The 288,358-nt window shown below is 38.1% G+C and overlaps 6 protein-coding genes and 2 pseudogenes across 15 annotated transcripts in view; 3 read left to right on the top strand and 5 right to left on the bottom strand.

Moving 5' to 3' along the window:
* The window catches only part of ACTA2 (actin alpha 2, smooth muscle), a 52,868-nt gene extending 2,825 nt beyond the window's left edge, over positions 1-50,043 (top strand). Inside the window, exons 1-9 of one of the 2 annotated variants that reach the window (XM_054435680.2) lie at positions 32,073-32,332; positions 36,114-36,265; positions 37,680-37,808; positions 41,178-41,288; positions 43,219-43,303; positions 43,698-43,859; positions 45,388-45,579; positions 46,838-47,019; positions 49,751-50,043. In XM_054435680.2, coding sequence (XP_054291655.1) covers positions 36,137-36,265; positions 37,680-37,808; positions 41,178-41,288; positions 43,219-43,303; positions 43,698-43,859; positions 45,388-45,579; positions 46,838-47,019; positions 49,751-49,894 — 1,134 coding nt within the window. In that variant the 5' untranslated portion in view covers positions 32,073-32,332; positions 36,114-36,136 and the 3' untranslated portion in view covers positions 49,895-50,043. Of the gene's footprint in view, positions 1-32,072; positions 32,333-36,113; positions 36,266-37,679; positions 37,809-41,177; positions 41,289-43,218; positions 43,304-43,697; positions 43,860-45,387; positions 45,580-46,837; positions 47,020-49,750 lie in introns of those variants that run through there. The other variant, XM_054435681.2, reaches the window with a different exon arrangement.
* STAMBPL1 (STAM binding protein like 1) overlaps positions 1-111,296 on the bottom strand; it is a 137,617-nt gene extending 26,321 nt beyond the window's left edge. For 2 of the 8 annotated variants that reach the window (XM_054435668.2, XM_063670579.1), the window contains exons 1-11: positions 110,874-110,941; positions 91,341-91,414; positions 83,539-83,621; positions 79,627-79,844; positions 76,534-76,609; positions 74,288-74,383; positions 71,832-72,189; positions 70,631-70,755; positions 68,461-68,598; positions 63,899-64,011; positions 62,850-62,949 (exon numbers count right to left, since the gene is read on the bottom strand). In XM_054435668.2, the coding sequence (XP_054291643.1) occupies positions 62,850-62,949; positions 63,899-64,011; positions 68,461-68,598; positions 70,631-70,755; positions 71,832-72,189; positions 74,288-74,383; positions 76,534-76,609; positions 79,627-79,844; positions 83,539-83,568 (1,254 nt within the window). In that variant the 5' untranslated portion in view covers positions 83,569-83,621; positions 91,341-91,414; positions 110,874-110,941. Of the gene's footprint in view, positions 1-5,487; positions 8,867-61,798; positions 62,119-62,849; positions 62,950-63,898; positions 64,012-68,460; positions 68,599-70,630; positions 70,756-71,831; positions 72,190-74,287; positions 74,384-76,533; positions 76,610-79,626; positions 79,845-83,538; positions 83,622-91,340; positions 91,439-108,887; positions 109,049-109,373 lie in introns of those variants that run through there. The other 6 variants (XM_063670581.1, XM_054435676.2, XM_054435669.2 and 3 more) reach the window with 5 other exon arrangements.
* A 2,680-nt stretch (positions 111,297-113,976) lies between these two features.
* LOC129045064 (pentatricopeptide repeat-containing protein 2, mitochondrial-like) lies at positions 113,977-115,212 on the bottom strand (annotated as a pseudogene).
* A 24,497-nt stretch (positions 115,213-139,709) lies between these two features.
* On the top strand, positions 139,710-169,464 carry ANKRD22 (ankyrin repeat domain 22). The gene is made up of 6 exons (XM_054435666.1): positions 139,710-139,969; positions 159,477-159,668; positions 162,966-163,073; positions 165,509-165,586; positions 167,900-167,998; positions 168,260-169,464. The coding sequence occupies exons 1-6, from the start codon at positions 139,949-139,951 to the stop codon at positions 168,335-168,337; spliced, it is 576 nt and encodes a 191-aa protein (XP_054291641.1). The 5' UTR covers positions 139,710-139,948; the 3' UTR covers positions 168,338-169,464.
* A 1,302-nt stretch (positions 169,465-170,766) lies between these two features.
* On the bottom strand, positions 170,767-188,535 carry LIPM (lipase family member M). Its single transcript, XM_054435665.1, has 9 exons — positions 188,219-188,535; positions 182,837-182,954; positions 177,984-178,182; positions 176,622-176,731; positions 176,037-176,173; positions 175,751-175,897; positions 174,367-174,438; positions 173,361-173,432; positions 170,767-171,036 (listed from the first exon to the last, which is right to left on the bottom strand). The coding sequence occupies exons 1-9, from the start codon at positions 188,363-188,365 to the stop codon at positions 170,767-170,769; spliced, it is 1,272 nt and encodes a 423-aa protein (XP_054291640.1). The 5' UTR covers positions 188,366-188,535.
* Positions 188,536-196,060: 7,525 nt separating this feature from the next.
* Positions 196,061-205,870, top strand: LOC129045063 (RCC1 and BTB domain-containing protein 2-like; annotated as a pseudogene).
* Positions 205,871-211,805: 5,935 nt separating this feature from the next.
* LIPN (lipase family member N) lies at positions 211,806-231,714 on the bottom strand. The gene is made up of 10 exons (XM_054435664.1): positions 231,630-231,714; positions 230,214-230,329; positions 229,474-229,591; positions 227,169-227,367; positions 224,982-225,091; positions 222,494-222,630; positions 220,438-220,584; positions 216,884-216,955; positions 216,268-216,339; positions 211,806-213,421 (listed from the first exon to the last, which is right to left on the bottom strand). The coding sequence occupies exons 2-10, from the start codon at positions 230,319-230,321 to the stop codon at positions 213,188-213,190; spliced, it is 1,197 nt and encodes a 398-aa protein (XP_054291639.1). The 5' UTR covers positions 230,322-230,329; positions 231,630-231,714; the 3' UTR covers positions 211,806-213,187.
* A 5,746-nt stretch (positions 231,715-237,460) lies between these two features.
* On the bottom strand, positions 237,461-286,550 carry LIPK (lipase family member K). 2 transcript variants are annotated; one of them, XR_008491948.2, is made up of 11 exons: positions 286,461-286,550; positions 268,035-268,150; positions 265,772-265,889; positions 261,509-261,707; positions 260,404-260,513; positions 259,046-259,182; positions 253,830-253,976; positions 251,544-251,615; positions 248,378-248,449; positions 238,114-239,189; positions 237,461-237,569 (listed from the first exon to the last, which is right to left on the bottom strand). XR_008491948.2 is itself a non-coding variant. In XM_054435662.2 (10 exons), exons 2-10 carry the CDS (start codon positions 268,137-268,139, stop codon positions 238,950-238,952), a joined length of 1,200 nt encoding a protein of 399 aa, XP_054291637.1. In that variant the 5' UTR covers positions 268,140-268,150; positions 286,461-286,550; the 3' UTR covers positions 237,946-238,949. The 2 variants fall into 2 exon arrangements, 1 of the variants encoding a protein (XP_054291637.1); XM_054435662.2 differs by lacking the exon at positions 237,461-237,569 and having other exon boundaries at positions 237,946-239,189.
* Positions 286,551-288,358: the final 1,808 nt, after the last annotated feature.

Here is a 288,358-nt window from a genome sequence, read left to right as displayed (position 1 = left end):
TACCATATAAGTTAAAGCTTCTACTAAAAAGATATCCTGGTTTCTGAACGTTCTGAATAACATTTAAACAAATATCTGACTATGTAAAAAACAGGAAGAGTTAAGATTAAAAAAAAACAAAAAACTTCTACATCTTTTTACCACTAAGACTTTTGTTCTTTTCCCCTTTGGACCTAATGTTTAAAAAATGTTGTCAACCAAATTGTTTTTACTAAATTGCAATAGGTTGATTTTAATAACTCCCAGCTATAGTGTATATCCATGACTGTTTATCCTGCCTTTCTCCTTCTTCTTCCTCCTGGTAATAGTACTTCCAAGTTGTCTTTAGAAAAACTGTCCCTCTCCCCTCTTCTTAACTATTTGATGTGAGTGGTTCTTTTAGTCAGGGTTCTCTAGAGAAATAGAACCAAGAGAATGAATAGATAGAAAGATAGTTAGATAGGAGTTGGCTCATGTGATTGTAGAGGCTGGCAAGTCCAAAACTTTAGCATTGGCCAACAGGCTGGAGACCCATGAAAAAGTTACAGTTCAAGTCCAAAGGCCGTCTGCTGGCATAATTCTCACTCTCTCAGTGGAAGTCAGTCTTTTTTTTTTTTTTTTAAGGACTTCAACTAACTGGATAAGGCCTACTGACATTATAGAAAGCAAATGTTTTACTCAAAGTGTAAAGATTTAAATGTTAATCCCATCCAAAACATTGCTTTACAGAAACATCTAAGATAGTGTTTGACTAAATAGCTGAGTGCTATGGGCTAGCTAATTTGATACATAAAATTAACCATCACAGTGGCATTGGTACCAATCCCAGGGCCTGGGTATACATGTAGGTGGAGGGAGGTAGTGGGTGGGAAACGTGACTTGGCTTAAGCCAATCAGCACATCACATTCAGTTGGAGTAGATTTTGGGACCTTTACTGGAAACACTGGGACACAAACCCTTTCTTTTTCATTGGATTTGAAGTAGAAATATGTGAGATGTGAAACTGATGTGGTTGGTTGTGAAGGGAGCTTGTGGCCCTGCCAGAGCTGAAAACAGTCAACTCATGCTGAGAGGAAACCACACTGAGAGGAAACCATGCTGAAAGATCAAGGTTGGTAGAGTCATCCAAGTTCTGGATGCATTTGGTTCTGAAATTGAACCCTGGACCACCCGCAGTTACCCAACTCTACAAATTCTTAGTTTTTGCTTAAGCCAGATTCTTACAACTGAAAAAATCTTAACTGATAAATTATCAGAACTTTGATCAGTATAATAATTCTTTTGTTACAAAAGTTAATTGTTACAAATTAGCTATTCTAGTTTCAAGCTCAAGTAAAGATAATTGCTTAAACAATTCTGTAGACTGCTGGTATCTAGGGACATTACTTCTTCTACCAAACAATTTTTCTGTCACTAGAGGGCGTCAGAGCCCACAGCGGCCAAGTGACAAAATCTATTAATAATTGTTTCTACCAATTAATAGAAATATGTATGGGTTCTTGGGAAAGGAAGAGAGAGGACGGAGATCTTAGATTTGGATAGGTAATCTGTGAATCTGATCATATAGAGATTTTCACCTCCCGGAGAACATATTATTTCCTACAGGATTAAAGAAATGACATATGCAAAGCACCTAGTATACACAATAAATACTAATTTTTACTTTTACATTGCTTTTCCTAAATGAAGTGACTTCACAAGACAAATTGATAATTTGGGGTCACAGTTCAGATAAAAAAAAGTAAGTTAAATGGCTTACAACCACTTTTCCTGTACTACTTCCTTCCTCCACTACTTCCTTCCTATACTTCTTCCTTCCTACACTACTTCCTTCCTGTACCACTTCCTTCCTGCACTACCTCCTTCCTGTACTACTCCCTTTCTGTACTACTTCCTTTTTGTACTACTTCCATGCTCACATTCCTGAAGGCTAGGAAAAGTGTCCTAAAGCCTAACTGACCAGGGCTGGAAAGCTTGGCCACCAAGATATGGAGCAAATTATTAAGTCTCCTAATTTTTCCCACTATGAAAACTGGTATACTAACCTACCTCTTGAGCAATGGCTGAAAAAGACAATGCATTAAAGAATGTTTAGACTGTGGCAACTAAGAAGCAGAGAGCAATTGGGTTAGTAGGGTGAAAACATCTGTTCTGTGGGCCCTAGCTTCTTAATCCAATTGAGTACCCCTCCCCTGACATTTTTGCATATGGTGGTCCCCTGAAAACACAGATATTCTATGAAACCAAACATGAGAAGCATGCCTACCCCCTGGGTGTTAAGAACTGACACAAGGAAAGATAGGGACCACTTTTCAAGAGGTGTTGATTTGGGGGCAGATAAAATTTCATCCTGAGTGGGCTTAGCTTAAGGCAATGTTTCTTCAACTTCATTCTATTTTGCCATTTCTGTAGTCTACTTGTATATACTAAATATATATTTAACTAATAATGTATTTTTAAGTCAATTTATTTTGTTCCCTAAGTCATTTTGTTTTTAAAATAAAACATTACATTATAACCATAAATGGAAAATCAGCATTCCTTGCCAAAAATAGAAGGTATCCATAAAAATAAATATGCCACTATTGAAACAAAATATTTGCCTGCATGCCAATAAAAATTGTTTCCCAAACTACTAGTGGCAAGGGCCTTATACTTCTGGAAAGGTTGGCTTAAGTCATGGCAGCGCCTTCTCTCTACTTTAGACTTCCTCCCTGCCCCCAAACAACCTCCAGAGAAAAGACTAGCTAGTATGGGCCTCAGGCCCTCCCGATGGGCCTGGAAGGGAGGTGACTGGAAGGAACAAGAGACATCAGAACAGCATGAGGGAGGGGCAGTCATTGTCTCCCAAGCCCATCTAGTGCCGGTGAGTGGGATAGGGGTGGGGGACTCTTTACCAGGGCACCAGCCTTTCCCTGTTAGAAAAGGCTGAGGGGACAGCTTGAGGGAGATAACGGATGGGCAGGGAGGACTACAGGGAGTTCTGCAGAGATAGAAAGAGAATGTGGAATGGGATGTTGGAGGAGAAAGGGCAGGGGAGGAGCCCAGAGCACTTGGATAGAAAGGAGACATAGATGGTTTTCTGCAGAAGGCAATCTTAGTCGACTAATACAATAGTGGTATTAATATCTAGTTCAACTGAGAAAGGAGAATGGGGAGAAAGAGTTTTGATTTGGATAATCTGTGCATATGAGCATATAGACATTTTCCTCTCCCTGAGAACACCCCCAAATTAGCAACTTGTCCTATGAAGGATAGAGTACCTAGATATAAATCACTAGATGTGAGAAGCTGTGAATAATATTTAACCTCTCTCAGCATCAGTTTTCTCACCTGGTCAACATAAGTCTTTCCAACAGTAATGATATGCCCAGATAGATTCTGGGAGATAAACTTGGATTTTGTTATTTTATTTTATTATTTTGTTGTAGCAATTTGCCAATGGCCCCCTAAAGACCATCACCAACGCCTTTTATAGGTGACAATTGATATAGGCCCTGCCTATATTACCAACTAAATGCCATTTTATTTACCTATACGTATTGCTTTCCTCCTCACTAGGCTAGAGAGCATAAGCATTGCCTGCAGCCTAATATCTTGGCTTCTCCATGAAGAATATCATATTTTTTAAACTTTCCAGAAAATAACTAAAAAGGAATCATTGGATCAGGCTCTCCCCTCCCATGGTCTCCCATTATTGCCTCTGATCAGGTCTGAAGGTGAGAAGATGTCTCTCTCTCTTTCTCTCACTCTAGCTCTTGCTCTTGTTCTCCCTTTCACTCTGTCTCTTCCTATATGACTTGGCTATTTAGACAGGCCCAGTGGTTTCATGAATAACTAAACATAAGAAGTCAAGAGAGGCCTGGCTCAGAGAGCATGGACCACATCAGCCTTTTGAAGTTCCCTTAGTGTATTAAAGCAAAACAAAAATCAACACAATATTGAATCAGTTTGCAAACACTGCGATATCTTATGTTTTCATATAGCAAATAGATGCATTTAATACTTAGAACTTAAATGCAGAATCACATTTGGTGCTAGTGTCATTTGCCACTTGATATATGACACTAGTGTGCTACTATCATTTAAGGCCCTTCATGGATGTGAGGTGTAATCCATTCCTACTCACTCTTAATAGATTCTGACCTATACAGGCAGAAAGGTAGTGTGGGAGAGACCTCTGGGACCATAAGATCAACACCTCCCACTTTAGATTCTTCTCTACAACAGCCCTAGGAGACTACACCAGCCTTAGCTTGACTCCTTCCAGCACAGGCTCCTACTATTTCTCAAGGCAATTTACTACATATCAGAACACTTTGCAGTGGTTAGAAATTCTCCCGATGTTATAACTTCCTATAGTTTGACAAGTGTTTGCTCAACATCCACTATACAAAGAACACTACTTATAAACAGAACTAGAATAGCTCTGTGAAAAAGGAATGATAGTAACCCTCCCATCACCTGAGGTAGGAAGAGGCATTTTACCATCTGAAACCTCCCCACAAACTCTACACAAACCTGCATGCATCTAAAGAGTTTTTTGTCCAGGCAACAAGGATAACTAGACAGCCTGAGTCTCTGATCACAGTAAACTGAGGGAGAAATTGAGGCTTTTATCAGCCTTTGCACTGAAGAAAGACACTAAGCAGGCATTCCTCCACCTGGCTTTGAAATCCCCTTGGAATTTCCAAGTCATTCAATGGGTTTGTCAAAGTTCTTTCTGAAATTTCTTCAAACTTATTTTTATTTAAATCACACAAATATGTTGAGAGGAATGGTTTAAAGGGACAGACATTTAAAAATAAGCAAAAATAAGATATCAGTAATATCTAATGCTTACATAATGTCCAGAACATTTGTGTGTGTGTGAGTGTGTGTGTGTGTGTACGTGTGTTTTTTTGCATAACCTGTTAACTTATCTGAACCTTACAACTCCCTGTAAAGTAGGTCCTGTTACCATCCTATTTTATGGAAAAGAAACTTGGAAAGACTTGCCCAAAGTCACACAGTTACTAGGTAACAGAAATGAACTTCCAAAGTCTGTGCTGAATCCATTTCCTCTTCAGTTACCTCAGTGGCCTTATCATCAAGATGTAAACTACCTAAGTAAGTGCAAAGCCTTCTTGTTTTGTTGTTCTGTTGAACACGTGGTTTCCGGTTGATTAAAACCATACTCTTGTCGTATTATTTTCTTAAATTCCGGGTCATATTGACTAAGATCATAATACAGTGAGCTAAGGGAACTCTTTCTTGCACTGAGTAAGTCTGCTAAGTAAGAATTTTTGCTGTTTATGTTCACTCCTCTATCTAAGAATCATAGCTCACATAGCCATGCAAATTGGATTGAAATAAAGATAATCTAATTAAGATAGTGTGGCCATAACTCCACACTCTAACTCAGTGCATTTCAAACCTCAATATGGATATAAACTACCTGTCAATATTACTAAGATTAAGATTCTGATTCGGTAGGTCTAAGAAGTATGAGGTTATGAATTTCTCACCAGCTCCCATGTGATGTTGATGCCACCTTCTGGAAAGGACACATGAAGTAGCAAGAGTCTTTGCTCAGGGAAACCACTCATCAGTTCGGTTGTTTACCTCAAACAGATAAGGACCAATTAACCCCACTTTTACCACTTTGGCCAGTTATATTATTATTACAGCACTTCTTTAGTGGTAGTAGATGGGAAATGTAGGGAAATCAGCAAATTCAATAATCTCATTATAAACATATTTGTATCCAGTCTCCATTTAGCTTCATATTATACTACTTAGGCTGAATTTTTACTTAGCAGAAACAAGTCTTACTTGACTACATAAATACATTTTCCTATCAAGAAAAAGAAAAAAAAAAACTTAGTTCATTTTCAAAGACACAGCTTTTATTTCTGTGAACAGCAAGAAAACTGGCTAGAAGCCTGCTGACTTCCTCAGCCAATCAGGATAATGTGACCATAAATGTCCATGAATTCCCCCGTCAGTGAATCTCTGCCTTTTTTATTTCTGTCATGGGACATGTATCTTACAGTTCTGTACCACATATTCTGCCGTTTATGTCTTCCTTTCCTCGTTTCAAAAAAAAAAAAAAACACATTTAAGCTCGGTGAGATCTCTCACCAAATAATCCATTGTCTTTTATGTTAAAAGCTATTAACTTCATACACACGCAACTTTTAATTGCTTCTTAATGATAATACCTCTCCATTTAGACCACTTAATATGAGCCGGATACTATTTAGTGGGTTTTATAAATATGATTTCATTCAATGCTCATAAAAATCTTGGGAGGTAGGTCTTCTTATTGTGTGCACAATATAGGTGAAACAAACATGGGCCCAAGCACTTGAGGATCTTGCAGTAGTCACCCAACCAGTAAGCTATAGAGCTGGGATTTCAACCAAAGCAATTGCTTCTCGCATGTAACAACATACTGCCTTCTTGAACCAACACATACCAGTTAATCGAGCACTCACTATGTGTTAGACCCTTTTATATATACTAATTTATTTAATTCTCATACCCACACCTACAGGGAAAGAATAACTTTCCTGATTCACATAGAGGTAGCTCGATAAGTTCATGTGTCAAGTAAAGGTATCAAGATTTGCCTGACTCTAAAGCCTGGGCTCTTTGCACAGTATCATGATAATTCCTGTCTTTTTAGTGAATGGGACGGTTTGCCTCATTGCTGTTTTTCATAGAAAGCCCAACTGAAACCTTTACATACCCACGAGCACAGACTGAAACACGTAGTATCTGGGACTGGGACTAAATTACTTTGCCTAACCTTTTATCTACCGTTTCCCCCATCCAGCCTCTCTCTCACTCCCTACAGTGTTCCCTTCCCAGGACATGATGCGTCTCCCACCCTGCTCACTCCACTGCCCGTGGCACTGTTAACAAAGCAGCTGTTGGATTGAATTGGGAAATGTCCCTGTTTTGACCCTGGTTCTTCCTCTGTCCTAGGATCACACCTCTTCAATTTGCCTTCCTTTCCACTGATACTAGTCTAGACCTCACCCAAAATGAAATTTACTATCAACTTTTCCTGGTGTGAATATAGCTAAAAAGTATAAATCACAACGATGGAAGATAAAGCAATGGCCAGTTCTTTCAAAAAAAAAAAAGTAATTTCTCTCTTAACCCGATGGTTAATAAGTGGCTAATATTTATCAAGGGTTTAACTGCACAGGAAAAGTGCTTTATGCACACAATGTCTCATTTGATCCTCACCTAATCTTAACATCTAATATTATCCTCATTTTACAGATTAAGAAACATAGGTTAGGTGAGTTTAAGTAATTTGCACACAGCTAGTATGTGGCAGAGCTCGAGTTAGGACACAGGTCTGGAGGATCCACAATGAACACCTTGTGGACTGGCCCTGCTCTCTCTTGGATGTTGCTGGGCCTGCCCTTTGCTTATGCTGACTTCCTCGCAGTTGGCTTCCGCATGCCTTGTTCCTACTCTGTCATTCAAACATCCCCTCTGGAAGGACCCTATTCCTCCATAGTCCAAATCCCACTTTTCATATAAGGCAAACCAAAGCCTCCTCTGACTCACTTTATCCCTTTGTGACCTTTCCAAATTTAGAACTTTCTCAGCACTTTTGAGGAGGGAGTGAAACTGATTTGGCATTTGGAGTCTGGGAAAATTATCTCTCTCTTTTTAAATTTACACATCAGATAAATCCAGATTCATTTGGAATTAAGCTATCTCATTCTTTCTTATCATTGCCTTGTAACTGTACTTGACTTTATATGGCTTGAGTCTCATTCCTAATCAGAATGCAACTTGCTCCAGAGGGGGGACATATTGGCCACTTTCTTTGAATGGAGGCTTTGAGCTTAAGTCTAAGATCCCAACAATTTTCCTTAACTAAACGAATACTTATGAGTACCTACTTTGTACCATGGACTGTGTTAGGCCTCAGGGAATAGCAGTAGGCAGGATAAGAACATTCCTTGCCTTCCTGGACTCTACAGATTACTGGGGATGACAAATTAGAGTAATTATAAGCATCAGGCCTGGCCTCTCTTTGCCTGTGAAATGCATCTCTCTTTTGGCTCACCAGACACCACAGTTCTGGCTCTCATTTATCCCTGGCTGTTGCTTCCCTGTCACCTCCACTGTAGTTGTGTTCAGTGTCCTGATGCTTGCTAATGTGCTCTCCTCAGTCCTCAGGTCCCCTAGCTTCAAAGAAGGCCTGAAGTGTCAACCATCACCTCTTCCCAGATGCTCTTCAAACCTACCTCATGCCCTGACTTCTTAGTTTTACATTTAAAGTGCATTATGTTTAATTCCTGCTCATGTTCCACTCACCACCTTGAATTCTTATCGTGCCTAAAACTGAACTATTTCATTTCTATCCAGACCAGAAGGGTGGGAAAACTAGAAGTGGTGAACAAAACTTAAAAATTAATAAATGAAGTAAAATTTCAAGTGGAAAGAAGTCCACTTTATCTTTCAGCTCAGCTGGCCATCTTCTGAAACTACAGACTTTGCAAATTAGCTTTGACTTTTTCTGCATCTGTCAAGCTCCATAAATAGCTTGGAAGCTCTTTGAACGTAAGAACTATATCTTCTATTATTCCATTTTGCCAGGATCTACCCCAAAGCCTTTGTAGGTGCTTTACACATGTGTGAGGAGGTGTGTGGTGAGGACACAGGCACTAGAAATGACCTTTGCTGTTGCTTTCTGGATCCTCCTGGCGTTTGATTAGAGAGTCAGGACTAAACAAATGGCTAGCAAATTATACAGTCAAGCACATGTAACCTTTTCTGCTCGAATTGAGTTTGGATTTTGTCCTGATTTTTGATAGGAGGATCAAAACCATGGCATTTATGCTATTCTCGCCCGATCTCTCTGGTTATGTAGACTTGTTAAAAAAACAAAACAAAACAAAACAAAACAAAAAAACAATGTCATCATTAACAATTAAAAGAGAGGGAGAGTGAGAGAGAACACTAGTGTGAGACTGTCACATTCTCTTTCCCCATACTTCATTAGGGTTATTGCTGCCTACGCTTATTACTGTTTAAAATCATCCCAAGATGAGTAGCCTGCATTTTAAGGGTTCCTGACAATTATTTGGCCAGACTCTCATCTCTCCTGAATGCTGGCATCTTCTCCTTGTGAACGTCTCTCTTTGAAGTCAGCAAGAATCTGGTCTGTGGTAAGTCACAAGTCTTCCCTTCCTAGGAGCCAAGGCTGGCAAGGCACCCTGCTGCAGAGCCGGGAAACTCGCTGACCCCATTTTTTTTTCTGCTTTTTTATCTCAGTACTCACTTTCTTCCCTTCCTTATCTCTCCTCCTCAGACCCCTACACTCACACACAACATCATAACCCATTAAAACCAGCTCAGTAGAAGCTAAAGAATCTATAATTTTAATTGTACTTAATTTTTATCCATTTTTTTTCAGTGTTTCAGGCAGTGGACAGTGTTTTTAAACATAAAAAGTTTTTCTGAGCTTTCAGTTTTCTGATTTATAAAACAAATGTTAACAGAATAAACTTTATATGTGTATTAGGAGGATTAAAGGAGGTAATTCATAGAAAAGATGCTATTCAGTGACAGAAACAGTAAATTCTTGATGAGTATTAGTTCCTATTAATAATAATAAAATAATAATAATAGAGAAGAGATCAAATTCAAGGACAGAAAGAATAAGGTAGGTTGCTTCTAATAGCTTCAGGTATCATAGAAGGCTTTTTGGAGAAATTACCATTAGACGTAGAACAATTTAGCATGAATTTGTAGAAAAGAGGATTCATTTTAATAAACTCCCTCTCTCCGGGTGACCCAGACACCTAGACATCTTCAGTTCCCTGAAGTAGGGTGAGCTGGAGCCCTGGTGCAAATGAACTGAGCCTGGCTCATGACTAGACCCATCTCTCAGCACGAGCCTGACTGGTTGTCACTTCTTTGCATTGAGATTGGCTTTCAATAGAACAGAATCTTTTCTCTCTCTTACCACTTTCCGACAGGTCAGAGCAGGGGTGATGAAAGCCTGAGCAGAGTACAACAAATGTATTCACAGTTATGTTTTCTCAACTTCACCCACTTATATGAAAAGGACAGTCAAGAGCTTATTTTAAATTTTTTAACAATTCAGTTCACACAAGCATTAATTCATTAGATGTCAAAAGAGCAGAAAATAAGCTTCTCCTTTGGGATATGTAGGCATACATTTTGCTGCTAATCTAAAGGAATCTGGGGAATGGGGGCAAAAATTACCTTCACCAGATATAAGGATCTCAAGCACAGTGCAACTTCTCTACAAACATCAGCATTGGTTTGAGCCTCTAAGAAGCTCTAATAATATTTAATGAAAGAATTATTTTATTCAATTTTCAAACTTCAACTGTACCCAACACCTGGACCTTTACATTTGGTTCTATTTAGTAAAAATATTTTCAAGAAATTCTGTTCAACACTTTATTTCTATCATAGCTTCTTAATTATGAATACAATTTTGTTAATTTAAAATTATAATCTGTCTCAATAGTTGGTGTGTATTTTAAAATAACACAATATCACTGAATTGCTGCTCATTATGTTCAGGTTACGTTAGAGATATGTTAGTCATTTTCAATTTAGTGGAGAGGAAGTGAGTTTTTGCTATAGAACTACAAAATTTTAGGGTCAAAACACTTGAATTAGTTCAGTGCAATGGAAGGACTATTCAAATGTAATTAATGTACTAATTTTCTCCATTTTGCGTGATCCTCATAATGAACCAATATATTTTCCTTGGCCATATCAATCCTTTTGTTAGAGACTACATAGTTTCCCCTTGTTTACTCTGGCATTTGTGATAATATCAATATATTAATTATATGTTATCTATTATACCAACCTTGTCCAACCCATGGCCTGTGGGCCACATGCAGCCCAGGATGGCTTTGAATGCAGCCCAACACGAATTCGTAAACTTTCTTAAAACATTATGATATTTTTTGGGTTTTTTTTTTTTTTTTTTTTTTTAGCTCATCAGCTATAGTTAGTGTTAGTGTATTTTATGTGTGGCCCAAGACAATTCTTAGTCTTCCAATGTGGCCTAGGGAAGCTAAAAGATTGGACACCCCTGTATTACACATTATATTATCACTATAATTAATTGATAATAGTAATGTATGGTTGGGTCCTAATCGGGATGGGACATAAGATTCAGTGGCTGGGTCATTTGACCTTGCCTCAAACTTGAAAAAGACATCAGATTTTGGTGACAATTAGTCAGTCAAATGAAGAGGAGCGAAATTTGGCTTCTATTAATCTCACTGCATAGTATTATGGTATAACACAATGGGAATAGTACTGTATACTAATAGTGCACTAAAAACTCCCCAAATCTAAGCATAGAGGACAGATTCAATGGAGGTGAGCCTCAAAAGCCCAAGTCACCAAGTCACCTCCTGCTCTGTCAAGTATCTCCTAGTTTGTGGCCTTTCTTTAATTCTCGAATATTTATTAAGAGGCCAGTATGTGCCAGGCACTGTTTTATGACCTGGAGGCGCAGCATAGACCAACACTGAAAAAAAAAATCCTACTCTCATGGAACTTACGATCCAGTGGAAAAGTAGTCAGGGCCCCATTTTGCTAAGCCCAGTGCCCACACACTTATTTGCTAATAGTTCCCTTTGCTCTCTATGCCCCTTCCTGTACCGTCTCTACTGTTCCACCTGATTCTTTATGTATTGGAGAACTGGGAAAGCAGGAATGACAGGAAAATTTTTATTATGTCTAGTCTGTAATAAGAAAAAAACAAACACTTTCAGTACTTTCAGTTTTTAAAAAGTATGACAGTACTATTGTCCTTCTCAACTAATTTTTCTGCATGGAGCTAATACCTCATTCAAATGCACACGCTGCTCTGTACACAGTTTCTTCCACCTCTGATTTATCTCCTTCCTTTTGTATAAATTTAGCAATCTTTTCCTCATAAACCTTAAAATAGCCAAGTGTTCAAAGATTTGGAAAATTTAGAGGCAGTATCATTGTTTGCTCTTGCTTGAGAGTTTTTTTTTTTTTTAATCGTTGACAGCATTCTGGTTTCACTTTCACTTCAGTCGGTAATTTAATGTGATACTAATACAACCTGTAATAACAGTTAAATGCATGGAGCACGAATTACATGCTAGAAATTACAGTAAACAATTTGCATCATCTAAATGAATTTCCAAAATAACCTTATTATTTTCCTCACTTTAAATATGCCTTTTGAGAGGTGAAGTAAATGGCCCAGAGTCACAAAGCCAGCAAGTGGGTGATCTGTATAGTATTACAGTGATCTAGGATTTAGGATTTAGAGCGCTATATAGTACTATGATGCTCTCAGCTCATCTAACTGCAGGGCCACATTCCACATATTTTTTGGCCCCACAACATTAGAGCATTAATCAGGTTCCCAAAAATGCTTCCTAATTAGAGTGAAAGAGATTTATTTTATCAAACAAAGTCTTAAGTGAACTATGCCAAAGTCAATGATCTGGTGGAATTCACAGAAATGTTTGTATTACTTAATAACCATTAACTAGCCAGGCATGGTGGCTCATGCCTATAATCTCAGCACTTTGGGAAGCTGAGATGGGAGGATAGCTTGAGGCCAGGAGTTCAAGATGAGCCTGGGCAATATAGTGAGACCTTGTTACTACTAAAGTAAATAAATAAATAAATAAATAAATAAATAACTGAGCTCACTGGCTACAAGAGGAATTCATTTTTTAAAAGACCACCAACATTTAATAAATTGCATTCTCTAGCAATTGCTTTTTTCATATTTTTCAACTAACTGGGTAGGAATTTAGTTTCAATATCACTTTTAATACATAAAGTACCAATTTAAAGTGCAAAATCTTTAGACATCTATTTTGGGGGAAATGTCAAGAACATTTTTCTATTTGGCATTGGTTCACTAAATTGAGTTCTTGAGAGCCTGATTTTTTTTTTTTTTCACCAAAGAGTTAAGCCAAATGAAATTCCACCCACTTTAGTCAGGGTATATTTCTGGGTCCTCTCAATGTCTGGTTTAGTTCTAGTTTTAAAATTTAAGAAGAATTTAAAGCTCTGAAGACATGTATTTATATAAATACACAAAACAGGGGCAGGGCACAGTGGCTCATGTCTGTAATCCCAGCACTTTGAGAGGTCCAGGCGGGTAGATCATCAGAGGTCAGGAATTCGAGACCACCCTGGCCAACAGGGTAAAACCCCATCTCTACTAAAAATACAAAAATTAGCTGGGCGTGGTGGTATACGCCTGTAGTCCTAGCTACTCAGGAGGCTGAGGCATGAGAATCGCTTGAACCTAGGAGGTGGAGGTTGCAGTGAGCTGAGATTGTGCCACTGCACTCCAGCCTGGGCAACAGAGCGAGACTGTCTCATAACAAAAACACACAAGACATAGAGGTAAATATTTATGTATGCAAATATATACACCTGTTAATATTTGGTCTGGCAAAAACTAGTTTGCTAGATGATTTTCTTGGAAAAGATTTTGGTTCAGTAGCAGAAATGAATATGGGTGTTATTCAAATGTCTGTAAATTAATGAGGGCCCTTTGAGGTTAGTTCAGCTTAAGCATTTTGAATCTGAAGAATGAATGGTCTACGTTAAAGACGCTTTTGGGGAATGGGAAGTGGTGGCAAACACAACATTGCATCCCAAACAGAGCCAAGGTGACAGGGTACCTGGCCTCACATCCATGAGTACTTGAGAAATTGATAATCAAGATGAAACAACGTGTTTTTCTTTAGAAAGGAAAGGCAAAGATAATGGCTAACAAGAAAGAGTTTGTTTCATCGGGAACTCTATGAAAGATTTTCACAATTGTTCCCCTGACAACTCTGGGATTACCTAATCACCTTCTCCATTCCACTTCTTGTCTCTCTCAGAGCTGTTCAGATGGTGATGATGACCTAGAGATCCCCAAGAGTGGGAATCCATTTGGTCCCTAGCCAATTTTCAGGGGCTCCATCTCCAAAGCAATGCCAGAAATTATCCCAAGAAGGAATTTCTGAATCTATGGGTCACACAGAAGAAAGGGAAGGTGGGAGGATTGGGAGGCAAGGACCAGGAAAAATTAAAATAGAAAAATAAAACATAGAAGTTAAAATTATTTTTTGAAAGACTAAGTACTTACAAGGTTAGCTTTTAAAATAAAACAACTACAAACTCTATATGGTTTCAATTTTGCTTTAGTATTCTACAATGTTTCTTTTCAATAGATTGGCCCTCACATATAAACATATACACATACACAAACACAATCTTTATATTTGCTGTCTAAAACACCTAGTATCCTACAAAATTACCTGTAAGAGTCTCAGTTAAGTAGACACTGGAAAAGCAATCAGAAACAGATTAAAAGATAAATGGGGTCTCACTTTGATGGCACATATAGTTAACTAGAAACAACGCAGAGAAAATTAAAGTAAAAATCATACCATTGTATGAGGCTTATAATATACATTATAATGGGATGAACAAGCGTAAATCGATTTATACATTTGTAAGGTTACAGTAATTTCCATGAAGTAGATGGTGAGTATTTAAAGATGTATATTGTAATCCCTAGAGCAACTTTGTAAAAATAATGCCAAAAGATATAGTTAAAAAGCTAACAGATAAATTACAATGAAATTTAGAAAAAAATTTAAACAATATAAAAGAAGGCAGGAGAGAAGAAACAGAACAACAAAAAAGGCAAAAAATAAAAATAGATCAAAGAACAGTAAATCTAAATCGAACTGTATCAAATATTACATTAAATATTAACAGACTAAAAATAAAAGATCAATTTTTTTCTATACTTCCTGTTCTCAAAACTCCTTTTGTGACATCAATTACTATTACAAATAACAGTTACCAATCCCTTAATTTCCTGCTGCCTGAAGACCAGACAATAGCTGAATTTACACTCCTGTCCCCTTAATCGTTAGCAATTGAGGACTTTGTTTCATTTCATTTTAAATGGCCAATTAATAAGTAGTCCCTGGCTGGGCGCGGTGGCTCATGCCTGTAATCTCAGCACTTTGGGAGGCTGAGGCGGGTGGATCACAATGTCAAGAGATCGAGACCATCCTGGCCAACATGGTGAAACCCTGTCTCTACTAAAAATACAAAAATTAACTGGGCGTGGTGGTGTGAGCCTGTAGTCCCAGCTCCTTAGGAGGCTGAAGCAGGAGAATAGCTTGAACTGGGGAGGCAGAGGTTGCAGTGAGCTGAGATCACGCCTCTGCACTCCAGCCTGGCGACAGAGCAAGACTCCAATTAAAAAAAAAAAAAAAAGTAGTCCCCTTGAACAGCAGCCTTCTAGCGCTTCAGAAACTATAAATTTGGCTTAAATAAACTTTTAGGCAAACTGTAGATCTGCTCACCATCAGAGCATCACCCTCTGAACACCAATTCTTGGCTGCTTTCTAGGGAGAAAATATGCAGGAAGGACAAAAAGAGGGATATTGCACAAATTGCTAAAGCCATTACATGCTATGACTCCTGTTTGTATTATAGTCTTACTTTTACAAATGTCCTATTAGTTACAAAAAGATAGCAACAAAAAAGAGCAGCAAAAGTACTCTTAAAGTGGTTGGCATTGTGACTTTTATTATAAGAAAAAAAGACAAATCCAAATCATCTAAAAAAGGAAGGAGTTAGTCAAATGACAAAATCTGGATCTAAACCCGTATCAGATGGGATTTGAGGAAATATGTCTGCCACTCATTCTTAGCTTATTCTGTTTACCCAAACACTCAGATCCTAACTTGAATTTAAATGGGCCACGTTGCCAAAGACTGCAACAGAATCAGACGGCTCCATGCCATTGGCACCCTTTGCAAAACACAAAACATACTGCATGAAGTTTTCTCATTTTGTGTTTGTGTTTGTCCTCAGCTGTACTTATTTTATCAAGTTAACTCTTTGAGGATGGAAAACAGATACATCTGTTACTTCACACACTTAGAGATGAGATACTCATTTAAGTAGCAGAAGTTGTGAACTTTAGGAAAAGTGAGGTCAAGAAAAACATCTGCCTTTTCCAGCTCAAATGCTCGGTACAAACCTTTTCTGCCCAGATATACAATTGGCTAAGCATTGCTTGAAAATCAGATGCCATTATTTGGGAAAAATGTCTATTATTTGTGCCCTCTATAGATCGTGACAGGAGAAGACAAGGTTTGCCTTTACATTTTAGTATTATTTTATTTATTGCCTTTGGGCGGAGGAATCCGAATGTCAGACATGAGTTCAGACATTCTTTTTGTCAGTTTTTGGATGTATAAATATTAAATGGGGAATTCTTTTTATATGTATATACACACACACACTTTTTTATTATACTTTAAGTTCTAGGGTACATGTGCACAACGTTCAGGTTTGTTACATATGTATACATGTGCCATGTTGGTGTGCTGTACCCATTAACTTGTCATTTACATTAGGTATATCTCCTAATGCTATCCCTCCCCACTCTCCCTACCCCACAACAGGCCCCAGTGTGTGATGTTCCCCTTCCTGTGTCCAAGTGTTCTCATTGTTCAATTCCCAACCATGATTCTCAGCAAACTATTGTAAGGATAAATGGGGAATTCTAATGCTGTGCAAACTGTCTAATTTCTGGACTATCTAAATGCAATTTTAGTATTCTGGTTGAATGTCCTTCTTCCTACCTCCTAGCATTCGTTACCCCTCTGAGTTGTGAGTAGCTAGAACCAGACCTATTCAGGTAGTCTTAGCACTAACTGAATGCCCTCCTCAACAAGCAGGGGCCTAAGCTCCTATGAAGCTGGATAAAAGTGAAATGGAAGTCAGAAAAGGGCATAGCAATTTGCTGCATTCAAAAGGAACTCAGTGAAGAGGACAGACAATCAGGTCAATAAGACTTTACTGGAATTTCTGGGTGGTTCTGGAAGGTGGAATACAAGGGAGAGATTGAAGAGATGTTTCTTGAGATGGAAACATCCAAAGACCTGCTTAAACAGGGTAGTGACTTTGCCTATGCGTAGAGGAAAAGTTGGTAGGTGTCTTGATCCAGGTACAGTAAAACCTTTCTTTAGGTATCATATCCTGAATTTTAACATTAAGTATAAGGGATTTATGTACTGCTTGAATATTAGAAACATTGTTCTATCTCTAAAAGCCCATCTAAATTCATTTTTCTTTCCAGTTATCAGTGTGGTTACATCTGAGGTCTGCCATGAGCAATTTTTTCCAAAAAGTGTTTATTTTATGAAGAGTTAGAGGCATTCATTCATTCATTCATTCATTCAACATAAAAGCCTTGGCAAAGTTTACAATTTAACAACATCCTTGCAAGAGATATTTACTGAGCCCCTCCTATCCCTTAGGCACGGTGCTAGATACTGGGATACGATGGTGAACAATCAGTGTCCCTTCCCTAGGCTGGTGAGGAAGATGTATATGAAAGAAATAATTGTATCAAATGTATTACCACAAACTACAGTAAGTACTATGAAGGAAAGATAGGGTGCTATTAACGTATATGAAAAGATATAGTTGGGAGGATGGTATGGTGGTCAGAGGAGGTTTCTTTCCGTGAGAAACTGGTCATCCCAGAGAGCCAGAAACAATTTGAGTAGGAGTAAACCAGCCAAAAAAAAAAAAGTGATCTTGATGTTGTGAACATAAAACTGATCTAAAAAATAGTCTGTTTGAAAAATGATCATGACAGATGGAGCCTAAAGCTCTGAAAGTCTCCTTTGCACAACAGAGACTATGCCAATGGGGGCATGCTTTCTTTGGATTTGTAGGCTTTTTCAAATAGAGACATCAAAAGCAGAGTGACCATTCAGCCTTACAAGCATGGGTTTGGGCACGGCTGATGCCCTAAGGCATAGCAGAATGTGGAAATACTCACTTCTTCCAAAGATTTTTTTTTGATGGAAAATTGACACTAAAGACCTTTTTTTGGGAAATGAAAGAAATGACTAGGTAATTTGGACATTATGGAAATCTATGCTGATGCTATGGAAACAATAATGTTCTCCAATTTCCCCCATTCTCACTGCTTAAGATTATACTTCTTGCCTCAATAATCAAGATCCTACTTATAAAAGTGTTTGTCTTGAGTATTATTTATTAAGAGAGAGAGAAAAAAACACAAAGTTGTAACACAACCCAGATAACAGCTTTCCAAACCCTTCCTTCTTATGTAGGAGGATCTTCTACCTAAACACATTTTTCATCTCTGTGTAGTATTGCGGGGTGAGGGGTGGGGGGAGACATCAAATAATGTAACGTTTTATGAATACCAAACCTACACAAATTTCTGAAAGACAGAAACTTTTCCAATTCTAGGAGATACTCCACATCTACTTTCCGAGAAGAAGGCTTTAAAAGGGATGAGTAAGGTATAAGGGACCTGCAGAATCTCTTTAACATGCACACATTATGGTACTAGAAAAGAGGACAGAAATGCCTATATCAACAGCTGCCTGTAACATTTTTAGCAGAGCCTCATTCCAGGCCAGCCAGTGAGAATTAAGGAGGAAAAGGCTTTCAGTGATTCAGAAGCTGCCTTCCCTTATAAAGTCAAGGTTCTCTGGAGTGGTATTTTGACTACTTTTGGAGGAGGGATTGCCTACATCCACTTCTCTAAAGAAGGCAGAATTTTCTCTTCCTCTCTACCAAAAAAGTACTCTACCGACAAATATGTGTGCAAAATGCAGACTGTGCCTGCATTCCTTCAGGTCAGCAGAGTGCCCGTGTTACCAACATTCACAGCTGGTTTTGGGATAAAGTTATTGTTGTCATGGATTCAGGAAAACAAACATGGTTTTAATTGCTCCATTATGAGTTTTAAACCCAAGATGATCAAAAACCCTGCATATAGATTTGTCCAGCTCCCGTTGCTGAAAGGAATCACCTGTATTACATATCCTGGCTACAAAATAAGAACATTCATTAAATGCATAGATAGGACCACTCAAAACATAATTAGGTGTCTGGTTAGTCAAATGTTCTGGATAAATGAGGATGTCTATACCTAACATTTCTGAGTTACCAGTTTTTAGCGATTTAAATACAAATTAAATATGCAAAATGCAAGTTAAATACAAATAACTGCAAACACAGAAACTACGGAATTGAGTAGTTTACTTCTGCAGAAATGTCAAGACCATGACAACACACCTTAAGGTCACAAGTAGAAAACTCTAATTACTGTTATATGTTACAGAAAAAAAAATGGACTTTTATCTGGTTACTATAGTTGTTTGATTTCTGGATAAGCCATAAACTTGAAGTATGATAATCATACTAACAAACTCTTGAGATATCATTCATGTAAAATTCAAATTCATATTTATTTCAAGTAGTTTCTCCAGAGGAAGAAAGGGAACAACTTTGCCAACCATTTTCCTGTTTTAAATTTAGGGATGATTGAAATGAGTTCAGGTGTGTGAGCCATCATTTCTTCTGAACCTGCTAATGTAATCCACAGATTCAGCCCATTTTCCTTGTATTGGCCTTTACCAGACATGGCTTACAGTAACAAAATCATGAAACAAAATATTCTATTTTATATGTTCATCTTCTGTCTTTGAAAGTTCAAGAAACAAGGGCTCTGATACCTGCTTTGGTTAGTGTTTGAAGGTTGCCAAGCTGTGTTGCATGTAATAATTTGGGCTTAGGTAACGTGGATTGTCATAAAATGCATGTAAGCATGGGTTAGTGCTGAGGAATAGAATATTGAAAGTCACCAGAATTCAGTATTCCACTGTATTCTCGCATCTGTCCTCATCACCACCTGATGAAGCAGGTGTTACATCCTTCTCATTTTATAGATGAAAAAACTGAGGTGAGATGCTAGATGATTTGCCAAGGGACTCAAAATAAATTATTGAAAACTGGGATATGAATCCAACCTACCTCCAGAGTCCATACTCTTGCCCCTACCTGATGATGCTTTTTATCATAGGTAATAAGAGTCTTGTCCTGTTCCAACTATCTCAAATTCCAATCAGGTTTAAAGAAGTGGGAGCTCTTCAGTATAAAATTACCCTATAGGGTCTCAATTTTGTTGGAAAAGGAAGTTAATGCTTTGAATTCCAAGTTGCAGCTTTTAAAATTCTTGACGCATCCAAAGATATCTCGAGGGTCTCTTCCTGTTCACTTTCTTTTCTAGGGGCTAAAGTATGTCTGATGCTAAAATAAGTGTTGTATAAACTCCCAGGCTGATCTTGGCACACAGCCTGCCCTCTTGGTACTGTTTGAGCCATGTTGCTCTTTATGGGATCTTCTCACTCAAGCCTCAGGATCTCCTAATGGTAACCTAAGCTTCCAGTGCTTCCCATGTCACTCTGGACAACAAGGATTTAAACACCACCCGACACCTAATATCTGACCTAATTAATCCAAATTTGAGTGACAACTGATAATCTGATTGGCACTTAATAGTTTTCAAAACATTCGAGCAGGTTACGTCTTTGACCTGCTCAGGAACCCTGAAAAGTGGTGGCTGGCAAGTGCCATTGTCATTTTGCAGATGAGGAAACTGATATGCAGGTGATTGCCCAAACACAGACAGCTGGTAGATGAGGAGGTCATGGTTTCTGGGACAGAATTTTAGGCACTCTGTCTAAGTCATGCTTTCCTTTTGTGAAACCATCAACCTCTTCTGCTTGTTACCTCACAGACGCCACAATAAACAGAAGAGTTTATACTGCCTATTTATATTTTCAAATTCAGTATTTCAATCAGAAATTGTTAGAGGTAGACAGGATATTAAAATAATAGGCCCACACACTTATAGATTAAAAAATGAGGGCCAAAGGGCTTAGTGAACTCTTCAAAGCCACACAGACAATCAGAGGCAGGGCCTAAAATAGAATGCAGGCCCACAGTCCTGTCCAATCCCCTTCCCTGTCTGTAAATCTGCTCTCCATTCTGTTCTCTGAGGACATGAGCCAGGGATCCTATAATCTAACAAGAAAAAGCTATGATAATATTGATGAAGATCATTCCTCACTATTCTTCTCTACTTTTGAGACTTCAGTATCACATTCCCTTCTTACCCTCTGTCCAAGTGCTTCTGTGTGGCTCTTGTTTAAATGCAGATCTCTAGGCCCCATGCCAGACAGCCTGGCTCAGGTGAGCCCCAGGAATGTATTAGGACCCTTACTTTCAATGGCAAAAACCGTGATTACTTTTGCACCAACCTAATAAATTTTAACAAATTGCCCAAGTGATTCTGTTGACTATGGTTCTGTAAATTCAGGCCATGCTTTAGGAAACTCTGCTCTAACTCACTATTTTCAAGGACTGGAGTGGAAAAAAACATTGGTGTACCTCATTTAAGGAATATTTATTTTTGGCAGGGCTCTCTCAAAAGTTAGTAATTACGGTGATCAATAATTGGTTAAAAGCAAATCAGCCCAAACCAGCAGTGGATCATAAAATTGACACTCTTCCATGGAGTCTGCTGTTTCTTTAGTAAGGGGCTCTTTGCTCAGCAATCCCTAGGAAAATCTCTGCTTTGCAGAAACACAGGGGGAAGCATGATGGTCACCCTTGGATGCTTTGCTTAATGGCTTGACCTTGCAACTGTGGTTCAACCTGCTTGCCCGAGGATCTCTGTTCTGTGCATTGGCTTTTGATGGTCGATATGTTGGTATACCTAATGTGTTTGACCTCCTAAAGCAAGTACACCAGGCAGCCGCGTGCTGCTAAAGGAAAATAGGGCAAGGCTATTATGTTATAATAATCCTGAAATGTGCTAAAGAAAGCCTACAGCCAGAGAATGTCCCTTATCTTACGCATCTTATCTGTTCTTTCCTTAAAATAAATTAGGGAAACTTTCTGAAAATAACAACGTCTGAGATGGTCATTGCAGACAGCTCTTTTAAGGTTTGGGGAAAATAGAAAGTTACTTAACTAAATTCCTGAGTTTCTACTATATGTAGAAGGGCAGGGTGTCCTAGGGGAAAAATGAACACACTGGCTGCCTCCAAAAGTTTACAATCTAATGGTGAATATACTGCAAATGTGAGAAAATATAAGAGCTTACATCAAGTAAGTGTGCTGATGAAATCACTGGAGCGATTGGAGCATTCTCCCTGTAGAAAAAATGCATCTAAGAAGGTTTGCTGTAGATGAATTTTGAGGAGGCTTTTAAAATAAGGCAGAAACATGATTTGGCAGAAGAAGAAAAGGGAAGCTATCCCCGGCTCTGGAAATAGAATACACAAGGGCTGGACTATATGAATTTGTGTGTTGTGGGGAAGGAGGAAACTTAAGACACTAAAAATGTTTGTAAAGCTTGGAGTGAAAGTTGCAAAGGAGCAGCAAACAGGAGGGCAAAGGAAAAACAGGTGGGCAAAAGAAAGTTGCAAAGGAGCGGCAAAAAGGGTGCCTCCTTTGAATGACCATGCTTTCATAATAGTTTAATTTGTACAGCTGCAGACAGGGAAAGAGACCAGTTGGTACAAGATATGTAGATACTATATGCTGAAGGGTAGCTGAATATGCCACCCCAAAATACGCCTCTCTGGCTTAAGGATTATTTTGAGTTGAAAGCAATCGAGAAATAGATACAAAAAATCTCTCTGCCCTACCCCTATTTGCTTAAAAGCAGGACATACACTTACAAATGTGTCCCTCCTTCCCTCTCTACCAAGAAGGACAAAGGTTGATTACCAGGGATGACCTTAGGCCCTTGCTTGCCTGAAGATGGCACAGAGAAATCTACATAACAGACTTTACTATATAATCTTTTGTCTACCATTAGTTTCCCATGTATTTGTTTTCCCACAATTTGCCACCCCTAGAAACTCAAGATCCTTTCCCCTTGTCTTGTTACTTCCCCACCAATGTGTTGTTCTTCGTTGATGATGCCACATAAACCAGAGTTCTAAGCCACCTCTTTGAGAATTGCTCATTCCCTGGGTATCTCCCATATATACATGAAGCCTATTTGTTAACAAACTTCTGTTCGCTTTTTTCTTTTTAATCTGCCTTTTTTTGCAGGGCTTCCAGATAAGAATTCAGAAGAATAGACAGAGAATTCTTTTTTCCTCCCATACAATGCAAAATATATGAAACTAAACTAAAACTAAACTAAAATATATTTATATATATAATATATATATATAGGTGCATAATAATGCAGGCATAATAATCCTGTCATTTATATTTTTTAAGACACCATCAGTAAACACTAAGGTTTGTGATTTTCACTGAATAATAAAGCCTAGTACCTTTTCATTGAAACCTAGCAAACACCGTTTGAGATTAAGGACACAGGGAAGACTGCATAGAATGTCAGAACTAGAAGAAAACTGAGAGGTGAATTAGCACAAAGTATTCATTTTAGGAAAGATTATTGAGACTCAGAGATGTAAAGATCTTGTCCTCTTTCATAATAGCATCTTGATGGCAAAGTCAGGACTGTGGATCTCTACACTGAGGGTCTCTCTTACTCTGTGGCTATTCTTGCCCAAGTTATGCCTTCCTCTGACGTGTATAAATCAGCCAGTTTAGGGAAAGCATCACACTCTTCTAAGTGCACATTGCATATGTGTAACAGCTGACACTGATGAAGAAACAGAGATGAGCAGTGACATCCCAGACAGTTGGCAAAGTGTCACTCATACTATATCAAGAGGATGGAAAGTGAAAGACTTAAAGGATCCTTAAAAGTCTCTTCACATTTTCTACATAGTACACAAATCTTTTCTATAATAGCCCTGAGGGTCATCTTGCATCCACTTACTTAATTCAATGGACAAAACACTCACTATCCCATAAGTCAATCTGTCCTCTGTGTTGCTAGGTTGTTAGAAACTTTAACTTATGTTTCTAGGTGAAGGTGAAGGAAATCTATTTCTTTGTAGACATAACCCATGAGTGCTACTTATATTTTCACAGGGAACATGAAAGACGCTCACTCTTCTACTTCACATCTCTTCAGTGCATTAAGGCAGCCTTCGTGTCTCCCCGAAGTCCACACTTCTGACTTCGTGTCTCGCCGAAGTTCTCACTCTGAGCATTCTTACTCAGAGCTGTTCCTGTGTGTGACCAGGCTTCTAAACCTCCCACAATTCTCAACACACACTCCTTGATTATTAAAGTTGAACAATGCGCTAATTAATGTTCTGAGAAACCAAGAGGTTGAGTCTCTAACTGTAGCTTTACCAAAGCCAAGCAGGGATCCAGAGAACAGAGACTTTCTGTGGCTTATAAACAGCAATAGTAAAACACTTTCCCCTTGGTAAGATAGCTTTGTTACTAGTTCAAGGAATCCCCTAGTGACAAATGAGTTTCTGAATCACTCTTTACACCATAAACTAACTCTGCTAATGACTTAGTGAATGTTTGTCATTGTTGTCAATAATGGTATTGTAGCTCTAAAGTGTTCTGTACATGCCAATGGGTCATGGTGGTCCTCTTCACATGGCCATATATCCCAGGAACCTTCGGGCCACCAGTTCTCTATTTCTCTACCTGACAACACTGATATTTTTTCTTCTTTAGGGAATGCCTCTTGGTTGCTATGATTTTGGTCCAAAGCACTATATGTATCCTTCTTTGTATGGCTTTTTTCTCCTCCGATATGCTGGATTCCAACTCCAAAACACTCCTTGGTGGTAGTATCAACAATTTTATATTCATTCACTGTTTTGTGTTTAGAGGAGCAGTGATCTGGTTTCTAGACTAAATAAATGACTATCAGCTAGTCTTCACAGAAGTCTAGCAAATCCACCAGTTCACCATGTCATCCACACTCAGAGAATCAGGGTCAAACTGGATGTCATGTGGTTCTGCCTCCTTCAGCTGTTTGTCTGAGTGATTCCCAAATTTTGTTATGAATAAGAATCATTGAGGATTGTATCAAAAATAGATTTTTATTCTGGATAATTTATATAAATACTTTGTCCTCAAGGGGGTGAAGTGTAACTCCCCATTCTTTAAGTGTGTGCTGTAGTTAGTAACTTCTATCCAAAGAGTATAGTATGGAAGATACTGACAGAAAAATAATTTTACAGTAGAGAAACCTGGCAAACATTAGCCAAGTGATTAAGATGAACATCTATAGTGATAAGTCATCCTGGTAGCATCTTGTCTTGATATCAAGGGATGAGAATAGCAACTTACCTCTAGGGTCTTTTTCCCAAAAACAGGTGATTTCAGTCTAATCATGAGAAAAACATCAGACAAATCCAAACTGAGAGACAGTTTACAAAACATCTGACCAATACTCCTCAAAACTGTCAAGGTCATTAAAAATAAGAAAAGTCTGAGAAACTGTCACAGCTAAGAGGACATGGCTAAAGAGACTTGACTTAAATGCAGTGTGGTATCCTTGAACCAAAAGGAACATTAAGTAAAAGCTGAGGAAATCAGAATGAATTCCGAAGATTCCTTAATAATGTGTAAATATCAGTTCATTAATTATGGAAAATGTACCACAGTAATGTGAGATGTTAATATTAGGGGAAACTAGGTGTAGGGTAAATGAGAACTCTCTGTACTATCTTCACAACTTTTCTATTCTAAGATGAAAAGTTTATTTTGGAAAATTGACTCTAAGGTCTTCTCCAGGGATTGTAATTTAGGAGGTGTGTTTAAGGGGAAAGAGAGTCAGCTTTGCATATTATTAATACACTCCTTTGTTGATTCTGATGCAGTCAATTCGTAGGCCATATTTTGGGATCCATGGTCTATTCTGAAGGTTCTTATTCTTGGATACACATTAGACATCTGTGTCCCATCTGAGATGCTCTGATTTAATTGATCTAGAGTGTAGCCTGTGCATTCGGATTTTTTAAGCCCCTTAGGCAATTTCAGTTGCAGCCAAATTTAAAACTTATTACTCCTATGCTGTCCAACATGGAAGTCAGTAGCCACATGTGGCTATTCAAATTAAAATTTAATTAAGATTAAATAGAATTTAAAAATTCCTATAGACATTTCAATGATCAATAGTCACACGTGGCTAGTAGTTACTGTATTGGACAGCACTGATGTTGAATATTTCCATCATTGCAGTAAGTTCTGTTGGACAACACTAGTCAATACCATTGGTATAAATGGCTGTTTGTGGTCTTCTCCAAAGGCTTCTGAAAGGAAGAGTCCCTACGAGTAATATACAGGACAGGCTGCTCTAATCATTGGTGATGATTCAAATAATCAACTCATCCTAGATTTCCTGGGACTTTTTAAAGCACTGAAAGTCTCATATCCTCCCTTCCCCACCCAGGACCGAGGAAACCCCTCGGGTACACCAGGAACCTTGGTCATCCTGTAGATCCAAAGTCTTTTGTGAAGGAGAGCTTCAATCGGTAGGAAGCTGGGGCAGTTGGGTCTAGTCAGCTTGAGAGAAAAGAGCTGATACTGGGTTCACTTGAGCTAGCTGATGCCAATATTGCCCTGTGTGCCCAGGCTTTCATGATGCAGGGATGTTGAATAGTGAGGTCATCTGCTTTTGCTTGATGATTTAACCTCATGCTCCCTACTACCTGGGTGGAGCCTGACATACAGGCCACTACCCACACCTCTGTGCATGTGCTTGAACTCAATTTCTGGTGTCAGATGGGTTTGAATCCCTGCTCTACCACTTACCAGTTCTGGGGCCATGCAAGTTATTTCGCTTATTTGATCCTCCATTTCCTCATCTGTAAATGGGAAAAATAGTATTCCTTATGGCTGCTGTGAGGATTAAATGAGTTTATGTATGTAGAGCAAATAGCTCATAGCATTGTCTGGTAACTATTAGTTGATTTATTTTTATTTGCCCTCACTTCAGAATATCCTTGACCATTTGCTAAGCATTTTCTGTGCTTTATTCGGTTCAGTCCAATAAACATTTACTGAATGTTCCAGGCTCTAGGAATGCAAAGATGAAATCAATTTAGTCTGCCTTCAAACACATTATAGTTGGACATATTATTATAGAACAATATAGTGAGTGCTATGAGAGAGGCAAACACAAAGTACTATGGATAAACACAGGAGACACCCTTAACCAAAATGAGTTGGGTAGAAGTGGGTAGGGAGTCACGTCTGTAATCCCAGCACTTTGGGAGGCTGAGGCAGGCAGATCACGAGGTCAGGAGTTCGAGATCAGCCCGGCCAAGATGGTAAAGCCCCGTCTCTACTAAAAATACAAAAATTGGCCAGGGACAGTGGCAGGCGCCTGTAATTCCAGCTACTCGGGAGGCTGAGGCAGGAGAATCGCTTGAACCTGGTAGGCGGTGGTTGCAGTGAGCCGAGATTGCACCACTGCACTCCAGCCTGGGTGACAGAGCAAGACTCCAGCTCAAATAAAAAAGAAGTGGGTAGAGAGGGCTTCCTAGGGGAAGGGGATACTTAAGCTGAGTTTAGGAGGATACGTAAAGTGTGCTAAAAGAAGAGATGGCATTAGGAAAGGAGTTAGAGAAGTAAATGGGGGAAATACTGTTTCAGGCAGAGGAGCAGCATGAGCAAAGGTCCTCAGTTATGAGCTTGTCTGACGTGTTAATGGGAAAGTCCATTGTTCCATATCACCAGGGCAATGTTGGCACATATTAGTTCTGAGTTGGGGTAGATAAGGCAGGAGAGGCAGGAAAAAATGTAAGTGCAATTGACAAAGACGTAATAGGTATTATCCGTCTTTTCCAGGAATTTAAAACATCTTTTAAAGCTCTCTGTTCTTCATGGTTAAACCTAATTTCTCAAGTTATCCTTGGTGACAAAGAGAATGTTAAAAGTTGTTCTGTCTCCTAAATCTAACAGGTGCTATTCTGCAATCTGACATGTATTTTGTTGTTTCATAAACAAAAATAAAATACAATAAAGCTCTTGAAAGTGCCTTGTGAATCTTGTAAATACATTACATTATCTAGACATTCTGAAAAGCATAAAGGAGTGATACAAGTTTATTCCACTTCCCTAGTTGGCCATTACAGGATCATGGGCATGTAGCTTTACAGTTTTCTGATCCCTTTCCTAAGATAAGACTTGTCTACCGTGTCTTAAATGTCTGCCATGATCTTAATATGTCTCCCAAAATTCATGTGTTGGAAACTTAAACCCTAGGGCAACAGTGTTAAGAGATGAGGCCTAATGGGAGGTGTTTAATTGATAAGGGCTCCGCCTCCATGAATGGATTAATGCCACTATAAATAGGACTTGTGGGAGCAGGTTCGCCTTTTTTTCCACCACGGGATGGCACATCAAGAAGGCCCTCACCAGATGCTGGCACCTTGATCCTGGACTTCCCGGCTTCCAGAAACGTGCGAAATAAATCTCGTTTTTAAATAAACAATCCGGTCTCAGCTATTCAGTTATAGCAGCACAAACAGTCTAAGATAGTGTTTATTAAGTGTAGTAAGTACATCTGATGCCAACACCATTGGTAGAAATACTTTTTGGAAACTGAGAAACTGGTATAAACACCTTGACATGTAATGGGAAACACATTGGGTGGTGAGATGGGGTATGTAATAGGCGGGATAATGAATCCTCCCCGCAAGATGTTCACCTACTAATCCCCTAAACCTGTGGATATGTTACCTTACACACAAAATGGTGACTTTGCAGATATGATTAAATCAATAATCTTAAAATGGGAAGATTATGTTGAACTATCCTGGATTATCCATCAGAGCCCAATATATTCACGAAGGTCCTTCTAAGAGGGAGACAGGAGGATTAGTGTCAGAAAGACAGTTTGAAGATGCTCTGCTGCAGGCTTGAAGAAAGAGGAAGTAGTCATGAGCCAAGTGGACTCTAGAGACTAGAAAATACAAAGTCATAGACCCCCACAAGAGCTTCCAGAAGGAATGCCTTGATTTTAGCCGATTGAAAACCTGTTTTGGACTTCTGATCTCAAGAATTGTAACAGAATACATTTGTGTTGTTTGAGGCCAGTAAGTTTGTCATAATTTGTTAGAGCAGCAATAGGAAACCAACACAGAGTGTCAGAGTCTTCTGGGTAAGAGTTTACCTCTGCACTTTTGTTGTCTGAAAAAGTGTCTGTCTCACCTCTAGAACTAACTTCCTCATTACGGAGCATCTGACGATAATAATAGCTAATAATTACATCGTGCTCACCATGGGCCAGGCAGTGTTCTAGGTGTTTCTAACCTATTAACGCCTCATATCTCATTGCCACCTTGTGATAAGGCATGAATATTAACCCTATTTTTCTTATAAGAAAGCTAAGGCACAGAGGGGATACAGTGGTAGTAAATGATAGCTTTGGAATTTCAACTCTGAATCATAACCCCCATGTATTGATCCAAAATGTTTGCCTTTACACAAAGTCAAGGTCTGAGGGCCAATTGTCACTGCATTCCTTCCTCACATCCTCATGTTGCATGGTTCTTCTCACATTTAATATACCATGTATCTTCTCTCTGATCTTCTCACATTTTGAAATAAATGAAAACATTATGAAAATAAATCCCTAAATACCAGCCTTTAGACCTTCATAGAAAGTGTCCAATCAAATTTCCCGTAGACAATATTAATTATGCTCAAATGAGGAACAGAGCAGAGCCTGGCAAATCCCTGCAGATGTGGCGGGATGGCCATTGTGCCAGCGTAGACTCCATGCCTTTGTCTTCGTGGGCTGTCTTAGGAGAACTGTTTGTGACTCTCCTGGAGAATTCCAAAGATGGGAAATGGAAAGGTTTCCTTGCTCTCACTGTGTCTTCTCAGAAAAATGGATTTTATGAACTGAACAAAATAGCCAATGCGTATGATTGGCTAGAAAAAAATAGAAAAAAACAATTTCTACAGCCCAATTTTTCGGCACCAGCAGAAAATCATTTTTCTTACCAGACATCAATATTATACAGCTATTTGCCAGTATTTACATGGCCTAATCTAAATCTACAGGGTGCTGCCCTAGTGCTCAAGGAATTTACAATAAATCATAACTAAATAATCTTACTAAGATGGTGCATGATGTTTGTAGAATAACCTGTCTGGAAATGATTCTTGGATATGTTCTTTAGCTTGGAATTTATTTTATAGTGTCCCTGAACTGCAACCAAGTTACCCGACATTACTGTTTTTCTTTCTTTCCTTCTTCTTCTTTTTTTTTTTTTTACGCTACTGTTTTTCTAATTGTTCCATAACTCCTTGGATACATGGCTGCTGGCCCCAGGAAGTATCTGGCCGCTTGGCTGGACATATCTTTGCACACACACTCATACCCATACAGTGCTGGTTTCTCTCACTGAAGAGACTTGGATGGGATGTGAAACTATAAATCTCAAACCCAGGCAATAAGATCATTTAATCACTTGTTTAGAAATTTATTTTCAATTATAAGTATTTCCTGGTTAGTGTCATAGATTATTCGAAAAAAAACTTGCAAGAAAAACTAAACCTTGAGTCCTCTTTCAGTATGGGTCTCTTTATTTCATCATAGTCTGATTATTATCAGAGCTTTGGCTATACACTACCATAATCAAGGAAGAAATGATGTAAGAATCATAAAGGTGAATGCAAAAACTCTTCTCTTTGGTGTTTAGATGAACAGTCACTTCATAAAGATCGCAAGGACTACACAGACACTGCGTGAGTCAGAAGCAGGAGGAAGGGGAATCCTTCCTCTACTCAAATTGCCCTCCTACTCAAGAAAATATGGAAATTTTGCTTCACATGATTCCTGTGATGAAAATTAATGAATTAACCCCAAATGCCCAACTTTATGTTGTACTGTGTAGATTTTATATTTTAACATTCTAACGGCTGTGTTTTCTGGTTGGTAAAAGCTAGACAAATCCCGAGCAGTATAGAGAAATCCTGTTATGATTTAGTCTTAAGCTATTTAAAATTTTCTAATCAATAGTGCAATTCTTCAAAGATATATATGTATGTATATGTGTGGGCACCATTAATCAAACAGATCTGACATAGTAACATGAGTGAACAGCTGGTCATGGCTGTAAAATAAAGCCACTCATTCTGAGATTTTTCTCACATGTCCACAGTCCAGAAATACTCACAGTGCCCACAAAAATATTTCTTTATGAGTTAAGTGAGAACCTAGTAGACAATATAAAATCATTGAAGCTATTCATTGATGCTTGAGATAACGGCTTATATTTTTGAGAAATGAGAGGGTCACCTGGTATCTTAGTCCATTTTCACACTGCTATAAAGACATACCCAAGACTGGGTTATTTATAAAGAAAAGAGGTTTAATTTACTCACAGTTCTGCATGGCTGGGGAGGCCTCAAGAAACTTAAACTCATGGCAAAAGGGGAAGAGGCGTGTCTTACATGGCAGCAGGCGAGAGAGAGCAAGCAAGAGCAGGGAAAACTGCCTTATAAAACCATCAGATCTCGTGAGAACTCACTCACTTTCATGAGAACAGCATGGGAGAAAACGCCCCCATGATCCAGTCACCTCCCACCTAGCCTTTCTCTGGACATGTGGGGATTATGGAGATTAGAATTCGAGACGAGATTTGGGTGGGGACGTAGAACCAAACCATATCACCTGGTCTCTCTACTGCCTGTCAAGTAGGTTAGTGGGCAGAGAGGAGGGCTACAGAGGCTTCCTTTGAACAATCTCGTTTCTTTTCCAAACTACTTCTTTGACAGGCTGCTGGGTAGACTCTCTGGTCAAAGGATGGTCCCTACTTATGCTGCTAAATTGCTCAGTGACAAATTAGTAGACAAAGCTAATGCACCAAAAAAATGAATGTAGTTATAGTAATGCAAACATCCAAATTCCTCTTTGTAAGACATAGGCCTGTCAACCTTGTCTCCATACTTCAATTCCTATTTCCACTCACATCCCTCAAGAACTTGATTTATAAACAGTGTGCCTACCATAAAATCATCACTCCCTCTATGTATTTATAGACGACTGAAGGAATATCTTTCTTCCTTGCATGCTACCATGGTAGAAGAGTTTTAAAAGTCCGTGCTAGGCAGAGGCAGCCCTTTCTGCCCCTTTCTGTTCTCAGTTTATTAGGAAATGGCCTGAAATTCCAGCATGATAGCAAGCTGGCATCCTCTGTGGAATGTGCAAACCATGCCTGCATCTGCCCATTACCCTAGCTCAGTGTCTCTGGGCATTTCTGCAGTTGTTCTGAAGGCTTGGCGTGTTTATCTCCCACAGGCAGCTGAACCGCCTCCCGTTTCATGAGCAGACCAGTGGAATGCAGTGGAAGAGACCCAGGCCTCCGGCCACCCAGATTAGAGAGTTTTGTGCTGAGGTCCCTATATGGTTGTGTTAGACTGAACGACAGGCTCAAGTCTGTCTTTGTTCCTTGTTTGGGAAGCAAGTGGGAGGAGAGCAGGCCAAGGGGCTATATAACCCTTCAGCGTTCAGCTTCTCTGAACACCACCCAGTGTGGAGAAGCCCAGCCAAGCACTGTCAGGGTAAGTGGCGCCAGCCCAGGGATGTGACTTATACATTCCAGTGACTCTTTTAATTAGCCAGTATAATAAGACATCATCTGCAGGGATTTGGCTGGGTTCACGCACTCATATTTCTGAATGAAGATTGTACTACTAAAATGATTGTAGCTTTTGGCGTTAATGATCTAACATTAAAGACAGGGCTAATATGTAGTTTGGTATGATGGAAGGGGTAGAGAAGAATATGAAAATTTTATTAATGCATGTCATCTGTAAAATGTTCATCCTAAGCAAACAGCCCAGATCTTGCAGCACGATACAGGTATGCAGGTTAGCTGTGTGCAGTAAGTTACACATTTATTTGTATTTAGGCACTGGAAACTCAGATTTATTTTTGGTTCTGATTTGGTGTAGGGATTTTTTTTTCACTGGGCTGTATTTTTGGTGTAGCTAAGGTGTCTGGAAGTGGGTTTTGGAAGTGAACAGAGAATAGTTGCCTAGTCTTTGATTGTGCCTGAATTTGTGTATTCACTTCTGGGTTTCCCTGGCTCTAACTGGTAGTGTCTTTTGTTCGAAACGTATATCTCTTTTTTGTTGGAAATGTGTATATGTGACCTTACAAGTTCGGATCTACATCATTGGTCATTTGCAGCAGAGCACAGCAGGTGACCTGCTGAATTTTTCTCTGGAAAGAAAGAGGGAGGGAGCAGAGCCTGCATCTGACAGCTGTGTGTGCCTCCCGCCGGATATCTGGTTTGCATCTCTCTCAGCTTAAAGCTCCCTTCAGCCTGGTGAGGCAAGTGTGACTGTGGAGCCAGCCCTGCCATCCCAGGCTGAGTTTCACTGCAAATCAAGGCTTGGCAGCTTCAGCCCAGACTGGACTTTTCATGCTGAGATTTTCCTAGCATTTTGTGTTTCATGACTAAATATGGTTTGCGTTTCAAGACCAGTGAGCTGGGAACTGCACTGTTCTTTCCCCTCCCATCAACGACTCATTTTTGGCACAAGGCGCACTCTAGTCAGTTGGAGCAAACCCCCTGACCCGGGTGCAGTTCCAAAAGCAGACACTTGAGCGTGTTTTACCTAATTAGGAAATGCTTTGCTCCAAACTGAACTGCTCATTCAGGTTAGAGAGGAGCTGTAAACCACTGAGCTGACTCTTTCCAGGGACACAGTGACTTCTTCAATGACAGTGCTCCTTTTGGACATTATAACATTCTTCCTAGATTTTCTTTTTCTTTTTTTTTTTTTTTTTGGCCAAGTAAAAAACATTTTTCTGCATTCTTGCTGATGCTGAAAGCCAGTCTACTTTTTCTGAGTATAGTCAACCCCTCCTCCCAAGCCATCACTGCCCAACAAAACAGTTATTAAAAATATACCGGCATTCATGGTAACCATACCTTCCCATTTTCAGAGACCATCCTAATTTGAAATGTTTTATCCTCTTTTCAGCCCTTACTTTTGATTTGGAAAATGCACTTAGCACAACCATAGAGTGCCTGCTTATCCCCTGGGGCTGGCTGCTTCTGACAGATACCCCAGGCTCTTAGGCTTCTTCCCTTTTGTCTCCTTTATAGTTCTCGCCTCTTTTCTAAAGCTTCTTAATCTGCTATGAGGGAAGCCAAATCACAGGAAAGCCAAGATAATTCAGCATCTGGAAAGGGAAAAGAAGGGTGGGAAAGGAAAAGGCAAGCCATTCATGAGTCCCATGTCCATTCTTGCGAGTGGAATCCACACATTGATTATTTTTATTCTAAGCCTGGAGCAGTGTGGAAAGAAAGCAAAGGTTAGAAACAAAGAGATCTGGATAATGAAAATAATCACACAGTGATAGTAATAATAATCATGATAAAATTAGTATTTATTGAGAACTTAGAGCATCTCTGCTGCAATAAATTATTTTAAACACTTTAAAAAATCCAGTCTCCATAAGAACTCCATGAGGTATGTCCTGATATCATTACTGTTTTATAGTAAGGAAATTGTGGTTTAGAGATGTTAAATAACTAAAATCACACAGCTTTTAAGTGTTGGAGCCTGGACTCAAATCCAGGCAGTCTGACTTCAGAGTCTAAGCTCATAATCACTGTGATCTGAAATCTTCGTTGTCCTAAATGTATCAGTTCAAGGCTCTTGGACAAGTCACTTCAACTCCTTAAGCCTTGGTTTCTTTGTCAGTTGAAGATAATATTACATGCCTTGACTTTAAAATATGCCATCTCAATTGCAGTTTTATGTTCTTTGCAAAGAGTTATTTTACATGAAGCACTGCTAAGGAAGTTTTAGGCCTTTGGCAAGATGTAGGTTTGATTTTGTGGGAATGTTTTGGCAGAACTCCAACTCTGTAATCGCTATTTTATTTCCCTACTTCTCAGATGTTTCCTTAAAAGAACTGCCTTTTATATATGGATTTGGAGGTGCAATCAGTTCACCCATTTAAAAGAAGAAATTTTCTCAATTTGAAATCCTAATTGAGATCTCAATGCCAGGCAGATAACTCTGGGTGTCCTTCTCTTAACGGAACATTTCGACCTAATTGTGATTAGAAAAGTGGAAGAGATCTTGAACTGGAAGCCAAGGGGTGGCTAAAGAGTACCTGATGTCTGGCTGGAGCTCTGCCTCTAATGCCCTGTGTGCCCTTGAGCAATCACTTCCTGATTTTCTTATTTGTGAAAATGAGAGCATTAGATGAAAATGTCCTCTAATATGCCTTCAATTTCTCAAATTTGTAAGTTGATATGCTGCTCCAACCTTTGTAATTTTATGAAAGGATCCAAGTATAAGATCCAAGTATAAAATGGGTTATTTAAAATTTTGTTTTATTACCAAAGAAATACACATTCAATATAGAAAATTTAAAAAACATGACAGAACCATGGGAAAATAATTAAAAACACCTACAAAACCCACCACTTCATAATAACCCCAGTCAACATCTTGGTAAATATGATTAATCTTTTTGCAATGCATAAAAAATACATTTTTAATGAGACTTACAATGTTACTTTTTCTAACCTATTACTATTACATAAGAACTACCTTTTGCTTATCCTCTTACTCTACCTTTTTAATGGCAGTAAAGTATTCTACCATATGATATATAATCCATCAGGCTCACCCTCACTTGTTGGACTGTTAGCTTAACAGTGACTTTTATTAACGGTGGATAATTGCAGCCCCTAAAATTTAAAGCACCTTCTCAGAAAATTTTATTTCAAAGCTTCTCTGAGGCTAAAGTAAAAGTCCTCATGATTCAAAAAGATTTTTCCATTAAACACTTGACCATTTTAACATTTCTAAATTTTTACATGCTGCCTCTCCCTCAAAAATCTAGCTTTTTGAAAAAATTTCAAAAAGGTATAGCATATCTAGAAAAATGTGCATTTGAGTTGATACAGACAGGAAAATCTAGATGCTTCTTTAACATAAGGTAGGCAACTTGTCTCTGGAAAGATCTGGTCTCAGAGTCTGGAGTTCCCATCTGTGCTCTGCAGTTTGTTTATTCATTTACTGGCTTGGTCCACCTTTAAAGTGCTCACGAGAACACATGATATGCCGGTCACTACACTAAGGTTGTATAAACATAGAAGTCAGAGTCTTGGAAGTCAGAGTTTCACCTTACTGAAAGCTTACAGTGTAACTAAAGTACTTCCAGATATGTGCTATATTAGATAAGGGTCAGGGGATAGCACTAGGAGAATAGAGGAGGGCCCCCAAACCCAGCCTTGGAGGTGGGAGTTGTCAGGGAAGTGCCACAAATGCTCAATTACAGCTGAGGCTGCTTCCTGCCTGTTTTCTATAGAATCCTGTGAAGCAGCTCCAGCTATGTGTGAAGAAGAGGACAGCACTGCCTTGGTGTGTGACAATGGTTCTGGGCTTTGTAAGGCCGGCTTTGCTGGGGATGATGCTCCCAGGGCTGTTTTCCCATCCATCGTGGGACGTCCCAGACATCAGGTGAGGAAAATTATGATTGGAACATAAAAGGACACAGATTAGGTTCCTCTGTGTCCACGTTTATCCACAGATTGTCTATCTCTTTCTGCCCAGAAGTTATGTAACCTTGTTAAAAATATACCTCTGATGATTAAGGTCCAGGAGTAAATGCCAATTTCACATACAATGTAGACAGATTATCTGATGGGCGTCTATCAGATACAAAGTCTGCCCCTTTTTCATGTGTCCTTGTTGTCTAAATATAGTCACTATCATCATCATCATCATCAAAATCATTTCATCACCATCAGAAATGCTTATACATTATCCTGATGTATACGAAAGCTACTGTTTGGAAAGAAACTAAAATAAAAGTCAGCTCACTTAACCACACAGAGCTGATGTTAGATGAAAGCAAGCATTGATACCAAATGCAATTTTACATAATATTAGCTGTCAACAAAATATATTTGGACAGCCACATGGTAATTTTACACATTATGTGTAAACAAGGTATTGGTGGCATCATATGGTAAAAACTCGGTAATTTCATCTCAGAAATTCTCCTTCACATCAGAAATGTAGTTTGTGCATTGAGGCTATCTGACTGATGTTTATGCCTCTCTGCTTGGGATATATTCACGAGAATAAATAATAGAAACCTCTCCCAATGAATGCAGTCTGTCTGAATTCATTGATCTTTATGTAGTGGAGATACTCTGCACAAGCCGCTATTTTATGGGTCCATAGTAGCCATGGCTGTTTTGTAGTTCTAAAATAGTCACTCCAGTGCAATTTAAAATCTAGTAACAATAATTTTTTAAGAACTTCACCTTAGTGATTTTTTTTAAATGCAGCTGACTAATTTAGGCAAATGTCTTCACAGTTGATTGGTATGAACTTATCCATTAGAAATCAAGCTTCAAGTGGTTATTTGTAGATGCAATGGTTTTTCTTATAATAGTTAGAAAATAATGCTCATATTCTTTTGGGTAGGTGATGACTTTAAAAGTACAGTTTAAAGGATTTATAAGACACAAAATGCCATTTAACAAATATGTAAAATTGTATACATTCTTTCAACAAATAATTATTGAGTGCCACATATGTGCCATGCAATTTGCTATAGTGATGGACAAGACAGACATGATCTCTGCCCTAAAAAAGCTCATCAAGGAACATAGGAGATAAAAATACAAAGTACAGTTGACTTTCCCCCAACATCTCCTGTTATTTGGAGGCAATTCAGGTATTTTTCCAATCAACTACAGAATGTTCCTTAAGAGCATAGTGGCAATGAGACTTAATATGTTTATTGTTGCTGATAATCAGAAGAGGAAGTTTCCATCTCAATGATTTAACCTTTTGTGGCTTGGCTGTAATTGATTCACAAGTTTTGGGAGATGCTGACTCATAATGTGTTGAACCTTTTTAGGGGGTGATGGTGGGAATGGGACAAAAAGACAGCTATGTGGGTGACGAAGCACAGAGCAAAAGAGGAATCCTGACCCTGAAGTACCCAATAGAACACGGCATCATCACCAACTGGGACGACATGGAAAAGGTATGGGAGGTTTGCTGCAGCTTGGGCCCTCAGGATGCATAATCCCTGTGTTCTCTGATAAGGAACACCACACTACTGCTGCGGAAATAACTGGCTCACATTGCTCAACTGTACTTTTACTTGTTAATGTTCATTCTGGCTTATTACCCATTGAAAAAAAAAATCCTTGCAGCCATAAAAAGTGATGAGTTCATGTCCTTTGTAGGGACATGGATGAAGCTGGAAACCATCATTCTCAGCAAACTATTGCAAGGATAAAAAACCAAACACCGCATGTTCTCACTCATAGGTGGGAATTGAACAACGAGAACACATGGACACAGGAAGGAGAACATCACACACCGGGGACTGTTGTGGGGTGTGCGGAGGGTGGAGGGATAGCATTAGGAGATATACCTAATGCTAAATGACGAGTTAATGGGTGCAGCACACCAACATGGCACATGTATACATATGTAACAAACCTGCACGTTGTGCCCATGCACCCTAAAACTTAAAGTATAATAATAATAAAATTTAAAAAAAAGAAAAGAAAAGAAAAAAAAATCCTGAAATGTTTCTTTAAAAAAAATTCCCTTGCCAGGCACGGTTGCTCACACGTGTAATCCCAACACTTTGGGAGGCCAAGGTGGGAGGATCGCTTGGCCCAGGAGTTTGAGACCAGGCTGGGTAACATAGTAAGATCCTGTCTCTACAAAAATTAAATGAAATTAGCCAGGCATGGTGGCACACACCTCAGTCCCAGCTACTTGAGAGACTGAGGTGGGAGGATCATTTGAGCCTGGGATATGGAGGCTGCAGTGGGCCAAGATCCTACTCCAGCCTAGGTGACAGAGTGAGATCCTATCTCAAAAAAAAAAGAAGAAAAAAGTCCTGCAGGGCACAGTGACTCACACCTGTAATCTCAACACTGGATCACTTGAGGCCAGGAGTTTGAGACCAGCCTGGGCAACATAGCAAAACCCTATTTCTACTTAAAAAAACAAACAAACAAAAAAGTTTAATTAACAGCGTGTGGTGGCATGCAACTGTAGTCCCAGCTACTCAGGAGGCTGAGGTGGTAGGATCATTTGAGCCCAGGAGTTCGAAGCTGCAGTGAGCTGATCATACCATCAGCTGTTGCACTCCAGCCTGGGCAACAGAGCAAGACTCTGTCTCTAAAGAAAAGGAAAAAAATGTCCTTGCCTATTAGGGTTTATTAACTAATTAGAGGGTGACAGTTCTGTAGATGAGAAGAGTAGCCCTTTGCCACTGCAGGGAATTAATCATCTGTTGCTCATGTCAACTCAGTTGCCCTCCTAGGACAAGCAGTGCATGAGCAGCAGCTCAGAGAATAAAAACCCTCCTTTCATTCTCATCAGGGGCTGCATGGTTATCCCTCTCAGTGCAATACAGCTAAAGGGGCTTGAAATGCTGGGAGTAGCCTTAAACAGCCCATTCTTGAAAGGTTTTCATTAACTCACTCTAAACATCTAAATTAAAAATGTTTTTGTTTTCACTATAGTAAATAGGAGTGTAACATTGCAGATTTGGTACATTTCTGAATGCCTCTCCACATACTGAAGCACAATAGCCACTGAAAAAAGCTATACGATAAATATTTTAAAAATTATTTACCTGTGTTGCATTACATGAGGCCTTATCTCCCAGACACTTATAAAAGAGCTAATGAGAAGAGCTAAATTCTAAGATTTTGATGTTTGGTCATTAAACATTACAGACACCAGTGATCAGAGAAAAACAGAAGAAATAATGAGAAAGTGACATAAAAAATTTTAAATGCAGCAAGATATATCAGAATCATAACATCTGGCCTTTTATGTATCTATCGGCTCACTACTACTACTACACACACAATTTATCACTTAAAAGAAAAATACATAATGTTGTTAGAATTAATCAGCAGTAATGCTCCAAGCTCTATCTTTCTACAAAAATTTCATATCAGTAGGTTTGCTTAATTGAGGATTCTAGATTTGGTAAGATTGCAGTTTGCACAGAGAAAAAGATATCAATATCAATAGGAAAATATTCTTTTAGAATTTCTCCATGGAGCTGACAACATCTTAGAATGTATCCTCCTAGAGAGAGACTATTGGGACAAAAAACTTTCCTTATTTCTAAAATTTAAATTCAGAGTATCTTCTGGTGGGGGTGAAGAGAAAGAGAGAGAAGGAGAAGGGTTGCTTGCTGTGACTGGAAGGATTTTTTGAGCAATCTGCTGCTTTCACTCCACTAAAGAAACAAAACTTTCTGAAGTTTCATTTCCCTTCTATAAACCACAAATCCAAAACAAAAGAAAGTGGAATAAGATAATCTTTAAAGCTAATCTTGCTTTTGCTAATTTATAAGCTTTCACCAGCAGTTCTCGTTTTGCTCTGTTTTGATTTTGGGTGACTCTCATATTCCTGGCTCTGGTGGAGAATTTTCATGCTTTTAAAGATTAATTAATTTAGTCCTTTTTGCAATGGTTTGTTCTTTTCGGCATCTAGGAATTAAAGAAAGTGCTGTACCATAAAGCAAATGTAGTTATGTCCAAAGTACCTTCACATAGACACACTATACACAGGTGTGGGCCTTTTGGAAACACCTGAAGGCCAAATGTCTGACTGTGAGTGGAAGATCCAGAGTGTGCTGATAGAGGAAACTTTTCTCATCCCTCGAGAGCAAAGAGGATGATGGAGGCAAGAGTCAGGGAGCCCTGTTCTCTTCTTCACGTACACTGCAAAGGGCAACTTCTCTAGAAGCATTAAAAGTGTCAATTAGGTTTTCAAGTAAGCGTCACTTATTCATATATACATTCATTTGTCTTTTCATTTACAAAATTAAATCATTTTCCCATGAACATTAAAATGGGAAGAGAGAACAAAGAAAATAGAGTTGAATAATAATAACACTGATTCTGGACCAGACACTGGGCTGAACAATAACTTGAGGGTTACCTTATTTATTTGCACAAAGACCCAATGAGGTACACACTAATTATTTTCATCTCCTTATTACCAATCATGAGACTGAAGCTGAGAAGGGTTAAAAACTTGCTTAAGCTCACACAACTAAGAAGTGTCCGAGTTGGGCTTTGAACCCAAGTTTTGATCAAGGGTTGTGCCCTTAACCACTATACCATCCTGCCTCGCAGATCTGGGTTAGGGATTCTGCTCAGTCACTTAGTAGATGTGAATCCTTTGGGAAGGTACCCACACACTTTGAGCTTCAGTCTCTGCATCTATAAAACCATGGACACATGCATGAGTACTTGTAGCATTTCCTTTGGTCTTGGTTTCAAGTAGCTTCTGGTCCCTTTTTGGGAAATGCAGGACCTCATGACAGCACATCATTGTGTTTCTCCTCTGTTTCCCAACTCACTAGATCTGGCACCACTCTTTCTACAATGAGCTTCGTGTTGCCCCTGAAGAGCATCCCACCCTGCTCACGGAGGCGCCCCTGAACCCCAAGGCCAACCGGGAGAAAATGACTCAGGTAAGTATGCTACCCCAGCACACAACACTTTGGGGTCTGGGGAAAGTTCTATTAGAAGGAGGCTATGCAGGACAGCAGAGAGAAGGCCGGAGCTAGGAGTCCACCAACAGACTGACAGCCTTCAGTGAACTCAGGGATCCCAAAGGACAGGAACAGCTTGAAAGTACTTGCATCCTTCCTGCAACGACCAGCCCTTTGCCTCCAAAAGCAATAGGAAATTTAAAAGATTTCGTTGAGAAGGGGACACGTTTAAGTTAAAATGTCTAAGGAGAAGTCACTTCAAAATGTAGCATCACATACAATAGGAATTTGGGTTCTAGAGTCAGACATATCTAGGTTTGAAAACTGGATCTGCCACTTACCAGTTATGTGATCTTAAAGAACCCCATTAATTTCTCAGAGCCTCAGTTTCCTTGTCTATAAGTTGGGAGTAATATTAATACTATCATTTTTCAAAGGATTAATGTGAACATTAATGAGGTGAAATGACAGATGTGTATCATGGTTCCTAATAAACATCCAAAAAATAATAGTTACTATTGTCATTATTAATATTTGTTTGAAGCTAAAGACCTCACAATAGAATCCCATCCAGTCCACCAGACAGAGCTCTGAGTTTTCTAGTTTGGATGAGCTATTAAATAACAACATCTAATGTCAATTCTATACTTGTTATGGTCAAGTACTAGGCTCAGCATTTTACATTCATTGTCTCTTTAAGTTCTAGCAATGTGAAGCAGGAACTATGATTATATTGATTACATAAATGAAGAAATTGAGGCTCAGATACATTAAGTGATTCTCCCAGGGTCACATAGCTAGAACTGGCAGAGCCTGGGATTGATCCACAATCTTCCAGCATTGAAGAATCATAAATGTAAATAACTGCAAGGCCTTTTCCTCAGAAGGGCTCCTGGTGCTTACACTAACCCACTAGCACTTGTTCTCCACAGGGGAACATCTGTGGGCCTGGGAATCACTGCGTGTCACAAGAGATGTTGCTTCTGATGAGTTATTGTTCCTGTCAGTGGTGTGAAGGCAAAAAAAAAAAAATGGTTGGAAATTATGGCTCGCTAGCAAATGATGTCAGACATTCTGGTTAATAGAGGAGGAAGGGTCTTACAGATGGAGAAATGAAGACCCACGGACATCTGATGCACAAACTTCTCACAAGTGATCTGGAGGGGCTTGGTTCTCATCTTGTCCCTGGACTGCACCAACTGGGGCACTGACATTCTATGTGGTCCTCTATTACCGGTGGGCCGGTCCTGTCTTCCAGGAATCAGGGCCTCTCCCACTGCAACCAGAATGGCCTCAGATTCTAGGGTTAGCATTGACCCAGCAACTACATAAAAAAGTGGAATAGATTAAATAGAACTTCAGGCAAATCACAGAAATGGGGCTAATCCTAGCCAGCCTGAGCTTCAGATTTAAAAGTTCTCTTTCTTTATACCAGAGAAATCAAAACCTGGATGTTGTCTTCTCTTTTTCTTCTGGCTTTGACATAGTTAACAAGCCCTAGGATGTCTGCACTGGAAAAACGGGAGATCTCATTTAGTCCAAACTCCTCCTCTGTTTATAGTTAAGAGACCTGGAATGAAGCCACTATTAATCAACTATTAGTTTGGTGACTATTAGTCAAAGCCAGGACCAGAGCCAGAAGCTAGATTTTCCTTTCCCCTGGCCAAACCTTGTGTGCACACTTCTTCTTCCCCTCCCCACCCTGTCAGGCCATTGATGTGATGGCTCCCCATTCACACCTTCATTTCTCCTCTTTACGTGACCAGGGCTGTTCTGAACCTCCTTACTTTGGCCTCCTCTGCCCAGAACAGGTCAGGCCCCTCTGCATCCATCAACCAGGTGTGCTCTCCTGACCATTCTTTGTCAGATGGGCACCTTCACTAATTCAGCTCTTTGGATTGCTTTGCAGATTATGTTTGAGACTTTCAATGTCCCGGCCATGTATGTGGCTATCCAGGCGGTGCTGTCCCTCTACGCCTCTGGACGCACAACTGGTAGGTGGCTGGGAGGGACAGGAAGCTGGTAGGAGTACACCGCCAGAGATGGGATTGAATGGTCATTAACACGTGGGGGTGACGGACTGGGGTTGAGTTAGAATGGACACGGCTGAACCCAGCCCTAAAAGATCTTCTTCTCGTGTTCAAAATAAGCCCTTGACCTCATATTTCTAGCAGAACTTTTTTCTACTGTTTTCCTCTTCCTGTTCTTTCCTTTTTTTCATCTTCCCCGAGCCCTGTCCCACCTCACCTCTCCTATCACATGCCCTGTTTTCTCTTTTTAAAGAAGAAGCTCGGAAATTCCCTCTCCCCCAAGGCTTCCCTCTACTTGACCAGCAAGTAACCACATGCCAGCTGCCATGGTGACTTATCATGCCCAACTGTCTCCCAGGCATCGTGCTGGACTCTGGAGATGGTGTCACTCACAATGTCCCCATCTATGAGGGCTATGCCTTGCCCCATGCCATCATGCGTCTGGATCTGGCTGGCCGAGATCTCACTGACTACCTCATGAAGATCCTTACTGAGCGTGGCTATTCCTTTGTTACTACTGGTGAGGCTTGTGGGAGATAAGGGGGAGAGGGGAGCAGTGTGTTGCTCAGTAACTTCCAGGACCATCCTCACTATCCAAGGAGATGATGGGATGAAGATTTGCAAATGGCAAGGCCTGGCTCTAATGCACAGAGCAAAGCACATCTTTCTTTGCTATGTGAAGTTGCAAAATGATTACACTATTTCCTCGAGGAGAACAGTTATAGACACCCAGTGTTATGCATTAGTCAGTGTTGTATAATTGATCTTTTTTTAATCCCCTCCATTAGCAAATAGAAGAAGATTGTGCAGAGACTGAAGATGGCATGGTGTGGTGATTGGCAGGAGACATTGTGATAGGACTCGAGTCCCAACTCTGCTACTCAGTAGCTCTGTGAGCTTGGACAAGTTAACCAATAATAGTCTCTTTATTTGTAAAATGGGGATAATAATAGATCCTACATCACATGATTGTTATGAGTATTAAATGGAAGAATGCATGTGGAATACTTGACATAGAGTAAGCATTCAATAATTGTTAGCTATTAACAGTGATACATATTAATAGCTAACACAGTGACATATGTGTATTCAGATTCTAAGCCGGTGCACCCAGTCCTCCCTCACAAGAGGAAAGTGTCAGCATTGCCAGAAGCATGGTATGTCCTCAGTGCTGGTGGCTCCAGCTACCTGTCCTTCCCTTAGCAATTTGGTATTGTCCAAACATTTAGGTTTCTGAACATGCCTGAGGCTTATTTTATGCTCCGAATTTGAGGCTTGAAACTTGAACCCTGCCAGTGTTAAAGTCTCCACTTGCAACATGAAGTTGAATAATTGCATTCCTCCTCTGCTCCCTACAAAGAATCCCAAGATGCCTCTAAAAGGTTCCTAGAGCCTCAGATATAATTAATAGCCTAGAACTTCAGAGAGCAGAAGTCTGAAAGGTCTCTGCCTGCCCACTTCTTCCATATCTCATTCAGTATGCACCGCTGAAACCTTCTGGACTAGGCCTGGTCCTGAGACAGCACCACCTCTTTCCTGGAGGGTGAGAAATGTGCCAAAGGTTTGAGTTGCTATCTACTGGCCCAGACAACAGGATCTCAGACTTTTTGAAAATTGTGAGGCCCCTGAGGAGCTGATTCAGCATAAGATATCCTGGTTAACTGAAAATACAATATAACAAACTTTCTGTTATAAAATAATTATAACACAGAGTAGTTATCCTGCCCACTCACCCCAAAAATGTTATGGTACAAAAGGATCCCCTACTGTGTGCCTTTCTCTAGCTAGCTCATTTTATTCTTGTTATGCATTTCCCAGACAACGCATGCTGAGGGCCTGCTATGCGTGAGACACTGTGCTAGGAACAGAGGTGGTTCCCTGGTGGCCCTACTATGTCATTATCATTGTGGATTTTGGATTGCAGAATATTGAACTGACACATTTTTTGATGGCACATGTCTTGAGGGAGAGACTGAAGTAGGGCAGGTGAATCTTTACCACCTGTGCAGACCCTAATGTTTGCCACAATGTTTGTATCTGGTTGACAGCTGAGCGTGAGATTGTCCGGGACATCAAAGAGAAACTGTGTTATGTAGCTCTGGACTTTGAAAATGAGATGGCCACTGCCGCATCCTCCTCCTCCCTTGAGAAGAGTTACGAGTTGCCTGATGGGCAAGTGATTACCATCGGAAATGAACGCTTCCGCTGCCCAGAGACCCTGTTCCAGCCATCCTTCATCGGTAGGCAACGAATGCCCTTTTCCTGGGAAGGGGAGTCATTGTCTTCTTCCGTATCAAGCCAGCCTCCAGAACATGGAGACAAGTGACGGTTGCCCCAAGATCAAAAGCATTTCTAAACCAGAAAAAGGGAAAGTGCCACATTTTCAAGGTGACAAGACATAATGAGGCCAGGAAAGAGGTTTTCTTCCTAAGAAAACACTATCTATGTTGCAGTTAAGCCCAAAGCATTCATGGTGTATAATGAAAGAATTAAATAATGCCTGTGCTTTGGAGACAGTGGAAAGGGTAGCAAGGGTGTGCTGAATGCTGAGAATTTGGGAATGCTGGGGGAGAGAAAAATAGAAGAGCACTCAAAGTGAGTCTGTTCCTACATTCACGTTGTCTTGGAGAGACAGGTTTGCATAGTTGTTTACAGAGGCAGGCTCTGAGAGGGGTGAGCCTGGGTTTCAGTCTTAGTTCTCTTGATCTTGGGAAAGTTACTTAACCTTCCCAACTTGTCTCCTCATGTATAAAGTGGAGACTGTAATATTACTTATGTCCTAGGATGGCTGTGAGAATTACAGGAGATAGATAAAGAGCACTTAGCCCACTGCCTGGCAAAAGCAAGCATTCAATAATTATCAGATATCACTAGTAATTAATAATCAGGTAGTGCTATTGTTAATGTTATCATTATATCACAGCACTGCAGAAGATGAAAGGGCACTTAGAGGTTTTCTGAAAACAGCTGCATCAGAAATTAACAAAAGTCCAGACCCCCACCCCCACCCAAAAAAAATGTTAGCAAGATTGGAAAAATGAGCCTTTGTCTAAATAGAATACAAAATTTCCCTGATAATCCAGCCCCATTAGCTTTGGGGGCTGGGGCAGATGCAACGTAGCTGTTAAATGGAGTCCTGGGAGGGCTCTGAAGAGTTGCTGCAACATTGGCTCAGCGTGGAAGCTCTGCAGGGAATCAGAAGGCTTCACCCCTTATTTAAACCACATGGAGTGAGTAGTGAGTCTATTAAAAAATCAGTGATACCTGTTGTAGCCCGCACCTCAGGATGCTGCAGCAGGCCTTCCTCATTAGAAGGGAGGCAGGAAGACATAGAGCATAACAAGGCCCTTTGGTCTCTCAGACAGGTGGTTCCTAGATTATTATGTCTTCCCAGCCTCAGTCCACTGCAAGATCATCCAGATGTTCAAGTCTGGTCTTCCATGTCTAGCCTGGGTTTTACTCTCCACTTAAGGACCATGGCCTGTATCTCTTTTCCAGGGATGGAGTCTGCAGGCATCCATGAAACCACCTACAACAGCATCATGAAGTGTGATATTGACATCAGGAAGGACCTTTATGCTAACAATGTCCTATCAGGGGGCACCACTATGTACCCTGGCATTGCCGACCGAATGCAGAAGGAGATCACGGCCCTAGCACCCAGCACCATGAAGATCAAGGTACTGTTCAGTGACAGACCCGGTGGCAATGCCGCCAGCAGTGTCAGCCCTATAACCACAGATAAGAACTCTTCAGAGACTGTATTTTGGTGACATACAATTGTGGGTTTTAGGGGTAGGTAGTGGACACAAATCTCATATTTTACAGGATGTAAGTCAATCCAGTTCATAAGAAAAATTGAGTGACTTTATACAAAATTTGATCTCTATTTATCCTTGTCTATCAGCTACTTTCAGTAGCTGCAGTCAAGGTCAACAGAGCTCTCCACATGCTCATATCTCTTTAAAATACGCATTTTGTTGTTTTTCTCGACACAAAAAATAGTGCATCATGCATGTAACACATTTTTTAAAAATACAGATGACCTAGACTTATTTCTGAAGAACTTCAAACACTGTAGATTTAGGAGGAGCTTATACTCTTCTTCCACTACTAACCTCAATCCTGTGGCCGGGAATTCAAATTTTATCCTCATTGCTCTGTCTAGCACATCTTTTGGTACAGGTTCTCAAAAGCACAGAATGACTCCAGGATGACCAAGCTCAGTCCCTGAGCCACCCAGGACCCCTGTATGTGGTGCGAATGTTGAGCCCTAGTGAAGGGAACTCAGGGATTAAATGGAGATAATTCTTTGGAGGCAAACTTAACCTGTGGCTGGTCACTTCTCAAAGGCTATTAGCACTCTCTGAAGTCAGAAGGCCACACTTGGGACCCTGTGACCCATGTCACAGTAAGTAGAGGGGCAGTTCTACTGCAGTTCACACACATGGGTATTTAAACAAATTCTCTTCTTTTTGCACTCCCTTCTGTTTTTTAGAAGGAGTATGCAGCTAACACTAGAGAGTGTGCTAGACTGAAACATGCACACTTTCTCTCTCCATGATAGGCTCTGGCTAGTCCTGCCCTAAAAGACTTCAGCATGAGAGAAGAGAGACTGTTTTCCAACAGGGTTTTGTTTCTTGGATGCCGTTTTGATCAGCTCTTACCCCACTCTTACTTCCACACCAGAGGGAGGTGAATGAAGCCAGCAGCTGGGCTCACTACAGAGTTAATCTCATAAGGGTCGATAACAGAAAGAGGCTATTGCTAGAGTTGGGCAGTTCCTAGTTCTCTAAACTTGGTTTCTTGAATAGAAATGAATGTGAAATTCTGGGCCATGATGTAGTGAGATAGTATAGAGAACCAAGAAAAACCTGGGACGATAAGATGATAACATTTGGTGAAAATGAAACTGGATGAGGGACCTATGGGAACTCCCACAGAATTTGTCATAGGCTGTTCTTGCATTGCTATAAAGAAATACCTAAGACTTGGGTAATTTGTAAACAAAAGAGGTTTAATTGGCTCACAGTTCAGCAGGCTGTACAGGAAGCATAGCTCTAGCATCAGCTTCTGGGGAGGCCTCAGTCTCAGAAAGCTTCGAATCATGGTGGAAGGCGGAGCAGGGGCAGACGCCTCACGTGGCAAAAGCAGGGGCAACAGAGAGGGCAGCGGTGGGGGGAGGGTGCCACACACTTTGAAATAACCAGATCTCATGTGAACTCAGACGGAGAGCTCACTTATCACCAAGGAGATGTCCTAAGCCATTCATGAGAGATCCACCCCTGTGATCCAAACACCTCCTACCAGGCCCCACCTCCAACACTGGGGATTACATCTCAACATGAGATTTGGAGGAGACATCCAAACTATACTAAATTCTTTACAACTTTTCTGAAAATCTAAAATTGTTCCAAAATAAAAAGGTTATTTTTAAAATCAAACCAAAACAAAAAACCACCTGGGAGAACCCAGGTTTGAATATTAGATCTGACACTAATATTACCGGTGTTACCTGGGCCAGTTACTTAAACTGTCTCAGCCTCTGTTTCCTCATATGTAATATGGGAGTAATTTAAGACTTATTCTTCAAGATGTTTATGAGAATCAAATGAGATAATACATGTAAAATGCTTAGCATAGTGTCTGGCATATAATTACATGCTCAGTAAATATCAGTACTTTGTATTAAGAAGTAAATGCTCAAGCAGCGCTCAGAAGATAAAGATTAAACTGGTTAGCCACAGTTTTCACTGTTCTCTGTGCCTAAACCATTCATTTATTTAAGAAACATGAGCACGCCTTGCAGGTTAGGCCTGTGCACTGGGAAAGGCCAACCAGTGCAGCTTAAGAGGCACCTATTGCAAGAGAATGTCCCCAGCAGGGGACCCTGAGTCCCCCAATGTTAAACAGAGCATCTGGGTGAAAAGTGGTAGTTCACTTCACCACATGGAAACACATTTGTATAGTAAGTCCTAGCACAATTAAAACTTCTCCTTTGAATAGGCTAGGGTTTGTTTCTACAGAAAGTGTGTCTTGTTGAATTCTGAGGCAGAGTTCATGGAAATCAGAGGCATTGCTAGGGTTCTTAAGTGGGGGCCATGGCTGGATTTGGAGCCAGCTCTCAGTTTGCTCAATAATGTGGTCGAGGAGTTACAGATGAGAAAAACGAATGCTTACTGAATGAGAAAAACGAGTGCTTACTGAAGAATTTCTAAATCCGTGGCTCCCTCTGGCGGTCCTGCCAAGAACATGACACAATTAGGACACAATTGGCATCTAACACACAAGCCTGTGTCCCTGCTGAACAGGAAACTAGGCCATGGTAGAACATCCAGGCTCTGTCCTACGGCACTAACGACTGCACTAATGATGACATTAATGACCCTTCTTTTTCATCTTGACTGACAGATCATTGCCCCTCCGGAGCGCAAATACTCTGTCTGGATCGGTGGCTCCATCCTGGCCTCTCTGTCCACCTTCCAGCAGATGTGGATCAGCAAACAGGAATACGATGAAGCCGGGCCTTCCATTGTCCATCGCAAATGCTTCTAAAACACTTTCCTGCGCCTCTCTGTCTCTAGCACACAACTGTGAATGTTCTGTAAAATTATGCTTTCAGTTCTTTTCCAAATCATTCCTAGCCAAGGCTCTGACTTGTTACCTATGTGTTTTTTAATAAATCTGAAATAGGCTACTGGTAACTTCTTGCGTTGGCCTCCGATCAATACCCGACTGAGATCATTTGTTAGGTTGACCTCACCCGTTACAGGATGGCTCCCTCTAGTGGTCCAGCTGAGCACATGGCAATTAGGATGGATATGTTTCTCAGGCAAAGGGTAGAATCACATTACCTAAAGTGGGGAGCTGCACTTCGGTTCTGTAAAGAGGAATAATTTGAGAATACATTGGAGATTTTTAAAAATAACATGGATTAAAGTGTATCAATGGGATAATCTACAGTACCTCACAACTTGCAAAGTAATTATATTACTTTACACTCATAACCCCAGTACTGGTAACCTGATGGGTGAAAAGAAAATAATTACACACACACACACGTATATATACATATATACACACATATGTATGTATGTGTGTGTAGATATATATGTATGTGTGTATATATATATATGTGTGTGTATATATATTAGAGATAAGGTCTCACTCTGTCGCCCCGGCTGGAGTGCAATGGTGTAATCATAGCTCATTGCAGCCTTGAACTTCTGGGCTCAAGAAATTCTCTCCTCTTGACTTCCCAAAATGCTGGAATTATAGGCATGAACCGCTGTGCCTATATATCTTAAAAGTCATATCTTGTATATTAAAAGTCACACACACACATATAGATACATTTCCCATACGTGTACCCATATATATGTGTGTGACTTTCAATACACAAGATATGACTTTTAATGCATATACTATGTATTAAACATATATATATATACACATACATATATACATATAGAAACAGGTGGTCTGACTTTTATGTTTATTGAGGGAAACATGGATTTTTTAAAAAACGTTGAGAAACACTGCCTTAAAATATCACTACACATCTAGACCATCTGTTTCCCTTCTCTTGATCTATCTGTCTTTGAAAAGGATACTATGGATATATTCACGCCAGAAGGAATGAGAGAGAGAACAATACTTTCCAAGGACTATTAGCATCAATCATCAGGTAAGGATTTTACACATATCATCTCTCAGCTGTTCTTCACAACTATCTGGGGAAGTATTACTATCAGCCCACTTTATAGATGAGGAGACAGAGATTGCTCTAGAAATGCAATTGGATAGGAGAGCTACCAACTTCCATTTGGCCTGAGAGGCACAAAGATATAAAAAAATACCGACCCTGCCGTTCAGGGTCTTAGCCTCAGAGCACTCCTTGCCCAGGCTGTTCACCATCCTCAGTCGCTCCCAAGCTGGGAGCTGCTTGCCCTCCAGTGCATAGTGTGTGTCGGCAGCCACTGGTTGTCCTGAGGAGTGAAGGTGGCTCTGTCTGTGGCAGCGCCTCACTGCAGAGACCTCCAGGCCCAGGACTGAGTGTCTGTTTGGTCTAGAAAACCCGAACTCCCCTAGTCTTCTCTGGCCCTGTAACTTGCAGATAATTAGGATTAATACTACAAATAATAAGAGCTGGGATGTACTGGTGCCCACCATGACCAGAGCCTGAATCAAGCTCTCTATATTAGGATCTCATTTTCTCCTACAACAGCCCTATGAATTTGGCCTGACTTAAAAAAAATATATAGAGATGGGATCTTGCCATGTTGCCCAGGCTGGTCTTGAACTCCTGGGCTCAAACGATCCTCCCGCTTTGGCCTCCTAAAGTGCTGGGATTACATGCGTGAGGCACAGCACCTGGCCATTACTGCCTTTTTACAGAAGAGTAACTGAGGCTAGCAGCAGCCCAATGTCATGCTGCTGGCAGAAGTATCAGCTTGCTCCTTCTTGTGCTTGGTTTCCAATTCATATTTTTAGCCATTAGGCCAGCATTTCCCAAAGAATAGGCTACACGGACCAACCTCATCGGACGCTCATTTTAAATGGGTAGAGTCCTGGGTCACATCTAACACCCGCTGAGCTAGAATCTCTGGAGCTGAAGCTGGAAACCTGAACTTCAATCAGATTTCCCTGGTGATTCTTATGTACATCAAAATTTAAGAACCACTGGAATATGATCCAGGGAAATCTTCCAGCTGCAAATTCATGCTTGCCAGGCAGGGGCACTTCATAGCCACTAGATTTAAACTTAAAGATTAGTGTGCAGATACTTGCCATCAGATCACTTTCATAATTGAGGCAGAAATCACCAACCATTGCTGTCATCTCTACAGGGTTTCCTTGGAGTAAAACTGGTCTGTTGCACTGCTGTACTTCATATTTACCACCAGGCGGCATGAGCTCTCTAGTAAAGAAACATTCTTGGAACAGCCTCTCAGGCTGAAACAACCATGCCCAGAGGCAAAAATCAGGCAAACCAGAACCACCCACTGAATATGCATTAGTGAAATGTTCGCTCCTTGTGAGCCACTCAACTGCAGTGCCTAAGCACCCTCCTCCCAGTCATTGATCAGTAATTCATGCCCTGATTCCACGAGATGCCCAGTGACTTAAAGGGCTGGGCTTTGCACAGGTGGCTGAGTCCCCTTCATGAACGTCACACCAATCTCCAGAGGAGATAAAACCAGCAACATACAGGTTTGGCAGCCTTCTGAATCCTCTTCTTTCCTCTAACAATAGCAAACCAGACTCTCAAAGGAGGGGAACATCCTTCTATGACTACAGAATTTTCCCATGACAGGCTTTTGCAACTCTGGAGGACAGCATGGGTTTCTAATGACATTAATTCACATCATGCAGCCATTACTGTGAGCAGATGTGTGGGAAGAGGCATTATTTACTTAAAAATAATCCTCTGTTGTCTTGGGAGGCCGAGGCAGGCGGATCACCTGAGGTCAGGAGTTCAAGACCAGCCTGGCCAAAAAAGTGAAACCCCATCTCTACTAAAAATATATAATTAGCTAAGCGTGGTGGCACGCACGCACTTGTAATCCCAGCTACTCAGGAGTCTGAGGCAGGAGAATTGCTTGAAATGCGGGGACAGGGGTTGCAGTGAGCCAAGATCGCGTCATTGCACTCCAGTCTGGGCAAAAAGGAGTGGAACTCCGCCTCAAAATAATAATAATAATAATAATCCTCTGTTGTTAATGTGGTATCATTTGTGCAGCTAGGAATTCTCTTTAGAAGAATTTCTAACACAGAACAGCCTGGAGAAGAACGTCTGACTGTAGTTAGGGAAGAGGCTGTCTAGACCAACACACAGTCGCAGGCAACCAGAAGCCATTGCTGCAGGTGCAGCTCAGCTTATTCAGAAAGAGACAGCCAAAAAAAAAAGAGAAGAAGAGAAAATGAGGCAGCCTGAGATAGGGTTCTTCCTTACCAGAGTATAAAGTAATGTAAGTAATGTTTATTCCTGGGAGAGCAGAGTCAACTTAAGTAATGTCTGAAGAGCACTATGAGCTAGGACAGAGAGCAGTGTCAAGGAAATAGAACTAGGCAAGGTTCTGCCTGGATGGAACCTGCAGCTGAGTGAGGAAGATGCGCACTAAATAAGCAGTTGGGCACATTGTAAGGGGTTCAAAAGAAGAATTATATGGGGTACTGGCCTTTATAGCCATGGGCTCTAACTTGAGCCAGGGGCTCAGGAGAGGCTGCCTCCCTGAGAAGATAGTGCTTAAGCAGAAGCTTGAAGAGTAAGAATTGAGTAGACAAAAAAAGGGCTGGGGGCTAGAGGGGGTTGAGGTTTGGGAAGGGGAAGTAAGACCTGCATGGGACGTGTTCCAAGCAGAGGCCCAGAGATGTAAGAATGCTGCATACCTGGGAAAAAGAGAACCCCAAAGAACTGGACCACACACACAAGTGTGACCATGACTTCACTACGATTTTCCAAAGTAATATTCATAACATTTTTTCTATGAAAAAAATCAGACACCAATTTCAAACAATGGAGGCAATGTTGAATGAGAAGTAAGGCATCTCTGGACCATCTGCTTTTCCTAAGCATTTCACCTTTCAGGTTAAATTATTGCTTTTCCTGAGCAGTTCACCTTTCAGGTTAAATTATTCATCTCACATTTGGGAAATGAACATGCAAACATCGCCACCTCTCAGTCTAATTTATTCATGGAAGCTGTAGCTCTCCCAGAATGTCCTCCTTAGAGCAATTTCTAGCCCCTTCTGGGCTAAAGGGAATAAAAATGATTACTATTTGTCTGGGTTTGAAACAATGCTATCCTCAAGGAAAAATGATGATGAACAGGCTTCCATATCGTGAGGTTAATGACAGTTTTCCAGAGGCCTAATACTCAGGGGTCCTTAAGTAGATTTCCTTATCCATGGAGAAAAGTATGTGGTACTGCAGACACACCACACCAAAAGGTGTTCTTTTTATACTCTTCTTAGTTCTTGCCTTCTGTTTCTTTCCCTCCACATTTAGTTTTGAGCCTAGTCCTCTGTCCTTCATTGAATCAATTATTTTTCCTCCTTTAAGACCTCTCTGCATATGCCACAACCTGAAATTCCCTACAAAATGACCTAAAATCATGTGACTTCAGGCCTTCCTTAAAAAAAAAAAATGACATCACCTACTCAGGCAAAAATATATTAAACAAGTAAATTCTATTTTTCAAATTTAGAATGAGCTCTTGCTCTTAAGATTTAAAAAAGTCTGTGATTTCAGAGAGATGCCTCAACATAGTATTCTTCCTTATGAATGCTTAAACCACTGACTTTGATGGAAAGCAAGAGTAGTATTCTAAAGTGCTATGACTAGTGCCTTTTGTTGGTTGCTCTCTCTTGTATTTCTAATCCTACCCAGCTGAAACAGCTGACTTGACTATCCTTGATAAAAATAAATTCTCCCTCTAAACATGGTGCTAGTGACCTTGATAAAGACTCAGGACTGGTGTCCCACAACACTAAGAGAGTGACTGGAGTGAGTGAATTCTGGAGGCCTCAGACATCTTCATTATCAACTTTATTTTACTATTAAAATTTGACTTTAGAGGAATTAAGCTGATCACATACTGCTCTGTCAAAAGGAGAATGAGATGCTACTTTACACTTACTAGGATGGCTGTAATAGGATGTAGAGAAATGAGATACCTTATATGTTGCTGTTGGGAATATAACATGGTAGAGCTGTTGTGAAAAACAGTTTGGAGGTCTCTCAAAAACCTAAGCCTAGAGTTACCAGATAACCCTGCAATTCCACTTCTAGATATAGATCCAGAAGAATTGAAACAGGTACTCAAACAAATGCATGCACATGCATGTTTATAGCACTACTACTCACAATAACCAAAAGGAAATGTCTTTTTGGTTATTGTGTCCATTAATGGACGAATAAACAAAATGTCATCAATATCCATCAATGGATGTCCATCAATGTCCATCAATGGACGAATAAACAAAATGTGGTATACACATAAATGGAATGTTATTCCATAAAGATGAATAAAGGACTGATACATACTACAACATGGATAAACCTTCAAAATGATACACTAAGTGAAAGAAGCCAGATGCAACAGCTCACATATTGTACAATTCTACTTGTGTGAAATATCCAAAATAGATGGATCCATATAGAATGCAGATTGGCAGTTGCTAGGAGCTGGGGGGAGAGGGAGGGAAGGGGAGAAAATGCTTAGTGGGTGATATGGTTTGCCTGTGTCCCAAATCTCATCTTGAATTGTAGCTCCCATAATTCCCACATGTTGTGGAAGGGACCCAGTGGGAGATAACCGAATCATGGGGGTGGTTCCCCCATATTGTTCTCGTGGTAGTGAATAAGTCTCACGAGATCTGATAGCTTTATAAGGGGAAACCCCTTTCACTTGGTTCTCATTCTCTCTTCTCTGCTGCCATGTAAAACATGCCTTTCGTCTTCCATCACGATTGTGAGACCTCCCCAGCCAAGTGGAACTGTGAGTCCATTAAACCTCTTTTTCTTTATAAATTACCCAGTCTCGGATATGTCTCTATTAGCAGGGTGAAAACAGACTAGTACAGTGGACAAGAGGTTTTACTCTGGAGTGACAGAAATCTTTTGGAACTAGATAGGGATGGTGGTTGCACAACACTGAATGTGCTAAATGCCACTAAATTGTTCACATTAATGGTTAATTTTAAGTTATGCCAATTGAGCTTCAATAAGTTATTTTTTAAAAATAAACATACTGCCTTGGAAAGAACCTTGATAAGTACAAAATTTTATTGCTGAAGAGAGCCTGCTGAATCAGTTGATTCACATGCCTTATTTCTGTAGGTAAGGAAATTAAATTCTCTAAAAGTGATATAATTTGCCCGTGGTCTTTCCCAAAGTCAAGAGCAGAGCAAACGTCTTCTAGTTGCTTGCTTTGCTTTCCTTGTCTGTCAGCCTTTATATTAGAAGGAAACATAATTGAGCTTTTTTTCTTTTTAAATCAATCTGTAAATGCCTTTTTCTCTTGGAGAAAGTACAGAGGAGAATTTTTAAATCTCCTCTTCAGGCTCAAGAATATGAATTCACCATGCATTCCATTGGTACATCTGGGACCCAGTGAGACAATGACTAATTCATGTAAACAACCGTAATTTTTCACTGCCATCTCTTGTTTACCTGATAGAGAAGCACAGGTAATCCTCCTTGATTGAGAAAAAAAAATCTGATTATCTCCATTTGGTTTTAGAATGTCTTGTCGTCCAGATAATGTCAAGGCATTTACTTCAAACAAACAAATTAAATAAAGCCAGTCTGCAATGCTCTTAATCTACCTTCCCTCCCCCAGAGTCCTCCTCTGTTTTTTCCTCTCTAGTCTTCTGCATCTCCTATTCCCATCCTGAAATCCAGCAAGCTGTAGTGACAGACCTTAAGAGTATCACAGGCTTCCTTTCTAAATAATATTCCCTTCCCTGGATTTTCTTTCCCTTTTCCATTTCTCTGGTTATTCAAACGTATACAGGATATGGATTTTACTAAGTCCTTTAATTATAAAAACATTATAAAATTTAAAATATTATAATTATATACCAACATTACTAATATGAAAATATATGGCTTTAATTAAGAAATTTTTTTTGTCAAACAAGTTTGTTCTTCCATGAGGTAAAATTTAATACCTAGTATGATTTAATCAACTGGCAATTCCTTTTGAAAAATATCCTTTTAATGAGTAATTTCTTAAATCTATTTGAAGGCATCTTCACACCAGATCAGAGGTAATATAATAAAAGCTATTCACATTCTCATCGGAATGGTACTTTTTAATATAGTAACTATGGGATCTCAGAAGATGTACAGCAGAGCCTCCATATGGCACTGAAAAAAGACAAGAAACTAGCTAGTTGGCACTTGCCTAGTTATGGACTGAATGGTGGTGCCCCCGCCATTAATATGCTGAAACCTCATCCTCGCTGTGACGATATTTGGAGGTGGGGTCGTTGGGCATTGGGAGATAATTAGGTAATGAAGGTAGGGTCAGGCCCTCGTGATGGGATTTGTGTCCTTATAAGCAGAGACATGAGAGAGATGATTTCTCTCCCCCCATTTGAGGGTAGGGCAAGAAGGCAGCCATCTGCAAATAAGGAAGGGAGTCCTCATCAAGAACTGGACTGTGCTGGCACCCAGGTATCAAATTCCAGCCACCAGAACTGGGAGACAGAAATACAGTGTTGTTTAAGTCACCCAGTTTATGGTATTTTTGTTCTAGCAGTCCAAATGAAGACCTGCCTTTTGATAACTTAAAAAACAATAACGTCTTCTTGGACATCAGCATGCTAAATCTCTAAGAGCCACTAAATCATGTTTTCGTCAGCTGTCCCCGAGAAAATATATTCTGGCCTTATGAAGAACAAAAGAGTAGAAAAGAAAACAAATTTCTTAAAGGAGCAGAAAAGCTCTTTGCATCTTAGTTGTCTTCCCAATAAATAACAAGCCAAATTCTTTTAAGAGCAAAGAGTTGAAGGTTCACCTTTCTTTCTTAATCATTGCCAAATGCATGACATTTCTCAAGCATTCTCTTCACAGAAGATATTCTCTTGCCAGATAATTCTGCAAGACATGCCAGAAGAGAAACATCTGCTTTCCACATTTAGGACCTCCTAGGCTGGTTTTGCAACAGAAACCTCAATCTAAGGTCAAATCATTGTAATAACACAGTCTCCAACACAGTTGATGTGGCTGCAATGTGAAATGAATTGGGAGAAAACAGAAGTCAATCAGTGTGGCCTCAAATAAAATGTCAAATTTCCACAAGCAAAATCCTACTAAAAAGAAACTAGGAACAATTTGAGTAGCTGAAAATAATCCACAAACATTCTGCTTTGCTCTTCTACAACTGACAAGGTCTATGGAAAGAATGATTTCTGTCCTGCATGACAACAAAGAAAGCCATTTCCAATTCAGTCTGTAAGAAAAAAGGAAACAAACAACTTCAGCAAATATTTATCGGGTACTACATTAGTTTGTGAGGGCTGCCAAACAGAATACCACAGACCGGATGGCTTAAACAACAGAAAATTATTTTCTCACAGTTCCGGAGGCTGGAAGTCTGAGATCTAGGTTTTGGCAGGATTGGTTTCTTCTGAGATCTCTCTCTCTTTGGCTTGTAGATGGCAGTCTTCTTTCTATGTTTTCCCACGGTCTTCCTTCTGTGCATGTCTGTCCTAATCTCTAATTATAAGGACACAACTCATACTGGATTAGTGCCCGTTCTACTAGCCTCATTTTAACTTAATTATTTATGTAAAGACCCTGTCTCCAAACTCAGTCGTATTCTGAGGTACTGGGGGGTTAAGGACCTCAACACATGAATTTGAGGGACACAATTCAGCCTACAACAAATACATATGAGGTGTCAGGCACTGTGTGCAAACCGACTAGCATTGAAAATCAAAGGAAGTTCTTAATTGTTTCATTTTTTTTCCTACAGAAACACAAATCTGAAAAGAAATGAAGAACCATCTTTGCCTTAGGATGTGGCAAATGGAGCTTTGGAACTGACTCATATTCAAAAGAACGATCTCCTGCCCTAGCAACACAGCAAGACCCTATTTCTACAAAATAGAAAAAAAAAATAGCCAAGTGTGGTGGTGAGTGCCTGTAGTCCCAGCTACTCAGCAGGCTGAGATGGGAGGATCACTTGAGCCTAGGAGATCAAGGCTGCGGTGACCCATGATTGTGCCTTTACACTCCAGCCTGGGCGACAGTATGAGACCTTGTCTCAAAAAAAGAGAAGGTGCTGTCTGCCTGTTGTGAAAGAGACCTTCCATAGATAGCTTATCCAATGAACACTAGTGCTCATGCACATGTGTGTGTAGTGGCATCTCCAGGTTGGTTAACAGGGTCTCTGCCTCGTGACCAGTCCTTTACTTAGTGATGTGGTCACATTTCTGTTGGTTCTTCTTTCAGACACAGCCCCAGGGCCTCATTCTGCCAGCCAAAGTCAGGCTCTGGTTTGCCGCCTCCAACAGTTCCACTCTGTGAGATCCTGGTTAATTTGGTTTGTACTTGGCAAAAAAAAAAAAAAAAAAAAACCTACAAAAAAACTACAAAAAAAGTGCCAAGAATGTCTCCTTTATTTAGGAAATACAATATACTTTCTTAGTGAAAATGAGTTCTTTTCTAATTTGCTATTCAGAAGGGACATAATGGTTTTGCATACTCATAGCTTCTCTTTCTAGTCTTTCTGGAAATCTAAGATGCTAAATGTTCTTGGCTCTCAACTGAGTCCTTTCTATCTTTAGGCACCATTCAATGTCCATAGCTTTTTCATCGGACAACTCTCATTTTACATCCTTTTAGTGTATTACTACAATTTTTAATTCTATACAGAGGATCTCACTCATTTCTCAACTATCCATTGTCCCAACAATTATTTTTACTTGAATAAAGTATATAGCATTTTCCTTTGATCAAGTATATCAGAATATCATGGTGTGTTTAAGTGTTAAGACACTGAGGACAGCACCACTCAGGAAAAAGTGAGGTGTCTATGGAGCCAGCCTTGCAGAGTTAATCTGCTCTTAACTATTGGTGGCCATAGACTAAAGTCTTCATGCACAAGGCAAGCCAAGCTCTACTTCTGAAGTCTGAGACCTAAGCTCTCCATAGCTAGAAGATTCCGTGAAACAGAAACAAGCCACTGACATGCCCATAGTAGATGGTTCTGTATAAATGAGAACAGGAACAGAATTCAGGTGACATGATACCAGAATTGAGGACTAGACAAGCAGGGAGGGATGTTGTATTAGTCCATTCTCATGCTACTATAAAGAACTCACCAAGGCTGAGTAACTTCTAAAGGAAAGAGGTTTAATTGACTCACAGTTCTGCATTGCTGGGGAGGCCTCAAGAAACTTAAAATCATTGCAGAAAGGGAAGCAAAACACGTCCTTCTTCACATAATGGCAAGAAGAAGTGCTGAGCAAAAGGGAAAAAGCCGCTTATGAAACCATCAGATATCCTGAGAACTCACTCACTATCATGAGAACAGCATGGAGGTAACCACCCCAATGATTCAATTACCTCCCACCAGGTCCCTCCTACCATGATTTAAGATGAGATTTGGGTGGGGACACAGACAAACCATATCAGATGTTAACCCATCCAAGCACAGAATACAGGAAATACCACTCTGGAATATGGAAATCATTGAACTAAGCAGTAGAAGCTAGTACATGGAAACATGAGTTGTTTAGGCAACTCAGATACAATGTCATGAGGAAAGCAAAGGCAGGGAGGGCTGTGGCTGGCACAGAAGACATTGGGAAGACAGAAGGTTTCATAGGATTAGTTTGGCCCTGTTGAAAAGTCGTGGAGATCCAGGGAGAGATGGCTGGAGAAGGAAACTTAAACGTTGAAAAGAAAAAAAGAAGAAAGCTAGACTAGAGTAAGGTAAGGTGTTAAAGGGTGAGAAGGGAGACCAAGAAGTGATCACAAGTTTCTCGATCAAGGAAAGGGCTGTCAGCCCAGGATTTCCCAACCTGCCTGGGAACGATGTCTTCCAAGATAAAGATTTCACCTGCAGAACTAGTCTTCAGTGTCCCGAAGGACCTAGTCTCAAAGAACTCAACAATATCACTTCCATTCTGCCCTCTGTGTATCTGCAGCTAAGATTTCTCCACACTGTTTCCATCCTCAGGTTTTTCCTACCAATTCAACTTGCTAACAGAGTATCCAAGTTTCTCATTCCTTCTATTTAATCTGTCTCTTTTTATCCAGATAAATGCTTGTACTATCTAGGTAATAGCCACAAATGCCATTTCAAGCTTTAGTAAAACATTATATTTATGTCACCCTATTCAGTTTCAAACTTACTTGGTTCTCATTCTCTGGGGACTAATTTATATAGAAATACCTTTAATGACAAAACTTTCCAAATTATTTTCTGATTCATTCTTTTTGACTAAGAATTATCAGTTATTTCTTATGTCTCATTTCTTCTTCCTATCACCCCTGTTCATTTTCACAGTAACAGGCTTTGTACTTTTATCTGAGTCTTTTTTTAAAAAATCCTCTCTCAAGCTTCTCTACTTTTAGTCTTCTAAATCAAATTAATGAATTGTCTGCTATCCCAGGCCCTCTGACACCTGATCCCTGAATAGAAGCCTGTTGTTCTTGTATCTTACACAATGATTCACTGCAGAGATATCTCTCTGAGCCTGGGATTTCATGACACTGAAAACACAGAACAAGCTTTATCAATGGCAGCCATATTTCATCTACACATGGAAGCTGTTCACCTACCTCAGGGGAAGGTTTCAGAAACAGATGGTCTGCTTTGGAGACTACATACACTCAGAATTTCTTATTTGGAATTACATTTTACATGAATAAAAAATATAGCAAATCATCTAAAGCTTTAAAAATGTATGCAGAGACCTCTATAAATACCAGACATGTTGTTTGCAGCACAATTTATTATCTGGCCATAGTATTTGGGTACATTATTAGGTACCAATTTAATACCATGTAACCTCTCTTGACACAGAGCAACCCAAAAAGAAAACTTCAAAATGTGCAACAGCAATAAATATCAAGCTTTGTCATCTAAAATGTATAAATATAAAATATCAGTCATTTCTGGAAACATCTTAAGAAAATCCGGCAACCACATGTCCATGAGTAGGTGTCTGATGTTGATGGTGCTTACATTCAGAACATATCACCTCAGATCCAACACAATTATTTTTATGTCTTTTACCAACACATGTTTGCATATCTAGGAAAGAAAAAACTGGTTTTACCATATGTTTGATTTCACCATAATGTTTACCATATGATTTTCTTTAGGGAGGGAGTATAGATTTCCTAATTTTAAATTGTTCCTGATTTTTAAAATATTTCCAATCAGAGCAAATACAATCACATTTATTCATTTTCAACAACAACAAAAATATTCACAGGGGTTGCCAAATGATTTTCATTTTAAGTAAATTCTAACTTCAATATAATATTCTCTGATGTTATAGCCACAGAACCTCCAAGAAAATTAGAAAAAAAAAAAAAGGCGTAGTCAAATGTTTCTTTTGGACTCTGCAAAGGTAATCAAGAAGTATGATCGTGGTTTCAATCCAATTGCTATGAAAAAACTAATTTGGCCATATCAAGCAGAAAGAATTCATGCAACATTTTAAATGTCATTTTCTATGATAATTGTTTACTTATTTGGACTCTGAAGAAAACTTTTAAATATCATACATATATATAAGTGGAAAGGTAACTTTGTGCACCATTAATTCTGCTACAGAAATATTGATGTTTCCTTGTAAATACAATTATTTTGAGAATAAATCAGAAATTAAGTATACAGATAGATTAATTTTCTGAGATAAAACTCCAAACTAAGCAGTGCAGTATTTTATCTTATATTAGACTGCTACTATTTATTTAAAAACAGGTTGGGGGGGCAGTGAACAAGGAATATCCGGAAAAATAATATGATGTACTCACACTGAACAGCCTGGGCTCCTTGGTGTGTGGATGAAAGCCCTTTTTTTTACAAGCAGAAACCTCAAGCATGCCAGCATTGGTGAGCCTGAAGATGCCAGTGCTAAATTTCAGAGTAAAAACAAGGTAGAAAAATTAAGGATCATTTGGGCATTCCAGATGCTTTATTTGAACAGCACACACATACATATTCCTCAGGTGAGATTGAGAAATCACAAACTAGGAATCCCATAGTGATTTTTTTTTTTTTAAACCAATGACTGGCCCAGAGGAGAGAAACCCAGGAGGAGGCAATGCTGCTGCTAAGAGCCTGCAGGACCGTTAAGGGGACAAGGCAAAGAAGCTATTGTGTGTGACCCCAGAGGAAAGACCAAAGCCCCACCAGAGAGTCTCATGAGAGGAAATTAACAAGTGGCAGATATTTTGAATTCTTCTAATAATGTTAATATAGATTACAGCAATAGCAAATATGTATTGAGTGCCTGCTGTGGTACCAGGCACTACTATGCTAAGCACTGTACATAAACTATTATCTAATTTCATCTTTACATCCATCCCTGATGGGTAGGTATCAGGGATGAAGAGGCAGAGGCCCACAGTGGTCAACTATCCTGCCTAACACACCACTTGACGGGTGGAGCCAGGATTTCAATATGTTTGTTTGATTCCCATGCTCATAACTACTCTGAAATAATCATTGTCCCCCAAAGCTAGAAAGGTTTTTTTCTCAGCTAAGGCTAGAACATTTCTTATGGCAGAATATAATATAGTAGAAATAAGTCCTGAAAAGGCTAACTGGGATAGCATCTTTCTTAAATGTTATTCACTTCAAGGTCACGCTAACTGAAAAAAGAAAATCAGTAATTCTGCCACTGAAAGGACCTTAAACTGCAGAGCTATAGGTCTATGGCAGCTGACTACTACCCATCTCTTTTTCCCGAGGGCGTTGTGTGCTTGCCAGTCCAAGTACCACAACCTGGTGTCTGGACACACAGGAACCCAGCAGCCCTGGGTAAAGCCTTCTTTGGTCTCCCCTGAAGAGTTACACTTACTCTTTATGCTTTGGTGAGCAAACAATGGCAATGGCCTCTGGCAACATGAGTTGATAGGAACAGTGAGTGTGAAGATCAACGCTGGATAAAAATGCAGTTTGAGTGGGATGTGTCTATAAATAGAAAATAAGATTATCTTACTAGGATAGCTGTCTTAGCCAAGGCCATAGCCTACTTTAATAGAAAACTCTGTTTTTTTTTTGTTTTTTTTTTTTGTTTTTTTACCATCATTAATCAAATAAGGATTTTTGAAAAGGTTTTGCTGACATAATCCTTCCCTTTATGCCAATTATTTGTTATTTTGGAATAACTATGACTTTGAGAAGAGGCTCCTAGAAGTGTTAGTGTACTTCCTTCTTTTTGGGAAAGAAAAAGCTGCAAATTAATTTGCTAGGGGCTTTAAATAGATTCTCATATAATTATCACAACTCATTTATGAGATACTTATTTTATTATCTCAATTTTACATACAAGGATCCCATAACTAAGGGAGGTTACATAACATGCCTGTGGTCACACAGCTGGTAAGGAGCAGAGCTGTTATTGGAAACCCTGGGCACAAGATACATATATACAACATTATGAACATTAAAAGAAAGTGTTCGTTAAATAGACCACATGTGCTGTGTATCCTTTTGTGGACTGCCATTTCCTATAAATGGGAGAATGGGAGACTCCAAGTTGTTGAAGGTATTTGGAACTAATCTTGCATAGCAACTAAATACATGGGGAGAAAAAAAGGGGGATTATAAATTACAAGAAATCTGCCAAGTTTCTGGCTACATACAAACGTGTTTATGCATGGCCAATCAGAGGTTCATATTTGAATATAAAAAATAAATGCACGCCTAGTTATTTTATAAATTCATATTAAACCCTAATTACTCTTGGAAAAAAGAACGTGACTATTTTAATCATGAAACAAAGATTCTTGGCACCACTGTCTAGGTCCTGACTCCATTACTCACTAGCTATATGACACTGAAGATTTCTTAATCTTCTCTTGCCCATTTCATCGTCTGTAAAATTGGGATAATATTTTCTGCATGGGATTGTTATGAAGATCAAATAGGACAGTCCATTAAAATTCTTGGAACAGTGCTTAGCACATAGAAATAAAAGTCATTAGCTGTTGTTATTGCTGTTGTTATGTTAATGTCTTTATTAACTAAAAGGCACAGAGCCATAGTAGCAGCTAAATGCCTTTACACAAAACTATATTCTATTAAAGAAATGTAAGATTTTAAAACTATTTTTAGGCCAGGCATACTGGCTCATGCCTGTAATCCCAACACTTTGGGTGGCCAAGGTGAGAGGATCAGTTGAGCCCAAGAGTTCAAGACCAGCCTGGACAATATAGGTAGACTCCATCTCTCCGAAACAAACAAAAAAAAAGTTTTTTTAATTAGCTAGGCATGGTGGCATGTGCCTGTAGTCTCAACTACTTGAGGGGGCTGAGGTGAGAGGAGTGCTTGAGCCAGGGAGGTTGAGGCTGCAGTGAGCTGTGATCACTCTACCGCACTCCAGCCTGGACAACAGAGCAAGACCCTGTCTTGAAAAAAAAAAGGCAAGACAATGTTTTTTTTCTGCTTTAATAGAATGAAGGTAAAATCAGATGATGATTTACAGAAAGATACATGTTCTGCAAGGAAAAAATAACACTTGGTATATAAAAACTTAGATCAACAAAGGAATGGAAATTATCCTAACTTTTAAAATGCAAATCTTCAGTAGCGGGTATGAGTGGGAGTATCTGACAGCCTGTTATCTTATAAGAAATACCTTCTCTTTGTAAAATAGAGCCTTCTATGTCTTTGTGAGAAATTAAAAATTGTTCAAAGAAACTATAGTGCTGTGGAGGCAGCAAGCAGGTTATTAAGCAGACAAATCACTCTGCTTGTCAATTTATTTCCACACGGAATGCACACCACATGACCTGAGTCCTTCATTTCTACCAAAAGGAATTATGTCTATTCCAATTAGGACAGTTTTCCCATGGGAGAATGAGGCTCCCATTCCCTCACTCTACAGAAATGAAAATGATGATGATGATGATAACAATGGCAGCAGATGCCATTTATTGCAACTGTATAATGTGAACTAATCACTTTCCATGAGTCATATCATTGAATTCTCACAGCAACAAGATAAGTGCTATTATTATCCCCATTTTGCAGATGAGGAAACTGAGGTAAGCAGGAAAGTGAGTAACTTGCTGATGCTCATAAAACTAGTTAAACCAAAACGTCTAAAGTCAAATACATGTCTGTCTGACTATGTTTCAGACCTTTTGTTCCTATGACTAATTTGTATTTGAAAAAAGCCAGCTCTGGAATTTGTTGCTATTATTATACTTAATAAAAACCATCATAAAAAGTCATTACAATCACTGAGGTTTAGAAATGTAACATTTTTGTATTTTCATCCAACCACAATAATTTGATATGGTGAAATGAGTTTAACAAAAAGTCCTAGAATTCAAGAATTATGCTAAACTTATTAAAAAACTTACCTTCATAATTGCATGCATTATGTCCACAGTAGGTCATAAGGGGAAAATTTTTGTTTCTAATTTGGAAAATGTTTTGTTAGATTAACATTGACTTGTCAATGTAAATGCATAATTTAATGGACTGTCATTCTTGCTAGAATTTGTTTTGCTTTAAAATGCATTCTTGTTACAGAAATCATGTTAAGCTAAATAAGGCATTCTTTTTACAGAAATCATGTTAAGCTAAATAATATAGCAATTTCCAGGCAAACTATAATGCATATTACTTACTGCTAAGTAACACAAATAGACATATGAAGAGTTTTACAAACTCTTCATTATAAATAATTTCTTGCATTTGAGAGGCAGTTTATACTTTTTAAAGAGCTTTCACACCTGGTATCTTGTTTCCTGTTCACAGAAATCCAGTGAGGAGAGAAGGTATTCATTAGCCTCACTCAGTCAATGAGGGAATCTGGAAACGAGGCTCGAAGTCCTAACTGATAGCACATAGCAATTTACAAGAAGAGTTGGGACTAAAGTCTCCTGTACCCTCCAGAACTGCATAATACCAAATGCTTAGGAAGTGTGTGTGTGTGTGTGTGTGTGCGTGCGTGCTGCTCCCCAGTGCTTCTCTATAAAGCAAGTAAAATACAAAATGATCATGTATCATTCCTCAAGGGCACTTGGAGGTCCCCAGAATGTGCCCTGGAAATTTTCTTGGCCAGTATCCCATCTCAGTGGGATGGCTTATCCTAACCTGCTATGGTTTGAATGGTGGGGTCTCCATCAATATTCATGATGAAACTTAATCCTCAATGCAACAGTATTAAGAAGTGTGGTCTTTGGGAGGTGATTAATCATGAGGGCTCCACTCTAGTGAATGGTATTAAGACCCTTGTGAAAGGGCTCAAGGTTGAAGGGAGTGCTCTCTTGCCCTTCTGCCTTCCACCCTGTGGGGACACAGCAACAAGGTGCCGTAGGTGTTTAGTGAAGGCTACTCGTGGAAGCTGAGAGCAGCCCTCACTAGACATCAATGCTGGTGCCTTGATCTTGGACTTCCCAGTTTCCAAGACCAGACAAAATAAATTTCTGTCCTTTTTAAATTATCCTGTATCAGGCATTTTGTTATAGCAGCAAAAACACACCAAGACATTATCCTAGATCCAGCTTATGTAAGACTGAATGGAAAAAATTTCCCTCAGCTGGATTGCACTATGGCTAGAAAGGATAGATTATTATCACCAATTATAACAGTTACGATTTTCTGAGTCCTTCAAAAAATGTGCTATGAAATTCACCAATAGTATCTCATTTAATATGAAACATCCTGTGAAGTCAATTATTATGATCTCCACTTTATGGAAGATAAAACTGATGCTCGGATTTCTTAATAACTTGCCAATGCTCCTACAGTGAATTCTTACCAGAGCCAAGATTTAACCTCATGTCTACTTGATTTGCTCCTATGATGGCCTGGTGGATGTTGGAACTCAATGTTTTGGGCCCTATCCTCTTGCCTTACTACGTGGCTGTTTGTACAGTGATCCATACATCGTTTGCCTATCTGAGGAGTGTCAGGGAGTGTAGCTGATATATACAAACACATGTTTAAAAGAAACATTTCCAGATATTTTCTTAAAATAGTCTAATTTAGACCCACACTAACAGTTGTCTAGCCAAATCAGTTAACAATTTGGCTAAGCCTTCACTAAGCTATGTAAAATCATCTAAAACAAATCACTGATTTCCAAATGTTACTCTCTTTCTTTCTATGTCTTTTAACTTTAGATGATACAAAAAAGCATAAGATACACGTTCTCCAAATCCAGATTTGACAGGTTTAGGCACAGTCTAACACTGAAAAATATGCTATAATATGATGACCTTTATTTTTTTAATATCTGTTATTCTTTTCTCTTTGCTTGAGAACCACTACTTAAATGATAACATTTATTACATTTGAAAAAATTAAAAAGAAGAAGCTATTTAAATGAAGCTAAACTTTTTTTCAAGGAGGAAAATAGCACGCCACACAAAAATAAACTGAAACCCAAAAGGTCAAACGTACATGGATCCATCCTAGAGTGAGGAGATCATGTTGATCCTGAACATTGAATAATTCCTCTACATTCTCCACGTCACAATAGTCTGGTCCTGCAGACTGCTTTGGCACAATTACATGGGTAATAGTAAATTCATTATGTGTCTAAAAAACAATAGCAGAAAGAATGACATGCATCTCACAGAAAAAAAAAATAACTGAACAGGAAACAAAATGTTTAGGACTAGAGTCCCCCACCAGGGGGGTGTTTCCAGGTACAGGGACCACTTACATCATCCCTCCCTGTACCTGGACACACCACCCTTTCCAATTCAAATACAAAGTCCCAACAGTAAAAATGGATTCTTTGCCAAAACTTTGAGAATCAGTTGTTTGTAGCTTGAAACCCAGTTTCACAACAGAAAACATAACAGAAATAGGAACTTGCATTCCAGGCTGGTCTGTGGAAGTTTAGTTAATAAATGATGTCTTGATATATCTATAATGGAAAAACTGAACAAAACAAGGACAGATTTATTTGGAGGGGGAGATACTAGTTAAATAATTTTGTGGTGTTACCAAAAGGCATTTCTTAGGGTTGTAAAGGTTGATGGTTTTGTTTCTGTTTTACTAATTATATTTAATGTTACTTCAAGACTTAAGACATTCTTGGAATATTGGGAGGACTTACTAGGATCTTCTGTAATTAAGATAATGTTTTGGATTTGCAATCAGATAAAGAGAAAGGAAAAAACAAATTACCCCCCTTAGGCAAAAGATAAGAGTTGAGATGAAGAGGGTTGTGAAGTGCCACGGGATCCTCAAGGAACAGATGTTTGTGCAATGAGAGGCTGTCTTCCCCCAGGCAGGCTGGCCTTTCTCCCATCCAGAGGACCATCCTCTCTCTAGCCTTAGGGCTTTCCTGCACACTATGCACTGCTCCTTTGCCCTGATTTCAACTCTTCCCTCCAGCCAACCTCCTCCTTTATGTATTCTTCAGGCCTAGCTCAAACATCACTTCTCAGGGAAACCCTTCTCAACCCCTCAGACAAGGTTAGATTTCCCAGTTACACACTCCCATGATGTCCTACACTTGCACAGACAGCACTCAGCCCCACTTATTATTAGTCATCTGTCTGGGTCTTCACAGCATCGTAAGCATCATGAGGCAGGGACCGTGGCTGTTGCAGGATACCAAATGCTAATAACCAGCACAGTGCCTGGCACATTTAGATATTTGGTAAATGTTTGTCTGACAATGGAGTGAATGAATCACAAATGAATCAGTCAATCAATCTGAATACAACACGATGTGGGGGTGAATACTTCAATAGCACACTGTCCCCTTAAGTGCAACAGAGGCGACTATAGATGCCCATTCTCCTGTGCTGCCACCAATGGCTTCCTCTCTCTCGGAGGGAAAGTGATGACAAAACACTGGAATGCAGCAGGAGCCTGTGTACTGAATACAATGTATTATTATTCAATAAAGCAGAGGTTCCTAAGCTAAATTTTGAGGACTGAAAATATACCTGGACCCAGATATATAAACTGGTACTCAAAACAGACTATGAAAGGACACGTCCAAAGAAACGTTATCTTTGTTGTAGATAGGAAATTGAATGCATCTCCTCTCTTTCATCCCTTCTATTATGACATTGTCTTTCATCACATACTTATGACGACATCTTCCATAATTAAGTATGTCCTGTGCTTATAGGCTTTTGTTGAAACTACTGCCTTAAACTAAAGGAAACAACAAAATCCTAGTTTTATTCCACGTGTATCTGAAAAAGAACAGCAAGATAATACATGCCACAGATGAAGTTAATTATATGAATGTATGTGAAACTAACAATTGCAATGAAAATTTGATTTGGCAACCTGATAGATTTGGAAATATGAAGACCTATATTTCACACCATTTTTCTAATCAAAGATTTAATTTATAGGTTGATTCTTTAGGACAAGTTTTTATAGTGTCTCTGAAATTTTACAATCTATTTTCTAAAAGGATCATTCCACCAGTAATGACAACAGTTTTATAAAGTTAATCTGTGTAACGTTAATTTCATAATATTGATAACTCTTAGCATGGTTTTATTCTGTTCCACTTATCAGAAGAAATCTAGTACTATTAAAAGTATCCTATGCAGATATATATATATATATATTTATATACATAAAAAGATCATACCAGTTTTCCACAGAGTATTCCACAGGTTTCTATTCCTCTCACTGTATTAGATTCTGCCAGCTGCAGAAATTTGTGGCAAAGATCTTTTGGCAAAACTACACATCGCAGTCCTTCAACCACTAAATCTAAGAAACAAAAAAGGGAGAAAAGGCTGAAAAACAAACTATACGTCCCATCTTTCAAAATTGTTATTGGCAAACAGTTGCAGTTGGACATAAATTTCAAAAATAAAAGTATCAGGTGTTCCACTTTCCATATTTTATTTTAAAACTCTTAGAAGTAAACATTAACTAGAAGTAAAATTAAATTATGTATATAAATTATTTTATAAGCAAAATCAGAAGGTACAAGCACTTTTACATGTTTGTACCTTGGGTCAACTATTTACATGTTATGTTATCTTTTGGCATGAAGCAAATATAGGGTTAAATGCATAGGCTGCATAGAATGCATCTCATATCCTATCAGACATAGATAAATATTGTGTTTATCATGTTACTTCTATCTTTATGAAAGTTCGTGACCAGTAAGTAAAAGCACAACATTTTGGTAAACAATTAGCAGTAAAGTAACTTTCAAAATGGTTGCCTATTATCACTCATTTCAAATAAACAGGAACACAAATTCTATCTGACAGTGTCTGCGAAGAAGAATTCTGTATTTTGGAAACTTGCCAGCACTGATCTGGCAGTACTGAGCAGCACTAATTCTTGCGGAAACACACAGTCCATTTGGAGGTTAATTATCTATGTGTATGAGATTCTCTCAGTCCAAGGATGATGCTAAACATACTGAGTATAAACATTTATTGCTGAGCAAAGTTCTGGATAAACAATTTTCTCACACCTTTTCTCTCCAGAAAGATGGATGTATTTAAGATGTATGTATCTCTTAGTTAAAATACATAGAAGACAAAAGTACTTGAAATTCTTCTCATTTAAAATCTCTGTTCAATGATAAAATACTTCCCATTTATTATAGAGTCTCTGCTCTATCGGGGGCATCATATTTCCTGAATTTTAAGGTTATATATAGTAAAAGCCAGAGAGTATTGAAAGGTTAATTCTGTCATTCATACCATATTATGCAGGGGTCCTACTACAATTAATAATGAAACGAGAAGGACCCTCCCAGATGCTATAGAAATATGGTTCCATCCGATGAGCCTCAGTGTCTCACATGGGTGCATTTCATCACTTACTCTGAACAGCACTTAGAGTAGCAGCTGGCGTTAAGGCCCTGTTTACAGGAGGAGAGTGGCTAGCATAATTGGTTGCATCACTTTTATTAGGTTGATCTGCAAATACATTCAGCAAGGAATTGTTCTGGTGTGTGGAAAAGCAGGACAAAGCGCTCCCATCAATCTGCTCTGACAGCCCTGAGGTCTGCTGACTTCGCATTTGACCTCGGGCTAACTCTTGCTTCTTGAGTTGATCTTCGAAAAACAGAAACTGCTCCGATTCTAGCTGCTGCTGGCGCATCTGAGCAATCCGCTTCCTTTCTGCCTCTATCAATCTCTGATGCTCCAGTTTTTTGAGAATTTCAGCTTTATATTGGTTCTAAAAAGTGTGACAGTCAGAAGAGAAGGTTAGTTTCCAAGGAAAAACATTGAACTGGAATTAGACATTTTCAGTCTTCAAGCAGACAGAGAAAAGGCTAGATACTGTGATATGCCCACAGGGACACTCAGGGAACAGTGAGAGAAATACATAACAGTGAGAGAAATACATAACATCAGGGCAAAAGCCCCTTGATCTGATTAAGATAGCAGTTCTAAATCCACCGATATTTTACCAGAGACAGGCCATGACAATCAGGATCCCTTCATTCCCTTATGCTTTTAAATACTGGAAAATCAACGTCAAGGTTGTTTGCTCAGTCAGACCAACAAGACCATATGAAACAAAATATCTCACCCCTACTGCACTTCTAATATAGTGGCCACTAGCCACATGTGGTTATTTGAACTTGATTAAAATTAAACAAAATTAGAAATTCAGTACCTCAGGCACACTAGTCACATTTAAGTACCCAGCAGCCACATGTGGCTAGTGGATACCATATTGGAAAGTGTCAAACAGAACACTTCCATCATCACAGGGAGTTCTATTGAACAGTGCTGCCCTAGAACCTTTCGCATTTGACTCTAGAACTCATACTCTGCTGGAAATTTATGGATAAGAAGGAATCACTAAAAAATGGTTATTAAAATGTGTTCCAACCTTCTCTGTCACCACTAACGAAGAGTTTTGCTAAAAATGAGGAGTCCCAAGCTCTCCAGTTCTAACAAAATATCCAGGCTTATTAGGTGATAATATGAAATACTAATGAGCCTTTCAGGTGATTTTGATAGAAACTAGATTTGGGAGCTACCGTAAGATGGCGGTAGCATGGGGGACACAGCTTATAGTGGCACATTCAGGTGCATACAAATCACCCTGGGGCTAATTGCAGTTGCAAATCCTGATTCAGCTGGTCTGGGGTGGGGCCTGAGATTCTGCATGTCTAACAAGCTTCCAAATGATGCTAATGCTGGTGAAGCAAGGGCTCACAGGCATTGCTGTTCATCTCTCCTAGGCTCAGTCCTGCTATTCTAAACCCACAGAGAGTCCTACATGGGACACTACTGTAGGCTACGAAGTGACTGGTATCAAAGGCAGAACATGCAACAGCTGCAGAGCCTGTTCCTCCCAGGAAGATCATGAAGAGAAAGATCATACACATTGCTGACTGTGGAAAGCTTGAACTGGGCTTTCGTCTCCCTTGCTGTTGTTGCTTTGTCTTACCCTCCAAGATAATTTCTATCTTTCGTATTTCAAGTCACATTATTAATATACACACTTGAGGGACATTTCCAATTTCAACATTCCCTCTATCACTTCGTTAAAACTCTCCACTCACGCCAGCCTTCCACCTATGCCCATAGAAAGTCAAAAAGCTCAATGAGCATTCTCAGAGCTGATGAGATTGAACTGAAGTGAGAGTCAGTGAAGGTGGTAACCTCTAAAGCAAATAAAACACAAACAAAAAAGCAAAATAACATTTATAATGATGCTATGTTGAATGTGAGTATCCCATACACTCACTGGCCAATTTCTTCTTCCAATGCCTTTCTGCCTCTCAGACATTATCATAATGTTCACTCTTTATTAATAACAATCCAGAAGCCACAACTTTTGGGTGATACGATTACATTTCAACCACAAGGTTAGCTGTTATTCTATCTCAATGCAATACTGACTGTAACATTCTAAGAATCAAATTCACATTTCTAAGGCCTACATCATTAGGCACATCAAAAACCATATACTGCTCTCCCTACCTCCTACTGGCTGTTCGTCTGGCAAAAGAGCAGCCATCTGGCTCAAGGTTATATTGGCAAGAGTTAATCAAAAAGTTCTACTTAAATCACTGCAGGAAATCTGTTTTCTAACACATTGCTTTGTTAGATATTGTAGGGAAATAGAAATACCACATTGTTGGTGCAACAGCTTAACCTGGATATCAGCATAAATTTTTTATTGGTTTCACATCACTGCATCTTTAATTTTTAATTTAAATGCACAAAACATTTGAAAAACTCATCACATAAAAATGAAATTCAAAAAATATTTGTACATAAAACAGTCATGAAATAAATGTACCAACTGAACTTACTTTGCTTTGCAAATATTCTTGGTATTCTACGTTATATTTCTTTAGAAGGTCGTTTTTCAATTCATCTGTCCTTGGGAATGCAATCTCCTTCAGTTTCTTTTAAAAATATATATACATATTGATTAGTGGGATTTTCAATACACTCTTTCAGATCATCAGGTGAGAAAGAAAAACAGCTCGTAGGTGTATTGCAAATAAAGTCATGAGTAACCAAAGATGATGGCAGAAAAATAAATCTTTTTTATGGGTCCAAAATATAACTTTCCAGCAAGAAAGAAACACTATTATCCCTTTTGTAAGAACTTTATTGGCCCCACTGATTAGATAAGCATTTTGTTATAGCCCAATGCTATAAAATGTAAATAGCTAGAACTTTGTGGCTACCTTTGTGGTACCCCATTTGTAGCCAGTGAGTTTGAGATCAATGACTTGTTCTATAGTACATAAATCATGTAGCATCAGAATTAGAAAGGATGTGAGAGAATATATGGTGGATAGGGATTTCTAGACATGCTAGACTATAAAAAGAACAGCTGGGGCACTTTTTATAAAAATACAGACCCCCCCCCCCTCCAAGCCTAATCCAGATCTACTGAATTAACACCTCTAGAGAAGGGGTCTGGGAATCTGGATCTCAAACAGCTTCCTCAGAGATTGTTAATGGCAGGAAAATCTGGGAATTCTTATATAGTCCAACTACCTCTTCTTTTTTAGAGTTGAGGATACAAAGGCCTGGAGAGACTGAAAGTCCTGTTTGGTATTATGCAACCAGCTAGCGGCCCATTTAGGACTGGAACTCAAGTCTCCTGACTCTAGCTCTTTCACCAAATTTCCATTCTCTTAATCCTTTGTCATTCATTTATGTATTTATTCATATATCTATTCAATAAGCATAAACAAGGGAAATGTATATGGTTTGGAGAATTTTTCTCCTACAAAAAAAAATAAGCATAACCCTAAATTATAGTACACGAGTCACCGTGACAGCCTGGCACCTTTGGTTTCCAAACAGAACTCTCTGAGGTTGAATGAACAAGACAATTGGGGGGAAATGTTACACAAAGACATGATAATAAATGATACTTCAGGTAAGTGACTGTAGACATTAAAAAAGTTGGCTGGGCGCGGTGGCTCACGCCTGTAATCCTAACACTTTGGGAGGCAGAGGCAGGTGGATCACTTGAGGTCAGGAGTTCGAGACCAGCCTGGCCAACATGGTGAAACCCCATCTCTATTAAAAATACAAAAATTAGCTGGGCATGGTGGCAAATACCTGTAATCCCAGCTACTCAGGAGACTGAGGCAGGAGAACTGCTTGAACCCAGGAGGCAGACGTTACAGTGAGCTGAGATTGCACCACTGCACTCCAGCCTAGGTGACAGGGCAAGACTCTGACTCAAAATACATAAATAAATAAATAATGCAGATGACCATTTGACAAAATCTGCATTTTGCTTATGCATCCTCAGGTCTGAAAAGACTCATAGGAAAGCGTTTATTTCATTATTTGGTAAAATGTTTTTCAAAAATTATTTAAAATTTCATGCTACAATTGGCTTTGTGTACATGATTTTATCTTCCTTCATATAAGACCAACACAAACTATTAAAGACAAATAGATGAGAAACATTGTAAACGTTTATTTAAAAGAATATATTCACAGCTAGACATGACCAAAATTATAGATATAGCAATTATTGGTGATAAACAAATCATTAAAAAATTGATGATAAATTGCAACACTTTTTCCTTGACAGTATTTTAGTCTACCACCTCCTGCTTCCCCCACAACACTCTATAATCTATAATTCCAGTTCTACAAGATGTAAATAGCTAGAACTTTGTGGTTGCCTTAATAACTAACACTAATTTTCAAATAGTTATTGAGTTCAGGGCTGTATAAAATAATCAAAAGCAGCCAAAATGACCGTCTGAAAGAAGTTCGGAGAAATATACAACATTCTCTTAATCTCTGGGAGAGATTATTGTAAAACAATTCCTTCCTATCGCCATTAGGTAATGTTTTTCTTTCTTTCTTTTCCCCCAGAATCAATTAGACAAACCACACTGGCTCAGTGATGATCATTAAATGTCTAAGAAAAAATCGAAACATCATAGTTAATGGAATGAATTTCTTGCGCTCAAACTCTCAAGAGAAAGAGAAAGGGGAGGAAGGGGAAGGGTGAATCAATAATGAATACTTATGGAGCATTTGATTCCACAGTGGAGAAGAAAACCCACAATACCTTCATAATATCCTGCTTTTCAGGTACTGCACATTGCTGGTAATCTCGATGGTTAGGAAGCTTTTCTACAAACAAGCTAAGAGAGAGAAAACATGGCCTTAGCATTATGTGACAGCAAAAGCTCAATAATGGTTTCTAATAAGGGAATGAGCATCCTTTTTCAAAAATGGCATGTTTAATAAGTTATTCATTTACCTTCAGTCTTTCCATCTGCCTTTTCACTAAAGTCTGGCATGAGTATTATTTTGGTGTTAATGGTTAAGCTCAACAAACTAAGCACCAAAGCTAACAAGGTTAAGGTCAGGGTAGTCTCTAAACAGATCAAGTTTAGAGACTTTTTCAGGTACTGCATGCTTAACCCCAAAAGAGCACCATCTTACTTTTGCGTACTACTGGCAACAGAGAATCACATAAAAATATCAGAGCATGGAAAGAGTGATGTAAATCCCTTCTCACTCTTGAGAAAAACTCAAACGACCACTGATGAATCAGCAGCGCCATCGTGTATCAAAAAACTCTTAACTGAAAACTCATAACTAAGAAAAGTGACAACCAGAATCCCTAGTGAATTAGGAGTTGCTAATTAGGAATTCATTATTTTTCGTCACCGTTTGAGGAACAAGAGACAGCAGCAGTGAAAGGAAATTCCTACAGCAAACCAGGTGCATCGCTTCCAGGTAAAGTGAAGAAACTGCTACCACAAAGGCAGGGAATTCTCTTTTTTATGCACTGATGTATACTCAGCCTGAAGAATAGCATCCAGCTCATAATAAGTGCTCAATAAATATTTGCAAAATGAATGAATAACCCTTCCTTGATAAGTCATAATGAGCTGTAAATGCTATTTCTGATCAAATAATATGCCTTATACTTACTGATTCTGTAAATCAAATCATACACACATATACTCATCACTTAATTTCATCTGATGACAAGGCTATAGGTTAGACAGAAATGTTAGCATAATTCCCATTTTAAATGAGAAAATTAAGGCTTAAAGAAGCCTTAAAAGTTGTTAGCTATCTAAGCCTTTACACATAGAATAAATTCAAAGACATTTAGAACAGAGGGGACCTCAGAGATTTTCTCCCATAAATCTTTCATTTGTAGATGAGGAACTAAGGCCCAGGAAGAATAAGGGAATTACAAATTATCATACAACTAATAATACAAGAGAATTCAAATATTTTGATTACACAGTAATTCTGAGATATAGGGGCCTTTTCCTTTTCACCAGGCTCACAATTCCATAGGAACATATGCAAGATCAGAGCAGAAGGTGAAAAAGAAATATTATTAATTGGTAACTTATTCAGAAACAAAAATTATTGGAAAAGTTTGGCTATCAATGGTGGAGAATAACTTCTAATTTCATATTTATTACTTAACTTTCTAAAAACAAGTGATTTTCCCAGGTAGAGTGAAGGTTGCCAATCATTCTCTAAATTTTCAAGTTCAGTAACTTGAATAAAATGCAGATCTCAATTTTGCATACCATGTAAACTGTCTTTAATTTTGCCCTCGGTAGAATCATGGAAGGCAATTTTTAAAATATTGTATCTTTCAACTTCTTAAATGTTCTCAGGCTAAGCCCCTGACTAAGCTAGTGAAATTATATGTGAAGTAAGCCAGGCACAGAAACACAAATACTGCATGATCTCACTTATAATGTAGAAGGAATCTAAAATAGTCGAATTCATAGTGGGGCAGAGAGTAGTATGGTAGCTATCAGAGTTCCAGTGGTTGAGGATGGAAGTGAGATGTTGGTCAAAGGATACAAAATTTCAGTTAGACAGGAGGAATAAGTTCAGGAGGTCCAGTGTACATGATGAATATACTTAATAAGAATGTATTGCATAATTATGCAGCTTGGGTCTGGCACAGTAGCTCATGCCTATAATCCCAGGACTTTGGGAGGCCAAAGCAGGAGGATCACTTGCATCCAGGAGTTGGAGATCAGCCTGGGCAACATAGTAAGATCCCGTCTCTACAAAAATAAAAAATTAGCTGAGCATGGTGACACATGCCTGTAGTCCTAGCTACTCGGGAGGCTGAGGTGGGAGGATCACTTGAGCCAGGGAGGTCGAGGCTGCAGTGAGCTATGATTGTGCCACTGCACTCAGCCTGTGCAACAGGGAGACCCTGTCTCAATAAAAGGTCTGTGAGGTAATAAATATGTTAATTGTCTTGACTTGGTCATTCTACAATATAAGCATACATGTATCAGAACATGTTGCATACCACAAACATATATAATTTTTATTTGTCAACTTAAATAAAATTAATAAATAATAAGCTAGCAAAAGTAATCGACATGTGACTTTCAATTAAAATAAAAAAAAGAAGGTTCATCTTAGAAGATATAATTATTGATAACAGGACATCCTTTCAACTAGTAAGTTACCAGATTTATAGTAAGGAAAGACGAAGTCCCATTTCTGTTAACTCTTAAACTAGGATATGTCACTAACAAATATCTGTCTAATAGGAAACATGATACTTTGACATGGCTGTTTTGATGTAGCCACTTTTACTCAACATTTTGACAGCTCTTTTGTACACAGTGTTCTTAATAGCCAAATAAAATGTTTTTTAAAAAGAAATACTAAGTGCTATATGAAACTTGAATGAGTTTCCTGAACCTATCCCTGAACCTGAATCAGATCTCTAGACTCAACCCACCAAATCAAATTTTTCAAATGTTGATGGCATGTTCTAGGTGCTGTAAATGGAGCTGCACTGTAGTTCCTGCTCTCATAAAGCTTCCATTTTAGTCGGGGAAAATCGCATGAAAAAATAAATTATATTTATGAAGAGTGAAACATGTATTAAATAGATTACTGTGCTGGCCTTGGAGAGGAAATCTGATAACCCTGAGCCTCCTGCCCTCCCTGACCCTAAGCCTTAGAGATGGTGTTGGGATGCCTGTGAGTACATTAGTTGGTAATTTAAAAACTGGAACCTTTAATGCTCCTAGAGACTGTGCAATTCATCTGAATATGAAAACATTACTGATACCCAAACTGCCACATCAAAATAACTATGTAAATATTTTTCCAATTTTCTCACTTCAGAGGCCTTTAAAACACTTACGTTATAAATTTATTATAAAGAACAAAGGCATTTTCCAAATTTCCTTCTTCCAAATACACAGACGCCATCCTCTCCATCTCTACTCCAGACCTAAAGTAACGTCGTGGAGTGATGTCTTCACTGATGGTGATATTACAACCAAGCTTGCTTAGGGCACGGACTCGCTCTTCTGGGCTTAGGGAAATATCTGTATGGTCAGGCATAGCAGCTAACTTTTTCTGCAAAGCAAAATTTAAATCTCTGATTAATTGTTGATTATAGTAAGAAAAGGATATGACTAATATTATGGACGTATTTTCTTTATGAGGAAACTAACACCATTACCTAAGGAAATCTTTTCATAAGTTAATGATATAACCAAAGTAAAGCATTTTTGCTTAAACACGTGGTTTATACAATAAAAAGACAAACCTCCAGGGTAAACATACAGTTTTATTGGAGTGGGATCTCACTTTAGGTTTCAGGGTATGCAAATGTTTCAGGTCATTTTAGGTAAAATATCATTGCTCCTCATATCCCTGTGCATGCCTCTATCTGGGATCATGTGAAGTAGGTCATAAGATGAATTCCTGCCATTGTAGGGTTCATGTTAGTCTACTCTGAAGGGTCTCCAAGGAGGTAACTTGGATTCAAGTTACTATAAAGATTCAATTCTATTCCAGAATAAGTGTCGTTTAGTAAGAAGTTTTCAGGGCCTCTCTGCATCTTCACTGAGTTTAAAAAAAAAAAAACAAAAAAAAAACACAAGTAAGTCCTGGAGAAGCCTTTTCAAGCATAAGAATGCCCCTCCCATTTTTTTTAACATAAAAAGAATCTCAGACCTCCAGATAATAGTAATTACACTGTTAAATTAGTCCTTGACTAAGAAAATAATATGTTACTAAGAAATGTCAGTGATAGTAATATGAATTTTATTAATAAAAACAGCATCTACACACTTTTGGTAAAGCATAGAACATATACAATTCAGAATAATTATTCAATAAAAAGTCAGTGCTTCAGAAAGGAAATTTTCTCTGTTAAATGCCACATAGCAAGTATCTTAGGCTCTGCTAGCTATATGGTTTCCATTGCAACTTGAATTCAGCTCTCAGCATGAAAGTCACCATAAACAATATGGAAAAAAATGACCCTGGCTGTGTCCCCCAAATTTTTATTTATAAAAACAAGTGGGCGGTTTGGCCCTTAGACCATAGTTTGCTGACCCCTGCTTTAGATCAGCATGTTTCAAAGCATGGTCCATGTACTGGCAGCATCAGCATCAACTGGGAGTGTCTTACAAATGCAAATTCCTAACAGGTCTCACCTCAGACCTACAGTCAGGATCTCTGGAGTTAGGCTGGAGAATCAATGTTTTAATCTGCCTTTCCAGAGGTACTTATGCATGCACAGTTTGAGAAGCAAGGCTTTAGACCAACCCCTTCTACCATTGCTGGATGCTCCCAGAACGGAGTTAGCCTAGAGCAAATTTAGCTTCTCAAGGCCTCCTTGGTCAGTTAAGGGTAGGTTGCAAGTCTGACTACTGTGTGGGTGGAGCACTGCATTCAAGTCTGTAGAAAGCTATAAAAGAAGTGAAGGTAAGCATACTTTTAGTCTGGCCATGAATTACTGAGCCAACCTTCAGGGGCAGGGTATAGTGAATTAGATATCTGGAGTTCTTCCAATGCCATCTGGTCTACTTTGGTGGTAATTTTATAGGCAACAGAACCCCAGAGATCTGAAATGATTCTTGGTCCTAAAGGTTTAATATGTAACCAGAGACCCATAAACTTGTTTCTCAAGGCTTCATTAAGTAAGAACCATACCATGTCCCTTGTACATTTTATTATGTGCCTTCCCCACATCAGAGACAGAAATTGGAGTTTCTGAACTTTGAGCCTCAGGCTTCAGTATATAGTCTTTTCCAATTGAGATGTCTCAAATCCTACAGCAATCCATCCACTTTTCTCTAACCACACTCACCTATAGAACTCAACAGCACCAAAAGAAAATATTGCCATTTGACCACAGATAATTGCTTCAATGATATCAGAAAAATGACTAGACAAAAAACTATGAAAATCAGAATGTTCTCTAAAGGGGGTTCCAGCCTCTCATACGTATAAAAGTAATGTGTTCATATTTTACTACTATATAGTCCACACTGAGTTATAATTATTTCTGTACAAGTGTGTCTGATCCCTTATGAACTCCTTGGGGTTTTAAAAGGGATCATTTTCCATTTATCTCTGTTCCCTAGAATGTAGCATATTCCCTGCCACATAAGTGATAATTAATAAGTATATCAAATAAAAGAGAGAAAGAAGTGAGAGAAGGAAGCAACAAGAGATTATAATTAGTTTTTTTCCCTGAAAATGAAAATTAGATTGATTTTTCCTCTTCGGAATGGTCCCATCCTTCCCAAATTTAAAACTGATTTTAAAGATAAGCTGGAAAATAACCTAAAGTCTTCATCAATCTATGATATTTCATTTGCACGCAGGCTTCTTGGATGAAAACACAAATTTTCCAGATAAAAAGCCTTTGTGTTCATTTTTACAGTCACATATACAATAAAATTTTAATTATTGTTATATAATATTCTAGAAAAACACAGAAGGCATCTCATAAGGATGACTCCTTCCTCTGAAGAGGTGGAAATGGGTCAGTCTTTATTAACCATAGACAACAAAATGGGGACAGAAAGTGAAAATGTTTCTGCAATTGTCTACCTTTCCAAACATATCTGAAGACAACTAAGCTTTGTGAAGGACTTTCTTGGTCAAGAAAAAACATTAGGGGCAGGGTGCGGTGGCTCACACCTGTAATCCCAGCAATCTGGGAGGCTGAGGCAGGCTGATCACGAGGTCAGGAGATGGAGACCATCTTGGCTAACACGGTGAAACCCCGTCTCTACTAAAAATACAAAAAATTAGCTGGGCGTGGTGGCGGGAGCCTGTAGTCCCAACTACTCAGGAGGCTGAGGCAGGAGAATGGCATGAACCTGGGAGGCGAAGCTTGCAGTGAGCTGACATCGTGCCACTGCACTCCAGCCTGGGCGAAAGAGCGAGACTCTGCCTCAAAAAAAAAAAAAAAGAAAAAACATTAGGTCACAACCTATTTCAGTACAAGAACCAGGCCTTCTCTTTCTTTATGTCCTGGTGCTAGTCTTTGTGCGTACAGGGTATATATTATACTGCAGCTCATGGGGCTACTCCTACAAGGTCACCGTGAGTGGCTGGGGAGTGTCATCAAGAGGAGGAAAATGGGAATGACAGTTTCCATTTATCGTACCATCCTGGTAGGCTAGGAGCATAAAAAAATATTGTTTCCAATTGTCATTGGGCAAAAAGTACAAAATCAGGGCCATGGAGATTACATAATGTGTCTATATTCACACTCAGAGACTGATCTAGGACACAGAATAAGCCCATGTGATGTAGCTAGAGAAAGTGTGCACAGTGCTGGGCAGTGAGGGGAAAAGTGAGAAGAACAAGAGCTTCAAGTACAAAGACATTTACACAAGGATCCAAAGCAATACCTAGGTGTTATGTATGTTTTTCTCAGTTAACGCCATACAAGGTGAGCCTCCAATTCTTAACTATAAAGAAGCTCAGGCACAGACCTTTAAGTAGCTCCTCAGATATCAACTCTGAAATTCTTCTCTCCGATGTTTTGCCAAAGGACTACACTCCTGGAATCTAGCCAGATAAACTAAAATTTTAGACTTTTGTGGAAGATAAAATTTATTTTTAAGTCTTACAAAGATAGCTTTATTAGTCACTTCCTCAAAGAAGACAACCACACAGATGGATGAAAAACTACAAGTGCTAAACTTCTTAAAGTAATTGTGACTCATTTCACATTTGTATGTTTCTGTTCTTCTTTTTGGGCTTTCCAACCAAATGTTAGATATCAGCTGGTGTGACCTACCAGAGAATTCACAGTAAAAGGCTGATCCATGTTGTCTTATCTGTGAAATGAGGATGTTCACTGTTTCTTCTCAATCACTTCATCTGTTTCAAAAACAAGAAGCAGAACTAAAGTTATTTTTTGAGACCCAAGTTTGAAATCCCAAACCCCAGGGTTATCTCTGCCTCAGACAAACAGGAACAAATTGAAATAACTTATATAACCTGAGTGTTTAGACAGACTGTTAGAAATCTCTTCCTGAAAATACAAAACTGCAAGTGGTTATAGTTTCTTGAAGCTGACCTTTAAAAGTGAAGGTGTGAAAATAATTCACATTTGACTGGCACCCAGTATGGATCTGCTGGGGGATACCTTACTTAGAACTCTATGCAAGGTTATAAAGTAGGTTTGCTTTCTTCAAAGGAATAAAGAAGATAATATTGATTAGAAGCATGGACTGTTAAACCTAGAGCCGGTCTGGATTTAAACTCAACCTTAGAAATACGACAGGCAGAATTCTAAGATAGCTCTGTGATTCCTGCCCCTTGATATCTGTATGTTTGTGTAATCCTCTCTGCTTGAGTGTGGTTAAGACCTGTAGTTGGCTTCTAACCAATAGAAGATAGCAAAGGTCATGGAATATTATTCCCATGATTATGTTGAATCATATGGCAAAGATGAAGAGATATTGTAGATATATGAATCTCCCTAATAATGTTAAGTTAATCAAAAGAAAAATAATCCTGAGTGGTCTGGATCTAATCAGGTAAGACCTTTAAAAGAAGTAGATTCTCTCCTGCTGGCCTTAAAGACTCAGCCACCACAAGTTCCAAAGCTGCAAAGAAATTAATTCTGCCAATGACCATACAAGCTTGGAAAATGACTGCAAGCCTCTGATGAGACTCTAGCCCATGTCAACAAGTCAATTGCTGCCTTGTGAGACCATGAGCAGAGGACCTAGATAAGCTGTGCCTAGACTCCTGAACCAAAAAGCAGCAAGATAACACATGTATATTTAAGCCATTAATTTCATAAAAATTTGTAAAGCAGCAATAGAAAACAAATATGTTTAGCTGTGTGACTGCAGGGAAGTTATATAGCCTTTCTGTGCATCTACAAAATGGGAGAAACAGTGGTTCCTACATCATGTGGTTGTTCTAGGATCAAATGAGCTAGCACATAAAGTCCTTAGAGTATCAATAGCTCCTAGCATACAGTCAATATTTTATCAATGTTAGCTATTACTAGAATCTTTATTTTATAGTTGAGACAACTGAGGCTCAGAGAAGTCAAGTGAATGTACCCAAGTTTAAATATTAATTCAATAAATATTAGTAATTCCCATCCTTTTTATGCTAGTTTAGGTGAAGCTCTGTATCACCACTTTCCACTTCTAAATTTATTTTGTCCTTTATACCCCACTCATCACTTAGATGACTTTGAACATGGGTCTTCTCCTCAGTTTCTCATTTAGGAAACAAGGGGTTAAGATGGATTCTTTTCAGTTATAATATTCAGTGATTCTAGAAATCTCAGAAGTAGATCAATCAACAGCTCCAGTGCTATTTTCTGACCTAAATCCATGGTGGAGGAACCCTTCAAGAAAAATTACTCTTGTATTCCAGTCTTTCCCCTCCATTGTCTCCAGTAATCCCTGGAGTAAACATTGAGCTCTAAGCCTGCAGGTTAAAAAATGCCCAAGAAAGAAAAACCATGGTTCATCACAGTGTAGTTTAGAAGCTGAGTTAACAATTTTGGCACCACTGAATGTAGGCAATCCCAACTGAGGAATTAATACTTCTCAGTCAGAAGAAATAAACCAGGAAAAAAAGACGTTAAAAGCGTTAAAAAGACAGAGCAAAGGCTTATGGGGAACGTGAAGCCGGGGAGGGAGGGGAACAAGAAAACACTAGTAAGTCATTTATTGGGGCCTTATAAAAGAGTAGAATTGGCCAGACACAGTGATTCACGTCTGTAATCCCAGCAATTTGGGAGGCCGAGATGGGCGGATCGCCTGAGGTCAGGAGTTCAAGACCAGCCTGGGCAACATGGTGAAACTCCGTCTCTACTGAAAATACAAAAATTAGCCAGGCATGGTAGCGCACACCTGTAATCCCAGCTACTAGGGAGGCTGAGGCAGGAGAATTGCTTGAATCCATGGGGTGGAGGATTCAGTGAGCTGAGATGGCACCACTGCACTCCAGCCTGGGTGACAGAGCGAGACTCCAGCTCAAAAATAAAATATTTTAAAAGTAGAATTATTTCTTTTGATGATTGCTCAGATCCATAAAGAGACAGCATAGAATTTAAAAGGTTGAAAATATTAGGATAGCGGTTTTTACATTTTACTGCATCTAAAATCACATAAACCTGAGATCTGTTTAAAATGCAGTCTCCTAAGACCCACCCTAAGGATTCTGAATCCATCGGTTTTAAGCCCACAAGTAGGTATTGTCAGATATGGCCCAGTGATTCCAATACATGAGGTTTCCAAACAATACTTTGAGAGACACTGCATTTCAGAATGAATTAAGCAGGATTCTTAATTGCAGGCAAAGGTCTGACTCTTGAATTCATAGAAGGATAATGAAAAAAACACAAACTTCTAGGAGGGCCAGAGAAATCAGGTTTGGAAGCCACATATCCAAGAAAACTGCCCCAGACTACACAGCAGCATTGGTCTGGTGAAAACACCTCTGCTATCTCTATCACTTGATGAACAGGGGATTCTACAGCTTCTACTACCAACACCAGCAACTCCAGCAACTAGCTGCTGCCCTGGGAACGATGTGCAGCCACCGTACTTCTGCATGTCTCTAGTTTCTATTTCAAAGCATGAGATGCAGGTGTCTGACTGGCAGAGTCTGGGTCCCATGCCTGCAGCCTGGCTGAAAAGATGGCCGAAGATGTAAATATCTAGCACTTTATCCTCCTGTAGGAGGCAGTGGGACATGTCAAGAGAGGAAAGGTGGATTCAGGGCTGGGTGACCAGAAAACAATGCTAAGTGTGAGCAGAAACAACGAAACAAACATTTCTGTAATGAGCTTCTATATGTATGAAATGTATAAACATATCTTAAACATCAGAGTTTATTAAATTACTATAGATAAAAACTATTCACTCCCCCATATGAATATATTAATAATTCAGAAATAGAAGCCAACTCCCCTGAAATCTAAGATGAAAGAAGTTCACAGACTGGTCAGTCAACTTTTTTAACCATTTATTAGCTGATGGTCCTGTCTTAATTCCTTTATCTTTTGCCCCCTAGTCCTGGCACTTACAGTTGCATTATAAACAATTGCAAGATCAACATAAACAGGTATGTTTTCTAGTTCAGTGGCTCTCAAAATGTGGTCCACGTTCCCCACGATCCTGTCAGGGAGACTGTGAGGTCAATATTACTTTTATAATACTAGTAAAACATTATTTGACTTTTTAAATATCAATCTTTCACAGTTGTATAGGGGAGATTTCCAGAGGGTACAAGAGTTAATGGAATGCTTACTTGCATACTCTTATAAATGTCTGTTTTGATTTTTAATAGAGTAAATATAAATAGATATAACTCACATAAACAAAGCTTTTTAGTGTCCTTAGTAATTAAGTGTGTAAAGGGGTTCCAAGACCAATAAAGTTTGAAAACCATGGCTCTAGATCAACAATGCAAACAAATAAACAAAACAAAAACTCACCATGCTACCTCAATCTAATCAGAAATAAAGTGGGCCAGGAGAATCTAAAACAGGAAAAATTAACAACAAGTACCACTTTCCATTTGTGCTACTGTGGTCTTACCAAAACAATTAGAAAATTTGAACTGAGGGTACAGTAAGAGGTACTTCACCTCATAGTATTTGAGACCCACAGATGCTAACTAATGGGAAGTATTCAGTATCATGCAAAAATAAAATAAATTCCCTCACCAAAGTGGAAGTCCAAAGTGCTATAAAGCACACGGTGCAAACAGCCTTTGGAGTGAGATAAGCCTGGGTGTTGAGTCTAGGCTCTATCATTTGCTTGCTAAATATCCTTTACTGAGCCCCCTCCAAGGTTTACTTTACTCATTCGGCAGGGTGCTTGTCACGGCCACACTTCGCTGCTTTTAGAGTGGCTTAAAACTAATGGAAAACATTCATCAGAAATGCCCGCTTTAATCTCAGCCTACTCCCTAACCTCTACCTCACATTCTTGTAGCTTGATAACATATGAACATCTGAACTACAGCCTTGTGATCCATTTAACCTGTAAGACATCTCTTGAGAGTTCTTGCTTCAGAGCTCTTGCCTTCTTGCTTTTATTGCTAGCCCCTTTTCCCCTTTTCCTGACCATAACCTCCAAAGACATCATCATTTTTTTTCTTTAATCTGACCTTTTATAGAGGAGTAGGGGAGTGTCTGCTTTCTGTTAATCCGACTCACAAGAATGTGGGGAATCATGGTGTCAGAACCATACATATTCACAATGAGCACATGGAGGCCAATCCCTGTCCCAGAGATTCAGCTAACAAGTAGCTCCCAGAACCAACCGAGAAGTCGACTGTGCCCAGAGGGGATGTGGCAAAAATGCCGTCTCATCCATAAGTGGCCCGGGAGGGGGTAAGTATCCTCTCCAAATTGGTATTTCACAGCTCTGAGCTTGTAACAGTTTATTCTCTATATAACCATAGCAAAATCCTCTTGGCTTTTGTGTCCCTGTAATGTCTCCAAGTCTGAAGCCCCCATGGAAACATTGAAGAGTCTCAACAATTCTGCCCTTTAAAATCAGCAGCAAACAATGCAAGAATGAACAGAGGAAAATATCTGACCTAGCATGGTGCTTATTTTGTGATTTTTTCAGCCTTAATTTCCTTTTCTTTTCTTTCTTTTTCTTAAAATAGTGTGTGTGTGTGTGTGTGTGTGTGTGTGTGTGTGTGTGTGTGTGGCAAAGTTCAGAATCCTGACCCATTTTCATCCACAGAGAAATATTTTCCAGAATTCAGAAAGGAGGTGACTACCAGGCAGTGAACGGTCTCCTAAGAGACTCAGCATACAGTAAACAGCCAGCGAGACCATCACCCAAATGTGCCATTTTCTCCCAGGCACTTCTTTTGACTTGAGTGCCCTAGTGACCTGGATAAGTAGGTGTGGCCCACTGGCAGTTAAGAGAGGACAGAGCACCTTATACCACCTCCAGCAGTCTCATTTCTAATTGGCCAAACCAACAGCCACTGGGTTAGTGGTCATGTTTTCCAGGAAGAACATGGTGCAATTTACTCAGTTGGAGGTAGACAAAGAAAATTATTGTAACTCAGACTGTAGGCTGCAATGACCTAATCTGATTTAGATAAAGGGAGGTAAAGGGTCATTCCCATGTCTTAAATGACAGAGACAGAAAGAAGGATCTCCTGAGTCACAGTCTTACAGATTGGGCCCTACTTCAGGAAAAATAAATAAATCTAGGCCCACCCTTCATGTCCCTTTTGAAGGATTTTAAAAATTCAGACATCAAAAACAAAGATTACATTGATTTGTTTTCACACTTATCTTCTGTAATATCTGCAATCAGAAATATGCTGTGACCTAGATGATAAATAATCTTTACTAAAATATTGATAAGATAAAAATGAAATGATCATAATATTAGAAATAGCTTTTATTGGATTTTTTCCCTATATTTGTAAGTACCATATATTATCATTTACTAGGTGCCAGGTGCTTCTCTGTTACTTCTAGAGGTATATTGCACATTAAATATACCAGTCACAACAGAATGGTTTATATTAGATCAATGAGTAAGAATGCAGTTGTTACAGGAAAGATGATTAAATAAACCACTCCTGATGCATGTGTTAAATTACTCTGAGGTAGATCTAGGCTACTCTGAGTGCAAGCAAGTCACACACTGGGCCATAAAATAATTATTTTGCATAGTGTAATACAAAGTTTTTATCCAGCCACCAAGATGAAGTGGTTCGGTGCCCTTAGCACAAAGAGCTCAGGTTTGGGGGCCATATACTACTTTAGGAGGGTCCAGTTTCTATCACTAGTTGGGACTGCTACAGCAGCTTATTTAACCTTTTTGTGCACCTTATCTTCATCTATTAAATAGGGACAACAATAGCTTTCCAGAAGAATTCAACTAAAGCTTAAATGAGGTAATAAAGTTCCATTATAGTTCCCAGCTTGCAGGAAGAAACTCAAAGAAAATCAGTTCTTTCTCACAGCAAATGTTGGAGAGGTGAGGTTAATGACCTCTGCTAAAAGTTGACTTCTATTACAGATATCAGATGGTTGGCTGATGTGTAACTACTTGCTTCTTTGCAATGAACTTTTGACAGACAGTTATCTATCCCCTAGCCACCACTACTTCTTCCTCACCAGCAGGGCCCAGTCCCCCTAGAGATAGTCACTTTCTCAGTCTCCCTTGTAGTCAGGACTTGGCTGGTTGGCAAGTGACCAAATATTGGACAATGAGACCTGAGGGGAAATCTGTTGGGAGGATTCTGTGAGAAATTTTCTTCTCTAATACAAAGAGACATCCTAGGGAATATATGCCTTTTCATCAGCTGAACATGTGACTTCACATAAGTCTTAAAAGGCAGCAGCCATTTTGCAACCTAGAAGGGTCAAGTCCAAGGACAGCCAGTGTCTGGAGGATGGCAGAGCCCAAGGGTGGAATGAGCCTGGCTCCTTGCTCACATGGCTGAGCTGCTGATCTTACCGTGCAACCGTTCTCTTCTAAATTGTTATTATATAAGATTTAAAATGCCATTACATAAGGCACTCTTAGGATTCTGTAATATGCTCCCTAATTAGTATAGGATTCCTCTGGAAATATAAGAAAATCTTTAGCTATATGAATCCCATGACAAAAGAGATGATTCTGAATAGTAAAATAGTAAATAATAATCATAAAATGTTGTGAGATTTAAATATTTTTGAAGGAAACAGTTCCAAGATATATTATTTACTCCTTAACTTAAAATAGAAACATTAACCCTTTCTTCATAATTCAACATTAACAATGCTTCCCTCCATTTCTAATTTGCTCCGTTTAATCTGTCATTCATTTAGAAAAAAATCAATTAAAAGGCAACTTATTTACTAAACTTCTTGACTTCGGTCTTTTTCCTCCTTTAATCTATTTTCTCTCACTGATAAAATTATTTGAGATTATTTACGGAATGAAAGTATAGACTAGGTGTGCATCAGGAGAGATCTTCTGTGAGTGAACCACCTGCTGATTACAGCAAATGTGCTACATGATTTCTAATTTTGCTGCTCAAAAAGCCTTTTATCTTACTTGTTTTTTTCCAGACTGTCTTCTAGGTAAGAGTGAGCTGAATTCTGGGCAGGCAAGGTACTATGTCGCCTTCAATAGAAAAAGATAGCCAAAAAAAAAAAAAAAAAAAACTGTATAATAACAATAGGTACCATTAACAGAATGCTTTCCTTCCCTGGCTAACTGGATGCATGAACACACATGATCTCAGTTAGCCTTTTCCAATAGGAGGTAGTTGGGCCTTGGGATTAGACATGCAGTCTCCAGGGTTAGAACATCTGAATTCAAATTCTGGCTCCAGGAACCACTAACTGCAGAATTGCAGCTTCCCAAACTGCAAATGAGGTTGATAATGAATAGGGGTACTGAGAAGGTGAAGTGAGATAATGCTTGTAAAACATATAGCACAATGCTTGGTGCCAGTAAACACGCAACAAATGATTACGACCATGATTTCCATTTTACAGATAAGAAAACTAAAGCCTAGAAGAGATAAGTAACTCAAGCAAATGACAGAGCAGGGACTCTAGGTGCACAGGAGTTCAGGGCTCATACTCACAGTCATACAGCAACACTAACGACTGGCCTCTCATAGTAATCAGGAAAATCCAAGAGAAGGTCACATCCTTGGGCCTTGGACAAGAATGACAAAATTTACTGTGGAAATGAAGATTTCAGTTCAGCATTACAAATATCTGATTCATAATCTCCTCCCTGCCAAAGAAATAAAAGGACATTCATTCCCTTCAAAATTTTTTTTTTTTTTTTTTTTTTTGGAGAGGAAATTTCACTCTTGTTGCCCAGGCTGGAGTGCAATGGCGCAATCTCAGCTCACTGCAACCTCCGCTTCCTAGGTTCAAGCGATTCTCCTCTTCCAGCTTCCTGAGTAGCTGGGATTACAGGCATGCGCTACCATGCCTGGCTAATTTTGTATTTTTAGTAGAGGCGAGGTTTCACTATGTTGGCCAGGCTGGTCTCGAACTCCTGACCTCAGGTGATCCGCCCGCCTCGGCCTCCCAAAGTACTGGGATTATAGGTATGAGCCACCATGCCCAGCCCCCTTCATTTGTTTCATCAGCAGAATGATTCAGTGTCTGTGGACTGACTACATGGTATATGTAGTTAAGAAATTCAAATCCATAATTATTCTATCTAGACACAGTTCAATTCAAAATATTTGCTGGTTTTTAATATAAATTCTACACTTTTGTGCTATATGAAAGGCATTTCATATGCTCATCAATGTACTAATTTTAGATTCTTTTCTAAATGTGATGATTCAATTAATATGCATTATAAAACACCTGGCAAATGAATTTGAGGTGCTGGAGAGAGATTCATATTTGTACACAGATATTTTTTCACCACAAATTCATATGAACTTGCTAACTGTGCTCTCCTCCTGTTAAAATACTAAACATTCCTGGAAATAATGCATTTCTAAAGATAAGCTACCCATAAGGCACTAAACTTTAATGTACATTTTAATATACTTCCTTTTTTATTGCAATTTGCTTTCAAGAAAATACTATCCAAAAGATACTTAGTTCAATGAAGTATAATGAGTCACAAACAAATGTTTGAAATAGCATCATTTTCCTGCCTGTCAGTTGCCTGAAAGCTCAGAAATGGAGTTAGTCCTTGGGCATTATTAATCAATTTTATTTAATTTTCATAACTTTCTTAAGGACAGTAGTTCTACAAAATGAACTGAGTCCAGCACTATTATTCAAAAGCAAAAGAGGGCCATCCTGAAGTACTTCTCATCCACTGCTTCTCCAGTGTTCTCCAACCACAAGAATCTTAACTGTTTAACATGTCGCAGCAGAGGCTGTATTCATACGTTTGGTTTTGCACTGGACAATCTCTTCAAAGCAGCAGGCAGAAACAGAAAAGGCAGTTTCCTTCTTAACGTTCCCTGGCAATCCATTTTAAAGAGTTTTCTTGAAGAGCTCCTTATTCTGGCAAAGTTGTTAGCAAGTGGTCATCTGCTGTTCAAATTTGCTCACCACTCATCTCCTTCCTACCTTCCTACCCTAGAGCTGACATCCCCCTGATTTGGATGCCATGTTCCCTCTGGGAGTGGTTCCTGCATAACCTGCCTGCATTACAATGACTTGGTGGAGGAGGGGTGTGCTGGCCACACACACACAAACCCCACAGATTTCTAGGCCCCACTGAGTCAAAATTTCTGGGAAGGGTGCCCCAGGGATCTCTAGTTTTTAATCAAGCAGCCCAGGATGTTTTTATGCACATTAAAACTTGAGATTCACTGCATTAAACAGTTACAAACCCCCACTAAGCACCTGGCCTTGATCAGCTAAACTTTCTCTATTTAAAATCAACTCCTGCCTTGGCCTCTCTGAAGTGGAGGTGTTTCCTTTCTCCTCCTTCACCCTCCATCTCAAATATTAATATTCCATCTTTTTCTCTTGATATACCTTTATTCTATAAGACACCTTTTTTTTTTTTCATGGCTTCAGCTTAATTTGAGCTTTAGCATTCTACCTTCAAATGTCCTCCATCCATTTCCACCAGGATACCCAACTGTGATTTTTCATTCAATACAATCCGAGGCTAAATGGAACTTTCCTGTAAAAATTGATAGCTCCAAATAAATTTATTTATTCATTCATTTATTCAATGTTACTTATAAAGCCCCTACTTTGTGCTTTTATGGACCTTACATTCTGCTAGGGACCAGGAATGGGGCAGAGAGGTTTAAAAATAATAAACAATTATCTAATAAAGATTGTGGTAACTGTGACAAAGATAAAATACAGAAAACAATGAGAGTTATACATTTTTTTGGCAAAAAATACCTTATAAGTGATGGTGTATCCTTCATGATGTATCAGGAAACATATGTTATTGATTTGTTCAATTATTAATGATGTTAATCTTGATATTTGTTTAAGTTATATCTGTCAGGTTTCTCCACGATACTATTTTTCTCTTTATAATTGAAAAGTATTTTGTAGGGAAACTATGCAAATATACCATTGCCCACTAATTTTAGCATCTGAAGATTTTTTTCCCTGAGACAAATATTCTGGTGTTTGAAAGTGGACATTTTTCGGGGAGGAGCCAAGATGGCCGAATAGGAACAGCTCCAGTCTACAGCTCCCAGCGTGAGCGACGCAGAAGACAGGTGATTTCTGCATTTCCATCTGAGGTACCGGGTTCATCTCACTAGAGAGTGCCTGACAGTGGGCGCAGGACAGTAGGTGCAGTGCACCGTGCACCAGCCGAAGCAGGGCGAGGCATTCCCTCACTCGGGAAGCGCAAGGGGTCAGGGAGTTCCCTTTCCAGGGGTGACAGATGGCACCTGGAAAATCGGGTCACTCCCACCTGAATACTGCGCTTTTCCAATGGGCTTAGGAAACGGTGCACCAGGAGATTATATCCTGCACCTGGCTCGGAGGGTCCTACGCCCATGCAGTCTCGCTGATTGCTAGCACAGCAGTCTGAGATCGAACCGCAAGGTGGCAGCGAGCCTGGGGGAGGGGCGCCCGCCATTGCCCAGGCTCGCTTAGGTAAACAAAGCAGCCAGGAAGCTCAAACTCCCTGGAGCCCACCACAGCTCAAGGAGGCCTGCCTGCCTCTGTAGGCTCCACTTCTGGGGGCAGGGCACAGACAAATAAAAAGACAGCAGTAACCACTGCAGACTTAAATGTCCCTGTCTGACAGCTTTGAGGAGAGCAGTGGTTCTCCCAGCACGCAGCTGGAGACCTGAGAACAGGCAGACTGCCTCCGCAAATGGGTCCCTGACCCCGGACCCCCGAGCAGCCTAACTGGGAGGCACCCGCCAGTAGGGGCAGACTGACACCTCCCACGGCTGGGTACTCCTCTGAGACAAAACTTCCAGAGGAACAATCAGACAGCAGCAGTCGTGGATCACGAAATTCTGTGGTTCTGCAGACACCGCTGCTGATACCCAGGCAAACAGGGTCGGGAGTGGACCTCTAGCAAACTCCAACAGACCTGCAGCTGAGGGTCCTGTCTGTTAGAAGGAAAACTAACATACAGAAAGGACATCCACATCAAAAACCCATCTGTACATTACCATCATCAAAGACCACAAGTAGATAAAACCACAAAGATGGGGAAAAAACAGAGCAGAAAAACTGGAAACTCTAAAAAGCAGAGTGCCTCTCCTCCTCCAAAAGAACACAGTTCCTCACCAGCAACGGAATAAAGCTGGATGGAGAATGACTTTGACGAGTTGAGAGAAGAAGGCTTCAGACGATCAAACTACTCCGAGCTACAGGAGGAAATTCAAACCAAAGGCAAAAAAGTTGAAAACTTTGAAAAAAATTTAGACGAATGTATAACTAGAATAACCAATACAGAGAAGTGCTTAAAGGAGCTGACGGAGCTGAAACCCAAGGCTCGAGAACTACGTGAAGAATGAAGATGCCTCAGGAGCCGATGCAATCAACTGGAAGAAAGGGTATCAATGACGGAAGATGAAAAGAATGAAATGAAGCGAGAAGGGAAGTTTAGAGAAAAAAGAATAAAAAGAAACGAACAAAGCCTCCAAGAAATATGGGACTATGTGAAAAGACCAAATCTGCGTCTGATTGGTGTACCTGAAAGTGATGGGGAGAATGGAACCAAGTTGGAAAACACTCTGCAGGATATTATCCAGGAGAACTTCCCCAATCTAGCAAGGCAGGCCAACATTCAGATTCAGGAAATACAGAGAACACCACAAAGATACTCCTCGAGAAGAGCAACTCCAAGACACATAATTGTCAGATTCACCAAAGTTGAAATGAAGGAAAAAATGTTAAGGGCAGCCAGAAAGAAAGGTCGGGTTACCCACAAACGGAAGCCCATCAGACTAACAGCAGATCTCTCAGCAGAAACTCTACAAGCCAGAAGAGAGTGGAGGCCAATATTCAACATTCTTAAAGAAAAGAATTTTCAGCCCAGAATTTCATATCCAGCCAAACTAAGCTTCATAAGTGAAGGAGAAATAAAATACTTTACAGAGAAGCAAATGCTGAGAGATTTTGTCACCACCAGGCCTGCCCTAAAAGAGCTCCTGAAGGAAGCACTAAACATGGAAAGGCACAACCTGTACCAGCCGCTGAAAAATCATGCCAAAATGTAAAGACCATCGAGACTAGGAAGAAACTGCATCAACTAACGAGCAAAATAACCAGCTAACATCATAATGACAGGATCAAATTCACACATAACAATATTAACTTTAAATGTAAATGGACTAAATGCTCCAATTAAAAGACACAGACTGGCAAATTGGATAAAGAGTCAAGACCCATTAGTGTGCTGTATTCAGGAAACCCATCTCACGTGCAGAGACACACATAGGCTCAAAATAAAAGGATGGAGGAAGATCTACCAAGCAAATGGAAAACAAAAAAAGGCAGGTGTTGCAATCCTAGTCTCTGATAAAACAGACTTTAAACCAACAAAGATCAAAAGAGACAAAGAAGGCCATTACATAATGGTAAAGGGATCAATTCAACAAGAGGAGCTAACTATCCTAAATACATATGCACCCAATACAGGAGCACCCAGATTCATAAAGCAAGTCCTGAGTGACCTACAAAGAGACTTAGACTCCAACACAATAATAATGGGAGACTTTAACACCCCACTATCAGCATTAGATAGATCAACAAGACAGAAAGTCAACAAGGATACCCAGGAATTGAACTCAGCTCTGCATCAAGTGGACCTAATAGACATCTACAGAACTCTCCACCCCAAATCAACAGAATATACCTTTTTTTCAGCACCACACCACACCTATTCCAAAATTGACCACATACTTGGAAGTAAAGCTCTCCTCAGCAAATGCAAAAGAACAGAAATTATAACAAACTGTCTCTCAGACTACAGTGCAATCAAACTAGAACTCAGGATTAACTCACTCATTTAAAACCGCTCAACTACATGGAAACTGAACAACCTACTCCTGAATGACTACTGGGTACATAACGAAATGAAGGCAGAAATAAAGATGTTCTTTGAAACCAACGAAAACCAAGACACAACATACCAGAATCTCTGGGACGCATTCAAAGCAGTGTGTAGAGGGAAATTTATAGCACTAAATGCCCACAAGAGAAAGCAGGAAAGATCCAAAATTGATACCCTAACATCACAACTAAAAGAACTAGAAAAGCAAGAGCAAACACATTCAAAAGCTAGCAGAAGGCAAGAAATAACTAAAATCAGAGCCAAACTGAAGGAAATAGAGACAAAAAAAACCCTTCAAAAAATAAATGAATCCAGGAGCTGGTTTTTTGAAAGGATCAACAAAATTGATAGACTGCTAGCAAGACTAACAAAGGAAAAAAGAGAGAAGAATCAAATAGATGCAATAAAAAATGATAAAGGGGATATCACCACTGATCCCGCAGAAATACAAACTACCATCAGAGAATACTACGAACACCTCTACGCAAATAAACTAGAAAATCTAGAGGAAATGGATAAATTCCTCGACACATACACTCTCCCAAGACTAAACCAGGAAGAAGTTGAATCTCTGAATAGACCAATAACAGGAGCTGAAATTGTGGCAATAATCAATAGCTTACCAACCAAAAAGAGTCCAGGACCAGATGGGTTCACAGCCGAATTCTATCAGAGGTACAAGGAGGAACTGGTACCATTCCTTCTGAAATTATTCCAATCAATAGAAAAAGAGGGAATCCTCCCTAACTCATTTTATGAGGCCAGCATCATCCTCATACCAAAGCCGGGCAGAGACACAACCAAAAAAGAGAATTTTAGACCAATATCCTTGATGAACATTGATGCAAAAATCCTCAATAAAATACTGGCAAACCGAATCCAGCAGCACATCAAAAAGCTTATCCACCATGATCAAGTGGGCTTCATCCCTGGGATGCAAGGCTGGTTCAATATATGCAAATCAATAAATGTAATCCAGCATATAAACAGAACCAAAGACAAAAACCACATGATTATCTCAATAGATGCAGAAAAGGCCTTTGACAAAATTCAACAACCCCTCATGCTAAAAACTCTCAATAAATTAGGTATTGATGGCACGTATCTCAAAATAATAAGAGCTATCTATGACAAACCCACAGCCAATACCATAGTGAATGGGCAAAAACTGGAAGCATTCCCTTTGAAAAATGGCACAAGACAGGGATGCCGTCTCTCACCACTTCTATTCAACATAGTGTTGGAAGTTCTGGCCAGGGCAATTAGGCAAGAGGAGGAAATAAAGGGTATTCAATTAGGAAAAGAGGAAGTCAAATTGTCCCTGTTTGCAGACGACATGATTGTATATCTAGAAAACCCCATTGTCTCAGCCCAAAATCTCCTTAAGCTGATAAGCAACTTCAGCAAAGTCACAGGATACAAAATCAACGTACAAAAATCACAAGCATTCTTATACACCAATAACAGACAAACAGAGAGCCAAATCATGAGTGAACTCCCATTCGCAATTGCTTCAAAGAGAATAAAATACTTAGGAATCCAACTTACAAGAGGCGTGAAGGACCTCTTCAAGGAGAACTACAAACCACTGCTCAATGAAATAAAAGAGGATACAAACAAATGGAAGAACATTCCATGTTCATGGGTAGGAAGAATCAATATCGTGAAAATGGCCATACTACCTAAGGTAATTTACAGATTCAATGCCATCCCCATCAAGCTACCAATGACTTTCTTCACAGAATTGGAAAAAACTACTTTAAAGTTCATATGGAACCAAAAAAGAGCCCGCATCACCAAGTCAATCCTAAGCCAAAAGAACAAAGCTGGAGGCATCACGCTACCTGACTTCAAACTATACTACAAGGCTACAGTAACCAAAACAGCATGGCACTGGTACCAAAACAGAGATATAGATCAATGGAACAGAACAGAGCCCTCAGAAATAACGCTGCATATCTACAACTATCTGATCTTTGACAAACCTGAGAAAAACAAGCAATGGGGAAAGGATTCCCTATTTAATAAATGGTGCTGGGAAAACTGGCTAGCCATATGTAGGAAGCTGAAACTGGATCCCTTCCTTACACTTTATACAAAAATTAATTCAAGATGGATTAAAGACTTAAACATTAGACCTAAAACCATAAAAACCCTAGAAGAAAACCTGGGCATCACCATTCAGGCCATAGGCATACGCAAGGACTTCATGTCTAAAACACCAAAAGCAATGGCAATGAAAGCCAAAATTGACAAATGGGATCTAATTAAACTAAAGAGCTTCTGCACAGCAAAAGAAACTACCACCAGAGTGAACAGGCAACCTGCAAAATGGGAGAAAATTTTTGCAACCTACTCATCTGACAAATGGCTAATATCCAGAATCTACAATGAACTCTAATAAATTTACAAGAAAAAAACAAACAACCCCATCTAAAAGTGGGCAAAGGATATGAACAGACACTTCTCAAAAGAAGACATTTATTCAGCCAAAAGACACATGAAAAATGCTCGTCATCACTGGCCATCAGAGAAATGCAAATCAAAACCACAATGAGATACCACCTCACACCAGTTAGAATGGCGATCATTAAAAAGTCAGGAAACAACAGGTGCTGGAGAGGATGTGGAGAAATAAGAACACTTTTACACTGTTGGTGGGACTGTAAACTAGTTCAACCATTGTGGAAGTCAGTGTGGCGATTCCTCAGGGATCTAGAACTAGAAATACCATTTGACCCAGCCATCCCATTACTGGGTATATACCCAAAGGACTATAAATCATGCTGCTATAAAGACACATGCACACGTATGTTTATTGCGGCACTATTCACAATAGCAAAGACTTGGAACCAACCCAAATGTCCAACAATGATAGACTGGATTAAGAAAATGTGGCACATATACACCATGGAATACTATGCAGCCATAAAAAAGGATGAGTTCATGTCCTTTGTAGGGACATGGATGAAATTGGAAATCATCATTCTCAGTAAACTATCGCAAGGACAAAAAACCAAACACCGCATGTTCTCACTGATAGATGGGAATTGAACAATGAGAACACATGGACACAGGAAGGGGAACATCACACTCTGGGGACCGTTGTGGGGTGGGGGGAGGGGGGAGGGATTGCATTAGGAGATATACCTAATGCTAAATGACGAGTTAATGGGTGCAGCACACCAGCACGGCACATGTATATGTATGTAACTAACCTGCACATTGTACACATGTACCCTAAAACTTAAAGTATAATAAAAAATAAAAAATCAAATGAAAAATAAAAAATAAAAAAAGAAAGTGGCCATTTTTTTAATTCCATTTTTCCTTCTATAATTATTAGCTCAGTTGACATTCTTACTTGAAAGCTGTTTAATTTTTACATAGAATTTTTAAAATTTAAGCTTTCAAGTGGACCTATTTTCTTTATGGTATCTAGGTTTCTCAACATTCTTTAAAAGGTCTTCAAACTTACTCATCATAAACAATTTTAAAATATGTCTACTGATCTTTTCTTCTGGTACTTCTGTGGTTAGTCATTTTTGGGTAAATATATTTGACCTGTGTGGAATTTATTTTTATGTAAGGAGTGAAAGAAGAATATGGTCCTTTCTTGACCGCTAGGCAGAACAGCCTTTTTCCTTCTGCCTCAATTATAACTCGGAATTGACTCCAGTTCCATGAAATATACTTAACTTGCTTAATTCCCAACTCTTCCCAACAAAGTGATCTGCCCAAATGAGGCATTTAGTACATATTTATTAAACGCATATACTCTGGAAGCGATGGATAAAGTTACAGAGAATAGAAGAATTGGTAGCCCAGAGAGGAAGCAAGTATGCAACAATGGAATGAGGAAACCCTTGTCCAAACTGAAGAGCAGTGAAAGAAATGGAGAAGGACAAACAGTTATTGGGAAAGATTCTGAGGAAAAACCATAGAACTTGGAAGCTAAGTGGCTATAATGAGATACAGAAGCATAAATAAGCAAATATATTGTAAATGTTGGCATCTAAAAGAATTGGAGATGGTGATGCTTCTGACTTCACTATCAGAGGTGAAGAATTGTCTCTTTCATCTCTATGGATGGTACCAACAACCAGTCACTTACACAAAATCTGGCAAACTCTGATATTAGCAATCCTGCACCTACCCCTTCCCTTAACCCCACATCCAATCTATCACCTGCATGTGCAGATTCAGATTCACCCTCCAAAACATCTCTCAAAACAGCAGGTTTTCACCATCTTTGCGGGGAGGCTCCTTAATGTACACCCCACCCTTTTCTCTGCCTGCATTGCTAGAACTGCCTTCTAGTTGTTGTATTTGTTTCTATCTTGCTCCCCTTTGATTAATTCTACCTGGTGAAGAATCTACCTGTAGTGATCTTCTAAAAATCTGATTCAGATATTGCCATTCCTTTGCTTAAAGCCCTTGAATGATGTTCTATTGCTGTTAATATCCTATAGCCTTAATAAGTCCCACAAAGCTGGGTCTGACCAGACTGCCTCCTTAGAGCCTTCTTTCACACCACCTCCTCCACTGGCTTCTTTCAGTTGCTTAGATGCACTATGCAAAGTCAACGCAAAGGCACCCCATCCTCAGTTCACACTTCCACTTTCTACCCATCTTTCTGGTGTTAGCTTAAGCATCTCTTTTTCAGGCAAGTTATTTTTGACCATCATCAGACTAGGTCACTCTCTTGATTACATACTCATGAAGAAACATCAAATAAACCCAAATCAAGGGATTTTCTAGGAAACAATCAGCCAGTGCTCTTAAAAAGTGTCAGGATCATGAAAGACAGAAAGACCTAGGAACTATCGCAGATTAAAAGAGACTAAGGAGGCATAACAAATGAATTCAATGTATGATCTCAGATAGGATCCTTGCCCAGAAGGACTTCGGTGAAATTTGAATAAGATCTGTAGATTAGACAATAGTACTGTATCAGTGTTAATTTACTGATTTTGACAACTACTGTGGTTTTGCAAGGTGTTAATATCTGAGGAATCAGGGTAAAGGTTGTATAAAAACTTTGTGTACTATTTCCACAATCTTTTGAAAGTCTAAAATTATTTTAAAATAAAATATTTTGTAAATGCTTGAATAGTACTTTAAAAAATCTTTTCAACAAGTAAAAGAACAAAAAAGTTTTGCACCACTGACAGCTATAATATCTATTATCTCTAAACTATAGGAAACATTTGCATAACAGTAAGAAAAAGAGTAAAAATGGGCAAGTGACATGAGCAAGTAATAAGAGAAATATAAACAGTTAAGTCACAAGAAATAAACATCTACATTCACTAGTAATTAAGAAACTGAATTCAAGGCAGGTATTTAATGTATTTGATTGGTAAAATTTACATGATTGGTCCAACTCAACATGGATGAGGATTGAAAAAATGTCAATTTTTAAAATAATATGCATTCCTGTTGACTAAGCAATTCCAATTCTAAGATTTCCCCATAGATTTCCCTGACCATTTAATATATACACACACACTGCAGCATGGTTTTAAAATATCAAAATTTTGGAAATAAAAATAAATAGCCATCAAAAGAGGAATATTTAAAATAAAGAATCTCTATAGCATATGAAGCTGTTAGAAAGGACTTACATCTATTTGTACTGAACCAGGATGTCATCCAAGTTAGAGCATTAAGTGAAAACAGCTAGCTGTGGAGTAACATATAAAATATAGCTCCATCCTTGTAATATGAATACAAATGTATTCATTACGTATACTGGAATTTTTTAAGAAACAAGTCTGGAACAACATTTACTGAATTTTTCTCAGCTGTTCTCTCAAGGGTGGGATCATGAGAGACTTTCACTTTTTATTTATTCATTGCTGTACAATTTGTTATAAGTATGTATCACTTTGTAATCAGACAAATTATACTTTTTTATAAAACCTACAAGTTTTGAATAGGTTGCCCTGAATTTGAATCCTAGCCCTTCCAATTTCTACATGTGTAAATTCTGGTAAATTACTTAGCTCTCTGAGTCTATTTCTCTCGTTCAAAGTTAAGAATAATTGTGTCTTCCTTGCCTCACAATATTAAGGTACTGGTAGTTGTAGCAATTATTCAAGGACTTCCTAAATCCTGGCCTGAAGCTGAGCTGGGTGGCCTTCATGTATATACCATAACATCAACAGCAGAAAAAAGCAATTTACCAAAAAGCTATAGACCTTTAGGAACACAGAGTTGGAGAACCCTACTGCATAAACCCTTGAAAGTCAGTCCTGCCAAATTCAGGGCCCCAAGTCCTCACCCTTTCTTTCTGCCTTTACGGTGACAAACCAGCCTGCTTCACCCACCTGTTCCTTGATCCTCTGTTTCTGGACAAGGTACTGTGTGTCTCTAGCTCAGGTGTGCATTTGTTTGCATCCAGTTAGTCGCCCGCTCAAAAACTGCACCACAGTAACTCAGTGCCTGCCAGAAGAGGTCTAAACCTTCGCCAGCCCTTCAGTGCCCTCTGTTATCTGAGCCTTTCCCCTTCTCTGTGTCTTCTCTGTGTCTACTCACTAATATGTCTTCTCTTACTTTCCTTTGATCAAATCAATCTCTGCCCTATCCAAATATCTGTCACTCAGAAGGATGTACATTATCTCTAAAAATTCCCACCAACCCTATGGTTTCCTGATTCCACCCATCAAAAGAGAGATCATATTAAGACTAGGAAAGGCAATATATTGTACCTTTATGAGAACTCCAAGGCAGCACTGACATATATATTATTACATGAAACTGTCTATCGAAATCAGGAGAAACAAATGCTCAAAACATAAAAGTAGAAGAAAGAATTTGAATATAAGATTAGATTTAGCTCTTAAGCAGATTCTTCTCAAAAGGGTGGTTTACTGAGCACCTGCATCAGAATCTCCGGAGAAGATTGTTAAAAGGAAGGCTGCTGGGTGCAGTGGCTTATGCCTGTGATCCCAATACTCTGAGTGGCTGAGGTGGAAAGATCACTTGAGCCCAGAAATTCAAGATCAGCCTGGGCAACATGGTGAAACCTCGTCTCTACAAAAAAAAAAAAAAAAAAAAATTAAAAATAGCTAGGTGTGGCAGCATGCACCTGTAGTCCCAGCTACTTAGAAGGCTAAGGTGGGAGGATCGCTTGAACCCACAAGGTCAAGGCTGCAGTGAGCTATGATCACACCATTGTATTCCAGCCTGGGTGACAGACCAAGACCCTCGTTTTAAAAAGATAAAAAGGAAGGCTGCCAGACTCCACTCAAACCTTTTGAATAATCATCTCTAGGGGTGGGATGGAGGACATTTTCTTATTTTGAGCCTAGTTTGAGAATCACTGCCCTAGTTACCTAAGTTATTCAATAATATTATACTCGACAAAAGAAAAATAACTACGTGTGCCATAGAAATATGTTAGAGTTATATTTCTTTCAAGATCCACATTTTAATTTATTAAATTTTTCATGAATTGAAAAAAACAAAGTTCTACACCCACCAATGATTTTTAGTGATTTTCACCTTATTTATCAATTTATTTATTTAGCTTAAGTACTTTATAGATTAAGTAAGCGGTTCCTTTGCCCAGGTTAACAGGAACATTAACATAGGCAGGGCATATTTCAGGCCTCTGTTTCCCAATTTCGTTCCATCCACCATGTCCATTTGTTCCTACAGTTAGAGAAAACTTATCTTGTGGAACAATTTATAAACCAATCTTTCAAGGACAAAACAGATTGGGGAAAAAAAGCCAGAGTCAACCCACCAGAAGACTGAAGCATGAGCCCAAAGACAGAACGGCCTCTCTGTATTTCTAGTGTTAAATGATACAGTTGTAGTGACAGGATAAATAGAATCACAGGGTCCTCAGATGAGCCAAATTTAGCCATAATCATCATTCCTGGCTATAGTTTTCCCTACACTTTTAATTAAAGGTGCATAGCTGATTAGTGCACTAGCAGGCAAGTTTGAAATGAAACACTCTAAAGGGGAATCTGCACCTGAGCCTGTCTCTGAACACAGGCAAATGCAAAACAGGCAGGCAGTGTTCACGGGGAGCTAAAAAGGGTTAAAAATGAGTCATCACTGGCCTCCTGTTTCTAAATTAACCCAGAGAAGCATCAAATCACACAATTAAAATGAATAATTCCTGATGGGCCTCTTAACAGTTATCTCTTGCTTGAGCTTTTGCTGAATCTGGTTTAGTTACTCTGATGCCACTAAACCTAAGTATTGCAGCACTTTAAAAAAAAAAAAAAAAAAAGCCAAATTCACTAAATCTCAAATTCTTTTATCTTTAATCAAATTTAAACTCATGAAATTTAAAATGTTTCTTTAAAAAGAATTGAACTTTTGCCAAATAATATAATGTGTAACTTACACAAAAAGGTAAATCAAAGGATGCAGAGTATATTTTTAATGGTGAGATTTCAAAAGTCCCCTCAACAAAATTATTAGTGTTTTATACTTGCATGCTGGGTACCGAGGATACTGACTGGAGCAAGAAAAGTGGGGGCTTGCCCTCACGGCACTTCAGGGTTCCAACTATCTCCAAAGTAAATCTATCATCTTCAATGTAAAATTAGTACCCAAATGATTGCTAGTTTTCCTTGACGTTTTGGTATTTTGTAAGTAATGCTTTTTATTAAGTTCTTTATTAAGAAGTGTTCCAATTTGCATTTTCACCTATGCTTTAAAAAATTGATTGTTTTGTTTTTGTTTTGTGTAACACTGTTGACATACACAACACATATATCTCTACTTCTACTCAATGATTCTTTGCTGGAGGCAAATTCAACTTTATACAAGACCAAGAAAAAGTTTCACCTACTTAGAACAACACAATACTAGCTATAGATTTCTGAGAGTTTTGAGAACAAACATTTATAAGAATTAATGCAATGAAGTCAAAATATTGGAATCAGTGATGGCAGATTCCATCCTAAAGCTCTGAAGGAGTTAAGAATTGCTTATTCTTCACTGCCACAGGAGTCTTCCCACCTATAAATAAAATCTGTCATCTTATAATTAGACATAATTGCTTCAACAAGTCAAAGAACAACTAAAATTTGCTTTGCCATTACTCTATAAAATATTCTGAATAAGCTGAATTAAAAGGTGGTTAGAAATGTCATTATTACTCCACCACAGCTCACAATGGGAGATACCTGAGACTCTGGGAGTGTGGAGGGAAGTGGATGGCATAGAAGTTTTTCAGAATACTAAAGCTTGCCCCAGAATCTGATATATTATATGAGGGAGGCATAAGAAGCCTTGAGTATAAGGAGAGACATAAGTATTGTATATGCCAACTGTGTTAGGGTAAAGACCCAGAAAATAATCCATTTTAAAGCATATATGAAAACACAAATTGGAGCACTTCTTAATAAAGAACTTAATAAAAACATTACTTACAAAATGTGAAAACATCAAGGAAAAACAGTTATAATCTGGCTACTAATTCTACATTGGAAATGGCAGATCTACATTGGAGAGGACTGGAACACGGAAGCTCCATGAGGACAAGCCCCTACTTTTCTTGCTCTGATCAGTATCCCCAGCACCTGGCATACAGTATAGGAGACAGGGATCCATACAAGTTAGGAAAATAGGTGTTGGAGTCATATTGCCTGGGTTTGACGGCCAGCTCTATCATTTAACAGCCTATGATGCTGAGCAATTCACATAGCTCATTTGTACATTTTTTAATCTGCAAAATGGTACTTAGGCATAAGGTTGTTTAAAGAATAGTAACAAGATTAACAATGAACACATATAGCACTTAATTTTGTGCCAGACATTGTTCTAAACACTTTGCATTTACAGCTATTTATTTAATCCTCCCTAAAACCTTCTGAGATAGAAACTAACGTTTCAACTGAAAAGCAAGGAAACTGAGACTCACAGAAGTTAGTAACTTGTCCAAGGATACGCTACTAGTAAGTGGGGGAAAAAAATCCTGTTTCCAACCACTCCATCATCATTGAGATAAACTTGCGTTAAGGCTTAGCACAGTGCCTGGCATATAACACATCTTCAATAACTAACAGCTATTAATAAATATTGTCAAATGTTTGCAAGATTCTGAGGTTACACCAGGACTCCGCAGGAAAGAATGCTGTAATCCACTGGTGATGTCTCTGTGGGTGTGGAAGGTATTAGTGATCACACTTGTGCCACAGGTTTTCAATCTCTTTCACATAAAACAAAGAATCCTGATATCTGCCTGAGGTTTTCTTTTCTCCATCTCAATGGGATCTGAGATCAGGCTGTCATCCTCAGACACTGGATTATTGCCTTCACTCCCTAATACTAAGCCACTCTCCACCCAACTGCCAAAGTGTTCTTCTGACAACATGCTTTCCTCACTTGCTCCCTTTCAAGGAACCTACAATTGGCTACCACCTCAAATCAAAATTCCACCCCCACCTTTCAAGGGCCTTAATATGACATGGAGGAAACCCGCTTTTAACTTCTGTTCAAGTGCTCAAGAGCCTACTTGTCAAATAAATACTTGGTAGGAATGGCCACGTTTCATTATGCAGAGAATAGCAGTGTTTGTGCTACTTCAGAACAGTGATAAGCAGTTTTTTATTTTACATAATATTTTACTTTTATGTATTTATCTTTGGACATAGCCCAATTATTAAAAATAAATTGAGAATCTCATTTTACTTTCATTCAGAATGAAACAAGCTTGATCAGAGAAGGACATAAAAAGACGAATTTCAGGAATAAAATTTGCATTATTATTACCCACTAGAAAGTTAATATCCAAGTAAATTTCAGATAGCTTTCTAAGCTGTCATCCTGAAAGTGGAACCTGAATAACCAGGAGACTTTCTAATGATAGGAGATGGAAAGTCAGAACTAAAACGAACAAAAAAAAGGAGTCTTAACATCCTTAATATTCAAGACAATGCACCCATTTCCAAAAGAGTACCTTGAAAGGTTAACTAGAGCAAATCAAGACATAAGAATTACTGGTGTTTATATCAAGGGACTTCTTTTAATAAACACAAGTTACTAAGCAACCACCAGTCAAATTAATGTCTCTAAGCCAACCACATCAATGGAAAAAAATAACACGGATTTAACTTAAAAGTTAGAGCAGCAAACAATATGTGTTTTGAAGACTCAGCAATATGCCAAATGTTAAATTGGCCTGTCCACTTGACAGGCAGAGATGCAAGATTGTACTAGAAGTTAATCTGATTTGCTTAGAAATGCAAATAATTTCTGACAAAAGCCACATCCAGATGTAGCTACATCCAGATTATTCCTGAGTTGAACATTCTGATGTCAACTCAGGATTTCTGAATGTACATTCACACGTTCAATTGGACAGTTCACATGTTGAGATAGCTGGAATAAGCAAGTCAACAGGTACCAATAGTATTTTTTGTTGGTTTTTGTTTTGTTTTAGAGTTTTGTTTTTGTTTTGTTTTGATTTTGTTATTGTTTCTTCAATCGAGGATGTTGGCCTTCTTAGCTGATTATATGAACTGGGATTCAATTTGATGAAATGTTTGGTGATTCATATAAAGTTATGATTTAAAAAATAGCAGAAGAGGTGATGTAGTAAAAAAGGATGAGTTCATGTCCTCTGTAGGGACATGGATGAAGCTGGAAACCATCATTCTCAGCAAACTATCGCAAGGGCAAAAAACCAAACACCGCATGTTCTCACTCATAGGTGGGAACTGAACAATGAGAACACTTGGACACAGGAAGGGGAACATCATACACCGGGGCCTGTCATGGGGTGGGGGGAGGGGGGAGGGATAGCATTAGGAGATATACCTAATGTAAATGATGAGTTAATGGGTGCAGCACACCAACATGGCACATATATACATATGTAACAAACCTGCACGTTGTGCACATGTACCCTAGAACTTAAAGTATAATAATAATAATAATGAGACATTCTAAAATTTGTCATTTATTTAGCAAATATTTATCAAAGAGCTGCTACGCATCAGCCCTAAGGAATGGAAAGCTGGCTCTAATATCTTCAGGGATAACCATGAGTCATTTCCTGTAGTTTCAGTTGAAGCCATCTATAAATCTTTCATAAGGTCAAGAAAAAGATATTAGTAGTAGACAGAATCACAAATCCAGTAGATTAATTAAAACGTCTCTAATTCGTAAATGTACCCACCAGGAAAGCACCTAGCACTTCCTGGACGGAATCTACATTATTTTCTCTCACATTCCTTCTACTTCTCATGTTTTGGGCAAGAATTATCAGCCTTCTTTTCCTGTAAAATGCAATCTCATTTCTTGGATTGTAGCTGTAAATTCTTACAGCTGGGAAGGGTCCTAAAGGAAGGAAATGATCAAACGGTGTTAATTAAGTCCTATGTGCTGAAAGTAAGAAGAGAGAACTATTATTAACAATTCTTTATAACTATTTTTATCAGTCCTTCTTAGGAATCAACCCCAAAGACACTCTCTCCTCCAGAAGCAAATCTCTCTATTGAGGACATCCTCAGGAAACTGGTTCCTCACTATTCCCTCCAAGCCTCCCACAAACCGTAAGAATCCTATGAAACAGAGCAAGAGTACCAAGAAACAGGCCTTGAAGGTTGAGATAGGGGTAAAGGACTTAGGTTATCTGCCTTATAATTTAAATTTTGGTGCTTACTTTATAGGTGAGGATAAGAAAACAAGTTTCTTCTTGAAATTCCCAAGAACCAGTTGCTACATAAATTACAGCCAAAGTATACGCAAAAGCAGATTCTTGGTGGCAATTTGCTGTATCTGTGTCTGAACAGAAAACAATCAGCCAATTCATTTTCCAGGTAGATTCCAATAACACTTTATGCCTTTGAATGGAGAAGCTCTCATGGTGCAAATGGTAAACAAAAAGAGCCTACTGCTCAGCGACACATTAACTTGTATTAAAAATAAAGATATGTATAGTGTAGCTACACAATGCCCACTATAATCCAGTGGCAGAGTATATTTTTGAAGTACAATGTAGCATCCATCCTGAAAACACAAAATTTCCAATGGAAACAAGGTCGGGATAAAAACAAAACACGGTGGCTTAATTTCTGTGTAAAACAACCGTCAAAACCTACCCTCAAAAAAATTGACACGAACAATCAAACATTCAGGTATAATTTATCTGCTGGAACAAATCTACGTTATTGACCTTGACAGGGCCTTAAATCATGAGACCATAAACCAGCATCCTAGTGATATCTATTATGTCTTCGGAAATAGCTTAAAATCCAGGACTTCATGTTATTGTCAGTAACGAGCAAGATGTTTGGAAAGCAGTGTGCTCACTGGGGCTTACTTTGAAAGCTGTCTTTTTTACTTATTACCGAACACTGATTCCCAGGAAGCAAGCCACCCCACCCCACTTCCCAGGCACTTGATTTTTTTTTTTTTTCAAACCTCTAGATTGGGTTCCGTTTCCTGAATTACTTATTCCTTATATAAATTTTCTTTTAAACTTCAGCAATTATGGCACCTTAGGCTCTGGGGGTATCAGCAGCGTGGGTTGTTTTAGAGAAAGTTCTGAAAAAAATATATTTTGGAGACATTCCATTTCTTTGTGCATCTCACTGGGGGCTTTCGGTGAAAGCTTTAAGTTATTCAGGTGAGGGGCAATGTCTTAGTCGCTCATAAATGGCATAAAAGTAACATCATCTGGAAAGGCATGGCACCTGCTCGGCCGGGGTAAAGGTCTGTTTTTCTAACCCTCGCCCCTCCCTCCTCCACACCGCGCCGCTAGAGACAGTGCAGTGGTCCTCCCAAGGTCGACATCATCTCCAAGGCTGCACCCAGGGCTGAACCAAAAAAACAGGCGCACCCACGTATAGGTCACGGCCAGAGTCCCGCCCTGCCACCAGCAGCCAGGGCTTCCTGCCTCCCTATCAAGGTGAAACTAACCCAGAGGGCCCAGCGGAGGGGCGCACGCAGGCGGCGCGGATGGAGGCGGCCGATTGCAAGACTGGCAGGAAGGAAGCGATCAGCCGCCAAAGTGCATTTTTTCCTCCCCCAGAGCCAGCCCGGGACCGGACGCTGCCAGCGGAAGGGCCGGCGCGCGCCAGGCCACGAGGCAGACACACCCGCCGTGCGCACTTCCCTGTCCGGTGCGCGCTCTCACCCACGCGCGCGCGCCGCTACTCACTAGCAACCCTCGGTATCCGCAGCCCGTATGGGACGGCGACTGCGACGGCTGCCCCCCCGTGCCTGTCGTGTGGCCTTGGCATCCGTCCGGCTGCTGCAACCCGGGCCGCGGTAGCTTTTACTGGAAGGCGTTGCAGCGGGGTGATACCGGCACCCGGCGACGAGGAGTCCGCTCGTTTGCCTCGGCCGTGCCTCCTCCCGCTTCTCCTCTGCCGACCGATGGAGCTTTGCTGGTTCCACTCGCGCGGGCTACGTGCGTCGTTCTCCTCCTCCTCGCTGTCGGACACCCCAGCGCAGGGGACGAACAGCGTCCTCGCAAACCCACGCGCAGGCCGGCCGACCCCGAACCTGCAGCAACCTTCCCTGCTGCCGCTGCTGCAGGAAAATAAATTGTCACTGCGATGGTCCCGGCCTCCCCTGCCCCGGCCCCTGGGTGCCGCCTCCGCCTCTGCCTCCGCCCCCTCCTCTGTGGCGGCGGCGGCGGCGGCGGCGGCTTCCCGCATTCTGCAGAAAAAGCTCGCAGGTGGAAGGAAGCAGGGCCCCTGCGGATGGCCTAGAGCGAGAGTGAAGCGGTTGGGTGCGACTTTCGCATCTGAAACCCTGCACGTCTTCTCCCCAGACCGGAACCACCTAAACTCCCTTTTGCTCCACCATCAATTTCACCGAGATATACAGGAGTGGTGCCTTTTAAGACTGCGCAGTACACAAGCCTTGATGCAGCTGACCGTTAAACTGTCACTGGAGTCTGGGGAAGGATAGGGTTTTGGTGAAAATCCCACTTACACCTCATATTAGGAATTCCTTTTTGATATTTATCCACAACTGGCTACGCCAACTATTAAGCATCTTAGCTCTTCCCCCTACCCACAATTTGTGTGTACTTGGAAAATACGAAGTATTAGAATATCTCCTGGATGTTATGTTACTATCACATGTGGTGTTCTTACTGCAGTTCTGGCACTGTGTCAGGCGGTCGGTACACAAAATCTTACTCCATCTGCCACAACCCTGTATATAAAAGGGACTCATTTTTTGTTTTTGTTTTTTCCATGAACGAGAGACAGAGAAGTAAAATAATTTATCCCAGGTTATTCACCTAGAAAGCAGTAGAAGCTAAAATTTAAACTCTGATCCAACACTGAAAGCTGTTTCTATTGGCTTGACAGGTTCTATTAACTGATAAACATTTTATGAAGACTGCTGCTGCTGGATGAAATAGAGTCGCTTTTCTTGAGCTTGGTTGGGAGCTTACTTCCAAGTGAGAGAAATGGCTGCAGAGTGGGGTGGGGAAACACTGGCTTTTCTTAGTTAGCCTTTCCTCTGGAAACCAAAATTCTAGCCCTGGCTCAGCCACCAACTGAGTTATTTGGTCTCAGGCATTTCACCTTCTTAAGCCTCATCTCCCTGGATTCTTTTTTTTTTAAATGAAGAGTTTGATTGTTGGAGGCAGCCTGCAGCCTTGCTTTTTAAGAAGCAACAGTGTTGTTTTTCTTAGTTTGAAGTTGGTTCCAAATGTTGAAGTTAGGAAATTTCACAGAAATTCAGACTTTTCACATTTTCTGTAAAATTGTAACATCAGACATTTGGTCCATGGCGAGTTCTAGCACCCATCAGCTGAAGCTGAATAGCAGGTGTCCCCTTTAGACTGTGAAGACACTCTTCAGTTTTCCACAGTCCCCACCACTCCCATACACCCCCACCTCACTGACATTTGAAAATATGGTAGGCATTTGAGTTTGCAGTATTGGACCAGATAATCTCATGACCTACTGGACAATTTAAAATTCAGTGGTAATTAAGAAGGTTAGCCAGATTCCTAAAAAGCACTATGAAACAAAAAATTCCACATACCTATTTAGAGTGGTCATTGATCATGGTGTTGCTATCTAGCATCCAAATTCTCATAAAAGCCAAAATGGCCCAATACCCATCATCCTCTGCTCCCCGGCGGCTAGAGTACCATTTTGTGACCCAACATCAGCCTCAGAGACTCCTGTACAGTTATTTGAATCTGGTTTATGTGTTTCAAGAAGAAACATTTTAGAAATGTCTCCATTATCTGTGAAGTGGGTTTTGTGTTCAGGGACAGTAGTGCCAGAGGTAACACTGTGGCAGTGCCAGTGGTGCCCTAAGTGAGCTGTTTGAATGGTATGATGACCCACCTGTTCTAATTTCAGCTGCTAAGCTTCCCTTCCTGTGTAAGGAGCCTGATTTGCCAAACTTCCTGTCTCTTTGGTATGCTGCTTAATGACTTTCCGATATATTTCTCTTCTGATTCAGTTAGCCAGAAATGATTTCAGTGTTGCGACCAAGAACTCTGATATAGCAACTTTAGGTGTGATTTAAGTTATTTCCCTTTTATTAATTGAGTTAATGAAGAGCAAGCACCAGTGTATTTATACAACTTTTATCTTAGAGAATTTTAAAGTGACCTATAGTTTTACTTGCATTTTTGAAGATTCACTCTCAATAGTAATTTAAAATCCAGATTTCCTTTTGCTCCAGAACCTTTATTTCTCTTATTTTTGAGACAATTTTACCCTACTAAACCTTGAATGAAGATTTCACATCTATATGCAAATACACATAAGCACTATTATTTTGCAGATGAGAAAATGAGGGCTCAAGTTACAGAATACCTGAAGGCAGAGCAGTGAGGAAATCCTGGGCTATTTTCTGATATGGTAGAACAGGGTTTCGGACTTCCTGAATTCAGCAAAGGTATAATTTGCAAGTAATTACTCCCTTGAAAATCAGAGTTGACCACACTTGTAGTGAAATTAATTCCTGATAGTGCCTACTGGGTTCCACTCCAGTACTGGAAGCTGGACTGGAGACAGTGAACATGTTCCTTCACGGATCCTCAGTAGTGTGCACAGGGGAAGCCTGCTTTCTAAGGGAGCTGAGCTTTCTGTGCTTGTATCTAGATCTTCACAGTGGCGCGACATAACTTCTCGGAGAGCAGCATGCCACCATTCAGTGATTTTAGGGAGGAAATCAAGTGTCAATGTAGTGTCTGCTGAAGTGTGATGCCTGCTTCTTAGGGAAGCCAATAACTCACTGGAAGCAGGTCTTCGTACCCACAGGTGGATTGAAACTAGGGTTTACTCAGCCAACAGGGACTGGCCAAGCGCCTGGAAGGTCTAACAGGTGACCATCCTGTTGTTTTATGGCAACATATGGGATTTCCCGTCCCTTACATTTTTAAAGGGATGTCACAGAGCAGAACATCCAAAGTGTAAGTGGTGACCTGGACAATGATGTGCAGTTTTCCATACATCTCATGAAATCTGGCCACAAAGACAAGCACATCTTTCCCTTTTTCCCTCACTTTGGCCAGCAGTTCCTCTGAGAACTCACGTCTTTCAATGAATCTTGATACATTTCCTTCTGCAACGCCCTTTAGTATCTCTATCACAGTTGCTAACATATTTGACTGGATATGGATGATCATGTTTAGTAAACTTTATGCTTTCTGGATTCATGATGTGAGAAAAAAATGGACATAGCTTTTGCCACCTGGTTCTGATGTCACAGGAAACAGGATGCTGTCCTGGAGAGAACTCCTTTGATTAGGGCTTCTTTTCTTAATGTAATACAGACTTTGAAAGATTCAGAGCTATTCAGTTTGTAGCCAATTGCAAAATCAAGAACATAAGTATCCTGGTGAACTTTCCATCTGGGTTTTGCATCTCTGTCAATATTTCCAAAGCACTTATATATTTGCTTTTGATAAATAACATAACCATCAAAATAGTAAATTGTGTGGAGTCTGAGAACCGTTGTAAATACTCGTCTTTCATGAGCTCCATTGCATATTCCTCAAGATTCGAGTCATAACACAGTCTTATGAAAAGTGGTCCAAACTTAAATTCCGCCAAAGTGACATTTTTGTTTTCTGTATGGTACTTGCAAGTGATGTTTTTAGCCAGTTCCACATGGTCCCAGGACTCACGCGAATGAAGTAGGGTTCTCAACTTCCCCTTCAAGATGAGCTTGTTCAAGTTCAATTTCTCTTCCAAGTTTCTAAAATAGATTTCTGCAGTGCCAGGAAGATTATATGCAACAGCCACCTTCTTATGCTGAAATTCTTTTAATTTCACAATATTATCTGTAAGTAGATATCTTTTTGCTCCAAGAGGACAGTGGCAGCAGGTGGAGCCGGAGCCTCTCATCCCGGGATACACTGAAATCTGCGGCACTGGCAGAAGAGCTCATCTGGAGGACCAAAATGCCGCAGCCATACTGTCTCAGACTATACCAACTCCAGACTTTTTTAAAAGATAGGATTCTCTTTCTCTTACCAGTAATATTAACAAATGTTGCTTATCAATAAACATTTCTTCATTACTGGTGAGGGTCCAATGAAATCAGCCCTCTTATCTGGTGGTGTGATTTTGCTACAGTGCTGGAAAGGATTTCGTCAGTGTGTCAAGGAACATTCTAAAATGTACTCTTCCCATCGCCCACAGTAATTCCACTTCTAAGAAGCAATTTATTCTAAGGAAATCTGAAATAAAGAATAAGATTCCTCCACTGAGAGATTTATGACCAACTTTGGGTATTAAAATTATGTTTACGACGGATTTTTAATGATGTTGAAACTGCTTGTGATACAATGTTAAGCAAACAACACAAAATTGCATGCATATATATCTCAAGTAGGTAAATCTTAAATAAGAATACAGGAGCAAATCCAGGAGAAATTATTTAAATGGCCTCCTAGAGATTGGTTATGGGCAATTATGGTTGACTTCTTTATACTTTACTATAATTTTAATTTTTCTATAAAGGACATGCTTTCCTTTTATTTTGGAAGAAAAAACATTTAGTAATTAAAAAATAAACAGGCCTGGCGTGGTGGCTTATGCCTGTAATCCTAGCCCTTTGGGTGGCTGAGGTGGGTGGATCACGTGAGCCCAGGAATTCAAGACCAGCCTCTACTAAAAATACAAAAAATTAGCCAGGTATGGTGGTGCACACCTGTAGTCCCAGCTACTCAGGAGGCAGACGTGGGGGAATCACCTGAGCCTGGGAGGTTGAGGCTGCCATGAGCTGTGATACTGCCACTGGGCTCCAGCCTGGGCAAAAGAATGAGACGCTGTCTCTAAAAATAAAAAATTGAAAAAAAAGAAAACAGATTTGGCAGCCAGATAAATATGAGGTGGAATCTGCCACAGTACCTCATTCATGATGGGTACAATATAAATATTTGAGAAAAGGACAAAGGCAAGAATAAAGAAGAGAGAAAGGAAGGAAAGGCACATTATTTCATAAAGAAGAGTGATGAATTGAGTGATTGTGACTCCCCTGTCATTTGCTTAGTTTATGCCATTCATGGAAATAGGCCATTACATTCTAAATTGGTTCATTAACTCATGCTGCATTTGAGTATTTCCCAACTGATGACAAGTGACAAGACATTAATGCCTTTCTCACTGAATGGGGAATATGGAGCCAGCACTCAGATTTTTTTCTGTTCCACAACATCAAAGCTAGATCTGTTCTGAGAAGCTGCCATAGCCTCAAAGTGTTGGTATTCAAGACAAAGAGGACCTTTCCTGCCTCTGACTGGTCTTAATGTGGAGGTCTGTCACTCTGTCTTTAAGGTACCTCAGAGGCCACGAGCTTGGAGTAATCTCTCATCTCCCCATCTGGCAACGCCCTACTAGGATCTTATTTCTTGGAACTGATGATACAAAAAGAGAATATTTAGTGTTGAATTTACCTTAATCAGGAGATTAAAACTATTTTCATATACTGTACTGGAATCGTTTGGTGTATGCACACAAAGTGTTGGTTCTCATTGGCTGTTCTTGCTGACACCAGATAGGCTGGAGTCCTTGTTCTTTGTTTTAAATTTAGAATTTTCTGGCTCTGGATTATCTCTAAAGACAAAGCATCCAGGGAAAGAAAAGAACTAGGACTCAAATGATTCTATTGGAAAAAAATATCCTTCTCAGAGATTATTATGCACTTAAAAGTATGTACCTCAGAAATTGTTATATTATTGAAAACACATGTTTTTAAAATTCTGGCTTTGTTATTGTTTATACCAGTAGTTCTCAAAATATGGCTCAGGGATCCCTGTCAGCCTGTAAGATAAAAACTATTAAAAAAAAAAACACACAAACACGTTGTTTGGCTTTTTCACTGTCATTCTCATGGATTTGCAGTGGAGTACGTCAGCTATACGTATGATATCACCACAGCTATAATGCAAATGCAGATGGGAGAATCCAGTCATCTCTTAAGCCAGACTCAAAAGATATTTGTAAAAATAGAAAGCAATGACAGTTTTCTCACTAATTTTTGTTTCGTTCTGGGAAATAAATTGTAATAAAAATGTGAATATTTAGTTTAACATGTCATTAATTTACTATTTTTAAATAAATTAATAAAATATGTTTAAAGTTTTTGCTTTATTTTTCAATGCAGTAAACACGGGCAGATATAACCCACAGAAACAAAAGCTCTCTGGAATCCTCAATCATTTTTAAAGATAGTTTTTAAAAACATAAAGAAACCCTTTAGGCCAAAACGTTTGAGAAACACTGGTCTATGCTATTAAAGAGTAATAAGTTCCAAATAACCTATTTTTTTATTTGAGGAATTATAACTATGGTAATTTAGCCCGTGTCATTAAATGCAGGAAGCAACTGCTCCAAAACTGGAAACAGCAGGCACAGTTGATTTTTTCCACTCATTTGATTTATTTTGGTTTTGGTGCTTTCTTCCTGTTACTTTAAACTAAGACAATTTTGTATCCATTATGTCCCCATATCCAGATACTGAATGAGGTTTGGGAAATACATGGAATCTTTTCCTCTGCTGCCATTTACAAATTATCCTGGACCTAACCTACCTGAGCTTATTTTTTCCCATTTGAAAACGGGGAATAATGGCTCTAGATTGCTCTTAAGGTAGTTATGAAGGAAGTGAGAAAGCATTCTGAAAAATTATGTGCTTTGCAGATATTAATATAGGGCTTACTACTAGTAAACATTTCAATATACAGGCAGCCATTTGATGAAAAATGTAAATTCTCTTTTCTGCTGATATTATTTAACCCCTTCGATTTAGGTACATAAGGCATTGGTAAATGTGGACCAAATATTAATAGTGTTTGGGGTGTTAGATTTTTTTAAAATACCTTTTTTTTGCAGGCTGATTTACAAATGTAAAATATATGTTTACAAGGGCAGAAAGGTGGAAGGAGACCTGGCGAGAGGTCATAGAACAGCATCTGATCCCCACAATCAAAATATATAAATATACTCTGTAAAAATTGCGTCTCCCCTGGGGCTGCTCCAGTGCAACAGAAATCCTTCCATCATAGAATTTTGCTGTTATTTAACAGCTGTACAGTAGGTTTGAGCAGCTTCCTTTTAAAAGAAAAGTGGTAGATATACAAGATGGCACTGTATCGGCATTTAAATTTTCTTTGGTCAGGAAAAAAAAATCTGTTTAAAGAAAAATGTGACCACTGGATATTTTACTGGAGTAAATAATGCTATCTTAAAATGCAACTCTTTATCTATGGCTATATCAGCAAAGACATGACCTTTCCAAGGACAAATATTAAAAATTGCAAATCCCTAAGTACATATTTGGGCATGTGCTTCTGGGCTTAACACTCAGGCTCATAATGCTGTAACACTATGTCTTAGTCTGTTCAGGCTGCAATAACAAAATGTCACAGACTGGTTGGTTTAAACAACAGAAATCTGTTTCTCACAGTTCTGGAGACAGAGAAGTCCAAGGTCAAGGCACCTGCTGATTCAGTCCTGGTAAAGGTCCTATTCCTGGCTTGCAGATTGCTGCCTTCTAGCTATGCCCTCATAAGGCTGAGAGCGAGATCTCTGTAAGGTCAGCAATCCTATCAGATTGGTGCCTATCCGTGTGACTTCATTTAACCTTAATTACCTCCTAAAAACCCTTTCTCCAAATACAGTCACATTGGGGGCTAGAAATTTCACATATGAATTTTGGGAGGTTACCTGTTATTTGCCATTTGAAAGTAAGTACAAAATAGACCTTGGATGAAGCCACATAGTTTCATACCAGTCTCTGAGGAACTACAGCATTGCAAAGGAGTTGTAATCATGGATTGGTCATTTTATACATTAATTTATTCAATTTTTCTGATTAAATGCCAAACTTTGTCATCGTAATTCACTCTGTCATAATATATTATTTATATTTTCAGAGGCTTGCGTGAACACAAAGAAATGCATGCCCCTCTCCAAAAAGAGAAGGAGAATTTCTAATAAGTTGTTGATATTGTCTTTCTTTGACTTAATAATTTTATTTTAATCAGAGAAACCACTATCATTCTTTGAGGTGGAAAACAGGGTGCCCTCTGAGCAAGAAGAACCTTCAAGTTTTAGTATCAGAAGGTATCAGAAATATCATTTAGTCCAATTTCCTTACTTTATAAAAGAGAAAACAGATCTTGAAAGTGCCAATAACTTATCCAAGTCATTGAAGACTGGAACTACATCTAGTTATCTGTTCCATTCTGATCAGGAAACATGATTAGCTTGCTACTGCCTAGGTTTCTTAAAGATGGATTAAACATTTAAACATAAGACCTAAAACCATAAAAATCCTAAAAGAAAACCTAGGCAATACCATTCAGGACATAGGCATGGGCAAAGACTTCATGACTAAAACACCAAAGGCAATGGCAACAAAAGCCAAAATTGACAAATGGGATCTAATTAAAGAGAGAGCTTCTGCACAGCAAAAGAAACTATCATCAGAGTGAACAGACAACCTACAGAATGGGAGAAAATTTTTACAATCTATCCACCTGACAAAGGGCTAATATCCAGAATCTACAAAGAACTTAAACAAATTTACAAGAAAAAAAAACCGATCAAAAAGTGGGTGAAGGATATGAACAGACACTTTTCAAAAGAAGACATTTATGCAGCCAACAAACATGTGAAAGAAACTTCATCATCACTGGTCATTCAAGAAATTCAAATCAAAACCACAATGAGATACCATCTCACACCAGTTAGAATGGCGATTATTAAAAAGTCTGGAAACAATAGATGCTGGAAACAATAGATGCTGGAGAAATAGGAATGCTTTTACACTGTTGGTGGTAGTGTAAATTAATTCAACCATTGTGGATGATAGTGTGGCAATTCTTCAAGGATCTAGAACTAGAAATACCATTTGACCTGGCAATCTAATTACTGGGTATATATCCAAAGGATTATAAATCATTCTACTCTAGAGACACATGTACACGTATGCTTATTGCAGCACTATTCACAATAGCAAAGGAATGGAACCAACCCAAATGCCCATCAATGATAGACTGGATAAAGAAAATGTAGCACATATACAGCATGGAATACTATGCAGCCATAAAAAATGAGTTCATGTCCTTTGCAAGGACATGGATGAAGCTGGAAACCATCATTCTCAGCAAACTAACACAGGAACAGAAAACCCAACACCACATGTTCTCACTCGTAAGTGGGAATTGAACCATGAGAACATATGGACACAGGGAGGGGAACATCATACATGGGGGCATGACAGGGGGAGGGGAGCAAGGGGAGGGATAACATCAGGATAAATACCTAATGTAGATGACAGGTTGATGGGTGTGGCAAACCACCATGGCACGTGTATATCTACGTAACAAACTTGCACGTTCTGCACATGTATCCCAGAACTTAAAGTATGTAAAAAAAAAAAATTCGATAGGCACCTGTGTTCAACCAAACAGCCATTATTGGCCCCAAGACAGTTGAATTTTAGGTCATCAGGTGTGATCTTTAGAAAATTAAGGTTGAGTCGATGACCCTTTTTACTCTCTTGATCCAAAATGTTCTTCTTTACTTGGATTATTGGAACCATGAGCACAAGCCACTGTGGCAGAAAGTGAAGCTATTTACTCCAATGGTTAAGAGAAAAAACTCTGGAACCAGACAGACCTGGGAAGCTTAGTTTGCCACTTTGCAGTTGTGTGGCCTTTGAGCCAGTAAATTAATTTGTTTCCTCATCTATACAACAGGGAGAATAATCCTCATTTAAAGAGAGTTTGTGAATATTCGTGAGCTGGTCTACTAAAGTGCTTAGCCTGTGTGGATACCCAATAAATTATCATCATCATAGTTAGTAGTAAAAGACGATTCTCAATTAGAAAGTAGTAGTTAAGGTTGAAACAGATGAAGAGACATCCCTGAGCTATCCTGTAAGTTCATTAATTCACGCACACAGCAATAGGAAGTTGTGTGAGGGGGGGAAGCAAAATCTGTCTTTGTATTTACAGGGCATTTAGCATGCAAATATCCAAGCTTACTTTTCTGGACAGTGATGCACTTTACTTAAGTATTTGGTTTCTGTTTCAGCCCTGATGTCAGGGCCAAAAAGAGACATTTGCAATGCAGGCTAGGAGACAAAGGAAACAAAATGCATCTATTAGCGCATGTTTCATTAAGATTTGATAATAGCTTGATTAAAATCTATATTGACTTAGCCTAAGGAAGCTTTTGCAATATAAATAACTTCCTCTAGCATTATCTCAGTGCCTGGAGAATGATTTGAATTCTAGAAGCTCTTGGATGATGGGGGATGGAATTATGTGTGATCTTCAGTTTCTTCTTTTTCCTTTATTTTTTGAATGGTATTATTTCTCTACTTTTCCAATATTTCTGAAAAAAATCTATTATTTGTATAATAATACAAATTTTTCAAGTTGTAAAAGAAATACATCTTCTCTTTAACTAATACACCACTGTAAAAGGCCATTTTGAAAGGGGCTTCAGGCCACTGTGTTCAAGATGATTTGGAGAGGAGACAGACTCGAAGTAATCATCTGGGCTTAAGATGGTAAAACCTTAGGTCTTTCCCCAATAATGTTCTTATTTTGGTCTTCCTGCTCACTGTAAAAAAAGAAAAAATATATATCATTGAATAACAAAGATATTTAATGCTGCGGGAGACAAATCTGGTTGCTCTAAAGGATTTCCATGAGCTGATGACCTCCAGTGAGTCCTCTGATGAGGGGATCTAGGACATGCCCCTGAGGACTTGCCTTAAACTAGGTGTTCCTGACAGAGGAGGTCTAGGATGAGCCCAGGGGCTCTGTAAAAACTGCTGGGACTCACATCTGCCTCCTACACTGCCCCTTTTCTGATCAGACAAACATTTCGTCTCTCTTATCCCCAGACTTTTAGGATGCCATTTAACCAGTTACCCAACCAAACTTTGAGGCAAACAGCCAACTATTTACCTCTTCATATAAAACTAGAATGTTTTTAAAATAGAGATCTAAAAACAGAAAAATTAAAATCATCTTGTGATCTCACCATCCAGAAAGATCCAGCACTTTGGCTTATCTACTCTTAGATACATCTATTCATACAAACACACACATACTACTCCAGGTATCACTCCATGTTTATTTTACCAAGTTAGTGTTAGAATATACATGCTCCTTAATAACTTTTGTTTCTTTTAACAAATGGAGAACATTTTCCTACATTAAAAAAATTCTTATAATCTTTACATCCAATTACATCAGCTCAACAAATTGTCACCAGATGACTTCTAAATGTCCAGCACTGAGAGATGCTACAGGAGTCCCGGTTCTGCCACTTACAAGCTCTTTAGTCTTAGGTAAGTTACTGACTCTAAGTCTCAATTTCCAGATCTCTAAAATAGCAATGATCATTATATTGACTTCAGTATTTGTGGGGTGATTCATTAAGGTGATGCACTTAAGGTGCTGATCAAGTTTCCCAGCATGTAGTAAACAGTATTAAATATCAGTGTTAGCATTATTTATAATATTATTGAGCTTGTCTCTACCATATCTTTCAAAGGCATCGATCATCCTGACCCAGTAGTCCATTTTCTAGTGAAAATTCATGTCTTCTTTTCCCTTCTTGGGGCGTTGTGTAGTTTCAGAGCACATTAGCCACTGTGTTGGTCTGGAAATAACTAGCCCAGTCTTCATCTACATCAGTAAAGACACATAAAATCTAACTTTACATTTGTTCATAGCCATATACACTGTATGCCTACCATTCCATTCAAATCTAAGGAAGCCCAATTCAAAATTACTATTAGGAAAAAATTAACAACAGACTATTCATATGAAAGTAAAAAATAAATTTGAAAACAATTTAATATGATACAATTATTTTATAAAACTTAACTTTTTTGTGGGTTAATATTGAGTGTCAACTTGATTGGGTTGAAGGGTGCAATATGAATCCTGGGTGTGTCTGTGAGGGTATTGCCAAAGGAGATTAACATTTGAGTCAGTGGGCTGGGGAAAGCAGACCCATCCTTAATTGGGTGGGCACCATCTAATCAGCCTCCAGGGAATATAAAGCAGGCAGAAAAATGTGGAGAGACCAGATGGGCCTAGCCTCCTAGCCTACATCCTTCTCCCGTGCTATGCTTTCTGCCCTCGAACATGGGACTCCAAGTTCTTCAGTTTCGGGCCTCGGACTGGCTATCCTTTCTCCTCTGCTTGCAGACATCCTGTTGTGGGACCTTGTGATCGTGTAAATCAATACTTCATAAACTCCCATATACATATATGTGTGTGTGTGTGTGTGTGTGTGCGCATATATATATATATATATATATATATATATATATATATATATATCTCCTATTAATTCTATCCCTCTAAGAGAACTCTAATACACTTTTCTCACCACTTAGGGGAAAGAGGGAGGGCATCTTTACATCTTTAGAATCATTGGCACTTATATAACAAAAAGTGACATGCAGCTTAGTGGTAAAACAATCAAGATGCAAATGAAATATGCATTTTGAATCAAAGCATGTGAAAATATGAGAATGAGAGAAATAAAATGATTGGAAAAAATGCACATAGATATTGATAGTGAATTTTCCCTGAATGAGTTTTTAGAATCATATTTCTTTATTTTCCAATTAAAAAATAAGCAAGTGTTACTTTTTTGCTTTGATTAAAATCTAGCAAATGTTATGTTAAAAAAAAATAAGAGCACAAACAAGAATTTGTAGCATGTGGAATTCCTTCCTCCTGTTTAAATTGAGCAGTAAACCAGAAGATGATCCATAAGGCCCCTTCTGACTCTAGCAGTCTATAATTCTTTAAGAGAGAGTGCAATGTGACATTTAATTAATGTAAACCACAGAAATTGGAACATAATCAAAGCAACTTGTCTTAGAAGGAACATGATATAATATGTACAATTCACTTTGGAAAATTGCTAGAAAAATATTATTTTGTTTTATTATAAGGACGAGGCAGAACACTTTTAGATCAGAAAGTGTATACTGTGGACTTTTTGAGAAGCAATCCTTCAGGTATAACACTTTATTTTATGATATCAGCATTGAAGTGTACATTAATCAAGAAATATTAAAACTTAGATCATTACCCAACTAGTATAAATGTACTTGTATAAATCAAGGAACAAAAATAGTATCTCACAAGAACTGAGAAACACTATTCTAGGAAGCATTGTTGCAGAGTAAGCAACCAACAAGCAGTTACTCTCATCAGTGGTCCTCACAAAGAAGTGTTTTTTCATATAGATTAAGATAAAATCTCTAAGATTCTAGAAACTTGCAGGTCATGGATTTAACACTTTCAGAAATTGTATTGTTTGAAGATTTTACCCCAGGTCCAGGCCTTCTGGATGATATAAATACCCAGTTCCTTTTTCTTTAAGACGGAACCTAGGATAGATCTTACACCTGGCTTTAGTAAATGGGAAGACAGATGATTTATCCAATGTCTAAGAGGCTAAATGAATCAACCAAAATAAAGGACAAGAAATGGGTGTGTACAGGCATTTTCTAAGGAGAAGCAACCACTTCTTTAGTGTTTTAGACAGGGTTAATAGTTGTGAATGAAAGAAACCAAGCAGAAAATATTGGCTAGAGCTCACAAACTCCAGATGGGTCCAATAATCAGGTTTGAAGACAATGCAGCCAGGGCCAATGATGAAAATTATGCGGCAGAACTGGTCTGGTGGATATACCACTGGCACCACTGTCAGGTTGAGTCACCAATCGTTGAGCCAACACTGGTTATTGAAACCTGTCTTAGGAGACAATTCTTCATTGGTGTCTTGCATTTCTTCACATCTTGCAAGCAGAAGCAGAAGCACTGGTTTGCCTTTGTTCCAGATTAACTTTTCAAGTATGTTCATGTAGCAAAAGCCTTGGAAGATATAGTATTTTCCTCCACAGCAAAGGGCAGACATGTTTACTGCCCATTATGAAGGATTCAGGTTCCTCTTTTGTAACACAGCCATTGTTTGTTCAGGCATCTATGTGAGCCCATACATATCATCTCTAAAAAAATGCAGGTCGGGGGAACAGGGTACATGCTGATGTTCATGTGGCTTGATGTGCCTTGAGTAGTAGAGACTTTTGTCTATGACCCATGGGTCTCATGTCTTCTACCAGTATTCCTTAAAATGGCAGATTAACCTGGTAGCCAGTGAGTAGCGTAAAATCTCAAAACCTTCACAGTTTTTGCATCTTTCTGCTAGAATTGTTGCCATTACTGCTTTTAGGGATTAGAGGCAGACACTAGAATGGAAATGGCAGAATATCAACTTCTTCTCTTCTGAGTTTCTAATGCCATGCTCAGATGGCAGGTACTTCTAATTGTTTTACAATGTTGGAACCCAGGTCATATGTCTAAGATGAAAAGGAATCTGAGAAGTCTGTTTTTTTTTTTTTGTTTTTTTTTTTTTTTTTTTTACAATTTCCATGGTAGGAAATTCTCCAAACATAGCTTGCTTGGGACCACAGCCAAAATCATAGACAAACGTCTACTGTTAGTAGTCATTCTGTAGTTTTTAAATTGATACATAATTGGAACTTGACTCTGTCAAAGGCTCATTCCAACAACAATAACAAAAATAGGTCTATAACATCCCTCAGGGAAAGGCCTTAAAGTCCATGGCTCTTAGCAGAGTTGTTTGTGTCACTTGGCAAAAATACACCAGATGGCACTCTAAGTTGTAATTCTACTTCTGTTTTCTTCTAACTAAATTGAATGAAGTGTTTTCATCCCCCATAGCCTATTAATGGGAGGGCAAATCAGTGCACATCGGAGTCCAGGAAAAGTAGGAAAAGTAGAGGGATACATCCCGGTTTTTCCTACCACGATTCTTAAATAAGATTGTTTCCAGTGGTGCCATGGGTGATTCAGAGCTTGGATGAGGCTTGTGCTAAGGGTGTCCAAGCCCTTACATAACCATAGGTGGGACCGAGCCACCACTACCTGGGACAGCAAGAGATGGAAAGACTGGGGATGGGAATTCTCTTAGAGGATGGTGAGTTAGTGGGAGTGGGAAAGCAGCACTCAGGGGAGAGTGTCCTAGAAAATCACAGTTCTTGGGAACTAATTTTAATCCCATTTGTCCTGCTGGACCTGTGTGTATGTGTGTGTGTGTGTGTGTGTGTGTGTGTGTGTGTGTGTGTGTGTATTTTAAATTTAAGAGCAACATACATATAGAAACATGTACAGATCATAAAGTCAATTGACTATCCTACAGTGAATATGCCTATAAAATCACAACCCAAATCAAGAAATAGAACATTGCCAACACCCCAGAAACTCCCTAAAAGCTGTTTTCCAACTACCATGCCTTTTCATTCCTCAAAAGTAACCACTACTCTGATTTTAACATCATGCATTAGTTTGCCTCTTCTAAAATTTATCAAAATGGAATTATATCTTCTTTTATGTCTGGCTTATTTGGTGAATATTATATTTGTGCAATTTATCTGTGCTTTTGCAGGTAATAATAATTTTTAAAATTTTATTGCTGTGTAGTAGTTTATTATATTAGTGTATCAAATTTTATTTATCTGTTCCACAATTGATGGAATTGGGGTTAAGGTAAAATTTGTCTATTGCAAATAATGCTACTTGAACATTTTTGTGTGTCTTGTTACAGGCATGTTTATATTTTGATTGGGTAGATTCTAGGAAAATTTCTTGGTCATAGGATGTTCATTTGTAGAAATTTTATACATACTTCCAAACAATCCAGAGTTTTGTAGCAACTTATACTCCTACCTGCACTGAAGTTAAATGTGGGAGACCAGCATGCTTCACACAAAGTAGATACTCAATAAATATTTATTGACAGAATTAATACATAAAAGTAAGTAATTTGTTCTACAACAAGTGGACTCAACTCTGAGTTCAGACCATGTGCTTTTAATTTCTATACTGTACTATTGAAGAGAAGTGTTCAATTCAGTTTTTACACTAATTGATGAGGTTCCACCAAGATTAAGATACATAAAGAGCTATTGATACAAGAGATGAATGGAGATTGGAAGGAGAGGAGATCCATTAAAAGGAGAATCTAAATGTTTTTCTGGGCTCTCTGAATCGCTGATGTATTGATGCAAATACATTAGTGGCAGTTATTTCAACCAAGCAGGTTGGACCTATCATTTAATATCCTGACTACACCATATGGGTAATCCAGCTGTGGGTCCAAGCAATTGAATTAAGAGCTGAAAGAAACATTCAAGGTCAATGAGTTACCTCATCTAAGGCTGGTCCCTTGTTCATCCCAGGTTTAGCCTCTTCTTGAGTCCAGAGAACTCATATTAAGTGCACTTAATCAGGTTGGCTTCTTCCTTTGTTTCCAGGGTAAGCTGTATCTGTTGAGAAACTTTGAATATATGTACCACAGTCATATCCCTACTTTCTCCTATTCTGATTATATGGGAAAAATTTGGAGGACAGGGAAAGATAATGGCCACTCATCATTTGGTAGCCTAACCTGGGTTTCTTTTTGTGGTGGCTGGATTTCAAAAGAAGATAGAAAAGAAACTGGCAGACCTCTTAAGACTTAGGTGCCGAACTGGCATACTATCCCTTCTGGCACATCCCAGTGGTCAAAGCAAGTCCCAAGGCTAGCCCATATTGACGGCAAGAGCAGCCTGCAGGCACAGGTATGGGAGAAATTGTTGGTGGCCATCTTTGCAGGCGATTTCCTACACTCTTCATACTCTTGACACTTCAAATAATTAGTTCATCTAATTTTGATGACTATTATTTCACTGTTCTGCAAATTTGATGGTTTTCTTAAAGACAAAGTCTTGCTATGTTGCCTAGGCTACTCTTGAACTCCAGGGTTCAAGTAATCCTCGTGCATCAGCCTCCCAAGTAGCTTGGATTACAAGCATAAGCCACTGTGCCCAGCTTATTCTTCCATTTTTCAGATGAAGAAACTGATGTTCAGAAATCTGTAGCTCAAATAAATGCCCAAAGTCATCAATCTTGTAGTGATAAAGCCAGGGAAGGGGTCTCCTTCTCTCTCTCTCTCTTTTTTTTTTCGAAGAAGATGGTGTTCTTTTTAGTTACCTACAGCATTTCTCATTTTTGCAGTATTGGTTAGGATACAATTTGGGTGTAAATTTAAACAACTTTGAGTTCAAGGGCCAGATGAGAAAAGTGAAGCCTAAGTCGGTTTAAATTCATACAGGGATCAGAGCAGGAGCTTGAACCAAGGTCCTATATTGGTCTTAGACATCCAAAGCCCCAGAGAAGCACCTGCCACTCCGGCTCACCCAAATAATTCAGCATCTGTGGCCATGCAAGGCTCCCCATTATCACATCTGAGTGTTACGACCTGCTGAGTGTTGAGCCCCTTGGGTGTGCTTGGCCATCCAGGAGGCAGAGGTGAACTAATGATTGTTTCCACCTTTCTATGTGATCAGGAGCCATGGGGGAGAGGAGCCCTAAGGCGAAGGACTTGGAAAATGTACAGAAAATCTCACATCAGCTCCTAGCTAATTCAGCCTTCTTGTTGGAACACCTGTAAAGGATTCTGCCTCATGCTGTTTACCTCTGGGCTAGTGTCAGAGATGTTTTGCTCTGAGAGGGAAAGATTAAGAATTGTGAATTTGCCCACCATGACATTTATATAGTGTTAATAACACCAGTGTTGTAATGCAACAGGACAATAGCTGGTTAAGTTGTATTTTATAATAGAAAGGTCAGGGAGTGCAAGATCACAATTAGCAATATGGAGTGTCAATGGTTCAATGGTTCTTAGAGGCCAAAGCGAGTCAAGGTCTGGAAGCCAAGAAACCATTATGATAGCAGAAAGTCTACATGCATTTAAGGAATAAAGCACATTCAGATGAAATAAACTACAGTTCCTAGGGGGAGCAGGAGGGTATAATAGTACGGAGGAGGACTTTAGAGGCAAACATCTGAGTTTGAGTCTGAGATGATGTCTGTTCATCTTGAGCAGATAATTTTACCTCTCAGAGTCTGTTCATCTTGAGCAGATAATTTTACCTCTCAGAGTCTGTTCATCTTGAGCAGGTAATTTTACCTCTCAGAGTCTTAATTTCCTTATCAGTAAAAAGGGAATAATAATAGTGTCAGTCTTCTAGGGCTACTGTAAAAGAGCATTAAATGGTGCCATGTGGATAAGGTTCATGAGCTGTGTCCAGTGAACAGGAATCACTCAATGAATACTAGCCATTATTACTATTTTTTACAAACATTATTCCAAAAAGCCATGATTTTTCATTATTATCTAAAGAGACTATCATGACGACTGAATAGACAATATGTGTTAAGCACGTGGAAGAGGGCTCAGCATATGCTGAGTGCTAAATAAATGAGGACTGTTATTATCAGTATCAAGTAAATGCTAGGTAGTCACTAAAAATGATATTGAAGCCTACTTTATAACATGGAAGGATGTCATTATATACTTTTGAAAGGCAAGTGTAGATTGTAAAATGTGCACAAAGTCTCATTTTTTGCAAATACATAAATTGTGTACGTATCCATATGAAGGAGATTAGTTTATATACCCAAAGAGATGCCATATACTTTAATGGCTAAAGTAATAGATACTGAAGCTAAATCTCCTGGCTTTGAATCCTTGTATTATCATTTATTAGCTGTGTGACCCTAGACAAATTACTTGATGTCTCTGTGCCTCAGCTTTCTCATCTGTTAAAAGGGGATGATAATAGTACCTACCTCACAGGATTGTTGGCCCCGTTAAAGGTGTTAGTACATGTAAAGGGGTTAGACTATTTTCTGGTACAACAAATATTATCTATATATTTGAAGATGCTATGTGTGTGTGTATTATATGTATGTGGCAGAATTCTTGGAATTTTTTTTCTTTTCTATTTTCCAAATTTCAAAGTTTTTATTTTACAGACTAGAAAATCAATTGGGATCAGTTGAAGCAGTATTTCTCAATCTTTTTTCATTGTCCCTCCCCAAGGAATCTTTGTAGACTTTTTCTTTTAAATTGTCCTTCCTCCATACATTTTATTACCATATATACTGTATATCCATTTATGTACTTGAAGGGAACCAGAATATGCCATTCCAAAATATGCTACATTGGTAAAAAGACAATTTTAAGTTGAAGACATTTGTGATTGAACAAATTTAGAAAAGGGGAAAAAGAAAAAGCAACTTTGAAGCTTCCCTTTTCTGACTAAAGGAGCAACTTCTGGGAAACAAGATTGTCACAAATCCTTTTCAGGGCATATGTACTCCCAGAAGAGAAAGAGAAAATAAAACCTACCCCAAATCTCTTCTCCAGGAGGGTTTTATGACCCTGAAGGAAATGAAAGACCATTTTGTCTTGTGTAGACGTTTTCACAAACTTTCTTATTGCCTGTTTTTTCTCCTGCAGATGCATTTATTTTTCCAAAAAGTCATTTGTTTCCCTTAAGTGCCTTTATCCCTTTACTTATTAAAATGATATATAAGCCCCAAATTCTAACCACCCCTTTGAGTTACTCATTACCAAGCTCTCCCACATGTACGCTTGTTGCACGAACGAATAAACATTGTAATTTTCTCCTGTTAATCTGTCTTTTGTTAGTCTGATCCACGGGCCCTGGTGACTAAACATAAAGAAGGCAGAAGAAAGTTTTTTCCCCCTCCCCTACATGTTATATTTCTATCTGTGCTATGTTTATAAGGATAATAGACTTTTTTTCCCTCAAGAAGAAATTTCATTTCCTGGGAAAACAATATAACTCTCATTGAGAATGTATGAGTTAAAATACAAAAAACAACCACATATTAATGGTCAAGGAAGAAAGCTATAGTGTCTAGGAAGTTTAGTGGGTCAAAATCCTGGTAGTAGCAATTCAGATACACAAACAAACCTGTTGATATTTCATGGGTTATTTACCACAAGGGCTGTTTTGAGTTTCATGCCTGGAATAGAAATGAGCAGGCAGCTCTGGCCCCAAAAATGCCCATCAAAAGATGAGTACAGCTGTTGAAAGAGTAAGATTAGAAACGTTATTCATTATACACCTTCATTAATTTTATGTAAAGAATTATCAGAATCTCAAACCCAAACATATTTAAATATAAGTGCAAAAGTTCACCTGAAGCCAGATAAAATGTGAAATTTCCCATTGTGCTATTTCCTCTCTAGGCTTTTGCATTGGAAAGATCAAAAATTGTCTTTTTTCTAAGTAGCCCCGTACCCCTAACTTTTGAATCACTTATTGGAATGCTTATTCAAATGCAGATTCCCATGTCCTCACCTAGGGATTCTGACTCATTACTTCTCATGTTGAGGGGGGTTGGTATTTACATTTTAGTAAGCCCCCAAGTTATTCTTTTTTATTTTTTTTCTGAGAAGAGTCTTGCTCTGTCACCTAGGCTGCAGTGCAGTGGCTGGATCTCTGCTCACCGAAACCTCCACCTCCTGGGTTCAAGCGATTCTCTTGCCTCAGCCTCCCAAGTAGCTGGGATTACAGGTGTGTGCCAACTGCACCTGGCTAATTTTTGTAGTTTTAGTAGAGATGGGGTTTCACCATGTTGGCCAGGCTGGTCTCGAACTCCTGACCTCGTGATCAGCCCACCTCAGCCTCCCAAAGTGCTGGGATTACAGGCGTGAGCCACCATGTGTGGCCCCCAAGTTATTCTTAGGCACATTACACAATGATGATGAGGATGACACTAATGACAATGATAGAGAAAATACATAGATTACTGTGTGCCAGACACCAAGAATTCTTGCTCATCTCAAGGAAAAGGAAATCCTAGGAAACTGGTTCAATACTGGATTTCTTCAAAGCTTTGGAAAGGCTCAAGACACTTATAATTTGATTTAAAAATAAAGTTGTATGATGTCTCTTATACACTAAATGTCAGCCGAATTTCTCTCTGTCACAGTTTTATTAGTCTTTTTAAATACTGCATCATACACGTGGCTCAAAACATAATTGTGGGGGTAAGAAATGTAAAGTAGAGGAGGAGAAAAGAGGCTAAGAACATGGAAAAAAATCTTCTATATAGTAGTATGCTAAGTGCCTTATAAAATGGTTGGCCATGAATGAAGTTTTAGTCTTATAGTTTTTAAGTCTTTTAGATGCTCAATTTTCAGTCCTTTCAAAGCAATTTTAAAGTCGACAGAATAGAATGTTTTTTTTCAGGTTGGTGAATGGGTTCTGATCACTTGTTTTGGTGGATTTGTGAGTGATTGATAGAGGAAAAGACAGAATGTTTTGATTTGATAGTGAGGTATGTGATAGTATTTCTTTGGATAGCTGCCTTATTTCATGATAAAAGATTGGTCGTAAAAGGTCTGAGTATTACCAAGAAGTAGTGGGGAAGTAGGTTGGATTTTAGAGAGGAAGGATAGGCATCTGGCCAACCTAAAGGCAGACTGCCATGACCTTAACAACAACTTAATTTAAAAAGAGAAGCAAACCTTCTCCCTCCAACACAGTTCAAATAACCCTTTATTATATATAAAAAAGGACAAAACAAATAGACAGACAAAACCTTGTGAAAATGTGAGACTACATTTCATAGACTCAGAGTGGAATGTGATGCATGAACATTAAGGACCTACCAGGCAGTTGAGATACAACATCTCTTTTTCAACCTGAAAAGGCACGTGGAATAAGAAAAAAAAAAATGTAGTGCAAAGTTTAAAGTAGGCAGCACCCTTCATCTTAGGTCAGAGTAGTAGACTTACACCCTAAAAAGTATAGCTTGTCTCATACTGTGAAACTGGTTTTACTACACAATTCCCGAGTCCCTGGAGGAGTAATGGACAGTTTGCAGAAGCAGGTGACTATTTCTGGAAACAGTCATCGAGCACAACAGGATTTCTCAGTAAGGATTTATCAGTAATAGAGTTATTTCTTATTCTATTTTTACCAAGAAATGTAAACTCCCTTGTCTTAGATATATTTAGTTATCTCAAAAATTAAGAAACACAAATCACAACACTTCAATGACTATGGGACCTTGATCATGACATGTACTCTGTGTGTTTTCATTAAAGCAAATGATAATAACTAATGCTGCAAGTACATGGTAGAGGATGACAAAGAAATAGAACACAGCATGAAATTAAGTGTTGCATAAGTGGTAAACAATTAAGTGACTTATTTTTAATTTAAACTTATAATGCCAATATTTTTATTTTAAGGACTGGCTGATACCATTTCCTCCTTCATTAGAATAAGTTTCTTAATTACTAGAAAATTCAAAATTGATTCCAAATTTTACAAGATTTTTTGAGTCTTGGGAGAGTTAAAGTGAATTAAATTAGAGACCAGGCCTAAAGAATCCTTGAGCACACAAAGTCAGTCAGACCTCATAAGTGACCTTAACCTTGCTTGATTTGCAAACATAAGCAAAACTTATTTGGGCTTTTTCTTTTAAATCTCTATATTACGGAAAAAGGAAACTTAAAGTTAGCTAATCAGAAGTCACCAGCTAATTAGCATATGGCTAGGGACTTTTCAGCAGAATAAACCAAATAAGGCAGCTGCATTACTATAATCAATCAAATATTTTCTTTGCTTTACTTCCATGTTCATCTTTATTCCCCTTGCATTTCCTCCAAAGAGCTCCCAAACCACTTCTGGTTTGGTGCTGCCTAATACATGAACTGTTAACTTGTTCAAATCAACTCTTTAGAGTTTTATTGTGCCTCAGTTTATCTTTTAAAAGGAATAAAGACCCTATGTTGGTGTAAAGCAATAATTACCATTGCAATTTGGCCTCTGACTCCTGTACTTAAAGTTAACATTCAAAATCAAAAAGCCTCCACAAGTAAGAGAAAAATAGAAAAAGATAGCAGGGTTCCAATGCTTAAAACTCAGAAACATAAACATCCTGATTAGCAAATGTACTTATTTAATTAAATAGTAACTGTTAACATTAAAAGGCATACAATAAAAAATGTCCTTCAGTGAGTTAAAGAAGAAATAACTCTGTACAACCAAGGACTTTAGAAAGTTGTAGAGGGAAAAAATAACTTTAATAAGGTTTCCCAACTCTTCTATTTCTTACATTGAGGATTATTAATCTAATGCTAATGACCCTCAAAAATCTTAATCTCTAGTGTAACCCTTACTCTAAAACTCCAGAATCATAGAACAAGCTTTCTATTGGCATCTCCACTTAGTGTGCTAGAAATATGTTCCTTGAATAAAATTTGTGCCTGCCTGAGCTAATCATCTCTTCCCAGCCTTTCCCTAATCTTGCTCTTCCAGAGTTTTCTGTGAAAGATAAAAATCTACCAAATTTCCAAAGCCAGATACATGCATATTATCCTTGTTCTGCCATTTCCCATGTATCTTATATCAGATGGATAATTCCTGTTATTTCTAGCTTCTAAACATCTCCATAGTACTATGTCAGTCCAAGTTAAGTAAAGAAAACAACCTCGTTATTTAAACACAAAGAACGGAATGTCTGGAATTGGTTAAGTAGGTATTGGAAGACTAGAAAGTAAAAAGAGAATATTAAGGTAACACAGAGATAGAATTGCAGGAGCAGCTACCGCCCCTTGGACTGAGGGAACAGAGTGAGGTTGGGGTTGTTAGAACTTAGGAGAGAAAAGGGCCTTGAAATTCTGGGCCCCAGGCCTTGAGGAGGGGCCATTTCTTGGTAGCTGCTCATACCTCAGAATCGCAAGGAATGAATTGCATGAATCTGGGTTCGGGGAGAGAAACAATTAGTGCTGGGCACCTCTGAAAGGTATAAGTAGGCTGGTTCTGGGAATGTGGAAAATAAGCGCGATCAATTGCTTTTTCTTGGATGAAGAGCAATAATATTGGTGGGATGAGGCCGATAGGATTGCAAGCATGTAGAAATGAGTAGATCTCTTTCTTTCTCTTTAGCGTTGTAATCTCACATGGAGTGCTCCTTAGAAAATAGACCAGGTTTCATGAAAGGGTCATATATGCAAAGCAATCTCCAAACAAGAAAGGAGCCAAGAAACCAAAGAATAAGGCAGACAGAATCAGTTTTTTGATAAAGGGTAATTTATTGGGGGAACTTATAGATGGAAGTGTGGCCTGCAGTAGCAAGACAAGTAGATCTCCACACCAATACTCCCCAGACCCAGGGCTTATATATCATAAGGAAAGGGGATACATGCTCTATAGAGACAATTAAAGACAACCCCCCAGAACAGGCAAGAGTGCTATGTGCATCATAACCTATCATTTGTGTGATAACATCAAGTTTGCTTTGGTCTAAAGGTAGGATTTACAGTAAGTATGTGTTCTTACACTAACGACAGTAAATAAAGTAGAAATCCGAAGGCATTTGTGGGACTGGGGTTAATGAGAAGTCAACATGGTGGATTAGCATCCAAGATGAAGTTACTTTTGTCTCCACAGACCAGTAGGAAAAAAAAAAGGTAGCTTGCAGAATGCCAGGGTAGGCATTAAAGAACCAAACATAGAAAAGTGTGTTCAATGCTAGGAGATAGCATAATAACTCATAGTTGGCAAAGTCTGTTATTTCTACCTCCTAAACTCTAGAGTTTATCCTATTCTCTCTATCCACACTGCTGCTCTTCTGCCCCAGGTAACTATTATCATGCAGCTGACCTAATGCAATAACCTCCTAACTAGTTGCTGTTTCTTCTTTCCTGCCTCAGATCCACTCTCTGTACAACAGCCAGAGTGTGCTTTATTATATAAATAAAATTCTGATCACAACACTCCCCTACTCAAATCTCTCCAATGGGAGCCAATTTTACAGTAAGTAGCTAGTCAGACATGAGCAGAGTAGGAGAGGGCTCCCCCCACCCACCAAGAATGTCAGGTGAACATCAGGTGATAGTAAGGAGGTTGTTAACTGTCTCTCTAAAATAATAGTTGAGGGCCAGGTGCGGTGGCTTATGCCGTGGCTTATGCCTGCAATCCCAGCACTTTAGGAGGTCGAGGTGGGCAGATCACCTCAGGTCAGGAGTTCGAGACCAGCCTGGCCAACATGGTGAAACCCCGTCTCTACTAAAAATACAAAAATACAGGTGTCAGGTGCCTGTAATCACAGCTACTCTGGAAGCTGAGGCAGGAGAATCGCTTGAACCTGGGTGGCGGAGGTTGTAATGAGCTGCGATTGCACCACTGCACTCCAGCCTTGGCAACAGAGCAAGACTCCATCTCAAAAATAAATAAATAAATAAATATATAATAAAATAACAATTGGTCACAGCCAGTGCCAGGGAAAGGCAGTCTCCCAATAGATAGAAAAAACTTGAAACTGGTGATCAGCAGCTTCCTGATAAGATCTCAGGAGTTGGGTGAGTGGGTTCAGGCATGCACATTAAGAGGCAGAATGGCAGAGTTTAACTGGTATATTACCTCCTAGGGACATTCAGCTGGTAAGAGAAGAGTGCTTCAAGTGAGCATGCATACAACTCCAGTAAACACACTGTGCATGCTCCCCTCCCAAATCCTGGTGGGCCACTGCACATGTGGACAGCCCACCAAAGAGAAGAATCAGGGGAGAAGGAATGCAGGACCCTGGAAGTATGCCAACGTATAAAAAGCCCAAGTCAAAAGTCAAACTGCACACTTGTCTTTCAAGTTGCCCACTTGGTCCTCTTCCAAATGTACTTTACTTTGTTTATTCCAGCTCTAAAGTTTTTAATAAACTGTCACTCCTGCTCTAAAACTTCAATCCTATGGCCCCCAGTCGAATTCTTTCTTCTGAGAAGGCAAGAATTGAGTTTGCTGCAGACCCACACAGATTCACTGCTGGCCGGTAACATATTTTGGTGCTGTGTGACTCAGATAACTTCCACTGCTAATGTCAATGTTGGACAATGTTAGATAATGTTGAAGGATTAAGATATCAGCGTAAAACTGAGTTTCTGTGGACTATACTTCTTTGTTATGCTCTACTGAACCCCTATTGGGGGGAAGTCTTTGGGATACACCTTACAAGAGACTCATCTCTCACAGACAGTTGGCTGCTGGTCAGTGGAGGTTGGCTGCATTTACAGCCAGAATCAAAGGATGCCACTAATTTTAAAGCCCTAGTGTTTAATTCAAATGTTATTTCTTCACAGAAGACATTTACCTATGAAAGCTGTTTTCTGGAACTTCTTTTCTTTACCTGTCTTTGTAATTATAGGCTCAAAATTGCCAGAAGAAGAACCCTAAATACTTAAAAATATATCTGTTTATCCAACTTCATTCTGACAATATGCCACCATATTCCAATTTGACAGTATAGTTTACTAAGTCATTTTCCTTCACCTTTAATTATCCTTTTGGCTTAGACTAGAGTTTCTCTACGTTAGCACTCTTCTGAGCTGGATAATTCTTTGCTCTGAGAGGCTGTCCTGTGCACTGTAGGATGATTAGCAGCCTCCCTGGCCTCTGCCCCCCACATTAGAGTACCATGCTCCCACCCCTAGTTGTGACCATCAAAAACGTCTCCAGACGTTGCCAAATGTCTTTAGTTTCCAATAAAACAACGTTCTCCATTAAGCAACATAATTTTTTAGTGTATGTATGTCCCATATGACATTTCAGAAATTTATCTGAAATTCAAATTTAACTGAATGTCTTATCTTTTTCATTGCTAAATCTGCAGTCTATCTGGGAGCGAGATTACCCCTGGTTGAGACCCAATGGCCTAGAGTTAAATCAGTGTTTTACCAATGGCAATGAGTCAACTGCTTTTTTCATTGGTTTGTTTTTTGAGCCAACCCTACATTATTTGCAATTATAATGAGCACTGTTCCTTTAGAACTAGATGTTGTCAAGAGATGCAGAATCTAATAAAATGAGTTTTGGTCATGATTGAAAGTTAAAGAAACATTTAGAGCTCAGTCAGGGAGGAAACAGCTTGAAGAAGAAAGCTAGCAGCAACTTTAGCAGAGAAGCAATGACAGTGAAGAGTTCTGTCCACACAAATTAGTTGAAAGAGGTTACAAAAGAGGCTACCAGAGGTTACAAAATATTGCATAACAGAGTGAAGTACCCAATGGATATACCATTAATGTTTTTCTAAGTCGATGGGAAGATGCTTAAATGTCTTAAGAGACTACAGAAATACAAAATCAAACCAAGCCAAAGAGGAAGTCAGCTGCAATTTTAGTGGGTATTGCAGACTTCCCTCTCCTCCAACGGAAGAATTAGCTAATTCTTAAACTCCAGAGAGGCTGGCCTCGATGTCAACTGCATAGTGAAACATAAAATCTTTGAAATAATTATAAAAATGGCTCAGTATATCCACCAGTGGAGTAAGAAGAATTTCCCTGAATATTTATAAGCACAAGCCTAGTATCCTGGTCACTAGTTTCTGGCCACTAAGCAGCCTCAACTGATTGGGAAAATTACATCAATTTGTTTGAGATGGTTGAACTATTTCTTCCATGTTATTATTGAGCAAATAGGCTTGCTGCCCCGTGCTCACAGAAGCCAATATCTGGACACTGGGTTTTGAGGAAAGAAAAACTTTATTGCAAGACGGGTCAGCAAGGAGACAGGAGATGGGCTCAAATCTGCCTCCCCAGTTTGGAATCTGAGAAAATGTATGGCTTAGAGGGTGAGGGAAAGGATTTAGGAATGTTGGTTTGGCAGGGACTGATTGAAGGTCTTCAAATTTGACCACTTAAGGTAAGGTATGTTGAGACAGATTTCAGCCCTGGATATTCTGGGCCAATGAGCCCCTAGCTTCTGAAAGAGTTCCTGCATTTAGGTTCCCGTCATGTCCTTGTCTTCTTGGTTCCCAGGGGAGGGATCACTGGTTCTAGGTTCTGTTAGAGGCAAAAACATTTTTATTGTGCATGCCTGGGCTAAATGGCTTACAGTTTTTGGCTCTGTTATATCTACAAAGTAACTTGACATTTGCTATCAACAAAATACGGCCCATTTGGGCTGGTCCCATGGTTATAATGGGTGTGTGGACGGTCGAGTGTTTCAATTCTGGGAAAGTTTGATGTGATTGTATTCAGTTCAAAGAAAATGTGTGAATAATTGATATTATATGTAGCATATAAAATGTTTACAATATTTAAGAGATTGGGCATACTAGCATGTTTGATAAATAAATTGATGATGCAATTTAAAATACATAACAGAGTATTTGATTTTAGACTTATGATTTTTAAATTGAATATTATAAAGTAATTTGGCTAAATGTGTGAATAGTATTGGAATATTTAAAACAACTTAATATTTATTATGTTAGTAAATTTATTAGTTTACAAAACTGCATAAATAGCTGGAAAAGCATTACTTGTTAGGCTAAGAATTTTAAAGATTATTTTTCAAGTTCTTTGTCAGACGCGTGTGGCTCTCAGAAGTAAGTTTGTTGGTCTCTAGCCTTTCTCAGTGGCCACTGAAAACCAGATTTTGATTACGAAATGTCTGAAATACAGTATCTTGGTTTGAACCCTGAGTCCTTCCTGCCAATGTAAGAACTTTTCTTCCTCCCTTAACTTTGCTTCCGTCTTTCCTGCATGTTACCACTGGCAGAGCAAATATGACTCAGAAACCGGCTCCTCAGGGTTGTAACATTAGATGATACAGGCTTGGGTCATTACACATGACACCAGTGCCTTTGTTTCACTGGGCTGGGCTCTCTGGAAGGTGTGCTGCTGCCTGAGCTGCTGGAAAAGCACTCACAGGTGTTTGCTAGAAAAGCACTCACGGAGCTTGCCACCAGCTTGGACTTCTAGGGACTTTCCTCTCAGCCAGGAAGGATTTTGATATTCATCAGAAATACCTCCGGAAGATTCAAGGAGCTGTAGAGGTGAAGTAAGCCTGTGAAGGACCAGCATGGGAATCCTATACTCTGAGGTACATCACCTTTCTGAAAGCAGAGTTCCAAAGATGTTAAAAGTTGCTCATGCTTTTCAGATGTAATTTTCTATCCCTGTTAATATATTTCTGTTTTGTCTGTTCAACTCCCTGGGGGAGCATTAAGTCAGAAAAAATAAAGTCCTATGCGTTATTCTTTTTGATATTCTTAATAGTTTAAGACAAAGTATTTTGTAATTCTAAAATATTAGCTAGATCTAAGTTGAGATGAATATAATACACATTTCATAGTTTCTGGATGTTTGCAGGGATAATTTGGACAAAATCGAGTTTGAGTTGTGCTTTTCTCATGACAAACACTCAAGAGAAAAAGAGAAAATTGTACCCAACTGGATTTTCTAAATATCCAAAAGATTGACTGCCTCTTTTATGGAACCACATGACCAGAGTAATGCCTTTCAGCTTGGTATTTGAAGGGAAATTCACCTTTAGTAAATATTAGTAAAAACTATCACTATGAAGAAGAGGAATAATAACAATATATTTTGATAATTTTATTATTTTTTTTCACATCTGATAAATACTAAGGTACTTTTACTTGTATTGGAAGTAACTTATTAGAATCAAATGGATTTTTAATAATGTTTCAAGAAAGTACAAGCAAGGAATGTTTAGACAAGAGTACAAGAGGTGTAATGATGTCATTATACATAATTTACTCCCTCTCTCCTCTGACACAATTACCTGGTTAATCTGCATTTCATTGCAGATGCTCAGAGGAAACTCCTTGGATAGTTTTGATCTCCTAGTATTAAAGACAGTTTATTTGCAGTTATTTCTAATGCCATGTGTGTATATATCTCTCTGTGTGCAAGCGCAGTGTTTGATTGGTTTATAACTCTAGGTATGTCTTGCTCAGTGATTTTAGCCTCATGAAGAGATCATATACACGAAAATGACAAAACATGTAGTGCTTTTAAATGCTACTCTGGCAACTCTCAAACTTTAGACTGCCCAAGTGTCAGGGAGAGAAGTTTGTTTGAAATGCAGTTTCAAGGGACTCCAACCCAGAGAGTCTGTTTCACGCAATCTATGGTAGGATACAAAAGTATAGTTTTTAAAAGGAACATCCCATAGATGACATAGGGATCTATGTCAGAACATAGATCCCTATGTTCTGACATAGGGGTCATCTGTTTACCACCATCCTGAGAAAGAAAGACTGCCACAGGCCAGTGCTTTTCCATTTTTAATGTCTATACAGATCTTCTGAAGGTCTTGTTTAAATGCAGATTCTTAGTCTGTAGACCTGGGTGGGACCTAAGATTCTGCATTTTGGTTGCTTTTTCGGATTGCATGTGGGAATTATATGTGATTTGGAAAAAGGAAAAAAAAAGCCTAGTCTCATCCTCAGGTATTCTGATGTAGAAAGTTGGAAGTAGGACTTTTCATCTATAGTTTTAAAGAGTTTGAGACTCTTTAAAATTAAATAGTAATCTCTTATATATTTAAACATAGCCTACTCATTTGTAATATATCATTTGCTCTGTGTTTCCTAAGGATAAAGACTGTGAGCTACTCATTAAGGACAAGAAAAAAGTCTTCTGGATCCCTGGTCCTATGTTGCCTGGAAGAATCTGTTTAAAAAAAAAAAAACTTCGCCCAATTTGAGTGTGGGAAGCTCCTCTAGATTGGGGACATAGGATTCTCATTTTTTCTTAGAGCTTTGCAGTGCTAATAGTTATGCAATATATATTTTTAAGAAAGAAGGAGAGAATGAGGGAGGATCCTAGAGAGCTGGTCCTGAAATCTGCACTAGAGGATAAGCTTAGAGCTCAGTGAGAGGCCCTAATTTTGAATAAGTAACTCCAACTGCGTAAGATGGACTTTTAAACAAGGCTGATTCATTTAAACCCTTATCAAAGATATTTGTTCATAATATTTACAATAGCAACAAACATTTATTTAGGGCTTCTTATAGATCAGGCCCTATTTTAAGCACTTTATATGTATTAACTCATTTAATACAGCAATCTTATAAGAGTCACTTTTAGTATCCTTATTTTACAAATGAAGAAACTGAGGAAAAGGTAATCACTGGCTCATAGTTATACAGTTGAAAAGTGCTTATTGGCTGGAGATTAGTGGCTAGATGAGTCCTGTGTTTACCCGTTCAAAGAGATTCTTCTTATATCACTGCTGAACTACTGAATTCTTCTACTACTTGTTATTTCAACAGATATGTCATGCTCCATAAGAGAGTTGGTCTTAACCACTCTGCTGTTCTGCCATTGACTAGGATGGTGCCCTGCTCCCTTAGTGGAAAGAATGAGTAAACTGAATCCAAGTCCAATGAGGTACATTCTACTCCTACCTTGCAACAGAGAACTGTTGCATTGTGAAGTAGTACAAAAATTGGAAAGAAGAAAAATGCTGAGAACTTAAAAAAGTTCAGGAACTAATACTTAGGAGACTTAAAGAATCTTTTATAGACTTTTGATCTCATCAGCTGCAGACACAGGCCCCAAAAAGTGTTTCTTGAAAATCATATCTTAAAAGATGTATTCCTTTAAACATTGGGAAGTTCTCATTATAAGGCTGTGAGTGAAAGGATGCACACACACACACGCACATACACACACAAACTTAAAATTAATCTTTTGGAAATGGATATGTTTTTCAGAGAAGCTGATGTTACTACAGAAAAAGGAAATATAGTTCAAAAAACAGAAAGATTGTCTTGAAACACACAATGCCTAGGGAGAGCAATTTAGGTCAAGCAAGTTTTATTGGAAAAGCTGGTACAGTTGAGAAGGAGGAGTCAGGGAATACAGGAATAGAGATGTGACTAATTGAATGGCTATTGGACTGAAAGTCAAGCAAATCTATATTTTAGTCCTGATTGTGCCAGGAACTTCAAGGGATTTGAGAGGAAGTCATTTAACCTCTCTGAGTCACAGTTTTAATATTACAAAACAAGAGAGCTGAATGAGATCTGGTTTAACATTTAACATCATGTCATTCTGTGATATGAGAAAGGCAAGGCAGAGACAATGGGGAAAAAATTTCATTCTCACAATCTTCCCAGCTCTCTCCATCTACTTTGTTTATGTGTGAACTCCTAGCAAGATTTTGGTATTCAACAACATGTGCAAGAAGAGCATCAGGCGTTTTCATCCCAACTGGTTTTCTAATTCTTTCCTTGTATATTGAAAGTAATTTTACAAATTAAAATGTTGTGCTAAGTCACAAAAGTTCAGAAAGAAAATGATAACTTTCACATATGAAAAGACACCAGGATTGAAAATGTGTATACCTTTATTTATTTATTCTTTCATCCATCCATTTGTTTAACCAACCATAATTATTGAGTACATACTATATTTCAGGCATCTGCTAGTTCCTGGTGTGTGTATATATATATATATGTTGGGCATCCCTAATCTGAAAATTTGAGTGGAAGTGCTTCAAAATTCCAAATTTTTGAGCACAAACATGAAACAAGTAGAAAATTTCCTGTTTGACATCATGTGATGGGTCACAGTCAAAATGCAGGTGCACAATGCACAGTTTATTCAGCATTAACAAGAGAAAAAAGACTTTCCCAGCCCCTTGCAGCTGTGATATATCTTTTTCTTGAATACTCAGATTTTCCCATGAAAGCAAGTCCACAAAGGGTAAAAAATGGCACCTGTGCAGGATGAATGAGCCTATAGCAGATTCGCCGCTCTGCCTCCATGGGGCCAAGATTTATGTGTATTTCTCTGTGTGTGTGTTTTTTTTGTTTTTTGGGGTTTTTTGTTTTGTTTTGCTTTTTCTCTACTCTGTGATGTAAATATACTGTTGAAAATATCAAAAAGTTCTGCAGATACTTATGGATAACAGTGATAAGAAAAAAAAGGAAGCATTTATGTATACTTATAACACAGAAAGTCAAGCTTTTGGATAAATTGGACAGTGTTATAGGTATAAAATGTCTGATAGAAGAGTATGGTGTTGAGGCCAGGCACGGTGGCTCATGCCTGTAATTCCAGCACTTTGGGAAGCTGAGGCAGGTGGATCGCCTGAGGTTGGGAGTTTGAGACCAGCCTGGCCAACAAGGTGAAACCCTGTCTCTACTAAAAATAGAAAATTTAGCTGGGTGTGGAGGCATGTGCCTGTAATCCCAGCTACTTGGGAGGCTGAGGCAGGGAAATTGCTTGAACCTGGGAGGCAGAGGTTGTAGCAAGCTGAGATCACATCACTGCACTCCAGCCTGGGCAACAGAGTGAGTCTCCATCTCAAAAAAGAAACAATAAAAAAAGAGTATGGTGTTGAAATGACCACCATATATGACTCAAAGAAACAGAAGGATAAACTGTTGAAGTCCTGTGCTGAAGTTAATGAAAAATGTAAAAAAACACGCCACAAAGCTACAAATGAAGATCTCAATTGTGTATTGAAAAAGTGGATCTGTCAGTATCACAAAGAACACATGCCACTTAATGGTATGCTGATCATGAAACAGGAAAAGATCTATCATGATGAACTGAAAATTTAAAAGAACTGCAAATATGCATAGTTCTTTGGCATAAACTTAAGAAAAAACGTGGCATTAAATTTTCAAATATTTGTAGTGGCAAAACATCTCCTGATCAGAAAGCAGCAGAGAAATTTATTGATGAGTTTGCCAAGATGATCACTGATAAAAATCTCACACTAGATCAAGTCTATAGTGCTGATGGAACATCACTGTTTTGGCATTATTGCTCCAGAAAGACACTGACTTCAGCTGATGAGACAGGCCTTGCAGGAAATCAGGATACCAAGGACAGGATAATTGTGCAGGGATGTGCTAATGCAGCAGGCACACACAAATGTAAACCTGCTGTAATAGGCAAAAGCTTGAATTCTCACTATTTTCAAAGAGTGAATTTCTTATTAGTCCATTATTATGCTAACAAAGGCATGGGTCACCAGGGACATCTCTTCTGATTGTTTTCATAACATTTTGTAGCAATGGCTCATGCTCACTGCAGGGAAGCTGGACTGGATGAAGGCTGCAAGATTTTGTTATTCTTTGACAACTTTTATGCTTATTCTTCAGCTAAAATTCTCATCAAAAGTAATGCTTATTCCATGTGCTTTTCCCCAAATGTGACTTTATTAATTTAGCCATGTGAGAATGGCATCCTTAGATCAATGAAGTGTAAATATAATACATTTTTGTAAACAGCATGTTATCAGCAGTGAACATAGGTGTGGGTGTTTCACATAAAGGATGTTGTATATGCTGTTGCCAATGCTTGTAATGCAGTAACTAAAGACAGTTGTGCATGCCTGGCATAACCTCTGTCCTGCAACTATGTTCAGTGAGGATTATAAACAAAGTGACTTTGAATGATTCTGTATGTCAAATGAGAAAAAAAAAGATGTCTGACCATACATATGCAAAAAAATATACCTTCAGAGTCCATCAGTAAGTTGGAAGAAGTTGATATTGAAGAAATTTTTAACACTGATAATGAGGCTCCAGTTGTTCATTTATTAACCAATGGTGAAATAGCTGAAATGGTTCTGAATCAAGGTGATTGTGATAATAGCGATAATGAGGATGGTGGTTAACACTGTAAAGACGTTGTCAGGGGCCAGGTCAGGCAGGTCTTGTAGGCCAAGGTGAAAAATTTAGATTTTATGCAAAGCACAATGGAAAGCGAGTAAAGGATCTTAAGAGAGGAATAATGTGACCATTAGGTTTTAAAAAGGCCACTCTGATAGCATGGGAGAATAAATTTGAGAGATGCCAGAGGGAAAGCTGGATCCTGGAAGGAAGCTGTTACAGTAGTTTATGGAGTGACAATGATGGTTGCATTAGACTAATGGATGAATTTTAGATAAATTTTTAACTGCAAGATTTCCTGGTTTGTAGATTGGCAGTGAAGGAAAGTAAGAAATTAAAGTTGATACTGAGTATTCTACCTTAGGCCAGCCAGTGGATGGTGGTGCTGATGAGATGGGCACACTCAGAGAGGGGCAGAAGGAAGGACGCGTTTCAGGGTTCTATTTGGACATGGTACCTTAGCGATATCCATGAGACATCTAGGCGGGGATGGAAGACGAATACAGGAAATGTACCTTTAAGGAGAGGCTCGGGCAAGAGATAATAATTTAGGAGTTGTCTGCATATACGTGGTATTTAACGCCAAGAGAAGGGATGAGTTTAGATATGGAAAGAACGTAGAGATAGCAAAGATACTAGGTCATTATAGGAAGGTATGGTCTTGCCAGAGAAGGAAGGCAATATTAAAGGACAACCTCCTTTCAGCATCCTTGGAGCTTGTAACACTCAAGAAACATAAGCATTTAGTCAAACAGAAGATTTTCTGGGGTTGAGGGGGAAACACATTTTTCTTTATTCAAAATTGAAAACTTAGGGAGTTTCAACTTTTGTATGTGAAGTGAGCTGATCAGCACCAAAAGTGGTGAGGAGAAAAGTGAGTTTCTCAAGTTTTGTAAGAGGACAGGACAAGACAAAAACAGCTTGTGCCCCAGAAGTTCTCCTTGTCTAAGAGCCCACAGCAGGAATGTATAATTGTTAAGAAGCCAGCTACCAAGCCAGCTGTTGAGCTCAGAAAGACAGGTTCAAAGCTCATCTCCACTATTATCAAGGAGAAAGTAGAAGAGAAAAAAATCCCTGAATAAACTTGTTTTCTAAGGGGAAAAATAAGTCATTTTATTTGTATATGCCTTCTACAATATAAGCTTTTATTTCATATGTGTGTGCATATCTATTGAAATAATAAATAATTTTCAGCTAGAAAAATTGTGGCTTTTTTTAAATCAACTAAGGAAATCCCACTTGTATTTTTAAAGGAAAATCTAGGTTATTTGAGATGAGATAAGAAGGCATAAAAGAGATCTTTTACTTTTAACCATAAAGATTCCTTAGATTCTAAGCAATAATTACTTTAATTAAAAATCTCTCTATTTACTTATGTTATAGAAACAGCTCTTAATACATAGCTCCCCTAATCTTAAAATTATTAAGATTAGAAATATCTTTTTTGGAAAACTCAAAAAGAGATGAGAATGGGAGGTATTTACTATTTGGGAACCCATAAAGAACTATTTAATACAACAAAATGGTTTGCATACTAATTAACTGGGAAGTCTTAACACTAACTTTCTAAACTGAAGGTAGATTTTGTCAAAACTCTGCTAACATTTCCCATCAAACATAAAATAAAATTCAAAGTCCTAACCATGGTCTACGAGACCCAATGTTCCTTGGTCCCATTTGCTTCTCAAATTTCCCGCCACTCCCCTTGCTCATGCAGCCATGCTGACCTTCCTGCTATTCCTAGAACACATCAAATCAAGCTCTTGTCTCAAAGGGCTTGACAGTTGGATTCCCTTTGTCTGGAAGTTTCTTCCCCCTGAAAGTTACCTGGATCACTCCTTCACTTAAGACAGATCACAGATCTCTGCTTGAATCTCACCTTCAAGAGATCTAAAAGAGTGGCCTTGTCATTCTCTATGTATTCTCTTACTGTGCTTTACTGAAGTATTATAATTTTCAAAAATGTCGGGTTTGTTAGATGAAAGTTGATTTGAGAGTCCTAGGTGTTATGATTTTTATGATTCCCAGTTTGCAGGATGCTGAAGAGGAAGGTATAATGATAGCTTCCTTGACCTAAATGTCAGTTTGATAAACATGTGTCTACCTTGTAGAAAATAATCTAGTAGATTATTTGAGAGTTACAAGAATGTGAGAATAAAACACTGGTTTTCTCTAAAGAGTTTACTGCTGTCTTATTTGGATAAAACACTTGTTTTCTCCAAAGAGTTTACTGCGGTCATAAGACCAGACACAAATAATTCTCCCAATCAAATCCCTTGTGGGAAATTCTTGTTGTTAGTTGATTTCTAATTTGCCACAACTCAACTTTCCTGCCTTTAATGGTCAAATTTATTTTGATTGGACTTTATAGTAACAACCAAAAACTTACTTGTTACACTGAAACAATACAACTAATCCTGGAACCCTAATGTCCACACCCTTTTCTAGCTAATTGGTGCCACTAAAGTAAAAAATTTGAAAAATGAAAAAGATCGTAATTTCCTTGATGCACCATCAGACAACATGAATCTTCAGAATCAAGCAAGCATTTCTGCAAAGGCAACGTTTTCTCCCAACATGCTTAAGATTAGGCGTGATGAGAATTTGAAAGGGGATTTTAGCACTATGGTTTTGTGGCTTTACCAACAGTTGACCTTTGGCAGGTATCAAGATCATATTATGCTTAAAACAAGGTGGGATGAGGTCTTTCTGCAACCTCAGGACTTCCCATTTTTATAAATGTGAATAAGAATTTCTTCCGCCACAGAATGTTCAAGACACAAGGAATTGGAGGTAAGAGTTGATTTTAGGAAAAGGAGGTGAAGTAGATGGCAGGCAAGAGAAGCTTTTATAGAGAAGCCTTCCTTGAGAAAAGTAAGTGCAGATGAGGGCAAGAAACAGTGGCTTCAGAGCTGCATGCTAGTAATGGAAGTCAGCCCCTACCTGGGAAGTAGTGGTAACTTCTGGGACATAAAATCAGAAAGTCATCATACATTTGGATGAAGGACCAGAGAGGAAAAAAATAATTGTCTTCAGTATTAGTATGATCCAAAATGGAGTAAAAACTATTTGCAAGTATATTATTGAAACTAAAAATCAGAGTAGACCTATAAAATTTCCTGTAAGCAGGAATTGGTGACAATTTGTAACACTATGTCTATTATTACCACATTACAGTGTGTGAAATGTTACTGATATTTTTTTCCTGTCATTATTTTTCCAAGTATGTGAAACATTTATAGTTGTTTTTATAGGTTCACTTACATGCTAGTCCTCTAATCCAAATTCTTTAACTGAATTTAAGGGGATTTTAGTAATTTTGTTAACTCTGCAGATGCTGGGGAAGGATTGTCGTATAACATGATACAGAATGTGATGAATGCTATTATGTACCTCATGTGAGTGTCTACTGGGTTTTCATCATCTCTGTATCCCTAGAGCCTAGCACAGTTCTCTTGGCAAGTATTGAGAACTCAAAGTCTGTTGAATTGAATTGAAGAAAATAATTAAGGACTATAGGCACTCCTGGAACTTTTGTGGGTAGAGTTTATTATAAATTAGTGCATGGAGTTGCATAGGAGTGGAGAGAGGCTTAATGAGTTAAAACACTAGTTCTGGAGTTAGATAGACCAGAGTGTAAATTCTAGTTATGCTACTCACTAGCTATAAAGAGCTCTGAGCCTGTTTTCTCATCTGTAAAGAGGGATAATATTTTTGTTCTAAGATTGCTGTAAGGGTTAAATGAGATGCTGCTAAGGTACTGAGCATTACAGATGGTATATAAAAACAGTTCAGTATATAGTAGGTATTATTACTGTTAAACTTTTTACTGTTATTTTTTATTTTTTCCCAAAGGAGACTTACATTTAGAGATTTAGTGCTAAAATACCTGTTTGAGTCCATTAAATGTTTAGAGACATTGGCTGCTGAGAGTTCAAATCCTGGGCCCTTCCCCAGCCAAACTGTCTTCTACGTTAAGAATAAGACAGTGTAGAAAAGTCTTGGGATGTCAAAAGGTAAATTGAGGCACAGTTAAGCTCAAAAGAATTTATTTGAGCAAATACCGATTCAGGAATTGGACAGCTGTGGTTTGCAGGCTTCTCAGAGGGAATGCAAGGAGAAGGCTTTTATAGGGTGAACAAGGGAGTAAAGCAAAGAAAATATTTGATTGGTTGCAGTTATACAGTTGCTTTATTTGGTCGATTCTCCTGGAAAGTCTCTATGTAAGTTAGGCTTCTGATTAGTTAACCTGGTTTCATTTTTCTTTAATATAGGGATTTATAAGAAATAGCTGAAGTTAAGTTTTGCTTATGTTTGCAAATTGAGCAAGGTTAAGGTCACTTATGAGGTCTAAATGGATTTGTCTGGCCCAGAGATTCTTCAAGCCTGGTCCCCATTATAATTTACTTTAACGGAAATATATGCCAGTTCCTATTGCTGGTGTGTTGGAGCAGGCTGGAGCTGGCTTCAGTCAGCTTGAACTGGTTTGTGAAAGCCAGTTTTGCTCAACTCTGAGTTCGGTGCTCTCTCTTTTGTAGGTTGAAGCCAGCCAGGTGGGAGTAGTTACACCAATGAAATGGAAGAAGACCACAAAGAAGGTTTTCTTTCTTTCTTTTCTCTTACTCCCTCCTTTTGTAGAACTGGATGTTACCTAGTTATGGGCACCCTACTGCTTTCTGTCTTCTCTGTGACTACCTCTGTGGTGGTCTGAGGTAGTAGGGGAATATCAGGGATTCTGATTTGCCATTTTCTAGCAACCAGAACCCACTCTTCCTCCACCCTTACTCCTCGCTGGAGGTGAAGGCTCTTCTGCTTTCCCCTGGTCCTTATGACCTCAGAGTTTCTGATGTCCTGGAGTCAGAAGTGTGGCAATGGGGTTTCTTTAGCTTCCTGGCAAGGAACATAACTTCATGTTTTCAAACAGACCTTTCAGGATAAAGAGTAGAAAAGGATCAGTATGTGCCCTGCTTCTATTTCCCCTTCTGCTATCGTTCATGAGGAACTATGACTTCTCTACATGTTCCAGCCAGTGTTGGGACCTTCCTCCATGTTACACAGAGACTGAGTGGGCCTAGAACAGCCTTTAAAAAATTGTTGCGACTTTTTTACTTGTCTGAAAGAAGAAATTTCCTAAGGAATTTATAAAATACAGTATGTGAAGAATGAGTCATCAGAAACAAAGGCTTGGGATTAATTGTAGAAATCAAATTAAACCCAATAGGTGTTTATTATCATTCTCCAAGGTTTCTTAACTTGAAGGGAAAGAAAAATATCTTCCTTCCTTTTCTGAGAAGGCATTTCATGAATCACAGGGCTCTTTACCAGAATTATTTTGCTCCAAAACCTACAAATCCTTCTCAGAAATTTTCATGGAACATTTTAAGTGAGGGAAGGTTGTAGCATGGAGATGGCTAATAAACAGTGAACCAATTCCTCTGAGCCACAGGCAAAGTTCTACATGGTCTTTCCTTAGATTGGGAATTACAGAAGCTCCATTATACTTTAGGAAAAACAACACTAAAAAGTGGGGGTAATTTGGGGGAAGCTTTGCTTTTAAAGACATCCATAGTGGTACAAGTTGTTCAGATGTTTCTACACTATTAAAATAATAACAAATATTTTTTCACCTGTGATATCTATTATACTTAGAGCAGTGCAAAACATTATTAAGTAATACATACAGTTAATCATCAACATGCTGATTATTTTAGTTAATCATCAACATACCGGGTGCGTTATATTCTACCCATGGACGCTTCTTAAATTTTAGTGCCTGGGTAAGTAAGATGGAAGTGAACAGAGTGAAACCTTACCTCCAAATTCTTGGCTACTTTTAAAGACAGACATGTGGGAAGGCAAAAGGACACAAAAAATGTTTCCTAATATTCCATTATTCCAGAGTTTTGAATGCTCCTTAGCTAATGAGTTTAAAAGCTGCAATGTTACATTAAATTTTTACTGCCATTATGAGGGGCTTGTTTCTTTTACCTTTGCAGAGATTCTCAACCCTCACTGTGCATCAACATCACCAGGGAAATTTAAAGAGCACTAATGCCCCAATCCTATTCTTAAAGATTCTTATTTAATTGGTCAGTAGTGGGGCCTGGGTCATGTTTTAAATATTAAGTTGGTGCAAACATGATTGCAATATTTAGCCAAGGTAGAGAACCACTGAGGCGAAATATTGTCCTGGTCCTTACATGATCGATTACCTTCTAAACATCAAACCCTTTCCTAGCCTCACTTCCCAGCCAGATCGGATGAATCTGTGTGTCAACCAACAAATGACTTTTATCCATGTTCTGGGTGCTTGACCTTATGGAAGCCTAACTTCAGGAGGGTTGCAGTCTAGTTAAGGAGACTACATTTAACCCACTAGCTCATTTAAGGCCAATGAGCTGCTTGAGGTTCTGTATATTTCCTGCTGCAGGTAGGAAAGATGAAAGAGATTTCTTGGAGATGAACCATGAGATGGGCCTTGAAGAATAGATAGCACAATTTAAAAGATAAGGATGGCAAGCTGGTAGCCCAAACATAGAAGTGAGGAAACTGACCTGACCAGAGATGGGAGAGCTTGCAGAACAGCAGTGGTTTATACACAGTTGGCCCACTGAGGGGCACTTTAAAAACCAGGTAAAACTCATAGATACCTCACTCTCTAGGAACTTGGGCACATTACACCCAATTTCAATACCAATTAGTGCAATTTAAAAAGATACAACAAGATTATGTGAGAGAGTGAAAGTTCCTGGGCTGGGAGGCTGAGTGGTCAGGGAAGTCCTCTCTGAGGAGGTGATTCATGGGCTGATACTTGATCTGGCCTAGCAGGAAGCCCACCATATAGGTTCCATGCAAGTGTAAAGGCCAGAAGACAGAAATGAACCTGGGATGCCCCAGAAATCACCACAAAGTTGTGAGCAAAAGGGAGATTGATAGATGAGGTTGAAGAGAAAAGTTAGTCAGTGGGCTCTATTAATCCTGTGTCTTAGCTTTTCAGGTTGTCCAGAGCACAGCTCTAGGGAGTACTGTTCACAGGTTAGCCCATGGGAACTCATGCACCCTGCTGGTAAATACTCCTTCTCTTCAATCTCCTCCTCACCTACTAGTCTGTTTTCCTCTGTGCCTTCACTGAAATCTGGCTTTTCCTGGGCATTATGACACCTTCTCTTATGGCAGCTGCTGTTTCAGTCTACTTCTTTGTCACCATTGTTTTTTGACCGTGGTTCAATTTCTTACTTGAAATCTTTGCTTATGGCCCTTTCTCTATACTCTCCCTTCTGTCCACTGTATTCCAGGACCCACTTCCACCTCCCTGGAACACAAGTTCCCCTTTCTTTCCGTCCCCCGGGGTCATCCTCAGTGACCTCAACATCCACAAGCCTCATTCTCCCTTCTTGACCTGTGTTTCTACTCCAAATCAGATACCCAACAAGGCCACCCTTGACTTCTCATCCCTAGACAGAGTTTCTCTGTAACATCTCTCATGATAACTTCTAAACTGGTTACTTTTCTAATAGACCACATGTATGAACTGTGCTCTGATCCTTCTCTGTGTTTCTATTTGCTTGTCTCTCTCTTTTTGCAAGTTCATTTGTCTTTATCCGGCTTACATATGATGCCCATTCAGACTGAATTTAATGGTAAACCACTCTCCTCTCATTTCTCTTGCCTGACAGACATGTTTCCTAATCCTTGCTCTTGGCCTCCTCACTTTCTGTACTCTTCCCTTATCTAGGTTTGCTGAAGAAAATCACAAACTTACATGGCAGACTCAGTCAACTCTATCTTCTTACTGTGTTTCTACAACCTGGTTTTCAAAGCCATTTTATATTTTTATTCATTTCATGTAGACAGTTTTAATTATGATGGTCCAAAATCTTCCCCATCATGCTCAAAACCTCATCTACACTTGTCTCAATCACATCTCCTGTCATTAATCCATTCATCTATTTAAATGTCAATGCTATTTATTTAGTTATTGGATTAGTCTGTTCTCATGCTGCTATTAAAGATATACCCAAGACTGGGTAATTTATAAAGGAAGAAGTTTAATTGACTCACAATTCCTCATGGCTGAGAAGGCCTCACAATCTGGCAAAAGGCAAATGAGGAGCAAAGTCAATCATGGCAGCTGGCGAGAGAGAGCTTGTGTAGGGGAACTCCCCTGTATAAAACTATCAGATCTAGTGAGACTTATTCACTATCATGAGAACAGCACAGGAAAGACCCACCCCTGTGATTCAATTACTTTCCACCGGGTCCCTACCATGTGGGAATTATGGGAGCTACAATTCAAGATGAGATTTGGGTGGAGACACAGCCAAACCATATTAGTTGTCTAGCTATATCTATTTATTTATGACAAATATATAGTAGTATAATGAATGAAGATCAAACCTCCGACTTTCTGGCAAAAATTTCAGTCAGTCTAAAGTTCTTTCCATCCATGTAGCTCTCTTTTCTCCCTTGCTTTGGCCTTAGAGCCAGAATTTTCCTTCTACGTAGGAGGCTAATGCTTCCATCTTAATGCTCTCTATCCTATCATCTCTTCACTCTCTTTGATTAATTATCTACCCTCTCATTACCACTCCTGTCCATCTTCATTGGCTCCTTATGCTTCAATAATTATAAGAGTAGCTAACATTAATTGAGGGTTTACTGTGACTCAGATCTGAGCTAAGTGCTTCATCTACACAGTTACATTTAATTCTTTCTGAAACTTAATAAAGAAGGCATGATTATCAAAAGCAGAAGGAAACTTAGCATGAAGAGTTTAGGTAAGTTGTCCAAATAACACAGCTGTTAAGTCACAGAGTTGAGATTGGAACCCAGAGAGTTTGTTTGCAGAGCCTGGATTTGTAACCACTTGATGACACCACTTTGCCTACAAACGTGTGGAACGTTGGCTGGACACTGCTACCCTCCTCTTTGAAGTCTCTAGCTTTCACTAACAGCTTTTTCACTGCCAAACTGACCACAATTCCTCTCCAATTGCATCCTCTAATTCTTCATAGACAATGTGCTCAGGCCTCTGTATTCTTCCTTCAGCCCCATCACTGTATGAAAATTGGCCTCTGCATGGCTGCTAATGATCACATTCGGTGATCTTTCTGTCTTCCTTCTTGAAACTTTCACTTCTTTCCCTTTGAGTCTTATATTTTTCTGTTTCTCCTGCAGACTTTCTGATGACACTTCTTACCTCTTGGTGGATATTGCTGATTCTAGGTCAGGTTGGAGAAGGAGTCTGGATGTATAACCAGTATAACCAGCAAGCCAGTGCCACAAGTGGACAGATCAATATCCCGAGTATAGACTGTAGCTTAATTTTGGATACAAATATCAAATGCGAAGTCTTGTAGCCAGAGACATTTTGAAGGCTGATTTTTAAGACTAAAGTGATTGGAGATAGAACGTATGCATTCTGCAGTCATTCCCCTTGATTTGACTCTTGGCCATGCCAGTTGTGAACTATGTCACTTTGGGCAAGGAAGACAATTTCCCTTAGTTTCATCTGTGCAAAATAGGTATATTAATACTACTTTAGAGGGTTGTTGTGAGGATTAAGTAGAATAACTGAGCTACTCAATAACTGTTAGCTCATCTTATAATTTCTTCCTCCTCTTATTTACTCACTAAGTACATATTGAATGCTACCATGTGCCAGGCACTATGTTAGATACTAGGGGTACAATGATGAATCAGTACAGGCAAAATGTAGCCTCATGTAGCCACAGTGCCCTTATATAGCTTACAGTCTAGCTGGGGAGATGGCTGTTAATAACACACATAGCTTTATTTAGATCAAGGGTGTGGATAAGACAGTGGTAGGAGATGAAGTTGTAAAAACGGCATATGGAATATGTGAGATTGAAAGAATTGTGTGCAATAGTCTTCGTGAGAATGATGAAGATCTGAAGCAGTACTTTAGCAGTGAGGATGGACAGAAGGGTTCTGAGACTATTAGGGGATAGAGTTATTATAATAATTTCCCAGGTGTGTTTCTTCTACACCCATGGTGTCCCCAAATTCCAGAGCTTAAGGGGTTAAAAGGGGTTTATGATAGCTTTTCCAGCAACCCAAATGGACAGCCTCTTCTCTTTCGTACCTGGCTTGTCAACCATCACTTTCTATTGGACTTCCCTTCTGCCCGCTGTCAGTGCTTTTCTTACGCTGCGCTGCCCCCTAGTGGAAACTGCAAGTTCATAGCGGCATGGAGTCTTCAGCTATTAGTGCGACTCTCACATTAAATTATAGTCATGCACCATATGATGTCACGATCAGCAATGAACAGCATATACAACAGTGTTCCTATAAGATTATAATGGAGCTGCCCTATACAGGTGTACCATATTATCTTTTGCGCTATATTTTTATTGTATATTTTTATATGTTCACCTATGTTTAGATGCACAAATACTTACAATTGTGTTACAACTGCCTATAGTATTCTGTACAGTAACATTCTGTATAGGTTTTTAGCCTAGGAGCCACAGGCTATACCATATTAGTAATAGGCTCTACCATCTAGGTTTGTGTAAGTACAGTCTGTGATGTTCCCACAATGACAAAATCACCTAACAACACATTTCTCAGAACGTATCCCTGTTGTGAAGTGAAGCGTGACCGTACTTGTGCATCTCAACCGAGAAGGAAGACACTTAGCTTCCTGGTAACTCTGTGTCTTGGATCTAGGAAGCCTAAGAAAGACTAAAGATAGGGTTAGTATTTTACATAATATTGCTCAAATGGGGTTGAGAAAGCCCTCAAAAGCACTGAGTGACTCTTGCAGAACAACTCCCCATCTTTTCCTCTTCTTCTTTTTGGTTAGCTCTTAGTAAAGACTTTGAGAAGCCTAAGCAGAGAGCTCCTGGAGGTCTATGTTACCAGGCAGGTAACATAGATGAGTGAAGAGAACCAGTGTAATGTGATGGCGAGTGGTGGGGACTGTGGAGAACTGGAGTCACTGCCACTAAGCACCAGTTATTTGGTATCCTACAGGAATATGGGTCCAGTGTTAGCAAAACTTTCTTTTTTCTTTCTTTCTTTTTTTTTTCTTTTTTTGAGGCAGAGTTTCGCTCTGTCGCCCAGGCTGGAATGAAGTGGCGCGATATCAGCTCACTGCCGAATCAAGCGATTCTCCTGTCTCAGCCTCCAGAGTAGCGGGGATTGTAGGCACCAGCCACCACGCTCTGCTAATTTTTTTATTTTTTTATTTTCAATAGGGATGGGGTTTCTCCATGTTGGCCAGGCTGATCTCGAACTCCTGACCTCAGGTGATCCACCCACCTCGGCCTCCCAAAGTGCTAGGATTACAAGCATAAGCCATCGCGCCCTGCCAAAACTTTCCATTTTTAGAGAGAAGCTGGAAAGCCAGATTAATACATGAAATATTCTAGTTTTTAAGATGTTGTTATTTAAATATTTGAGAAAAGATAAAAAGAGCTCTAAAGCCACTTGTTTCCAAACTCTTCATGGTAGACCACCAATTTCCAAATGCTTGATGAGTAGTGCTCACTGCTAATCACTCCATTATTAAATTTTCACTAATTTATGGTAAAATATTTTAAAAAGACAATAAAATGAATTTTTCTATAAAGCTAACTAAATCTACGCAATATAAAGAACTGCTTTCCCCCTGGTGATTATATTCTTACATATTTTGTTAAAATATCCTTCTTTTATCTTTGTATTTGTTAAAATATCTTTTATGAAATAATAGTATGGTTTTAAATACATTTAATTGGAAAAATTAAGAGTTGGTGACTTAACACTGTCTTGTTGCATTTAGTTTTGTTTTACTTATTTTTGAACGCCAAATCACAGGGCATTGCTGCTAGGACAATGGCAAGTCACTGAAGGTTTTATTAAAGCACTATTGTGTTGACATAACCCTGGACTCCAGCAGTGATGTGGAAGATTTGTTGGTTGAGACTAGAGTCCCATAAATAATAGAATATGAAAACCCAAGGGAACTTCTGCCTTACTCCTTCATTTAATGACTGAGGACATTGAGATACAGTAGGGAAGTGAACTGTCCACAGTCACCGGGGGAGGTAGTAACAGAGCCACAATTACATCCTGTTTTTCTAACATGAGACAAGTGTTTCAACTGCCCCAGTCCTTTCTACATCAGCCACACAGTACGCTGAGACACTGAAGTGCCCAACTGTTTGAAAGCTTAGTAAAGGGAAGACTTCAGGATAACAGAATAGGTGATTTGTGAAATTGTGCATTTCTAGTGAAATTTAAAGCCCGTGTATCATGTTCATTTCATTTTTAAGGTACAGAAGTTTGCCTTTAATTGCTGCTGAGTTAATTTTCTGTTAGGATGTTTCTTTCATGAGTAGGCCTTTAGGTTTAAAAGTATAATATAGTTCACTTATTGTGATATTTGGCTATGTTAGAACCTCAATTTATTAGCAAATACACCCACTTGACTTTCCCCTTGATATGTCCCAGTTTCCACAGGTGCTTATGTATCTACCCATACCAAAAATTTGTTTTCTTGTCATTTACTCTGTGTATGTGTGTCTCTGTCCTATTTCCCCACTTGACAGATACATTTTACATGGATAAGATAACATATTTTATTCTCTGGTACCTGTGACTGGCACACAGTAGGGATTTGACTTGATTATTAAAGAATGACAATAGCAATAATGATAACTTTCCTACACTAAGCACCATCCATATGCCAGATATTACTCTAAATGCTTTTTTAAAAACATCATCTAAAGATTAGTCTAAAAATATTTAGTGTTTGCCTCCCATGTGCCGAGTGCTGTGTTGAATGCTGGGGAAATAGCAGTGAATCAAATGGGGTTTACAGCCTGAACTTCAGTGCCTTCCTTCTCAGCACTGCCTCAAACCTCTCCTGATTCATGCTAGCCCTAAATACATGATTGTACATAATTAAGAAAAGAATTACAGTTATGTCAGTTGCTGTAAGGGAGAGATACTGAATGTTGGGAGTAAGAAAAGACTTCTTGGATAAAATGAAAATTAAATTATGACACAAAGGGTGAGCTAGGTGTTATTCAGATGAAGGGCAGGTGGTGTGTTTTATGCAGAGGGAGTATTCAGGGCAGAGGCCCAGATGGACGGTAGCAAGCATGGTTTGGTTCAACCAAACTTTGAAGAACAGAAGTTGAGAAAGGCTGGAGCAGAGGAGGGAAAGAAGACAAGATCATGCTACCTGAAGTCTTGCTATTAAACTCCCATGGTGCCTTGTGAAGCTCTGTATAATGCTTTTTATAAACAGCATCTAATCAAGTGTAGTTAATCATATAATTTGTTATTTGTATATTATTTGCCTAAAAAACTGTCTTTTCTGCTCTGTTGAGCTCCTTGAATATAGGGTGCTATGTAGGTCTTATTTCATCACTAGTGCTGCCCTAAACTCCTCCCCATATGCTTGTTTTCTATTTTATCTTTAGTAAAGATAAAGATAAAGATAAAGGTATTTCATCTTTAGTAAAGATAAAGATAAAGGTATTTCATCTTTAGTAAAGATAAAGATAAAGGTATTTCATCTTTAGTAAAGATAAAGATAAAGGTATTTCATCTTTAGTAAAGATAAAGACAAAGGTATTTTATCTTTAGTAAAGAAAATGAATGCTTTTCCAACAGGCCTACCTACCTGTAAGCACTATACATAGTTTCCTTACTGAGTTGAATTTGTAGTATTTCATTTATTTATTCATCCATTTGACAGACATAAGTGTGTGCCAAGAAAACTTAGGAAAATGTAGGAGGTTCCTCATGGGCTAATTCTTGATCTAGACTTAAAGCTAGGCATAACCGAGACCAAAAAAATCTCACCGACAAAGCAATATATTACAATTTTAAAACATTTAAATTTTAATGTATTGGGTTTTGACTTTTTTTCCTTTTTGTGGTTTAATTATGCCAGTATTTCAAAACCTGCTTTTGTTTTTCCCGACCCAGCCCATCTGCCAAGCAGCCTATCAGAATGACTTTGGACAAGTGTGGCAGTGGGTGAAAGAAGACAGCAGCTATGCTAATGTTCAAGATGGCTTTAATGGAGACACGCCCCTGATCTGTGCTTGCAGGCGAGGGCATGTGAGAATCGTTTCCTTCCTTCTAAGAAGAAATGCTAATGTCAACCTCAAAAACCAGGTGAGGTCATGACACGAGTGGAGAGTATAATTGTTCATGGTAATTCTTTTCTCCTTGAATCACTAAAAGTGGTGCATGTCATTTTTTAGATTGCTTGTAGCTCCTAATACGAACAATTATCTTAGCCTACTTTGGAGAAACTGACACATACCAAGGACATTTTATTAGGCTAAACAGCAAAATAAAACATAGTTCAATCAGCAGGCATAATTTGTGATAAATTATGTCTTTTTACCTCTGGTTCACTCATTTGGCTGGATAGAGCTTCTTTCCTTTCCTTCTTCCCCTCTTCATCCTCCTCTTTCTCCCTCTCCCCTCTTTCTCATTACTAACACAGAAGCAATGGCAAAGATTTTTTGGAAAAGAAATGCTGTTTAATTAGTTAGATTTTTACCTGCTATATTAATGTCTTGATCTCCAGAGGATCCTATAGTGTTCTTGTAGAATGAAAGAGTACTATTGAGAAATTTACCAAGGACAAATAAGGTCATGAACCAGAGGTTACTTGAAGTCACACAAAAAGGTATAAAGAATATATTTAAAGATGCAATATTAGCTACTTTGGAGCCTTCAGGACCAAGGAAGAGAAGAATATGTGTGTATTGCTGGGAAAATCCCTGTGGAGCCCTTTCTGAACATCTAGCATTTGCATTGGAGTGAAGGCAATATTTAAATTACACTGAATAAATATTAAAAGTCATTTTTTTGCAATCATTATGACTGTCCTGTACCCACTCATATGCATTCAAGGCGAGAAAACACTGGAAATCCCCCCTTGCCCCTTCTAAGTCATTTGGAGACTAGCTCATCAGGAGTAACAACATATTATCAGAAAATTGATCATTACTGGACTTTTTTATTTGTGCTTACTATTTTTCGTTTGGTTGGGATTAAAAGCAAGTCATGCCTGTGCTGAATTGAACAGATATGCAACATTGTAGACTATAATAGGATCTCTGTAGATCACTGCTGTGAAAGCAGATATGTGGAGTTGCGGTGAGTGGTAGTGCCAGAAGACAGATGTCTGTGGGTTCCTGCACTCTTTTTTTTTCTTTTTTTTCTTTTTTAGTTTATTATTATTATACTTTAAGTTTTAGGGCACATGTGCACAATGTGCAGGTTTGTTACATATGTATACAAGTGCCGTGTTGGTGTGCTGCACCTATTAACTCTTTAAGAGATGCGCTCATTAGGAAACTGAGGGAGGAGACGTTAGCTCATGGGCAAGGCTGAGGAGACACTTTTATCTCCACTTTGCAGAAGAGGAGGGCCTCAGCCAGCCTGCTGGGATTTTCTGGTATCATAAAAACCACGAAAAAGACTTTAGTTGATACATTAGATTAATAGATTTTATCAGTAGAAGTTTTTGGTTTGCATTTTCCACTTTCAAATGTTTCTAATATGTTAGCATTTAATATTTGTATTTTCTCCAAATATTAATATTTGTACATTAATAATTTGAACCTGTGATTTCTCATGTCTGAAATCTGTTTATAAATTATTTCCAGAAGCACTAAGCAAACAAAGGCCTTGAAAACAAACAAACAAACAAAAAGCTCTGCTGGAGATTCAGAAGCACAAGCCTATGGATTCTATTGATAGCAAATTAAATTAAAACATAAAGATCCTTGTTTTTGTCTGTCAAACTGACCTGACCAAGATTAAAAAAGAAAACAAATGTTGATCAGAAAGTTTCAGTTATTATTGTCTTATTAGAACACAATTTGGTAGCGCAATATGAAAAGCATTAATACCTTTTATGCCAGGAATTCTATTTTTAGAAATGTAGGCAAAGGACAAATTAGGAAATGCTGACAAAATTTATGAATGAGCAGGTTCAGGAAATATTATTTATAAAAAGGAAAACTTTAAAACTTGAAACGGGCCATGTGCAGTGGCTCATGTCTGGAATCCCAGCACTTTGGGAGGCCAAGGTGGAAGGATAGTTTGAGACCAGGAGTTCAAGACCAGCCTAGGCAACATAGCGAGACCCCCCATCTCTATACAAAATAATAACAAGTAAAAAATTATCCAGGTGTGGTGGCACATGTTTGTAGTCCCAGCTACTTTGGAGGCTGAAGTTGAAGGATCGCTTGAGCCCAGGAAGTCGAGGCTGCAGTGAGCTAGGATTGTGCCACTGCACTCCTGCCTAGGTGGCAGAGCAAGATCCTGTCTCACAGAAAAACAAAAACAAAAACAAAACCCTCAAAAACCTTGAAATGTTCAAAAGGCAGGGCTTGGCTAAATACATCAGAGTAGTTCCACTCAATACTAAGCCATGCAGCCATTACAATCATATGTTTAAAAATATTGAATTGCATGGAAAAATGTACATATTCTAAATATACATTTCTGAACTGAAAAAAGCAAGATATGATATTGCACATGCAATATCATTCTACATTTCAAAATTCTACATTTATGCATTTAAGAAGACTGGAAGAAAATACAACAAAATGTCAACAGTTAACTCTGGGCCATTTAATAATGGGCAATTTAAAATTCTATCGTTATGTTCTTCTCTAGTTTCTAAAATTTTTTACAGAAAATATAAATGCCTTCATATTAGAAAAACAAAAAGTGTTCTTATTTAGGTACAGTGCTCGCATAAGTGGAAACTAACCTCCTTTCTTTCTCTTGCACTCCCTCTCCTCTTATTGATTTGGTTGGTATTCCAATTACCACCTTTTGTTTTGCCTTATATTTATTTGTGCGTGTTTCTGTCCATCTTTGATTATAAAGCCCTAAGAGTTCACATCTCCCACAACCCTTGGAAGCTTACATCTATTACCTGACAAATATTCATATATTTGAAGAATAAAATTGAGTTATATGCATTCTTCTAGACTATGTGCATGAAGGAACATGAAAAATAGCCATGTGGTTAAGAGTTTTCCTATGAACAAACCACAAAACGGATAATTGTACACATGGTAGATGATTAAGGGATAACTATCAATTTTCATAGTAAATTCAGTCCTAAGTTTATATCTCAGTGTATCTTTTTTTCCAAAAACTAAATGGGTATGAGAATCTGTCTTCTGATGAGCTCTGCTGTGTACATTTCACCTTTGTTGACTCCCAGGAGCCCTTCCCTAGCTTTTCCTTTACACTGGACCGAGTTCTCTGTTCTGCTCCATGGAAAGCCGCATTCATTAATCAGATGTATCCCACAGGAAAAGATGCCATGGGTACTGGAAAAACAAAAAGCACAAACTAAACTTTTTGAGATGGCCATCTGAATAAATTTTGAATTGAAATGCTTTATTAGTAAAGAATCCTTTTCTTAATTTTTAGAAAGAGAGAACCTGCTTGCATTATGCTGTGAAGAAAAAATTTACCTTCATTGATTATCTACTAATTATCCTCTTAATGCCTGTTCTGCTTATTGGGTATTTCCTCATGGTGAGTACAACACTTGTTAGAGCAAAGGGCAAATGTGGAGATCGATGGTGTGACTCATTGACTCTTGCCAGGCCAGTGAGATGTTGAAAAGAAATAATAACAAAAAAAGCCTTTGGTTTGTATTCTGTAATTGACATGTTCAACATACATCCAATGCTATAATTGAAGTACAGCAAGAAGAAAGGCAGCAAAAATAATTAATCAATGGTAACATAATCCGTGCAATGTTGATTTAGAAAAATAATTTAACCTTAACTAAGACTTTTCTGAAGGGAGCAAAAAAATTCTGAATATTAAAAAACACCCCTTCTAATATTTTTTTCTTCCCTTTTTTAAAAGAGGAGTTTGTGTTTTTCGATTTATTTTTCTGACTTTCTGATTTTTAAGTACTCCTCTGGTGGTGTGTTGAAAAACAGATCCTAAGAGTTTGCATCCAGAAGCTGACACACACAGAAGATACTTGTTGAGAATTTAAGCCCATTTACATCTTGATTAATTTCTTTATGCTTGGATGAATCTTGGCAGACAGCAATTTTCTTGAATAAAGAAAGATGTAGTTGGTATAGGAATGCAGTCATATGAGGAGTAGAAGATGAAGCTTGAGCTGGTTTTTGTTTTTATTTTCCCAATAGGGTAACAGATCTGCTCTGACTTACTCACTTTTATCCATCTGGTTTCCTTTGTGCCCAGTTCCACTTCTCAGACGTGACTCAAGAGATGCATAATTTACTCTAATTAAATGACCAAGCTCCCTCCTTGTTGTAGCTGGTAAACTGTGAATATTGGTTACACCTGTTAACATAAGCCCCAGAACAAGTCTGCCAGTCAAAAATGTTATTATTTCATTGGGTATTTAAATGCTACAGAATTTGAGGAACTATAATTAAACATGATAATGTTGATTTTTATATTTGGACTTATAGGAGAGAGAAAAGAACTTTAATTCACTAATAAAAATATAATCTGCTCATATCCTCGAAGAATTCTTTAAAAATTCATTGTGTATTTAGCACATAGCATTTAAATATATGTATTTTGGGGGCAGGGAGAATCTGTTATTTATTTACAAACCTTTTTAGGGATTCTAAAGATAAAAATTACAACTGTGATTAGAAGGCTCATTCAGAATTTATTGACACACAACTCTGCTTTCTAAGATGGTTCAATGTTTAGAGGCTGGAGGATTGGGTAAAAATACTAATCGTAATGAATAGCTCAGCTCTAGTTTCATGTACATGCAATTTATTAATGGGGTCTAAAGTTGTAAATTTGTGATGAATTAAAAAATAAGTGACATGAGAGGAAATGATAGGGGAGGAGACAGGAAAGCATTGGGTTATTTCAGAGAAAAGTAGGCAGAGAAAGGCAGTTTAGGAGGTGACACAAGAGGGAAGCCTAAGGAGAGAGAACTGGATGGAGCGCCCCAGGTGATGACAGGGTTGAACTCCAGGGCTATACCCAGCTGAGCAGGGAGAGCTTTGCCTCTTCAGGAAACTGGAAGTTGGGGAAGACTCCAACAGGCTTGTGGTCAGAAGCTCAGGGGACTGGGAAGGAAAAGTGAATTCTGAGGAGTCCTAGTTCAATTCGTTAATTTGCTCAATTCTTTAACAGATGTTTATTATGGACCTACTATGTGCCAGACGCTGTGCTAGCTGTTAGGGACACAGTGATGAACAAAATAGGCATAGTTTTTGACCCCATGAGAGTTAGAGGGTGGTGGGGAGAGTCATTAATCAAATGGCACAAACACATGTAAAATTACCATGAAGCAGGTGATACAGAAAGGCAACTGGTGTTAGGATAGCTAAAAAAAGAGGGATTTCACCTGGTCAGGTGGGTCAGGGAAAGCTTCTTGGAGAAAGATGGACTTGGGCTGATGAATGAAAGGTGACTATGCCAGGCAAAGAAGAGAGGGAGCAAGCTTCCAGGCAGAAGGAACTTCCTGTGCAATGATTCTCTGGGAATGGAAGACTAATAAAGGCCAATGTAACTAGAACAGAGTGAGCCAGGAGGCACAGAGTGAGAGAGAGGCCAGGGCAGGGCCATACGTGGAGCCAAAACACACGGGGCTTTGTAGGTCATGCTGAAGAGTTTACTTATGTCCTCAGAGCAATGGGAAGTAATTGCACAGCTTTGAGCCGGGAAGGGAAAGACAGGTACTAGGTCCCATCCTCAGTTGAATTAGGTAGGTTTGGGATGGGACCTGAGAAGTACATTTCTAAGGTTCTTAGGTGTCAGTGCCGCTACTTCAGGACCACAGTCTGAGAACCTGGCTTTAATTAATTGATATTAGAGTGGGTGAGAAGCTGGGGGAAATTTTAGGCATGCATAGGAGTGTTGGGATTAAAATGAAGCCTATTGATTAAATAGTCTCAGGCATAAATTGGAGAAACTATTTGTAAATAAGCATTTCTTATAATTACCATTTGTAATAGGTATCAAAGACAAAGCAGAATGAGGCTCTTGTACGAATGCTACTTGATGCTGGCGTCGAAGTTAATGCTACAGATTGTGTAAGTTTATATTTTTAGCCATTTTGAAAAAATATTCAAAATGGTATTTGTAGGTAGTGTATTTGTCATCTGTACAGTTGCTTGCTTAATTATCCTAGACAATTTTACATTTAGTTTTCTTTTATTTTCTCCTTTTTTTTTCCCACCGACAGGCAACCTTGAGGTTACTTATATTCTTCTGAACTCATGGGAATAATACCTCTATTTATTATAAAGCATTTTTAAAATAATTGGCTTTAATGTTGTTGAGATGTTAAGGAAAACTAAGGCTCTGATAACAAAATACCAGCCATAATAGTTAAGAAGCTGGAGTGAGAATGCCCATGAGTAAGTCTGGGCTTGCCACTTTTTACTTCTATGAGTTTGAGCAAGTTGTAAACTTATTTTACTCTCAGTGTCCTCATCAGTAAAATAGGGATATGGATAATACTTATCTTATCGGGCTTGTTCATGTAAAGCACTTAGCACATGCTTAGAATGTAGTAAGTGCTCATTGAATGGCAACAGCTGCCACGGCAGCCAAAATCCCAACCCACTGATGAAAGGCCCCGTGTGTAAACTAAAGATAGATAAGACAAAGGTCAAAGGAAAATCCCACTGATGGTAAGAGCAATGATAACAACAGTAGCAGCATCCGCTCACTTCTTCCTGTTTATGAGCATAAGATGTTGTTTTCACTTTCACCTCTCTGCTCTTGCACTCATCTTTCTTTCTCAATGATCACAGGAAGACAAAAGTTTATTTCTATGGTGTTTTGCTTATGGCGATTGAATAAAATTTTGGATTCCCAGTTCCTTATTGAAAAAGTAGGCAAGTGGAAATTTGATTCCAAAATACTAACATTCTATTTGTGATGCCTAACATATTTTACGTGTGTGCACATCTGTGTGTATTACCATTGTTTTATGATAGAGACCATGGCCCCATTCCTGTTTCTATCAATTATTTACATCATTTCGGTTTTGCCTATGCTGGTATCATGTTTAAATGCAGGCAGTTGTGTGTGTGTGCATGTGTGTGTGTGTGTGTGTGTGTGTGTGTGTGAGAGAGAGAGAGAGAGAGAGCAAAAGAAAATAACTTTATGAAATTTATATTTTCCTTTTATTTCAAATAGAACTTTTGGATAAATTTGTATTGACAGTTACTGTGCATTACCATTTCTTTAGATAGCTTTGAAATATATTAAGTAAGAGATTATTAAAGATGAAGTTAAAAGTTTGTTGGAGGTTTTTCTTGGTCTTTTCATTTAAATTCAATAGATTTAAAATTCGTGCCGGTGACCAAAATTTCTCTAGGATATTTTCCCGGCTATTTATGTGTATTTCTCTCTCGAGATAGAGATATTGCATTCCTTCAGCTAGGCACAGTGGCACTAGCCTGTAGTCCCAGCTACTTCGAAGGCTGAGATGGGAGGATCACTTGAACTCAGGAGTTTGAGACACATGCATGTATGCACACAGACACCACTTCTAATACCAAACATTTTTCAAAAACTATCTGAATATTAAAATCTACTTTCTAGGTAAGACAGTGTTTTGTATTTTTGGATAATTAGACCCTATTTCACATGACAAAATTCAGAGCCAGAACTTCCATTTGTCATGCCACCACTTAATAAAAATAAATAATTGCAACATGATCTCCTATAATTTTAGAGGTGTTTCTAGGGAATAGGATCCAGAGCTAACTCTGTCTTGATAGCCAAAGATACTATTTCTTCACTTACCAGCACCATGGTTGCTTGGCTACTTTTCCAAAGGCCAAATTTTGGACACTAATGCCCTAGCTCTAATTTTTTTGACCTGTAGTGTTTTAAATTAGTACCAACAGAGTAGATGCACTAGCTTATAACACATAATATGAGCTATAACAAATCACGTTTGGGAGACGTCTCTATAGAACTGCACTGATCTTGTAGGTGTCCTGCAGCAGCAAGAGCACCCGACTTCTTCAGTAGGAATCATCATCAAAACCATAGAGGATAATATTCATGTAAACGGCCATGTGGAGACTCTTTAAGGGAAAAGATGGTGACATGATCAAGGTGATGATCACCGAGGCATATAGCATGCTACAAAGAAACTTTGGCACTCTTCAGCCTCAGCTTTTTATAAGTTGCATTCTTTAGTTTAGAACAGAAAATGAAAAACAGAAAGGCATAGATAGAAATAGTTGTCTATCAATGGTTTGCAGACTATTTTTCTGCTTAGTTGCCTACTACAAAGTGTGAAAAGGATTTGCCAATGAAGCCATATGCTATGGTCTGTGGAGGGCCCGACTTATGAGCTGAAGTTTTGGCCCTTTGTGTTTCAGTATGGCTGTACCGCATTACATTATGCCTGTGAAATGAAAAACCAGTCTCTTATCCCTCTGCTCTTGGAAGCCCGTGCAGACCCCACAATAAAGAATAAGGTAAGGGAGGGTGGACCGTGGTCTGAGGTTCCTCTAGCAGCAGCATCTTCTAAACTAGGCCTTATGTTGAAGTAAATTATTTGCCTCTGATGTAAACAACAGTAAAATTAATCATCCTCATTAAGGAATGAAGTTATCCTATTACTATTAGGACTGACTGCCTTTTAAAGCCCTTGCCAACCCAGAGAGTCAATTGGTCTAAGCTATTTACAAGATCTTGGGCACTCTATTGGAAATAACTGTATATTTTTCCCCCCTCAGCATGGTGAGAGCTCACTGGATATTGCACGGAGATTAAAATTTTCCCAGATTGAATTAATGCTAAGGAAAGCATTGTAATCCTTGTGACCACACCGATGGAGATACAAAAAAAGTTAAAGACTGGATTCTGCCTTCATTTTAGACTGTTGGTCTGTGGGCCACTTAACCTGGATGCCACCATTTTATGGGGATAATGATGCTTACCATGGTTAATGTTTTGGAAGAGCTTTTTATTTATAGCATTGTTTACTCAGTCAAGTTCACCATGGCTGTAATCCTTCTAAGGGAAACACTAAAGTTGTTGTAGTCTCCACTTCAGTCAGAAACTGATGTTTCAGCTAGGCACAGTGGTACATGCCTGTAATCCCAGCTACTTGGGAGGCTGAGGTGGGAGGATCACTTGAACTCAAGAGTTTGAGAGCAGCCAGGGCAACACAGTGAGACCCTGTCTCAAAAAAAAAAAAAAAAAAAAAGAGCCCTGGTGTTCCAAACTCAGTCTTTCCTGAAGAAGAGGATCTGAGTTATCTTTTCAAAAAGCGTTCTCCCTTCCCAGTTGTATCACTCTTATAAAAAGACTGTCCAGTCTATGTCATGCCCTAGGAGACAAACTGTTCCTCCCAGCCCCCTTTGAGTACTGAGCAGAAGAATCAAATTATTAAATATGTATGTTTGTATAGAATGGTATGTGTATGTGTGTGGGCTTAGAGATTCACATGTAAATATTCCTTTGATGAAGCAATTTCAATAAAAGCATCTATCAAGTGTCAGTGGTGAGTGTGTTTACACCACAAAAATTGGCAAATTGACAAGAGTTAGTTTTTTTGTTTTTTTTACTTTCCATAAAGTTCGTTTACCAGCATACCACTAGAGATTTCGGTTTACAAATAAAAGCCATCTTGGTTTGAGCAAGACTATGCAACTATGAAAATGTTCGTTTAAAAAAACTTCATGATCCTTTTGTAAATACAAGGTGGTTACCAAGCTTGTCAGTTTTGTTTATTTTATTAATAAATGTAAAATATTATTGTAACTTATTTGGATAAAGTTCTTCAAAAGAAACAGAGCTATATGATGAGGTAGGATCTGGATTATTTGTCTAAGTGAGAGATTGTGAATATCAAAATATGTGTCTCACTTCCTCTGTGAATGAGACAGAGTAGAAATAAATTCACTTTAAAAGTATGATTGAATTTTGACAATCAAGACTGAATCTCACATAGCTGCAGACAGGGACTAAGCCAGCCTCTCTGTATGTGGTAACAAGTACAGTCTAAGAATGAAAGATTTACCATCCTTGAAAGCTCTAATGAAAATCAAATCCAGCAATATATATTCAACTGTGTATAGGGCTTTAAGAAACTTATTTTATGAAGGAAGTAATAGTGTGTAGATATAGATTCTGAAGTCTTTAAATGTGTCTTAATAAATTAAGATTCACTGGCATTGAGCTGAGCTACCAGGTGACCCTTGGGGACAAAAAACCCACACAAGTGAATTTCACACACCAGTATACATTCAACAATATACTTTTGACACATACAAACCTTTGATTTGGTTTCAGAGATTTTTGCAAAATAGTACCAATGTAATTTACAACTGTCATCTTTGAAATTGTGTAAAAGTGGAATAATTTTCTGAAGAAATAAATCATGGTTTGTGAATGAGTTGCAGAGACTGTCTGATATTAACTTTGTTAAGATTAAAGGATAAAGTATATGACAATTTGTTTCATCATGCTTATGACATTATGCAATTTTCTCCCTAGCTTTTAATTTTTGGAGGCAGAAAATTGAGCCAGAAATTTCTAGTCATTAGGTCTCCTAGCAACAAGCTGTAAACCCTCCAACAAGCTTGGACTAGAATCTGGACACTGAAATGCACATACATGCTTTATGTAATGCAGAGTGCATTTATTGGAGAACTCATAAACATCCTATAAAATTTTCTTCCCTGAGATCCAACTATAAAACTTGGCCTTATTCTGAGAATGCTTAACATAGATTTCATCCATACTGTAACGCTGATTTTGTTGTTGTTGTTGTTAAAGCAGCTGAGCTTCCTGAGGTAGTGTTATGTCTCTATGGCAACAAGGTGAAAATGTCTAGCTCATTTTGTCAAAGTCAACAATAATCCACAGACTCCAGACCTCAATATCTGTCCCAATTTGTCATTTTACTTTAGTGCTCCAAAAATATGGCTTATAGAAAAAAAATAGGTGTTTTAAAGAGATTTACCTGAATGATATAGAGAATGTCTAGATACTTTCTGGCTGTCAGGTAAAACCTACCCTTCAAGATGGTAGAATATATAATAGCATACAAAACCTCTATTTACCTAATGAGTACTTTAATTTACTGAAAAAAAATGTAAATGTAAGTGTCGGATTTAGTGCCAAGTGCAGGGAATCTGAAAAATGTATACTAGGTCTCTGCTCTCCGTAATTCTACCTTCATAGGTCCTAGCCCCATCCCTCATGAGGTTGTCCTAAGATGTCAGTGTCAGATGCTTCACAATACGGCCTCACACCGTCCCTGGGAAAGGTTGGTCTCCTCCTGCTGCATCAGATGGATGATTTCATTGTACATACGGTGAGGAGCATCCAAACCCCAGATGAAATCCACGTGAGCCCATTCAGGAATATTCTTATGGTAGATGAGGTTGGTCACCTCAGAGAGCAGCATTTTCACGTCTTCTGGATTTGAAAGCCAGTCCTGACCTCCTGTCCACATTGCTGTAGGGACCATCATATCTCTGACTCTGTACCTTACAGGAGTTGGCTAGAGAAAAGGAATAGTTCTTAACTCTAGGTAACATTTGGACTTTCAGACTCATAATTTATGTTTCAAATAGACATAATAAACATGCCATCTGTTGTGGTGAAGGGTACATGGGTGTTAGAGCCACACAACTCTGTTAAGAATTTCTGTTCCCGCCCTTACTTTAAAGTAAAATTACTTAACATTATTGAACCTCAGTTTCTTCTTCTGTGACTGGGGATAATATCTGTAATAACTTGCTAGATCAAATGAGAAAACACATAAAAACATGTAATGCCTTGTACTTCTTTTTTCTTCCTATTAAATATTTTGTAAATAAATTGTTTTTAAAAATAATGCCCCTGTTCTTTTAAAAGATAATTTCACAAACATTTCATGAGACAAGAATTATCTTCCACAGAGAAAAGCAAGGAATCTGCTGGGAAGGGCTCTGCATCTTCACGGTCTTTATGTGATCCCAGGCAGCCTTTGAGGCAGACCCGGCTTGACTGCATTTGCCAGAACCATGGCCTATGGCACTCAGGTAATTTGAGCTAAAGGGAAGTAAAAGTTAAATACCTGCTCCAACCCTTATTCCTCACCCTTCCCCACCAAATATACCAATTAGTATTCCTAATTCCTGGGAACTTTCCATATTTATGCAGTGTTAGTAGAATTAGCCTAGCTGGCTGAGCCCTTGAGATTAATCGGCATCCAGAACTTTCCTCAGAAGTGGTAAGGCCCATTTCTTACTCAGGAAATCCACCACGGAGTCTTGGCTCCAATTCTAGATGCTCTGGTTTCTCTTTGTAGCTCAGTTATAGCCTAATTTGGATAAGGAAGTTTGAAAAATTCTATGGGGCTAGTAATTTTTTTTGTCATCTTACAGGTGAAAAGATTGAACTAAATGTCATATCTCGCTCTGAGTTTCTGTGATTCTGATACTTTTTTGTGTGTTTGTTTAGTCTTCCCTTCCACTCCCATTTTCTGGTGCCTATTCTGCATGAATCAATTTCTCTAGAACTTAGTCCATTAAATGTTGATAAATTAAAACCATCTTAGGGCCGGGCACAGTGGCTCATGCCTGTAATCCCAGCACTTTGGGAGGCCGAGGTAGGTGGATCACTTGGCCGAGGTAGGCTGGTTTGAGACCAGCCTGACCAACATGGTGAAACCCCATCCCTAAAAGTACAAAAAAAAAAAAAAAATTAGCTGAGCATGGTGGCGTGCGCCTGTAGTCCCAGCTACTTGGGAGGCTGAGGCAAGAGAATGGCTCAAAGCTGGAAAGCAGAGGTTTCAGTGAGCCGAGACTGCACCACTGCACTCCAGCCTGGGTGACAGAGAAAGACTCTGTCTCAAAAGTAAATAAATATAATTAAAAAAAATCTTTGAACAGGAATACTTTCTCTAAAGACATATTTTGGGAAATGGTGAAGGACTTCAAGAGAAGCAGCTGATACCAGAGATTGAGAGTTCTCTATCCAGGGACACTGTACCGTTTGTCCAGTTTCCTACCATTTATGGCAGTGGATGTTAATTTATGATGTGAGGCTCTCAAAGAAACACTAAGCTGTGTCTAATCTGCCCCTTCCAGTTTTGTTTCTATGGTAAATATTTATTTACATTCATACACATGATTACCAAAAATCTTCAGAAAATTTTATGTTCTAAAGGGCATACCTGTGCAATTCTGAATCTCCACACTTTGATATCTAATTTTAGTTCATAGCATTAGCTACATATTTCCTTGGGTAATGTAATAACATTTTTAAAAAATGTAACTTGCAAATTACAGATTCATTGAAAGTATAACCAGGGAGAATGCCTATGGATTTTTCAAAGCTCAAAATTTTTATTTTCAAGGTAAAGAAATTGAAGCCTGAAAAATTAAAGCAGCCTGCCTCCTATTACAGAAGTTTATAGTGCAGAGGCAAAACTTACACAGCAATTCTGACTTGCCATTTAACGTTCTTTTTACTGTGCCATGAAACAAACTTACTGCCACCATCCCATTTTTTTAATTCTAAAATAATCCTTCTAGTATCCACCATAGACTACACTCTTCTCTTGACTAAATCTACTTCATCTTGCTCCTGAGAAGCCCAGTACCTTGTTTAGGGAGATAGCCTCAGCAAAAAAGACCTCCTACTCCATTGTAAAAGCAGAGAGGTTTCTTGGATAAGCTGTGAACTTAACCATTTTCAAATGGAGTCAAACATGAACCATTATTTTCTGCTTAAATTTTCATATTTTATTCCCATATCTAGAATAAACTGTCATTATAACTTCCCTGTCATACATTTCCAATGTATACATTTTCAGCAGATGGTATTTGATTTTCTTACCTGATTGCATTTTTCCAGATTTTTGGTCTCACTCCCCCAGTCAAATGCCCGGAGTTCACCAGAATTCACTGCCTAAAAGGAGACAAAAATTTACAAGGAATTCCAGTGTCTCAGTGGATAAGCGTGGTGGGGTGGTGGAAACGTGCTACCCAATGTGCACTTGTGAGGGAAGCAGAGAGCAAAGGTTGAGCTGCTCTTCCATTCAATGTTGGGATAAGCATCTGAGGAAAATGGTAAGTCAAGAATGAGGCCTTTTGAGAAGAAAGAGGGACTACATAAATTCTTGATCATTGCATTATCAACTCCAGGAAGTGTATCTTCATTGTAATTAATGTGAGTGGGTATCCTCCACAACTCTGTGGGCTACAATGGGGAATCGTGCCCTGGAATTGTGCAATGTGGTGATCCTGGAAGATAGCAACCAAAATTTAATTGAACTTAGAATTCTTCTCTGGTTTTGATGGTACAATTGCTCTCTCTCTCTCTCTCCCCGCCTTTCAACAGAGAGAACTCTCTCCTTCCCCCTGTCCCTCTCTTTCACACACACCACATAGACACACAGAGGTGTGTGTTTCCTGTAAATGCAGGTAAAGTTTGCAGTGTGAAGGACTCCTGTGAATATCTCTTTTGACAGACCCCACATTAGCATTTTTGTTTCTACTTGACTGTATTGTTGGAGGAGCTGAAGAGAAGATGTAGAAACATAATTATCTCCCGCCACATCTTTGAGGTGTCTAGAGACAGACAGAAGTCTCACTTGGATCATCTAAATTCATACTTTTAAGATCTAAAGAAGTCCTTAGGCTACTTCTGTCCTTTCTTCCCATTTCTTGAAAAGTTTCAGTGATCTAGATCAAATTCTCCATCAAAATAGCATCGACGATATTGCATTTCATCTTAGAATAAGTGTGAAATAATCCCTGGCCTATCTAAATGGTGTCCTTTGACTATTCTACACAAAATATAACAGGACATTTAGCAAAGACTGCAAATTCAACATTCTTACCTGGCTCCAGTGTAGAATATTTTGCACAGATGTTCCAGCAAGAGTGTGGGCAGCATATACACTTGCTCGGCTCTGTAACAAACCATGAGTATTTTTGAGGACATAGAAAAACTCACAAGATGTATAACTTGTCAAGACCAAATCTCCAGGGTGTCAGACTAAGAAATGGTAACATTATTAAATTATCAGCAACTATCTATGAAACAAAAATATGTACATGCACGTAAATAAAATGTCACTAAATGTATTGCCAGACACCGGTATTTTTCATCTGAGAATAGCTTCTCATCAGAGATCTGGCCTCTAATTAAAAAAAATTTTACTAGTGATATTTAGGATGAGGGCTCTAGCATTGGGCCTGTATTCAAATCCTAGCTCTGCAGTTTAATTTTTAGGTGAATTTGAGTTAGTCATTTAATCTACTAAATCTTAGTATACTAATCTGCAAAGTGGGGATATTAATAACACTCATAGGCTTGGAATAGGTAATAAATTAGCCTGATACATAATATACACTTATCAAATCCTTACTATAAATCAAATTATTAATCTTAAAGAAGAAGAAAAAAATATTCAGAATTAAGGAAATGTTGCCCCAGCTGCTGGGAGTGCTGCTGGCAAGCAGCCCTCCACTCTCAGCCTGCTTTGAGGATTGCTCCAATTGTAGGCAGATACATTGCCCAGTACTCCCCTGTTACTGGTGTGGCTACATTGTTACTGATTGATATGGTGTATAAAGACCCAGCCCTCTCTTCCTAACTTGAGATGGTTCTGAAGGGTCATCCTGTCTTCAAAAATCCCTGCAGGATCAACTAAGTCTCCTATTGAGACTGCATCACTACTTGACTTTTTCATCTACTTAATCCTGTTTCTTTTCCTTCTCTAGGTATTATCCCTAGAGCAGAACCCAAATCATTGTTCACATTAACCTCCATCTCAGAGTATGCTTCCTAGGGAACCCACCCAGTGATACCAACTGGTAGCCTAAGCCAAAATGAAGGTCCCTGATGTTCCATCAAAGAACTTAAACTACAAACTTACAGGACCCCAGTGGAGGGTAGAGGTGGATGATGTATGACAGTTCTCTCTGTTGTCTAACACGTGCTAATTGCTCTTTTTAATTTAATTCACTGTAGTAAAGCTGCTTTCAGACCTCTTCCATCTATAATCTGTGATTTAATATCCAGCAATGCCCTTATGTTAACCTTGTTTCAGTCCATACTGAAGCATTTCCCTTATTTCCTTACAGTTTGGAGAGAACTGAGTTACTGGGAATATATCATTACTCTGAGTCTTCACTGACATTAGCTCTCCCTCCAGGGGTGAGCCATATGACTCCCAGCTTTATGCTGGGATTCTGGGAATTTACTAGGCTCCCACTTACCATGTTCATGTTGTTGGTGTTGAATCCACCCAGAAGTAACATGATATTACTACAAATCTGATCAAGAATCACCTGGCCACAAAGGTAAATAACAAGTTGTCTGAGAAATCTGGTCTGATACAGAAATTCTTTTTTGCCAAACAATCCCTGTGAAAATATGAAGTGACATAGAGTCATTACATGACAGACAGAAAAGATGTGACTGTAATTTAAAAGTTTATATTTTAGGAAATTGGGCTGGAAGATTTTTCTACGTACACAGGAAATTTTCTGAGGAGTCTCATACCTTGATCATCATATCTGGCAGCAATAAAAATTTGGTCCCAGGGCTTTTTGCATGCTTAACAGTGGCTATGGGTGCTAAAGCAAAATACATTTTGATTTTCTGAGCCAGCTCTGGCATGGTGGAAAATGCAATAAAGCCTGCAAAAGAAGAAATATGTCAACATGAATACTGAATATTTTTAGAACTCATAAAATGTGTATTTTGCTTTTAAATACATATTTCAATAAGTATATATGTGATTGCATCTTACCTCTTCTATAAAATTATAAGGTCCTTATGACACTAGCATATTTGCTTCCAAGTAGTAGGTGCTCAATGAGTTAAATAAATAATTGAATAAAACGATGTTGGTTTTGAGAAAATATTTATATTGAGAGCTGTGCTATATCTAGACACATATAGCGCAGAGATATGCTATATCTAGCACATATGTCTATATGCTAGACACATTGCTGAGGACTACATGATTCTGAAGATGACAAGACCAGGTCTGAAGGAAGCACAAGGTGACAGATTTCAGGGATAGTTAGTGTCGTATGCTCACATTTCTTCCGAGTATACAAACCTGCTTTTCTTTGAACCTACCCATGGTGGTGCCCTGTGAATAGCCGACATAATAGATCTTTTCCTGGCCCGTTTTCTGCAAAATAAAGTTGATCACTGCAGGAAGGTCAAACCTAGCCATCTCATCATAACTACAAGGGGAAAAGACAAAGTTATATGAAAAATTATAATCAGAAACAAACAGAAGTACACCCCCACACCAGGTTTACAAACCAGCCCTTGAGTTGTCAACTCTGACAGCTTGTTACTGACAGCTTGTTACCTCACAACACTCAGAATGGATTTCTTTCAAACCTATGATGCATGGGTGCCTCTGGAGTCACAGGCTGTCAGCAAACTGCTGTTTTCTCTAGATGTTATCACATAGCAATAATCATCTTCAGTGAATATTTACTGAGCATATAACGCAACTCCTAGTGGAAGTGTCCTGTTCTACTGTTAAGCAGAACAGCACAGGGCTCTGCAGATTCATTTACAGGAATAGTTGGAAAGATGCTGAAGTGGCCCTTCTCTGATAGACATAAAAAGTGAGTTGAACATCAATAGGTAATTTAAATAAAAGCATTAAAAATCTTTTGTAAGAACATGAGAGGAGTGTAAGTCAAATCGATGGTCCCTAGGTGATATGGTTAGGCCTTGCGTTCCCACTCAAATCTCATCTTGAATTGTAATCCCCATAATGCCCGTAATCCCCACGTGTCCAGGGAGAGACCAGGTGGAGGTAGTTGAATCATGGGAGTGGTTTCCCCTGTGCTGTTCTCATGATAGTGAGTTCTCATAAGATCTGATGGTTTTATAAAGGGCTCTTCCCCCTTTTGCTCAGCACTTCTTGCTGCAGCCTTGTGAAAAGGGTGCCTTGCTTCCCCTTTGCCTTCTGCCATGATTGTAAGTTTCCTGAGGCCTCCCCAGCCACGCTGAACTGTGAGTAAATTAAAACCCTTTACTTTATAAATTACCTAGTCTCGGGTAGTTCTTTACAGCAGTGTGAAAACGGACTAACACACTAGGCTTAATAGTTTCCTTTCTTTTTTTTTAATGCTGCCTGGTTTCTTCTCCTTCTGGAGTACCGTTATACTATTACCGCCCCCCCCCCCCCACCCAGGAGGAAATTGATCTACACTTCTCTCATTCCAATCTTAGTCACCTGACACCAACCACCATTCTCACCCTATTAGCTAGATCCACCTTCTACATGGGGAACTCAGCATTCCTCACTACTTCAACCAAGGGATCACTAGTTAATTAAGAAAACTGGGGGATATCATGTTAAGATAATGATGACTCAACAAAAATAAATCAACCAAATACTGGAAGCCGTAATTTTTTACCCATTTTTTTTGAAAGGCAGACATGTCTACCTCTGTTCTCGAGATTTTCATATACCTGAAAGCCCAGAACTCATCTTGGTCTATGGAGAGGGTCTTGTGTTTTTGAGACCAGGCATTTCCTCTGCTGTTCCCCATCCACACGTCAAAACCAGCATCTGCCAGAATGAAGCCCAGGCTATTGTTGGGCAGGTTGGAAATCCAGTTGCTAGCACCTCCAACTAGGCCATGCTGCAGTAACACCACAGGCCTGGAACCTGCAAAAAGAGAAAATTTCAACTGCATGAAATGTTCTCTCCCTTTCTTGTTGTCCAGTAATGAATAAGAGCTTTCAAATCAAACAAACCTGTGTTCAGATCTTGATTCAGCTGCTTGCTAGCTTAGTTATCTTGGCCAATTACTTGACCTTTGTTGTGTGCCTTGATTTCCGCATCAGTAAAATAAGATTTTTGTTATGCTTTAATAAAATAGAGCACAAGAAACTGATGGCATGTTGCCCAGCAGAAAAATAATCTATAAAGTTTGACTTCTGTTCTTAGTTTTGTGTAATTATTATCAGACTTGTCTGGGCTCTTCAGAAATATTGAAAGTGCCCCAGTAGATGGTATAGTATGATTATTAAGGTATATGTATTCCACACATATATAATGGTTTGGTGATTAAGAGACCTTCATGTCAAAAGGACCCACAAGCCAGGTTGAAGGAGCTCCCACTGTTCAAATACAGAAATATTGAGCATCAAAATAATTATAGTAAATAATTATATCCCATTGAATAAATTAAGAATGCTCGAGTCCATATAGAGACCAATAAATAAATGGACAAATAAATAATTGGAAGGAAAAGCTCTTATTTACAGAATACCAATTCGTAAATACAAAACATTGATTTACAGTATAATACCAACTAACAAATTCAGAAAGATTGAAATTATCAGTGAATGTTAAAATTAGTGAGTAAAAGTTTAAAGACAGAATATTACATATCCTGAAACTATCTTCCCATAACTTACTTGTTAATTACAAAAGGAAAAATACTAACTTTAGAAAAACCTGGCAGATACCACCTTAATGAAGTCATTAAAGTTATTATCAGTATTGGAACAAGCCAACATTATTTGCTTCATAATATGATGAACCAAGAAAGATATAACTTCACTTTTGTGTTATTCCTGCCAAAAACATATAACTTGAATCACACCATGAAGAAACATCAGATAAAGCAAATTAAATCCCTGTCCAAAACTCTTCAAAAATGCAAACATCAAAAAGACAAAACCTTAGGAATTGTTTGTTTATGAAGGAGACAGGATTGATGGCCAAATGTGTAGTAAATGATCCTGGATTAGATTATGGACCAGAGGAGGGAAAACAGCTGTAAAGGACTTTGGAACAATAGACAAAATTTGAATATAGACTACGAATTAAACACTAATGTCAATGTTTGTTTTCTAACTTCGATAAAGGTATTGCAGTTATAGAAGAGAATACTCTTGTTCTTAGAAAATACTCACTGAAGTACTTAGGGGCAAATAGGCATGATGTATGTCTCAAATTTACCATCAAAGGTTTTGGAAAAAGTATTAAGATACACGTAAGAGATGGGGGAGAGATAATGATAAAATAAATGGGGTAAAACTGTAAACAGTTGGTAAATCAGGGCAAAGGGCATATGGAAGTCCCTTGTATTATTCCCACAACTTTTCCATAAATTGGAAATTACATCAAAATAAAGAATTATAAGAATATCAGTAGAGAATAGAGAAGGATGAAGGGTTTTAAGAATTCTAATGTGTTCAATAAATTAAGGCATATATATTATTTTGACATTAGCAAATTTGGCTGAAAGATTAATAAAGTGCTGCCCTATTAGGAGTAAAAAATATGTCATGCCCTCAACAGGACTTGTGAGAATTAAATCAAATCATGAATGCAATATCCACACCACAGTATGGCTTAGAAGAAGCCTGTAGTAAAAAACAGCTTTATTGCTTTCATTATTATTGTTATAATTCTCTAAAGCAAGTGACTTTCTGAGCTTCAGTGTTCTCATTAGCAAAATGAGGACAATTGCCCACCTCACAGGGTTTTGGCCGGGGAGGGTTAAATGCAGTACTGTGCATTAAGCACTCAGCATGCTGCCCGACCTCGGATCAGATGGGTAGCTCTTGTTGTTATTGCTATAAAGGGGCACCAAACACACATGCAGTCTCCCTGCAGGACAAAAGCCCTTCTACACCAAACTCATCCAGCATCTTGACAGTCTTCATGAATTCCATCTGCCTCATTTTATCTCTCAAGGGAGAGAATGTGTGGGTCACTGTGGACTGTGAGTGAAGGGCCAGGAGAAAGGAACTCAGTGTTATTTTAGATTTTCCTTGAAAATCTAATCTGGTTGTTGATCCTCTTAGTTCTCAGGGAGGTGACCTCAGCTGTGTTAACACAGGACAATCAAACCAAGGTGATCAACGCTCCCGTTGAGAGTCTTTAGGGCATTTCCCATGGTTAAGGTCACGTTGGTTCTACTTAGTCATATAGTTTGTTCCTGTGATTCCCCTAACAAGAGGACTGGTTCATTTATATCATTTCAAACATCCCCTAGGTCTTCTATTTAATTTACAGCGAGCAGGTGAGTGTGTAAGGGCTACACTTACACAGCTGTCATTTCTGAGGATGGCCCAGCCTATTTTCTCTCTTGATATTGAAGCCAACTAAGATTCTTTGATAAAGATAAAAAGGCTGCTACCACAAGCTATAAGCTTTTCAGTAAACATTTTTCAGTTGTTTTCAATAAGAATTTCACTGGGTCTCTTGGTTGGTGAAATTTTTTTTTTTTTTTTTTTTTTTGTTATGGGAGATTGCCTCTGAAGAGGCACATGCCAACAACGTTGGCCACTAGAGGGAAGTATTCTGCACCGACTGGACCAAGGAGATGGATTCCTTGAACCTCAAACACCTGGGCAATGTGTGAACAGTCTGAATCAACAGGATGTAAGAAAACAAATTCCATCCATGAATAGGGGCTGCAGGTGACCCTCACGCTTAGTAATTGCTAAGTCACTCGACTGCTTGGAAGAACTGTGCTTTGCCCACTCCCCTGGGATTCATGAGGCTGTGTCATCAGGCTATTCATTTATTTATACAAAATCTATAATTCATCCCACAAATGTTTATTAGCACCAGAATGTGCTCAGCACTCATTTAGTTACTGGTTCTAGCCTTGAGCAAAACAAATGACGTCTCTGCTCTCACTGAGTTTACACTCTGACTCGGGGGAGACAGACAATAGACAAACATACAAATATCTATTATATCAGGTGATGGTAAGTGCTATATGGAAAAGTAAGCAGGGTAAGGGGCTAGAACTCAATAGGTAGCAAAGAGCTGCAATTTTGAATAGGGTGGCCAGGGAAGAACTCTGATAAAATCGGCTGAAAGAAGGGCCAAGGCAAGCTGCATAGACATCTGATGAAACAGTGGTCCAGAGGGAGAAATTTAAGTTCAAAGACACTGAGGTAGGTGCACGCTAGACATGTATAAGGCACAGCTGTGAAGCTAGTGAGAAAAAAAAGTGGTTTTCAAAAAGCTACACAAGTACAAATTAGAGTAAAATAGAACCCCAAAGTTTCTTTACACCAAAGCCCAATAGCATTTTGTTCAGCATTTTCTGGTCCTAGTTAAGAACATGGGCTATAATGGCAGAGAGACAGATTTGATTCGAGTGCAGGTTTTACAACTCACTAGCAAGCACTAGCACAGACTTTTTGGGCAAGTTGCTTAACATATATGAGTAGCAGTTTCTTAGGGTAATTGTGAAAATTAAATGAGACTAATACAAATAAAGCACTTATCAGTGTATCTGGCATATCAAAATAACACTAGAAATTATATTACCTATACACAAGAAAGACAATCTAGTTGCTACTATAAACTTACTGCTAGAGTATTAAAAAGAATCCAGCCAAATAGAAATGAAAAATAGGCATATTTTAGTAATGAAAACAAATGTTTAAAAAATAACAATAGCTGAAAATCCCATATACAAAAGGGTGGAATTGTATGAACTATGGAAACATGTATCAAACATTTAAAATGTATGTATAGCCAGGCGCGGTGGCTCATGCCTGTAATCCCAGCACTTTGGGAGGCGGAGGTGGGTGGATCACCTGAGGTCGGGAGTTCAAGACCAGCCTGACCAACATGGAGAAACGCTGTCTCTACCAAAAATATAAAAATTACCCAGGTGTGGTGGTGTATGCCTGTAATCCCAGCTACTTGGGAGGCTGAAGCAGGAGAATTGCTTGAACCCAGGAGGCGGAGGTTGTGGTGAGCCGAGATCCCACCACTGTACTCCAGCCTGGGCAGCAAGTGCAAAACTCCACCTCAAAAATAAAATAAAATAAAATAAACTAAAATGTATGTATAGAACTTTCATTTTTCAAAAGCCCTTAGTAAAAAGCTAGGCAACATCTTAAATATTTTAAGTGCTCTTTAGATGAGGAATACAGAGCATACAGGAGTGGGCACCAGGTGTCATAAAGAAGCTTGAATTCTTCATAATCAGAGGTTGGTATGGTCTTTTCAAGGAATTGTCAGTAAATATTTTAGAATGTCTACATAGGAGGAGTTTTGGGGAATGGGTTAAGTGCTAAAATAAGTCAAGAAATGAACTTTTCTTGAAGGTGTGTTTTGAAAAGCAAACACTATATGTTTAATTGAGATAATTGGTAGCAGTGGGGAGGGACAGGGTGGTGGTGATGGAGACTATGGGGGAACTGACACCATCCTTTGACCTGAACAATGGACCTCAGTCTGCACTAAGAACCCCAGGCTCTCTTCTACATTCAAATCACGAGGAAATCGTGACTGCAGAGAAGACTGCTGTGTTGCGGTGACATGGGGTGACCCATACCTGTCTTCTTAGGTTGCACTAGGCCTCGAGGAATCCTGTTAACAGAAAGGATATACCCATCTTCAGTTGTGACTTCATATTCCTCACAGGGATAGCCTTGATGTTGGATGATTTCGCTCTATGGAAAAAGCACAATTTCTTTTGAGTTCAGTTCTCTGTGGCTATATTCTCAATGATCCAAAAGTAAGAGTAGATTCCTTGATGCTGCAATACACAGTCAAAGTCCTTGCTTTTCCCTAGCTAAACATGTTACCTTAGAAAAATCTACTAACCCTCTCTAGTCCTTACTTTCTTTGTCTTAATATGGAAACCAGAATAGAATTATGGTTCTCAAAGTATGGGCCCTGGGACAAAGGCATCAGCATCACTTGGACTAATCTGTTAGATATGCAAATTCCAACTAAACCTACTGAATCAGGAACTCAGAGGACTGGGCCCAGCAGTTTGTGTCTCAAGCTCTTTAGGAGATTTCGATGTACCCTAATGTTTGAGAACCACTGGACCAGAACATTTATTCCAAAACCTCGTTGTGCATCAGAATCTTCTGGGCATTGAAACATACAGTCTGGAGCCCACTTCAGGTTACAGATAAGTGGTTCTAAAGTGTTCCAGGACAACTTATGAGCATTTCTGGGCCATGCATTTCCTAAGGTTCTTTCCAGTTCTAAAACCACAGATTCAAGAGCATTGATTCCTAACATTTTCAGGTTAAAGTTCCCTCTGTGAATTTGAGGAGAACTATAAAAATGGATATACAATGGATACAAAAACATGGTTTTGCATTTAATAATTTCAGGAGTTTCAGATATCTTGTTGCCTACATATGAACCCCTGGTTAAGAATCCTTATTCTATACAGTAGTTAGATGCAGACATTCTTTGGAAAATTTGCAGCTGCAAATATCTTCTAAGCATCCTCACTATTCTTGCCTATTGTGATCACTCAGAGAAGGAGAGAACCATTTGCATCAGGGGCTGCTTTAAAAAAGAGCAAGATAAAAGGCCAAACACCACATGCCTAGGTAGAATATAGGGCAAAAACAAAGCATAGTCGTTAGGAGGAAGCTCCTGGGTCCCACTGTTTGAGTTTTAACCCTGGTTCTAACACTAATACATAAACTAGCTGTATAATCTTGAGAAATTTAGTTAAACTGTTCCTATGCTTCAGTTCACTCATCTGTAAATTAGGAATTCTAATGGTTCGTACTCCATGGGACTGTTGCAATAAATGCAAAAAGATAATGCACACATAACACTAACTGTAATTCCCAGCACATAGTAGGAACTCAATAAGCATTAACTACCACTATAATTAAAACTCAATTAACTGAATATTATGGAATGCAGTGTATATGTGTGCATGTATGTGTGTGAGACACCATTGTATACTTAACCTTAAAAAATGTATAGGCCGGGCACAGTGGCTCACACCTGTAATCCCAGCACTTTGGGAGGCCGAGGTGGGTGGATCACAAGGTCAGGAGATTGAGACCATCCTGGCCAACATGGTGAAACACCATCTCTACTAAAATAATAATAAAAAAAATTAGCCAGGCGTGGTGGTGCATGCCTATAGTCCTAGCTACTCGGGAGGCTGAGGAAGAGGAATTGCTTGAATCTGGGAGGCGGAGGTTACAGTGAGCCGAGATCATGCCACTGCACTCCAACCTGGTGACAGAGCGAGACTCCATCTCAAAGAAAAAAAAATTTATAGAAGTGTCTCAAATTTTAACATGCATCAGAATTACTTAGAGGGTTTGTTAAAACACAAATTGTGGGACCCCACTCACAGTCTGATACAGCAGGTCTGTGTGGAACCCAAAAAATTGACATACAAGTTCCCAGGCAAAGCAGATGTTGCTGATCTGACAACTATCCTTCAGGAACCACTGTTGTCAACTATTTGGGGAGATAAATACATATAAAAACATGAGAATGGAGGACATCTGACAAGTAGTTCTTGAGAGGATATGTGTAATGTGTCAGATGAGGGATGAAGGATGAGAGTGAAGGAAGGAGCAAAGGAATTCTGAGCAGGAGGAGCAAAATGAGCAGGGCTGGACGGGAAAGTCTTATGGAGGAAGAATTCGAACTGGGCCTTAAGGATTGAATAGAAGTTGCTCAAAAGAGCCAAGGAGGTAGGGATAGGAACATGGACATCTGAGAAGAAAAAGAATTACAAGTGCTGCAAACATTGTCTACAGGTGGCAAGATGGTCAACATGCTATACTTGGCAGGAAAGTTTATGCAGGCAATAAAGGACTGGTCCCATCCACTGGAAGTGCTGTCAACAGATAACCCTTGGCTGTCATCTTTTGTAGGAATGGCCTCAGCTGTAGAAAGCCACTTCCTCCAAGTTCACATCCCTTCCTGCCACATCCAGTGACTGACCTGTTTGCAGTCTAAAGGCCTGGTCACCTCAGCCCAACATAGGACATCTCCTGAAGAGCAGTTTTAGCTCCATAGCTCCTCATGGAGTTGAGTCTGGCTGTTTTGAAGTCTGTATCACAATTTGATTTATCTCTTTCCTTACTCCTGATTCTCTACTTCCTTTCCACGGGTGGTGATGATAATTCTCCTTAATAAACATTATTGTGTGAATTCTGCCTCAGAGTCTGTCCCCTAGAAAATCCAACCTGGGGCAAATATTTATTTAAAAAAAATGGAACATAATGCAGCAAGGTGAAATGACGTTGTAGAAGGGTATTTAAAACGTTGGGAAATTCTTCATGATATACATTGTTAAGCAGAAAAAAAGTTGGAAAATAGTAAATTGTGCATGACATTTCTTTTTAAGAAAACAAAACCTCACAGATTTAGAATGAAGATAAAGGCATGACAAAGCAGTTCTTGGTGCAGAGTAGATTGCGACTATTGCCTTCTTTTGTATTTTTTAAATTTTTATAATAAGCATATATTGCTTTTGTAATAGTATAAAAAAGTCAATGTTTAAAAGACCATCCAGATATAGGCTGCTTTCAGCTCCTTGAATCTGGCATGTTCTTAGCTGCTCCAGCTGTCCTATGTGCTGACATTTTTGCTACCACCCTTTCAAGCAACTGCCATTTATCTTTCAGATTTCAGGCTTTGAAACCCTTCTTCAGCAAAGCTTTCTGGATTAGTTCCCCCTATTTTATGTTTTCTTCTTTTATTTCATTGCTTTTATAATGATTAATTGATGATCTGTCCTTCCTGCTGGACTATAAGCTCCATAAAGTCAGGGCTTTTAATATTCTTAGATCTGTCTAACCTTAGTGCATAGCACAATATCATGGACCTAGTAGGTGCTCAGTAAACACTTGCTTAAAATATACATGCATAAGGCCAGTTATTTATCAAAGTATAAGATAGAACATAATCCATATGCATGAATATACAGAGTCAAATCGATGCAGGACAGGTAAGCTCCAAAATTGGGGCTTACCCTGGGAAGGTTCTTGGCTTTGCCCAGGAAAGGATTCAAGGGCGAGCCGGTAATATTAGACAGTAATCTTTTACTGAATGGTACTGCTCCTTGAAAAGCAGGGCTAATTCATAGGCAGTGCTCCCAGAGTCAGCAGTGTATGGGCTACTGGCAGCTGTATTTATGCCTACTTATAACTATTAATTTCATGCAAATTAAGGGGCAGGTTATTCAGAAATCTCCAGAAACGGGACAGTAACTTCTGGGCCATTGCCATGGAAAGGGATACTAACTTGTGGGTCATTGCTATGACATTTGTAAACTGTCATGGTGCTGGTAGGAGTGTCTTATGCTAATGAGCAGCCGGGGCAACTAGAGGATGCCTTCCAGGCCACTGCTGGTTCTTGCTGTTTTTTTCACCACCTGCTGGTTTGTGCTTGTTTATTCACTGTATCCTGTTGGGACCAGAAAGTAAGTCCTGCCCTTCTCCTACCTCAGAACCAGTTCAAACTCGAAACTACTTTTATTCTATTTTGTTGAATTTATACCAATCATATGAATTTTCTATTTTACTTCATTTTTTTCCAGGCATAGCTGCTTAAAGGCAGAGCCCAATTCAATGGGCTTTAGTCTACAGACTCCTGAAGCCCCAATAGTGTGTAGGTGCTGGGTACACCCAGTGGGTGGGGCCCAGGAACATCATCTCTGTCTGCCACTACAGAGATTCCTCTCACCTCCAAACCAGAGGAATTCAAGTGGGACAGTCTCAGGGCCAGAAGGATGACTCCTGAGGACTGACACCAATGTGCTAACTACCTAGACAAATCACCTAATCATTGGAATGGTCAAAAGAAACCTGATATTCAGCACCATGCAGATACAGAATATTTCTATTTCCTCTCAGTTTTTGAACCCATATAAGGAAGCTTCTGTAGAAAGGGTCTTAAATCGGTATAAATATATGTTAAAGTTCCATTTTCTGAGAGTTTCTTAGATAAATCCCTGGAACATGGACATTGCACACGATCATCTTACTCATCTGGAGGTAGCCTCTCCTCTTTCTCACCTGGGATGGTTTATTGCATAGTATTTGTAATTATAGACTTTGTGTTTAGGCAGTCCTGAATTTAAATAGTAGCTATGCTATTACATTGGTGCGGCCTTGTTCAACTTGTTTAACCTCTTTAATCTCAGTATCTGGATTTGAAATATGTGAATGATCCTATCTACTGCACAGGGCAATGAAATTGAAATAGAATAGTATCCCTGCTTGTGTCACAATCCCTGCTATGGGATAAGCGTTACCATAGGGTGACCATTACTAAACCCAGCTTAGAATTTGAAAAGCTCCCCCCCAAAAAAAACAAAAAAAAAACCCAAAAACAAACAAACAAACAAAAAAAAACTCCTGGGAAAACTAAAGAGATGTATTGTCATTTACGCATTTTACTTGTAGGAGGTTCTGTGTAGCACTAACTCGGGGTCCTTTTATTGCTATTCAGCAAAGTACCAGTCCAGAAACGGGATAAAAAGAGTAGATTAGAATGGTATAAGATGCTACTAGAAGTGTGTGCCCTGACAGCAAGAAGCAAAGGCTGACACCTTTACAATATGGAAACAAAGAATAAAAGAATAAAAGGTACAGACAAAATGGAAATAATCAAGGGACTGGGGTGAACTTAAAAGGCCTTAATTATTTCTCCGCTCATAGGATGAACCAAAGTGTTCAAGGAAAAGTTAAATTGTGTTTGAAGCTCAAAGAGATTAAGCCATTTGCCCAAGTTTACTAAATTTGTGTAATGAGACCCCAGGTCTACTGACATCCAGTTTAGCATTCTTTCCAGTACGATTTGCTACTTCATCACTATGCTCTTCTAGTGTGAATCACCACCATGTATAAATATAATACATAATGTAAATAATACACAGATACAAACGTTAACATGTTAAGTACCTCATTTCCCAGAAATCCCAACTTACAATATTCATGAATGCTTCTGGGTCCACAGCTTTAGTTGGCATATGTACTGAATTCACATTTCTCTGGAATATATACGCCACCAGAATCAGAAGCCACATTTCCATTCTGTGTGAGACAATCCACTGTCTTGACAAGGTTTCCAACATGGTCCAACATCTGCATTTATTTTTTCCTGCCAATGTAACAACTAATTCTAAAGTAAGAAGAATCTGTAGGTTTAAAAACTCTTCACATATTTTCCTGCTGCAATTCCTTCCTCCAATTCTGAAGCAAATTAGGCAAGCTTAGTTGGTAGGGAAGGGAGAACACAAAGTAGGCTGGAAACATTGCCTAGGATGTCCCAATACTATCTGACTCCTCCCATTCCTCCCTCACACAACTTGTAATCCCTGATCCTTCAACTTCCAGGTGTATAGAACTTTCTTTGATGTGACCTGGAATTTTGTGCATTTGGTACAGCCTATTAAAACCCCTGTACTTTATCACCAGGTAATAAGGAGTATAGGGAACCTCTTTCCTTCCACTCCTAGATTTTATCTTTCTTTGATAGATAGCAAAAGATGGAGTCTACAGAAAGCACTGAAAGTTTCTACAGTCATATTCTGGGTCTTCAATGATCACTGTTTTTTGGTTAAAGATAAGTGTTGTGATAAGTACTTTTATTTAAAATATCTAAAACCTTATGGACATTTTCTATTTTTAGGGATGGATGAGAACATTGATTAGAAAAAAATGAATCTTCCATGTTTAGCCCATTTCGTCTAGTTCAATTAAATAGATATACACAAAATTTTTATTTTAAGTTGTAATCACTAGTTAATCGCTGGGATATGATTAGATGGATTGTCTAGTAAATAAATCATCAGCTATTGTGTATTTTTTATATATATTTATTATATTTTAAGTTCTAGGGTACATGTGCACAACGTGCAGGTTTGTTACATAAGTATACATGTGCCATGTTGGTGTGCTGCACCCATTAACTTGTCATTTACATTAGGTATATCTCCTAATGCTATCCCTCCCCACTTCCCCCACCCCACGACAGACCCTGGTATGTGATATTCCCCTTCCTGTGTCCAAGTGTTCTCATTGTTCCATTCCCACCTATGAGTGAGAACATGCAGTGTTTGGCTTTTTGTCCTTGTGATAGTCTGCTGAGAATGATGGTTTCCAGCTTCATCCATGTCCCTACAAAGGACATGAACTCATCATTTTTTATGGCTGCATAGTATTCCATGGTGTACATGTGCCACATTTTCTTAATCCAATCTATCATTGTCGGACACTTGAGTTGGTTCCAAGTCTTTGCTATTGTGAACAGTCTCACAATAAACATATGTGTGCGTGTGTCTTTATAGCAGCATGATTTATATTCCTTTGGGTACATACCCAGTAATGGGATGGCTGGGTCAAATGGTATTTCTAGTTCTAGATCCCTGAGGAATAGTCACACTGTCTTCCACAATGGTTGAACTAGTTTACAGTCCCACCAACAGTGTAAAAGTATTCCTATTTCTCCACATCCTCTCCAGCACCTGTTGTTTCCTGACTTTTTAGATCGCCATTCTAACTGGTGTGAGATGATATCTCATTGTGGTTTTGATTTGCATTTCTCTGATGGCCAGTGATGAGGAGCATTTTTTCATGTGTCTGTTGGCTGCATAAGTGTCTTCCTTTGAGAAGTGTCTGTTCATATCCTTTGCCCACTTTTTGATGGGGTTAAGGGATAATATCCAGAATCTACAAAGCTATTGTTTAAAATAATGGGTTGCAGCCTAGTTATTTTCACGAACTAAATGTCCCAGTTCAACTGACTGTGAGGCAAATGTGAACAATCCCTTAGCATACTAATGATTGAGCAGGTCAGGAGGGTTGATTTATTTGTCGTTTTAAGTAAAGAATATGTTAAAGGTTAAAAAAAATTACTTAAAGTGAAATATTTTTCTATTACATCAATTCTTCAGAGCTGAACTAACAGCAGCCACACCAATATGCAGACTTTCGGAACGTGGTGGGTGAAGGAGCCAGATGCTGAAACCGGAAAGATAAGTCTGTCAGAACATATCTTCCCACATGACTCAGCCTCCTCCACTTTGGGCTGGTTGCATGGGTGTGAAGAGGTGAGTCTGCATCTTTATCTGGACCAGTGTGAATGTCACTAACACAGTTAATCTGATGCCAGCTAGAGGAGCCATTTGACCTAATTAGAAGAGCAGAGAAAACACTTATCCAACACTCTGCAGAACCCTGTGTCTTCAGCACCCCATGAGTTCTTCCTCAAGGTAGGCAAGATGAGATTTCAGAAAAGAATGTGGACTCCCATCACTGACATTTTAGGATTTGTAAATGTTATATAGCCAGAAAAAAAGATCTCATTCAGCTTTCATTTTCAGAAATGTGAAGACACATTAAATGACTTGTCCCACATTGCCTAGCTAGACTGTGGCAAGGCCAGAACTGAGATTCAGATATTTTAATTCGCTGTTTAGCATTACGACTACATGGGAAAATATATAACACTTCGATGTCCTCTTCTCCATCAAAGATGAAGCCTAACCTACTATCAGGAAGCAATTACATCAATCTCTGTGAACTGTCTTTTTAAAAAGTTGTCTTCTGGATTTAAAATTCAGAATAATTCCCAATGATGTCATTATGAGTTTTGCAGATACCATCTACTCAATCTACTATTACTTTGCTGTAATATTTCAGGTAAGATCAACACCTGCATTAGATTAATATGCTTGTGAATACTGTAGAGACTTTTTTAGGAGAGAGTTTATGGCAATAAACTGATTGGTTCAATCCCCCACCCATTCCTTTTTATTTTATTCCTTTTATTTTTTAGCTTTCTGCAGCTGCGGCCTTGGGTACTGAGTATATTGCAGAGAAAATAAAATTAAGTTTGGCTCTCAAATTCCTGGGGAACTTTATAAGGTCATAACTGTCATTTTGGAAGCAGGCAAAGTCACTTCCCAAGTCAGCTCAAAGAGCAACATTTTGAGCAAATATTAAATAAGTGCAGTTCTTCCCCACTGCAGAATTTTACAACACCCTTACCACCTTAGCAATCCCCAGCCCACGGAGAGCATCAGAAACATGATAAAAGAGATGGGAGGGGGCCGGGCGTGGTGGCTCACACCTGTAATCCCAGCACTTTGGGAGGCCGAGGCAGGTGGATCATGAGGTCAGGAATTTGAGACCAGCCTGGCCAACATGGTGAAACCTCGTCTTTACTAAAAATACAAAAATTAGCCGGGAGTGGTAGAGGTCACCTGTAATCCCAGCTATTTGGGAGGCTGAGGCAGAAGAATTGCTTGAAACCGGAAGGCAGAGGTTGCAGTGAGCCAAGATCGCGCCACTACACTCCAGCCTGGGCAACAAGAGCGAAACTCCATCTCAGAAAAAAAAAGAGAGAGATGGGATTCCAAGTGTGCCAGTGCGTCTGCCCACTTCAAGGTGCTGATCTTGAGAGACTTCTCTTTAAAGGCTTCTATTCAGGAACTCTGTGACCGTAGAAAATGGATTTTTGTCATCTGAGTACATAAAGTAGGATCTGAAGTATCTGGATTTCTTAAAATGAAGAAAATTGATCTCCCTTAATGTACACTATCTATAAATTAAATATTAAAATACAGAAAAGCAACAGGTCAAGTAGAATAAACATTAAGAAAAAGCTTTCTAATAAAAAAGTGAATGAAAATCAACCTGTGGCCCTGCACATTCATATACCGTGTGTAAAAACTGTAAAAACCAAAACAGCTAAAAAAATCAACCAAACCAATAAAATGGTACAAAAATAAAAACAATAACACAAGAATAAGGAAAAGAAAAAAAAAAAGGCTTGAAACTGTAAAAACAAAAACATTCCCCAACCTGAAGGAAAGAGGTGGGAGAAAAGAGTACGTGTCAAAATCAGCCTCAGAAACTTCCACCCTTTATACACGGTACCCAGTAAAGCGCGCCTCAAATTGACTTAGTAAGTAAGTCCCTTTTACATTTCATTTGAACCATGAGGTGTAAAACCATAACATTTTCCTTCCTCTTTTGGATATGAGGTCAAACTATCAAGGATTAACTCTATTTGGACATGAGAAATTCCTCTCAAAAATTAATGAAATAGTAAAAAAAAAAAAAAAAATTTAGAGCTTCTACAAATCCTGGTTCAAGTGAGGATTCAAGAATCAGAATGTACTATTAATGTGACCCAATTTATGCCCACAGTTTGTGACTATCCCCGGTAATATGTATGCACTGAAATATATTTTTCCCCACATTTATTTGGCTTTAGAATACATAAAGATCAAAATTCCAACAATTGTTTCTAAACATTTTTAAGTTACATAATGTTTTGAGACGCTGACAAAAACAAGACTGTCTCCTCAGAAATATGTACATTTGCATATCCATGCTAAATTTCATAATTTTTCAAGGGATGCATGGTCCTCTTGCATTTCTTCTGCAGAGCCCTTGGGCTTTGATATGGTTTGGCTGTGTCCTCACCCAAATCTCATCTTGCATTGTAGCTCCCACAATTCCCATGGGTCATTGGACGAACCTGGTGGGAGGTAATTGAATCGTGGGAACAGGTCTTTCCTCTGCTGTTCTCGTGATAGTGAATAAGTCTCATGAGATCTGATGGTTTTAAAAATGGAAGTTTCCGTGCGTAAGCTCTTTTCTTTTGTCTGCCACCATTCGAGACAGGCTTTCAGGCCTCCCAAGCCACGGGGAGCTGTTTAAGTCCAGTAAATCTCTTTCTTTTGTAAATTGCCCATTCTTGGGTATGTGTTTATCAGAAGCACGAAAATGGACTAATAAAGTAAATTGGCACCAGTAGAGTGGGGCGCTGCTGAAAAGATACCTGAAAATGTGGAAGCAACTTTGGAACCGGGTAACAGGCAGGGATTGGAATAGTTTGGAGGGCTCAGAAGACAGGAAAATGTGGGAAATTTTGGAACTTCCTAGAGACTTGTTGAATGGCTTTGACCAAAAGGCCAATAGTGATATGGACAATGAAATCCAGGCTGAGGTGGTCTTAGATGGAGGTGAGGAACTTGTTGGAAACTGGACTCTTGCTATGTTTTAGCAAAGAAACTGGCGGCAGAATGTTTTCTGTTTGAGTTACAGGTTAGAGGGCTTTCAAGATAGTGCTGTTCTACCCCAGTGTTGAACTGAGTTACTGAGTTTAATTAAAACTATTCTTTCAGGTTTTGAAAACTACACTGTTTAGTGTGGGGCTGTGCCATGGAAGCAATCTGAAAGTCAGAGTCAATGCTTTTGTGAAAACCAGTCTATAATAATGACCAAAACTGTTGTACTGAGTCAAGCTTATGTTCCACTCCTCCCCTTAACATGAGTTATCTCATAAGATACCCCGAGGTCTTCAGGCAAATAGTCTTCAGAGTGTTTGGATTACTTGCCCTCCCAGTCTGTCAGAAATGCCTGCATGTGCACTTAGACTCTAATTGGTACCTTAGCTACATCAATCGACATGTGATTGTTCTTCATATACTATACTCTAGTGTTGAAATATTACAAACCATTCCACATCAAAGTAAGCAAACAACCTTATCTCTGACTCTGGGCATTAGCCTATGAATTGCTTAAACACCTACCATCTTACAGTTTTAAGGTTCTTTTTTCAAAGTCCAGCTAGTAGCCAATAATTTCTACCCTAGTCTATGTATCCAGTAATTAACATAGGATGAGGAGTCAGACCAATAGCTCCACTACTTTCTATATATGTGCTTTGGGCAACTTTTCTACCTTTGCTGAGCCTACATCCTCATTTGCAAAATGGTAACAGTATGGTACCTCCCTCTTAAAGTTGCTGTGAGAGTTAAGTGTGGTATGAATGCAGGACCTGGTGCAGAATATGCATCCACCACATCTCAGCAATTTTACTTCCTGCAGGTTGTGATGGTTATGCTACTGGACAGTTGCTTCTCCACCATGGCCTCTTGCTGTCTGCCTTGAAGTTTATAAGATAAACCAGAGTTTCTCCATCAACTCATGAAACTACAAAACATCTGCTGTAGAGCAGCAATAATATTTCCCACAGACTGATTCAAGTGTGAATCCTGGCTCCTTCCCTTTCTGAGCCAATGATCTTGGTCAGGCCACTTAACCTCTCCGAGCCTCAGTTAATCTGACATGAAAATAAGGTGCTGTGAGGATCAATGCGTAAATCTATGCCACATGGAACAAGCATATCGCAGGGGCTTAAAGAATCGTAATGCCTTTCCCCTTTTCTTTTCCTTCTTAAAGGAATTTGTGGTATGAACACAGTTATGGTAGCTTAAATTTTCTTTCTTTCTTTCTTTCTTTTTTTTTTTTTGTTTTTAAGAGACAGTTTCATTGTGTCATCCAATCTGGAGTGCAATGACACCATCATGGCTCACTGCAGCCTCAACCTCCTGGGCTCAAGCAATCCTCCCACCTCAGCCACCTAAGTATCTGGGACCACAGGCACACGCCACCATGCCCAGCTAATTTTTGTATTTTCTGTAAAAACAGTTTTACCATGTTGCCCAGGCTGGCCTCAAACTCTTGAGCTCAAGCAATCCTCCTGCGCTAGCCTCCCAAAGTGTTGGGATTATAGATGTGAGCCACTGTGCCCAGCCTAAATTTTCCATGTTATTTCTAAACCAGAATTAATTAAATCTCAGTCTGTTAGGGCTGAAATAATAGGTTTCAGAAATCATTTAATTCAATATCTTCATTTATTTATTTTAAACTTATATAATTAAAAATTATAAAATACATGTTTGTGGTAAAACTTCAAACACTATAAAATACATACAATAAGATGGACATAATACTTTTCTCCCTGAAATTAATTTCTATTAACAGTTTGATGTGAATGCTTCAAGAGATTGTTGTGTGCATAGATATACACAAAATTTTATATACAGACAGATAAACATATATAACTATATAAATAGATTATTTAAATATGTCTATATTTACATATTTATATACAGTTCTGAAATATTGTCATCCAAAAGTCCTTTTCCTTTCAATATTTTAAATATGGCTTATTTAACTACTGCATAAAGCTACCTTATATGAATGTATCACTATATGATGATGTGTCAATCATAGCCCTTAGTTGGCTTGCAATGTTTAGCTATTAAAAGCAATACTGTAGCAAGTAATCCTTGTATGAAACTGTTATTTTTTTATAGACTAGATGTATAGAGGTAGAACACTAGGTGAAAGGTCATGCACAGTCTACATTTTGACAGCTACTGCAAAATTGACCCTTAAAAGATTGAACCAATGTAACATAATAGGGCATGAACATGGCTGTTTCTCCTGCTTTCTTTCATCAATTCTTTTTAATTTTCACAAGTATTTTTAACTTTGCCTATATGATAGGATCAAAATGATATCTCATTGTAGTTTTAGTTTGTATTTTTCTGAGTTATAATGAGACTAAAATTTTTTAATGTATTTTGGCTATTTAATTTTTAGTTATGAATTGCTTTTTCAAATTGTTAACCTGTTTTCCATTTATTTTTAATTTTTTTAATGATTTGCTTGGGCTTTTTATTATGAATATTGATCTTCAGTTATAAATGTTACAGATTTTTTTTCTTTTTCCATTTTTTAAAAGTTTACATGTTTTGCCTGTTTTTCTTAGGCAAGTCTTCTTTACCCTAAGGCTGTAAAATATATTCTTTATATTTTTTCAATATTTTAACTTCTTTTTTCATTTGCAATTCGAGACCATTTGAGATTTATTTTTCTGTATGGGTTGGCATTAAGTCTGAATTATTCTTTTTCTAACCAGTTATTTAATTTTGCCTGTATTAGTCTTTTCTGATTCTGCTGCTATGACTGCTGCTTTACTACCTGATCTTACATTACAGAAATCTGAAGCCCCAGAGAGATTATGTGATTTTTCTAGAGGGATGCTTTACAACTGGGAGCAAGTCTGCCCTGCCAAGGAATATTTGGCAATGTCTAGAGAAACTTCTGGTTGTAATTACTAGGAGAGTGCTGCTGGCATCTAGTGGTAGAAGCCAAGGATGTTGCTAAACATCCTAAAATACTCAAGACAGGCCCCCCACAAGAAATTATCTGTTCTAAAATGTCAGTCGTGCTGAGGTTGAGAAATCTTGGAATCATCACAGTATATATATACTGGTCATAAAAAAATTTACATAATAAAGGTATTCAAACATGTTTTTTAAGGTATTTAAAATTATTAGCTTTTAGTATCTGTTGATAAATCTTCCAAAAGTTGTTTGCATATAAGCTTGCCATTGTGAGTTAGTAGATGTCCATTTTCCAGGTGAGAAAAAGATGTGAGCTTTTCTCATTGTCTCAGGAGCAATGTTACTTCATTTCTATGAGATGCTCCCTGTTCTTCATGACACTGAAATTTTTCATTCTCACCAACTCTAGAACAGATGTTGAATCCTCTGGATAGCAACTGCATATCATAATTGTGTGTTCTTTTCAAAGCACCGGTTTTAGTCATGCCAAGTGGAAACAAATTTTCAACCATGACTTTACCTTTCATATTAAAAATAAAAATCAGACACAGAATCATCAGAAGCACCAAATTAATGGTAATGATTTCAGGTCCTACTCCAGACCCACGGAAGCAAAGATTCCGGGTTTGGGGCCCAGGACTTTGTATTTTCATGAGGTGAACCAAATGATTCTGAGGGTGAGCTGAGTTTGGGAGCCAGTGCTGTGCCACACTCACAGGCATACTACCTGCAGGAAGAGAAGCTCTAATCCCCGTACTACAAATTCTCCCAGCTTGGCTTCTTTCTCCAGAGAGGAATTTGGTCTCAGAAACTGAAAGATTCATGTCTGCAGTAGGATAGTGAAGAAATTAAAAATAAGAAAGTGAAAGTAGACTAGTTTTTTTAGAGTTAAAGATTTTCCTATATTCACCGCATCAAAAATGTAGTAAAATGGTGACTCATACTAACCACGACCTCTTCGAGGTTTTAAAATGTGTAAGGAGAAACTACAGGGATTGAAGACACAGCCATGCCAGTTACTCGTTTCTGTGAAAGCTAATGATAGTTTATGTTGGTTCAGTTTTCTTTGATCTCAAAGTGGGTTTAAATATTAATTAAGCGTCGTAAAACCAGCTTGCATTTAACAAATATAGTAAAGCCTAGAGAATAGGATCACATGGATTTGGTCTGCAGAATTCCAATTGGAAAATGCTGTGAATCACCTAATGCTGCACATAGATGAATTTTGCTTCACTTTTAATCCCAAAAAATGTATATTATGTTATCAAATTGCAAAACATCATGGCCACATATTCACTAACTTGCTAGAACTTTCAAGTAAAACTTCCTTTTCTATCTTATACAAGATAATTGAAGTTGTTTAAAATGTTTGTTTAAAAACAACTATGACTTCAACGACTTATCTGAGCAGATTCTATCATATCATATAGCCAAATAAAACAAAGCACTACTGTGTAAGTCTAGGCAGATATAACCAAAGTTCTGTTATTTGTAATCCCATTTCTAATTTTGGGGATCACTGAAGTAGTGTCACCCTTACCACTGTACTTCATGATATGTGAAGGTCATAAATTTGAATTTTATATGATAAATGTATACTACTGCTATTCATTTACTTTGTATGTGTTGAAGCCTCTGCAACATTTTTTGTTTGAAAATATTTGCTTCTAAATATGTCCCTGGATAAGTTGGTTTCTATAATCCTTCTCTCCTCTGACATTATATCTAGATCATTTTAAAAAATTAGAAAATGTCTACTTATATTTTCAGCCTTTGCGAATTTGAAGTAGGAAGTAGAGAAATGGCTGGGAATTATTTTAGTTCTGGAGCACTTAGAGGGGAGTCAGCCTTGTGCGGCTTCCAAATTTAGGGTTTAGGATCAGCCAGCAAGCAGCACAAAGCACCACAAACCTTTATGGAGGAAGAGGGGAACTATGTGATAGGAGAATCACCAGATACTGAAGTGGCAGGCATTGCGGTTTCCCTGGCTGGTGTGGGGCAGAAGGGCAAGGTTGTGCAACTCTGCTTTTGTCCTGCTCTGATTTTTAAAGTGATCACAGTACAGGACTATGTGGTGTTGAGGCTGACAAACCCCTGGCAGATCAGATGAGTAAACTCAGGCCAAGAAAAGGGAAACAACTTGCCCAAATGTTTAAGATCAGCTTCAGCATGATGGAGGCTAAGGCAAGCAAGGGGCAGAAGGAAATGAAGAGATGAGAGAGAGCAAGTAGGGTAAGAAGAGGCCCTTTCAAGCACCTCATAGCATTCAGGAGACATCCCAGCCCTTTAAAATAAGTAAATGGTAAGTGTCTCTGTATTCAGAGATTGCCTCTCCTTACGCATTCTGGGTTTTGGATTGAGACCTTGGGAGTCTCAGCTCCATTTCCAGGACATATCACCATGTTGCCTACCTTGAACTGTCACTAATGTTGACATATACCATTCCCAAAAGCTTTCCCCCAAAGGTTCCTGACCTAGAGTGTTTATTTGATTGCCTGTGATGTCTGGCATATCTTTCCAACAGAGGAAATGGAGCCTATTCTTAATCACATTAATACATACCAAACAAAATAAATCAAAACACACAACAAAAAAAATCCAGAAACTTTATAGACAATTTAAAAAACAATGCCCTTAAAGATATAGAAGAAAATTGTTTCCCCCTCTTCCATCCCTTCAAACCTGTAATATACCTAATGAAAGATGGGCCAATAAGGGATCAGAAAAGACTCCAGCTGTCATTGGATTTCTTTAAAACTTTTTTCCCAGGGCCACTAGAGGGGCAGGCACAAAGATGTGCAGATTTGGTTTGGGGCCTGGGAATCCCAGATGAAGCCTAAAGCCACAGGGTCACCTAGCAGGGAGTTTCACTTAGAAGATACAGTAGAGTTCCCCTTCCTGTGTCCAAGTGTTCTCATTGTTCCATTCCCACCTATGAGTGAGAACATGCGGTGTTTAGTTTTTTGTCCTTGCGATAGTTTGCTACCAACATGGCACATGTATACATATGTAACAAACCTGCACGTTGTGCACGTGTACCCTAGAACTTAAAATATAATGAAACAAAATACAATTAACAGTCCTTTGGAAAAAATAAAGTTTCTCACCTACAAAAAAAAAAAAAAAAAATACAGTAGAGAAGAGTGGAATTCCACCGACCTGGGTTCAAATTCCAGCTTTGCCTCTCACCAGCTATGGGCCCTTGGACGCATTTCTGATTTTCAGATTGCTCACTCATAAACGACTAATAATAACAGCATCTTCCTCATAGCACTGTTGTAAAGCCTAAGTAAAATATAGGTGTGAGTTGCACAGCATAGCGCCTGGCGTACAGAAGCTACTTAAGATGTTGTTGCTATTTATTGTTATTATTAGGATGAATATCAATTTGTAGGCTTGAGACAGAAAAAATTAGAAGAGAAGCTGACTACTTAGAAATCTTCTATCTCATTTTTCAGTTAAAATATTAATATAAAAGAAGCCTGCAACAGGCAATCTCAACAGTAGACCATGCTCTGTAGTAATTACAGTTTACTGGGCTGGGTTTAGCTCAAGCTGACCTAGTACTCAGCTAGTGTGGATGCCATGGGCTTTGCCACATCAATACTTAGCAAGTGAGTAATTTGGATGTTCTCTATGTAGCAATCTGTGTAGACAGCCAAAGCAGAAATGTACTTTAAGTCTATACAGATTGATTCTCTGTATTGATTAAATCATCAGATCTATTGTTGGTTGGCTATGTACCAAGAGAATTTTGAAATAGGCAGGCCTAAAAGACTTTCTACATTTTGCCATAATGAGGTTTGTCCATCCACAAAACCTATATGACGCCCCAAAACACTGATACTACTAGTGTTTTTGTTTTTATTTTACTGTATTTTTTAATTTTTTTTAGACAGGGTCTTGCTCTGTTGCACAGGCTGGAGCAGTGGTGTGATCACGGCTCACTACAGCCTCAATCTCTCACATTCATGTGATCCTTTCACTTCAGCCTCCCAAGTAGCTAGGACTGCAGGTGCATGAAACCATGTCTGGCTAATTTTTGTGTTTTTTGCAGAGACAGGTTTTGCCATGTTGCTCCTTGAGCCCAGGAGTCTGGCCTCAAACTCCTGGTCTCGAGCGATCTGCCCGCCTTGGCCTTCCACAGTGCTGCAATTACAGGTGTGAGCCACTGTGCCTGGCCCTAACAGTGATTTTCATCTAACTGTTCTAGGAAAAAAAATCTCACTTATTTTTTCCCCTTTAAGAAGTTACTCCATTTCCATGCATCTCCTTCTTCCCTCTTTCTCCAGTAGATTGTTAGGTCAAGAGGAAGGCAAGCAGGCAAGCAGATTCTCTTGCTTAACACATGAATACAAAATAAAAGGTTTTCTGTCTTTCCCCAAAAAAGTTTACCACTTATTTCCTTCTTTCATATTTACTCAAATTTGCAATTAATTCCCTTTAAAATTATTCTTATTTATAGATAAATTTTTATAACTCCCTGATGGGAAATTTGGCAATTTGTGTACAAAATTTAAATACTCCTAACTCATAAATTTATTTTTAGGAGCCATCTGTGGTGAACCAAAATATTTATAAGAAAATAGTGAATGGCCGGGCGTGGTGGCTCATGCCTGTAATCCCAGCACTTTGGGAGGCCGAGGTGGGTGGATCACGAGGTCAGGAGATTGAGACCATCCTGGCTAATACGGTGAAACCCCATCTCTACTAAAAATACAAAACATTAGCCAGGCGTGGTGGCGGGTGCCTGTAGTCCCAGCTACTCGGGAGGCTGACGCAGGAGAATGGCGTGAACCCAGGAGATGGAGCTTGCAGTGAGCTGAGATAGCGCCACTGCAGTCCAGCCTGGGCGAAAGAGCCTAGACTCCTCTCAAAAAAAGAAAACAGTGAAAAATTGGAAGTAGCATAAATTGTCATGTGAGTGAACTGATTATAGAAATTATAATTCATGTTTACAACAAAATATTCAGTCATTACAAAAATATTATAGAGATATATTATAGGTAGTGCAAAAGTGTTCATAATATGTTTTAACAGAGAAAATGAAGGCTGCTAAATAATACTTATTGAATACTTTTCCAATTATAAATGGACATGAACAGAAATGGGACCAGAGAGAAATCTATCAAAATATTAACCAAGTAGGTTTTTCTGGGTGAAAAGGAAATTATTATTTTTGTTAGTTTCTATTTTCTAAAATGGCTATAATAAACACATCTTATTTTTATAGTTAGACAAAATACAGTAAGTTTTTTTTAATTTAAGAAAATATTGCCAAGTCTATTTTCATCTAAGAGAACAATAGTTCACTTTAGGAATGGAAAGAGCCATGGGCATGACCTACCTAAATGCAGAGTCCATTTGTTGAAGGAGGGCTGATTCTGGAATGGCTTTTCCTCAGGTCAGATGCTATATTATAAAGGAAAGCCAAAGTAGTGGAGGAAACAGGACATTGACCATGCAGAGCTTTCCCTATAATCAGCCATCACCTTAGCAACCAGCTTCACTGCCTCAGGCCTAAATTCTTCCGTAGTTGCTTTAATTTATGGATACCATTTTCCCTGTCTGCCTAGTGGGAATTCGTTAGGCAGTGTCCCGATGTGTAGGTGTACATCACTGGGGCTATGCAAGGTTTTAGCTGATAGATGAACATGGTATTACATGACCTTGAATAACATGGTATGCCAATCAGTCTCTGTATTCGTTTCTCCTTGCTGCCGTAACAAATTTCCACAAACTCAGTGGCTTAAAAAGCACATAAATTTATTCTCTTACCTTCTGGAGGTCATAATTCTAAGATCAAGGTGTTGGTAGGGCTATATTCCTCTGGAGACCAGAGAAGAACCCATTTCCTTGCCTTTTTTACTTCTAGCTACTAGAGACTGCCTCCATTCCTTGGCCCCTAGCACATTACTCCAACCTTGGGTCCATTGTAACATCTCCTTTTTCTGACTTTGGCCTACTTGCCTCTCTCCTATAAGGGCCCTTGTGATTACACTGGGCCTAACCAGATGACCCAGCATGAACTCCTTACTTCAAGATCCCAACTTAATCACATATGCAAAGTTCCTTTTGCCATATAAGATAACATATTCACAGGCTCCTGAGATTAGAATATGGACATCATTGAGGGCCATTATTCATCCTATCTTATTATAGTCTCCCTATCAAGTTTCCTTCAGTCTTCTGAGCACATCAAGGAGGAAGTCTAGTTTTTGCTTATGGCATTGTTTCTAGCACTTGCTAATCTCCCTTTCAAACAAAGAGCATGCATTTAACAAAAAGAAGGCAGATATTAAACTCAGGTGCACTGGCTAGGCATGGCATCTATCTACTTTATTATCAGTCATCTACTTTTTATTATGTTATGGTTACTTTCAAGTTTTGGCAAATGATATTTTATTTTTTTCTCATTTACACTATAGCTGCATAAAATTTCTTTTAAAAAGCGAAATAAGGAATCAATTTTGAGACTTTTAAACAAACAATATTATTGGTAGCATGCAGATTTTGCAAACATTGTGAATGAAGAATGTGAATGACTAACGTTTGGGAAATATTGCCATAGGAGAATACTGCCCTATTAAGATTAGGGAAGAGTCATGTTGTTTGGGGATGGCTATTCTCCCTCCCTTAGCTCTGCATGAGGCCTCTCTTGAGGAATGTGATGCTGTTTTCTTTCTGCTTCTTTTGACAGTTGATTCTTTACAGGGGTAGAGGGTGAGCCACCAAGACAGGGAGAGGTACTATCCCTTTTGTTCATGAAGAATGAAAATTGACAATGGCCAATCTCTGGGACATTATGTACTGGTCATTGGCTATATGCAAATCTCCTTCCGAGGTTTGCTGAGAGCTAAAGGCAAGTCCCTGCATTACAGGTGTGAGCCCTTTTCTGGTAGAGGACTACAAGTCAGGGCAGTTAAGGGTAGAAAAGGGATGGGTTCATAGGAAAAGGAACAACAATACAGTGCTGTGGAGTTTAGACAGAGAGGTGATCCTTTTAGTTGGAAGCAGGGGGTGGAATAGAGTGAGAATAGGGAGGATCAGGAAACTCTTCATGGTGAAGACAGTTTTTCTTCAGAAACTTTGCCAAGAGTTTTCTCAAGAAGCATTTGGGGTGGGGGCCTCATTACCACCAACACTTTAGGTTTTTTTCCTGATGGTATTTTCAGTATTAGGAAGTTTTCCTGGGTACCAACTACTTGCCAGACCCTATGCTTGGGACTCCATACATGCTACTATACTATTAATGCTAAAACTGCTAAAGCAATGAGGCTGGTTTTCTTACTTCCATTTTTCAGAAGTACAAACTGAGTCTTACTTGCCTGAGATCATATAGCCTGTAAGTAGCAGACATTTTCTTCAAGTGCTGTCTGGTTGCAATGTTGATAAGCTTGCCCTGCAATAAACTGATTTCAGCAGCTTTGGTGTGAAGTGATTCTCCCAGTCTGGAACTAATTGAACTAATCGAGCTCTGTGTCAATATGTCCTGCTTCAGCTAGAACTTATCCAGTCTCACTCAGCAGCTTTTTCCTAGGGCTTTATCCAGAGCTGTCCAACAGACAGCGCTGATGGAAATACTTCATATGTGTGCAGTAACCACTAGTTACATGTGGTATCAAGCACATAAAATGTGACTAAGACTGAGGACTAAATTTATTTTATTTTATTTGAATGAATTAGAATTTAAATTAATATAGCCACATGTGGCTAGTGGCTACTGTATTGGACAGAACAGTGTATAGCTAGACTCATTCATATTAAAGTTAAAATCATCCAAGCAGTAACAGTGATCCAGGAACAGAGTGGACGTGGCTCAGGCTGTACTGAGTCACATTAACTTTGCTCTAGAAGACAACTTTACAAGGAACTAAAAGGGACAGGATTAAAGATGACTGAATACTGGGCTCCAGAAATTTGTAACCATTAGCTTAGCAGATCATATATTCTTCAGTGGAGCTGAGAATTGAGAAGTCTGCTCTTCACAGTGATTTGGAACTTTCCAATCCCAGAGAAAAGTTGACCAAGGAACTGCCCAAGACTGAGTCCATATGGAAGAACTTCATCTTCTCTAGGAAGAAAGTGGCAAGGTTTCATAAAATAAATGAATGGATTCACAGAATCAGCAATACAATTACTTTATTACATACAAAATATTATAATGGTAGGAAATCCCCGAGAGCCAATACAGGCTACTCTGTCATCTTTGAATAAGTTAGATGTGGGAAAGTGGAAGAACTGCAGTTAATTCATCAGCCTTGTGTCTTTGGCAGTGCTGGTCATGAAGTTTTATATCCTACAGTAATATCCTGGCACAAACTGCTGTGGCTCTTTGAGGATAGGTAACATCCAGAACACCATCAAACCTCGGAGACTGGATTCTTTAAGTGGCAAAAAGATAGACAGCCTCAGCTGTGGGAGTGGTATACACATTGTCCTTGCAATAAAAGAAGAAGTCTTTACTTGGGGGCCATAATGTGTATAGCCAGCTGGGCTCTGGGACAACTAATCATGGTTTCTCTACTAATTTGTCAAACAAGTCATTGAAGTTGCCTATGGGTCTCACCATTCTTTGGCGCTAATATCTGATGGAGAGGTATTTGCCTGGGATTATAGTAACTCTAGGCATGTAAGATATGGATCAACAGTTAATCAGCCAATCGCTCAAAGAGTCACTGGCTGCTTATGGAATAAAGAGGCTGTGAACACAGCATGTGGACAGGTGTGCTCCATGGTGGCGGTAGACACTGGGGAGGCTACTTGCGCCTACAGACATACATTAGTATTAACAGATGAAGGACAAGTATATGCTTGGGGTGCCAATTATGGGCAATTGGCCACTGGCAATAAAAGCAACCATTCCTATCCTATCTTTGTCATTGTGGAAAAGGACAGGATTATAGAGATTGCAGTCTGTCACTCTTCCAACACATCTGCTGCCAAGACCCACGGTGGGTGTGTGTACATGTGGGGCCAGGGCCATTTGATGATCTTTCCTCACCTCACCCACGTCTGCACTGATGACACATTTGCCTGCTTTGCTGCTCCTGCCATCTATGGCGCCTCCTGTCTGTGGAACATGATGACTACCCTTGCAGTGGCCAAATTACTGAAGAGGGAATTTGACAACCTGGACACTGCAGTCTTGAAATTTGTGGTCAGTGGAAAGTACATTTATGCATGTAAAGTCCTTCTCAAAATTTGATGTATGTGAGCATGTTCATTCATTGTTGGAAGGTAATGAGGATGCTGTTGTAGAAATGAGTGAATTTTCATACTCTGTTTACTGGGCCTTCCTGGAATACCTGTACACAAACAGCATCAGTCTTTCTCCTGAGGAGGCAGTAGGATTGCAAGATTTGGCTACATTTTATAAAGAAAATCATTTGAAAAAAGCTCTGCCAACAATCAAGCAAGGCATCTGTGAGCAGAGTGCAGTCCTTCTGCTCTCGGCTGTTGTGAAGTATGACGCCTGGGATTTGAAAGAATTCTGCTTCAGGTTTTGCATAAACCATCTGACTATAGTAACAAATTTCAGGCTTTGCATAAATGGACCATGATCTCCTGAAGAACTTTATCAGAAAAGAAAGCAGAGTTAAAGCCTTTAAAAATGGATCCCATCTTCAGAAAAGGAGTTTCTGAAACTTTCTGTTTCTCCTGCAAAAGCCAGAGATAATAATTTCTCTTGAATTAATACTATATTTGAAGAGTTACATTTGGCTGAGTACTTGCATCTGTCAAAAGAAGATGGTGGCGAGTAATTTTCATCTGCCTAAATCCAGAGTTTATGTAGAAAGCATTGAATACTCTGATCAGATGTGACTAAGGCCAAGGAAAGAAAATGAAATACCTTATTTACCATTTCCTCTTTTGAGTCACTTAAGTTGGTACCTTTTATACCCTAGTCTCAGTATATGCTATTCTGGCCCAAACATTCTGTTATTCAGCTGGCTGATACCACATAGACAGCCTGATAAGGAGTGCTGTTCCTACCACATTGTCAGTACCCAGCATGGTGCCATGCATATAATAGGCACTCAATTTATTATAAATCTTCAGTACACCTGGATAATAGCTTTAGTTATGGTGTATTCGATGAAGGAATAACTTGCACAAAATAAGTCTAAAATAATCTGTAATTACTGAAATTCTTATTCTTCTGGTACATGATTCTGAGAAATAGTGGCTAATTTAGAGCATTAATTACAATTCACCAAAAGGCCTTGGCTATTAAATTGCCCAAGATCCAAGGGCTAATTTTGATTTTCTATTTACTGTGAGTCATTAATTTCTCACATGGGATTATTGAGTATGAAGTATTATTTTTGAATGAAATCCCTGTATTGATCTGCCTCACATAATGACATAAAGTCCTTTACTTTTCTCTGTGTTGAGGGACTTGCCTCTGTAAGTGAAAATGACAATGTATTTTTCTTGTAGCTGGCTTTCATGTCACTATAAAATAGGTCTTTTCATCTGGCAGTAGTATAATTATAAAGTACTATCTGAAAAGGAACTAATACTTACATTTCATGGGCACCATTAATAAGAATGAGATAAATTTATACTATTTATTTGTTTATTTAGAGAGCGTCTCAGTCTGTCACCCAGACTGGAGTGCAGCAGCGCAATCTTGGCTCACTGCAACCTTTGCCTCCCAGGTTCAAGCAATTCTCCTGCTGTAGCCTCCTAAGTATCTGGGATTACAGTCATGCACCACCATGCCTGGATAATTTTTTGTATTTTTAGTAGAAGTGGGATTTCATCATGTTGGCCAGGGTGGTCTTGAACTCCTGACCTCAAATGATCCACCTGCCTTGGCCTCCTAAAGTGCTGGAATTACAGGCATGAGAATTTATACATTTTAGATCAAAACAAGTCACTCAATTGCAAAAGAGAAACTGGAATGGAACATAGTGTCAGATTATTCTAATATGTATCTCGCAATATAATATTATGTAAATAAAACTCCTTTGGAATTAGGAATCTTGTTCTGATGCTGAACTATTTGATAATAAGGTGCTTATTTGCAGATAACAGAAAAAAATCATCTAATCAAATTATTTTGTTTTATGGTGGAAGACAATGAGGCCCAGAAAATGTGACTTGCTCAAGGTAAAACAAAGGAAACCTCCAAAAATCAAATGAACTAAACAGATATAGATCCTTGTTTTTAGAAATTAAGATACCTGACTCCCAATCACAAGTTTCCCATTCTGGAAAGGGAAGAAAACACCTGAAGTAAGCTGAGAAATATGGTTACCAGCGTATGGTGAGATGGTGGATGATCTCCAAAGGTCACTCAGGAAGGATGTGGTTACCACTAAAGCCTGGCCACATGTGAATTGCAGCTGATAAAAATATTGCATCTTCTTTGGGGAGTACTTTCATTTTTTAGAAAAGCTAATGCTAAGATTTTTTTCTTAAAAAACTCAGAATAAAATATAAAAAAAAATATACTGAAATAAAAAGAATATGGTATGAAATAAAAAGAAAAAAGGTTAAAAAGGTGGCTTTCATATGTAATATTTTACATACACCTATCCAGAAATATACGCATAGATATGTATAATTTAATACATATATTAATATACATACATAGAAAGATACATAAATTTAGGCGAAACAAACAATATCCTGGAAAAACATACCAAAATTGATGCAATGAGACAAACTTCATTTGTAATGTTTAATTTCCAAACCCTGGTAGTAAATACAGATGTTCAGTGTAGTGTATTTTATATGGTTTTGCAGGTCTGCAATTGTTCATAATAAAAATGCCAGAGTTTGATGGATAAAGAAAGATGGACAAGATAAAGAAAAACTGAAAGAAAACTAAAAATAATTAAACACACTGGACACTGTAAAGCACAGAATTGCATAGAAGTATGTTAGTGATCCTGAGAAAAACTTGATTACCAAGCCCACAGGTCAGAGAAAAAGACAAAGAAATAAAAATAATCTTTGACAGAGAAGATGGTAGACATTGAAGAAACACACAGGTAACAGATTATTGACTAGATTAAAACAAAGGACTAAAAGGAGTTGACATCAATATTCGAAGTCGTGATAGAAGAAAACTTGGGTTAAAGAAACATGTAAGTGCAGATTGAAAGAGTTCATTGCAAAATTAAAATCAAAGGGGGTAATTTGCAAAAATATGCTTGCTAAGTTCGTTTCATTACAGAGATGAAAACAAAACCATGATAATATAAAACAAGTAAAAAAGCAGAAAGTTAATTATTTTCTAAAAAACCACAACACGTTACCTACAGATAGATAAAAACAAAGGTGACTTTACACACTTCTGTTGTAATGCTGAACTCCAGAAGAAAATAGAAAAATGTCTACAGAATTTTGTGGTAGAAAGATGTTTTAACCTTTTGTGTTAAGGCAACAAAAAACCTTCTCAGACACTCAAGGGTGTAAACAATATTAAAACATATTTCTTCCTGAAAAAAATTACTTGAAACATATCAAATGGCTAACAGGTATATCAAAAAAGTAGAAAACAAAGTTAAAATTAGATAAATATAAATAACTATGGAAATACACATATGTATTATGCTAATGCCAAAAAATACACTTGAAGCTACTATCACACTATACTTAATGATATTTGCATTTTATAATTATTAAAATACATGTGTAACTTTGTAATATGAGTATGTATTTCATTATAACATTAAACATTCTCAGGTTCCATGTACACCTGACAAGTCTTGTGGAGTATCTTGTCAGTAATTTTCCCTTGGCTTCACCCCAATACTGATTTGTTTGCTTCTGTTTTGAATGTTCAGAACTCTTTGAACCACACACTGTTGAAGTCATAATTTCATAGACTCTAGGACCAGGTTTTCATTACCTAGAGTTTCCTTGGGAATCTTTTCTTTGAGGTAGGGGTAGAGTGGTAGGATGTGGAAGGTATTTGTAAGTGCTTATTTTGTTTTTAATTTTTAACTTTTGTGGGGGTACATAGTGGGTGTATATATTTATGGGATATATGAGATACTTTGATACAGTCATACAATATATAATCACATCAGGGTAAATAGGGTACTCATCACCTCAAGCATTTATCCTTTGTGTTACAAACCATCCAATTATACTCTTAGTTATTTTTAAATGTACAATTCAATTATTGACTATAGTCACCCTGTTGTGCTATCAAATACCATAAAAGTGCTTATTTTGATTAAGCTTATTAAGACATCATATCCCAAATAAATAATCTTTCTTAGCTAAGTTGACTGCTTTGATAAGGAAAGAAATTCACACACAAACTAAAATGGCAAATATGTGTAGAAGGTACAAAAAGAAGAAAGGTTTGATTCCAGAATTCCTCCATAAATGGAATTTATGGACAATCTTATAGGAAATAGAATGGAGGAGAATGATGAAACTTTCTTGAAGGAGCATTCCATAGAAAGCATACTGTTTTTATAGAATTTACCTTTTTATATCTATATACTAAAAATTGTTGGTGTTTTATATTAATACTTCACATAGATTTTTAATGATTGCACACTATTATTACTGTGATTATTTTTATTTGGTTTGGCTCTGTGGGAGATATGATGATGCTGATGCAGGTTTTGACAGAGCTAAAGACATGTCACATCTTGACAATGGCTGGAGGAAGGACTTCATAGTCAATCAAGGTATAAATACTAGCAATCTGTTTTCAGCCTACTCCAAAGCACTTCTTAAATCACATTAGAACTCTAAAATGTAATGAGAACCACGTCACTGTTTTGCAATTTCTAAATGCCAAATTAAAATATGAATCAAGGATTGTGTAGTCAAGTCAATGGGAATTCTGACTTGAGTAACATTTTCCCTTGAGGCAGTGTACAGATTACAGAAGGTATTAGCACAGAAAATTTAGCTTTGGGTGGGACTTGCAATTAAGTCAAATTAATGAATCTGAACTGAGTGTTTTTTTTTATTTTCAAGACATGCCATTAAGCAGTGAAACACCAAAAAGATAAAGCCAAAACTAGGAAATAACCCACGCGTTTTTCAGTGAGTGAATGGTTAAACAAACTGTGGTGCATGTATACCATGCAATGCTATTCAGCAATAAGGAGGAACAAACTTGATATATGCAACAACTTGGATAGATCTCAAGGACATCATGCTGAGTAAAAAAAGCCAATATCAAGGCCACATACTCCATGATTTTATTTATAAGACATTATAGCAATGGAGAACAGATAAGTTGTCAGGGATCAAGTTCAAGGAGAGCTGGTCATAGTGGTAGTGGTGGTTGACCATAAAGGAATAGCTAAAGTGAATTTAGTGTGGTAATGGAGAGTTCTACATCTTAAATGCTTCTGTTTTCAAGCTACTTAATATTTATTAGGGCAGTAGACTTACACAGAACTCTCCAAAAAGATAATTCAGAAGCATAATAAAAAGTGATTTAAGCCGGGCGCGGTGGCTCATGCCTGTAGTCCCAGCACTTTAAGAGGCCGAGGTGGGTGGATGGCCTGAGGTCAGGAGTTCGAGATCAGCCTGGCCAACACAGTGAAACCCTATCTCTACTAAAAATACAAAAAATTAGCTGGGCATGTGATGGACACCTGTAATCCCAGCTACTCAGGAGGCTGAGGCAGGGGAATTGCTTGAACCTAGGAGGCAGAGGTTGCAGTGAACTGAGATCGCACCATTGCACTCCAACCTGGGCAACAAGAGTGAAACCCTGTCTCAAAAAAAAAAAAAAAAAAAAAAGTGATTTAGAAGAGGGAACAGTAATTCTAGGGCATAGAGTTCAGGCAAAACGTTTCAGAAATGGTGGTATTGTGGCCAGACCTTGGAAAACGTGGGTAACCTTCCTATGAGAGGAGAATGCAGAGGTGATCAAAGTTGAACAAAGCCCTGATGGTGAAACACGTGCCTTGTTCTTTGGTTAATGAGTCTCAAAAAGGCCGTCACTTGAGCAAGACTTCGCCTCTCTGAAACTGATTGATTATACCGTTTGAAAGAAATTCACCAATGTTCTGAGTCAGAATTTACATTTGACATCAATTTGTATTGAATAACATTCATGTTATTATTTACCTTGTTTTATTAAAAATAGCAATGGGATATTGAGGCTTGGGAAACTAGAGGAACCTGGTAAGTCTGTTTCAAGGTTGTGAGCCAAATTTCTTGCTTTGTATAAGTAAGAAAAATAAGGAGAAACATTGTCAACATATCCAAAAATTTGTATTACAAGTCTGTGGCCAAGTTCCCCATCAGTAAAGTGTTGCTAGACTCCATTCCTGCTTGGAAGTCATCTTGGTATTCCAGACAAAATAATGAAATGTATTACAATTAATCTGACTGCACCTAGCTCTAGTATTATGACATTTTTCTGGACCCTAGAGCCCTCCAAGGCATGATTCTCCTCCTAAAAGTAAGCTTTTTAAGGCTTTTAGAACCATCAATTAGCCTACATAAAAAAGTATAATAAAATATGTATTCTTTTATGTTTATCTTCCTTTACTGAATATTAAGTTTGTGAGATTTAGACAAGTTGTAACATTATGTCATTACTATATTAAAAATTAAAAACTATAAATCACTCATCATGTTACTACCCTGACACAACTAATTTTATTTTTTATATTGCTTCAGTTTTCATTATATACAAATATTTTATAAAGTCGTATAATTGTTTTAATATTTGTATATATTTGCAATCACATAGTTCTACCAGTTTCATTTTCTTCTCTTCACATAAATTATATCACGGGTATTTTTCCATATTATCACATGGTTTTCATAGTGACCATTATTCCCCATCAATACATATACATTAAATTGATGAATGCTAGTTTTGAGAGAAGAATGGCTCCAGGGGCCAGCAGCTTGTGGATTTGCCAGCAGAGCAGGAAAGTATTATGGAGCTGGCTCTGGATTTTCCAAGGATCATCTCTCTTAGCACAGAAGGATATCGGCCTGCATCAGAACACTTGATCAGATTTACAAAGTTGCTCAGAATCTTTTGTTGGCGTCTTCTAATCCATTTTCCATGTAGCAGCCAAAGTGATCATTACAAGAATATGGCGATCAGGTTTCCATTAGGTAAAATATTTTGGTGGCTTCTCATTGCTTTTAAGATGGAGGAAGAAAATACTTAATGTTTAGAGACTATCTAGCCTAGTACTTTCTGCTTCCAACTTTAGCTTAATCTTTTATTGTCAGTTTCCTATCTGTCAGTTTTTCATGGAATGTTCAAACCCCTCAAAGAACAAAAAGCTTGTAAAGGGGGCATTACATGCTAAACAAAGAAGCCTCCCTGTGATTATAAAATGATATTGATGCTGTACAATTTATTTCTGCTTTAATAAGGAAGATTTTATACATGTATCCTATTATGGGTTCAAGATTCCGTTTACACAGATAGCCAGGGATAAGATTATAAGAAAAGAGGGCTTCTCTGGAAGAATCTTTGGGGACTTTTTTGAGTTTCTGATGTTGAAAATACCTAAAAAAGTAAAAATGTCTATACATATTCAGGATAGCTAAGAAACTTTTATAAAGAAGTTACAGGCCCTCCAACTAATCCCACACTCTGTCCATTGCCATAGCAATCCATATAAATAAAATGACACAGAGGTTTCCATATAGGACCTTAAAGGAATTTCACTGTTCCTTTGAAGCTTCAGACATTTCTATACTTGATGGTATGCCCTAAAAATTACAATTTAATTAGACTTAAATACCAGATAGAGTAGCAACTTGTTTATCTTTTTGCCTAATCTACCTCATTGTTTATAAGGACCTGTAGATGGTCCCATGCAAAGATGTCTCTAAACATCAATAACACTAACACAATTAACTTGGAAAACAGACTCCATTGTGCATCTCCCCCAGGGTGCTGGGGGACAACCTCATTGTTGGTTACTATTTTTTCTAAAGTCCCTTATGGGCTTGGAAGCAACTTTTAACTGAAAAGTAAATGCATTGCATTTAGGAATATGCCTTCATTAAAGCTATGATTTCACTGTACATCCGTTGAGGCGCATCGAGGCCCCAGACAAAATCAAAGTGGTTCCAATCTGGCAATAGCTTAAAGTAATGAAGACTCTTGATTTGAGGGAGTATCCTGGCCACATCCTGGGGTGTTACGAGGATATCATGTCCACCAGCCCAAATAGCAGTAGGCACTTTCATGGCAGTCAGGTCATATACAGGGGGATGACTCTGTGGGAGAGAAAGCAAGGGCATTCATGAGAGGAAGCTCCTCAAAGCAATAACTACAAGGGCTGCTAAATGAATGTGGACGATGGCCATAGTTCTGTTAGGCACCAGCAACATATGAAGAAAACATACAATGGTCTCTACCTTCAAGAAATTTGCAAAAGAGGGAGCAAGGCAAATATTTGTATACAAAGTAAGGTATGTTAAATGCCATAAACACTCCCAAAATAAAATGGAAATAAAGACAAAAAGTTATTTCCACCTGAGGGCTTCATAGAAAGAGGGGTCCTGTGAAATGACTCTTGAGGGAAGGTTGCATTTTGACAGCAGAGATGAGGTGAATGGGAGGCAGGAAGAGTTTGTAGGCTATGATCAGGAATGGCAAGCTTCCCAATGTACCTGGAGAACAGAATATATAAAGGAATATGATAGGATATAAACTTGGAGGCAGATAATCAAGGTCTGAATGTCAGGCTAGGAAATTTGGACATATTGTGGAAGTTTTGGAGACAAGAATCATTTCTCAGAGGTCTGTCTTCGGACTACTGTATGGGCAACAGTTAATGGAATCACCTAAAGAAAGAATAGGTTGAAGGCAAGTCCTGAAAAAATCTAGATGAGCCATAGAAATGGTCCAAATTAAAGCTATGCTGACTTCTCCAAGGAAGAAAGAGAGTTTTGAAGAATCCTTGGGGAATGCTAATGATTTCAGAGTGGTGAAGGAGGAGTAGCCAGTGCCTGGGACAAAGGGAACAATCACAAACAGAAGGAAAATCAGAAATCATTGTGTTATGGAAGTCCAAGTCAGGGGACTGAGTTGCAAGGAGACTGTGGTAATGAACATAACACATTTCAAAAGGTGAAGATAGGCCATTGAATTTGGCAATTAAAAGCCACGGGTGACTTTAAATAGGGTAGCTATGATAAAAGATGAAGACCTAAACTACATTGTACAAGGTTCAGGAGTAAGTGGAAGAAGCCCTCTTCAATACTAAAAATATGTTGATAAGAACAGAGTGATGTAATGATAACTGGATAGAATTGATGGTCTTGCTTGTTTTTCATAAGGGACAGGAGAATGGAGTCAGGAAGGAAGGGGAAGTGAGAAGAGATGGGATCAAGGGCACAGGACTGGAATAACTTGGAAAATAAGAGGACCATCATTTTCTGATAGAGAAAGGAAGGAAAGAATCAAGAAGATAGAGACATTTTGAGGTAGATAAAAGTTAAGAAATTTCATTAATGCAACACATAGATATTGGGAGCCCAGTAATTGTCATGTATTCTTCCAGATGAGAAAACACTGGTGAACAAAATGATGAGAAATCCCTACCCTCATGGAGCTTACATGGGTTAATTCTCTTATACTCAATAAAATATAGATATAGCAGAGATAATGTTGTGAACTTGAGGAGAGGGCAAACTGTTGAGACTAGTTTTTTGGAGAGAATGTAATAAAAATTGGCATCAAATGAGATTAATTCACAAAATAGGACTGGCTTGGAGCAGAGTAGGACCAGCTAACCACAGACAAATTCTAAGGACATTAACACTCTCACATACTTTAGTACTTGACCATAATGATCTTGAGTGTGTGTGTTTATTTTGTTTCATTTTCTTGTAAATGTAAACAATTTATAAATATAGCATGTTTATTAAAAACAATGGAAGAAAACAGACATATGTAAAGTCCAAAATGAGAGTGCCTTACTGTTTCATGTCCATCCACTTCTTTTCTTCTTTCTTCTCTCTGAAGATAACCACTTTAACATTTACTGTTTTTTTTTCTAGACCTTTTCTAAGCATTTGCAAATACATGCATTTGTGTCTATAAATAGTCTCAGGAGCAGGAAAAAAACTTTTAGGGGTGATAGAAACGTCCTATATTTAGATTGTGGTGTGGTTACACAAATAAATATATTTGTCAAAACTCTTTAAATGGGACACACAAAATTAGTAATGTTATTGTATGTAAATCACATCTTAAACTTATTTTTAAAAATAAATAAAATATACATGGTCTATCTCTTGTAGTGGTTTTAAGGATTAGTAGAATTATTCCTCTAACAGGCCAATTAATTACTAAGAAATTGATTAGTTTGATTGTTTTGATCCTCAGAAACAACTTATTAATAATCGATCTATAGTTGCACCAGTAAATAGCTTAAAATATGATAGACTGGGAAAATACTTAAAACAATTTAATTTAATTTGCTTAGTTCATACTTATAAGCCAAGACCCTGGCTATGAGAACAGAAAGGTGGTGACAGGATTGATTAAAAGTACAGTGCTAAACAAGGCTACAGATTTTTATGTCATAAAGCTATATGGAGAAAGATGCCTTATGACCCAAGTCTTCAATGTTGGTTAATATTTATTCAACTTTCATGTGGAATTCTAATTTTTCTGTTGGTATTAAAAAGTGTATATTCATTTATGCTGTAAAGATTTTTATGAAACAATTTCTATTATGTAGCCATTAAAAATACATTTAAAAATCCCTCAGTTATATTAGTTATCTCTTACTATAGCTTAAGTAAAATATAAAGATTAAAAGTTGTATAAAAGCAATAGAATACTGAGAAAATTGGAATAAATACACCAAAATGTTAGTACATCTGGTTATCTCTGGATGGAAGGATTACACATGATCTAAGTTCCTTTGTATATGCTTCTTTAATTTATAAATTTTCTGAAATAAATTTAAATTAAAGTTAAACTTTTTTTAAAAAAAAGTTCTATCAGTATAAATGCCACCAAATGACAGGTAGGAGTCTTTCCATCCTCAAATAATTTTTTATTATAATTTATCAAAATCAGCACGCTGGGGTTACTGTAAGTAGCTCACCTGATTGTAATGTTTCATATTATCAGCTTCATTTCCCCAGTCATAAGCTCTGAATTCATCAGAATGGTAAAGCTGAAACAAATGTTTTTTAGAAAAAGAATAGTTAGGGTAAGAATCATGAAAGCTAACAGCAAATTTTAGAAAAATACTGTATGGTAGGAAGAAAATAGGGCTCCTAGACCAGAAGGATGTAAATACCCATTTTACAGTTATGACAAATGGGGCTCAACAGAAAGACGAGCAATACCCCCCTTGGTTTAAAGGAAAAGTTCATGGAAAACCAAGCCTCATTAGAAAGAAGTTAAATCCCAGCTACTTCTCTCTGGAGAAGTCTCATTTCTCCTGAGGCTTCCCTAGTTTACCTCTTGCTTCAGTTCAGGGCCTATTTTTAAAACTCTGATTTAAGATGGTGTTCATTTATGTCATCTACTTGGTCTGTACCATAACATCCTTTCTCTTAAATTCCAGGGAAATCAAGGCATACAGAAGGCAGAAAGGATAAACTGGAAGCAAGCTCTTAAGATTCTTAGGGTAGGCCTGTTAACAGGGTCAATTCTGTCTTTTTAAATATATTGAAAATAAGGATTGGAATGGTTTTCCATGACTAAGACTCTACCTGTTTTATATGCAGAATGTTCTGTATTGATGAACCAGTGGGAGCATGTGACATATACACATCCATTCGACTCTAAAGGAGATAAAACTCATATTACAGCAATTGCCCAACAAAATTTTGCCTTTCAGAATCAGAGAAAAATGATGCACAGAATTAGCGAACAAGACTGGGGCTTTGAAAATAACAAGGTAGAATTATCTAGATAAATATACCATTTATGTCAATACTTGAATGTGAGTGAACCACAAGCTGACTAATGGAATGGGCTGCTTGACAGCACACCTGCACCAGCTCTGAATCTGTAGGATAATTTGCTTATTTTAAAGTAGAAGGAACAGTAATGGTCATCATGGAGCAAAGCCAACTAGGAAAGGTTCTATGTGCAAGTATGGGGGTGATGCGTGCATGTGCAGCCAGGTGCACTGTCACAGATTAAATCAGAAAATCAGGAGTTCAGGCCCTGTTGTTGTTAATGATCAGCTTTGTGAACTTGGCCACCATATTTAACATCTTTGAGTTTCTGTTTTTTCATCTATTAAATGAACATACTAAAAGTCATAGTACCAATTTCCTAGGCTTTTATGGGGATAAAATAAAATATTGCAAAAGTAAAACTAAAAGCCAATTTTTTCCAAAGGTTATTTCAGTATTTGTAAACATTATAGAGATGAAAATTATAGAGATAAAATAGTAATCATAATTCTATGTCTTAGAAAATAATCTAATTAGAAGAAACTATTAAAAATCTTTACTTTTGAACAAGCCAACTTTGAACAATGGTTCCTTATGGGTTTCAGTCTAGCACAATTTAGTGTCTTAGAGAATAGGGGTACAGAACAATTATCTTGGGACTGGCTTCACTGTAACAGCCTCATTGGCTGCTATTTGGAATACGGTAGAGACAACTGTTCAACCACACCAGTCTGCGGATGTGAACTCTTCCTCCTCCTCCTTCCTGAATTCTCAATAACAGAAAATGAAGAGGTGATAAAATAGGACTGCTGCTTCTTCATAAAGAGGGGATCCCATCTCCCTTCCACCCTGTCCTGTTATTTTGCAGGTTCTATTTCAAAACAAAAGTCACCCACAAAGAAAGGAACATGTGAAATAAGATGCAGGTTTATATGTGCTTCTCTCCTTTTTAGGATTTTATTTTTAACCCGATATATTCAAATCCAATGAATTCAAATTGACTGTAGTAAGTTATGGCTGATTGAGAGCATGTAAGAAACTGCTACCCATTATAAAACATCCATTCTCCTAAATTTCGCCAGGGAATAGAAGAATGAAGCTGCCTATTCACTTCCCCAGTCTTCACATTCAAGGTTTGTTGAGTACTTAATCTTCTATGTATAGCAGACATCTACCTTCATGGTTCCACTTAAATTTTAGGCTTTTTTTTATTTCAATGAAGAATGTCATTGGTATTTTGATAGGGATTGCATTGAATCTGTAGATTGTTTTGGATCATATGGACATTTTAACAATATTGATTCTTGCAATCCATGAACGTGGAATACCTTTCCATTTTTTAATGTCATTTTCAATTTCTTTCATCAGTGTTTTATAGTTTTCATCACAGAAATCTTTCACTTCTTTGGTATGGTTTATTCCTAGGTGTTTTATTTTATTTGTAGCTATTATAAATGGGATTATTTCTTGTTTTTTATTTTTCTTTCTTTTTTTTAAGACTATTTGCTCTGGCATATTGAAATACTGCTGAATTTTGTATGTTGATTTTGTATCCTGCAAATTTAATGAATTTGTTTATCAGTTCTAGCAGGTTTTTTGTTGGAGTCTTTAGGTTTTTCTAAATATAAGATTCTGTGTAAAAAGAACAAAGCTGGAGGCATCACATGACCTGACTTCAAATTATACTACAAACCTGTAATAACCAAAACAGCATGATACTGGCATAAAAACAGACACATAGACCAATGGAACAGAATAAAGAACCCAGAAATAAATCCACACACTTATAGTCAACTAATTTTCAACAAAGGCATCAAGAACATACATTGGGCAAAAGACAATTTCCACAAGAAATGATGCTGGGAAAACTAGATATCCATATGCAGAAGAATGAAATTAGATCTCTATCTCTTGCTAGATACAAAAACAAAATAAAAATGGATTAAAGACAAATTTAAGACCTGAAATTATGAAACTACTAAAAAACAAACATTGCAGAAGCACTCCGGGACATTGGTCTGGGCCAATTTGAGGTAAGCCCTCAAATGCACAGGCAACCAAAGCAAAGATGAACAAATTAGATTACCTCAAGCTAAAAAGCTTCTGCAAAGCAAAGCAAACCATCAACAAAGTGAAGTAACAACCTGTTGCATGAGAGAAAATATTTGTAAACTACCCATCTGACAAGGGATTAGTAACCAGAATATATAAAGAGGTCATATAACTCAACTGCAAAAAAAAATCCGATTTAAAAATGGGCAAAAGATCTGAGTAGACATTTCTCAAAAGAAGACATACAAATAGCCAAGAGGTACATTAAAAACATGTTCAACATTACTAATCATTAGAGAAATGCAAACCAAAACTACAATGAAATACTATCTCACTCCAGTTAAAATAGCTTTTATCAAAAAGATAGGCAATAATGGATGCTGACAAGAATATGGAGAAAATAGAACCCTTGCACAGACTGTTGGTAGGAATGTAAATTAGTACAGGCACTATGGGAAAGAGTATGAGGGATCCTCAAAAAGCTAACAGTAGAACTACCATATGATCCAGCAATTGCAGTGCTAGGTCTATATTTAAAAAAAATGGAAATCAATCCATGGAAGAGACATCTGCACCCCCATGTTTAGTATAGCACTATTCACAATGACCAAGATATGAAATCAACCTAAGTGTCTATCAACAGATGAGTGGATAAACAAAATGTGGTACATATAGACAGTGGAATACTATTCAGCCATAAGAAGAATGAAATCATGTCATTTGCAATAATGTGGATGAAACTGGAGAACATTACATTAAGTGAAATAAGCCAGGCACAAAAAGACAAATACTGCATGTTCTCACTCATACAGGGGAGTTTAAAAAAAAACTGACCTTATAGAGATAGTGAGAAGAATGATGGTTACCAGAGGCTGGGAAAGGTAGTAGGGGTAGGGGAAGGATAAAGAGGCATTGGTTAATGGATACCAAAATACCGTTAGAAGGAATAAAGTCTAGCATGCACAATAGGATGACTATAGTTAACAATAATTCATTGTATATTTCAAAATAACTAGAAGAGTCAAATTAGAATGTCTCTAAAAACAAGAAATGATAAATGCTTGAGGTGATGGATATCCCAATTACCCTGATTTGGTCATTACACATTGTGTGCTTATATCAAAATATATGTATCTCATAAATATGTACAACTATTGTATACCCATAACCATTTTTAAAAGCAAAAAAATCTGTCTTTAAGGGTTTGGAATACCATATGAATTTATACAGTAAATAGATATATCAAAATGAGTCAAAGGAAAGCTGGAATTTCTTAAGGTATCAAATGGCCCTATAATTATCATACAAACCTGATTCATATTTTTCTTGTTGGATCCAGCCCATAAGGACATAAATTCGCTACATATCAACCAGAGTATCTTATTGTTGCAGATTTTGGTAGAAGCTATCTTCGTTTTCTTATCTTCTAAAAAGAAACCTTTCGTACCAAAAACAGCCTATGAAAGTAAATAATAATTATCTTTGAATGAGATAAAATATTTGCAGACTATCCATATTACAGGGGATTAGTAACCAGAATATATAAGGAGCTCAACTCAATAGCAACAACAAGGATAACAAGCCCAAATAGCAATAGCAAAAAACCAAAATTCAAGAATCATCTTCAGACTTCTTGACATTTCCTTCATTCTAGGAAAGAGCCATGCTTGGGGATCTATTTGTACTTACTGATTCAGTCAAGGAGACCAAATTATTCAGGAAAAGTTACTTAGGAATGTATCTCCAGATGAGGAAGAGTATCAAATATTATTTACAAGGATATTGCAATAAAGGCCCTCAATCCCAAATTCACTTCTCCATAGTGAAGCTTCCCTGTATTCTGCCCAGTCAGTGCTTGCCAATATTTTTTTCTCATTAATTGGTACGAAATGTAAAACAGTTTTTCTTAAGGTCAAATAATACCTTGAATATAAGGGAAAATCGGGGTTTTCCACGTTACCCATGTGCACACTGCATTCGAGTACTGTCCCAGATTAGCCAGCTCTCAGGCTGAAAAGTAGAGAATGGCGAGCCAAAGAGAAGGAACCACTGAACAGAAAAGATATGATAATGTCACAAAGGCAGCACAATTGAAAATTCCAGGACTTGGGAAAGTAAACTTGAATGGGGATTCCTGGTGGGGTCTTGGAGCTTCTGGGGGAAACTGATGGAAGAAAAGAGCAGGATATGGGACTTAAAAGTAGCAGGAATATTGACAGCGGGAAATGTGAAACTGAGATAACCCAGGAACATTATTTGCCTTATAGCTGACCTATGTAGGAAGAGCAACACATACAACACATATATGTATTTACAGATAGATGTATCTCTCTCTGAATTTAATTTAACAAATTAGTTTGCTCATGCTGCCCAAATATAGAAAACATTAAAACCTAACTGATGTAAACACATTTTGAAATAAACTAGAAAAGCTCTTGAATAAGGAAGTTCCATCATTTGTCTTCTCAGTAAACAATACAATAAAACTATTATCAGACCAATCATTAGGCCCTATGGAAATTCTTCCTTGTGTTAGCTAACAAATAATTTTTTTCCATTCCTACCACTCTACCCCAAACCAATGTCTCATTTTCTTATATATGAATTATTTTGATATTCTAACTCGTCTCTTTGACTTCAATTTTGGCCCAAATCCATTTTATCCGTCATCCCAAATTCAAAGGCCACTCTTGAATTTGATTAAATGCTATCTATGTTCATTCTGGCAATGACCTTTGTAGAGAAACAAAAGCAAACAGAAAAAAAAAAAAGCAAAACAACCCTTTAATAGATTAAATTCCAAATCCACAATTGGCAACCAAATGACTTTTTCAACTCTTGAAAAATAACCAATAAATATTTGAATTAATACTTGAGCTGTAATACATTTAGGCTTTGGAATCTTAGCTTTAGTAATTAGGGCAAGTTTCTATATTGGAAGGAATATATTAATCAGGTTTTTCTAATGTCAGAATTGGACACATCAGTGATTATGGGTAACTTGAAGTGTCTTTCATTTGGGCAATGTGAATTCATTGACCTTCCTGACTAAATGGAACAAAAAAAACTTGGGAAAACAAGAAAAATCCTTGTTGTCATATAGCACTCAGCTCAGCTAGAAATTCTGACATATACTCAGCTCTGCTGATGACCTTGTGTAGGAAATTGTATTACAGAACCTGCAGATACTATGGCACAGACATGCGCACATGCGGGGACACACATACACAAGCACATACCCACAGAGTCTAAGTTCTGTAGATTTTATCTAAATTTCCTACTTTTACTTTACAGTAGATTTGAAAATAATAAGGATTTATGATCCAAAATGAGATCCTCATGTACATGTTGTTGAAAGGAGCCTACCTTGATTATGGAATTTGGAAGTAGAAAAAACCTGGTAAAAATGCCCGTGGGATATTTGAATGAGATCGTAGGACCCAAGGCAAAATTCATTTTGATTCTTTGTGCCAGTTCAGGCATGGTGGAAAAGGCTACAAACCCTGAGAGAACAGGAGACAAGACAATCTTGTAAAAATAAATACTTACGCAATGTTTCTAACAAAAGTGGGGCTCTGCTTAGTCTTTTTTCCTTCTATCGTGATCATATTGGGGATGAATTAGAAGTCTTCTGAGTTATTCTATAAAGATAATCTGCCTTCAGTCTTCTCTGCTCTCAAGTCTCCAATTTTATTTTATTCTATTTATGGACAGTTTGACTTGATTGGGGGAAATGGAGTAGCTGGCAGGGGAAAGGTGATGGTTAAGCTGCCGGAGTAGCTACTGCTGTGTGAACTGAAGGCGACCTCACTTCCCAAGCATGGGGTAAATGCTGGCAACATTCTCATTTCAACCCTAACTCTTAGATGCCAGAATGAATCACAGAGCTTCCAGAAGCAAATAATCAGTCACAGGAGGTGAATTGATTTCTTTCTGCAGCATCACCCAGTTATTCTAACAGGTTTTCTTTCTCACTATAGAATGAAATTTCACTGCTCCCTGTGCCTTGCTGGGTGTTTTTCAACCCTCTAGACTCTTCCCTGTTTCCAAAAAGAAAGGGGCTTTCCCTAGTGTCCATGATGGCCCAGTAAGGACCAGGCATCTCCATTTGCTTTGCTCTTTCAGCGGTAGCATTGCACCCCTTTTTATATCTGTGAGGATGGAGATCAGCACAACACTGGGTAGGCTAGGGAGAATATCCGTATAATTTGGTTTCCAGAGGTCCCTTCCTGGGCCTCCACTGGCATGTGTGTGTGTGTGTGTGTACTGAAACACTTGTTGAAACATTGAAACTGTCTTGGCCAGAAAAAGAAGAACTGAAATAATTGACTGAACAATTGATAAAAAGACTCTGAATCAGGAATAGTATTTCCCCAGATGGTGTTTGGAAATGTGTGGAGGTGAGATTTTTGAGGGTCACACTGACTGCAGAGCCCTGTTTAATGAGCTGGGACCTAAATGTCCTACAAAGAGTGGGTGCTCCTTACGTAACAGAAATTGCTCTGTCCAAAATGCAAACAACAGTCACTAAAAATATTTATGCCCTAAATGCAACACAGAGCACAGATAATCAAATTCTCCATGGTTTTTTTTTTTTTTTTTTTGCAGATCAAGTATAAGAGCATATCTAAGTCCTACCCACTTTCCAAAACCAACTAAAGTCATTCCTTCTCTACACCATTTCTCCCTTACCCCATTGGTGAAATCAGATACATCTGGTTTGAATCTGTGTTCTGAACTTGTGTTTCGTCTTCTATGAGATGGGGATAATAACATGTGGGTTGTTTTGAAGATCAGAGGGAGATACTGTGGGAAAGGTCCTGAACACAAGACCCTACACATAACGAATGCTCAATAAGTGTTAGATACTATAATTTGCCTATTGGTGGCATTTTTGATCTCCTATGAGTTCTTTGATACTTTTTTAGTATACGCTGTCTGATGCTAACTGCCTGTTCTGAGCTTGGAAAATGCCTATCAATCTAAAGTACTAATTAATATATGTTTGTTACTGATGATAGTGGTGATAATGAAAATATTTCCCTAAACTAAAATATTGCATTTTCACGTGATTTATTCTCTTAAAATTGGAAACTTTAGTGGAAGTTCAATGACAAATTCAAAGCTTTTATTAGTATGGGTTCCTTTCAACTTTTACTTGGAACTAGATTATTGATTTCTTTCCAAAATATCTGGAAAGTAAATTGTAAAGTAAATTAAGTAAAGTAAGTAAATTAAGAAGTAAATTGTCAGCTTAAAAAACTTTAGAAATTTCTACATAGTGCTTACATTTACTTGCTATCTCATAAATACTAAATCACACACCGAATAGATAAGCTCAATTGATTTATTATAGTAAGCTTTTGTGTTCCAACCCACAAACAAATATAGCCATGTCTTTTCAATTTGTTTAAATATAAGTATAAGCCCTTCCCTTTTATTTTTTAAAAATCCCATTTGGGTTGTGAGAAAAAGATGATTGATGCACATTTATTATGTTTCAGCCATATTCCATGGCATTAAATTTTACTTTTTCAGCTCAGAGGGAATCTAGAAACTTACTCTGCGGAATTATTTCTTTGAATTTGGAACACATGTTATTCCTGGGAAATTGCATCACCATAGTCAATATGCTGCTGTGACCAGAGACCCAGGAAAGGTTTGCCCTACATATAGTCTGTGCACTGCAGGCTCACAGGTACTTAGAGTACTAGGGTTATTCCCAGCAGAGGACAGGGAATTGAGGGCACTATAAGTAACAGTTGTTTTATTCCAACATAAAGGTGAACTCCTGTAAGACTCTGAGAAAACTGACCCTCAAAAGCACACCTAACAGCGACCCTCATAAACATACCTATTGTAGTGCCAAGTGAATGTCCAATGAAATATAATTTCTCCTGACCAGTTTTATTTACAATGAAGTCTATTACTCCTGGGAGATCATATTTGGCCATTTCATCAAAACTGCAAAATAAAACAGGGGCTTTTATAAATACTTGCAAGTTTAAGTTTAAAACTCAGAGCACTTGCTCACTTCTTTTTTACACACAGATTCTATGCTGTTTACTTAGATTCAATGTGTATTTCATTATTTATCCAATTACATGTAGGCTATTGTAGCTTTTTGTTTTTCTGCATATGTACATTTTACTTCCTTATAAGAGGAACACTTTCTAAACGGCGAGTTAATGGGTGCAGCACACCAGCATGGCACATGTATACATATGTAACTAACCTGCACATTGTGCACATGTACCCTAAAACTTAAGGTATAATAATAATTAAAAAAAAGAAATATTCAGATAAAAAAAAAAGATGATCAGGCTGCACCCTCAATTGTAAGAAGGTAAACTTGGAAGGTGTAACCCAGTGCTCCCCAAAGTGAAATCCCTGGAACCCCAGTTCTTTAATGTTAATGTAATCCCTTTAAACCCCAGGGATTAAAACAGGAATAAGGTTTCAGGTCAGTTGCAAAGGTATCATTGTTCAAAATAACCCTTGGCAAGGGCACAGGAACTATCTTTCTTCTATCTTTATAGTAAACCAATTATTCATTATTGTTTGTACAATAAACTGAGGATTTAAAAAAAAAACAAAGAGGAACACTTTCAAAACTTGTTACAAAAGATGTTTGAAGGTCAACCTTATGATTCCTCCTCTTCCTTCCCTTCTCTTGCTTTTCTTTGCCCTCCCTTTCCCCATCTGGCTTGTGTGCTTCTACTTCTGACTCCCACATGAGGCTTCACAATTCTTAGGGCCATTTAATACCCATCGTTGGAAACAGGGGTTTTGTAAATCATGATTCTACCATTTATGACCTTTGCAACTCTTGAGAAGTTACTGAAATGCTCTGAGCCTATGTTTTCTCATTTGGGAAATAAACAGGGTAGTGCCTGGTTTATAGGGCTGCTAACGGGGTTTAATAGTATGAAAGAAACGACTCTGGCTGCCAGTGGGCACTCAGTAAGATGTTGTTAGTAGTAGTATTCCTGTCCATGTGGATATATAGATATATATTTAATATATACCAACATTCCGTAGTACCAGTATTTTGTTCTTCAGACAGGAGGAACAAAAGGGCCTATATGACATTTAGTCAAATCAGGTATTCCATAAGTTAGAAGCCTGTTTATTAAAAGAACATGTGAGGAAATCTATAGATTGGGACTTCCAAGAGTAGAAGAATTGTGACACCTCTTAAAGACTAGTGATTCAATATTTCCTGATGCTTGCCCCTGCCCAAGAACTCTGACCATAACATTCTATTCTATTCCTCCACTATTCTCAAACTTTCAGTGGGTACTGAATATTTTATTAATGTAATAGGAATACACACTCTGTTCTAGCAGCAGGTTTACAAACCAACAGGGAGCTTAGGCCTGAAGAAAGAAAGTCTATTGCAGGCATCAGCCTGTCCTCTGGTGACAGCTGAAAACTCTTCCATTAAAAGAAACAATTAAGATATCAAAAAGATTCTTCTTCATTGCCCATTAACAAGGTTTTAAAAATCTAATATTGGAGTTTTCCTGAAAATGGTACTATGTGCAATCTCAATCACAGTTTCTCTAAATCAATAAGGTCCTGGTCCAAATCATCTTTACACAGTTGATTGGCCATCCAGGAGAAATGACTTGTAAAATTATCACTAAAATGAACATAAGCTTTTTGAGGTCAGAGAGTTTGTCTGTTCCCTGTTTGAATGTTCGGGGCCTAGAACAGCGCATACAGTAGCCACTCAGTAAACATTGGCTGAAGGAATGTGCACATTGCTCATGATAATTTCCTGAGCTGTCTCTGTGGACATACTTTTAATGCATAGAATTGATGGAATTGGATGTAACAATGATCTTGTTGAAATGCCATACCTGTGGGAGAATCAGTGAAAATCAGAGCTTCTTGCTGTTTCCCTCCTTTGAGATCTTAACAGAAACTACAAGGAGCTATATGACTTCAAGCATCAAAGATTATCATTAATAGCGTCCACATTATTTTTTTTAATTGCCTCCAATTTCCCCCTTGAGTTTTCTTAGCTAATATTTACCTAAAGGCCCAGAATTTCTCATCTGTCTCAGAGAGTGTTTTGTGTCTTCTTGACCAAGTGTTTCCCCGACTGTTTCCCATCCATACATCATAACCTGCATCTGCTAGAAGGAATCCAAGGCTTCCGTTGGCATAATTCTCAAGCCAGTAAGCATTGTCTGCAAACAAGGCATGCTGCATATACACAACTGGCCGGGGACCTGGGCAGGGGGAAGGGTAAGATGAGAGAGGGAGAAAGAGAGAGAGAGAGAAAGAGTGAGAGTAATTTATGGTAAACAGAGCATGTCAGAAATATCACAGAAACACACACACATACACACATGGTAAAACAAAAACTGTTTTCACTTTTCCCTTGTCAATAGTATAGAGCATTATAATCAGGTAACTTCAATTTCTTGAGCACATATTTTGTACCTGGTGCTATGTTGACCTATTTATATGTATTAGCTTACTAAATTCTTGCAACAACTCTATAAACTAGCTGCTATTTTGAGAACCCTCATTTTGTAGATGTGGAAACAAACCTTTATGTAGTTAAGTAACTTTCCCAGAGGGCCACCCAGATAAAAAGGCCAGAGCAGGGACTCAAACCCAGTTCTTTTTATGTCAAAGTCTGTCTTGGTAACTACTCTGCTCTATGTATTCGTATATACAAATTTCCTGGGTGTGGTTTACAAAGACATGAAATTTATCATGCTTACTCAAGTCCTATAGCTCTTCCAGGCAGGAAGAAGAGGTGAGTGTAAATGGACACTGATGAGTTCCTCACCAAATTTCTATTCAAATCCCCATCCTCTGCCCAGTGGAGAGCATTTAAAAACTACAATAGTATATACTCAGCTCAGTGTCCCTCTGCCAACTTCCAGATTTCTGAGGGAGAGAGAGCATTCAGGGAGATGCAGAGAACCAGGGCGGAAGGTCAAATAAGGCACTATAATTTAATGACTAAGAGCACAGGCTCTGGAGCCAGCATGCCTGGGCTTAAATTCTGGTCTGTCAGCTTGCTATTTGTGGACTTTAGGCCTCTTAACATAACCGGTTGTGCCTTAATTTCATCATTTGTGAAATGGTGACTATTAGTGGTACCCATCTCATATTGTTGATGAGAGGTTTAACTGATTTAAAGTATTTAGAACATTACATCTGATGAATGGTCTTTAATTCTAAATCTTTCCAAAATTATCTCTCCTTAAGCAAAACCTTTCCCATAAAAGTTTTCTCCTTTTATATTTCACAGCTCCTTCACACATGTGCCTGGGATTGCCAGATTTAGCAAAAAATAAAAACAAAAGTAAGCAAAAAGATCCAGGATGCTCTACAAAATTTTATAAATAGTGATAATAGTGAATAAATAATGACTTCTTAGTATATCTTAAAATGAGACTTATAAAAAATTATTTGTTGTTTATCTGACCTTCAAATTTAACTGGGTGTTTCATATTTTAACTAGTAAAACTACTCATATCTCACTCTCATTTTTCATTCTGAAACTGGAGATATAAGAGGGAGAGAATGTCCAAACATGACCTCAGCTGCTCCTTAATATGTGTGGTGGGAGAAAAGATGCAAAATGAACATGGTAAGCAGCTGCCAATAAATTATTTGCTATCGAACCATTGCAGATATTTTGGTTATTCTTATCATTTCTACTTCAGAGGATTTGCAGTTAAATTTTCCCTTTTAAGGAGTATCATTCCCCTGCTATGGCATGGCTGGCTCCTCATTCTAGAATTCAAGCCTTATTGACACCATACTCTTTCATTCTATGAACCGTCTGTCCCTTAGATCAAAGTGTATGTGGATGTTAAGGTTTTCAGTCCTGGAAAACTTTTCAGAAATGCTGTTGTCATTTAACTAGATTGTTTTTTTATCTTGCAGAGGGAGGCCCCTTTATTTTAGTAGGGGCAGGAGAGGCTCTTCTTGGGTGCTCCAGAGTCAATTTCATACAACCCAGAAAATCTCCTTCTGACAATGAGGAGATCCATTTTCCCGGGACAAAGCAATTTTCCACATGATAAATCAGTAATGAGGTGACAAAATGTAGGCTCCGCCTTTCTGTTTACACCCTAACATGTACGTCTGGTTGCAGTTAGCAAGATCAGTCTTGCTATTTGTATTTTTAGGTTCTTGTCTGTCTTCAGAGAATTATCAGGAAAAGAGTAAGCCTCCCTGTTAACTATTTAAAGACTAATCCAATAATTCAAACCAATTTTGATAAACTCTGTTGATGCATATCTAGCATTAAATTCCTCCTGAGAAGCAGGAGGTCAATGCAGTCCCCTTTTCAGGAGAGACATATCTTGTACCTGTGCTCCTAGCATGTCTTCGCCCATAAGGAATTCTGTTGACAAGCAGTATGTACCCATCTTCAGTGGTGACTTCATACTCTTCACTGGGATAGCCATTGTAGATGATGATTTCACTCTGCCCAGTAAAAATACAGTTGTTAGTGGAACTTCTCCAAAGGATATAAAAAGGAATTAAAACAAACCATCTGCGGTGTGCTTATTAGGGTGTATTATCTGAAATTTGTAGCACCAGGTAACTGTAAAATTAATAAATAAAGTCTAATACAAAATAAGTAGAATGTTCAAAAATATCTACTATTGGCTAATATTTTGGCGGGTTGGGGGAAAATTTAGCGTTGACACATTCTTTCTGACAAAGCTATATTATCAAGTCAATTGTCTTTTGAGACCCCTCTTGGTTTAAAAGTAATAGAACTATAGATCAATAGAAGGCAATCATGTATATCAACAAATAGCTTTATATTCTTAAAACATAAATTCAAAAGAGGAGGTTCTATCTATCTATAGATAGATAGATAGATAGATAGATAGCACAATAGCACAATTTTGGTTTTCATTACTGGACAGTATTCGTTTTTCAGCCAAAGATCTAACTAGCTTGACTCTTGCAGAGGTTAAAAACCATCTACATTTTGTCTGTTTTATCAGAGATTTTCTGTTACAACAGGACCTTTTGTAACCTCATAATCCATTAGTCCTGCTTTATTTGATGTTCTTCACAGTTTTCCATGACTTACAGTATTCATCCACACCTCAGGATTCACTTCATTTTCCAAATCAAGGAATCCACCAGCATTTAAAGTTCCACAGATCAAACAAGTTGTTGTTAAAAGCAGCCACATCATAGAAACGCCTGGCATAAAACATTTAATATTCACAGATTAATTTTATCTCTCAATATTGATTAATGAAATAAAATGATTAGTGAAATTATTAATGATTAATGAAAACTTGAATAACACCAAAGGCAGATAATGTATAAAAAGGAATAAATACAGTGAACTAACTTGGAGCACTATTAATCTATTTTTTCATGTGGAAGTTGTCTTGATTATAATCCGGTTCCTAAAATGAAATAAATTTAATCAAGTATGGAGGCATTTTTGGTCTTATTTTAATCAAGGATGAATTGCTTTAAGTCTTTGTTTGCCTACAATTTGCCAAAATATCTAAAGATTCAGAGGACAGGTTTTCATACTATGGCCAAATGAAAAGCGGAGGTATCCCCTAAGTAAGCCCAGTATCCCACAAAGTAAACAAGAAAAATGGATAAATAAAACTTTAACCAAAAAAAAAGCTTATGATTAGTTTCTGGTGATGTGACTATTTCTCTAGTGGCACCCAAAGGCAAATTTTGCATATTTCAATGTGCAGTCTCACTTCCTTGCCATGGTTTAAAAGTATGTCTGTTCAAAGGTAGACCAACACTGTAACACTAAACAGCATGCTCATCATATAAGTGCTGCAGTCAAATGGTCTAAATTTGAAGTCCAGCCTCACCACAGAAGAAGATGTCGAACCTCAGGCAAGTGTTTTAGTAGCTTTGTCTCTTCGTTTCCTTGTTAGTAAAATTAGGACAATAATGTAACCTATCTCATAGGGTCATAGTGAGGATTAAGTCATATATAACACTTAGTGCAGTGTAAGTTCTTAATAAATGCTTTCACTATTTTTCTTATAAAAATGAGCAAGAGATAAATATTAGGGATAATTCACTATAACAAAGTAATATTTAACTTCTAGAAATGCAGTTTACTTCTGAAGCTAAATAGCTTTGCATACATTAGCTATCTGGTTGAAGATCATCTTATATCTGCAAATGTTATGAAACTTTTCAAATTGTATGAAACTAATAATAAGTTACTGAGTGCCCTTATGGCAGGCATTACTCTTAATAGTTTGCATATGTTATTTAAGCTCCCAAAATCTCCATAATTTTGGTGCTATTATTATCTCATTTTATCAATGAAAAAAAAAACAAAAAACAAAGGCTTAGAGAGATTTAAGACCTGCTCGAGGTCACAGAGCCAAGAGGTGACAGATCTAGGATGGACACTCAGGCAGCCTCACCACTGCAGAGCTCTTGCACCTGACTGCCGGTGCAACTGGCACCTTCCAACCTGCCTCCTGGTTATGATAGATCTTCATCTTACCTAGTTAGATGAGCTTCACCTGCTCACAAGGACTCCTTATTGATGAGGAACTTCTGAACTTTTGCTTTTGACATCAGGCTGAAGAATAAGAGATGATTACAGTGACAGTTAGAAGCTAGAGAGATGAGAAACAGGAAGCTTGTGAAAACGAGGAAGCTTTAGACTGAGACACACACCCAAGGCGTGTCCCTGACACACCAAATGCCATGATGCACTTGTAGGTTGGGAAATAGTGGTCTACATGATGCAAAATAACCAGTTTGACGGAATCCTTCATGTTTCCACTGAGTGTCTGTCATTGTTGGGAAGACTTAGCAACATTTTCAAACCAGTGTGTCAAACAGGGAAGTAGAACATACTCAAGATCTTAATGGACAATCAGAGACAATAGTATCTCCCTTCCCCATTTGATCCTTCATGAGGATCAAACAAAGTAACCTGTATTAAGGAACTAGTGCCAACCATGCAGTGTGTAGGGATGTGCGTGATTGTAACTCATTTGAGAAGATGAGGCAACCCTGACTCCTAAATCCTGAAACCAGAAGGAATTTGAAACTAGCAGTATGGCAGAGGAAACTAATTCACATGTCAAAGGGATTTGGGTTGCTGTCAACTTTGGCACAGTAATCTTTGTTTACACCAGTGGTTAAAGGCAGAAATGGAGGCCGAATAACGACAATTTAGCTCTAAGCCCCACATGAGATACCAGATAATGGAGGCACATGTGCCTCAGTTTTCTACTTCACTTTGTGTGCCTATGGAGCTTAAGCCGTAACTGAATCTCTTTCATCTCCCAGCATGAAGAAGGGTAGGGAAAACTAAGTTGCTACCCAGCATAATATAGAAGTTTCAGTTCTATTAGTTTGGATTTATTCTCAAATCCTTTCAAAAACATGATATTTCGTATTGTCCAAATCCTAAGATCTGTTTTAGTGGAGTGGGAAATTTCATGCCAATTAAACAAATGTGGAGTAAAAGGAAGTGTTCAGCTGGTCAGAACAGGGAAAAGTTATGTACCACTCCTTAATCATTTAGTCTTGATGAACGACTCAAGCATGTTTTGCCCTGATTGATAGTATGATGGCATAGGTATGTGGATTTTCCTGGAATTTCTCATGGTTTTTAACTTCAAAAACAATCCTTTCTAACAAAACTGTATTGGACTCTTTAGAAAGTTCTAGGAAGCCCTATGTTATTATTATTAATATTGATTTGTTGCCTTGACTTAACATGGAAATAGCACAAATATAGTTCAATTTCACAGATCTTTACAGATTGTAGACTAGCTCAAATCTTAAAAGAGTTTGTACATCATTGACTTATATTCCTTCCTCAACTTTGAGTTATTTGAATAATCTGGACAATTCTTGTAATTCTTTTGTTGGTACAGAAACAAAGTAATGTCAAAGAAATAAAGCTGAACTTTCTCACCATGCTCCATCACTCTTCCTATACAAGCTTGCTATTTTAATAAGTATTTAATATATTACTGAATATTATATATTTTTGGTATTATATATTATTCTACAATATTCTATAATATATATTTTCTATATAATAAAAGTATATAGAAAATATATAATGTTATAATATTTTTATTATATATTTTGATACTCATACTGAAATTAATTTAAATGAATACATTAAAACTTGTTCCTTGGCCCTGTGGGATACAAAATGGTAGCCCCTACTCTCTAGAAGCTCAAATTTTTCTGTTTTTTTTTTTTTAATAAAATTAGATGATAGTGGAGCTAGAAAGGGGTAACCTTTCAGAAGGCCTGTGGTATTTTTGAAATCTCAGTGCAAGAATCATATTACGGCCTAAGCTAACTGCTTAATGACGGCTGCTCATTCAATTGTGAAGATGGTGGAACATACATGGTTGAACACAGATTCTTGACTTTGGGATCTATCTGTAAAAATGATTATTATTTTTCTTCCAATGTCCTATTCAAAACACATTTCCTATTACAGTGTGGTTATCTTTTTGTTTGTTGGATTGCTTCTTTCTCCCCAAAGGCTGCTTTTTCAAATTTTCTCTTGAAAATAACTCAAAGTTAAAAAGGGTAGGCCATAACCAGCAAAATGGAAACTAGTGAGAATTTTGAAAAATAAATAATTTGAACCTCACACTTTTGAGACAAATTTCACCCTACAGTAAAAAGACTGTGCATGAACAAGAACCTGGATTTTGTCTCTTACTCACTAGATAATTTATCTAATTTATTTTGCATCCTAAAATTCAAACAGTGCTCAATAGAACCATAAGTGTCCATAAGTGTATATGTGTGTGTGTACAATTATTAATTAGCACACTTTTGCTTAAGAGAAAATACTTTATATTTTAAAATTTCATCTCTTTACTCAAAGTGAAGTTGGCAATGTTCATAATTACTACAAGAAAGAGTGTTGTTTTTGAAATTACATATTAGCGTAGAATATGCTGTCTTTTACTGTCAGTGAAAATGAATCTCTGTTTCAGTGCCATTTATACTACATCCATCTTTAAAAACAATAATGGCTATAATAGAGAGAAGAGAGAAGTGACAAAAAGGTCTATCAATCATAGTTAACTAAAATATTAAAGATTTTTGAAGAGGCCATAATAAGTTATGTACCACTCATCCATCCCAACTCAAAATGTTCAAAGGAAAGATCACTTACATTTAAAGAGAAATTATTACCAAGAGTGCCGGCAGCTGTCCTTGATAACATCCATGTTCCGGAGTGACAGGATCAGGACCATCCGTGTTTGTGACAAAGGTCAAATCCTTGTGAGAATGAAGAGGAAGGGCCATACCATTGAATATGAGGAAAATTATATCATTTTCCTGCCCCGGGCGGATTTACCCTCCTCGCTTCCTGCTTAATATGCAGCATGTATGTATGGTATTCTCTAGAGCTCATTTTGTATTTGAATTTCTGTAGGAGGTATATTCAAATGTAGATTCTTTAAAAAAAAAAAAGCCACAGGACACTTAGCTAGACATTCAAGTTGGATCTAGTTTTAATTTGTCTCATCCAATTTGCAAGGGTAAATAAATGGTGATAGGAATGTGCAAAGAGGTAACATTGTTGTTTTGATATATGCTCCTGTTTTTTTTCCTGAGTTAATGTTCTATTTTGAGTTACTATTAAATCACCTTCAAATCTCACCAGCACCCCTGAAAATAGATAAATGCTTTTTAGAGTTTCTTGATTTCATTCCTCCTCTAATCACCATCAACATCAAAAATTTTTGCTGAGTGAGTGAATGAGTGATTGAATAGATGACTCTAGAAGTCCAGAGAATGCAGCTTAGTTACTGAGGAATACTAATAATGTTATTATAAATAATAATAGTGAATTATTTATTATTTGTTAAGTACTTAGTATGTGTCAGGTATTTTACTTTGATATGCTACCAACTTGGCTGTAAATTCCACTGGCTTTCCTTGCTGTTAGAAAGGAAATTTTTCTTAACATTACCTACTAAATTTAATAGAAAACAGGAAATTCACAGGAAAAATTCAATCTTGTCCTGTTTTTTAACTAAATTGGAAGAGATACATTGCTATTTACAAATTGCAAACCACACGAATACAATTTAAAAATTGCTACCTGATAGCAGTTTTTCTCTTTTTCAGCCTCCAAATTATTCTTAAACCTAGTAACCACGATAGCACAATCTGATATCTTTTACACAGTCTGTATTCTTTCATTTTTCCATACATTAAAAAAATCTTATAAATGCAGAGATATTCCATTTTCCTAGAAATAACCAGAATTTTTAGGGGATAGTTACCTTACTCTCTTCACTATCTGAGCATGGTCCAATAGAAATATAATGTGAATTAGGTATTTAATTTAAATTTTCTAATGGCCACATTTTTAAAAAGTATAAAAGGTGAAATAAAATTTTGAAATGCATTTTATTTAAACCAATGTGTTCAAAATATTATCATTTCCACATATAGTCAATATCATTATTAGTGAAATATTTTCTGATATGGTTTGGCTGTGTCTTCACCCAAATCTCATCTCAAGGGAGAGACCTGGTATGAGGTGATTGGATCATAGGGGTGGTGTCCCTCATGCTGATCTCATGATATTGAGTGAGTTCTTATGAGATCCAATAGTTTCATAAGTGTCTGGTGTTTCCCCTGCTTGCACTTCTCTCTTGTCTGTCACCATGTAAGACATGTTTGTTTCCCCTTCCACCATGAGCGTAAATTTCCTTAGGCCTCCCCAGCCTTGTAGAACTGTGAGTCAATTAAACACCTTTCCTTTATAAATTACCCAATCTCAGGAAGTTCTTTTTTCTCCACATCATAGGTATTATCATCATTTAAAATCACATATGTGATCTTATCTTTTAAGTATTCTTGAGAATATGACTTCAATGATTTTGTATTCAATATCCTGTGAGTGGCTAGGAGGGCCTAAAACCAGACTCTGCCTTTCCCTTTGAGCTCATCTCACCCCATTCTCTCTTTTGCTCCTTGGGCTTCTTTAATTTTCTTAATTTAGCCTAGCTCCTCGCCCCCGAGTTGGTCCCCTACCTGTAATATCTGGCAGATATCACGGATATCAGCCAAAATTTCATGTCTTCAGAGAAGACTTCCCTGTCCACCCTGGTGAGGGTGTACTTCTTTTTGATGGCTTCATCACAATTATTAAATTAAAATTAAAGATTTAAGTATGTAAATTAGTATAGGTTGAGCATTCCTAATACAAAAATCCCAAATCTGAAATGCTCCAAAATCTAAAACTTCTTGAGCACTGAAATGCCACAAGTGAAAAATTCTACACCTGACCTCATATGATTGGTTACACTCAAAACACAGTCAAAACTTTTGTTTCATGCACAAAATTATTTAAAATACCATACAAACTTACTTTCAGCCTATTTGTATAGTGTATATGAAACATAAATGAATTTTATGTTTAGATTTGGATTCCATCCCTAACATATCTTAGATATGTTATCATTTGTAATACTACAAAATTCAAAATATGTCTGGTCCCAAGCATTTTGGACATAGGATACTGAAACTATAGCTGTATAGTATCTGAGCGCCACTTGGGCAGGAACAGTGTTTTCCTTATCATTTTTCTTGTTCTGAATGGCTAGTTTATAATACATACTTATAACATTAAAGCATAAAGGTTAAGAGCTTGGTTACCTAAAGTCAAGGTTTCAGAGTTCAGAGAACTAATATTTGACAGCAAGTTGCCCAGTATCTCTAAACTTCAGTTTCCTAATCTGTAAAGTGATAAGAATGATACCATGTTATAAGGCTATCATGAAGATTAAATGATACAATTCATGTAAAATGCTTACACTATTATTTCCTCATGGAAAAGGCTCAGCGAACTTGAATGATCGTGGAGGGGATGATTTTTGTCAAACCATATACTTCTGTGTTTTACTCCATGTACAACAAGCAACAGTTTCATACTAGAATTTCCCATGTGTTTTATTACAGGAAAAGAAAACACTAGTCTGGCCAAATTATAGTTTTTGATATAAATTATAAACATGTGTTTTGTTTTATGTTCTGCAGCTCCTTGTACATTTCAGTTGCATGAGTCAGCATGTGTAAGTGCAGTCATTTCTGGGGCAGTGACAAGATCAGTGTCAGGATATGCCAGTATGATATGCCATAGTCACCAAAGAGGTGTCTCCCTGTGAAGGCTTTTGGTGCCCTGCCAGCCAGCCTTCCCAAGCTAAGACTCAGATCTCCTTTAATACCCTCCCCATCATGTCTACAGCCCCTTTATTTATGCCAGGAAATTCTTGATAAATGAGTCTTAGCCAAGTTTATATTAATTACATGTTGTAAAATACCCCAATTTCTACAGGGCCCAATCAAGTCCTTCATAACACTTGACACTCCCAGTCACCAAACATGTATTCATTGATCATTGACTCTGTGCCTGGGTGATTGTTTTCCAACCCTGTATAAAGAAATAAAAACAAATTCAGCAATCAGCAATGCAAAATTCAATGTCTGGCATTCAATATAAAATTATTAAGCATGCAATAAGGCAGGACCCATAACCAGAGGAGAAAAATCAATCTATAGAACAAATTCCCAAATGACAGAGGTGACTGAATTAGCAGAAAATATGTGAAAATATATATTAAAGTATGTTTACTCAAGAATTTAGATCTATCAAACTTTTAACCAAAGAGACAGACTAATAATCATCATATATTAATATTATATATAATTTTATTGTAACAGATAACATATATGTAGTATATTACATATTTATTATACATTGTTATCTAATTCTTTAATACATAATTATATTTTAATATATTGTATATAATATAATTATAAAATCTATATCATATTGTTATGTAATTAATATAATCAAACATATAATTAATATAATTGTTATATAACAATAACAAATAGTAGTAGTAGTTTACTATTGCTGATAACAAATTACCACAAACTTAGCAGTTTAAAACAATATACATTTATTATCTCACTGTTTCTGTGGGTCAGTAGTCCAGGCATGGCATAACTGGGTCCTCTGCTCAGGATCTCCCCACGTTACCATCAAGGTGTTGGCCAGGATGCTCTCTCAATGGGAGGTTGCTAGGGAAGAATGGGCTTCCAAGTTTCTTCAGGCTTGGGCAGAATTCATTTTCTTGTGGTTATGTGACTGAAGGCCTTGGTGTTTGCTGTTTTATCAGCTGGAGGCCACCCTCAGATTCTAAAAGCTGTGCTCAGTTCCTTGTAAGGTCAGTTTTCTCAACATATCTGTTTATTCCATCAAGCTAACAAGGAGAATCTTTTGCTCCAATCTGCTAAGACGACGTGCAGTGGCGTGATCTTGGCTCACTGCAACCTCTGCCTGCTGGGTTTAAGCGATTCTCCTGCCTCAGCCTTACAAGAAGCTGGGATTACAGGTGCGTGCCACCACATCCGGCTAATTTTTGTATTATTAGTAGAGACAGGGTTTTACCATGTTGGCCAGGCTGGTCTGGAACTCCTGACCTCAAGTGCTCCTCCAGCCTCGGCCTCCCAAAGTGCTGGGATTACAGGCGTGAGCCACCAAGCCTGGCCGACTTCTTGTATAATGTAATCAGGGATTGACATTTTATTACCTTTTCCATATGACAAAACCTAATCAAGGGTGTGACATCTTACACCTTTGCCAGTTCTGTTGGCTTGAACGAAGTCTCATATCCCACCAACATTGAAGGGGAGATTATACAAAGGCATAGATACTAGAAGATGGAAATCACTGGGGATCACTCTAGTGTCTGTTCATCTCATTATTATTATGAAAATCCACTTGCTTAGAGAAAGGAAAGTGCATTTAATTTTGTAAATATTCCTCCATCAATCTAATTAGGTCTTGGTAAATTTCCTGAGGTGCATCCTCTCCAAGGTAAAAATCCACATGATTGTAGTGTGGAATCAGCTTGTAATAAATAAGGTTGGCAATTTGAGGAAGTAAATTTTCGACATCCTTGGGATCAGCCACAATGTCCTGTCCACCATTCCATATTGCTGTTGGAACTTCCATCTTAGTAATGTTGTATAAGGGAGGTGTAAGCTAAATACAATAAAAGAGAGAGAGAAAAGTTTTTACAGAAAATTACATTATAGAAGTAACATTAACTATCAGCTGTTGAGCAAGTTCTTTAAATGCTACAAGTGTACAATTAGTTTACACTTAATGGTATATAAACATTAAAGTGTTAAAAATACTTGAAGCCATTTTTGTGCACTTATATGAATTGTGAATCGAAAAAAACAATTCAATTATTGTATTTCTGACTTGCACGTTTGGGAAAATAAGAAAAGATTCTGGAGGAAGAGCGTTCTTTTTTCCATTGGGGATCATCTTTCTAGTTAGCATTTGATCTCAGAATGCGACCTTTTCAAACAAAATGTCGCATAGGATAAATATCCCTTCCCCTAGGCACAAATCTGGGCTCAGCAGCATTATTAATATTTGGGAATCAGCAGACTCTTCAGGGAGCGTTGAGACTAATGCATGAAAGACATTTGAAGTATGATGTTAAAAGGGAGTCAGTCTGTTACAAATAACTAGAGTGGCTATAGTACTCTATAAACTCTCAGCAAATTTTCCCTTACTGCTTCTTTCTTGTATTGATCCAACACAACCTCTGGTCCAGGTAACCAGGTCTGGCCAATTCGTCCTCCATTCTTCAGGCCACAGTGATTGTATGAGAGACGGGCATGTGACTAAAACTGGGCCAGAGGTCTCTCTAGAACTTTTTGCCATAGCCATTGAGAATATAGTATCTTTTGGTGGGAGTTGGGGTTAGGGGGCCTTTGGAAAAACTGTATGAACTAAGTACATCTAGTCACCACTGTTTCCTCACAAGAGACAACCGTATTCTGAAGTAGTGTGTGTGTGGCATATCCCCACCCCACTCCTGCCACGTACATCTAACTATAGCAGCTGGGGAGAAAAGTCAGATTTTCCACAAGAGTTAGAGTTGAGTTATACATTTTCACTATTATAGTTGTTATAGTAGTTGTTATGATGACATTAAAAATTCCCACATTAAAAATTTTTTGGCTGGGCATGGTGGCTCACACCTGTAATCCCAGCACTTTGAGAAGCTGAAGCAAGAGAATCGCTTGAGCCCAGGAGTTCAAGATTAGCCTTTACAACATAGTGAGACCCTGACTTTATTTTTAAAGGTAAAAGAAAAAAGAAATTAAAAAAATGAAATATTTTTTTCCAAATTTCTACGTCCTAGATTTGAAAAGTATCATTGATGACTACTTTTTCAGTTTAAGCTCAGTCTATTGGCAAGAAGCCAAAATCATTATTGGATTTCCTCACATACTTGGGAATAAAATAACAATAACAACAATACACATTTCCCTTTAATATAAAACTTTTCTTTAAAAGTTTTCATAGATCTGGTGACACACCAGATCGAAAGTAGAACTATTTCCTAGGGAATGGCGTGCCAAGGCACACTATCCCTGGCAGATACTACTACTTCCTAAAAATGATACTTCTTACTTATATCTTTAATGACCCATATAATGGTATTTTTAAAAGTGGCTAGTAAATGACATCCTAAAGAACTATTAGGCAGTCTTAGTTATTAAACATAGATAAGAAGTCAGAGAATATACTTTAAAAACAAACATGTTTTTTGTTTGTTTGTTTTTTGTTTTTGTTTTTTTAAGAAGGAATCAGTGTAGTGGAGAAGACTAGACTTTAAATCCAGGAACCCTGGGTCATATTCTGGTCGATTTTTTTCCCCTTCCAGCTTTTATTTTAGATTCGGGGGTACATGTGCAGGCTTGCTACATAAGTAAATTGTGTATCATGGAGGTTTGGCTTACAAATGATTTTGTCATCCAGGTAATGAGCACAGTACCCAACAGGTAGTTTTTCAATCCTCACTCTCCTCCCAGCCTCCACCCTCAAGTAGGCCCCAGTGTCTATTGTTCCCCTCTTTGTGTCCATGTTTAGCCCCCACATTATAAACTCAATGTTTAGCCCCCACTTATAAGTGAGAGCATGTGATATTTGGTTTTCTGTGCCTGCGTTAATTTACTTAGGATAATGGCCTCCACCTGCATCCACATTGCTTCAAAGGACATTATTTCATTCTTTTCAATAGCTGCATAGTATTCCATGGTGTATATGTACCATGTTTTCTTTATTCAGTCCACCTCTTATGGGCATCTAGATTCCATGTCTTTGCTATTGTGAATAGGGCCACAGTGAACATATGGGTACATGTGTCTTTTTGATAGAACGATTTATATTCCTTTGAGTATATACCTAGTAATGGGATTCCTAAGTCAAATCATAGTTCTGTTTTAAGTTCTTTGATAAATTGTCACATTGCTTTCCACAATGGCTGAATTAATTTACATTCCCACCAGCGGTGTATGAGCATTCTCTTTCTCCACAACCTCACCAGCATCTGTTATTTTTTGACTTTTAAATAATAGCCATTCTGACTGGTGTGAGATGCTATCTCGTCATGGTTTTGATTTTCATTTTTCTAATGATTATTGATATTGACCATTTTTCATATGCTTATTGGATGGATGTATGTCTTCTTTTGAGAAGTGTTTGTTCATGTACTTTGCTAACTTTTTAATGGGGTTGTTTGGTTTTTTTGCTTGTTAGTTTGCTTAAGTTTCTTATAGATTTTGAGTATTAGATCTTTGTCAAATGCATAATTTGAAAATGTTTTCTCTTATTCTTAGGTTGTCTGCTTACTCTATTGATAGTTTCTTTTGCTATTCAAAAGCTCTTTAGTTTAATTAGATTCCACTTGTCAATTTTTTTTAATTGCAATTACTTTTGGCAACTTTATCATGAAATTTTTGCATCTTTATCATGAAATTTTTGCCAGGTCCTATGTCCAGAATGGTATTTCCTAGGTTTTCTTTTAGGGTTTTTATAGTTGTAGGTTATACATTTAAGTCTTTAATCCATCTTGAGTTAATTTTTGTATATGGTAAAAAGAAGGGGTCCAGTTTCAATCTTCTGCATATGGCTAGCCAGTTATCTCAGCACCAATTATTGAATAGACCGTCCTTTCCCCATTGCTTGTTATTGTCAACTTTGTCAAAGATCAAATGATTGCAGGTGTTCAACTTTATTTCTGGGTTCTCTAACCTGTTCCATTGGTCTATGTGTCTGTTTTTTGTACCAATACCATGCTGTTTTGGTTACTGTAGCCTTGTAGTATAGTTTAAAGTCAAGTAATGCCTCCAGCTTTGCTCTTTTTGATTAGGATTGCTTTGGCTATTCAGGCTTCTTTTGGGTTTCATATGAATTTTAAAATAGTTTTTCTAATTCTGTGTCAGATGTCATTTGTAGTTTGATAGGAGTAGCATTGAATCTGTAAATTGATTTGGACAGTATGGCCATTTTAATGATATTGATTCTTCCTATCCGTGAACATGGAATGTCTTTCCATTTGTATCATCTCTGATTTCTTTGAGCAGTGTTTTAAAGTTCTCATTGTAGAGATCTTTCATTTCCCTGATTAGCTGTTTTCACATTTTATTCTTTTTGTGGCTATTGTGATTGGGATTATGTTCTTGACTTGGCTGTCAGCTTGGACATTGTTACTGATTTTGGTACGTTGATTTGGTATCCTAAAACATTACTGAAGTTATTTATCAGTGTAAGGAGCTTTTAGAATGAGACTGTGGGGGTTTTTTAGATATAGAATCACATCATCCATGAAAAGAAATAGTTTGACTTCTTCTCTTCCTATTTGAATGCCATTTATTTCTTTCTCTTGTGTGATTTCTCTGGCTAGTACTTCCAGTACTATGCTCAATAGGAGTGGTGACAGTGGACATTATTGTCTTGTTTCAGTTCTCAAGGGGAATGCTTCAAGCTTTTGCCTATTCAGTATTATGTTGGCTGTGGGTTTGTCATAAATGGCACTTAATATTATTATTATTTTCTTTTTTTTTTTTTTTGAGACAGAGTCTTGCTCTGTCACTTAGGCTGGAGTGCCATGGCACAATCTTGGCCCACTGCAACCTCTGCCTCCTGGGTTTAAGCTATTCTGGTGCCTTAGCCTTCCAAGTAGCTGGAATTACAGGTGCCTGCCACCATACCCAGCTAATTTTTGTATTTTTAATACAGGTGAGGTTTCACCATGTTGGCCAGGCTAGTCTCATACTCCTGACCTCAAGTGATCTGCCCGCCTCGGATGGGATACATGTGCAGAATGTGTAGGTTTGTTATATAGGTGTACATGTGCTGTGGTAGTTTGGTGCTCCTATTGACTCATCCTCTAAGTTCCCTTCCCTCACCATCCAACCCTAAACAGGCCCTGGTGTGTGTTGTTCCCCTCTCTGTGTCCATGTGTTCTCATTGTTCAGCTCCCACTTACGAGTAAGAACATGTGGTATTTGATATTTTGTTCCTATGTTAGTTTGCTGAGGATGATGGCTGCCAGCTGCATCCGTGTCCCTGCAAAGGACATTATCTCATTGGCTGCATAGTACTATGACTGCATAGTATTCCATGGTGCATATGTACACACATTTTCTTTATCCAGTCTATTATTGATGGACATTTCGGTTGGTTCCATGTCTTTGTTATTGTAAACAGTGCTGCAGTAAACATACATGTGCAGGTATCTTTATAGTAGAATGACTTATATTCCTTTGGGTATATACCCAGTAATGGGATTGCTGGGTCAAATGGTATTTTTGATTCTAGATCCTTGAGGAATAGCCATGCCATCTTCCACAATGGTTGAATTGATTCACATTCCCATCAGCAGTGTAAAAGCGTTCCTATTTCTCCACAGCCATGCCAACGTCTATTGTTTCCTGACTTTTCAATAATCGCCATTCTCTCTGGCATGAGATGGTATCTCATTGTGGTTTTGATTTGTATTTCTCTAATGATCGGTGATGTTGAGCTTTTTCTCATATGTTTGTTGGGATCGGCTCTTATTATTTTGAGGTAAGTTTCTTTGATGCTTAGTTTGTTGAGGGTTTTTAACATGAAGGGATGTTGAATTTTCTTAAGAGTCTTTTCTGTGTCTATTGAGATAATCTTGTGGTTTTTATTTTTAGTTCTGTTTATGTGATGCCTCAAACATATTGATTTGCATATTTTGGACCAACTTTGCAACCCAGGAATAAAGCCTACTTGATTGTTGTGGACTAGCTTTTTGATAGGTTGCTGTATTAGGTTCACTAGTATTTCATTGTGAATTTTTGCATATATATTTATCAGGGATATTGGCCTGAAGTTTTTTTTATTCGTTGTGTTTCTGCCAGATTTTGGCATCAGAATGATGGATGCTGGCTTCATAAAACGAGTTAGAGAACAGTCCCTCCTCCTCGATTTTTTGGAATTATTTCAGTAAGATTGGCACCAGCTCTTCTTACATGTATGGTAAAATTGGACTGTAATTCATTCTGGTCCAGGGCTTTTTCTGGTTGGTAGTGTTTTAGTACTGATTCAATTTTGGAACTTGTTACTGATCTGTTTAGGGTTTCAGTTGCTTCCTGATTTAATCTTTGGAAGTGTTATGCTTCCCGGAATTTATGCATTTCTTCTAGATTTTCTAGTTTGTGTGTGTAGAGGTGATAATGATAGTCTCTGAGGGATTATTATGTATCTGTGGGGTGGCAGTAATGTCCGCATTGTCATTTCTGACTGTATTTATTTCAGTCTTCTCTCTTTATTCTTTATTAGTCTAGCTAGCTGTCTATCAATTTTATTTATTCTGTCAGGGAATCAGCTTGTGATTTTGTTGATCTTTTGTATGTTTCTTTGCATCTCAATTTCATTCAGTTAAGCTGTGATTTTTGTTATTTTTTCTTCTGCTAGCTCTGGAGTTGGTTTGCTCTTGTTTTTCTAGTTTCTCTAGGTGAGATGTTAGGTTGTTAATTTGAGATCTTTCTAACTTTTTGATGTGGATGTTTAGCACTATAAGCTTTCCTCTTAACACTCCTTTAGCTGTGTCCCAGAGATTCTGGTATATTGTATCTTTGTTTTCATTAGTTTCAAAGAATTTCTTGATTTCTGCCTGTATTTCATTATTTACCCAAAAGTCAGTCAGGAGAAGGTTGTCTAATTGCATGGTTTTGATGGATCATCTTGGTATTGATTTCTACTTTTATTGTACTGTGACTCATGACTGTACACGGTATAATTTCAGTTTTTTTTTAAATTTGTTGAGAATTGCTTTATGGTTGAGTGTGTGGTCTATTTTAGAGTGTATGCCATGTGCACATGAGAAGAATATGTATTCTGCTGTTATTGCGTAGAGTGTTCTCTAGATGTCTGCTCAGTCTATTCGGTTAGGTGTCAAGTTTAGGTCCCAAATATCTTTGTTAGTTTTCTGCATCAAAGATCTGTCTAGTACTGTCAGTGGGGTGTTGAAGTCTCCCACTATTGTTGTGTGGTTATCTAAGTCTCTTTGTAGGTCTCTAAGGACTTGTTTTATGAATCTAGGTGCTTCTGTGTTGGGTGCATATATATTTAGGATAGTTGTATTCTTGTTAAATTCAACCCTTTATCATTATTTAATGTCCTTCTCTGTTCCTTTTGATAATTGTTTATTTAAATTCTGTTTTGTCTGAAGCAAGAATAGCAACCCCTGGTGTTTTTTGTTTTCCATTTGTTTGATAGATATTTCTCCCTGCCTTTTCTTTGAGCCCATGAGTGTCACTGCATGCAAGATAGGTCTCATGTAGGCAGCATACAGTTAGGTCGTGCTTCTTTATGCAACTTGCAACTCTTTGCATTTTAAGTGAGGCATTTAGCCTGTTTGTATTCAAGGTTAATATCGATATATGTAGATTTGATCCTGTCATTGTGTTGTTAGCTGGTTCTTATGTAGGCTTGATTGTGTAGCTGCTTTCTAGTGTCAACGGTCTATGTATTTAAGTGTGCTTTTGCAGTATCTGGTAGCAGTCTTTATTTCCATGTTTAGCATTCCATCAAGGACCTCTTGGAAGGCAGGTCTGGTGGTAATAAATTCCCTTAGCAATTTTGTCTGAAAAATATTTTATATCTTCTTCACTTATAAAACTTAGTTTGTCTGTATGTGAAATTCTTGGTTAGAATTTCTTTTCTTTAAGGATGTTGAATACAAGCCCCTAATCTCTTCTGGCTTGTAGGGTTTCTGCTGAAAGGTCCACAGTTAGCCTGATGAGGTTCCCTTTGTTGGTAAACTGCCCCTTCTTTCCAGCTGCCTTTAATATTTTTTCTTTCACATAGACCTTGGAGAATCTGATGACTATATGTCTTGGGGATGGTTGTCTTATATACTATCTTGCAGGGGTTCTCTGAATTTCCCAAATTTAAATGTTGACCTCTCTAGTGAGGTTGGGGAAATTTTCATGGACAATATCATCAAATATGTTTTCCAAGTTACTTGCTCTCTTTTCCTCTCTTTCAGAAATGCCGGAGAGCTGTAGGTTTTGTGTCTTTACATAATCCCATATTTTCTTCAGATTTTGTTCATTTTTTAAAATATTTTTTCTTTATTTTTCTCTGACTGGGTTCACTGAAATAACCAGTCTTCAATCTCTGAGATTTTTTCCTAAGCTTGGTCTATTCTGCTATTAATACTTCTGATTATATTATGAAATTCTTATAGTGAGTTTCCCAGCTCTATCAGATCAATTTGGTTATTTCTTAAAATGGCTATTACATCTTTCAGCTCTTAAATTATTTTACTGGATTCCTTAGATTCCTTGGACTGAGTTTCAACTTTCTCCTGAATTTCAATGATCTCCGTTGCCATCCAGATTCTGAACTGTGTATCTGCCATTTCAGTAATTTCAATCAGTTAAGAACAATTGCTGGGGAGCTAGTGTGGTCATTTAGAGGTCATTTGCTTTTTCAAATGTCCAGAGTTCTTTCACTGATTCCTTCTCAACTGTTTTGGCTGATATTCCTTTAATCTTTGAAGTTGCTGTCCTTTGGATGAGGCTTTTTGCTTTTAGATTCCTTGAAGCCCTTGAGAATTTGACGGTGATATAGGTTGTGTTTAGTTGACTGGCTTCATTTCTGGATGACTTCAGGGTGCCAGGGCTCCGCTCAGCACTCCTGGGCTGTGTGCTATAACCTTGGTAGGTGGGACCATGTGCAAAGCTTTGTTCTCTGGCCACTGCTGCACTGGAGAGGCTGAGATGTTCCTCATATACTGGAAACAACACACTGATGGGAGGTGGGGCAAAAGCACTTCATCGTGGTGGTGGTGGCAAGGTTTGCACACATGCATGCTTGCAAAGCAGTCAGGGGAGGCTGCAAGTATGTTCCATACTGGTAGGGACCCATCTGCAAAAGCTCTCCTATGCCTAGGCAGAATCTGCCAGTGAAGGAGGTATGGCAGTGACCACTGGGAGGCACCCTGGTTGGGCGTGTGAGGCTGTGCTGCAAGCGGGTGCAGCCAGGCAGGAACCCTGAGAAAGGCCAGCAGACAGGGATGTGCTCAGATTACACTGGCCCTGTCCCATGGGTAAGATAGCCCTGTTCTGTTCAGGTTCAACAGTCAACAAAGGCCAATGCTACCTAGAGGAGCTTGGCGAGCCTTGGGGAATGGATGTCCCTGGCCATACTTCACTGCAACCATTCCTGCACCAAACCCTTTGGGCTTTGCACAGGCAGGAGTCCTGTCCCTGCCAACTCTCCAAGCAGCTCTGCCTACTAGCTCAAATGTCTATGGGGGTTGTGGGGTGTCCTGCAGCTAAGTCCATAGTAAGAATGGGCCATTGCCCTCCTATTTAACTCACCTCTTCCCCAGGAGCTACTCAGGGCCTGAAGTGAGTCCTGGTGCTCAGCAACCCCGTGCAGGCTTCCCAGAATCCTCCCTCTAGCCCAGGCTCTGCATCCTACCTCCATTCATTCTCAATGCCTTTCTTCTGAAGATCTGCTCAGAGTGTTCCAGTCTTCTTGATGGCCTTGTCTCTTAATGGGAGAAGCTCTTCCTGGCTGTGTCTAGTTGACCATCTTGAGCCCCTCTCTCTGGTTGTTTACTAGCTGAATAACTCTGGTAATTTACCTACCCTCTCTGAACCTCTGAAAAAAATAGGGATAATAATATTTACCTTGCAAGGTCCTTGTAAGAATTAGAAATAATGATACGGCACATGGCAAGAACCCAGTAAGCAGCCTGTGAGAACAGCAATAAGCAATATCCGGTGTGGTAAATGGAAGTGGCAGGTGCTTCATGAGTAGACACTATTTTTGTTAGTTCATTTGCAGCATGGAACTGATTATGAGGATTATTTTTGTACCTGGTGGAAGTGCATCATGTTCTGATCAGAGTTTCCCCAATCAAAAGCTTGGAGCTGACCAGAATTAACAGCCTAAAATAAAATAAGCACGTTAAAATAATATAAGAAAATAGTGTACATTTAAAGACAGTACAGAAGAAATATACAAAGAAGATTAACATTATGCCCCAGTCTTTAGAAACATAAGCTAAATTTCAATAAAGATTAAGAAAATAAGGAATAAAAAATGATAAATCTTATTATAATTCACAGAATTGGTACAATCTTTTACTCATTCCTGTATCTTTCCAGTGAAAATCCTCAGATTTTTCATTTAAATCCAATGCCTTTAAATGTTACCATGCTACACACAGAAATAGTTTTTGAAGATGCAGAATTGTATGATTCTTGAATATCTTTGCTTCAGGAATTTTAATAATTTTTTAAAAAGGCATTAGCTATACATTTCTTACATTTAAAAATTATTGCTATTGTTATTACACAACTTTGTACCTTATCCTCATGATGTGGTCTAAACTGTTATGATTATATTCCCTATCCTTAAACATTTTTTTTACCGTTAAAAGAAATATTCACCCACTGAGCTTCCCCAGTTCTGTGTAAGGTACATGGCTGCTCTCTGCCTCCTGTATGTGGGGTCAAGCCACCTGCTGTGATGTGCATAACGTAGCCATGGGCTGATTGAGACACTGTGCATGACTACTTTTGCATTTTAGTATTGAAACTTCAAATATTAGAATATAAGGACATTCATACATGCAGCATTTCATTTTTCTGTTATTTGCCACCCATATAGGATTGATGAGGCAGACAATTTTGACATTTATGTCAAGCACTTCATTAAATTATTCCAAGGCTATTCTGTGTTTTTCTTTCTTAGCTTGAATCTCAGATATTTTTCCCACTTACGAATTTAGTCCGATTTTTAGTTTAAAATTATTCCCATCACGATTTATATTCAGAGAGGCAGCAGTCTGCTGCTGTTGAAATTCTGCAAGCTTTTAGAAATGGGAGGTAATAGGATGTACTACTTAGGAACTTGGGCTCTAGGATCAAATCCGGTGATTTGGTTTGGTTCTGTGTCCCCACCCAAATCTCATCTCTAATTGTAACCCCCACGTGTCAGGGGAGGGGCCTGGTGGGAGGTGACTGAATCATGGGGATGGACTTCCCCTTTGCTGTTCTCCTGATAGTGAGTGAGTTCTCACAAGATCTGGTTGTTTGAAAGTGTGTGGCACTTCCCGCTTTGTGCTCTCTCTCTCCTGCTCCACCATGGTAAGACGTGCTTGCTTCCCCTTCGCTTTCCATGGTGATTGTAAGTTTCCTGAGGCCTCCTAGCCATGCTTTCTGCACAGCCTGTGGAGTTGTGAGTCTATTAAACCTCTTGGCTTCATAAATTACCCAGTCTCAGTTAGCTCTTTATAGTAGTGTGAAAGACACTAATATACCTTGTTGGTATCCAGGCTTAATAGACTACTGAATCTGTGATTCAAGGCAAGATATTTGTGAAATGACAATGATAGTAACATTCTTTCTTAGGATTGTGAAGATGATGGTAACACCTATAAAGCATGTAGCACCTAGTAATACCCAACAAACAGCTTTTTTTCACTAGTATTACTCCCATCATCATGATCATCACTCTTGCCTTAGCTTATAACCAAATATTTACCATGCCCCCCACCATCCCCACTTATTTCCATCCTGAAGAGGACTTTCTGTCAAAGGGGAAAAGTTTTTCTTAAGAGAAGTCAATTGTAAAATGTATAAGGAATAGGCAGCCATGTGCAGTGCTCAAGCCTATAATCCCAGCACTCTGGGAGGCTGAGGTGGGATGATTGCTTGAGTCCAGCAGTCCAAGACCAGCCTAGGCAACAAAACAAGACCTCATCTTTGTAAAAAGAAACAAACGTTATCTGGGCATGGTGGTGCATGCCTATGGTGCCAGCTACTCAGGAAGCTGAGATGGGAGGATTGCTTAAACCCAGGATGTCAAGGCTATAGTGAGCCATGATTGTACCACTGTACTTCAGCCTGGGTAACGTGACTGTGCCACTGCACACTTTTTTTTGAGACCCTGTCTCAAAAAATAAATAAATAAAAGAATATGCTATGACATTTGTTGTAATAATTCAATGAGACTGAATAAAATCATATGTATGAGTAGCAAGAAGAGCATATATTAAGTGTTCAATAACTGTGAAGTTAAACTTGTACTACCTGGAAGGCCATGCTCATAAGAGGACCTATCTGTCTCCTCATTAGTAGGAAGCCCTATATCCTGAACATCTTTCTTCGTAGAGGAACTTGAAGCCTTATCTCCTGGGGTCAAACTCTTCCAAGTATTTCAGAAATCCTCACCTAGTATTTCAGGCTATCTATAGTAGCAATTCTCTAAACAGGGAGCAAATTTAGTAGGATATACATTAAAATGCAAATTCCTGGTTGGAGGGGGTCTCAGATATATTAAACCTTTAAGAAGGCACCACCCCTTTCCCCGTCATAGAATTATGTATATTTTGTTCACTTTTCAAAAGGGGTTGTGAGTGAGCCACCAGCCAAGAATATAGGCATAACAAACAAATGAATGTGCATGCACACACAAAGACACACACACACACAAGTCTCAGAAAGCCACACCAATTGAATTAGACTTATCTCTGAGCTTTCTGTATATTGAGTAATAAAATAAAACAAAATTTTAACTGAGGGTAAAAAATAAGCCATAAACCCATTTTAATTATTCCCTAGTATTCAGTTTGCTCTGAATAAAGCATCGTTTCCACATTCTGAAATGCCCCATATATTGATTGGAGGATGAACAGCTCTTTCTGGAATAAGATGCATCATTTTATATAAAGTTCTATTAGAGCTGATGACTTCCTGAAAGAGGAAATAAAAGCTTTCCCTTGAAATGAACCTTGGAATCATCTAAGGATCAGAAGTCAGTCAGAATATCTGAGAACCATGCTCAAAACTCAGACACTGAGGACAAGGAGAAGAAATGGGAATGAAGTAAATAAAAATGAAGAGTTGATGCTGATTCCAAAAACATCAATGTAACAATGGCAGGTGCTGGCAGAATCCTGCAGTGAGCTCTCTGAGAGCACTCCTTGAGGGTCTTGCAGAGGTATGTGTGCATCAAGCAGGAATAAGAAGCACGTACCTGAGCCCAGTGCAGCATATTCTGAACAGATGTTCCCGCAGGATTGTGTGACAAATAAACATCCAAGCGACTCTGCAAAGAGATTACTTCTCATTTAGAGGCTAATCATATCATCATACCACAAGTAAACATTTGAGAGAAATTTTAAAAGTTTCTTCTTTTCCTCTTTTCCCTTTTTCTTTCTTTATTTTTATTTTTATTTTTATTTTTGAGATGGAGTCTCGCTCTGTCGCCCAGGCTGGAGTGCAGTTGCGCGATCTCAGCTCGCTGCAGGCTCCACCTCCTGGTTTCCATTCTCCCGCCTCAGCCTCCCGAGTAGCTGAGACTACAGGTGCACACCACCACGCCTGGCTAATTTTGTGTTTGTATTTTTAGTAGAGATGGGGTTTCACTGTGTCAGCCAGGATGGTCTCGATCTCCTGACTTCGTGATCTGCCCGCCTCGGCCTCCCAAATTGCTGGGATTACAGGTGTGAGCCACCACGCCCAACCTCTCTTCCCTTTCTTTAAGGAAAAAACATGTACCATATAATCTGAAGACATATTAACCAAAAAAGCCCATCTTTGAAGAACTTTTTCCCCACCAACTCTGTCCTGTCCTCAGCAGTGTCTTCAGAAAGCCTACAGAGGGCATCCCACTGGGCAAAGACAAAAGGAAATCTATCTTTTTCCACACTCAACTTCCATAGGTTCAAGGGTATAGGGGATTAAAGGATAAAAACCCCAGTGATCTTCTCCTTCACCCCATGTTAAGTCCCAAAGGACATTCAAAGAGAGCTGTTGGCCCTAAGACACTAAGAATAGATCTGAATGTTGCCTTTTGTTTTCTGAATTTTAAAATGTGGTAAATATTCTACAGGACTCTGAAAGTTTGTGTAACAGAATTCATTCAGTCAGTATATTTAGATATCTTATGGATAAACAACCACACACACACACACAACAAAAACAAAAACAAAACACACACAAAAACTCTTGATTCTCTCATATTTTCAATTGCACTATTTTTTAAATAAAAAGAGTTATTTTCCACCAAAGTAAGCATCAGAAACATCTTAGGGCTTTAAAAATATTTTAACCTACTTATAAGCTATCCAGATGTACTGAATAAAAATCAAAATCTCAAAGGTTGACTTCTGGAAATGTGTATTTTTTCAAAGTTCCACCAATATTACTTATGTACCCCTGGCTATGGTTCTTTGAAACAAATGTCCTTGAAGGTGCTGTAATATTCTGTAAGTCTTGCTTTTTGGCAGAAAGACAAAAGGTGATCTGACAAAAGGTGTCCATATGGACAACAGGGGCCAGCAAATACTCAAGGGTGTTATTTTTTGATGTCTTTCTTTAGCAAACTCTTAGGCTATGCTGAGAGGGTGCTTTTAAAATACACTCTTTTGTGTTAGCTTCAAGGTCTTTTTACTCAGCTCTGCCTGCATAATATGCTCTCACCTACATATATCCTTGCATCTAAGTGATAGGCAAACATAGTTTCCATTGTACACTGAGAAAGTGAGAGAGGAACATAGAAAGGCAATGGCTAAGACATGTTTTGCATAAAAAGCCTTTTATAAATCTTGCTTGAGAGCAAGAAAAATTTTAATCAGTGCTTTCTACTGACTGGGAGAGTAGGCTTTGGGCAGAAGTCTGTGAGAGAGGTGGAGACCAACTTCAGCCTGATCCTACCTCTGGTTTCAAACACAACTCCTCTCTTTCCCTCCTCCCTCCCCCAACTCCTTGGGTCATCATGGAAAGGATCTCAGTTAAATTAGAAATTACTTGACAAGAACCCTGACACTGATCCCTCTCGGTACCCCTTGAACAATAAATTTGTAGCTGTTGTTGAAGAACCATGCCTCCTTTTATCCTTTTGGGTTAAGGAAGTAAGTGGTTCACAAAATAACTTTCCAAATCAACTGTGAAAGTGGAAAATTGGTTAAAAAAAAATAAAAATGCAAATGTCTGGACTCACCCCCTGAGATTCTACTTCAGTGGGTCTGACATAAGGCGCAGGCACAGCAAGATAAATATCAAAACCATAGCCTTTATCTAAGCGAAGGACGTTTCAGGTAAGAAGAGATGAGAATTGTTGGCAGAAAAGCTTTCTTCTGAAATCCTCCTATGAAAGCAAGTGGACTCTCAACTCTCATTAGAAGCCATGAATGTACTAATTACATTCCAAAAGCAAAAAGGAAACCTTGAATTGCAGTTGCCATACAATCCAGAATAACTTTCATCACCTCTGTGCAACAAAACAAATGTTTTCCCAGACCCAATTACTTACACCTACCATATTTAAGTTTTGCGGATCAAATCCACTCAGAGTAAATAGGAAGTTGCTGCAAATACGACGGAATAGCTTCCGATTGCACACTTTGGTGGCAATGAATTGGTCAAACAATGTATGAGGGTGGAACATTTTGTCACCAAACAACACCTACGAGATAATTTAAAACACCATCAAATCTTACAGGTGTGGATATCAAAAGTGGAGAAAGAGATAGTTCAAAGAAGGACTGTACAGTATTACGTGACATCTGCTCAGTGTTGGTCCTTAGCGAAATCATGAGGCTTGTTTTTAGCTTTGTAATCCTGCCAATGCAGCTCTTAATGGCTTTTCCCAAAAACCTTTAATTCGGGTGTTTTTTAGAATGCCCCTTGAGAAACTAGTTCGCACAGGAAATTAGTAAGGCTTTGGAGTGAGGCATACATGTGTTTCATTCTGGATTCAAACACGTTCTGTATACCTTAGGAGAGTTTTAAATTTCTATTATTATGAATTTTCTCATCTATAAAATGGAAAAATTTTCTAATGGGTAGGGCTGTTGTGAAGTTAGTAGGTCATGTTTAAAAGACAATTAGTGCAGTTCCTAGCATCTAGTGCACATGCAAAATATTATTTAAAGTATAAATTAATGTAATTATTATTACTATTGTAATTAGTGACTGATACAGACTTGAGCCATTCCTTCCAGAATCCTTTAATGAATTCTTTCTATGACAAAAGCTTAACCCACATAAATGAATCTTTACTAGTGGAATTTCAGGAAATGTTGCAAGTGAGTTCCTTTGCTTCACAGCTACTAGTTTTATAATCTTAGCATAATAAACTAGATATAAAGGTAAAAAGACAATTTTAGTTCTTAAAACTTTGGAAATACCCATTTAGAGTAAAAATAAACACACATTTCTTCTAGAATTCTTTATTAACCAGAAATTACAACTAAAGAACGGTAATAACTAGCATTTATTCACTTAAGATCTAATTCACTCTAAGATCTTTACTCTGTGTTTGGGAAAGCCAACTCTAGGTTTCAGAGCAGAGAACCAAGAATCCATTATGGTAGATGTCACCTGTTTCTTAACACCGTATTTTAAGTGTTGATTACTTTTATAAACTGGCTATTTTCTTTCACATGGATTTGTTTTGCCAAGGATGGATTGATAAATAAAGCAAGTTATTGATAAATAAAAAATATATTTGTTTACCAGTTAAAGTCAGATCCTGCCTTTTACTTTAATCATTTATTCGTGTGACAATCTATTTAAATTGTCACACTTGAAAACATGAAGTAAATGTCAACATTATTTTAAAAGATAAGCTCATTTTATAAGTGTATGCTGCTACTATTATTAAATTATTATGGGGACATTTACACTGGAAGAATTACAATTTGGCAAGTTAAATTAATTATCTAGGGTATTATCTAAGTGTCCTCGTGATTGTGATAAAATGAAGAAGAGGCTGGAATCAATCAGATAATATGTACAAGGCTTATTATTACTTTCCAGACCTAAAGAATTGAGAAGTATGGTTTGAACTAATTTAACATATTGTTGTCCTTCCTTTCCCTTCCCTTTTTCTTCTTCCTCCTCTTCTTCCTCCTCCTCTTCTGTCTTCTCTCCCTCTCCCTCCTTCCCTTCCTTTTTCCCTGCCTCCATCCCTCTCTTCCTCTCTTGGACATGAAGAGGAGTATGAAATCTTGGTACTTCATATATTCCATTAATATTCCATGGAATATCAAATATTCCATTAAATAAAGATTATATCTGACTATACAAGATAATCTCTGTCCTGAAACCTGGAGTTAGCTTTCCCAAATACGGAGTAAATTAGCAGGACCTTCTCTGACTCCATTCTACCTGAATATCCTGTGACTCAGCGAAATTACTATGCATTCACTCAAAGGTGAATAATTTCTCTTTTACCCTAAGCTAAAAGAGAGGATATTAATGCAGGCCAGCCAGCAGTATAGCACCCATACACAGAGTAGCAAGCATGCCAACTTGTAGATGTAATTCCAGGTTGGCTCTGGAGGAGGCATATTTGTCACATAACAGCAGGGAGCCAGGCTCCTTCCAGTAGCTCTTTTGGTATGTGTGAGAATTAGAAAAGGCACCCCTCTTTCTGGCAACATGGCCCCATGCCAGGGCACATGGCTTGCCAAGCAGAACATGGGCTGGATTCAGTCCTCAACAGCCCACTGAGCTGGTCACCCTTGTTCACTAACTTCTTCAGGTTGGCATTGAAAAAGTGAAAAAACCACCACCTATGAAAAAGGCTACTGACCATGGGTTGCCTGGTCAGATCTGGGTTCAAATTCTGGCTCTGCCATCCATTAGCTGGGTGACTCGGGACAGGCTGCTTAGGCTCTCTGAGCCTCAAGTTCTTCTTTTAAGAAATGGAGACAGTAATAAGAATCTTTAATGTTGTAGAGACATGTCAAAAGCAAAGGATGAAAGCAATCTATAGGTCAGAAAGAAAGTAGAATGACAAGAACACATAGGCATAAATGTCCAGGGGCAAAATGGGAGGTGAGGAAGGGGGAATGGATGAATGAATTTCTCAACTTGACGAACTCTACTCATTCTATCAATGTGAAAATTGAGGCTTAGCATGGTTAAATAACTTGTCCAAGGTTACAATAGGCAGGAGGCAGAGGCAGAATGTGAACCCAGTTCTGTCTGACTTAAGTCTTTATGCTTTATACTGAATTCAATTCAACTCTCATGAATTGAGTTGAATGTAATAGAAATGGAGCAATTGAAAGAACTGGCAGCATCAATGAAAAGGAAGTGCTAATCAGAGAGAGAAAAAAGGTTGTCTCAGTCCAGAAGCTCCCATAAAAAAGGAAGCCTTTCACCAAGCATGCCTGTGAGCATCTGGCTGATGGGAGAGGAGAGAAGAAAGAAAGCCCATTCCTCGAAAAGTCAAAAATATACCTAAACGTTGCCTATCATTTCATTGTCATATCTTACAGATTATTTTTTGTTGCACAACTCTTGTTCCAATCCCCAATATCTATCAGCTGATATGTTAACAATAACCCCATAATCATTCTTCTCATCTGTGCACAACTCTTGTCCAGTCCCCAACATCTATCAGCTGATGTGTTAACAATAACTCCATAATGATTCTCCTAATCTTTCACCCTTTTTTATGCCCTTTACCCCCATCTGCTTACATTTGGTTCCCAGGGGAATCTTTCTAAAAAGGGGCATTATGCATGTCATTCCTCTGTGCAAATATTTCCATGCTCCCCAATTACTTATAGAATACATTCCAAATTCATTAATTTGGCACTCAAATCCCTTTATAATCTGCCTCTACATTTCCAACATGATTTCTCATACTCTCCTTCACAAATACTAATATAAATCTCCAGTAAAGTGAGTTATGTGTGGTTTTCCATGGCCTGAGCTTCACCACTTCAATGTTGCTCATGTTTCTCTCTTGTTTCAGAAAGCCTTTCTATACCACACTCTATAATGAAATCATATCCTTAAGCCCAAACTAAAATGCCATCTTATCCAAAAAGTCTTTTGTGATTCCAACAGCTAGCAGTATTTTTCTTTTCTCTGAGTTTGCCTAACAATGTTTTTACTCTGTCATTATAATACTGGAATTTCTACTAGGAATTAGTAGGTCATATGTGGCAGTTCTTCTATTGGTACTATAGTTCCTCTATTGGAGTTATAATTTAGAAAGGGCAATCATTCTAAAATTGCAGATTTGATCAAGCCACTTTTCTATTTAATATTCTTCAATGGCCTCCCTTCATTAACAGAACAAAGTCTAAACTCCTAGACATGACACCACTTCCTTCCATTGTCCCCTAATACCTCCTTAGTTGAATCCCATTCTACTCCCACATACACCCTAGTTTTACTCATAGCAATGAGCTGAAAAGTTCCCTTGTAGACATAGCTGTTTCCTAATGCCAGGGCCTTGAAATAGTAGCTCCTAGATATCTTTTGACTGAATTAACTTGAATTGCACCACATCCTACACATGTCAGGGTATGCAGAAGTTTGAAGAGAGCTGTGCAAATGAAGAGGAATGGAAAGATCTCACCATCCAAAAATATCTCTTAGTTGTGTGGGAATACTGAAATAATTAAGCAAAAAGTCTGGCATTGTTTACTTAATAGTAGGAGCAGGCCAGAGTGAAATCTCAATGGTATAAGAGGCCCAAGTACCAACAGGCAATGTAAGCATGTTTTGTTATTTTCAGGTGGCTTTTCTGCTACCTGTCTTTCTGGGATGTATAGATATGAACTTCAATCACCATAGGCTAATTTGCTTAGCTCTCAACAAGAATCTTCTGTAAATCTTCAGGCTTCTGCCAGAATTGTTTCACTTTCATCTGCTCTCGTTGAAATCACTGAACCGTGCAATCACCACCATGCGAGTTATTACCATGGGAGAAGGCCATGTTAAAATACAAGAAGGAAACACACCAACCCATGCAACGCAATTTACTTGGACTAGATAAATGATCAGATTAGTTAGCTGTCAACTAGAGGAGATTAGGGAGCCTAGAGTTTTGCCTGGGTTTCAGGAATTGTCAAAATGACAGCCTGTAAAGTGTCAGGAAATGAAACAAGGTTGGGCATTTAGTGATGGAGGAGGGTACATTCTATAAAACTAATGATAGCAAAAACAATTCTTAACATTTACTAAAGGTTTACAATATGCAAGACATTGTTTTAGAGGATATGCTGTATTAACTTACTTAGTCCTCAGGGTAGCCCTATGAGTAAGAACTATTATTATCCCCACATTACAGATGAAGAGAACTTAAGGTCTTGACCAAATTTACCCAGCTTGCAAGTCATAGAAATAAGATTCAAACCCACATCATCTGATTCCATGCTGTGAACTCAACCACTACTGCCCCTAAAAAATTAGGGATCACCAGAAAAATTTAATCTACTAAATTCAACAAACCAATCAATCAAATAAGTTCTCTCTATCTGTGGTTGAGGAATGGCACAGGAGACATGTTTCCAGATATAGATGAAGAAAGTATGGTAGATTAGCAACAGGGGGAGTTCCCTGAACTCTGCTAATAAGATTGTGTACATCATCAGTGAAATTACATGGATATCTTGAATACCTATTATTTTCTCAAAAGTTTGTAAAATGTCATTGGTCTTCCGTTGAAATCAGTGGAAATAGAGCTACTTTTAGTTATTTCACATTAAAACTTGGGAAGTCACATACCTTGACTACTTGCCTGGAAAGGGTTGTTAGTTTTTTCATTGGACTTTGGGTGTATTTAACTGTGACAACTGGAGCCAGTGCAAAAAATATCTTAATCTTTTTAGCCAGTTCTGGGTTTGTAGAAAATGCTATAAAAGCTGAAATGGAAGAAGACACTTGTTCATAGTTTTCAGATAATTATTTGTTCATTTTAAGTTGTAGTAAATGTAGCCATATTAAAAACAAAACAAAAAACAACATAGAATTATAACCATTTGTAGAGAAGAATTTCTCAGTTTCTCAAGGGTGGAATTGAATAATTCAGAATAAAGTGTTTCCTGTCCCTGGGGAGTGCAAGGAGAGAGAGTTCAAACATCTACTGTCGGGTATGTCTAGGTAAACTCCAGAGCCCATTCCAGCTTGACCATAGTCCTGGTATCAGACGAAACTGGGCTGTAATTTTGGCTTCCAATTTAGTAGCTATGTGACCTCCCCTGTGTGAGTCTTGGTTTTCTCAGTCTGTAAATGTGTATGGTAAAATCTTTATATGATGATTTTTATAAAAGTCAAAAGTATGTAGGTTACATGCATTTGACCTTTATAACCTTTGTCTATAATCTTTATTAAATATATCAAATGTAAGATGTTACTTGGGAATATCACCATTAGAACGGATTCCTCACTTCAACCATATGTGTAGCATGGATGATAGTGGTTTCAGATGTTTGCATCTCATTCCAGTGAGAGAATGTATGTAAGATGTGTGATACAGTACAAGTACAAGTATGTAAAGACCTACTTTACACCAGAATTCTGATTTTAAGAATTAAGATATAGAAAACAGACTGGTGGAAATCCTTTTGGTATTGTTGAGGCCTATAGCCAAAGTGAGAACAGTAAGGGAACAAATGGGCCTCACAACACTGCCAACATAGCCCTACCCACATCTGGCCTTCTCCAGTGCCTCCCTGGCAACTAAAAGTCATACTAATTGTAGCATATAATCACTGAGTTTTTTAATCTCTACTTTCTTTCTAGTGTCCCTCACTAGACTGTGAGATCTTCAAGGAAAGAATGAATACCATATTTATCTCTGCTTCCTCAGCATATAACAGTGTCTGACAAATGTTTGTTGGGTGCACAAATGAATAATTCTTCCTCTTTCAGTCTTACCTATCAACCTCCAAATTTAGTATTGAGGGAAAATTCCCTATTGTCATTCTTATTTTATTTACTCTACAGAAATTAGCCAGAGGAAATGGTTTCCCAATTCAAGCCCCCAATTGGAGACTGCACAGAGAGAAGAAATACTGACCCCATTCCATGAATATGGAAGAAGAGCCCCTGACATTCTCTGATCACATCTGCCCCAAACACACCTATGGTGGTGCCTTGTGAGTGGCCCACGTAGTAGAGTCGCTTCTGTCCAGTTTTCTCTATGATAAAATTGATTGTGGCTGGAAGGTCATATTTAGCCATCTCATCCAAACTATCAAAAACAAAGAATAACAAATTTAAAAAGTCATCTCATTGTTAGGCCTAGAACATTTAAACACATTCAGTGAAGACATAAATACTTTGATTTTGTTAAATATAAGACTAGTGTCAATATATGATATTAGGCATCTATGCAACTTTTAAGGGTGTCACCTTGATTGCAAGTCAACATTTTTAAGAAACTGAAATCAGAAAAATTTGATTTGTCAAGGCCTACTGATGCTTTTCTTGCAAGGCTAGTCATATTCACTTAATTCTATAACAGATTTACCAAGCTCCTCTGAAAATAGCAATTACCTGGAATGCTTATCTAAAAGAGAGAATAATAAAGCAAAAAGATTTGCAGACCTCAGCCCAGACTGACTGAATCAGAATTTCCTGGGAAGAGACCCAGTAATCTGCATATTTAACAATGACCTCAGTTACTTCTGATCCTGTGTATAGTTTAAGAAATACTTACCTAGGGAATTTTCTAGTCATTTGCAAGGGTGCAGTGGATTATGCCATAGAATTAGGAAGTGCCAGTGGTTTCCAGAAAGAAGGCAGGCAATGAGGCCAAGGAACACAGGGTTTTCATGACCTCCAAGGCATGGTTCTTAGCTCCTATGCCAGTGCATCGGTTTGCTCCTGTGACCGGGTAGGCATGGCTTCTGAAGCAGACAGCACCCCCAGGCGCTGCTGCTGGCAACACTGTTGCTTAGCCATTCTATAATCAGGTTTTCTTCTTACTTCCCCCAGAATATACACACACACACTCACTCACACACAGATACCAGGAAGGAGGCAGGAGTTCTAAAACAGCCATGCAATAATAATGACAGTTCTTTAGCGCCTGTGAAGAAAGTTTGGGTAGAGAAAGAAAGGTTTGTTTCCCTCTTGTGGATTCCATTGGGTGCATTTGGACACAAAATGGGAAAAAATCACTAGGTGTTCATACATGTACATGAGAAAAGTACACACTTTATTCATTAATAGGTTTCTCCTTACCTGAAGGCCCAGTATTCTGGTGATTTGGGTGAAAATTTAAGGTGTTTTCTGGACCAAGTGTTTCCTCGGCTGTTTCCCAACCACACGTCATAACCACTATCTGCCAGAAGGAAAGCCAAGCTGTTGTTGGGCAGGTTGCAAATCCAGTTACTGGCAGATGCAATTAAGCCATGCTGCAAATACACAGCAGGCTTTGGAGCTGCAAAACACAGGCAACAAGAATTTCATGTTTGAACTTCCTCAGTGTCTACAAGAAAAATCTCATTCCTGAATTTCTGTAGTATAAAAGAAAGGTTAAGAGATAAAATTTGATGCCAGGCAAACCTGGGATCTTGTCCCTTCTGAGATACTTACTTGGGTAAATTATTTAAGTTCTCTGTCTTGTTTTCTCATTTGTAAAGGATTATATATAATATGTTGTATTATGTAAGTGTGGAAGTTAGATTGCCCTAGTTCAAAATCCCTTCTGATGTGCATGAACTCCTTTGTGCCTCAGTTAACCTATCTGTATAATGGGAAATAATAACAAATGCTATCTCCTAGGGTATTTATAAGAATTCGATGAGAACTAAAACATATAAAAGGCAGTCTGGTTGCCAGGCGCGGTGGCTCATGCCTATAATCCCAGCACTTTGGGAGGCTGAGGCAGGCAGATCACGAGGTCAGGAGATCGAGACCATCCTGGCTAACACAGTGAAACCCCGTCTCTACTAAAAAATACAAAAAAATTAACCAGGCGTGGTGGCAGGCGCCTGTAGTCCCAGCTACTCGGGAGGCTGAGGCAGGAAAATAGCGTGAACCTGGGAGGCGGAGCTTGCAGTGAGTCGAGATCGTGACACTGAACTCCAGCCTGGGCGACAGAGCGAGACTCTGTCTCAAACAAACAAACAAACAAAAAGCTGTCTGGGACAGTAAATATGTATTAGCTCTATTACTGTTACTTATATTAATAGCTTTATATTTTTCAAGACTCATCTGATTAAAAACTTAAATTTTTTTTCAAAATAATAAAAACAATAATTAAAATGCCATTTGTTGAATGCTCATTGAATGTCAAGCACTATGCTAAGTTTTAAAGGCACTGCTTCATTTCATTTGAATTGTTAGAAAGCAAAAATTAAGGTTATAAGTAGAAATTTACAGTTTAAAATTGTTAATATGATACAAAAATGCTATTCCCTATGTAAAATAGGAACATTTTAACTAAGAAAGAGAAAGGAAAAAGAAAGAAGTGAGAAAGTGTTGAAAAAGAGAGAAGAGAGGGAAGAAGTGAGTAGGCGTTTCCTCTGCTTTATAAGTGGTTTGTGATGCTATGTTGGTATCTCAGGATCCTACCTCAGGTCACCTTTGGAACTAGAATGGCTTCCTGAGAGTAAGTAAGTTGTACTCTCAGAGAGCCTTCAGCCATCGGGACCAAGGAACTAAGAGTCTATGTCCATTTTTCCACCTTTTGGAATAGAGGGAAAGAAGAGGTGTTACTAACTCTGCCAAAGTTAAGTACCATTAAATAGTCAAGTGCCATCAGGCCTCTTTGATCTGAGTCTGAGACAGATCACAGGGATCTCAGATTAGAGAGAGAGTTTCTCATTGTACAGCTTTTTGTCTCATGAATTTTGGCAGCTATATGACAGAAATGACAAGAGAAAAGCTTGGAGAGACTTAAAAGTTCTCTTGAGTATTTACAAAGTTATTTGTAATTATGGAGTTATTTTGGGAAATAATTAGCTCTGTAAAGCCAGCAACAAACACCATTATATCTTCCTCTCTTTTTAGAAATCTAGAGTTTTTCTTTAAATAAATAGTCTTTCTGATATTGAGAAGTTTTGTTATTTGACATGTCAAAGTATAAAATGAACTAAGAAGAGAGAGAAGAAAGCAAGAGCAAATAGTTTCTGGGGAATGAATTGCTCTTTTTTTCCCCCCCTACAGATAGCCATCTGCATTGTGGGGAGCTAGAACTGGCTCTTTAATGAAGTTTAAGCACAGAACTGATAGGAACTAATAGGGTCTTTTTTGCAGAGATTCCTGAGGATACCTGAGGTTCTATTTTAGAAAAAAAATAAAATTGTTTTTTCAGTTGGAGGCAAGGGCAAGAGGTGTACCCTAGGCAGTAAACTATCCGCGTAGGGTGGGCTGAGAGCTAGGGCTGAGCGTCAGATGGGCCTCCAGTTGCCCATGCTCCCCTGCACAGTTGCCTCCCCAGCAGGATGTGGGACAGCCACAGGAAGGGTAAGCTGAGAAGTGCTGCCGTGGACATTCACTTGGGCAGGACATCAGAGGACTCAGATACCAGCTTCCCATTGCAGGTCTCAATCTTCTTCACAACTATGGCCCTGCAGGAGCTGGTGCGGCTGAAAGAGCCGGAGTCCCCGCCAGAGCCAAAGCTGGAAGGAGTCCAGGCCATAGCTGAGGGGAGAGCTTGTGAGGCCAAGCCCAGCCCACCTGGGTAGCCACTGCTGGTCCTCCTATGCATACACCTGCTCTGCGTCCCAGACTCCAGCGGGCTCTCCTCCCCTTCCAGCAGCTTCCTGTAGGTGGCGCTCTCGATGCTCAAGGCCAGCTTGACATTCATCAGCTCCAGGTTCCGGTGAAGCTAAGGCGCCCTCTCCTGTTTGGTCCGCTATAGGGCGACCTCCAGCTCTGCAGGCTCAGCGTTGAGTCCTTAATGGCAAACTCCCCACGCTGCTCCGCGTTCTCTGGCCTTTGAGGCCTTCAGTCTCATACTGGAGCCGGCTGATGTTTCGGTTCACCTGGAAGATCCCCTTCCTGCGATACAGCTCATTCTCAGCCTTCCCAGCCAAGGCCTGCAGCTCCTCATACTCGATCTGGTGGTGCATGCTGTCAGCCTTGGCCCAGCTGCGGCTGGCGATTTCCTGGTACTGGGCGGAGACCTCGAGATGATGCCATCCATGTCCAGGACTCGGCTATTGTCCATGGACAGGACCACAGATGTGGCCGAGATCTGGACTGCAGCTCACGGATCTTCTCTTCTCCTGGGGCAGCTCTCCTAGGCGAGACTACTTATTCTACGTTGTTCATGTAAACTTTATCCACATCCTTCTTGATGAGGAAAATTCATTCTCCATCTCTATATGCTTGTTGATCTCATCCTGGTACTTACTCTTGAAGTCCTCCGCCAGCCCCTGCATGTTGTCAAGCTCCACCTCCAGCTTCAGCTTCTGGTCCCATGCGTCCAGCTGCCCCAGAAAGTTGTTGATGCAGCTCTCCATGTTGTCCACGTTCTCCCAGCTGTCTTCTGCTGCTGTAGGCTCCACATGGTCTCCAGCACATTGTTCTGCTGCTCCAGAAACCACACTTTGTCAATGAAGGAGGAAAACTTGTTCAGGGTCTTGATCTGCTTTTTTCTCCTGGGTGTTCACAGCGTGGATGTTGGGATCCACCTCCACCTTTAGGGAGCTCAGCAGACTCTGGGTCACTGTGATAACTGTGAAGCCTCCCATATCACCAGCGCCAGCATAGACCTCACCCACACGCATGCTGGTGCCCAGGCCACCCAGAAAGCTGCTGCCCACCTGGAAGAAAGTAGAGGAGCTGATACAAGCACTGGGTATGCTCCTGTACCAACAGCTGCTGGAGGCGGACTTCTGGGTCACCCTGATGGACATGGTGGAGGCTGGAGTGAAGGCAGGTAGGCTCAACTAGATGGTGATCTGACAAGCTGAGAAGCTGTTGCTAGGTGGGAGCTAATAGGGTAATATTTACTTTAAACCATGAAATCACACAGACTTGAGTCCAGAACTGACTACAAATAGTTTAATACCAGTGAGAAGGCATCGTAGTAGTTGAAGACATTATATCCAAACGTGGATTTGAATGATTATTGAAGCTGAAAGTTTTCAGATTAGAGAGAAATTTAGAAGGCAAAATTGATAGATGACGATGATAGGTTGCATGTAGAAGGTGAGGGAGAGGTGGTATCAAGAATAACCCCTAGATTTCTGATTTTCAAAACGGGACAGAGGTATCACTAGGGTAAGAACATGATGTGTTTTTGTGTTTGCTTGGTAGGAAGACAAAGTCATGAAGAAAAGGAGTGACCAGATAAACAGTGTATATAAAAGTGACTTAAAACTTCAAAGTTACACAAATTAAACAGAGAGGTGGGGGTGGGGGGTGATAATTTTTCTCCTCTAGTGGAAAGGACTGCTAAGAATTTCAGAACAAAAACTGCTTGACTTCTCCCAGGACTTCTAAGTACCTCTGCTTTAAGTATTTTTCCTTTCATAACAAAATAAATAATACCTGTCTTCCCTGGGCATCCTCTTCCATGTGGAATCCTATAAATTCCAAGGATATAACCATCTTTTGTTGTAACATCATACTCTTCATAAGGATAACCCCAGTAAGAAATAATCTGGCTCTGAAAAGAGGAAAGGAAATATGTACCTTCATGTTATAATCTCTTAATTTTTACACATGAATTACAACATAGCATTTTATTTGTCTGTTTGTTTGTTTGAGACCGGTCTCACTCTGTTCCCCAGGCTGGAGTGCAGTGGTGTGATCTCGGCTCACGGCAGCCTTCGCCTCCTGGGATCAAGCGATCCTCCCACCTCAGTCTTCCAAGTAGCTGGAACTACAGGCACCTGCCCAAACGCCCAGCTTAATTTTTTGTAGGTTTTTGTAGAGATGGGGTTTCACCATGTTGCCCAGACTGGTCTTAAACTCCTCAGCTCAAGGCATTCATTCCCCTGCCTTGGCTTCCCAAAATGCTAGGATTATAGGTGTGAGCCTCCATGCCTGGCCACAATGTAGTACTTTAAATTGCATCTACTGTTTATCACTCTATGTGCCGTGACAGCATGTAATATTCCTATGAGGATAATTAAAAGGGATTTCTAGGAGTTACATAAAGAGGCATAAGTAAGTCTTGGTGGGGTGACCCTACATTCTTGTTTGCTCAGGACACTCTGGTTTTGCCTGCTGGCCTGGTATTATTAAAGCACCGTAGTTTGTTTTGATGAAAAGTTATATGGTCATCTAATGAGGGAAACCACAGGGAATTGTGGAGTACCCTGTGGCTAATAACAAGTGATCTATTACCAAACAGACTTGAAAGAGGAGGGGAGGAAGCAATTACTAGAAGCCAGAAGGAGAAAGTTAAGCTGAGATAACCAAATTGAAGAAGACAGCTTGTCTAAGTTGACTTCACAGGGAGGAAGCCAGGGCAATAAAAAATCAAACCTTACTGGCCTATTTCTTTCCATCTCCTGCTCACAATTTGCATTGGCTGAATTGAACTGAAAACCAAAAGTCAAGGAGCTTGTTGACCTGTCTTTACAGTTCAGCCTCTTGGGCAGAGAGAAAGGTGTTAAAGAACAGCGAGTGAGCCTACAGGGGTCAGAGAAGATACCCCACCTGCAGATATACAAAGAAGAGGGGAATTAGTGAGTATTGGTTATCTTCTGCATAGAGGTTTACATTCCTTGTCTCATTAACCTTATAAGAGGCCTTTGAGATGGAATTGTACCATTTACAGTTGAGAAAACTGATGTTCTGATAGATTAACAACTTATCCAAGGTTATATACTAGGAAGAGATAAAAAGATTAATACCAAAGTAAGTTTAACTCCAAAGCTTATGCCTTTATCAAAGGATTATGCATTTTCCCAAGTCAGACACAGAGATGCATGTATAAATTGTGGGCTACACAGAGCAGTGGCAAAGAGCCCAGGCTTTGGAGACAGACTGAGACATTGTGAGGATTATAGGTAATATGTGTAGAACAATGCCTAACATAAGTGTTTTATAGATGATTGTTCTTATTATCATTATAGAAGGATTAAAAGCTAAAAATCCCTCATACTAGAGAGAGAAAAATTATGTGAGTTCAACAGTGTGGTAGGAGATCAAGGGTACTTGCTGGATACTTTGGAGAGAGGAACAAGAAGGGATACTAATGAAAAAAAACTTTGTCAGTTTCATTCTTTTTATGGTTCTAATACAACTTGGGTATGGTACAGGACAGCAATTGTGCACCGTTTATATAGGAGAATGGAGTATATTATCTGAATGAGTTCTGTAGTAGATATTTGTCATTTGGCCTTTTTTTCTTTGCCTAACACTATTCCATTCCACTTCTGATATGAATTCCTGAATGTTAAAATACTTTGCTAATAAACAACAGAAACCAACACTGGCTTACTAAACCAAAAAAGTGTATTGGGATAGTTTACAAAATCAAAGAAACTGCTCTATCAAAAACCCCGGGGAAAACTCAAAGATACTCTATAGAGATCATCCGTATTAAGTCATGAAACTTCTGCTTAGGAAGCCACCACTGGATGGTAGTTCAAACCACCAGGAGATGGACTATTACTGCCCCAACTTGGGTCAGATCTTTTAATTCTTTGATTAGTTAGCCATATCAAGAAACAGGAGAGGAAGCACAGACTTAGTCACTGGAGGAATTGTTGAAAACTAAGAAGGCACACCAGTTGTATCTAAAATGCTGAAATATGAATAATTCCTTATTTTGGCATTTTTTTCTTAATAAATGACTTACAATATTCATATTAGCTTCAGGGTTTGCATTGTTTCCTTTCTTATCATAACCATACATAGATCCAAGAAGAAGCATCCAGCATGCTGCTGCTAAAAGCTGCCACATTTGGGATCTGCCTAGGAAAGGAAATTTAATATATTTGTCACCAAAGATAAATTCTACGAAGTGAAATTTGGTGTAATCTTTTTATAACACTGCTATGAGAGAGAGCAGAAACATACTTCTAGGCTGTGCTTAGAATACTGAATTATACAACATTCATTCCATGAAAAATCTAAAATGACTTTTTAGTAAGAAAAGAAAAGACACAAGGAAAGAAGAAAGGAGGGAATGAATGGAAAGGAACAGAGAAACCAATCAATCAAGTTTCCAGTAGATAACTGGACAAAAGAGGGAATAGATAATGTGTAGAAAAGAAATATAATGGCCAATAAATTAATCAAAGCACGTTTAGTATCTCTAGTTATTAGATTGGTTGGTACTTTTTTCTGATGGTGGAGTTAATCGTTGGCAAAACCTTTATGAAAAAAATTTGTTAACATGTCTTGTAAATTTAAAAGTATTCATAACTTTCACCCAGTAATTTTGTTTTCAGGAATCTATCTAAAAGAAAAATGATGTATATATAAACACTGGGTATAAAATTATTTCTTATTATATATCTTAAGACAGTAAAATTTCCCGAAGTAAGAGACTGGTGACCTAAATTATGGGTGAGCAAAAATGGAATTATTCAGTCATCAAATATTATGCTTATGTGTGATATGTGAAAATTCCTACTACATAATACATAGGGAAAAACAGACTTCAAATTGTGCATATATTTTAAGTTCAATGATGACACAAACCATAATAGAAAAAAAAAGCCTAAACATCAAATTTTAATTATAGTTATATCTAGATGGTGAATATTTGGATGATTATTTTCTCATTTTTAAAGTGTTTTTCACACTTTCTAAATTTTCTATATCCAGTATTACTTTATCATAGGAAAGACATTATTATTTAAACTTTTTTTAAAATTGTGAACATTGTGGAGAGAAAAAGATAATGAGTATTTCTCATTTGTCTTTGAAACTACTTAAGTTTAAAGCAAAGAACAACTTTGCAAAAACAACCAAGGGGAACATTTTTCAGGAGGGCTTCCTTTTACAGTTACTTATAAAATACAGATCTTCAAATTATGTTAGAAAATACACCCTCCCTGCTAATCTGTTTTGTTATTGTATAGTAATATAATATATTGACATATAAATTAATACAGATTAATATAGCTTAATTCTGGTGCAACTCTATGGCAGCAATAATATCACCTTCAGAGGCAATAATTATTATTGCTATCATAATTGCTATTATAACTATGTATTGAGCACCTATTATGTACCAAATAATGTGCCAGACATATATTATTTCATTTTATTCTCAAAATAATTCTAAAGGGTAGGAAATATTGGGCTGCGCATGGTGGCTCATGCCTGTAATCCCAGCACTTTGGAAGGCTGAGGCGGGCTGATCACTTCAGTCCAGGAGTACGAGACCAGCCTGGGCAACACAGAAAACCCTGTTTCTAAAAAAAAAATACAAAAATTTAGCCAGCCATGGTGGCATGCACCTGTAGTCCCAGCTACTCATGGGGCTGAGGTGAGAGGATCACCTGGGCCCAAGAGTTTGAGACTCCAGTGAGCTGTGATAGCACCATCACTGAACGCCAGCCTCAGTGACAGCGTGAAACCCTGTCAAAAAAAAAAAAAAAAAAAGAAAAAAGAAAGAAAGAAAGAAAAGAAAAGAAAAAAAAATTTAAAAAGGATGGGAAATATTGTCCTCATTTTATTTAAAATAAAACAGTGTCTTACAAAGTCGAGTAATTTGCCCAACATCAAACAGATGGTCATGGAGGCAGAATCTGAACTCGGGTTGCCTGACTCTAGGAAATGCACATGAAGACTATGCTCTTAACCACTCAGTCCATTCAGACTAGTTTTACGGGGGCCCCCTAGCTTCTGTGTGTCTAATTAGTGTTTTTCTAAGTATGGCCCATAGACCACAGGCATCATAATCACCATGAAAAACACTGAAGACTCTTAGACCTGACACTGAAAACTCTTAGACCTCACTACCGCCTAGCTGAAGGAGAATCTATTGGGGAGGGGGGGAGCTTGGCCCAGGAATCTGCATTTTAAACCATCATTACAAGTGGTTCATATGCATTCTAAAGTTTAAAAAACAGCCAGACTAGTTGGATTCTTTCAGAAGATAAACTGTTTCATTCTCGTTTCTGTTTATCTGAGACCTAGCATGGAGGTTTTTATAAATGCCAATAAAATGGAGGGATGAAGGAGTACATGAATACGTTATTTAATCTTTTTTTTTTTTTTTTTTTTTTTTCTGAGATGGAGTTTCGCTCTTGCTGCCCAGGCTGGAGTATAATGGCGCAAGCTTGGCTCACTACAACATCCGTCTTCTGGGTTCAAGGGATTCTCCTGCCCCAGCCTCTGGAATAGCTGGGATTACAGGCGCGTGCCGCCACACCTAATTTTTTGTAGTTTTAGTAGAGATGGGGTTTCACCATTTTGGGCAGGCTGGTCTCGAACTGCTGACTCCTGGCGATCCACCCACCTTGGCTTCCCAAAGTGCTGGGATTACAGGAGTGAGCCACTGCACCTGGCCGTGTTATTTAATCTTAATAACTATGCCAAATTGACTCAATATTTTATATTACATATTGCTTCACTGGTTTGATTTTATTCCACTTCATCATTCCTCACTGAGAGTAAGCTTCGAATGTTGATCAGATCCTTACCTCAGGATTATATTTTATGGCAAAGTAGTAGGGAAATGTGTAAAAATTGGTCTTCTCTCTCAAGGCTTTGACAGTTAACATGTTCTCATTTCTGCTGAGTGGCTGGCATTTTGAGGCCTCTGAATCACAATCACCAGTAAGTAAACCGGAAGCCCTTGTGTTGGAGCAGATCCAGCTCTCTTCTGAAATGGCTAAGCCTGTGGGTGTTCTAATGTTGCAGGGGAAGAGGGCTGTGAGCTAGCACAATGTGCTGCTTATAGGAAGAGCTGGGAGCCAGCCCCAAGGGATGGCACAACGATATACTAGCCATGACAGATTGCCTTTTGTAACCATGACATACAGCCCATCAGCTGCCTTTGTTTCGTTCCCCTGTGTTATATGGATCTGGATATAGAATGATGACACACTGTAGCAAGAGAAGTCTGTACGTGTTCCATTTAGGAAGGAGTGTCAAGTCCAATCTAAACAGCCTGTCTTCCAGCACCTCTTATGAGGGATGTTCTTACCTGCTTTGCCTATCCAAGCTTTATAGCATTAACTATAATTGTTGGGTAAGGGTGCTTGGTTCAGGAATCTCTCTTAATAATACTCTGAGTTTTTTTATTTCTTTGACCTGTTTCTGTGACTGCTCCCTGATGAATATTGCCTTCTCATGTGTCCCACATCGACATTCTGCTGGTTCATATATCCTTATATTCTATATAATATCATATATCCTTTTATCCTGTTTCATATATCCTTATATGCTAATGCATATAAGGATATTAGACTAAGAAATATAAAGATATTAGACTAAGAAATATAAGGATATTAGACTAAGGATATGCTAATGCATATAAGGATTTTAGACTAAGAAAAAAGCAGACATGATAAATTCCAGGGGATTCTCAGCTTTTAAAGATGAGACCCTTGGTTGCAAGTACTCAGATTAAATCACAATAGATTATATTTATTGTATATTTTATTATAGATATAATCTATAATAGATTTTATTGATTTATCACTGTAAATCAGCTTTTCACATTGCTGTCCTACAAAATGCTATGGGAGTCATGGCATTTTATGACTCCCATAAAATGCTATTTGTATAAAGAGGCCATGGGCAAATATATGTTCAACTATGTATGTATGTGTACATATTATATATACGACTTCCTTGGAGACTTATAGACTGTGTGTGTGTGTGTGCATAAAACTTGCTTGGATATTCAGACTACACACACACATACACACACGTATATGGATACACTTATATAAATGCTATAAACATCACTTATTTGGAGAGTCTTAGTTTATAATTAAGGTTCACTATAGTCCTGCAATCAAGACTCTATTTAGCTTTATTTAACCTACTTTTCGGCAGTCTTTTTTTAAACTTTTATTTTGGATTCAGGGGTAGATGTGCAGGTTTGTTATATACATAAACTTGTGTCATGGAGGTTCGTTGCACAGATTATTTCATTGCCCAGGTACTAAACCCAGTACCAAATAGTTACTTTTTCTGATCCTCTTCCTCCTCCCACCCTCCACCCTCAAGTAGGCCCCAGTGTCTGTCGTTCCCCTCTTTGTGCCCATGAGTTATTAAATGCTGATTTAATATTTCTTTCTCTATTTACTATACCAAAAAAATCTATATAATGAAGGAAAGGCTAAAATAAGTGGGCAAAAATTGGAAACATCTCTTTCAAAAGTTTCCTCAGGCAGATGCTCTACATGATTGTGGAGACAGCTGCTAGTTTTACTCAAATTTGGTTGGAATTTGATTGGAAAAAGGCACATTACTTGCAAGACCCTCTTCCCATGCTCAAAAATCTCCCTTCTCCAATAGTTGCTTTCTGTCCGCTCCCTGCCCCTAACCCCTCCAGCTACTTCAGTCAGTAGGAAATATGAGACTTTCAAGAGAATATTGCCTTGATGCATGTTTGATTTTATATTGGGTTTATATATTGTATATCAAATGCATGTGGACTATATGTAGGCAGCTCTCATAAGTAATGCATTTTGCACTGACAAATACATTGATAGTGAAATCAAGGATAGCAATTTCTCAACAAAAGAATATCAGAAGTAATAGAGACCTTAATTCCATTTTTCTTATTGCCCCATAATAGGAACTATCAGGCTCATCAAGCAAACACTTAATAACAACTTACGGCAATGCTTGGAGAGCATTCTCAACCAGTCCCCACCCTAATTCTTCACTATATTCGTAAATGGAGGTGAGAACTGGCCAGAGTGTGCAGGTACAAAGACCCCACAGAAAACTCTAAGCTCTAAGTTTGGGAAACTCTTAAGTTTAGAAAATGCAAAGGGGTCAGTTTCTACAGATGAATTTCAGTTTGATCAATGGTAAAATAAAGCTAATGATGAATCCCTGAATGCTTTGTGGAGAATTCTGAGTTAAAATTCTAACTCTGTCCTTCAGAAGATATGGCAGCCATGAGAATGCAGCTGTCAAGAGCTTCAACTGCAGGGAGCAAAACTGGCTATGAGCCACTGCTCCTGTGTCTCAACTCCATCACTAGCTTCCCAGTGAAGCCGCACATTGTAGACACTTCCTAAATATTGGCTATCACTGTTTTTATTATTAGTTGTGTGATTGCTAGGCAATTAAACTTCTCCGAAACTTAATTTTCTTATCTGTATGGTGAGGATAATAACGCCTATGTGTAGGGTTGGCTTAAGATGATAAAGATGTGATAAATAAGATGATAAATAATGTCTGTAAAACATCTAACAATGCTTGACTCTCAGTAAATGGTAGCTATTGTTATACCATGTCTTCTATTTCTGTGATTATTTCAGATGTATGTCTTGGTTCTTCAATTAGTTCATAAGCTTCTTAAGGACAAGAACCACATATTATACTTTATATTATAAATACAAATACTTCATTTTTATAACTTTTTAAATCTTTTGTGTCTCTAGTTTTGCTCATACTGAATATGGCACAATTATTCCAATTGACTTATGAAAAACAACAACATGTTTTGTACCAACACTTCTCAAATAGAATAAGAGCAGTCAAGAATTTCTGTTTACTTATTAATTCTATAATAATTTTCATTTTTCACTATATAGAGTACTTTACCTATTTAATCTATAATTTATATACCATGGACTGAGCATCTATATGCTTAATCATTATAATCATTATTTTTCCATCACTAGCAAATGTAAATGTCAATTTAGAATTTGAACAATATCTGTTTTACTCAATTTCTTTTCACTGGGTCTTAGTCCCCCTTATGAAAATAGTTTGGGAACAGTGTAACTCATTGGAAGATTACAAGAGAGGAACAATTTTGTCTTAAAAAATTTGAGTATAAAATTCTTATGAGTGACAAAGTAAAAAATAGGATAGGGCCCAGAAAAATGAAAATAGAAAATATCTTGTATATGTAGGTTACCTGGTAAATAAATAAAAGACACAAAACAAAGCTGATGTCAACATGCACAATAAAATGTAAGCAAAATGTGTGACATTCTCACAGCCCAAAGAAGACGTGACAAATGGGATAAAAATTTATATATATATATATAATTTTCTAAAGTATATATATATAATTTTCATCCTATATTATACTTGTCTTCCTTCTATATATATACATCTATATATATAAAATTTTCTAAATAATGTGTGTGTATATATATAGAAGGAAGCCAAGCATAATATTAGTGAAAGACGTGAAACCATATCTTGCCTGTCATCAGTTATGGCATACGTTTTTTGTTTCATCTTTTCTTGATTAGTGAGCTCAGAAAGATATGGAAAAGAAATGTGGGAATGGAGAATGCATGGGAGGAAGAAAGCAATGATATAACAGATCATTATTTGGACAAAAGGATAAGAGGTCCATATTTATAATGAATCGATATTACCTGTATGATCTTAAGCAGGCTAAACCAAAAACTGAAAGAGCCTATTTCCTGCCCCAAAAGAGAGAGACAGAAAATGAGAAAAGTTGAAGAAAGGAGCCAGGAAGGCAAAGAAAAAGAGAGTGGGGAAGAAATAAATCAGAAAAAAAAACACATTAAATAATACAAGTTTAGGCAACCTGAGTGATGTTTTTTCACTCCTTATCTTAATAAGCTATGTTTGAGCAATTATTGCACGTTCAGTTGTTGGTAAACAATGGAATGGCTGGTCTTGAGTAACATATTTCTATATATTTCCAGATGAGATATTAGCAGAAATTTTATGGCAGTTGTGCATTCAGCTTATTTTTGTCTGTAGATCAGATGGTACAACATTATTTCCCAACTGTGTGCTGAGGAGGAAAAGTTTATTATCCTATTCTCTGTCACAATGCAGAATTAGGAGAGTTACTGGGAGTTAGTGAAATAATTCTAGAAAAAGGGTCTGAAAACAGAAGACCTATAGTGTGGGCCTTTCTTTTCCTATCTGGGAAAACACATGGACCTTAAAAATGCCCATGCCACCTTCCTCATGAGGTTGTTGCAAAGTTCCAAAGAAATAATGCTAAATACAGCACAACTAAATCATAAAAAAATAGAAAATACAGGAATATAAGGCAGGATGCATCTTCTTTACAGAAAAACCGAAGAGTAGAAGGTGAATGCCTTCTGCTATGTTTCTAAAATAACTCAAGCAAAGTCAAGAACCAAGACGAACCTTTCCTTTGCTATCACTTGAATGAAAAGATCTAGAAGGGAGCAGAGAGACATTCCAAAGGAATCTGGTATTCACGACCAGGTGTTTAGCAGATGATTTGAGAGCTCGTCCCTATGTTTACAATTTAAATGAACTAGATGACAAAACAGACAAATCCTAGAATCAAACATGTGGGATCTCTCCTGCTGTCTCCTAGTCACCCATCCTCTTCTTTACCTCTGGTGTTCTGACTCCCATCTCCACCCTTTGCTAGCTACATGCACTGGTCTCTTTCCCCATTCTCCTTGATCCAACAGCATCTTATCATCTGTCCACTGCTCACTCTTTCTTTCTCCCCATACTCATTCTCTCAAGTATCTCTCACTAATCACATACTTTCATATATTCCCTAGGTGAGAAAAAAAAATCCAAATCCATACATCCCACATGTGAACCTCTAATTCCATATTCCCTCAAGCCTTCAGGATACTTCCACTTTGATTTCTTTTTGCAATCTTTAATCCAATATGCCCCCAAATAGAATTATTCTCTTTTTCTTTTTCAATTCCTCTTTTATTTCAATTCCAGAATCTGTATCCTCCCAATCTTGAAAGCTGGAAACTGAAATTTTCCTATATTCTGGCCAGGCTCAGTTGCTCATGCCTATAATCCCAGCACTTTGGGAGGCCGAGGCGCGTGGATCACCTGAGGCCAGGAGTTCCAGACCAGCCTGGCTAACATGGTGAAACCTGTCTCTACTGAAAATACAAAAATTAGCCAGTTGTGGTGGCACACGCCTGTAGTTCCAGCTACTCGGGAGGCTGAGGCAGGAGAATCACTTGAACCCGGGAGGCAGAGGTTGCAGTGAGCCGAGATCAGGCCACTGCACTCCCACCTGAGCGACAGAGTGAGACTCTGTCTCAAAAAAAAAAAAAAAAAAAAAAAGAAGTTTTCCTAAATTCTCTGATTTCCTCAAACTCTATTGCCAATCTCTTACTAAATAGTGATGTTCTTTCAAATTTTTTCAAACTCCTTTTCAAAACTTTGCTCAATTATCTCTTTGTCATTCTTTTAAAAAAGTTTTCAATTATTACTATTACCTATCTAGTCTAGTATCTAATTCCTAATACCTTATATCATTACACTGGTCTCCTGCCTGGTTTTTCATTTTTGAGTTTTTATGAGTCGAATCATTATGTATGTTGCCAAAAGATTAATTTTTACAAAATCATTTTATCATATTAAATATCCATTTGAGAATCCATAATGAAAAACTTCCACTTCCAAATATGATGGTGTAACTCATACAAGACTAGTTCTCTCACTAGATCAAATATACAAGCCAATTGTTTTCAGGCATCAGACAAAAGGGTACAAATTTGCAATCTTGAGATAGGCATATTTTAAAAACTCAATAGAGGAATCATGACAGAATGCTAATATTTTATTATCCTAGAATAAGGCAGAAAGCAGGCAAGGAAGGAAGGAAGGCAGGAAGGAAGGAAGGAGAAAAAGAGAGAGAGAGAGAAAGAAAGGAAAGAAAAGAAAAGAGAAAGAGAAAGAAAGAAAAGAGAAAAAGAAAAGGAAGAAAGAGGACAAGTGGAAAAAAAATAGCGAAAGGTCAGAATGGCAGATTTAAACAAAACTGTACCAAAAATTACATTAATTGCTAATACAGAAAATACTCTAAAAAAAGGCAAATATTGTCAGACTATATATATATATATATAAAAGCAGGGCCCAACTATGTACTTTCAACAAAAGCACACTTTAAATATAAAGGAAAATAAGTTGAAAGTAAAAGAAATAAATAAGTATACCATACAAGCAGTAAGAATAAGAAAGCTGTCAAATTTATAACAGACAAAGTAGGCTTCAAGACAATGAACATTATCAGAGTCAAAGCGAGATATTTCATAATGTTAATTCATCTGGAAGACAAAAGTCAATTCATCAGGAAGATAAAACAACCCTAAATATGTAGGCATCTAATAATAGAACTTCAGAATATGAGAAGATCAAACTGATAGAGATATAGGGAATTATTCAGTTTCATAGCTGTATGTTTCAACATATGTCTTTCAATAATTGGCAGAAAAATTAGACAGAAATAATATAGAAATATAGAAAACCTGAACAGCACTATTAACAAATTTGTTATAATTGACATTTGCAGAACATGCCTAAAGAACCCATAGAAACTGAAGCAATAAAAAGGGAAATTAGAAGATATTTGCAAGTAAATGATAATAAAACATGACATATCAAAATTTGAGATACAGCCAAAGTACTGCTTAGAAATAAATTTAGTGATTTAACTGCCAATGTTAGAAAAAAGTTTATAATCAATTATCTGAGTTTCTACCATAAAAAGTTAGAAAAAGAGAATCAAATGAATATCAAAGTAGTAGGAGGAGAGGAATAATAAAGAGGAAATAATAAAATAAATAAAAATATTAGAGAAAATTAATAAAGCCAAAAGTTGATCATTGGAAAAAATTAATAAAAATCACGTAACTCTAACAAAACTAATCAAGGAAAAAATAGAGCTACAATATGTGCCAATATCAGAAATAAAATAGTACATATCATTAACAACACAAACAATAAAATAAGAGAATATTCTGAAAACTGCAAATAAATTTGATAAATTATATTAACTAGACAAATTCCTTGAAAAACACAACTTAAAAAACCATTTCCAGAAGAAAAAGAACATTTCTATATCTACTTTAAAAGTTGAATTTGTTTTATAAAATATTTCCATGTGCATGCACAACAATTCCAGACCCACATAGTTTCATTGGTGAGCATCCTATCTAATATGAGGCAGAAATTATTACACTCATCAACGATTTTACAGAGCTGTAACACTGAAGTTGTTCATGTGTCCCTGAAGTTGTTAGCATACAACCCTTCCTGACAAACATTCTTAGTGTTCTGATGGATAAATTGGAGCCAAGTTTATTAGAATAATATGGAAATTAATCAAAGTAGCAAATAGTTAAAAATTATCAGTTTTAAAATTGGGAAGTACATTTGACAAAACTCAACACCAATTTATAATAAAAAATTTTTAGGAAAATAGAAATGAAAAGGAAATGTCTCAATCAGATGAAGGAATTCTATAAAATATCCTCCAGGTACAATTATAATTAATGCTAACATATTGAATACTTTCACCTTAAGAATGAAACAGAGAAAGCATGTCTTTCTTATCACCTCCATTTACCATGATACTGGAGGTGCTATTAAATAAAATAAATCATAAGAGAAAACAACAACAACAAAAAAGATGGGAAAGTAGAAACGACACTAAATATATTTATTTTATTTTATAGTTTTTATTTTATTTTATTTTATTTTTATTTTTATTTTTATTTTTTTGAGACAGAGTCTTGCTCTGACACCCAGGCTGGAGTGCAATGGCATGATCTCGGCTCACTGCAACCTCTGCAGTGAGCCTCTCCTGGGTTCAAGTGATTCTCCTGCCTCTGCCCCCCAAGTAGCTGGGATTACAGGTGCCCACCACTTTACCCGGCTAATTTGTGTATTTTTAGTAGAGATGGGGTTTCACCATGTTGGCCAGGCTGGTTTCAAACTCCTGACCTCAGGTAGTCCGCCCACCTTGGCCTCCCAAAGTGCTGGGATTACAGGTATGAGCCATGGCGCCCAGCCTAAATTTATTTTTACATGGTGTGGTGATGCATATAGAAAATCATAACTAGTCTGCACAAAACCCACTATATCTAATAGATGAATACAGAGAAAAGTATTAAGATACAAAACTAATATTTAAAAAGCAATTGTTTTTTCTTATGCTGGTAAAGTAGATAGTTCATAAAACTATGCTTCTTTCAGAACTCTATTTTCTTGCTTTGAAAGTTTATCCCTCTTTTTTTCTAGTCACCAGAAATAACACTATTATGGTAATACTTATAATAAAAAATCAAAATACAGTTAGGGCAATAACAGCTATAATTTTTGGTATCTATCACATATAATAACAATTAGAAATAACTATATGCCAGTGACTTTAAAAAGTGATTTGTATGAATTACTTTAATTTACAAACAACTCTATTTGTAGGTGCTACTATTATTATCTCTATTATCCTCTTTTTGTTGGTTTGTTGTACAGAAAGTGGAACTCATGCAAAGAGAGGGTAAGTAAGTTAGCTAAATTCACATAGCTAGAAATTGCTATGGCGAGATTTGTATCTGATTGGTTTGATCCAAGAGTCTACAGATGTAACCACCTCTCTATACTGTGTCTCCTGTGTGATGATGGAGTATCCCATGTATTTCATTTCTTTAAATGACTACCAGGATGCATACATTTCATGGCCAGTAACCTAAAGCTAATATAGAGTTACAGGCTGAAAATCTTGTTCAAAAGAAGTTGGTCATCTTTTCTTTCAGTTTCCTTATACCTGGCCCTCTGGTTAAAAACAAAATAAAACTCTTTATTCAAGAGAAAGAAATTACGGACTATTGCAATGCACTATTTCAAAGCTTTCTTTTTCTCTCTCTTCTTCCCTTGGTAGCAGTAAGAATCACACTAGCATTTTCATTTTAAATAGGATTGTTCTCTCTGAAGAAAATAAGCAGAAAAGTAAATGGAAACAGTACAGATACATCAGCACAGATAAATCCCTGCAAAAGCTATAATTAGGCTAAGCTGATGGTATGTGTTAATGAGAAGTGGCTCAGATGATTCAGAGTATGGAGCCTGGAATTAAGAAAAAAAAAAAAAAACATTATCTGGAACAGGGATATGACTTTCACAAAGAATATGGGAGGGAGCAGTACTATATTTACAATAGACACCTTATCTATTCAGCATTTATGAGAATTTAGGCCATTAACATGTGAATGTTAGGTCCATATTATGGTAGGTCCACAATATGGATTTGCTGAATAAGTGCATGAATAATAAGTAGGTAAATGAAGCCAGTCATTTTTATTGTTGCTGTCATAGCTAGTTTTAGTTCTTTTTAGCTAAAAAAAATTACTAAAACATTGTAAAATTCTTATCTATTAAAAAGTGGTAAAATATGATTTCAACTGAGAGAGTTCAGAGTCATCGTTGCACTACACTTGTTATGCTAACAAAGATCAAAATAATGAGAGATAAATTGAGCAGAAGATCTGTAAAATCTTTACACTGAAAATTACAAAACAAATCCAAATACATAGAGAGATATACTTTGTTTATATATCAAGAGACTCAATAGATTAAATTATATGTTGTTTAATAATTTTTGACATGGGTTTCAATGTAGTTCAATGAGAAAGTATTTTCAACAATTATTCCTGTAGGAACAATTGGAAATCAATTTTGAAAAAAATAACCTTGATACATTTCCCAAACCAGATACAAAAATATACCTCAGATTGCAAATCTAAAACTAAAAACTTAAGTACAAAGTTGTTAGAAGATAACAAAGAATAATATCTTTACAAATTTGGGGTAGACAACTAACCATAAACAAAAAAAGATTAAAAAATTATTAAAATAAAAAACTTCTGATCTTCAAAAACATCATTAAAAAAATAGGCCGGACACGGTGGCTCACTCTTGTAATCCCAGTACTTTGGGAAGCCGAGGTGGGTGGATCACTTGAGGCCAGGAGCTCGAGACCCACCTGGCCAACATGGTTAAACCCCATCTCTACTAAAAATTCAAAAATTAAGCAGGCACGTTGGTGCACACTTGTAATCCCAGCTACTCATAGGAGGCTGAGATATGATAATCACTTGAACCCAGGAGGTGAAGGTTGCAGTGAGCCGAGATTGTGCCACTGCACTCCAGCCTGAGTGATAGAGTGAGACTGTCTCAAAAAGCAACGGAAAAGAGAAGAAAAGAAAACAGCTAATGTACAACTTGAGGGCTATAGTTTATTGTACTGTACTTGGAATTTTGGCTAAAAGAGTAGATTTTAAGCGCTCTTGCCACACACACAAACGGTAACTAGGTAAGATGATTGATATGTTAATTTGTTTGACTATAGTAACCGTTTCACTACATATATGTATAGCAAAACATCACATTATTCACATTAAAATATATGCAATAATAAAAGAAAAAGGCAATTCACAGACAAAAGGAAAATATTTGCAATAGATATTTGATAAAGGACTCTAGGAAATTTCAAGAACTCCAGAAATAAATAACAACAAAAGAATTAAATTTAAAAAATGGACAAAATACTTGGACAGACAGTAAACAAAAGAGAATAGATGGACGGCCAATAAACACAAGAAAAGATGTTCAACATTGTTAGTCATCAGAAAGAAATGCAAAGTTAAACCCTAGTGAGATACTACTGCATACTCACTAGACTAGCTAACAGCAACTTCACCAAATGTTGGGGAAGATGAGGAGCTACTGGACCTTTCCATATATTGCTGATGGGATATATATTTATAGTTGATAATATCACAGTGACTCTCAGAAACTCTAACAGTTTCGGAAAATCCTGTGAGATAGCAATTCCGCCTTTAGGTAGTTGCTTAAAATAAAAGAAAATATTGGTTTGCAAGATTGTTCGCTGAAGATTTATTCACAAATAGCAAATTATTGGAAATAATACAAATGTCCATTAGTAGTAGAATGGACACATAATCATGTTATATTTATGCAATCGAATGCTTGCTACTCATCGACACATTCAACAGCCTGGATAAATATCACAAACGTTATGCCGAGTGAAAAAAGCGCAAAGGAGTGCATACTCTATAGTTGAATTTCTGTAAAGGTCAAGAACAGATAAAACTAATTCATAGGAATAAAAATCACAATAGTGTTTGCTTGGTTCTAGGGCAAATTTTGACTGGGGTAATTGCTAAGATTCATCAAACTGTACAATTAAGATCTGTGCATTTTACTGAATGTAATTATACCACAATTAAAAGGAAACTGGAAACTGTTGCAAAGCAGGTGTTTTCAACATTTACTAGTGCTGGTGTAAACTAGTAAAATTTATGTGACATATTGCTGTAATTACTAGGAATTTTAAAGAACATCCACATTTTATATCCCAGTAGTTCCACTCAATAAATACATGCTAAAAAGATAAATTCTCAACTTGGAGAGGGATCTTTTTATACAAGATTGCTTTAATTCTTGTTATTTGTAATAAAAATTAAAAATGTTTTCAATTACAAGAGGATTTTAAAATAAACTATAATATATTAATTTAATCTTGTAGATAAATCCATTAAATTATTTTAAAGACTATATAAAAACATGAAAGCATACTCATAACATTATGTTAAATAGAGGAAAAAATTTTTGGGCAAAAGAATTGTATATACCAATAGTCTATAGAGCATACAATAATTTTCAAGAAATACATAGGCACATACGTAGTTTTAAAAGAATGAAATTCTAGACCTTTGACTCTCATCTACACTCTTTTGTAATACTAATTTGGCCTGAGAATTTCTGGTTTGAAGCAGGGTCTCCTTTTCTAACTTTGCAAAGGAAAAGCCCAACCCTCTCCTTTCCTGAATCTTACGATGTGAATTGTTCTAGGCTGTATAAATGGCTGAGACTCCCTAACAAGAGAATAATTGACAATATTGACATTGGTACTGGGAAAGGAACTGACCTTAATAAAATAGCAATCCCTTTCCAAGGGCATTTAACCTCTGCAAGTCAGTTTCCAATTCTTTGCTTTAAAAAAAAATAGAAAGAGGATGCACTTGAGTGGTTAGTAGATAGATCATAAAAAATAATTTTTTTGTCTTGGCTGGAAGCCATCATTCTCAGCCGACTAACAGGAACAAAAATCCAAACACTGCATGTTCTCACTCATAGGTGAGAGTTGAACAATGAGAACACAGGGAGGGGAACATCACACACTGGGGCCTGTCGGGGGGTGGGGGACAGGGAGAGGGATAGCATTAGGAGAAATACCTAATGTGGATGACGGGTTGATAGGTGCAGCAAACCACTGTGGCACATGTATACCTATGTAACAAACCTACACGTTCTGCACATGTATCCCAGAACTTAAAGTATAATAAAAATAAAATAAAATAATTTTTGATGATGCATCACTATGTGATTTGTGACACAGAGCTTCATAAAGAGCTCAAAAAATTGTGGCATTATGTAAACATGGTTTCTCAGCACTCACATCTATTCAAAAAATGAAAAAGAATTGATGATGAATTTTGTTTCATTCTGTCAATAAATAATAATCATCAATGGATGCAGAAATTAAAAGGAAAAGATCTATCTACATCATTAAGAAAAGCATCACCAATAAAGTTTTACTCCTAATGCTTAATCATTTTTCATTAAACTTTTAATGTGTTATGATCCTTTGGACAATTATATACAAATAAAAATTAAAATCACACATCATTAAAAACTTTTTAAAAAATGCAACCTTATGGTCAAAAGAAATGAAAACAATTTAAGTTTTAATGTATATGGACCTTTTAGTTGCAGAGAATAATCTACTGATCAATAAAAGAAATAATAACACAAATATGTTATATTAAAATATATTTGTAGGAATATGTAAAACATCTGTAGAAATGACTGGAATGAGAATATGAATAGAAGGAGAAAAATAAAACATGTAAAACTTTAAATTCATTAAATAAGGGAATTTTTAAATGGATGATATTAGGCATCAAATCATTATTCTATTGGATTCATTTTGAAAATTGTGTAACAATTTAATTTTAAACTATTAATATTTACAATGTGCCATAAAGTGCATCCTTAGCAATGATTTAAAAATATGACACAAATTTTATATGCCAACCTAAAAATTTGCAGTCACAGAGTTTTGCAAACTTTGGGGCTATAGATGCAAAAATAATATTTAAGCAACTGTTACATATTTTTAAATTTTTATTGTTTTTAAACTTCTAAAACAAATAAACAAAAAAGTATGGTCTTCAAAAGACTAGAAGAATTACTCCAAAATGATAATGGTTATATTTGGTCACTAGGAATAAACATTTTCCCTCTTCCACTAATTTACTTATTGGTTATGTATTTTTCTTGATGAATTTATTAGCTTGAATTATCCTTATAATAGTAGCAAAGGTTATGACATTTAGAAATAATTACGTATAAATTTAAACTCAATGACCTCTGAGTAAATGTCCTAGATGTTTTCTTAGGGGCAAAGTTCAGAAGTTTTAGTACTTCCATCTTGTAATAATCGTTTCAGCAGTATCCCATAGTTTTTGTTTATTAAAAGATTCTTGGCAGCCATACAAATGACTGGGTTTGCCAGAAGACTGTTGTTTATCAATTAGAATGTTTTGGCATCTGCCACATTTTTCCTTTTTATTTGACATTTTAAATCTAAAAACCCACTGGGTGTTTACAGAGATTTAGGATCTGTCTTGCTCCTACCTCAGCATCCTTCATAAAGCTCTAATACTTTTAACCTCTTACCAAAACACAGTGACTCACAACTATTAGTGGTCAGGTTAGTCAGAAACTAGATTTAAATTGCTTCCCTGTTTTTCCCCCACCCACAGGGTGAAAGACAATGAATCAGGAAGACTGAGGAGACTATTAACAAGTGAATGAAATGAAATCTTTACACAATATGATATCCAGTCCTAAAAATTGTAGATTTGAGAATTAAACACCTAGCACATTTGAATCAGGAAGAAAGACTAGGCAACTTTGATGGAATTTTCAAATAGGCTAAGAGGCCAGTAGCTCTGTGCTCTAAGCCTAGACGCAAACAGAAAAGAACAAGAGTCTTGGGATGAATGGGAAATAAAATGCCAAGGCAGAAAAAAATGAATAACAAACATTTAAAGAGCATTATATTTCACATGTCTTCTATAATATGAAGGACAAAGCACTTGTCCTGCCTGGCAAAATAGGCTCTGAAAGGTTGTTGCTTCAAATTAAAGGCAAAAATTAAATAAAATAAACCACAAAGGAAGAGCAGTGAAGGAAATAATTTTTCCCTCAATGTCCTTACAAAGTAAAGGAGAGACAGGATAGGCCAGTGAAGGAATATGAAAACAAGTCATTTTAGAGTAAAATGGCACTTTAACTTCATATTGTTATTCCAAAATTCAGTTCCATACTCTCATATTTACAGCCTGAAGTGCTAAGTATGCCAAGGTGCTATATATTTGAGTTGGTTTCTGTTTTCAGACATGAAGAAAGCCTGGTAAAAACTGCTTTCTTATTTCTAGAAAAAGAAAACAAAGGATAACTGTTTTGTAAAAACAAACAAAAAATAACAGTTTGGCTTTGACACATAGAATTAAAGAATAATTATTTATTCTCTGTATGTCTAGAGGGGATATTAGTCCATCCAATTGACTCATCTTCATGTTTCTAGCTTCCAATCAGGTCTGCAATTAAAAGGGTGACAGGAGCATGTTACTCTTAAATATCATCTACATTAATGTGAACCACATTTTCACTCCTCTCCCAATGAAACCGTTTATTACAAAGCAGCAGAAAAAGAATGGTGTGTCCTCCACAAATGATTGATTTCATAAGCAATTGTGTCACTCTTGACAGTCACTTTGCTTCATCTTCCCCTGCAGATGACCCTGATCATAAAAAAGAATATTCATACTCAAGGCCATTGGAATGAGAACATAAAGAGCTTTCTAAAAAATGGTAAATGGTTTTGAAAACATTATCCAAACATTGTTTCCCAAACCCCTAGATACAACACTTAAAAGAGAGGTTCATAACAAATATCTATTGCTAGATTTTTCCAGGTTTAGACTTGTGATACCTCCTCTCACTGAGGTTCAAATATAGTGATGTCTGCTTTCTAGATGCTGCAGCTTTCTGAAAGGGAAAACTTGTCTTAACATGCCTAGAAGACTCTCCATCTGAAGTTGTCACATTATACTCTTGCTGTATCTTGCTTAACCTGATAGAATTAAAATACAATATTCATCATCAATATGTAAAGTTCTGTCCCTCTGAAGGTTTCCCATGTCTCACTAATACACTATGATCCAGGCTCTGCAAATAGGTGAAAAGTCATTACCTGATCCAAGTCTTTGGAGGTCTGTCTTCAAGTCCTGGGAGCTTCAGGTGCATTCCAGATCCTTCCAGAGGCAACTGTCAGTGGAACATGCTCTGTTCTAAACAGCTCAGAAGATGGCGCAACTAGAAATTTCTCAACTGGAAGCAGATTAATCATGGTTTCACATATGACAGATGCTAAGGTAAACTTGTTAGGTGAGTTCTTAGCCAGTGATGAAAGAGTGTGATTGAAACTAAAATTCTCACTCCTGCCAAGCCAATCCTCATGTTCCATGCCTCAAGGGTCAGATGAATTGGAAGATTCTCAGCAGAATCTGAGACTCTCTACTGAGAAAATAATAGACTCTCTACTTAGAAAATAATTTCCACAAAGCGTGGATGAAATGACCCCAGTCATATGAGCATCTCTGTAAAATGCCACATCCTCCTGCCTCATCCAGCTGCAACACTTCTAATGCTACCACATTCCCAATTATTGCTTTGGCTTTTCTAAATTTCTTTTACCTTGGTATGTAAATTGGGCATTAGAATTGGCAGGAAATAGTATATCCAATTCTTTCAAGATCTCTAGCTAGCTAAAGGCAAATAAACAAAAACAAAACTGGCTTTTTTTTTTTTTTTTCTGCTCTCCAACCAATCTCTTTCTTGACATGTAAGCAGTCTTGTGTCTGCACTCCATGAAAGTTTGAAATCAGATAATCTGGAATTCCAGAACTGCATAGAGTTCTATTTTCAGTAGCGGGCATTTATATTATGGAAAATTACAAGGGTAATTACAAGTCCAGTTTGGGTAAATTAAAACAACCAAATTTCTAAAATGATCTCAAAATATTTTCCATGCTTTCAAAGTCATCTGAAGAGGAAGAGTATTCCTGAATTAGTTCCTGAATTTTCATCATTGGTTCAGACATGTCTATGTACACGCAGAGCATAGGAAAGAATTGCAAACACACTTGTATCAGAACGTGCATTTTAGTCAGGTAGGACTTAGTGGCATGAGGTTAGTTTAAATACCTTCAAGTTTCTTTGGATTGTGTCAGTTACTAATTAGGTTCCATTAGAGTCAGTTTGATTGGAAATTGTAGTTGGAATTGGCTTTGCTTCCATTACTATAATAGTTTCAACCACTTAATTAAAATTATTTACAGATTTACTTGATTTATTAGAAACGTTTTATATTCCTATATTTTTAATGTATAATTCCACTTACAATGTAGTACATTCTACTGGCATGTCAATTTGAGTCTCTGAAGTAAAGCATAACAACTGGAAAGATAGTTCATGTTTTGGCAATATACAAACTGCTGGAATCTAGTCTATGCTAGCAAATACAGACATTTCTATGCTAGAAAACACAGATATTCTTGGGGAAAAAAAAAGAAAAGAAACGATGGAATTTTCAGTTATTACATAGTTGATCTTAAACTATTTTGCCAAACATTTTCTGCAATGCATTCCTACCCACAGGAAATCCATCCAAATCATTGTAGTTTGGTGCACTTTTACCCTGAATGGGTTATTCATCCATGTAAGGGCCCTTTACTGCTTTGTTTATTCTTTTATAAATTTTATTTAATTTATTTTGACCTTTGTCCCTGATCCCCATTTTCATTCAATCTCCAGTTTATCCTAAAGAGTGACCATATCACTGTAAAGTATATAACATATATGAGACTTTCATATATTATTTTATTATAAATCTCATTGTTTCCTACTTTTCTTACTGTACATTATGCCTGTGAACTGGATTGTCTCCATAATTTATGGGGCCCAGTGCCAAATTTTAAATATGGGACTTCTTATGAATAATAATTTAACGATGGTGACAGCAAAGTGTCTAAGTGTGAGGGCCTTCTAACCATGCCTTCTAATCCTCTAGAGTTGCATATTTCACACATC

The sequence above is a fragment of the Pongo pygmaeus genome, chromosome 8, assembly GCF_028885625.2.
Source record: "Pongo pygmaeus isolate AG05252 chromosome 8, NHGRI_mPonPyg2-v2.0_pri, whole genome shotgun sequence".
NCBI lineage: Eukaryota > Metazoa > Chordata > Mammalia > Primates > Hominidae > Pongo > Pongo pygmaeus.
The sequence above is the reverse complement of the archived record's forward strand: the minus strand, read 5'-3'. Positions and strand labels throughout refer to the sequence as shown.

Coding starts and splice junctions, on each gene's coding strand:
- ANKRD22 (XM_054435666.1), top strand. CDS start 139,949: ATGGGAATCCTATACTCTGAG. Junction 139,970..159,476: donor TGGGAATCCTATACTCTGAG/GTACATCACCTT, acceptor TTCCCGACCCAG/CCCATCTGCCAAGCAGCCTA. Junction 165,587..167,899: donor AAGTTAATGCTACAGATTGT/GTAAGTTTATAT, acceptor TTTGTGTTTCAG/TATGGCTGTACCGCATTACA.
- LIPM (XM_054435665.1), bottom strand. CDS start 188,365: ATGTTGGAAACCTTGTCAAGACAGTGGATTGTCTCACACAGAATGGAA. Junction 176,174..176,621: donor TTCACAGGGCACCACCATGG/GTAGGTTCAAAG, acceptor CTTCTTTTGCAG/GCTTTATTGCATTTTCCACC. Junction 175,898..176,036: donor TGCCAGATATGATGATCAAG/GTATGAGACTCC, acceptor ATATTTTCACAG/GGATTGTTTGGCAAAAAAGA.
- LIPN (XM_054435664.1), bottom strand. CDS start 230,321: ATGATGTGGCTGCTTTTAACAACAACTTGTTTGATCTGTGGAACTTTA. Junction 225,092..227,168: donor GAGAAATTCTGGGCCTTTAG/GTAAATATTAGC, acceptor TTTATTTTGCAG/TTTTGATGAAATGGCCAAAT. Junction 216,956..220,437: donor ACAAGAAAAATATGAATCAG/GTTTGTATGATA, acceptor TATCTCCTTTAG/AGTCGAATGGATGTGTATAT.
- LIPK (XM_054435662.2), bottom strand. CDS start 268,139: ATGTGGCAGCTTTTAGCAGCAGCATGCTGGATGCTTCTTCTTGGATCT. Junction 251,616..253,829: donor ATCCGCAAAACTTAAATATG/GTAGGTGTAAGT, acceptor ATCTCTTTGCAG/AGTCGCTTGGATGTTTATTT. Junction 248,450..251,543: donor ATATGCTGCACTGGGCTCAG/GTACGTGCTTCT, acceptor ATTTTATTTTAG/GCTGTTAATTCTGGTCAGCT.